At 42.6% G+C, this 223,279-nt stretch overlaps 1 protein-coding gene across 7 annotated transcripts; it reads left to right on the forward strand.

Moving 5' to 3' along the window:
* Positions 1-27,306: 27,306 nt before the first annotated feature.
* Positions 27,307-218,984, forward strand: LOC145357497 (voltage-dependent L-type calcium channel subunit beta-2-like). Of its 7 annotated transcripts, none has more exons than XM_080210919.1 (13): positions 27,307-27,378; positions 134,720-134,839; positions 176,340-176,462; positions 176,561-176,697; positions 180,441-180,517; positions 186,308-186,441; positions 195,159-195,239; positions 196,511-196,569; positions 198,225-198,334; positions 207,259-207,410; positions 210,089-210,184; positions 214,447-214,632; positions 215,397-218,984. In XM_080210919.1, the coding sequence occupies exons 1-13, from the start codon at positions 27,352-27,354 to the stop codon at positions 215,892-215,894; spliced, it is 1,800 nt and encodes a 599-aa protein (XP_080067045.1). In that variant the 5' UTR covers positions 27,307-27,351; the 3' UTR covers positions 215,895-218,984. The 7 variants fall into 7 exon arrangements, with proteins under 7 accessions (XP_080067045.1, XP_080067019.1, XP_080067056.1 ...); XM_080210893.1 differs by lacking the exon at positions 27,307-27,378 and adding an exon at positions 27,937-28,809; XM_080210930.1 differs by lacking the exons at positions 27,307-27,378; positions 186,308-186,441 and adding exons at positions 27,937-28,809; positions 186,593-186,612.
* Positions 218,985-223,279: the final 4,295 nt, after the last annotated feature.

A 223,279-nucleotide genomic window follows, 5' to 3' on the forward strand; every position in this document is an offset into this window, starting at 1 on the left:
CAAGTTGGAAGTTCTGCCTTTTTGATGGTGAAACCAAGTCTATGGACACAATATCCTTCCTCTGGTTTTCCCTTTCCAGAGGAAGACGTATCCTCCACCTTGTCTCCACAAGTTTTACAGAGAGCAGCAACACTGATGTTCTATTTCACAAGCCTACAGGAAATTGTGGTGGCACCTCTTTCAGTGCATTCATTGTCCATACATTCCAGGTATAGAAATTTGTGCATTTTATTCTTTGCGTGTGTTTTTGACAGCAAGTCAGTGACCCCAGTGTGATTACACGGCCAGGGCAGTTTGGGACAGCCTATGTTTGAGGCATCTTTTCCAGTTCCCTCCTCAAGTCAGCTGTATAGAGGGGACCTTAAAAGGACTTCTCAGTCATGATGCTGCTGCCCGCGGAGCTACTCCTGTCTACATCCAGAAACTCAGCAACCATGAAACAGCTGAGGGGTATAAATTTGGAGAAAGAAGTAGGATGTTGAGAGGTAATTTAGGGAGAAATGATTTTACCTTCAGATGGCGAGAATCTAGAGTGCATTGTCTGAAAGGGTTTTGAGCAAAAACCCTGATAACAAGTAAATATCTCTTGGAATGCAATAGAAGTTCTGTGACTGATAAGACTATGGTCCAAGAGCTGGAAAGCAGGATTTGGCTGGTTCCTTAATGTCCAGTGTGGCTAAAAGTAGTGTCCTTGTGCTTTTTTAAATTCATTTGTGGGATATGGGCATCACTGACTGGCCAGCATTTATTACACATCCCCAGTTACCCTTGAGAATGTGGTGGTGAGCTGCTTTCTTGACTTGCTGCTGTCCATGTGCTATGGTTGACCCATATTGCTGTTTGGGGAGGGATTTCCAAGATTTTGACCCCGCAACTGCTAAGGAGTGGCGATATATTTCCAAGTCAGGATGGTGAGAGGCTTGGAGGGGAATTTGCAAAAGTAGTGTTTCCATGTATCTGCTGCCCTTATCCTTCTTGTTGGAAGTGGTAGTGGGTTTGGAAGGTGCTGTCTAAGGGTCTTTGGTGAATTGCTGTAGGGCTGTAACTTTCTATAATTCTTTGATAAGAATTCTAACTTTTGATCTTTTGGTGATAATATTATGTACTCATTAATGACTTACTGCGCACTTGAAGTTTAAAGTTTATTTATTAGTGTCATAAGTAGGCTTACATTAACACTGCAATGAAGTTACTGTGAAAATGCCCTAGTCGCCACATTCTGGTGCCTGTTCGAGTTCACTGAGGGTGAATTCAGCATGGCCAATGCACCTAACCAGCATGTCTTTCGAACTGTGGAAGGAAACCGGAGCGCCCGGAGGAAACCCACCCAGACCCAGAAAGAACATGCAGACTTCATATAGACAGTAGCCCAAGCTGGGGATCCTTGGCATTGTGAGGCAGCAGTGCTGATCACTATGCCACCATAGCGCCCCATATCTTGAATATTTAATAGAGGTTTCCCAATGTATCTTGTCAAAACCTCTCATAGTTTGGATTGCCTCTTCTCAATTTTTTTTCTCATAAAAGCCTAGGTTTCTCTTATCTCTTCTCATAACTAAAACATTGTATACTTGAGGTCACCTCAATGAACTCCTTCTTGGCCCCCTTGCCTGGCCTTGATGGCCTTATAAAAGTAAGAGAGCCCAATTTGGGCACAATGGTCCAACCATGACCTCACCAATGATTCTCAGTATTCAACATTACTCTTTGGTCTTTGCACTGCAGAATTCTTGGTTATGTAGACATGGGTCAGACTCATGGCATCAGGTACCGAGAAATATGATCAGAAATGCGTACTGTTTTGAAGGCGCAGGAGACTGCCTTGGTGATGAACAAGTATGGAGAAGGAAACGAACTCTGTATCAAGTTTTTAATCACCTTTTATGTTGTACAGTTGTAATAATTGCTTCATATATTATTTAACTATTAATGAATTTTCTTTTAGAACCTAGAACGCATTTGGCAAAAGACTGAGAGGTGACCTAATATTGTTTTTTAAAATTGTGAACGGTTTTAATAGAGTGGAAGTTTTCTCTTGTGAGGAAGAGCAAAACTAGATAGCATCAATATAAACTTTTTCACTCAAAGTGTGATGAGACTGTGGAACTCACTACCGCAGGAAGCGATTGAAGTGAATAGTATTATACATTTAAGGGGAAGGTAGATAGGGATAAGGAAATAATTCTACATCTAAAAAAAAGAGAATCAGTTGGCTTAATTATCCCTTTTGCTACTTTGTCACAAATGCCATAGTGTTCTGTCCCAGTGTGATATTTTTGCATTTTAGCTGCCAAGCAAAGCTTAAAACTTACAAATCGCATTGGGTGAGGTTTGAATCCCCTTTGCTCAGCAGGAAAGGTGTTCCTGCAGTCTTGTTCAGGCTCTGCCTCGCTCTTTGCCCATGGGAATCCTCTGAGTAGCTGAGGCTCCCATCTGAATCAAGTGGGAACCCGGGGTAAATCAAACCAGGCCTACAGAGGGTCCAGATGCTACTTTAACAGCCTTCCCGAGCAGAGTGGACACGCGACTCAAGAAAACCTGCTTCAGCAAAGAAGGCCCAAAAACTTGAGCCGTCCTTGCTAGGAACTTCCCCTAAGCTCCAAAAGAAACATTTGAGTCACTGCTGTAGGGGTCATTCTCTCTCTCTGCAATTACAAACTACCCGCAGATTTAGCTTTTTCCCTGGCCAAGGCTGTCTCCAGCTCATTGCTGCCTGGAGCCTGCACGGCACATTGGGCTGTCATTTGGACAGCGCAGCTTATGACATTCAAGTAATGAGGCTTAAAATGGACCAGGCCTCCCAGCACACCGGTCAACCACCCTTTAGTTAAAACAGCCGATTATGTGCGGACAATGTCTTCAGATGAAAAAAAAACGTTTGCAACAGTGTTAAAATGGATAATCAAGTCGTCAAAATGAATGCCATAAATAAACAAAAAGAAAGACTTTTGCTCCATGTTCCCTCATTTTGATATTCAGTGGCAGGTATTGCTGTGTGTTACTTGTTTGTCTGGCTGCACTTCTCACTGTCCTTGGGAATTCTCATTCACATCATGAAATGCACAGCTGCAGATCTCAGGGAGCAGGTAGTAAGGACACTCAGAGCATTTCTGGCCAGACAGAACGTGAAACACGTACAGCAACTAGGCACAGCAGCTGACACTTCTGAGGGTGTTCAGGTAGTTCAGAGTGAATCAGATCCAAGCTCGATCATTGAGCTCGAGGGAGACAGGAGACTGATAGATCAGATCAATGTGGTGCAAAGATAACACTGAAAAAATAAGCCTGCTGATAATTTGTGGAGTATGAGGTGTACCAGCATAGAAGCAGCAGCAGCGATCTTGAACATTTACTGTAGTTCCATCTGACTGGTAGAAGATTTGATGGATTTGCTTTTGAGAGTTATAAGGTTTTAACAATGACTCAGTTGAGTAATATATGAATCAAAATAACACTACGTCCACAAATGCTTATTTAGAAATGAAGGGCACCAACATCATCTGCCGAAAATGTGTGTTCATCTAAGAAGAGATTGATTTACTTCAAGTAAAAAAAGGGTCCGTTCTTCTTGAAGACAAGTCATGATATCCTTGGGGTCAGCACTCCACTTCCTTCAGGTTTCTTGCACTGAAGAAAGGCAAAATCTGGACAATGGCTCGTTTGAGTCTGTGACACAGATTAAAGCTCTGTGAAGCTGCTTGCTGTTTGCATTCTGCTCCCCTCTTAATGCAGTGCTGTGGCCTGGGACACCGCCGACGAGTACAGGTTTCCTATGTAAGTCTCCTGATCTCTGTGTAAATCTGTTTGTTACTGGAGTGTTGTTGCTGTTCTGGCCAGCTTCCTTACTAATCTAAAACATCGTCACGATGTAGCATTAATTGTGAGGCACAATTCTGCTTCGATCCTTTAGCTGGAATCTTGTTGCACACTTTTACTCCCATTTGCTCCAGCATGTTGATATGCAAGTGTAAAAAAATTGTTGGGAGGTTACAGTGAGGATTTAATTTAAAATACAGCACTTAATCCTATTTAAGAAGTGAGGACAAGCAAGGTCAAATGTAAATGTTGTCTATAGTAAATCATAGCCATCGCTGCTGCTGGGCATGCTAAATGTGTAATTGCAGAATGAAAGATAAACCTATTTATTGCTGTTTTTTAGTGCGCTACTTTGATATAATAGCTTATAGATATCACTCACTGATTAATACATTAAAGTGAAATAGCTGTTGAGGACTGTCCTTGCTTTGGAGATTTGCAATAAAATCTAGCAATGGTAGACATTATTGATTCAGACTGAAATCTCTGGTGAATACTGTGCAGAGGAGACTCAACCATGTCACTGATACTTGGCAATACAGAGCAAAGTGATTGTACAAACTGGGGATTGTTGAAATTACTCAAATCTTTCCCCCCTCTTAATTAGCATACTATCAATTCAAGATAGTTATTCAATACTATTGTCACTGCAGAAACTGGTTTGGTGATATATATTTTATCTCATATACATCCCTCCATAGAATGTTCATATAGTACAAATGTATCTGCGAACTCTATTTTACTCACTGCCTCTTTCCAAAAAAAACAGTTAATTTTATACTTAAATTCAAATAAAGCTGAAGCAATTTGCAATTTTCTTATTATTGGCGTGTGTGTGTGTGCATGTGTGTGTGTGTGTGTGTGTGTGTGTCACTATATATTTCTAAGTAACAACCCCCCCACCGTGTCAATCATCGTGACCACCAGGAATTCTAAACTGTGATCTGATTGTATTATATCAGAATGATTGACAGTGATTCTGTGTCCTCAAGACAAGTCATCTTGAGTATTTCCTAGTGACCAATTATGCACCATGGGAGCAATTATTGCTCATCCTTTCAGTCGGCGATGGCATGTCTTGTGGGAGAATAGAAAGACACTCCCTGTTTTTCTCTACTATTCCTTCCCCCTATCTTCTAAATTCGAACCTTTCCATTTAAAATTAATAATGGCCATTTTTAGTTGACCTTTCTAAGTCAGTTGTCTTGATCTAAAAATCTGTGGCAGAAGAATATTCTGTGCTGTTACTGTTTTGACATACTTCCAAGATACATCTTTAAGTCAGTTGCTCAAAATTAACTTGCAGAAGAACAGCTGGAATACACTGATGGCTGATTTATTCCGGTCAAGATGAAAATGGTCAAGCTGCACTCTCAGGGAAGGATGTCAAATTGTGCTTCCTACTTGGGCTAGTAACAAATTAAAGCACTGTTAGTAGTTAAAAGATCGCATATTTATGTTTAATGTTGTATTGCTGTTATATTCTTAGGATCTGCCACTTTTGCATTATGCAGCCCTAGACTGCCTGGAAACCATTCCCAATTAAGAAGATTTTAATAGCAATTTGAAAAGAAAATACAGGCAGTATCATTTAAATGCATGTCAATGTACACTTCCAAGAGGGTTGATACAGATTGGAGACTTGTACAAGTCTCCTAATTCGCCCTGGGAACCATATTGTAGATAAGGGTATATTCAAATCACAGGTAAATATTTTTCTGCTGTTTCATACGGACTCCAGAGACACAAGCCTTGAGACATAATCCAATGTATCAAACATGTGCGATTAGAGCTGGGCAATTCCACAATGGGATTGTTCTTTGGTTTGTTTAAATCTGCACATGTCTACATGTATAAGTTCATGTGGATAAAAAGCATATTTTTTTTAAACATGCAGTGAAAAGGCAGCTGAGAAACATGGTATTAGAAGATAACACATGCTGTTCAACAGATGAAAGAGAAGAAGAAAGGGGGTTGAATTTAGTCTTGTGGGCCATAATATTTCTGGAAGGAAGTCAAGTCTATCTCTTGTCCATGTTTTCTGCTGTTCTTCTCATGTTAATCTTACAGAGTGGGTCAAAAAATGCCAAGAGATGAACCAGAATAGATGAAGGCTGCTCCAATGGTGATGGGTGGTGTTGCCCCTGTCCTGGAGTTGTTCTCTTTACTTTAAGAGCAGCCTTGCCTTTTGCTGGACCTGCTGTATTTCCAAACAAAGCTTATTTGCCAGGACAAGGAGACTCAGGACCGCTCCATTAATTGTGAGTCAATTGTGCTTCATTGTATGCAGCTTAAGGGTGTAAATGGAGTCTTACTTGAACACATGTAAAGAAATAAGGTGGGATTCCCCCCCAAAAAATTCTAAAGTTAAAGTTTATTTATTCATCACAAGTAGGCTTACATTCACACTGCAATGAAATTACTGTGAAAATCCCCACAGTCGCCACACCCAACACCTTTTTGGATACACTGAGGGAGAATTTATCATGGCCAATGCACTTAACTAGTATGTCTTTCAGACTGTGGGAGGAAACCAGAGCACTCAGAGGAAAACCACGCAGGCACGGGGAGAATGTGCAGACTCCACAGACACAGTGACCCCAAGCCAGGAATCGAACCTGGATCCATGGCCAAGTGAGGCAGCAGTTTTAACCACTATGCTACTGTGCTGCCCCTGCTAAGGGCTGAATTTGCATAAAAACTGGATTAAATCCAACTGTTTTTTTCCAAAATGAATCTCCCACACTCTGTGCACTGCATAAATCTTGCAAAAAATTAGTGGGCTGGAGAGGCCAGCAGCACTTAGCGGGCCACTGCCCCTATGCCAATTAGTAGCCCCATACTGCCAGCCTCCAGATTGCTCGCCAGCCCAATCACTGGCCTTCTCCGTGATCCCGCATCACTGACCATGTGATTCACCCATACTCTTATGACTGACTCCCTGGACATGTCCGGGCTAGCATCGATGCCTCGTGCCCCAGCCTGCCTCAATCCCGCACCCCTGCAGGCCGGTCTTGATTTCACCCCGCCCTCCGGCAGTCCTGATCCTCCCCTCCTCCCTACACACAGCCCCAACTCCCTGGCAGGCCGATCACCTCCCCCACACCCCGATGGCCAGCCTTGATCACTGGCCTCCCCTCTTTGTCAATACCGAATGCCGAGTTGCAGCGGGTCCCCTCAGCCCCACTGATCTCGCCCCAGAGGTCCCACCCCTCATTAAGCCCTACCACATTAGGCCCAGCCCCCTTTGTCACTGCCCAATGCGCTGTGGACAGTGCAAAGATGCCCCCTGGGCATTGCCACTTTGCCCTTGGGCAGTGCTGGGGGTGGGGGGGCTGGTTGACACTGCCAAGCTGGTAATGCCCAGGGGGTGCCCATTTACCCTGACCTCCTGGGAGGGTCACCCTTCACTCCAGAGGATCCGGACCACCAGCTCCTTGCAATTGCTATTATAAACCCAGCTGGCGGGGTGGGAGGGGAGATTCTAGTGGGTTCAGAGACTTCAGTAATGAAATGTAAATGAGTATTTGAACAAATTATTCAGCTCTGCGCCGATTTTTGGCACTGAGCTGTCGGTGCTGGAAATCCAGTGCCCAGAGACTCATGGAGGCTATGGCACCCAGCGGGAAACCTGCTAAACAGCCTCTGCCTGAATTTCCCTGCTAAAGAAGTGCAGCGGGCTGGGAGAATTGCACCTATACTCTCTGAATCAGTGTCATAATCAGGTGAGGAAGGGTGAACTGGCTTCTCTGTATTTAGTCCCCTCAGTTGTTCTAACAAAGGTTCTTGTAAAATTTATTTTCCCTGTTGAGAAGTTAGTGTACATTCAAGAGATTTTTTTTTAAATCAGGTTCTCTGCAGCTCTCAGCTCTCATTGCTGCTGAGTTGTCTGTAGAACTCCTTTTATTACCACTTACATGGTGTTTGTTTATTTTTACTCTGGGATCTTGTATGACTGTGTGTTGTTAGGAGGAAGATCATGTGTTTTGGACAGTTTTTTTTCCTTCCTAGTGACTTTAAAGTTTCATTTTCTATTTGGCCAGCAGCAGTTTTAGTTTAGAAGGGACATCCATCTGAAACAAAGCATTTCTTTTTCTTCCTGGTTTTGGAAATTCAACTGGTTAGATGAAAGCAGGTCTTTTTGTCTTCCTGGAGTAAAGAATTGCTGTTGGTGGCTCAATCAAGATCTCTCCCTGGTATTCTGGGAAGCTGTTCTGACTTCGAGCCTGTCTATGTGTGCCTCAAAAGAACTGCAGCATTGAACCAAATGACTCAGTTCCAGTATCATTTAGCCTTTGCTCTGTCAAACCTGCAGGAAGAGTTTTTGTCTCTGGGAAGTTTTTGTTTGATTGGAATGTTTTAGATATATTTGTTAAAGGTTGTACATTATCTTTTGTTTTTGTTTGTAATTGATACAAGTTATTGCTAATTTTCTTTTTGTACATGTTAACTATATTCTTAAATAAACTTTGTTTGATAAAAGCTCCCTGGTGGGTCATTTGAATCATACCTGAAGTGAAACATTTTATGCTTATCGTGGCCGGATTCAAAGTGAAAAACTTATGATCTAGGCAGGCCAAATAAAACATTTTGGAGTTATAACACTGTGGATACATTTTTTACCCTCTCTACAGCAAACAATAATGAATCAATCAATAACTGTGTTGATTAAAATTAATGATCAACCAATGACCAAGTTGACTAAACCTGCACACATAACAAAAGTTAGAGTCCAAATAAAAGTTAAATTAACATATGGTTAGATTGCCTTACATGTGTAGATTGTTAAACATGTGACCATTTCAAATTTGCTGGTTCCTTTAAACGTTCACAGTTGAAGTCTATGTAGTTACACTTACTGGAGAAAATGTCCTTTTTTAATGTGTAAGCTGTCTTTTGCTGAAAAGAAGGATTTTCTCCTGAGTTTCTTTCCACTGGAAATATACTGGGCCAGATTTTCCAATCTTGCCTGCAGCTAGAGTTCTCTTGTCCTGCTGCAGTGAATGAAGGCTTGACTGAGTGCCAAATTCTCTGTTCTCACTGGCAGCGGTGGCAGGGAGTGAATGGCCAGAGAATCTGGCCAACTATCTCTGAGATTAATTTTTAGACTGTTAAGAGATAGGGCCTTGCTTAACTTACGAGAGAGAGAGAGAGAGGGATTCGTCACTGCTCCATGTGCTATTTTTCCAGACTGCTCCAATGACATTGAATGACTAAGAATTTTAAATTGGAGGTATGAAAGGACTAATGTGGGTCAGTGAGGACTATGTCAATGGTGCAGTAGCTGACTTCCCATCATTCACCCTCTACATGTTCAAACTTCTGCTGCTTGTATCCTATCCTGCATCAGGTCACATTGTGATGAGGCATCTTCTATTGAGCAGGAGTAGCTTTGAAGAACTTCCTGATCTCTTTCATTCATTAAAAATGAGGCTTAAATTGAACAAATGGTGAAATATTTCCTCGCAGTAATCAATAGTAAAATTGTCACAAGTTCCATGATTTAAATGCAGTTTAGTGTCAATTGCAAACATCTTACCAGAGGTAAAGGTATGAGATGACCTGTGTCCCTAACCAGAAGACTTGAATATTCACAACCGACAATAAACTTGAGAATTGAATTGCTTGATTTTCTCCACTTCTCAGACACTAATTAAAGCACTACATGATAATATCACACTCCTGTGGTAGCTTTCTGGTTCATAGAATTGCCAGGATTTGGGCGAGCAGTGAGTTGGGGCAGGATCTCCACTCTAATTTGGGGGTGGGAGTGGAGGCAGTTGTAGTGCAGGCTCTAGATCCACATTTGACCCCAACATCAGATCCCTAAACTCCAATGGGAAATCCTACCCCTGAAGGCTGGTTGTTCAATAATCTCCCTGATCCACAGAATCTTCAGTCCACTGTGAATTTGTCAATTGAGCTTTAAGCCTGTAGAATCCTCCATTCAAACGGAGGCATTTTATTTCTCAAAATATTTCTGGATCTTCAGGCAGAAGTACCACTTATCTCTAACCATTCACAATAAATGTTGAAACTGAATAGACACTAGATTCCAACTCCTGTGATGTGCCTTGGAATACTTTGTTACAGTAAAGGCATGACATAACATTACAAGTTGTTTTTTTTTAACAGCCTTTTTATTGCCATTTACTTCATTTTGGATAGGAGTATAGAGGGGATATTTTTGATATTGAGTGTATAGGTAGACACTTGGTGATTGTGGATGCACTGCCCATCAGAAGACCATTCCTGATCTTCCTTTCCTTTGAAGCCAGAAACGTAGGCAATGTAAAAGAAAGCATAGAATTACAAAGAGATATTGATAGATTATGGAAATGGGCAAAGGAGTAGCAGGTGGATTTTAATATAGGCACATTTGGGCCTAAAAGTGTATTTTCTTAATAGTCTAATTGGAAGTCCAAAGGGACTTACATAGACCATTAACAGATCATGGACAGATACAGAAAATAATCAAACAAGCTAATGGGACAATTATCTAGAGGACTAGAACGCAAGAGGATAGAAGTCATGCTACAATTATACAAAGCCCTAATTAGATCATAGTTAACGCACTCTGTTAAGTTCTTGGAACCACATGGTAAGGGTAGCACAGTGGCATAGTGATTAGCACTACTGCCTCACAGCCCCAGGGACCAAGCTTTGGTCACTGCCTGTGAGAAGTTTGCACATTCTCCCTGTATCTGTAAGGGGTTTCCTCCGGGTGCTCTGGTTTCCTCCCAGATTCTGAAATACTTGCTGGTTAGGTGCATTGACCATGCCAAATCCTCCCTCTGTGTACCCAAACAGGCACCAATGTGTGACGAGTAGGGGATTTTCAGAGTAACTTCATTGCAGTGTTGATGTAAGCCTATTTGTGACTATAAATAAATAACTACTAACTTTAATGTCCTAACTATGTTAGGGAGTTGTGGATTTTAACAGGAAAAAGAAAAGACTGGATTTACACATGCAGATTCAGACAAATGCACAACAGGCTTTATTGAAGAACTGTTCTTTTGCTCTGTGCAAGATTCAAAACTGAAAGTAAAACACCAACCTGACCACGCACCTTCATGGCATCACCTGCAAATCATGTGATCAGCTCTTAAAGCAGCATTGCAACCCTTTTAAATGTATAATGCACTCCTTAGGATATTTAGGGCTCGGACAGAGTGCAGTGTAAGTTTACTGGAGTGATACCTGAACTCTAAGGATTAAGTTGCAAAGGAGAGGTTATTCAAACTAGGGGTTAAATGAAGCTTTAAGATGGGAAACTGAGAGGGAATTATAGAGAGAAATTATTTCAGCTAGTTGGGAAATCTAGGGTGAAGAAACATAACCTTAAAACTAGAAGCATGCCCTTTGGGACTGAAGTTAGGAAACAATTCGGCAAGGAAAAAGACTAGCAGAAGTCTGTTACACAAATGGAAGTTGATTAATTGCTAATTTTAAATCTGAGATTGATAGATTTCTGCTAACTGGCGTATTTAGAAATATAGGACAAATATAGATATGCGGAGTTGGATCATAGATCAGTTATAATCTAACTGAATGATGAAATTCCTATATTCCCATCAAAGGACAATTAGGCAGAGTTTATATTGGGCGGTCAGTAAGCAAATATCAGTTTTCCATCTGCATCTAAATTAAATCTTATTCTAATGGTTTCCAATATCAGGAAGAATCTGAATATAGAGAAATATTATTTTCAAGAGCTGAAGAGAATAGGAAGATAGTTAAAAAAAAGGAAACTCACTGGTTCCTATATTATCAACTTTTGGTCCCCCTTAGGGGATAGCTACTGATTCACCCTCCCAGACTCAAATTGTGTTCCGTCCAGATTTGGACACACTGGGAATCATTGATATCTTCCTTTCCCTGTCACGTCTTTACTCATATTTATACACTGAGCTTATCCACATGAGCAAGCTTTCTACCATGCTCTCAATTAAGTTACAAAGACTGAAAGAGACCACTTCAAAGAAACTTCTGGCGATGAACAGTATATGATTAGCTGGAAGCCAGTGAGTAAACATGAGAAGAATGATACAAGGCACTTGTTCAATGCATTCCTAAATTAAAATTACGGTATCAGCCTCCTGTACAGATCTACTCACTTCTCTTCATCTAACATCTCTTACTACAGAAAAGCCATGTTGAGAAGTTGAAGATTCAAATATATACGACAGCGAAATGTCAAAGCTATAGCCCATTATGCGCATGAATACGTATGAGTTGATTGTACAGTTATATTTTATTGGAAGGATCTTTTAAATAAAACTATTTTATGATATTATGATCAAAATTTTCAGGAAATTGGTTTGACCAAAGGACCATGAAGATAATTAAGGGCAAATTAGGAAGAAAGACAGAGAAATTCTTCTCTGAATCTTAAAGATGATCAAGTTCTAAGGGACCATGATCATAATAAAACACAGCCCCAAGACCCACCTACCATCTACCTGTAGTCATATAAGCTGCACTTAGGAACTCACACCTTTGGAATATATCTGGGCTGTTTACAAAAACAAATGGTGTGTTTTTTTTGGATATAATCATTCCAGCAATACATTTCTTTTGCAATAGTGATGGGAAATTAAATTCTACTGGGATGGAAATTCCATTGAGAAGAATGGAAAAATGGGAACCATTCATTGGCCATGCATTATGCTCTCTACCTGATGTTCTATCCTACTTAATTCAATGTCAGCTGGCGTGTATAACTGGTGGCCAAGACAATAACACTTGTTGTATAATAATAATACTACAACCCAAAAAAATTCTAACTTACCACCTTAATTTCACTTTTTGACTTGTGTCTCATCAAATTGGACGCCTTGACTTAGAGGCCCACAACAGGAGCCAGTGATCAATTTTTGGCCAATAGCTTGATTCACCATTTCTGGTAATGTCTCATTATTCTTTATGCATCTCACTAAATAATTTCTTCGTAGTGGTTTCCCAGCCCTGTTTAAATTCAGTTTGCTGAGCCATTGATTACCAAAACTAATATTTAGTTGATTCTTCACTGATATCCCTCGTTTATAACCTAGAATGTTGCAGCGAGTGACTTAACCAATCCACTCTGAAACTGATCTGTTCTTTGCTTCTTTGGGCTGAAATTAGTCAGCACATTGGGAACCTTGATGACAAGGCCAACTCTACCTTGGGCTTTCGAGGAACTTAGGACCATATTTTAGGCCTACACACAATTAAATGGTTGCCATTAGGGTCCCCATTTCTTTAAAGGACGAGGGCCCATCACCAATAGCTGCCAACCAATTGAAAGGCTGGTAGCCCTTCAGTCTCAGCACTGGTCACTGCACCTGGCTAGATGCCACCTCACACCGGTGTATTGCTAAGGTTAATCAAACAGGTACCAGTGAGGATGTTGGGGTGAAGTTGGTGAAGGCAGGGATTGGAGTTGGCAGGAACATTATGAGCGGTGGCAGGAAGAAGCCCTTCATTAGCCGTTTAAGCAATTCAATTGGCCCCTAGGAGATAGCGCCACCTTCCTTACCACTGTTAAAGTGACCTAATGGTGAGAAGAAGATGAGCACTCCTCCCCATATCTTCTCTCACGTTTTACAGCCCCCTCACCCCTTCAGCCTCTCAACTGGTCTCTTGCGGGCTGATAAAGCCCAACCCCTCTTGTGCAAAATTGAAATCTTAAGGTGGAAAATTGTGCTGCATGTGGCAAGTGTATCTCCAGATGTGAATACTGTAACTGTGTAGAGTGGATTCAAAATACATGGTATCTGATCAAAAAGAATTGTTGGCCAAAAGATTCATTGCTAAAAATATCCACACAATTTAGTTCATTAGCTTTCCTGACAAGATGATAAAAGGCAGGGACAGAAGAACGGTTCCAGGTACTGATTAATATCTAGTAACTACAGCAAGAAAGTGTACATGTATAGGTAACAGGAAAGCAGGCAATTAAATTGTTGGAGTTCCTGTCTTATCACTCCACCTTTCCTCTGGCAAACTATGTTCCAGTACTTCCTGTTTAGAATCTTATATGAAACTTGCCACATGAATAAGTATTGAAGGGTCAACTTGTTGAATTGTACCCACCTCTAGAGGAGAAAATCAGAATTATACTTTGTGATAAAGACTTCTTATTTCCTTAATTTTGTTATCAAATAGCAATTTTATTAAAGCTTTTGAAAACTGCGTGAAAGCAAACCACAAGAATTGTATACTTGATGTTACAGTTTCCAAACAAAATATTATGCTTTAAAGAGAATTTCAAGCATCTAATGATTAATTGAAAGAGAATTTCATGTTTTAAATTAAAATAAAATTTATTGTATATGAAGAGAATGTAAACAAAATGAGAACCACTAACTTACCATGATAAAGCCATATACAAACTCAGTTCTACTTTTTATTTCTCTCCCTGCCCCTAGCCTCCCAAATTTCATTGTACACTGCAAGAATCTTGAGGTTCATTCACCTCTTCTGAGGCCATCCTAAGGTACGCCGCAGCCCTCCAGAATTCATTTATTTTCTCTTCAGTATTCTAGCTTTCTCTATAGTATAAGGTAGAAGAGATATGGTGATCCTTCCAATAACTTTTGGTTAAGTGCCCTTCAACTTTTCTTGGACTCCTTGACTCCCTGACCTTGCTGTTGGCAAATACCAACTGCTTTCTCACAGATGTACAAACTAACTCCGTTGACTGCTTTATGACACAAGGCTCTGTAAGGATTACTGCAGATTGTCCAAGTTCTTTCCCCTTCACAATATCCAAACTGAGCCCAAGCTCTCACCTGCATTCCATGTGGTGAATGATAAAATTGGTATTTTTGCTGCTTAAGGTGCAGGCCTGGTTAACATTTATCTTCTTTGTTCTCCTGACTTAGTGAGCCAAATGCCAGACCAAATGCTCATATGCCAGACTAACACTGCAACAACTTTCTGTTAGGAAAACCAAATAAATGAAACAAAAGAATCTTCTAACCCCACAGCCCATCTCCATGACAATTAGGCATGCTTTTGATGGTTCAAATAGAAATTCAAAACTAATTATTTTTAATTTCAACATAATGCCTTGATCCTGTAACCCATATGAGTGATTTATATCTCTTAGGGGTTTGATTGCCCTCTCTCCAAATTTGCTAGGTCTTTTTAATTAACTTCTTTTGTTTACAAGATAGTTTTTCTTCCTTTTGATCATGAATAATTAAAATCTTGGGTTGAAGTAAGGGTAAATATTCTGGCTCCATTATGAAGCTGAAAGAAAACTCCTTATTTTTCTACTGTTTTCCATCTTCAGCTCTGACCAATTAAAGTAAGCACTTTGAATGGTAAATGCCTCAGGTCTGATTAGCAATTCCTCAACCAAGCATTTCCAGTGATCTTATACTCAATGGCTCAATCCCCAACATGAAACATTTATTCCTAAATCAAAAAGCTATACCCCAAATCACACGAATTATGGAATCAGATATTCACAATATTTGATTTGAGATTTGATAATATTTCTATGAGCAAAGATGCCAGTAAAGAAGCTTGTTAGAGGCTGAACCACAAATTTTCACTCATAATTTCCTATGCAATGTATAAGAGGTACTGGGTAAAGCATCGTTCTAGAAATGGTATGCATCACTTCAAAAGAGATGAAATTGCAGACTAAGTCACAGCCTGAAGGTTTGAAGTAGTAACAGAAAGCAAAGAGTGGGAGTAAGTGGGTGTTTTTCTAGTTGGCAATCAGTGACTAATGGCGTACCTCAGGGATCAGTGTTGGGACCGCAATTGTTTACAATTTCCATAGATGATTTGGAATTGGGGACTTAGTGTGTCCAAGTTCACAGATGCCACTAAGATGAGCAATAGAACAAAGTGTGCAGAAGACACTAAAAGTCTGCAAAGGGATGTAGATGGTCTGAGTGAGTGGACAAGGGGGTCTGACAGATGGAGCACAATGTTGGTAAATGTGAGGTCATCCATGTTGGTAGGAATAACAGCAAAATGGACTATTAATTAAATGGTTTAAAAAAATTACAACATGCTGCTGTGCAGAGAGACTTGGATATCCTTGTGCATGAACTGCAAAAAGTTGGTTTACAGGTACAGCGGGTAATCAAGAAGGCAAATGAAATTTTGTTCTTCATTGCTAGAGAGATTGAGTTTAAAAGCAGCGAGTGTATTGCAGCAGTATAAGGTGCTGGTGAGGCTACCCCTGGAGTACTCTGTACACTTTTGGTCTCCTTACTTGAAAAAAGATATAGTGGCACTCGAGGGGGTGCAGAGGAGATTCACGAGATTGATTCTGGAGTTGAGAGGGTTGGTTTATGATGAGAGACTGAGTAGACTGGGACTATACTCATTGGAATTCCAAAGAATGAGGGAAGGATCTTATAGAAACATATAAAATTATGAAGGAAATAGATAAGCTAGAAGCAGGGAGCTGTCTTCTTGAATTGCTGCAGTCCATGTGGTATGGTTACACCACAGTGCTGTTATGGAACAAGTTCCTGGATTTTGAGCCAATGACAGTGAAAGAATAGCTATGCATTTCCAAGCCAGGACAATGAGTGGCTTGGAAGGGAACTTCCAGGTGATGGTGTTCCTATGTATTTCCTATTCTTGTCTTTCTAGTTGGTGGTGGACTTGGGTTTGGAAGCTGCTTTCTATGTTACTTGTAAATGGTACAATTGGCTACCGTTGTTCATTGGTGGATGTGATAGACAGAGAAAAGTGATCTCACAATCATTGGATCAGATCTAAGCTCTGCCATTCTGCCACATCCAGTTGTGAATGGTGGTGGACAATTAAACAACTAAATGGAGGAGGAGGCTGCACAAGTATTTTTATTCTGAATGATGGGGGACCCCAGCTGGAGCAAAAGATACGGCTGAAATATTAGTCCATCTTCAGCCAGATGTAATGAGTGGATGACCCTCCTCAACATCATAGATGACAGCAAATTTAGTTTACGACATATAATACAAAGAAGTGGCTGAAGGCGCTAAATTTGGCATTATTGCAAAGTCAAAGCTGGCAACATTCTGACTGTAGTACTGAAGCCCTGTGCACCAGGACTAGCTGTGTTCCTATCAAAGCTGACTGCTGTTGATATCGAGACAGCATTTGACCATATGTGACATCAAACTGAGATCAGTGGAAATCAGGAGTAAACCCTCCAATGGTTGGAGTCATAGCTTGCACAAAGGAAGCTATGGCTCTTCATTATGCACATCGAAGGGGCCAATATCCATCCATATAGATATATCGTGGGGTAATATCATGTGTGTAAATCAGTAGGGGCAATATTCAGTATGTACAGCAGAAAGGGTAATATTCATTGTGTACATTAGAGGAAGTAACTGTCAATAAGTACTTCTAAGGAGGTGTTACACACTGGGTACATCAGTGGGGACAATATTCAGTATTTACATCAGAAGAGGGAGTATACATAATATACATCAAAGTGGAATAGTGCCCAGTACTACATCAGAGAAAGCGTTATTCAATGCGTTCATCAGATGTCAGTGAGTACAGAAGAGAGAGCAATAATATGCACGTTAGAAAGCGTATTATTCATTGTGTTCATCAGGGTGAGTAATATTCAGTATGCTCTACGTAGGACAATACAATATTTAATCCGTGCATCAGAGAGAACAATAATTAGAATATCCACTGGAGGGGGCAATTCTCTGTATTTTAATTTACTAATTTTCAACTTGCATCAATTGCCTGTTGAACCGGGGTCTATAATTTGATGCCGAGTCTGTCAGCATTCTTGTGAATTGGTTTGCCTTCTATCAAGCCAGTAGCAACTGATGTGTATCATCTTCTTTAAATCTAATTCCCTTTCAAGTGAGTTGACACATCACCTCTGCTTAACATCTCCCTCAAACAGTCCAGCAGAACTCGAAATGCAAATTGCAAAGAATCACAGACATAAGCTGTCCTTTCCATGAGGTTCAATAAAAACATTCAAGTTTTTTTAATGACCCAATAATGGAATGTGGGCAATGCTGGCTAGACCAACATATGTTACCCTTCATTAAACGCCCTTGGGAAAATACTTGCTAACTAACTTCTTGAGCTACTAAAAAAATAGCAGTTTGGTGAATCTGAATTTCTTGCTATGCCATTTCTGAAGTAAAGAGTTCAGATTTAAGGCAATTAAGTGTCAACTACACTGCTGTATGTGTAGCCTCACATATCATCTGGACCAGAAAATGATAGTAGGTTTCCTAAGGGACATTAGTGAACTAGATGGGGTTACAGGACAATCCAGAGGCTTAATGTTCACCATTACTGATACTAAATTCTTATTCCAGATTTATTTAATTATTGAACGTAAATTTCCCAGCTTCTGTGATGGGATTCAAGCTCATGGGCTGGAATGTTATCAGGGTGGGCGCCCAGCCCAGGAGCTGCCGGCTAATCAGAGAGCCAGCATCTCAGCAGCACCACTCGGACTGGTGGTCACTGCCCAGAAGACAGAACACTATAGGAGCAGGTCACTCCCTCAAACAGGTAAGTACTGTTTAGGGGCTCCAGGACCAGTCAGTCAGGGCGTGGCTGGATATGGGGTAGGGTGTGGGGTCAGTGGTTGATCAGATTTGGGAGTGGGCTTTGCACTTTGTAGCCATTGCCATTGAGAGTGGGGGCGGGCACCTTTCTGTAGGCCACAGTGTGCCCCAAATAGAAGGGTTTCCCTCACCTGGCAAGCCCAGGAGGAAGCTGACAAGGTTCACTCGGTTCTCACCCCATGTGGCGGAGGACCCAACCACCACTGGCAGACTGCTGAGGTAGCGTGAGGTGCCTTTAATGTGCCACTTAAGAGGCCCAATTGGCCTCTGAGTAGTTCCCTATATTCCACACATGTTGGGCGGCATGGTAGTACAGTGGTTAGCACTGCTGCTTTACAGTGCCAGGGACCCAGGTTCAATTCTGGGCTCGGGTCACTGTCTGTGTGGAGTTTGCCTGTTCTCCCTGTGTCTGTGTGGATTTCTCCGGGTCTCCAGTTTCCTCCCACATTCTGAAAAATGAGCTGGTTAGGTGCATTGACCTGAACAGGCGCTGGACTGTGGCAACTAGGGGAATTTCCCAGTAACTTCATTGCAATTAATGTAAGCCTTACTTGTGACTAATAAATAAACTTTACACCATTGGTAAAATGCCATGGTGGTGGGGAGACAACAGGTCCTCCAGCCCTCCCTCCTTCCAGTCTGTCAATAGAGGGCTTGTAAAATCCAGCGCATGCACTCCGATCCTTCGTCTAGTCCTGTGGATTGTGGTCTGGGAACATAACCACTTTGCCATCTAGTTACACAATTTGCATGTGCAATACATATCACCTACATGTCACCAATACACATCACTATCAAGGTACTGGGGATTACCAGTGACCAGAAACTGAGCTGAATTAGCCATATAAATACTTTGGCTATAAGAGCAGGAATTCTGCAGTGAGTGCCTCACTTACTGAGTCCATCATCCACAAGGCATACGTCAGAGGTGTGATGGAATACTCCCCATTTGTCCACATGAGCGCAGCACCAATAATACTCAAGAAGCTTGACATCATCCAGGACAAAGTAGTCCATTTGATTGGCACCCCATACACCACATTAAACACTCACTCCTTTCACCGTTAAAGCACAATAGCAGCAGTGTGTACCAGCTGAAAGATGCACTCCAGCAACTCACCAAGGCTCCTTCAGCAGTACCTTCCAATATGCAATCTCTACCAGCCTGAAGAACAAGGGCAGCAAATTTATGTTTGCTTCCAAGCCACACGCCATCCTAACTATACTGCGGTTCCTTCACTATCACTGGGTGAACATTCTAGGACTCCTTCCCTGACAGCACTCTCGGTGTAGAAACACCATATAAACTTCACAGCTCAAGAATGTAGTTCACCACCACCTTCTTGGGAGCAATTAGGGCTTAGAAAGAAATACTAGCCTAACCAGTGATGCCCACATCCTGTGAAAGAATAAATAACCTATAATGCACTATGTTGGGAGAGTCAATGTACTGTACCTATTAGCCAAATATTGATAATTATGGATATAAAATACCATTTTAAGTATTTCATATTTCAGATTTATTCCAGGCTTTGCTTAGATTGTGGAATTCACTATCACAGGAAGTAATTGAGGCCAAAATGTTGCGTGATTTCAAGAAGAAATTAGATATAGCTCTTGGGGCTAAAGGGATCAAAGGATATGGGGGATAGGGGAATCAGGATATTGAATTTGTGACCAGCCATGATCAAAATGAATGGCGGAGCAGGCTCAAAGGGCCAAATGGCCTACTCCTGCTTCTGGTTTCTATGTTTCCATTACATCTGGAAGAGCTATGAGCCATGGATGGATTTAATTTATTCAGCCTACGACAGACAATTTTTCTGATGAAGCAAGATCTGTCAATGCTTTGATACCTGTACTTTAAGAGTTAATCTTTTCATGTGGGAATGTAGCTGGCAGGTTTCCAGAAGCACTGTCTCGCAAAAAGCTTGGTTTAATGCATGGCGTCCTTCTGAGCTCTCCAGCTGCTGCTTTGCACAGAATCTAAGTTTTGTACACTCCTGGCAAGATCTTGAAAAGTATCTTACAAATTCATTTTGCAAATAAGTGACTAAATAATGGCATGCTAAGTGCAAATGATCAACTCTCTGTTCTCACTTTAAATAAAACCTGGCAGTGCGCAATGACAGGATTGGGATGCAAATGCACTGTCACATCTTGTCTCTGTAATTTATTTTTGGAGCAAAAATAAACACAATAAAAGACTTGGAGTACTTTCATTGGCACCAATTAAATGCAATTTCATGCAAATATGTGAGCACAGCCCTACTTATGCATGAAATTCCAAATATTGTTACTATGCAAGATTAGGTTGTTGCTATTGGTTTTACAATATGAAGTTTTGTTGATTGTGTGAAATTCTGTTTCTCACATGCTTTAGTGCATCATCAACTGTGCCTGCATTAAATTTCAACATAACATGAAGTGAGTGGCTGTACACACTGAGCATGTTTCTGGCTGGTGGGTATGTCCTCCCTACCAGCGTCCCACCCATCCTTGAGTGCACCCCCATAATGTAGGGTTTGGGTGAGTGCCAAAAGTACCATATTTAAATAGCTAATCAAGAGCCAATAAGGCTTGTTACCAATTAAGCCAGTTGATCCTGATAATACACCGCCCATGCCATAAAATGTTTTGTATGGGGAGCCAGGTGAGAACATTCAAAGTGCAGGATAGATGCTCGTTAGGGGCATCAGGAGCTGCTCTTTGAGTGAGGGGGGAGAGGAGTGTTGCCCCTTAAGATTGAACCACGTCCCCTCTCCCGACCCACCCCCCCCCAGCCTTAAACCCGACCCCCTCCACTAGCCCTACGTCCCTTCCTGACCAGCTGAAACAGTCCCTGGCCAGGACCTTGGACCTACCGGCTTCAGGAGCCCGGGGCCTTCTCCACCTTTTTTTTGAAGTCCTGACATTGGTCACTAAGGTGTCCTTTGCACTGCCAGGACTGATGGTGCTGCCAGCCAACCCAATTGGTTGGTAGCCACAGAGAGTGGGACTTACTCCCCAGTGAGGGGCAGTAGTCCCACTTAGCCTTTGTTAGGCCCAGCTGCAGCACATTATGGCCATATGGCAGGCCAGTGTGGAATGGGTCGGCTCCATTCTGCCACTGTTTCAAAGTGAATGTGAGCTCTGAGCTTCCTGCTTACATTTTAACAAGGAGCATTCAAAAGATCTATTATTCTTCCTTATTGGACTGCACTGATGATGCAACATGCATCTCATCCCTTCCCCAGGGTTATTGTGACAATTGCAAAGTCCCTATTCTGAATTGCAGAGCTAACTCATTCTACGGATTACACTAAATTTCTCTGGGTTGTTTGGCCCAGTACCACACAGTGCATAAGCCATTAGCGAGTGGCCCTCTGATTGATAGCCTGTTGTTCGTGATCAAAATGAATGTCTTGCTTTTTCGACAGATACCACCAGATACAGAAAAGCCAAATAACCTGTGCAGATCAGGAAAGGACCAGGGCTTGCATGGGAAGCACTATAGCAACTCTATCTGCATTCCTTGAGCCAGATGAAGGTTCAAGTATCTCTGTTAATGCAGATTTCAGTGGTAATTTTGTATTTGGTTGCAATGTTACTGGAGCTGGGCATTTTGGAACATTCATCTGGTACCTTTGAACTTTTGGACTCCTTTGCTCAAAGATCCTATGGAAAGGATCACTAGATCACTCTGACAGCTTGGAGAAATGGTTTTCTCTTTTTTTTCTCAACACTCCACAAGTTGCCCTCCTGTAAACGATACAGTTATTAGCCAATTCTTTTTCATGCTCCTGTTTAAATTGCTGAGCTACTCTTCAATATTTTAGAAGTGTATTTATTGTGTCATTTGGAAATGGTCTCCCATCTTCTACACCCGTAAGCCTCAGGTCTGCTCTAGCTTCAGGTCTGGCACCCATATCCAGACTTTCACCAAGTCCATTTCACCCATTCGCTGATCTGCATTACCTCCCACTCCAACAAAACCAATTCCAACCCTTGTGTAGACCGGGTGGTCATGTGGACACTGGGATGACGTAGGCACGAAAGTGGTTACATGTCAGAAATGGGGCAGATTTCCCAGAGAACGGGCGGAGACACAACATGGAAGGGCTTCTGAGTTACTGTTACTAAATATCTACAGTTATCAGTCCCTGGTTATTGGAACCCAATATTTCTACAACTTAGATTCAAATCTGACCACACCCTTTCCCTAATCATTCTCTCTGAAATCTCCTTCTGACTCACCACTCTTTAGATGCTACACACTGCTCTAGTTCTAGCTGCTGGTGCATCACTGATTTCCACTTTCTCAAGCTAACGTGGCCCTATAATCACTCAAATTCTGTCCTTCAACTTCTCCTTCTCCTTCTCGTTCCCTTCTTAAGACACTCCTCAAATCTTAACTCTTTGACCACACTTTTGGTCAACAATCTTTATTTTCCTTAGTGTTAAATGTGTCTGAAAATGCTGCAGTGAAATGTTACTGCATTAAAAGCACTAAATAAATGCCAATTGTTTTGGTTGTCTAGTGTCCAGAAGTAGAAGAGGCAGCATACATGTCAAATAGAACAGGAAAGGAAGGTACGAGGTCTCCTGGAGTTCGGGTTGAATATTTTCATTACTCTTGATGGATGGGAGCAAGTAGTGGACACACTGGGAGTTGTAGGGAGAATAGTGTAACTCTGCATTTGTACATCAACTTTAACAGGTTTAAGAACTCCTTCATCCTTGCTTGATGGCACTTTGAACCGCTCTGATGTTTAATCCAATATGATTTTGCTCTGCTGTCCTGATACTGGTAGTTTGGAGTGTGGGCACGATCCAAATGTGCACTATATGGAATTGGAATATACCTTCAGGGTAGTGGTAGCATTTGATTTCTGAGCTCTGTGATGACACTGTGCCTTTAAGAAATATATTTGTGTCATGTTTCTTGAGCAGGTTTTGTTTTATGGTCAGTTCCATTTATTGGTGCCATTTTGTCTGTAACCAGCAGCCCCTGTTTGTTCCTGCAGCAGCATAATTGCTGGAATATTCGTCTAGTCTGGACTAATGCAATTATGATACTTTAGTGTTTTTCCCTGGAGTTTTTCAGAGTAAGGCTTCATCTGGTTGATTGACAGGGAAAATCATATGATTGGGTGGGACTAGGCTTACACCTAGAAATTAAATCAATTGTTGCTTGGGATCTTTCGAGAGAGGTAGCTCCTTCTCTGTGTTTCTGTCTCTCCCCTGATTTGGGGATTGTGGTCTGTCTGAAAATCGATTCTTTCTCTGAAGTTCTGCTGTTTAGGAAATAAGTCACTTTCATAAGAACATAAGAAATAGGAGCAGGAGTAGGCCATCTAGCCCTTCGAGCCTGCCCCGCCATTCAATAAGATCATGGCTGATCTGTCGTGGCTCAGTTCCACTTTCCCGCCCTCTCCCCATAACCCTTAATCCCCTCTCTTCTCTGGAAGCTTCTGTATGGGAGTCAGAGCACAGGTGACTTTCTTTATCTGTCTAGATGGGTTAAAAGGCTGGAAACATAGTACCCATGTGAGCATATCTGTTTTCGTGCTGATTGTGAAGCTGAATGTATGTCTTTGGGGAACTATAGAGATAGCTAGCAGTTAAGAATTATACCTTCTTATGTTTAAGCATTTCAAATAGTAAAAGTTGTGCTAATTCTTTATGTTATATTTTAACTGTGTTGTTAAATAAAGTTTGTTTTAATAAAAGATTGCTTGTGGGTTAATCAAATCATACCTGGAGTGGAAAACCTTACATTTGCACTAATGATAGATTCAATACAAGTTGGTGTCGAAGTTAACGTCATAATAAATTTTGGAGTTTCTCATCTGGTCCCTAACAGTTCACAGATCAAAGTTCAAATTCCATTCCAGACAGTTCAGGTCAGTGGAGACACAAGTTCTGCTTCTGAATTCTGTATTAAGACCCAACGGAATACTCATATCCTGTGAGTCTGCTTGTTACATATGGAGCATGGAATCTCATGAAATCCTCCTGCCATATGGACAAAGCATCCATTTGGCTGTTATATAATCATCTATGGTTATGGAAAGAATGTGCATGTCACGGCCTGATCAACTTTTAACAAGTCTGACCAAAGTTTTCTGGATGACGAATCCCACCTAGGGGTGCCTATAACAGCTGTGATGACAGAGATTGCATTCCCAGTCTATTGCCTTCATTCAGCTTCCAGCGTTGATTATTTAAGTCCTGCACCACTGGGTAATGATCCATAACTTTCAGTTAGTTGTTTGGATCTCCATTATACCAAAGAACAAAGAACAAAGAACAACACAGCACAGGAAACAGGCCCTTCAGCCTAACAAGCCTGCGCCGCCATTTTAACATTCAGTGAACCAAAAGGAAGGAAAACTGGTCAAGATGTGAAATAGCTCAATTCCCTAGTACATAATTGACATTCTTGCTGAAGTTGAGTTTTACACCATGATGTTTTTCCCACTCTGTAATATAACTGTTGGCATGTTTGTTACAAAGACATAACATAAGAACATAAGAAATAGGAGCAGGAGTAGGCCATCTAGCCCTTCAAGCCTGCCCCGCCATTCAATAAGATCATGGCTGATCTGTCGTGGCTCAGTTCCACATTCCCGCCCTCTCCCCATAACCCTTAATCCCCTCGCTTATCAAAAACCCATCAACCCGCGTCTTAAAAATATTTAGCGAGGCAGCCTCCACCACTTCAACGGGCAGAGAATTCCAGAGATTCACCGCCCATTGAGTGAAGAAGTTCCTCCTCAACTCTGTTCTAAACCGCCCCCCCTTTATCTTGAGGCTGTGCCCCCTAGTCCTACTGTCTTTTTTGAGCGGGAAGAGTCTCTCCACCTCTATCCTATCCATCCCATTCATCATCTTATACGTCTCAGTGAGATCTCCCCTCATTCTTCTAAACTCTAGTTGCAAGGGATCTATGTTCCTACCTTATAACAGTGACTGCCTCTTCAAAAAATCTTCATTGGCTGCAAAGCACTTTGGAATATCCTGAGGTTGTGAAAGATGATGCATAAGTATAAGGGGTAGATTCTTCAGGCCATTTAAGCCTGCGGGACTTTCTGGTTGTGCTGCAGTGAACAGAGATTTGTCTGAGTGTCAAATTCTCCATCCTTGCTTGCAATGGCAGCAGGGTGTGAGCAGCCAGTAAGATTGTGCCCAAGGTAGTTTTCCAGCTGCTCTCCTATTGTACCAGTGTACTTTTGTATGTAATATGCAATGCCATTAGGGTTCAATATTCACAGCGAAACAAACTGAATTACAGGACGTGAACCAAAATCACTGACAAAATTGGTGTGGAGGAGGAACTGGATTTATTCAGTTGTCTTGAAACAGCTAATGACCCTGGTCATAAGCTACCTTTCAGTCATATTAAAACAAAATACTGCAGATGCTGGAATCTGAAACAAAAACAGAAAATGCCAGAAACTCAGCAGGTCTGATAGCATCTGTGGGAAGAGAAAATCGAGTTCAAGGGCAGAATTTTTCCATCCTGCCCACAATGGGGATCATAGTGGGTGGGACACAGACCATACAATGGTCTGTTGACCTTGGGTGGGATTTTCTGGCTTTGGGGATGAGCCCAGCCAGAAAACTCCCACCCCATGTTTTGATTCCGTAGTCTCTTTTCATTATAAGTTGTTGCCAGGGGCTTTCGCTCTTTTGGCTTCTGGAGACTTCTTCGGAGATCACTCACTAATGAACTATTTGTGGAGCATAATCCTAGTGAAGCAGCCGGAATTCAGGATCAGGTGTTGTTGAGCTGGGTCTTCAAGACTTTCTCCTGGGGGTCTTGATGCTGCATTTATCCAATTCCTTTAATGTAGTAAAAACATCCCAAGGTGCTTCAGAGGAAACTAATCAGAGAAGAATTCACACTGACTCAAAAATGGAGATATTAGCACCGGTGACTATAATCTTGATCAAGGTAGTTGGTTTGATGGAGAGTATAAATGGGGAAGACAGACACGGAGACACAGTGAAGTTTAGGGAATGAATTTCAGAGTTTAGGGTCTGGATGGCTGAGGGCATTGCCTCTGATGTTGGCACAAAGGAAGTGGACAATGCATAAGAGGGCAAGACTCTGAAGGTTGTAGAGCTGAAGATAGAGACAGAGGGAACGGCTTTCTGGCCTCCCTAAGGTGTGTTTCTTGGCAGCTTACCGATAACCAACAGCTGGATCTTCTAGTCCCGCTGTAGCTGACAGCAAGATCTTCTGGTCTCATTGATAACCGACAGCGGGAACTTCTGCTCCTGCTGTAAACGAGGGATTTTCCCATTTAATCCACCCCTACCTCACTGGGAAGCATTTGGTGGGGGTGCACCGTCAGCAGGACCGGAAGATCCCACCGGCGTGAAGAGCTGGAAGATTTCCCCCAGTGATAGAGTAAAATGATTTGAACAAGAGAATGAGAGTGTTAAAACTGATCTACTGATGGACAGGAAGCCAATATCGTCAGCGAGCACAAAGGTAAAGGATGAAGTGGAATTTGGTATTTTAATCAGAGGGAATTAAAATAGATGTCATTGCTATAGTGACGTTACTTCTCCAGATGCAATAAAATAATAGAGGTCTTTTTTTTTAAGAAGCTGTCCATGTTCAGCTGCATCCTTCCGTGACAGGTACTCCTGCATTCCCAGCAACAACATGAACATGAAGCAGCAAAGATGATGCATGTTGCCACCCCCTTATGTAAATGACTCCATCCCTCGGGTTTGGGTTGGGGTAGACCCTGAGCCAAAGCTGCAGCTGGAATTCTGCCGTTTCCAGCGGTGGCAGGGCTCCAGTAAATCCGAGAGAACGGTGCTTATGACTCAATGAGTGGAGAATGCAAATTCATTACCCTTTCGAATTATTCTCCAACGCTGGAATCTGGTGAGAGTTGTCATGGAAACAGCCACTCTCGAGTTGTGAATGCATGTTCCAGGCATTTCTCTGCAGACTGAGAGCATCTTCCGAGGCTAGGAAATGGTGCATCGATCGGTCTGGAGCAAGGTGATATTTCATGATTTGATATATTATATACGCGTGCATTTATAATCTAGCAATTTCAAACAATCAATGTAACATGTTCTGCAGCTTTTCATCCCAAAGTGGAAGCTCCTTACTTAAAAGTAAGACATTCTGAGGTGAAATGCATGTACTGTCCACATTCTGCGCAGAATATTGTGGGCTCTGTGCATGAAGAACAGATCAACATTGATAATACAACAACTGAATATGTGGGTCAATATTTAATGTCTTAAACAGTCATATTGAAAATAAATAATCGGCTTTGATTTATAAGTTATATTTTTTTCCTAAAACAGTGCTTTCTGTAGGAACAAATGCGTAACTCAGCAATTATTGCTTATTTAAAAATGAATTAATCCAGAGGTCTGAGCTGAGGGGGAGCTAAGAACTTTGTAAATGATACTGACCTGCTTGTTAAGTGAGAAGGTAGAGGCCCTGCATCTATAATCTGCCTTCAATCAACCCACACTAATCAGTACTGATAGTTGTAAAATTTAGCCTGGATCTACTTAAGTAATCTAGATTGACGTGAGGCAGAAAGGGAGGGATACGAAGGAGCAGTGAGAAAGCAGGAGAGAGAGAGAGGACAGGAAAGGCTGGAATCAATTTTCCAGGTGAATTGCCTCTCCTTTCTTTCCCCTTCAACAGTTATTGCCGGTTGTCAGGTTACTTGAGTCTAGCTGTGGGACCACATTCACACCAGGTGTACTATGTGACGTCTGCAGTGAGTAATGTGAGGGAAAAGCCAACTGGATTCAACTGCCTTTGCCCATCTATTATTAAGTGAACTGAGAACAGACAGTTTGGATCATCGGGCTCAAGGTGCTGAATAGCGCTGAAGTTTACCTTTACTATGGGATGCGGGAAAGAAAACTGAAGACACCGGCAGCACCAGCCCTTCCCAGTGGCTGTCCTTTTCAGCATTTATTTATATCTTAATGCTTGCGTAAGTCACAGCCTCAAAGTCTTCATTAGAGCTCATGCGTAATTGGGCACCTCAGTGTCCATCTTAATGCCAGCTTCATTTCTGACAAATCAACGGTATGTGATGCATCTCATCTCTACTCCATTATTTGTGACAATTACTGTGAGATAGAAGAATCAGCCTTTGTGGTGAAGATAATACGATTTATCACATTGAGCGGCCTGTTGGATATATATTTTAAATGGTATTTTGGGAACCACCACTGTATTTTAAAGTTGCTTCCGAAAGTGGACATGGCTCAACGTGTTGCTATCTATTTTAATTACCATTGTGCCTCCATTAACCAAACCAGGGAACTATATAGATTTGGGTGACTGGGAGAGTTGGACATCTCCATCAAGCTTTCCATGCTGGTGGGGCTGTTGCTAGTCATCCCGACTCTGCATGTTGCCATGCTTAAAACGCCTAAGGTCAAAAATGTCTCCTGGGTAAGTGTTTTATGTTCAAAACAGTAGCTAAAGAGTGTGAATTTTCCAATTTAAGAATGATAGTAATTTCTGTTGTCGTTGCATTGCTTATTTTCAAATGTTTTGTTAATACAATCAAATAGCAGCTAATAATTTGCAACTGTTTTTTTAAATAGTTAGAAGAAACTTCTGCAGTAGTAAAATTTTGGATCTACCATGCAGCAAACCTTTGAATGCATAACTTTCTCCTGTGTATAAAGCTGTTTATTAATACACAGCAATAAATTGAGACTTCTCTTGTTAAATTCATGAAGTACAGGCAAACATTAGTAAAATTTGAACTACCTCAGTAGTTGCATTTAATAATCATATAGTATTAGATGTTTTCTCAAAAATGAAAAAAATCTCTAAGAGCTGTAGTCAATGTTGACCTAAAATCCGATTAGGCCCTCTGTGATTTTTTTTCAACTGTTTAATTAAGTGCGGTTGTATCTGTTACACTTTTTTTTAAACTTACCAAGCTAAAAGGGAGCTGTGTCCCTTTCTGGATTAATCTTAAATGTTCAAGAAAGTTTTATCATGGGGGTTGGTGGTGGTGATCAATATTGTCCACCAGGACTGATTCCCAAAACGTGGAAGAAAGTTGAATACTTCAGTGGCAGTCCCAGCCTAGCAAAAATACGCACAAAGAAACAGATGGATAGGTCGTAAATCAGAAAGGAATTTAGATTAAACAAACTACATATACCCTCTCGATCCTTTCATTATTATTTGACATATCATGATGCATTGTCATTTAGGAAATGAAACAACATCAGGTTTATTTTGAACCTTTTGATTTTACATCTGCGTACATGCAGCTCCAATCAACTATAAATGAAGCCTGTCTCTGTAATAGGGTCTAAAGCAGGAAGAACAGATGCCAGTCCTAGTTAGAGATTAGTTCTTCTAATGTAAAGTGCTCCACAGCCTAAATCCAAGTTGATTTGGTCATACTTTGCGAGCCTCCTATTATGTACTGTATGTAATAATTCTGTGATCCCATTGTAACAACTTCCAAGATGTTAGAGTGACCTATTTTGCCTTTCAAATGATGTCAGCGTGTTAACTGTACAAAACATAGTTTGGACGTTACACATTGTCTAATACGTGAAACCTCGCTGGCCACTGTGATGACTACAGATGATGAAGAACAGAACCGCTCTCTTTAAAAGCAATCTGAAAGTAGGATGAGCAAGATTATACGTTGCTTACAAACTCAGGTTATTGTTTGTAACTTTTATCCACAAAGGCAATTGAAGAACTAGCAAACAAAACCGCTGTAACACTCCTCTATTCATCAAATATTTACACTTATGTTGCTAGCCTTATAAATTAATTAGCGCCAAACGTTACAATACTTGCTTGTAAATGCCTCCTTCTCTTTTTGAGAATAGTAGATTATCAGGTTTTGCGATGGATTTGGGGTTACTTTTTCCTGTTACAAATCCCACTGAATTTAGCAACAAATGATGTACTTTTTTTTGGAGCTCCAGCGGCAACAGAAAATGCTTTGAGTGCCAGAGATAACATAATTGCAGGGTGCTGTTTCATAGAGTAATGGGGATACTGGTTTCCATTTTCATTTTCCATCTCTGATGAATGCCCTATGTCAGCAACCTGTCATATGGAGAGGCCCAGGGAAAGATGGCAGGAGCTTCCCAAAAAGGCTTGAGAGTGAGTATCTCCATGAGCTACCTTCATATCAGAGTTTGGTTTCAAAGTAGAGATGGCGAAGGACGGACAGTCAGATGTCAGTCCCCTTGGCAAGGAATGTTGCATAGCGAAGGAAATGTAGAGAAGTGTATACAGAAGAGAGCAACATGAAGAAAGGTTGTCCGGAAATTCAAGTTGAATAGCACAATTATGTTTAGCCATTAAGGGGACGTAGTGCACTTAAGTGAAACCTCACTTGGATTTGAAGCTGAACATGTCAATGGAATTTGACCAGTGGGTCTCAGTTATTAATTTGCACTGTGGGACAAAATTATCTTTCAGGTTAACTCTTTTTGTTTCATCAATGGCCTTATTTTAATAATGTGAATGATCTGACCAGTATTTAGTAAGGTGCAGACACGTTGAAAGAAGGTGTTAATCGTAATGCTTGCACATTACTTAGCCTCCCTTTACCACGTGAAGGAGCTGGTGCAGAATACTGCCAGATGTGTGAATAAAAGTGTCCACTGCTTCATATTTGTGGGTTTTTAATCTGCTTCAACTGTGATCCATTCTTGCAGAGTTTACATTGGAATGACTCCGAGAGGCCCTTTTAGAAGCTGTCAGCAATATTTTTTTGTTTAGCAGCATTATCGCAAATCAAGTCTTCCTCACCTATTCTTCCTGTGCTTCAAGCTAACAATACAAGCAGGAAGTTGCAGCCAGGGAGTGGAAAATAGTAATTTTATGTTGATTTTCTGTAATGTCTAATCTTTGTTAGTTCCGAGTATAGAAGCTGCAAAGGACCTGATACCTCAGTTTCACTGTGACAGCTCACTTCAGATCAGCTTTCACCTTGTTTATGTTTTTCCCTTCAGTATTACTGTAGAAAATGAGGAAATGCTTCATGTGCATTTACATTTGCCATTTTAATCATGTAATCCAAAGAATCAACACATGGGATAAATTATACTTTCACCAAGTATTTTTGCATCGAATGAAAGAAAAATAATGGCTTTTACCATGATACCTAATTTGGGTGGGGGGAGGGAGGGCAGGAACCAGATGGCCAGGCAGTTAAACTTGCCCTGGTTTCTTTCTTGCCTGGGAGCTGCCAGGAGCTGGCCATTTAGGAGTTTAACCCCCGCTTAACTGAACAGGTGGGAAAGACAGTTGGGCCAAGGTGACCTGTTCCACCTCAGCGAACAGCTTGACACAACAGAGTCCGCAATGTAGCTTTTTGCCCCATTGCAATCTGCACATTTCCTCCGTGGCATCTAGAGACAGTGACCTATAATAATTGCTGCCAATAACCAACTTCCATGGACCCTTTTTTTAAATAATAAGCTGTGATAAATAATTCTGATTACCTGCAGAACGCGTTTCTTGTTTTCTCCTGACCACATCAGGCTGTTTCCAGAATACTTTTGTTTGAAAGCATATGCTTAAACCATATGCTGATCCTGTTGGAAGTATTGGCTTAGAAAACTCACTGAGACCAACAGCGCAAGAGAGCTGATTTACTATATCCAGTTGATCCTGACATACCCTTGATGTTACTGGCTTATGTTTACCAATTACTTCAGCTCCCTCACAATGTCAATGTCAAGAATTTGCTTTCAGCATCCACTGGAGTGAGAATCCTGGGCAGTGAGTTTTTGGGCTGATTAATGGGTGTTAAAGTCCTTCACTGTCATACTGAACCTTGTACTGAGCTATTTATTTTGTTTTAATCCTGCTTGTAATATGCCTTGCACAAGAGCAGCTGGGAGGCGATTGCTTGTGAAACTGTGATCTGGGACTTTAGTAGTCAAAGTGTAAACTTTAGTAGAGCATAAGAATTGAAAGATACCAGCTGAACAGAATTTCAGCATCCAGACAGACGACAAAAACGAGAACACCTTGAATCCTAGGCAAGATGCCAAGGTCACCATGGTTTCCTCGATTTAGTTAAGTCTAGCATCCTTTGGACTGAGACGAGGTTGGAGTGGAAAGACAAAGGCCTTAATCCACTGACCTGGCTTGGTGGGCACAAGGCTATGTTACATGTTTACTGTTCAGACGGACCCCACAAAGCCTTATGGCATCAGGACAAACATGAGCCAGGAAGCCTCCTGCCGATTACCATATAAGAGTACTCCTCCACATTGAACACCACTTGGAGGAAACACTGAGGGTGGCAAGGGCCACAGAATGTACTCTGTGTGGGGGATTTCAGTGTCCATCACCGACCGTGCCTCGGTAGTACCACCACAGAGTGAGCTGGCCATGTCCTTGAAGACATAGCTGCTAGTCTGGGCCTGCAGGAGGGAACCAACAAGGGGGCAAGACATACTTGATCTCATCCCCACCAACCTGTCTGCTCTGGATGTCTGTCCATGATTGTATTGTTAAGAGTGATCACTGCACAGTCCTTATGGAGACAAAAGTTCCATCTTCACATTGAGGATTCCCACCATTGTATTGTGTGGCCCGATCACCATTCTGAATGGAACAGACTTTGCATAGATCTGGCAACTCAAATGTGGACATTTATGAGGCGCAGTATACCAGCAGCAGCAGCACAACTGTACTCAGCAACAATCTGTAACCTCATGGCCTGACATATCCTTCACTCTGTCATTGCCATCAAGCCAGATAATCAATTCTGGTTCAATGAAGAGTACAGGTGGGCATGCCAGGAGCAGTACCAGGCATACCTAAAAATGAGTTGTTAACCTGGTGAAGCTACCAAGCAGGACTACTTGCATGCCAAACAGCAAGTAATAGACAGAGCTAAGTGATCCCACAAGCAACTGATCAGATCTAAGCTCTTCAGTCCTGCCAAATCCAGCCACGAATATTGAAGGAAAATTAAACAACTCACTGGAGGAAGGAGCTCCACAAATACCCCCATCCTCAATGATGGAGGAGCCCAGCACATCAGTGCAAAAGATAAGGCTGCTGCATTTGTAACAATCTTCAACCAGAATGCCAATGGATAATATTTCCTGGCCTCCTACCGAGGTCCTCAGCATCGTAAATGCCAGTCTTCAGCTAATTTGATTCACTCCATTTGACATCATGAAACCGCCAAAGCCACTGGATACTGCAAAGGCAATGGGCGCTGACAACATTCCAGCAATAGTAACGAAGACTGTGCTCAGAGCTTGCCATGTCCCATAACCAAACTGTTCCAGTACGGCAACAACACTGGCATCTACTTGGCAATGTGGAAAATTGCCCAGGTATGTTCTGTGCCCAAGAAACAGGACAAATCCAATCTGGTCAATTGCCATTCCATCAGTCCACTCTTTATTATCAGTAAAGTGATGGATGGGGTCATCAACAGTGCTATCAAGCAGCACCTGCTCAGCAATAACCTGCTCACTGAAACTTGGGTTGGGTCACTCAAGCTCCTGACCACATTATAGCTTTAGTTCAAATATGAACCAATGGGTAACCAATAAGATAGATGAAGGCAGTGCAGTTGATGTTGTCTGCATGGAAATGCAAGGCATTTCACATGGTACCGCATGGTAGATTGTCACATAAGGTTAAATCTCACTGGATCCAGGGTGAGGTATCTAAATGGATACAAAATTGGCTTCTTAACAGAAGCCAGAGGGTGGTTGTAGAGGGTTGTTTTTAAAACTGGAGGCCATGACCAGCGGTGTGCCTTAGGGATCAGTCTTGGGTCCACTGTTTTGTCAAATATATTAATGATTTGGATGGGAATATAGGAGGAATGGTTAATAAGTTTGCAGATGACACCAAGATTGGTGACATAGTGGACAGTGAAGAAAGTTATCTTTGATTGCAACGGGATCTTGATCAATTGTGCCAGTGGGCTGACGAATGGCAGATGGAATTTAATTTAGATGAATGCGAGGTGATGCATTTTGGTAGTTTGAACCAGGGTTGGACTTGGTCAGTTAATGGTAGGGCATTGGGGAGATTTACAGAACAAAGAGATCTAGGGGTACATGTTCATAGCTCCTCGAAAGTGGAGTCACAGATGGGCAGAGTGGTGAAGAAGACATTCAGCATGCTTGGTTTCATCAGTCAGAATATTGAAAATAGGAATTGGGTCGTCTTGTTGAAGTTGTACAAGACATTGGTAAGGCCACACTTGGAATACTGTGTGCAATTCTGGTCGCCCTATTATAGAAGGATATTATTAAACTAGGAAGAGTGCAGAAGAGATTTATTAGAATGCTACTGGGACTTGATGGTTTGGATTATAAAGGGAGGCTGGATAGACTGGGACTCTTTTCTCTGGAGCATTGGAGGCTGAGGAGTGATTGTATAGAGGTCTATAAAATAATGAGGTGCATAGATCAGCTAAATAATTTATATCTTTTCCCAAAAGTAGGAGAGTCTAAAACTAGAGGGCATAGGTTTAAGATGAGAGGGGAGAGATACAAAAGTGTTTGAGGGGCAATTTTTATACACAGAGGGTGGTGAGTGTCTGGAACAAGCTGCCAGAGGTAGTAGTAGAGGTGAGTACAGTGTTGTATTTTAGAAAGCATTTAGATAGTTACATGGGTAATTTGGGTATAGAGGGATATGGGCCAAACGCAGGCAGTTGGGATTAGCTTAAGGGTTTAAAAAAAAGGGTGGCATGGACAATTTGGGCCGAAGGCCTGTTTCCATGCTGTAAACTGCTATGACTCTATGGACAAAAGAGCTGAACTCATGAGGTGAGAGTGACTGCCCTTGATATCAAGGCAGCATTTGACCGAGTATGGAATCATTAGATCATAGAATCCCTACAGTGCAGAAGGAGGTCATTTGGCCCATTGAGCCTGCACTGATGACAAACCTATCCAGGTGGATCCCTGTAACCCCATATATTTGCCCTGCTAATCCTGACACTAACCTGCGCATCTTTGGACAGATGGTTCCTCTACACATTGCAGAATAGTTATTCAGGCAAAGTTAGATGGATTAAAACTACTTCTAACTCCCGGGTAATTATGCTACTAGCACTTCCTGACTCCCCACTGACAACACTCCAATGAGTACCCTTGCTGAACCCTCCTACTACCATGGATGGCACTGTGGCACAGTGGTCAGCACCACTGACTCACAGCATCAGGGGTCGATTCCTGGCTTGGGTCACTGCCTGTCCAGAGTCTTCACATTGTCCCCCTGTCTGCATAGGTTTCCTCAGGGTGTTCCGTTTTCCTCCCATAGTCTGAAAGATATGCTGATTAGGTGCATTGGCCGTGCTAAATTCCACCTCAGTGTTCCCTTCCACAGTACCTTCACTGCAGTGTTAATGTGAGTCTACTTGGGACATTAATAAATAAACTTTACTACCTTTCCCCTCCTGAATTACCAGTCCTGGGTCAGAAATCGGGATGAGAAATGCGCAGCTTTATTCCAGTGTAAAGAGATATTGAGTGGCAACCTGATGGCGATTGCTATCCTAACATCCTCAATGCTAAATCATTCCTGCCAGCCCCTTTATAACTCAAAATTTGGCACTCGCCATCTTTTCTCAGTTCAAGCATGGTATCATGATTACTACTTGATTTACTTCATTTTCTGTTTTCTTTCTCCGTAGATGTGCTGTGGGTCATGACCTCTTATCTAGGTTTCTCTTAAAATTGATGCTGGATAACGGGTCTTCACTGTGGGATGAGAGTTCACTATTTCTTTGCATTTAAGTTGGGTGATTTTAATATATGTAATTTTATTTTCACTGTTCCTTCGATTGATAAGATCAGGTTTTCATATTGCTGAGGGCAGTGCTCTATGTTACGATGATATTTGCTCTTGTTTTCCAGTAAGAAACTGGAAGAAGAGCATTTAAATTGGATATAACAGCAGTGAACAGTGCTGGAGTAGGCCATTGACCCTCTGAGCTTGCCATGCCATTCAATAAGATTAGAACTGATCTTTTACCTCCACTTTCCTGCATTATCCCTTAATTCCTTTCCTACCCAAACATCTACCAGCCTTTGTCTTACCCAGTGCTTGAACATCCACAGCTGCCTTTGGTACAGAATTTCTCCACATCTCAGTCCTAAATGGCTGATCTTTATCCAAAGACTGTGTTCTAGATTCCCCAAGCAGGAGAAACACTATTCTTGGCATTTACTCTGTCAATCGGTCCTGATCTTCTAGGGAGTGGTAATCAAAAGGCAGATTGCCACTCACTTCTAATTTCTAACCTGGAAATCTGGTCCCCAGTCAGGGTGAGAACTGTGTAAGGCAGTACGCTCCTGAGGCCTTCACTCAGGGACTGTAGAGTTGGAGCTAGTAGACTACTCATCCCCTTTTTTTATAATACTAGCTACTGTGAAAAGGGGAGTTTGAAGATTGAGCTACTTCCAGAGGTTAAGGTAATGGTGGGTTTGTACAGGTAAGTGGGTCGGATTGTGGGGTATGGGGCAGCAAGTTGAATGGTTGGTAAATGGGGATCGGTTTGTTGGGGAACAGTGGTCAGTGGGAGGAGACTGGTTGGTGGGTGGTCAGTGAGGGAGGGGGGTCAGTCAGGGGTGAGTCAATTAGGTGGGAGTTGAGTGGTCAGTGGGGGTAGTTGGGGAGGTCAGTCAGAGTGGGAATTAGTTGTGGAGTCAGGTGGTAGGTGGGGATTGGAATCAGTTGGTGTGTCTGATGGTTAGTGGTATTGGGAGTCAGTAGTCAATGGGAGAGGGCAGTCAGTCTAGGTGGTGATTGAAGAGTCAGTTGGTCAGTTTGGGTGGTCAGGCATTTGATCAGTGGATGCTTGGTTGGGGAGACTCTGATAGTGAGTGAAGTGGGCAAAAGGTTGAGGTGTCAGGCATTTGGGGGATTGATGGTCAGTTGTTTGGAGGTTTGTCAGTAGGGTGGTCAGGGTCGGTCCCGTGAGTGGGTTGGTGTGGGCAGTTAGTCCCTTGGGGATGTCTGTGAGGGTTTTGCAGGGTCTATAATATTGTTAAGCAGGAGCTAACCAGGAGTTGGAAGTGCTTTTAAATATTTGCTAGGCAATTATTACTGTAAAACAGTCAGAATCATCTGACATTTGTGATTTAAATTGTACTATTGGATGGTTCCCAGTGCAGGGCAATTGCCAGGCAATTTTTTTTAAGGAAGGGGGTAGTCTCCCATCACATATTAGGAGTACCTCCTGCCCCTGAGCATGATATTCCAGGGCCCAGAAGTTACATCCTTTAATTTCAATTAGGTTACCTCTCATTCTTCTAAACCCCAGGAAATGTAGTCTTAGTCCGCTCAATCCCTCCTCACAGGACTATCGTCTCATCTCAGGAATGGCCCAGTGAATCTTCACTGCATTCCATGTGGGCCAAATATTTTCTTGCTTAGGGAAGTGATATTTCTTTAGTTTCAAACCCCAATCCTTTTTAACATCCAGTGGTCCCTCCTTATCCGTGCCATTAGTTACATCAAACAAATTTGTTAAACATTTGATTGGCCAGAAGCTCTTGGAGGTGAGATTTCCTCCTAAATGGGAATGGAATCTTACCTGAGTCAATGAACAACTTAATGGTCTAAAAATCAATTTGGATTTGCCTAGCCACAGGGAGGCAGCTTAGATCTGACTTTTCATCCAGGGGAGGGGCCACAGCCTCCATTAAAATTCTAACCAAATTATTCATAGAATCATAGAATCCCTACAGTGCAGAAGGAGGCCATTCGGCCCATCGAATCTGTACCAACAACAATCCTACCTAGGCCCTATCCTCACATATTTATCCTGCCAATCCCATTAACCTACTCATCCCGGGACACTAAGGAGCAATTTAGCACGGCCAATGCACCTAACCCGCACATTTTTCAACTGTGGGAGGAAACCGGAGCATCTGGAGGAAACCCACGTGGACACATTTGTTTAATGTTTCTCCGATTTCCTTATTCACCATCACCTCATTTTTAGGGGTAACATGGTGGCACGGTGGTTAGCACTGTGACCTTACAGCGCCAGGAACCCAGGTTCAATTCCAGCCTTGGGTCACTCTCTGTGTGGAGTTTGCACATTCTCCCTGTGTCTGCGTGGGTTTCCTTTGAGTGCGCTGGTTTCCTCCTAAAGTCCAAAGATGTGTGGGTTAGGTGGATTGGCCAGCTTAGTGTCAGAGGAGTAGCAGGGTAAAGACGTGGACTTATAGGGATAGGGTCTGGGTGGGATTGTTGTGGTCCAGGCTTGACGGGCCAAATGGCCTCCTTCTGCACAGTAAGGATTCTATGATTCCAATTCCATCTGTCTTTGCCTCTAATCAAGCCCATAGAAGCATTTACAATCTCTTTTTATGTCTCTTGTTCGTCCACTCTCATTTACTCCTGGGACAAGTGTTCAGGTAATTCTTCCCCCTCCCTGATACCCTGTAAGATCTGCAGCTGAACAGCTCTGAGCTCAAGTTCCTTGAGTTGTAGCCATTTAGTGCAGATACGATTGTTTGGATCACAGTGCTCTCCCCACAAAACACACATGCCGCAGTTATGGCATGCCACCTGCCCCAGCCATGTCCATCTAACCTTATTGATTAATTTATTTGATTAATTGGTGAATGAATGCAATTTGTTATTGAATCAGTTATTTTAGTTATATTAATTAGCTGGTTGATCAAGAATGAGTTACTAATTTAATAGCATAAATAATTACAAGTTGTATGAACCTTGTTAAATGAACTTTAAGATTAAATATGCAAAATGTTTATTTGGAGCATGAGAGATTAAACATTCTGTTGAATTTATTCTCTAAGTTCCTGTGAAAAGTTAAAAAGTTAAAAATGCTGTCTTGTATGCTTAATGGACGTATCTAAGTCGATAATTATAGTTCAAAATTTATTTATTAGTCACAAGTAGACTTACATTAACACTGCAATGAAATTACTGTGAGAATCCCCCAGTCGCCACACTCCGGCACCTGTTTGGGGACACTGAGGGAGAATTTAGCATGGTCAATTCACCTAACAGCACATTCTTTGGACCATGGGAGGAAACTGGAACACCTGAAGGAAACCCATGCAGACACAAAAAGATTGTGCAGACTCCACACAGGCAGTGACCCGAGCCCGGAATCAAGCCTGGTCCCTGATGCTGTGAGACAGCAGTGCTAACCGCTGTGCCACCGAATAGTAATAATAATAAAATGGCAGAAAATATAAAACAAAGGACTGAAGGAATTTGACCATGGATGTGCAAGTTTGGTTGATTGGCCATGCTAAATTTCCCTTAGTCTCAGAGGGACTAACAGGGTAAATATGTGGAGTAATGGGGATAGGACATGGGTGGGATTGCTGTGGTGCAGGCCCAATGGGCCAAATGGCCTTCTTCGGCACTGTAGGGATTCTATAATTAGTCAAGATTTCTGCTTGAGCACTTGCCAACCTGGGCTTGTCCAGTCATTCGTGTTAATGAGCAGGTAAATCTCATTTTCTGGCTTGGTTTGGGAGTCATAATGTGGAGATGCCGGCGTTGGACTGAGGTAAACACAGTAAGAAGTCTCACAACACCAGGTTAAAGTCCAACAGGTTTATTTGGTGGTGTTTGCTACCAAATAAACCTGTTAGACTTTAACCTGGTGTTGTGAGACTTCTTACTTGGTTTGGTAATCCCATTATGCGGGTGGGTGGATGCAAGGGAAAGGATAGAGGCTCCACAGGCAAAATTCTCTGTGCTGTAAATTCCTGATCTTGATTTGGATAATGGGAAATGTGCCAATCTGAATTTACTTGCTTCTTCCCTGCATTTCTTGAACGCTCATCATAAAAGAAAAACTATTATAAGCAATTCATCTTATTTTGACCCAGCGTAAACATCTTTGTCTCTTCCAAAGATGCATATTAATGTATTATCTAAGAGAACAAGATACATTTATGCCTCGGGACTTACTTAACCAATCCTACTGATTATTCTGATTAGAAAAACAAGTGGTTGTCACAAAGATTAACCACTATAATTCTTTCTTTTCGAGTTTACATCCAACAAAACAGTATAATTAAAGGGTCAGGAATTAAAGGATATTTGAATTACAGGATAAAACAAACAACAGAATAGGAATGAGAACTCATTGCTGTTTATTTTGAAAGCTGAAATAGCGATTACATTGCATTATTTGTACAGACCTGAAATTCAAGTTCAGTTTGTAGGATTAAAAGATGTACTTGTAAATGAAGAATAAAAGGTTGTGAGGTAAGAGCAAATGAAACAAGGGGGGAGTGTCCCTCTATCTAATTGATAAGGTTATCAGTTGTTGACGCATATTAATAGCTTGGGGGCTGGATTTTGCGTTTCTTGGCAGGGTGAGGGAGGTGGAATGGAAACAGTGATCTACTTGCTCTATCCCCACCATCCCTAATTATTCATAACAACATCGTTCAACCAACATAGCAGCCATCCCAGTGGGACGGAGACCAGTTGGAGTGGCAATGGATTGGAATATGCCCCATTGGCACATGTTCTTTGTGCTTGTTCACTGTGGGCTGGGGTGTCGTGCAGCAGGTGAATGCTACCACAGGCAGGAAGTCGGTCACGGCTAGAATTAGTCTTTTTTTTTAAGAGCTCACAGGAGATCTTAAAAATATCTTTGAAAACCGTACAAGATGTCGCCACTTTGCCTGGCAGAAACTGCTGGTACATTGAACCATGATCCTGGTAGCAGGCCTTTACCACCACACTTGTGCCACCTCATTACAACTGACGGAAAAGATTCCCAAATTTTTTTTTAACTGATAACAGAAAATTCAGCAGGAAATGAAAATTTGTTGTTGATTAGCTGCTAATAGTTTATGAATTAGTGATTGTAAAATGCAAAATGGGCTGTTGATTGCTGCACCCGCTCACCTCCCAGAGTTTGGGAGTCTAGCATAATGACACCATGTCATTGTCATGATAAATCAGTGCAGCAGATGGAAGCTGAGAGGGGGAGGGAATGGAGGGGATAGGGTTGGGGCAGAAGGTGAGAGTGCACCCAATTTGGGTATGCATAATCCAGTCCTCGACCTTGAGCTTGATGGTGGCATTTGAGTTGCTGTGGCATCATGCATATTTGCAGGCATGTTGCAATCTACCAAGCTATGGATAGTGATGGTAGAGGCGCCAACGTTCTTTTCATCTGACTGGGCTGACCAGGAATCTCTCCTGCACTTACCACCTGCCATTGGCATGTTTGAGAAGGATTTGCAGGAAGGGAACACACCCCCACTTCTTGCCTTCAAACAACCGCACAACCTCAAACAGACCATTGTTCTCAGCAAACTATCCAGCCTTCAGGAGAACAGTGACTATAACACCACACAACCCTGCCACAACAACCTCTGCCAGACATGCTGGATCATCGACATGGATGACATGACATTATCTCACGTGACAACACCATCCACTAGGTAAACATACTCTTGCAACTCGGCCAACGTTGTCTACCTGATGCGCTGCAGGAAAGGATATCCCGAAGCACGGTACTTTGCGGAGACCGTGTGGACGCTACGACAACAGATGAATGAACATCACTCGACAGTCACCAGGCAAGACTGTTCCCTTCCTGTTGGCGAACACTTCAGTGGTCACGGGCATTCAGCCTCTGATCTTCGGGTAAGCGTTCTCCAAGGCGGCCTTCACGACACACGACAGCGCAGAGTCGCTGAACAGAGACTGATAGCCAAGTTCCGCACACATGAGGACGGTCTCAACAGGGATCTTGGGTTCATGTCGCACTATCTGTAATCCCCGTGACTTGCCTGAAATTGCAACATCTCACTTACTGTCCTTCCTGGAGACAATGTACATCTCTTTAACCTATGCCTAATGTTATCTCCACTCACATTGTCTGCATCTTTAAGATTTGAATATAGCTGTAAAGACTTGCATTCTAATCAGTATTCTGTAAACTGTGTGCCTTTATATGCCCTTTATATGAACCTTCCGCACACCTAACGAAGGAACAGCGTTTCTGAAAGCTTGTGGGTTTACCATCAAATAAACTGATTGGACTTTAAGCTGGTGTTATGAGACTTCTTACTGGAACCAGTGAGAGTCAATGGGCCAAATGGCCCTTCAATAAATCTAGGAATCTATTGTCGGGAGACTCTGATTCATACCCTATACGATCATTTTAAACATTAATTGGAGCATTAGAGTTGGGGGCCTTTAAAGATATCTTAACAGCGATAGCTTTTGAAATCAGAGCTTTACGGTATCTTACTGAGGGCCTCCTCCATCATTTAATACTGTAGTTTCAGTGAAGCTGTATTCCTTTGCTGCAGGCAGAAAAAGCCAGCATCAGAAATTCCTAAAAACAGGATCAATTATACATCTTTTTGAAATTCCGGATATTGTCTAAAAGTGTTAGTCAGCATGAAGTATTGAATCGTATATAAGAACATAATAAGAACATAAGAAATAGGAGCAGGAGTAGGCCATCTAGCCCTTCGAGCCTGCCCCGCCATTCAATAAGATCATGGCTGATCTGTCATGGCTCAGTTCCACATTCCCGCCCTCTCCCCATAACCCTTAATCCCCTCTCTTATCAAAAACCCATCAACCCGCATCTTAAAAATATTTAGCGAGGTAGCCTCCACCACTTCAACGAGCAGAGAATTCCAGAGATTCACCACCCTTTGAGTGAAGAAGTTCCTCCTCAACTCCGTTCTAAACCGCACCCCCCCCCTTATCTTGAGGCTGTGCCCCCTAGTCCTACTATCCTTTCTGAGCGGGAAGAGTCTCTCCACCTCTATCCTATCCATCCCATTCATCATCTTATACGTCTTCAATGAGATCTCCCCTCATTCTTCTAAACTCTAACGAGTACAAGCCTAATTTATTCAGCCTCTCCTCATAGCTCAACCCCCTCAACTCCGGCATCAGCCTAGTAAACCTCCTCTGCACTCCCTCCAAGGCCAAAATATCCTTGCGTGAGTACGGAGCCCAAAACTGCACACAGTATTCCAGCTGCGGCCTCACCAATGCCCTATACAGGCGCAGCAAGACCTCCCTACTTTTATATTCAATCCCCCTCGCTATAAAGGCCAGCATCCCATTCGCCTTCCTGACCACCTGCTGCACCTGCAAGCTGGGTTTTTGCGACTCATGCACAAGGACCCCGAGGTCCCTCTGCACCGTCGCCTGCTGCAGTTTTTCTCCACGTAAGTAATAATCCTTCCTACCATCATTCCTACCAAAGTGGACCACCTCGCACTTGCCAACATTAAATTCCATTTGCCAGTTCCTGGCCCATTCGCCCAGCCTATCTAGATCCTTCTGTAGACTCTCCACACCCTGGCGAGGCATCTTGAGGGGAGTTGCTTGATAGAGTAGACGCAGCACGGTTTCGTTAAAGGGAAGTCGTGTCTGACAAATTTACTGGAGTTCTATGAGGATGTGTCTAGGGCGGTGGATAGAGGAGAGCCGGTGGATGTGGTCTTTCTTGATTTTCAGAAGGTGTTTGACAAGGTACCTCACAAGATGTTATTGCAGAAGGTCAGGGGACATGGAGTTGGGGGTAGGGTGTTAGCGTGGATAGAGGATTGGTTGTCAAATAGGAGGCAGAGAGTGGGGGTCAATGGGTGCATATAGGCTCCTCGGCTTAGTATTAAAGATCTTCAATAGCAGATATACTTCAAGATAATCTTTGCAGAGACTATTTCCTTGGATGAACGTAGCTGTTACTAGGGGGCAAAACTTTAAGGTTTATGGTGAGAGATATAGGAGGGATGTCCGAGGTAGGTTCTTTACTCAGTGAGTGGTTGGGGTGTGGAATGCACTGCCTGCTGTGATAGTGGAGTCGGACATTTAGGGAACTTTCAAGCAGTTATTGGATAGGCACATGGAGCACTCCAGAATGATCGGGAGTGGGATAGCTTGATCTTGGGTTCGGACATAGCTTGGCACAACATCGAGGGCCGAAGGGACTGTACTGTACTGTGCTGTTCTATGTTCTAATCTGGTAATTTTTCAAGGCTATTATTGAGAAATACTTGCATTGGAATTACTCCTATTGTAGGAATGTGCTTAACATGAATGTTCCTCTCTCTGTTCACTTTCTTTTCAATATAAAGTGGAATTAATGAACCCAAGGCTTTACATTAAAAGTTGCAATTATTTTACACTAAACTCATCTTCAAATGTATTTATGTCTCTAATCAAACTGCTTTAACTTGCGAGACCTTTGTCAACATGAGCAACAGATGCATGGCCTTGGATCAAGAAAACTTTGGACTACTGCTTTATAGCTCCTCACAGGACTTCCCACAGGACCAGATGATGAGAGGTCATGTTTTAGCTTTCTAGTGCCTCCTTAAAAACATTGCAACACTATGCATAGTCCAAGCTCAATAAACCTCTATTAATACCAGATCCCCTATTGAGACCCCACCCCAATACCTTGACCCGCCATGTCAAAATACGTAATCTATGCTATTTAAAAAGACTGTTTTCGGAAACATCCACCTTACGTCGTCTTTATTTTAGGAAATGACAGTAGGCATTTGAAAACCATCCTTGACCTTCTTGAATAAATGCCATGCATTTTACTGATTAGTGATATTTACCATGTACAGAACACTGTCCAGATAAAAACATTCTTCTGTGCTACTACACTGTGCTGCATTCCATTTTGACATATTCTCCAGCAAATAAATAATTTAGGTACAGTAGTACTATGGGAAGAGTTGGCATTTAAATTTTAAGATTGGCAATAATGCGAGACCTCTTTTTGTCTGACATTTGTCAACAACCAGAATTAAAATATATTCCCACAGTTATCAGATCCTGGGTCCCAAGTTTCCTCTCTGTTATGACTATATTTACTGATTGCTGCCTTTCTATAAAAGTCCTGGTTCAGTTTGATCTGATATATACTTTGGGCCTCCGAGGAATACATTCCATGATGGAAAGCAATATTGAGAAAAGTGAAATATCATACGCTAAATAACAAGAGTACAAACATGGTTCAAACTACTGAATGCATCAGGCTAATTATTAATGTTCTTCTAAACCAAAACAATCTACTATCTCTTTGAAGTATTGTATTTATTGATGTTACAACACCTTAAGCCAAAAACCTGCAACTTTCATCAAGTTATGATTCTAAGAAAACAACCATTCAAATTATGAATGGCTGAAGAATATAGTGCAAGTTGTTTTAGGTTCCTTAAAAGGGTTAAAAATCGCACAAGTTGTTACTAAATTCTCAGGCCGGAATTGTACCATCCCGCCCACCGTGGGCATTAGAGCGGGCAAGCGGCAGGCCATGGAAAGGTCTGTTGACCTCGGGTGGGATTTTATGGTTTTGGGATGAACAAGGCCATAAAATTCCACCCTCAGACTGCAAAGAGATCTTATGAGAAACCAATTGCCTCAGTACCAGGCTGACTACAGATAACAACCAAGGTCCGTTACTATGTTTAATTATAAGGGAAATCTGATTCACACTGCCCGCATACACAAACATTCAATTGATTACTACGCAGCTGCAACTTGTATGTGTCTACGAAAACAAGGAACATTGGGTAAGGGAGTTTGATAGACCACTGGTTAACCTAGTCATATCATTCTCATATCCAGATAAGTAGAGAAAAATATGTGCTTGGTGATATTATAATTAAGTAGACAAGCATAAATTGTATTTGGGCAACTATACCGCAAGCTGTACATTATGTAATCCTAATTAATGGTTGAGAATGGATATAGATAATTTTTAAACAAATGTACACCTTTGATTGGTATATGTCAATTGCTTGTAGTTGAGTTTGGCTGTATAATTGCCACTGTATTCCTTTGTTTTGGGAACAGGCAAGCCACATGATAGGTGGATGGATCCCATAGCTTGAAATAAAGACAAAAGAGACCATTTATCATTGTGTGAACCTGGGTGGTGAATGGGGGCTGCGGGACAGATAGAGACATTGTCATGAATTTGAATACAAAGGCGCAACATTTAAATTGGCGTGTAGCTTAAAGTAGCACCAAAGTTGGTCAGCGATCAGAGGGGAGGGGTGTGAGTCAGACTTGATGTGAATTAGGATACGGGACAGCAGAGTTTTGGATGATATCGAGTTTGCAGAAGGTGGAACGAAGGAGACCAGCCAGGAGTGTATTGGTACAGTCAACTCTCGAGGTGATTTCTGTTGGGAGAGTTTTGGTTGCAGATTGGTATGTCTTAAAGAAGTTTCCATAGTTGTCAGTAAGTTAGAAACTGTCTCCATGCTTAGGTCTACACAGATCTCTGCTCAGCACCATGCTTGTGCAAGCCAGTAGAGAGAGGCTGCAGCCTGAGTGAGGTTCAGCCACAGTGAGGTTATCGGGAATTCGGAGCTGAGTGGGAATTTGGTGTTGAGGGGAAAGAGGTACTCATCTTCGAGAGGAACAGAGAAGCAGACCTGAGAGGGAGACTCAAGGGCAAGTTAGAGGTAGAAAGACATTGAATCGCATTGTCACAGCCAGCAGGTAATTGACCGATACGTAGTTTTTCCTTTCTTTTTTCTCTTCTTTGTCTTGGCATTGTAGTTGTTGTTGTAAGTAACTTAAGGGTTAAGTCATGGGAGGAGATTCCAGACCCGTGTCATGCTCCTCTTGTGTGATGTGGGAATTCAGGGACCTTTCCAGTATCCCCGGCTCCTTCCCACGCAAGAAATGTGTCCAACTGCAGCTCCTGTTAGACCGCTTGACAGCTCTGGAGCTATGGATGAATTCACTCTGGAGCATCCACGATGCTGAGGAAATCATGGATAGCATGTTCAGTGAGTTGGTCACACTGCAGATAGGGAAGGAATGAACACCAGACAGAGGAAGAGTAGGAAGGCAGTGCAGGGGTCCTCTGTAGTCATCTGCCTCCAAAACAGATATACGATTTTTGATACTGTTGGGAGAGATGGCTCATCAAGAGAAAGTGGCAACAGCCAAATTCATGGCACCATGGCTAGCTCTGCTGCAGAAGAGGGCAGAAAAGAGTGGCAGAACCAAATTGACTCAAATTGACAATTGACTCAATTGTAAGGGGAATACACAGACATTTCTGAGAATGCAAATGAGATTCCAGGATGGTATGTAGCCTCTCTGATGCAAGGATCAAGATGTCTCAGAGTGACTGCAGGGCATTCAGGAGGGGGAGAGTGAACAGCCAGCTGCCATGGTGCACGTAGGCACCAACAATATAGATAAAAAAACAGGATGAGGCCTTACAAGCTGAATTTAGAGAGTTAGGAGTTGAACTAGAAAGCAGGATTGCAAAGGTATTAATCTCAGGATTGCTACCATTGCTATGTACTAGTCAGAGTAGGAATGCCAGGATAGCTAAAGGGAATACATAGCTTGAGAGATAGAACATAGAACATTACAGCGCAGTACAGGCCCTTTGGCCCTCGATGTTGCACCAACCAGTGGAACCAATCTAATGACCCTCTAACCTAAACTAATCCAATGTTATCCATTTGCCTATCCACTGACCATTTGAACGCCCTTAAAGTTGGCGAGTCCACAACTGCTGCAGGCAGGGCATTCCACGACCTTACTACCCTCTGAGTAAAGAACCTACCTCTGACATCCGTCCTATAATTACCACCCCTTAGTTTAAAGCTATGTCCCCTCATGTTAGCCATCACCATCCGAGGTAAAAGGCTCTCACTGTCCACCCTATCCAATCCTTTGATCATCTTGTATGCCTCAATTACGTCACCTCGTAACCTTCTTCTCTCTAGTGAAAATAACCTCAAGTTCCTCAGCCTTTCCTCATAAGACCTTCCCAACACACCAGGCAACATCCTGGTAAACCTCCTCTGCACCCTTTCCAATGCCTCCACATCTTTCTTATAATGTGGCGACCAGAACTGTACGCAATACTCCAAGTGCGGCCGCACCAGAGTTTTGTACAGTTGTAACATGACCTCACGGCTCCGAAATTCAATCCCTCTACCAATAAAAGCTAACACACTGTACGCCTTCTTAACAACCTTATCAACCTGGGTGCCAACTTTCAGGGAGCTATGCACATGTACCCCGAGATCTCTCTGCTCGTCAACACTACTGAGTCCTTCCATTAGTCCTATATTCTGTACTCCTGTTACTCTTATCAAAGTGAATCACCTCACACTTTTCCATATTAAACTCCGTCTGCCACCTCTCGGCCCAGCTCTGCAGCTTATCTATGTCCCTCTGCAAACTGTAACATCCATCCTCACTGTCTACAACTCCTCCAACCTTGGTGTCATCAGCAAATTTACTAATCCATCCTTCTACACCCTCATCTAGATCATTTATAAAAATGACAAACAGCAGTGGCCCCAAAACAGATCCTTGAGGTACACCACTTTTAACTGAACTCCAGGCTGAATATTTCCAATCAACCACCACCCTCTGTCTTCTATCAGCTAGCCAATTCCTGATCCAAACTGTTAAATCACCCTTAATCCCATGCATCTGTATTTGCATTTTCTGCAATAAATGGTGCAAGAGGGAAAGATTCAAATTCCTGAGACGTTGGAACCAGTTCTGAGGCAGGTGGGACAAGTACAAATTGGATGGTCTACATCTGGTCAGCACTGGAACCAATGCCCTGGGGAAGTGTTTGCTAGTGCTGTGGGAGAGATTTTAAACTATTGTAGAAGGCGGATGGGGACCGATGCAGGAAGTCAGAGTGAAGTAAAGTGGGGACAGAAACAAAAGCCAATAAGGGGAAAAATGGAAGGCAGAGAAACCAAAGACAAAAATTAAAAAGGGCCACAGTACAGAGTACAGAGACTGTGGAGAATTCAGTGAAGACTAACAGGGATAAAGCACAGGGGGAGTGTACAAAACATGACAGGACAGTGGTCTGAGAAAGCAGAGCAAGAGGAAGGGAAGGCTAGATTAAACTGCATTTACTTCAGTGTAAGAGGTCCGATGGGCATGGATGGGTACATGGCACTGGGATATTACAGCTGTTACTGAAATATGGCTAAGGGAGGGACAGGACTGGCAGCTCATTGTTCCAGGATTAGATGCTATAGGAAAGATAGGAGGTAAGAGAGGAGGGGGAATTGCGGTTTTGATTAGGGAGAAAATCACAGTCGTATTGAGAGAGGATATATCCTAGGGTTCTCCCACTGAGGCTATATGGGTAGAAGGGAGAGGTCACTTTGATAGGATTGTACTACAGGCCCCCAAGTAGTCAGCAGAAAATTAAGGAGCAAATATGTAAGGAGATTACAGATAGCTTCAAAAAAAAAATAGGGTGGCAAATAGTCGGGGATTTTAAGTTTCCCAACATTGACTGGGACAGCCATAGTTTTAGAGGCTTGGGAGAAATTTGTTGTGTGTATTCAGGAGGAATTTCTTATTCAGTATGTGGATGGCCTGATGTGAGAGGAGGGAAAACCTGATCTCCTCTTGGGAAATAAGGAAGGACTGGTGACAAAAGTTTAGTGAGGGATCACTTTGGGATCAGTGACCATAAATTCCATTAATTTTAAGATAGCTATGGAGAATGATAGGTCTGGTCCAAAAGTTAAAACTCTAAGTTTGGGTAAGGCCAATTTTGATGGTATTAGATATGAACTTTCAAAAGCTGGTTGGGAGAGTTTGTTGGTGGGCAAAGGGACATCTGGTAAGTGCAAGGCTTTCATAACTGTGTTAACCGGCGTTGAGGGTAGGCACATTCCTCTTAGAGTGAAGAGTAAGGCTGGTGGAACTAGAGAACTTTGGATGATTTGGAATATTGAGGCTCTGGTAAAGAAGAAGCAGGTATTTGTCATGCATGGGCAGCTGGGATCAAGTGGATCCCTTGAAGAACATAAAGGGTGTAGGAGTAGAGTTAATAGAGAATTAGAAGGACAAAAAGGGGACATGAGATTACTTTGTCAGAAAAGGCAGAGAATCCAAAGAACTTCTACAAATACACAAAGGACAAAAGAGTAACTAGGGAGAGAGTAGGACCTCTAAAGGATCAACAAAGTCATCTATGTGCGAATCCACAAGAAATGGATGAGATCCAAAATGTATATTTCTCATTGGTATTTATAATAAATAATGATGTCTTGAGAAGTGTACATGTTACAGAGAAGGAGGTGCTGAAGTCTTAAAAGTGCATTAAGCTAGATAAATCCCAGCACCTGATGAAATGTATCCCAGGATGTTGTGGGAGGCTAGGAAGGAAATTACTCGTCCCCTAGCAGAGATATTTGAATCATTGATAGCCACAGGTGAGATGCCTGAAGATTGGAGGGTAGCAAACGTGGTGCCTTTGTTTAAGGAGGGTTGCAGGGACGGCCTGGGAACTAGACTGGTGAGCCTAACATCAGTGTGGGTGATTTGTTAGAAGTATTCTGAGAGACAGGATCTCTAGGTATTTAGAGAGACAAGGGCTGATTCGGGACAGTGCGCATGGCTGTAAGTGCAAGTTCATGTCTCCTGAATTTGATTGAGTTTTTGAAGGGGTAACCAAGAAGATAGATGAGGGCAGTGGAGCTGATGTAGTCTACATGGACTTTAGCAAGGCCTTTGACAAGGTACCGCATGGTAGGTTGTTGCATAAGGTTAAATCTCATGGGATCCAGAGTGAAGTAACTAATTGGATACAAAATTGATTTGACAACAGAAGACAGGATGGTTGTGTTGGTTTATTTTTCAAACTGGAGGCCTGTGACCAGCGGTGTGCCTCAGGGATAAGTGCTAATTGTTATTTATATTAATGATTTGGATGAGAATTTAGGAGGCATGGTTAGTATGTTTGCTAATGACAACAAGATTGGAGGCAGGAATTGAAATGTCTTGTTGAAGTTGTATAAGACATCAGTAAGACCATACTTGAAATACTGTGTACAGTTCTGGTCACCCTATTATAGAAAGGATATTATTAAACTAGAAAGAGTGCAGATAAGATTTACTAGGATGCTACTGGGTTTTGATGGTTTGAGTTATAAAAAGAGGCTGGATAGACTGTGATTTTTTTGTCCCCTGGAGTGTAGGAAGCCCGGGGATGATATTATAGAGGTCTATAAAATAATGAGGGGCATAGACAAGGTAGGTAGTCAATGTATTTTCCCAATGATAGGGAAGTGTAAAACTAAAGGGCATAGGTTTAAGGTGAGAGGGGAGAAATACAAAAGGTCCAGAGGGGCAATTAGAATCATAGAAATCCTTCAGTGCAGAAGGAGGCCATTCAGCCCATCAAGTCTGCACCAACCACAATCCCACCCAGGCCCTATCCCCATATTCACCTGCTAATCCCTCTAATTTAATCACCTCTTGACTCTAAGGGGCAATTTTTAGCATGGCCAATCAACCTAACCCACACATCTTTGGACTGTGAGAAGAAAGCAGAGCATCCAGAGAAAACCCACAGAGACACGAGGACAATTTGCAAACTCCACACAGACAGTGACCCAAGCCGGGAATCGAACCCAGGTCCCTGGAGCTGTGAAGCAGCAGTGCTGGCTACTGTGCTACCGTGCCACCCATTTGCTCACTCAAAGTGAGTGTCCAGAACAAGCTGCCAGAGGCATAGTAGAGGTGGGTACAATTTTGTCTTTTAAAATAATTTAGACAGTTACATGGGTAAGATGGATAGAGAGGGTTATGGGCCAAACATGGGCAATTGGGATTAGCTTAGTAGTAAAAATTGATGGCATGGACAAGTTAGACTGAAGGGTCTGTTTCCATGCTGTAAACCTCTATGACCCTGACACTGGGATCCCTCTGACATTGCTCTGTAGGCAGTACAACACTTGGTTCCACCTTAACCCTATGTGCGCCAGACCCTCATAGCACAATTTCAGCAGCAGTAAAGCTGAGACCTGGAGTCAGGCACAGTAGCGGAGGTGGAAAAAACATCCTGAGTGGTATCTTCACAATAAGGGGAGGCAATGGCTTAGTGGTATTATTATCACAAGACTATTAATCCGAAAACTCAGCTAATGTTTGATGGTGGAGTTTAAATTCAGTAAAAAATATCTGGAATTAAGAATCAACTGATGACCATGAAACCATAAATAAGAGCGATGAGCTGCTGATACAAAATACCACACTGGAGTATATTTTCACGGCAATAACAGAGATCTGCTCAAAAATAGGGATCGTTTGGTGTTAAATTTTCCTGACTACAAGAAAAATAGAGAAGAAAGGAAGGGGGTTGGCAGTATTGATTGAAAGAGAATATTACACGCTGGAGAGAAAGGATGCCATGGACAGAAATCAGAAAGGACAGAATCAATTTGATTAGAATTAAGAAACAATATATGTAGCATGACATTCTATTCTCTAGAGCACCAACCAAGGGGAAAGATACAGAGGAGAAAATGTAAAATAAGTAAAGTTTATTTATTAGTTGCAAGTAAGGTTTACATTAACACTGCAATGAAGTTGCTGTGCAATTCACCAAGTTGCCACACTCTAGCGCCTGTTTGGGTCAATGCACCTAACCAGCACATCTTTCAGACTGTGGAGGGAAATCGGAGCGCCCGAGGAATCCCATGCAGACAAGGGGAGAACGTGCAAACTCCACACAGACAGTGACCCAAGCCGGGAATCAAACCCAGGTCCCTGACGCTGTGAGGCAGCAGTGCTAACTGCTGTGCCACTGTGCCATCCATCATTGTCCCTGTGAAAGTGAAATTACAGAGCAGTGAAAGACTTGTAGACTATAGAAGACGTCCTATACCTCGCTAGTAAGCTCTCTCAACAAAGCCCCATTGACGAGGAGACCCAACCCCAGATTAGTTATGTCAGTTCAATCTTTAACAAACTGGGGCAAGGAGTGTTTGACAACAAAGCTGACCAAGTGTACAGAGACGTTGTCATCAACACACCCCTGTACTGCAGCAAGATTGTCTCTGTATCAGCGACAGTGTCAGCAAAATCTGTGCCATATATTGTGAATTCAATAAGTTGACCATTGAACAAATGTTAGCATCCTTCCTGAATCCAGGTCCACCAATGTTCAGGCAAATCCCCTGGAAAATCAACTTCAGTGTGAGTGGAAAATCATCTCAGCTACAAAGTTCTGTTTTCTCCACTCTCAAATGGTCAACATTCCAGGGCAGGACAAAACAAAATGTAACAAAGACATGGCAGTATTGATAATGACTGGGAATTTTTAAATTAATTTGTGGGACATAGGCGTTGCTGGCCAGCCAGTCAGCATTTACTATCTATCTCTAATTGCCCTTGAATAGGTGGTGTTGCGACTGATTGTTTAGAATTGTGCATCAAGCTACATCACGCTTCAAGTCCCAACATCTGAATGATAAGCCGGAGTGGTGGAAGAGAAGGAAAGAAAAGGAAGCAAACCTTGCCCTCCGGAACCCGCTACTTCATGGGACATCCATGTGCTGCAAGATGCGAATGTGCGGGTCAACAATCAGCCTGTGTAATCACATGAAGGCCCTAGCAGAAACTCATGACTTTGAGTTATTTCATCCTTGAATCGAGGACATGGACATTGGGGTAATGAAATTGGGGGCAGGGAGGTGGTTTTCAGGTACCATAAATTAGACTTGAATACTAACAGTGCAAGGGAAAGTTGCCCATAAAGAGCAAGGTGGAAGAACTATGAATGTCTTCTGGTTCCAGTAGCAAGCAGATGTCATGCTTGTCATTATTAATGCAAATTAACACTAAAATTGAAGTTGGAGATTGCTATGTACTTCAATGAAGTCAATTTGGCTAAAAGCAAAGAGTGATTTCTTTGCCAACGATAAATATTCCAAACTGCAATGTGAGCTTGTACGTTTCTGAGTTAATTATTTACTACAATTATTTCAGATGTATATCATTTACTTGTTAATATTCCTTACAAATCTTAATGATGTTGGAATTGCCAGGAATTTCTTGATTTGAAAGCCAAGAGAAAATGATTTAGTAATAAGTGAATGGTAGACATCTGTACTGCAAGCAGGCTTTTGGTTGAGGCTATTAACCTTGGCAAAAACAAAGGGGATGGAAGCCAAGAACGTTTCTTTCATCTCTTGGAAATGTATTAAAGAAATAAGAACAAGAAAATGAATAAAGCATTTATTTCACCACCCACATATGACAGTATATGGTTGTTTCTACAGCCAAGTCCGAAAGTTCCAGGAAATGTTTTGATTAAAGGATTTCTCAGTGACGCGTGTTGACAATTATAAAGTATTTCCCAGCACCAAAGTAAAATACGGCAGATGCTGAGACTTTGAAATAAAATGGGAAAATGCTGGCAATACTCAGCAGGTCAGACAGCAGCTGTGGAGAAACAGAGCTAACATTTCAGAATGATGTCCACTGATCAATACTGGACAAAGTTAGGGATTCAACAACTTGTAAACAATAGCAGAGACAAGGAATGAAGATTGGGAGAGAGGAATAAAGAAGAAAAAGGAAGCACTATGGCAGGTTGGATGGTGGGACCATTAACAGAATCTATTGTTCTGAACAAAATACCGTTCCTTTATTTCTGGTATATGGTTCTGCTGTGGCCATTCACAGCCCTTTTGTTCATTTTTCTTTGCATTATCATTCCTTTTGTCATTTAATCACTCCTGCCCTCCGCACAGCGGTTAGCATTACTGTCTTACGGCACCAGGACCTGAGTTCAGTTCCCAGCTTGTATGTGAGGAGTTTGCGTGTTCACCCCGAGTGCTCTGGTTTCCTCCCACAGTCTGAAAGATGTGTGGGTTGGGTGCATTGCCCATGCTAAATTCTCCCTCAGCGTACTCAACAGGTGCCGGAGTGTGACAACTCAGAGATATTCACAGTAAATTCATTGCAGTGTTAATATAAGCCTACTTATGAAACTAATAAAGTAAGCGTCAAAATCTTAAACTTTAAACCTATTACAGAGCTTCTTTTTTGTTGTTTACTCCACCTTCTTTTCACTTGCCCTCCCAATTGTGCCTGCAATTGTACTTCCTTATATAACCTGCTGTATCTCTTAATTCTTCTAGTTTTGATGAAAGTTCATTGAGCTGAAAAGTTAATCCTGTTTCTCCCTGCTCAGATGCTGCCTGACCTGCTGACTATTCCCGTAGTTTTCCAATAAATTGACTGCTCAAAGCTTTGCAAAAGTTTAATTCCTCTTTGCTCTTGAAAGTTATACCACAATGGAAATACAGACCTTCAGATGATGACTTTTTTTTTTACAGTGAATATTTTAACGTTAATCTCATCTGACAGCAAACTTCATAACACTTTCCTTGATTCCTTGATGTTGCTTGAATAACATTACATGGGGGGTGTTGCTTTCATATGTCGATATTCATGCAGCCCTATAGTGAGGCCTGAGAGGAACAGATATGATCAACTGCTTTGTGACAATGAGGTTTGAGCTGAGAACTTCTACTTTGCCTTGTGCGTTGATTGCAATCAAAAGGCCAGTGAATGATGTGACAGCACTATGGAATACTCCCTGCTAATGGGGAATGAGCAATGAGAAGTGAGCATTCGGTCAATTTTGCTGACTCCCTTTTAAAACACTGGTGAGTTCTGTTGACAAGTCACATCCCCGAAGATGTCTATTTCTTTACACATGCTGATCAGCCTGCTGTGTATTCTCAGCATTTTGATTTTCTATGCGAAAAGTGTATGCAAGTTATTTTTGTTTAATTGTAATGAGAATGGTTGACAGTCCCTTTGTTTGGTATCTGCAGCAAAAGCACAAACTCTTGTAAAGAATGGATTAAGAAATATTCTTATGTGCCCTTCCATCTGGAGTACAGGTTTAAAGGTACTTCCTGGCCATAAATAATTTTATATGATTTTGAGGATTGGTTCCATCGTGCTTTGTTTCTTGTCCATTAGGGGCTGATGGTTTAAAAAAAGATGGTAAGATTCCTACACATGAGGAATGAGATTCCTATACACATTTATGCCAATTATTGAGCTGAATGCTTATTACTTAGTGATTAGAGAGACAAAATCATTTTAAGGAGCACCATTGCACAGACGCTCGATCTCCCTGTGCACGGTGTTCTCTTACATAAGTGCACAAAGGAAGACAGCAATGAGGAGACAGTCAGGCATATAGATTAGCAGAAGATTGATCTCAATCTGCTGAGATAGAGAGTTCATCGGAGAGAATGCAGAATACAATGAAGATAAATTAAACAGTGGCTATTGTATGCAGTTCTAGGTTTGGGAATGTTTAGGGATGTTTTGCAAATTGTAATTGTAAATAAATGTATTGCATACCTGCATCTGTCTCAAAGGTGTCCAACAGTTTCTGAGATTAGCATGAGAGTTTCTAAATCCAATCAAGCGGCTCATAATATTCATGTACTGCTGAGAATTGTCAATTTTTACTGTACATGCATGCACACATTCCTTAATTTTTTCTTTACTCAGGAGGACACGAGGCACAGTTCCTAGAACTGAACAGATGACAGATAGTGTTGCTGTGTAACTGAATACCTGTGTAGTTTGATATGATAGTTTTGCTGTATTATATGCCAGAACAGTTTGATACCTTGTACAAATATTGGAGCTATCTTTCTACAGAATAAAATTAAACAATAAAACAAATTATTTCAGATCTGATTTCAATGATACTTTTATGATTAAAAACTATAAATTAATGCATAAGACAAAAAGAAAGAAAATGCTGGAAAATCTCAGCAGGCCTGGCTACATCTGTGGACAGAGAACAGAGCTAATGTTTTGAGTCTGGGTGACTCTATCAGAGCTTTCAACGGAATGCACGAGATTTGGTTATGTTTCATGACCATGTCTGCCAGCTGAGAGAGGGAAAGAATATTAGATGAGAATTCAGGTCTATTTTCTGTTTTATTCAAAATTTTCAAGAGACTGGAAGGAAACTTTGTCTGGAAGCTTTAATGGCTTTTAAGTACAAGATTAAGTGTTAAGAGGTAGCATCCATTCAAGAATGGATTGCAGATTTCTTGTATTTTAGTAAGTGCCTGGATCCAAGTTGGCCCATCAGGTGATGTATTTGGTGTTGGAGAATTTCCTTGGGTTCCTTGTAAAGCAAGACACTGATTGAGATGTTTGACAAAAAAATCAATGAACGCGACTGCCCCAGTCAACACTGACTGGGTGGAGAAATTCTTCAGAGAGCCACAGTTGCTGATCTGCTACTTGCCTTATGAAGATAGGTTGAGGGAGATAGCTCTCTTCTCCCTGGAGAGACGAAGGTTGAGAGGCGACCTGATAGAGGTTTACAAAATGTTGACAGGAGTAGATAGGGTGGATTCTCTGAGGCTATTTTCCAGGGCTGAAATGGCCGCTACGAGAGGACACAGGTTTAAGGTGCTGGGAAGCAAGTACAGAGGAGATGTTAGGGGTAAGCTTTTCACTCAGAGGATGGTGAGTGAGTGGAATCGGCTGCCATTGGTGGTGGTAGAGGTGAACTCGCTGGGGTCTTTTAAGAGACTTCTGGGTGTGTATATGAGATCTAATGGGATTGGGAGTTACAGATAGTTCTATGGCTTGGTAGGTATAGATATGATCAGAGCAACTTGTGGGCCGAAGGGCCTGTTTGTGCTGTAGTGTTCTATGTTCTAAACAATCATTCAGATGTTTCGTTTTCACATCACTCATAAATCTGTTCAGGTTTGACCTGATATGTTTTGGTGAGCTAACACAGCAGCTGAATTCAGTGAGCTTAGTGAAGTGTTAGCATCAAGCAAAACCTTTTGATAGTGCACTAAATGATAATTAGTTTCTTCAAATATATCTCATGATCACAATTCCAATGTCACAATAGTTTAAATGGGGAAATGGTTCATTAGCGAAGCACTGCTATTAGCAGTCCGACACAGACCACATTGGTTTCTGAGGGGTAGTGATATGTGCTGCTAGCTTTGTGGCATGCATTGTATTCCTCAATGATCGCAATGGAGAATGGCCCCTACTTCCGCCTGCCCTTGAAGAATCGGCACAAGTCCACAAAGCTTTGTTCAAAATCATGTTACGTGAACAACTTTTACCTGTGTGATTTGAAAGAAAGACCAATACAAAATGTTGACAGCATTTGCATTCAGGTCAGTGTTGCAGAGTCACTGAAATATTACAATTAAACATTTAGGGCTGGATTTTACAGGGTGCCAGTTTCCCTGCCCTTCTGACTGAAAAGTCAATTGTTCGTCTGTCCAGCCGAAAGCTGGGCTGATCCACAGCAGCCTTCATTGTTTCAAGGTGAGGCTTCCACCCGACTCTGAGAGCGAGGCCTGCCTGAGGGAAGTATCAGTCAATCTGACTGACCAGCAGCTATGTAGTCCCAGTAGCTGCAGGTTCCAACAGTGGCCACTGGAGGGACTACAGGTAGTCTCTCCAAGAGGAAGTAATGGAACTGGGTTTGTGGGGGTGAGGGGGGTAATTCTGAGATTTTGGATGGGATTTAGTGGTGGTGGGATCCCATCGAGGAGAATGGAGGGGGTGAACTGGGGAGCAGTGAGATGCTGGGGGAGGTGGTGATAAAGGACCAAGTTTGAGAGACAGGAACAGTGAGGGTTAAAGGGGCTACTCTGATTTGGGTGGGGGTGGGGGTGACTTCAATAGGGACAAGGTTCTCCCCAAAGAGGATCTTCCTTCTTCCGCACAGTGAAAGTTTCCTTCCCCCTGTCTAGATTGGACTAGAGCTAAAAAATTCTGAAGGCAAAGTGAAGCCATTAATTTGCAACCATTAAGCCATTAAGCAACCATTAATTTGGCTGACTGAAGTCTTCCCCACCCAGGTTGTGGGTGGGCAGGAAGGCCATGCACTTTATTTTACAAGTCCATCCACCTTCAAAACTCTTGTCCTTGGGGGAAGAGTTGCCTTTGTAGACAATCGCTTTAAAAATGATATCTTGCTTTTTTTCAAACAACGTTGGTCCAGCTGAATCTTGTTATTCTTGTATCTATGCACTTTTTGACTCAGGGTCGGAAGATTGTGGGTTTATGCTCCATTCCAGGCTGGTACTGCAATGCATTCTCCGAGGTTCAATCCCAAGATGGCCCCTCTAAGTGGTTGATTGTTCCGTAATTTCTCCTCTTTAACCTGTGCTTAACCCTCTCTCTGCTCACATTGTCTGTACCTTTAAGATTTGATTACTTATAAAGATTTGCATATTTTGTAAATTGAGTTTGTGTCTGTATGGGTCCTGTTTGTGACCAGAACTCCCACTCACCTGATGAAGAGATCTGAGACTCCGAAAGCTTGTGCTACCAAATAAGCTTGTTGGATTTTAACCTGGTGTTGTGAGACTTTTTACTGTGCTTACCCCAGTTCAATGCCAGCATTTCCATATCATATATCAGGTAGACAACATTGGCCGAGTTGCAAGAGTATTTACTGTGTACCTGGTGAATGGTGTTCTCACATGAGATGATGCAATCCATATCGATGATCTGGCACGATATGGAGGTTGCTGTGGCAGGGTTGTGTGGTGTTGTGGTCACTGTTCTCCTGAAGGCTGGGTAGTTTGCTGCGGACAATGGCCTGTTTGATGTTGTGCGGTTGTTTGAAGGCAAGAAGTGGAGGTGTGGGGATGGCCTTGGCGAGATGTTCGTCTTCATCAAAGACATGTTGAAGGCTCCAGAGAAAATGCCGTGGCTTCTTCGCTCGAGGGAAGGACTGGATGATGAAGGATAATCTGTCCGCTGTGTCCCGTATTTGTCTTCTGAGAAGGTCAGCGTGGTTTTTTGCTGTGGCTCATCGGAACTGTCGATCAATGAGTCGAGCGTCATATTCTGTTCTTATAAGGGCATCTTTCAACATCTGGAGGTGTCTGTTGCGATCCTCATCCAAGCAGATCCTGTGTATACAGAGGACTTGTCCGTAGAGGATCGCTCCTTTTAATGTGTTTAGGGTGGAAGCTGGAGAAGTGGAGCATCGTGAGGTTATCTGGGGGCTTGTGGTATGGTGAAGTGCTGAAGTGACCGTCTTTAATGAAGACGCATGTGTCCAAGAATGCAACTGATTCCAGAGAGTAGTCCACGGTGAGTCTGATGGTGGGATGGAACTTGTTGATGTTATCATAAATTTGTTCCGGTGATTGTTCACTGTGAGTCCAAAGGAAGAAAATATCATCGATGTATCTAGTGTATAGCATCGGTTGAAGGTCCTGTGCGGTGAAGAGGCCTTGTTCGAACCTTTGCATGAGGATATTGGCATATTGAGATGCATTTTGCAACCTCTGCAAGATGTGCCGGATCATCGACAAGGATGCCATCATCTCACATGAGAACACCATCCATCAGGCACATGGTACATACTCTTGCAACGCGGCCATCGTTGTCTACCTGATATGCTGCAGGAAAGGATCTCCCGAGGCACGGTACACAGGGGAGACCACGCAGACGCTATGACAATGGATGAATGAAGACTGCTCAATAATCACCAGGCAGGAGTGTTCCCCTCCTGTCAGGGAACACTTCAACAGTCAAGGACATTCAGCCTCTGATCTTCAGGTATGCCTTCTCCGAGGAGGCCTTCATGACACACGACAACGCAGAATCACCAAGCAAAAACTGATAGCCAAGTTCTGCACACATGACGACAGCCTCAGCTGGGATCTTGGGTTCATGTCACACTATCCGTAACCCCCATGACTTGCCTGGACTTGCAGGGTCTCACTAACTGGCCTGGCTGGAGACAATACACACCTCAGTGCAGTTGATGTTGTCTGCATGGACTTTAGCAAGGCTTTAGCATGATAGGTTGTTGCTTAAGGTTAAATCTCATGGGATCCAGGGGGAGGTAACTAAATGGATACAAAATTGGCTTCTTGACAGAAGCCAGAGGGTGGTTATAGAGAGTTGTTTTTCAAACTGGAGGCCTGAGCCTCAGGGATCAGTGCTGGGTCCACTGTTACTTGTCATATATATTAATGATTTGGATGAGAATATGGGAGGCATGGTTAGTAAGTTTGCAGATGACACGAAGATTGGTGGCATAGTGGACAGTGAAGAAAATTATCTCCAATTGTAATGGGATCTTGATCAATTGGGCCAGTGGGCTGACGAATGGCAGATGGAGTTTAACTTAGACAAATGCGAAGTGATACATTTTGGTAGATTGAACAAGGACAGGTCTTACTCAGTTAATAGTAGGGCATTGGAGAGAGTTACAGAACAAAGAGACTCAGGGGTACATGTCCATAGCTCCTTGAAAGTGGTGTCACAGGTGGACAAGAATGGTGAAGAAGGCATTCAGCATGCTTGCTTTCATCAGTCAGAACATCGAATGTAGGAGTTGGGACGTCTCGATGAAGTTGTACAGGGCATTGGTAAGGCCACACTTGGAATATTGTGTGCAATTCTGGTCACCCTATTATAGAAAGGATATTATTAAACTAGAAAGAGTTCAGAAAAGATTTACTAGGATGCTACCGGGACTTGATGGACTGAGTTATAAGGAGAGGCTGAATAGACTGGGACTTTTTTCTCTGGAGTGGAGGAGGCTGAGGGGTGACCTTACAGAGGTCTATAAAATAATGAGGGGCACAGATCAGCTAGATAGTCAATATCTTTTCCCAAAGGTAGGGGAGTCTAAAACTAGAGGGCATACATTTAAGGTGAGAGTGGAGAGATGCAAAAGTGTCCAGAGGGGCAATTTTTTCACACAGAGGGTGGTGAGTGTCTGGAACAAGCTGCCAGAGGTAGTAGTAGAGGTGGGTACAATTTTGTCTTTTAAAAAGTATTTAAATAGTTACATGTGTACGATGGATATAGAGGGATGTGTGCCAAATTTGGGCAATTGGGATTAGCTTAGGGGTTTAAAAAAACAGGTGGCATGGTCAAATTGGGCCGAAGGGCCTACTTCCATGCTGTAAAACTCTATGACTCTTTAACCTGTGCTGAACCCTCTCCACTTGCATTGCCTCTACCTGTAAAGACTTGATTACCTGTACAGACTCGCATTCCAACCATTATCTTTGAGTTTGTGTCTATGTATTCCCTGTTTGTGAACACAACTCTTCACTCACTTGAAGAAGGAGCAACGCTCTGAAAGTTTGTGATACCAAATAAATCTGTTGGACTTTGACCTGATAAGTTAAGGTTCTGATAAATTTTACCCAGGTATTTCAGCAAGTTACCAGCAAATAACTATGAACACGGGTCAGTTCAACCAATGCAAGTTTATTTCAGACAATTTTAATATAGGAGAGCACACTTTTATTCTAAGAATTCTTATTCTAACAACCTACCTTAACTGTCTATTTCACTAGATTGAAAATATTTCCCAGATCTTGATTCCTTGTTGCTTCACTGGTTCCGATTACTTAATTCCTGCAGCCTATTACTGTCGATCTCTCTCTGTCCCTGGTCTTTGGTCTCAGTCTCTCTCTCCTGGCGTAGAAGGCAAACTGCTCGTGTCTTCACCATGTCTGGCCTGTATGTCTCATTTCTGGTCAGAGTATGCATTTGCTCTTTTGTTCTTTTTGGAAGACAAATGCAATGTTAGCATTCATGTTGAGAGGACTAGAATACAAGAGCAGGGATGTACTTCTGAGGCTGTTCAAGACTCAAGTCAGACCTCATTGGAGTATTGTGAGCAGTTTTGGGCCCCATATGGATAACATTGGAATAGTTTAGGTTAGAGGGTCATTAGATTGGTTCCACTGGTCGGCGCAATATCGAGGGCCGAAGGGCCTGTACTGCGCTGTAATGTTCTATGTTCTATGTTCTATATCTAAGGTAGGATGTGCTGGCCTTGGGAAATGTCCAGAGGAGGTTCACAAGAATGATCCCTGGACTGAAGAGCTTGTCGTATGAGGAACGGTTGAGGACTCTGGGTCTTAACCGTTGGAGTTTAGAAGGATGAGGGGGGTTCTTATTGAAACTTACAGGATACTGTGAGGCCTGGGTAGAGTGGACGTGGAGACGATGCTTCCACTAGTAGGAAAAACTAGAACCAGAGGGCACAAACTCAGGCTACAGAGATGACCCTTTAAAACAGAGATGAAGAGGAACTTCTTCAGCCAGAGAGTGGTGAATCTGTGGAACTCTTTGCCACAGAAGGCTGTAGAGGCCAGGTTGTTGAGTGTCTTTAAGACAGAACTAGATAGGTTCTTGATTAATAAGGGAATTGGGATTATGGGAAAAGGGCAGGAGAATGGGGATGAGAAAAATATTAGCCATGGTTGAATGGCAGAGCAGACTCGATGGGCCAAGTGGCCTAATTCTGCTGCTATGTCTTATGGTCTTGTGACCTAGGTAGAGTGGACAGGAGAGGATGTTTTCACTAGTCAGAAAAGCTGGAACCAGAGGGCACAACCTCAGGCTAAAGGGATGACCCTTTAAAACAGAGGTGAGGAGGAATTTCTTCAGCCAGGCAGTGGTGGATTTGTGGAACTTTTTGCCGCAGAAGGCTGTGGAGGCCAGGTCATTGAGTGCCTTTAAGACAGAAATAGATAGGTTCTTGATTAATAAGGGAATCAGGGGTTATGGGGAAAAGGCAGGAGAATGGGGATGAGAAAAATATCAGCCATGATTGAATGGCAGGGCAGGCTCGATGGGCCATGTGGCCTAATCCTGCTCCTATGTCTTATGTTCTTATTAATTTTGTCTGACGCAGTATCTAAAGGTTCTTGTTTTATCAATGAAGGTCTGATTATTTCCGAAATGTATTTGGATGAGTTCCTGACTCGATTGTTTTATTAAGTCAGGACAGGGGCTATTGGGCCTCAGACTGATTCTGAGTCTTATGTTTCCAGTATTAGGGAGTTCCCAGCATTCTGTGATGTATTGACCAACTTTCTGCTGGTCTGCTTCATATAATTCTTATAGGGCTGCTTTAACTTCTTGATCAATATCCAAACAAGGGTCAATGGCCCAAGGAGAGCCGAGGAGAAAAACAACGGACTCTTTTTTTTGAAATACAGCTTAGACATTACATTTTACCATAATTATTAAGGCACCTCACTGTAAGCCAATTATGAAAACATTTTATGTTTTCCTGTTCGTGCCCAAGAATACACTCAACAGGTGTGGCCTGAGTCTGTCATCACTGTGTAATGGGAACTCCACTAGGTATTCCCTGCTAGAAAGCAAACACTACAATAATGCTGGAAAAAGTGAATCACTGTTCTCTTGTGCAATAATATCTGCTGGAGGTAAACTGCAGAAACATCCTGAACAAGTCAATACCTTGTTAACAGCATGGATCAGTCTCTTTTTTTAGTTATGCAATGAAGAAAATACCCTTATCTACTGGATTTGTTTGATAAGTTTCAACGCTAATAAGCAGAATACTTCTGTTCGTATGCAATATGCTCTGTTTGTTTGTTTGTGTCTGTTGCAGGTATAAACAAGAGACTTGTAACTATGGTCTCAATAGTCTTTATTTGCAGTCCCTTAAGCACAAAAGAAACAACTAGGAACATTGTCAAAGTCCCCTCTTCTTGAATGAATACTATCTCAGCAATAAAAGAATAAACTATTATAATTAAGCTTTAATTGCACTTTTATTGAGTAAAACTGTAATTGTAAAAGTGCTTGTACAATTTGAGATGTGCATCATGTAAGTGACTTGTTCAGGGCTGATATTTTCTGTTGCTTCTTAGTTCGGAACATGCATTTTGTCAAGGAAGCTTAATTTGTTGTGGCTTAAAAGCTAAATGCACATATGGATGAAATCTGAAATAAAAAAGAAAATGTTGAATTTCCCACAGTGCCTGAAATCAAGGTTAATGTGCCAGGTATAAGGCTGTATTAGAATTGTAATGTGCTGCGGGATAATCTAAAGTTGAGCAACTAAAGCTTAGAAATTACTGTTGAAGATATTAGGGTCAAACACTTTATCATTTTGTATGTCATTCCTCTATCTAGTCTGTTAGCTGACCTGTCAATGTAATTGCTAATGGGCTTATTTTAAATGGGTTAAGAATCTGCACTAATATAGCACCTATTACAATTTCAGAGCAGTCCAGAGAACTTTACCGTTGATCATGTGTAGTCACGATTGTAATGTAAGAAACAAGGCAGCCAATTTGCACACAGCACAATCCTGACAAATAGCATTGTGATTACAAGCGGGTAATCTGTTTTTCTGACGTTGGTTGAGGGATTTATATTGGCCAAGACATACATTTCTTTGGGAATAACGCCACAAAATTCTTCACATCCACCTGAAAGGTCAGAGAGTGCTTTGGCTTAACATCTCATCTGATAGATAATGGGAGGAATTCTCCCCAAAAACTTCTAAATGCCAAGTTTGTATAAAAACCGGAATAAATCCTGTTGCTTTTTTCAGCAGGATTTTCTCATAGAATCCCTACAGTGCAGAAGGAGGCCTTTCAGCCCGTCGAGTCTGTACCAACAACATTTCCACCTCAAGCCCTGTCCCCACAACCCCACACACTTACCCCATTAATCTTTCTAACCTACACACCCTGGGACACTATGGTCAATTTAGCATGGCCAATCAACCTAACCCACACATCTTTGGACAGTGGGAGCAAGCCAGAGCACTCGGAAGAAATCCTCGCAGACACAGGGAAAATGTGCAAACTCCACATAGATAGTGACCCAAGCCGGGAATCGAACCCAGGTCCCTGGCGCTGTGAGGCAGCAGTACTAACCACTATGCTGCCCAAATGATTTTCAAAATGAATCTCCCACACTGTGCATCAAAGCACAGTGAATCTCTTTAAAAAGCTGTGGATGGGGCCTATTCCTGCCGGAGAGCCTGGCTGCATACCGCTGAGCCGGTCACTGCACATGCGCTGATCTGTCATAGTGGAGATCAGCGCGTGTGCAGCAGTTCTGTACTGCCAGCCCCCCAATCTCTGGGCAGCCCCGCGACCCAGCATCACTGGCCATGCGACACCCCAACCACCCCCCCCCCCCTCCCGATCGCTGGCCAACCCTGTCACACAGCGGGGCCCCTGCCCCCTTTGGCCCCTCCCCATTGCCACTGCCTTATGCCCTGTGGGTAGTGCCAAGGTGTCCCCTGGGCATTACCATTTTCCCCTTGGGCTGTGCCAGGTGGCCAGGCTGGCACTGCCATGCTGGGAATACGCAGGGGGCAACTCCCCCCTTCCCCCGTCCCACTTACCCCCAACCTCCTGAAGGGCCTCCATGGCCCCATTTCACCCCAACAGGGTCAGACTGTCAAATCCTCATTAGTGGGGAACTACTGCAAACCCCGCTGGAGAGCCTGGCTGGGCGGGTTGCAGCGGGGAGTGGTGGAGAAAGAGTCTCGCGAACCAAGAGACTTCAGTTCCAGACCTGCTAATAGGATTCAAATTAGAATTTAAATATTTTCAGCAGCTCCAAGCTGTTTTGTGCCACGGAGTTGATAATGCCTGAAATCCGGCAGCCAGAGATACATGGAGGCCGTGGCTGCGAGAGCAGTGCAGTGGGCTGGGAGAATCAGCCCTGACACTTCTGACAGTGCAGCACTCCCTCAGACCTGCACTGGAGTGTCAGCCTAGATGTTTGTGCCTGAAATCCTGGAATGGAACCTAAAGCCACAACCTTAAAAACGTTATCAGTATGCATTAAACATTTGTCCACTGGGTTTCGCCACCTGCTGAATGGCTGATACCTGAGGGTTCAGATTTGAGGTGATAGTGAAAGAACCAGAGGTGGTGTGTGGAAAAAAATGTTTTGATGCAACAAGTGGTCTGGATTTGCACTGCCAAATCTGATGGGGCATTGGATACACATTCAATAGTAATCTTCAAAAGGGAGTGGGGTAAATATTTGAATAAATTAGTTACAAGACCATGAGAAAAGAGTTGGGGGGACTTAGAATAATTGGGTTGCTTGTTGAAACACTGGTACAAATTACACAACACTGCTGTAATCTAAGTTCTACAATAAAGACAAACTCTCAGTGATCTTTTATCAATGCTATAGCTTCTTTCCAAGTGGCTGTGACACTGGAAATGTGAAGCTGATCTTCATTTATTTATGTCACTTGAGATGGCCATCTTGGGTGATCTCCAAGGAGCTTGGGCCCTACTGCTGCATGTAGCATCCTCACTGTGGATGAACCTCCCTGATCTGGCTGTTTTCCTGTCACCAATGCAGGGACTTGTTGTGGACCTGACATTGCAGTAGGCATTCTTCCACCCTGAGAGAGAACAGCATTTGCTTCTCCGCGAATGACAACACAAGAGTGAAAGGATAATGTGATTTGGAAGGCCTCATCCATTCTTTGCTTCACGCTTAGCAAGATGGAAGAGTTGTGGGATACAGAGTTTGAATGACAGCAAGATTAAACTTTGAAGCTATCAGCGCTGCTGCCACAGGTTTTATAGCTGAGAACAATAAGCTCCAAGCCCCTATGCCCCACACAAATTGGAGTTGGATTCTGTTTAAGTTAAAAAAAAAGCTCCTAATTCAGTGTAAGCTTACTAGAACCTTTCGGGATCTCAGTAAAATCTCAAATAAAATGAGCTGCGGTAATCTCAGTGGAATGCCTAACTAATAAGAAACCTCAGCAAACTTAAGCAAAAAGTCAAAGGCTCATCATGCAAGATCACACCAAGGTTGCAACTGTTTAAAACAAAAGACAAGATAAGTCAGGAAGTAGTAATTAGGTGGCAGCAAATCTGGGCTTTAAAATCCTAAAGACGATAGGCGGATCAGTTGTTGATGATGCATTTAAAAGCAGTTCGCTAATTCAATAAAGCCTGATCATGTGAGAAGTGTGAATGACATGTTGGTATGAAATGGAGTTTCATCTTAGGCTATGATGGGATAATATTATAACTCCACATGTCCAGCTAATGTGATTGTAAAAACCCAGTATAAACTCAACAGTTATTTACTCCAGTTTTATATTTGGACAGAAAAGCAGATATTAATTGCTAATTTGCACTCATATGGTGCCTTTCATGACTTCAAGCATCACAAAACCTTGCAGCCAGTAGAGCACAGTTAAAATGAGGGTTTGAAAATAGATAAGTCCCCTGGTCCGGATGGGATTTACCCTAGGATTCTCTGGGAGGCAAGAGAAGTGATTGCAGAGCCTCTGGCTCTGATCTTCAGGTCGTTGTTGGCCTCTGGTATAGTACCCGAAGATTGGAGGTTAGCGAATGTTGTCCCATTGTTTAAGAAGGGGAACAGAGACTTCCCCGGGAATTATAGACCGGTGAGTCTCACTTCTAATGTGGGCAAGGTTTTAGAAAAAATTATTAGGGATAGGATTTATAGTTATTTGGAGAGTAATGAATTGATTGGAGATAGTCAGCATGGTTTTGTAGCGGGTAGGTCGTGCCTTACTAACCTTATTGAGTTTTTTGAAAAAGTGACCAAAGAGGTGGATGGGGGTAAGGCAGTTGACGTGGTATATATGGATTTTAGTAAGGCGTTTGATAAGGTTCACCATGGTAGGCTTCTGCAGAAAATGCAGATTGAGGGTAATCGAGGAAATTAGATCAGGAATTGGCTAGCGGATAGGAGACAGAGGGTGGTGGTTGATGGTAAATATTCGTCATGGAGTTCGGTTACGAGTGGTGTGCCTCAGGGATCTGTTTTGGGGCCACTGCTGTTTGTAATTTTTATTAATGATCTGGATGAGGGTATAGTTGGGTGGATTAGTAAATTTGCTGATGACACCAAAGTCGGAGGTGTGGTAGATTGTGAGGAAGGGTGTCATAGTTTGCAAGAAGACTTGGACAGGTTGCAGAGCTGGGCCGAGAGGTGGCGGGATGGAGTTTAATGCGGAGAAGTGTGAGGTAATTCACTTTGGTAGGAATAACAGATGTGTTGAGTATAGGGCTAATGGGAGGACATTGAATAGTGTGGATGAACAGAGGGATCTAGGTGTATGTGTACATAGATCCCTGAAAGTTGGGAATCAAGTAGATAGGGTTGTTAAGAAGACATAGGGTGTCTTGGCATTTATTGGTAGGGGGATTGAATTTAGGAGTTGCAGCGTCATGTTGCAACTGTACACAACTCTGGTGCGGCCGCACTTGGAGTACTGTGTGCAGTTCTGGTCCCCACATTACAGGAAGGATGTGGAGGCTTTGGAGAGGGTGCAGAGGAGGTTTACCAGGATGTTGCCTGGTATGGAGGGGAGGTCCTATGAGGAGAGACTGAGGGATTTGGGGTTGTTTTCGCTGGAAAGAAGGCAGCTAAGAGGGGATCTTATTGAAACATATAAGATGATTAGAGGTTTAGATAGGGTGGACAGTGATAGCCTTTTTCCTCGGATGGAGAAAGCTAGCACGAGGGGGCATGGCTTTAAATTAAGGGGGGGTAGTTATAGGACGGATGTCAGGGGTAGGTTCTTTACCCAGAGGGTGGTGAGGGATTGGAATGCCCTGCCTGCTGCGGTTGTAAATGCACCTAGTTTGGGGGCGTTTAAGAGATCCGTGGATAGGTTTATGGACGAAAAGGGATTGGTTTAGGTTAGTGGGTCATTGTTTTTTAACTGGTTGGCGCAACATCGTGGGCCGAAGGGCCTGTTCTGCGCTGTAATGTTCTATGTTCTATGTTCTAAAACGTTGGTGCCTGAAACATGAACCAGGCTGGGAATCCTTGATGTAAAATCATTAAGATGCAGATCCAGTTTAGATTATCCTTACCCAACCAGAACTGAGCATGATCACTAGGGATTTGAAGATACAATTGTTTTATTTCTTGTAATTTCGTCTTCATTTCTTGATCTGAGTATCGCTGGCGAGGCCAGCATTTGTTGTCCATCCCTAACTGCTCTTGAGCAATTGATGGTGAACCGCTCCTTGAACTGCGGCAGTCCCTGAGGTGTAGGTAACCTTACAGTATCGTTATATTGGCCTGGAATTATATTGGTGGGGATTGGAAAGGATCTCAGCTCGGCCTACCTGTCTCAGAAGTGACCTCAAAAGTAAGATCTTCATTGTCAAAGAGTTGGGGGTGGGACCACAGGCTGTGGGGCCACAGGAAACCCTGGAAAGCAGTTGGAGGCAGCCACTGGGTCTGCTGGGTGCCAAGGCATATGGGCAGGGTGAATAGGAAGGACATTTTCTGCACTGTATGATTCTATGTGGTTTAAAAGACCCATCTTAGTGATGTGGGATTTGGTCCCAGTTAAAATAAAAACAGATAGGCCTTCACCAACTCTCAGCTCCCTCCCCCTCCGCACCCCACTCCTCCACACACTCTACATGCACCATCCATGTTACCTTATGCCCGCCACCCATCCCATGGCTCCTTATACCCCTTGTGCGAAACTACGTCCCCACCCTCCACATGGGCCCCTCATGAACCCTATACCATGCCAAGCTGCAATGATCTCTTATGCCCCCATGCCAAGCTATACCTCACCTACCCTCTCCCCTCCCCCCCATGGCCTTTCATATACTCTATTCTAAGCTATGGGCACTTCCTTGCCCATACAATATACCATGTAGAATCAACCTATCGTGACAATAGGATGTGTTAAGAAAACTTAAAAGAAGACCAGTCATTCAGTCTTTACTTTTCACTGTTAAAAATAATTATATCACTGTTGCTGCACCTCAAACAATTGTCATCATACAGACGTATCAATGACAGAAACTACAGGTACTTGAAACCCCTTAGCCTTGTGTAAATAAACATTGTGAAATTGATAGCAGGTATCAGCGATCCAGAGCTGTTAATCTAACAATGTTTGGGGCTCAGGTGTTTCATCAAAGTAATGGATTTCTGAGTTCTCAGCCAAGACTACATAGCATGTATTATACAGTTTGTTGGGGAACTACATACAAAGCAGACATCTGCAGTTTTTCATTCATACCTACTTTGTAGAAAATAAACTCCTTTGAGCATCTTATTTTCTGTAACTAATGTGAGTCTAAGTCAGTGTGACTATACAGTCACACTAAACAGTCTTGTTTCATATTTATTGTGCTTATCTCACTATTATTAATAACTGGAAGACAATATACCTTTTGACTGCAAATGTTAGTGCATCAATTATGGTAAAGGTTCCAGTTTAGTACGTTCACACAGACACTAGAGCTTCTAACTATCTAATCTTTGAAGAAAGAACAGTAAGTTTGACATCCATGATTGCCTTATGTGGAACTGCTACATTCTCCAAACATCCTTAGAAAGGAGTTGAATTGCCTGCAGTTCTGTATGTTAAAAGGGACTGGTATTTATCTCGTACTGTAAATCCTGGATTGACACAAGCTGCCCAAATCTCCTTATAACAAAACAATTGTTTGGTTCCTCTTCACCATCATGCTCCCTACCCAAGCAGGAAACAACCATAAATACGAAGCACTTATTAATCAAATATTTAATTAATCCTATTTTCAATATGTAGTCAAATTATCTTGCCAGTGTCAATCGTTTTTTTTTAAGCTCAACCTATAAGTGGTTAGTGATAGTATTAAAATAACCGTGGGAGCACATAAGCTCACTAATGTAGGTAGATTTTATCTGTGGCTGTCCTTTGTTGCATTGAATCTTCTATCATGAGCCGGAAAGGTCAGGGTTATTGTCGTTCAAACAGCAAGCAGATGCAGCAAGGCCCTGGGTGGTATATATATATATATATATATATATATATAATATATATATATATATAATATATATATATAATATATATATATTTCTTCTCGCTTGCATTGAGACATTGAATTGGAAATAATTGTTGAAATTAGTGTGTCCCCATATTTTTCATGGATATTGATGTTTGGTAGTTCTCTCATTTTAGATCCCAAATCTCAGCAATACTTCGAGAAACTAGCAATCAAATGCTTCAAAGTTTCTCCCTTTGCACATTTTTATGCTGTTTTTTATGTTGGATTGCATTTTCTTCCTTGCTGCTAATGAAAGATAAAAGTCATTAAGAATTTTCTCTCAAAAATTTCTGGTAGCTCATTTCGGCTGATCAATTAATTGATGTTTGCTTCCTTGTTTATAACTTTCAAGTTCCTTAAACAGAACATGAACAAAAGGGTCTGTGTCTTTCATACTTCCCAGTTTTAGTAAAATTATGAATATGAGAATAAAATGCAATACAAGCACACATAGGATGAGTCGAATGGATTACTGTAATGGTACTTCTGCAGAATTAAATGCATTTAAATTGACCTTGTTGCTGTCCTGAGATCAGCTGACAGGAGCTACCAACAGCTGTATTTTCACAAGAGCAGAGAATTTTAGCTCACCTTGGCATAGAAGCTTAGAATCCCTACAGCGCAGCTGAGGCCATTTGGGCCATCGAGTCCTAGCCCAGCAAAACTTCAGGGAGAACGGTGCAAGCAACATGGCCTCCTCAGAGATAACTAAAACAAACAACTAAAATGAAATAGAAATCTTAGAAATATGGTTCAAAATGAGTAAGTTAGAAAGGATAGTTGGTATTTATTCGATGCGCTGGATGAGACTCAGGAGGAGATTTGTGAAGCATGGACAGTTATTATGCGGGAATCACTGGCTCTCACAATGTTCCCAGTAATCTGAAAACAGATATATATAGTTCCCATATTCAACAGGAGAGTAAGAACATGTGCAACTACAAACACATTAATCTCATTTCCATTCTTTACATATTAGTTAAAGCCCTAATCAAGCTGAGAGCTGGAGGAGTATTTGTATGAAAATAATTAAACAGTTACCAATATCAATTCAGAAAGATGTGATAATGCCTCAGCAACCTTTATCTCATTCTAGAAGTAACAGCTCAAGTGGATTGTGAGAAACCATCGTGTACATAACTAGCTCCTAAAGACACTTGACATTGACCTCCATGGAAGGCTGTTTACCAAATTAAAAGCTGAATGAATGAATGAATTGGGGTAAACCTCGGAAAAGATAGTTATTTTAATGTTGAAAAGTAGACATTAACATGTGTTTCATGGTGGGTATTTGATAAATCCAGGGGTTGGGATCATTTATCCTCATTTCTATAACCCCCAGCTTCAGGAATTGGGACATTGCAGATTCTTTGCCCATACTTTTAATAGCTATAGTAAAGGATAGTTACATCAGACTCAAAGGGCATTTTCAAATAAACCTTTGGGGTGAGTTTTCTGGTTTTAGAGTTGAAATGTTGTTTGGTGGCAAACTGTACATTATGTCAGGCCCACAAAGGGACCATATTATAACGAAATTGGTACGAAGCATTAAATGGTGGATTATTCCAGTTAGGTTTTATTTCCACTGAACTTCAATTCTATTTCTCCAACAGCAATGGCCATTCATAAGTTTGATGGTGTGATTTCCACAAAGCACATAAATATGAAATTTTAAGAAGGACGTTCATATGATGTTCAAAATATGTTTTATAAAATTCAGAAATCCAGAAATCTTCACTAGCTTGTGGTTGGATTGTTTTGTTGGAGTCTGACGACTCACAGGAGAAAAATGAAATGTATTTTTTAATAATACTGCAAGCACAACTACATATATCATTACCATTAATCATGGCTCACTATCGTACTTCAGGTTGACTAAGTTAATTGTTTTCTCGGTAGTTGTTTATTAGGAGGAGGCCAAAGGTTGGGACAGCCATTAGCCCTGTTCAACATTCGCATACTCCGAGGCATGTATAGGCACGAAGGAAATGTTATTCTCCATCTGATAACAATTATTGGCAGCCCGATCCACATCACTTTGGGCTGGAGTAAGTTCCTCCCACCCTGTCTCTCTTAATTTACAGTGACAGGATTTTTGGGTCTGAGTTTGAACCTAAAGTAGGAGCTGGATCAAATGAACAGCTGAAGCAGATCAGCAGTACATTCCATGAAAAGGCTCCAGCAGCTGTGAGCCAGGCCGATATTCTGTACAGGAAGTAAGGCCCCTGAATAGGAGGTGTAAAAAGCTGGCAGCACATCATTGCGTTCGGTTGCAGTAGTGGATGTGTTTGTGACCAGTTCCTGCAAGAGCAAGTGACACACTTGGATCTAGTCTGGTATGCTTGATCGACATCTAATGACACCTGGTCTTGAACACCTTTTTACTGAGGTAAGCAGCCACTTAATTGCAGAGAGTCAGCGATGAGTCAGTGCTGCAGAACACTGTATTTGAGTGACATTTAGTGAATGTTGACAGTTAGCAGATCCAGTTAATAAACGATTGACAAAACTCCCTTTGAATTGTTACAATTTTGTTTGACTGTCAAATCTGGGAACAATAAATCAGCAATATAATGATAGCTGTTTGCAGCCAGAAACTGCAATACATTACAATTGCACACTATATAGAGCAGAAACTTCAATCTGAAATACAAACAGTAACTATCGCCTCTACATGTAGAGCGGCAGCGAGATAGCAGAGGGGGGGGAGGGTCGTAATGTATTGCATGTAACATGGGGTAGCACGGTGGCACAGTGATTAGCATTGCAGTGTCACTGTGCTAGGGACCTGGATTCGATTCCTGGCTTGGGTCACTGTCTGTGTTTGAATGTTCTCCCTGTGTCCGAATGGATTTCCTCTGTGTGCTCCGGTTTCCTCCCATAGTATGAAAGATGTGCTGCTTAGGAGCATCGATAATGCTAAATTCTTCCTCAATGTATCCAAACAGACGTGGAGTGTGGCAACCAGGGGAATTTCACAATAACTTCATTGCAGTGTTAATGTAAGCCTACTTGTAACTAATAAATAAACTTTAACTTCTAACTTGGGGGCCAAGCTGAATTTAATGGTGAAACCTGATTTCACAGAATTTAAATCCTTTTACCATTCAGTGGCCAGCCCTATTGTGATATGAAATGGAGAAATTGTTTTGGCAAGAATGATGGGGAGGGAAATGCGGGGAAAGAAATTTGTAAGCTTTCCTCAATTGCTATCTTTCCTGGGCCCTGAGAAATGCAGCCTGCTACACTTAACTTTAAAACTGTGGTAAAATTTGAGGCATGCCGCCTCTTAAGAATATTTAAATTACAGATACGCCCCTGGAGAGCAGTTGGTCACCTGCCCTGAAACCGTTTCCGTTAAACCTGGAAGCGGGTTCATTTTTGAAATTTTAACCGCACTGTGGGAGGGTTAACATTTCCTCCTGCAGGTCAGTCAGTCAACATTTGAAAGAAAGTTGGGCTAATGTGTCAGGTCGGATTCTTCACCAGAACTAGTCAAACGTCCTGGTCTCCTATATTCGGACAACTTGCCCCGGTTGTTTGAAATTTCGTTCTTTAAAAGAAATCATGCTTTTCTTCGTCTGGTTTGGAACTGCTGACTTCTGTTTTTGACAAATAGTTTTAGTCCTGATACTCATCAATTCAAATTAAAGAAGAGGAGGTTGTCAGAAAGGAATTCTAAAGTGTTAAATTAATCACGCTGGTTATTTGAAGTGTTTGACAGCAGTTGTCTAACTAACACCTGTTCCTTGAGAAGCTCCATGTCCTTATTTGGTAAACTGTTAATGGTTGAAGGAGGCCATACAGTATAGACTGGAAGCTTCGAATTGTTAAGTGACTGCTGTATTTTTAACTCCATTTTGCTGCTAGGGCCCACAGATGTCCCCTTTTTCCTTTGGTTTTAATACAAAATATCTTTTATTTAAGTTTGCAATACTGTAGAGATTGTGGGATTAATAACACAATAATATGAGGTGGTATATTAAGTCCAAGGCATTTTTGAAAGTTTGATTTCAACATACATTTAGGCACATGTGTTTGCTTTCTTCCAAGCTAATTTTAGATCTTATTTAGACTTCATTTCCTAGTTTGAAGGACCTAAATAAAGTTTAAATCAATGAGTGACAGTGGAATGTCTTCCACTGGCTGATATCTGAGACTGAGTATTATAGGTATGTTCCCTGAAATATAAATGCAGGCAGTGTTGTTTTTATTCTGCGTGTGTCCATTAGTATCCAGATTCTCTGCTCATGAGTACTCTTGACATTCATTATTTCATTATTTTAAACAGAATTTGAAAGAAATGGGGTGAAACGTTATTGCTCCATCATGGTTGGGGGCAGAGCCGTAAAATGCAACTTACAGTTCAAGACCCTATTTATTGCCTTCAATGGGACCATAAAATGCCACTGGAGTATAATTCCACCAAGGATGATGTTTCGAAACTGCAGAAGCTGTCTTCCTTGTTCCTAACCACCACCCCCTATCCCTGAGTCTCCACCACACCTCCCCAGAGAGCAGAAGATGTCTTTGGAACTCACTGCAGGTGGTGTTTGGGGGGTGGTTGGTGGGATGGGGTGCGCGATTGAATATTCCTTAGGTGGTGATAGATAGATTTTTCATTCGATAAGGAAATCAAAGGTGTTCAGGGTAGATGGAGATTTGAAACACAAACAGATCACCTGTGATCTTGAATGGCAGAGCAGGCTTGAGGGGCCTAATGGCCTGCTCCTGCTCCAATTTTGTATGTTTGTAAGCCTTACAAAAATAATGTAATTTTAATGTCTCAGGAGTGAAAAATGATGCACACGAATGTACCTTTCCAGGATTCCTGTATAGGTTTTCATGAGCAATAACAACATGACCCAGATTTTGCTGAGTAAGTGTCGGCATGCGAGCGATACATACTGTTATTAATGTGCAAATTGCCCAGCAACTTGTAGCAAGGAAGAGATGCCCTGTGATTTGTATATCACAAATTGTTTCTTGATTTGCAGTGCTTTGGCAAGAACTTTCTGGCCGCTCACGCTGGCAGGAACTTCTGGTCCTGTCCACAGGCACACTCTCACCTCTGCTTTCCAGGTGGTGAGGGGTACTTTCAACAGGAAACCCCCCTGACAGTGGCAGGATGAGAAGATCTATCTGCTGGCCAATGATGGGTTGCCTCCCGCTGCTGTTCAATATGCAGTGCGTTGTGTGATAAATCCCGCCCTTTTGTTTTTAATTTCACCACATCACATATTGAGCTTCATCTCTTTGCAATTTTTCACAACATTGCTGTATTTGCAAGTGAATTAAACTTCAAACTTTCCTCAGGAAATTAAGTCAAGCATTATTAGACATGATAATTGTTAATCTTTTGATTTGATTTATTATTGTCACTTGTAATATTATACAGTGAAAAGTATTGTTTCTTGCATGCTTCGAGGCAAAGCATACATAAGAACATAAGAACATAAGAAATAGGAGCAGGAGTAGGCCATCTAGCCCTTCGAGCCTGCCCCGCCATTCAATAAGATCATGGCTGATCTGTCGCGGCTCAGTTCCACTTTCCCGCCCTCTCCCCATAACCCTTAATCCCCTCTCTTATCAAAAACCCATCAACCCGCTTCTTAAAAATATTTAGCGAGGCAGCCTCCACCACTTCAACGGGCAGAGAATTCCAGAGATTCACCACCCTTTGAGTGAAGAAGTTCCTCCTCAACTCCGTTCTAAACCGCCCCCCCTTTATCTTGAGGCTGTGCCCCCTAGTCCTACTGTCTTTTTTGAGCGGGAAGAGTCTCTCCACCTCTATCCTATCCATCCCATTCATCATCTTATACGTCTCAGTAAGATCTCCCCTCATTCTTCTAAACTCTAACGAGTACAAGCCTAGTTTATTCAGCCTCTCCTCATAGCTCAACCCCCTCAACTCCAGCATCAGCCTAGTAAACCTCCTCTGCACTCCCTCCAAGGCCAAAATATCTTTGCGCAGGTGTGGCGCCCAAAACTGCACACAGTACTCCAGCTGCGGCCTCACCAATGCCCTATACAACTGCAGCAAGACCTCCCTACTTTTATATTCAATCCCCCTCGCGATGAAGGCCAGCATCCCATTCGCCTTCCTGACCACCTGCTGCACCTGCAAGCTGGGTTTTTGCGACTCATGCACAAGGACCCCGAGGTCCCTCTGCACCGTCGCCTGCTGCAGTTTTTCGCCCCGTAAGTAATAGTCCTTCCTACCATTCTTCCTACCAAAGTGGACCACCTCACACTTGCCAACATTAAATTCCATTTGCCATTTCCTGGCCCATTCGCCCAGCCTATCTAGATCCTTCTGCAGACTCTCCACACCCTCCGCACAATTTGCCGTTCCCCCAATCTTGGTGTCATCAGCAAATTTCGACACCCTACACTCGGTTCCCTCCTCCAGATCATCTATATAAATGGTAAAAAGCTGAGGCCCCAGCACCGACCCCTGGGGCACTCCACTAGTCACCATCCGCCAATCCGAATAGCACCCGTTGACCCCCACTCTCTGCCTCCTATTTGACAACCAATCCTCTATCCTCTATACCATTCATAGAGAAGGGAATGAGAGAGTGCAGCATGTCGTGTTACAGTCATTGCTAGGGTGTAGAGAAAGTTTAATTTAGTGTGAGGGTAGGTCCATTCAAAAGTCTGTTGGCAGTAGGGAAGAAGCTGTTCTTGAGTCAGTTGGTGCATGACCTCAGGCTTTTGCATCATTACCTGTCACCCTCTCCTGTCTAAAAAGTCAAGAAAAACTTGCATTTGTCTCATTCTTTTCATGACCACTGGACATCTCAAAGCACTTTCCAGCTACTGAGGTCCTTTTGAACTGTTGTAACACAGGAAATGTGAGAGTCGATTTAGACACAGCAATCTCCTTTCAAACAGCAATGCGATAATGACCAGAAACCAAATAATTATAGAGCAAAATCTCATTCCTACACATTGTAAGTTTTAGTTCGAAAATTTGAAAATTTCTGTTTTAATTTAAGAATAGTTTTCAAACTCTTTGTTTCTCACTCTTTGCTTCTGTCTCTTTTTTTTCGCTGTTTCTTAATCCAATCATTCTTTCTCCCACTTTCTGACTTCTCTGTACTTGATTTTACATTGCGTTTACGCACTCTATTCAGCTTTGATATCTAACTGAGCAATGGTAAGTCTAACTAATGGGGTTGCCATGTTCCAGCAAAACCTGAACCAAGCACTGAATTACAAAGCAGAAACATTGCGAAGGACTTTACATTGAATGAGTTTTACTGAGCAGTTTTTGTGTGGGTAATCAGCAATCACTTACCACAAAGATCCTGTGCCTGCATAGGTATTTTGGAAGTGTATGTCAGAACTTGATGTTTTTGCTGTAGTTGATTTGTGGTTTAATCATTTCTACAACATTTATTTACCTGCCATTTTAATGCCATGTTAATCTATTAATTTTGAACTAGCTAACACTGGACAAAAGTAGAGGGGTGGGTAAATTGCAACACAGGATTATTGACAGGAGCCCAAAGTAGATGATTTCTGAATTTAAGAGGGTTGAGTTAATGAGGAAAGATCGTTTATTGGGGGATGTTACTCTCTGCATCAGGATAAACATGAACTAGCTCTTTTTTTTAAATAAACTTTTCATGAGGCTGGAGAGTTTGAATGCAGTTAAATGCTGTCATGAGCAGAATCACGGAAGAGGGCAATCAATTTGGGTGGCATTATGGTTAGCACTGCTGCCTCACAGTGCCAGGGACCCGGGTTCAATTCCAGCCTCTGGTCACTGTCTGTGTGGAGTCTGCATGTTCTCCCCATGTCTGCATGGGTTTCCTCAGGGTACTCCGGTTTCCTCCCACAGTGCAAAGATGTGCAGATTAGGTTGATTTGCCATGCTAAATTGACCTTTGTGTCAGGGGATAAGCAGGGTAAATATGTGAGATTGTGGGAATAGGACCTGGTTGGGATTGTGGACGGTGCAGACTCAATGGCCTTCTTCTGTACTATAGGATTCTATGTTCATTATTAAGGGTGTCAAAGGAAATTAGAATATTTAGACATTAAGGGCCCGAAACTAATTCTGTGTAACTGAATGGGCGTTAAGTGAAATAAGCGGCCAGACTTTCTGATCTTTAGGTGGTCATACTTCGGAGGATATCTTTGGAGTCTCCTTGGAAATCCACAAGAAGTATCAACTTCTGATGCGCAATTCCCCTGCACCTGGAAACTCTGAGTTAAAGTCAAAGATGTTGGATTGTTCCAACTCAGTTGGCAGAATAGTTAGCCCCCTGACCCTGCCAGCCACCCAACTGACCCCCTTTTTATTTTATTCATTTAGGGGATGTGTGCAATGCTGGCTAGACCAGCATTTATTGCCCATCCCTAGTTGCCTTTAAGGTGGGTGGTTGGGCTGCCTTTTTGAACGACTGCAGCCACTGGGGTGTAGGTACATGACAATGCTGTTAACAAATGAGTTCCGGGATTTTGACCCAGCGACAGTGATGGAATAGCGATATATTCCAAATCAGGATTGTGAGTGGCTTGGAGCGGAACGTCTGTCTGCTGCTCTAGTCCTTCTAGAAGGAAGCAGTCATGGTTGTGGAAGGTGCTGCCTAAGAAGCCTTAGTGAGTTCCTGTAGTGCATCCTGATGATGGTACACAATGCTGCTACTGTTTGCCAGTGGTGAAGGGATTGAATGTTTGTGGAAGCGGTGCCAATCAAGTGGGTTGCTTTTTCCTGGATGGTGTCAAGCTTCTTGAATGTTGTTGGAGCTGCACCCATCAGGCAGATGGAGAGTATTCCATTACATTCCTAACTTGTGCTTTGTACATGGTGGACAGGTTTTCGGGAGTATGGGGCTAAGTTGCTCGCTGTAGGATTCCTAGCTTCTGACCTGGTCTGGTAGCCACAGTATTTATATGGCTAGTCCAATTCAGTTTTTGGTCAATGGTAACTCCCAAGATGTTGATAGCGAGGGTAATGCCATTGAATATCAAAGGGCAATGGTTAGATTCTCTCTTGTTGAAGAAGGTCATTGTCTGCCATTTGTGTGGCACAAATGTTATTTGCCACTTTTCAGCCCAAGCTTGAATATTGTCCAAGTCTTGCTGCACTTGGACGTGGACTGCTTCAGTATCTGAGGAGTATCGATTAGCGCTGAACATTGTGCAGTCATTCGTGAACTTCCACACTTCTGACCTTGTGATGGAAGAAAGGTCATTGATGAAGCACTTGAAGATAGCTGGGCCTAGGACACCACCCTGAGGAACTCTTGCACTGATGTCCTGGAACTGAGACGGTTGACCACCCTACCCCTTCACCCACCTACTTGCCATCCAATCCCTTCACCTATACATCACATGCTTGCCTTCTCTCCATAGTTTCCCAAAGTGGCTTTGATTACTTAACCTTGAAGCTCCAGTGCAAGGAATGTATCACTCTGTTTCAATTCAATGTGATGATAATTGTCCCTCCATGATTTTGTGTGTGTGTGTGTGTGTGTGTTTGTGACACTACAACCATGCTAATTGGAATAGATTTTGAATGAGATCTAGCATGGTAGGAGCAGCACCAAATATACCAAATGAGCGAGACTACAACACAGGACAATTTGCATACACACACACACACACACACACACACACACACACACACACACACACACACACACACACACACACACACACATATATATACACACACACAATCATAGAGTGACAATCACCATCACATTGAATTGGAACAGAGTGGCACATACCAATCAAGGAGGCTGTTTTGTCTTGGATGGTGTCCAGTTTCTTGACTGTTGTTAGAACTGCATTCATCCAGACATGTGGGAATATTCATCACACGCAGACCTGTGTCTTGTATATGGTAGACAGGCATTGGGGATGAGGGGAATATCTTGTGAGGGGAATTTGGAGCTTGTATCCATTGGAGTTTAGAAGAATGAAAGGTGATCTTGTTGAAACATAGATCCTGAGGGGACTTAAAAGCATAGATGCTGAAAGGATGTTTCCTCTTGTGGGAGAGACTGGAACTACGGGAAACAGTTTTCTTCAACTTTAGATGGAGATAAAGAGATTTTTTTTTCTCTTGAGGGTCATGGACCTATGGAATTTTCTTCCCCAGAGAGTAGGGGAGGCAAGGTCATTAAATATTTTTAACATGGTGTAAGATAGATTCTAGATTAACAAGGGCTCAAAAGATAGAGGCAAAAAAGTGGAGTCGAAGCCTCTTTTTGGTCAAATGGTGAAGCAGGCTGAAAGAGCTGAATGGCCTTTTTCTACAAGAACGGTGATGGTGGTGTCAGGGACATTGCCTGAAAAAGATGAGATTTGGTGAGCCCTCCAGCAGCAAATGCAGGGAGGAATCAGCCTGTGATTTTTCGAACAGCAGAGCAGTCAAGTCAGTCATTCATCAGGAGCCTTTGTTCCATTCTGAACAGCTGATATTTCCAAATGAGACTGCAGGTCTCCAGTCATGAGTTGGTTGTATTTTTAAAGTCTGATGGGAGTTATCCTGTGCCTCTGTGAGCCTGGGCCAGCAGTGTAAGGAATTTGTGAGATGTTTTTGATGTTGTTTTACAATTGTAATGGCACTCTGAATGTTTATACAACCTTAATGTGCCTATCATTCCATGACTTGCCATTTTGAGTTCTTGCCTGGTGAGCTGTACTCTGCAGATGAGGTGAAGCTGTTTCTAAGTGTCTTACCACTTGTGTTATATTAGTGAAAGGAGTGTGAGGTTTGTTGTTTTCTTGGATGAATGTTTGATCATAGCCACTCCAGGTCCACATTCTGATAACAACCCCATGCAGAGTCTCTGGTCAGTCAGAAGTGAGACTGAGTGGTTTTCGCTACACAGGTAACTCTGTAAATCTGAAACTCATTCCACTCCCACTGATGAATGGGGCTCAGCCTTCCCAGATTACAGGACAGTTCATTCCTGATAACCTTCACAGTAGGTCATCATCCCAGATGGACAGCAATGCTGCATTCCCTCTGCTCTGTAGCCAAGGAGCATTAAAACATTGATTTGAGTTATTATTGTCACATGTATTTGCATACAGTAGAAAGTATTATTTATTCCATGCTATACAAACAAAGCATGCCATTTATAGAGGAGTAAAGGAGAGACTGCAGAATGTAGTGTTACAATCATAGCTAGGGTGTAGAGAAAGACCAACTTAATATGAGGTAGGTCCATTCAAAAGACTGATGGCAGCAGGGAAGAAGCTGTTCTTGAGTCGGTTGGTATCTGTCCTCAGATTTCTGTATCTTTTTCCCAATGGAAGAAGGTGGAAGAGAAGTATGACTGAATAAGGTGATGCCCTTTATTATGCTGGCTATTTTTCCAAGGCAGTGGGAAATGTAGATTGAGTCATTGGACGGGAGGCTGGTTTGTGTATGGCCTGGGCTTCATTCATGACCACTTGTAGTTGTTTATGGTCTTAGACAGAGCAGAAGCCATAGCAAGCTGTGATACAACCAGAAAGAATGCTTTCTATACTTATTAAATGTGTTCCCACAGTTGGGTAACACCAACTTTTTCTGGTGACAGTCGTAGCTGATGTGTCAAATTTCCTTAGCCTCCTGAGAAAGTAGAGGCATAAGTGGGCTTTCTTCACTATAGTGTCCGCATAGAGGGACCAGGACAGCTGGTTACTGACCTGGACACCTAGAAACTTGAAGCTCCCGACCATTTCCACTTTGTCCCTGTTGATGCAGAGAGGGGCATGTTCTCCTTTACACTGCCTGAAGTCGATGATTATCTTCTTCATTTTGTTGACATTGAAGGAGAGATTATTTTCATCGCACCAGTTCACCAGATCCTCTCTTTCCTGTATTCTCTCTTTCCTGAACTCCATCTCATCATTGTTTGAGATCTGATTCACTGAAAGTCGAGTTAGAGGGGAATCTGGCCACACAGTCAGAGGTATATAAGGAGTAAAGTAACAGGCTGAGGGCACACCTTTATGGATCACCAATTTTGAGGATGATCATAGAGGAGGCATTGTTGCCCATCCCTGTGGGATAGGAAGTTCAGGATCCAGTCACAGAGGGAGCAGCTGAGCCCTAGGCCACAGAGTTTGAAGATGAGTTTTGTAGGAATAATGGTGTTGAAGGCTGAGCTGTCATCAATAAATAGGAGTTTGTCATACGTGTCTTTGTTGTGGAGGTATTCCAGGGTTGAGTACAGGGTCAGGGAGATGGCGTCTGCTGTGGACCTATTGCGGCGGTAGGCAAAGTGTACTGCATCCAGCCATCCGGGCGGCCAGGATTGATTCATGCCATGACTAACCTTTCAAAGTTGTGCAGAGGGACCTGGGTGTCCTTGTGCAAGAATCTCAAGGAGTTACTTGGCAGATGCATCAAATAATTAAGAAGCCAAATGGAATTTTGTCCTTCATTGCTGGATGGATGGAGTTTAAATACAGCAAAGTTACATTGCAGCTGTAAAAGGTGCTGGTGAAGCCACACTTGGAATACTGTGTACAGTTTTGGTCTCCTTACTTGAGAAAGAATGTACTGGCACCGGAGAGGGTGCAGAGGAGATTCACGAGGTTGATTTTGGAGTTGAGAGGGTTGGCTTATGAGGAGCGACTGAGTACACTGGGGCTATACCCATTGGAATTCAGAAAAATAAGGAAAGATCTTAAGGAAACATACAAGATTATGAAGGAAATAGATAAGGTAGAAGCAGGGAAGTTGTTTCCACTGCTGGATGGAACTAGAACTAGAGGGTATAGCCTTAAAATAAGATGAAGCAGATTTAGGACTGAATTGAGGGGAAACTTCTTCATACAAAGGGTTGTTAATCTGTGGAATTCCCTGCCCAGTGAAGCAGTTGAGGCTACCTCATTGAATGTTTTTAAGACAAGGATAGATAAATTTTTGAATTGTAAAAGAATTAAGGATATGGTGAGTGGGTGGGTAAGTGGAGCTGAGTCCACAAAAAGAGCAACCATGATCTTACTGAATAGTGGAGCAGGCTCAAGGGGCCAGATGACCTATTCCTGCTCCTGGTTCTTATGTTCTTAATGATGGATGTCAGAGCCACCGACGATAGTCATTAAGGCATGCTGCTTGGCTTTTCTTTGGTACTAGAATGATGATTGTCTTCTTGAAGCAGATAGGGACCTCAGATTATTGAAAAGAGTGGTTGAAGATGTCTGCAAATACCCCCCAGCTGAACCGCATAGGATTGCTCATCTGGGTACCTGATCCCGGCCAGTCACTTTCTGTGGGTTGACTTTTGAGAAAGCTCTCTGATGTCTGTGATGGTGATCTCGGATACAGGTTCAGCCGAAGTTTCCAGGGTGGAGAGCATGCTCTCACTGGCCTCTTGGTCAAGACAGGCATAGAATGTTTTGAGCTCATCTTGGAAGGGTGCATTGGCGCTGGCGATTTTAAATGCCTTCTTCTTGTAGCCTATTATGTCTCGCAGAACTTGCCATAGTTAGTCTGTGTGGCTAGCCTGGCACTCTAGCCTTGTCCAGTACTGTCTCTTGATGGAACTCCATAGATCATATCTGGATTTTCTGTGTTGGTCAGGGTTGTCTTGACTTGAACACCTCAGACCTGGACTTCAGCAGCAGTAGTTATCCCTGTTCATTAATGGCTTCTGGTTGGAAAACATGCAAATTTGCTTCTTTGGCACACAGTATTCTACACACTTACTAATGAAGTCAGTTATTGTAGTGGTGAATTCATTCGGGTTGGTTGGTGAGTTTTTAAATATTGACCAATATTTAACACAAGAGTGATGGATTCTGCCAATGCAGCAACAAAAACCTGCAGTATTAAATTGTGGATATCCCCCTGTGGTCTAATGCTAACTATTGTTACAGACTCCAGTCAGTGAATTACAAATGTTTAGACACAGAACTTTGAAAAGACAAATCATTTTCCAAGTGCTTTGTTTATTTTCCTCCAGTGTATATCTATACCATTAGATGTGCTATGTAATCACTCTAGATCAGTGAGAACTATTAACCGACGACCTTAAAGAAGCGAGTCCATGTTCACCACACAACAGTTCAGATCTTGGACTCGAACTTGTGCCACACACACACAGTCGCTGTCTCACATCTTTAAGAAGGCATCATCTTATTATGAAATTGGATCAGTAATAAATGTTAGTTCCCAAGTGATTGCAGGAGAGAGAAGCCAGATAAAGTTTCAGTGGGTCAGGCATCAGCAGTTGGTTAATTCACAACAGTTTCTCCAATTTATAATCCTGAGTGACTGGCCTGACATTCCAATCCTGGGATCCATTAAGTTTCCGGATGGTAATGGGAAGGAATTTTTGTTGTCTGATCAGCCTCAAAATCAAGAAGCGGAACTTCACCGGCGCAGTGGTACAGTGATTAGCACCAGGGATCCGGGTTCAATTCCCGCCTTGGGTCACTGTCTGTGCGGTGTCTGCACATTCTCCAAGTGTTTGCATGGGTTTCCTCCCACAATCCAAAAGACGTGCTGGTTAGGTGCATTGGCCATGCGAATTCTCGCTTAGTGTACCTGAACAGGTGCCAGAGTGTGGTGACTGGGGGATTTTCACAGTAACTTCATTGTGGTGTTAATGTCAGCTGACCTGTGGCACTAATAAGTAAACTTCAAAACTTTTTAAAAATACAATATCTTCTAAAACTGGTTCTCATTCAAACATCTAAACTGGGTGCATGAACTGATGCTGTGTTTGCAGAGTTAAAAAGGGAAGCACCGAGTAAATGAGTTATTTTTGGGACTGACTCCCGTTTGTGTGAGGAATGGTAGGCACCCGGATGGTCTCAGCAACATCACTGCCTCTGACTGGGGAGCCCTCGCAAACTGCAAATCCATCACCGCGTTTTAATATCAACAAATATGGAATAGTTTCAGTCATCCTGCTTCGGCTGAATGAAAGGCAACAAAATAGCGGTGAATCATTGTCGTTCTTTTCAGACTGGAGCAAGATGTAAATCGGGGTTTCCCCAAAGTCCAATTCTGGGACCACTGCTTTTCTAATGATCTAGACTTAGTTGTACAGGGTACAAGTCCAAACTTTATAGGTGACACAAAATTTGGACATTTTGTGATGGTGTAAACAGGTTGGTGGAATGAGCGTATGTGGCAAATTAAATTTAATGCAGACAAGTGTGAAGTAATTTTGGTAGGCAAACAAGCAAGCGTAACATAAAGGATAAAATTCTAAATAGAGCGAAGAGGGAGAGGGAAATCTCATTATTCAACAAACCATTGAAAGTTGACGGGACAGTTTGAGAAACTGGTTAATGAATCTTGGGTGATCATGGGATTTAGGAACAGAGACATAGGCCTGAAATTACACTTGTGGATGAGGAATGCAAAGTTGGAAGAATTCTTTATACCAGAAATCAAACTCCTGCAAAACTGCCCCAAATAATTTTTGTTCTGTGGAGGGGGTGTAATAGAAATTGGGCCCATTGCCTTAGGAAGCAATTTGGAGACAACACAGAGGCTGCCAGATGCAGAGTTGGGCTGGACAAAAGGGCAGCTTTCATGATCCAGCACCTTGACCCAGCTTCAAAATAAAATAAAAATCACCCCTCCATCCCTCCCAGCCACCCATCCCCATGGCCTTTCATATGCTCTGTACCTACTTATGCCCCTCCACCACCACCATAGCTCTCTAAAGTTCCTGTTGCAACTTGGTTCCAACTGATGCCAACCCATTTCCATTACATCCAGTATAGGGCATTGGTGAGGCCGCAGCTGGAGTACTGTGTGCAGTTTTGGGCGCCGCACCTGCGCAAGGATATTTTGGCCCTGGAGGGAGTGCAGAGGAGGTTTACTAGGCTGATACCGGAGTTGAGGGGATTGAGCTATGAGGAGAGGCTGAATAAACTAGGCTTGTACTCGTTAGAGTTTAGAAGAATGAGGGGAGATCTCACTGAGACGTATAAGATGATGAATGGGATGGATAGGATAGAGGTGGAGAGACTCTTCCCGCTCAAAAAAGACAGTAGGACTAGGGGGCACAGCCTCAAGATAAAGGGGAGGCGGTTTAGAACGGAGTTGAGGAGGAACTTCTTCACTCAAAGGGTGGTGAATCTCTGGAATTCTCTGCCCGTTGAAGTGGTGGAGGCTGCCTCGCTAAATATTTTTAAGAAGCGGGTTGATGGGTTTTTGATAAGAGAGGGGATTAAGGGTTATGGGGAGTGGGCGGGAAAGTGGAACTGAGCCACGACAGATCAGCCATGATCTTATTGAATGGCGGGGCAGGCTCGAAGGGCAAGATGGCCTACTCCTGCTCCTATTTCTTATGTTCTTATGTTCTTATGTTCTTATTACAGTCAGGGGGATAAAGAAAATAAACTGGGATGTTCAAAATCACAGGGGGCCTGGACAGAATAGAAAGGGACAAATTGTCCCCATTGGTGAAAGGATCATGAACCAGAGAATTCCAATTTAAGTTGAATGGCAAAAGAACTAAAGATGAACTAAAGGGACTATAGGGAACTGGGTAGGCAGCTGAGGAAGAGAAAAGCGAAGGTAGTAATCTCAGGATTGCTGCCTGTGCCACGGGAGAATGAGGGAAGAAATGAAATGAGGTGGAGGGTGAATGCGTGGCTGAGGGACTGGTGTAGAGGGCAGGGATTTCGGTTCCTAGATCACTGGGACCTCTTTAGGGGTAGGTGGGACCTGTATAGTTAGGACGGGTGGCACTTAAATACCAGGGGGACTAATGTCTTGGCGGGAAGACTGGCTAAGGCTACTGGGGGGACTTTAAACTAGAAAGGATGGGGGGAGGGAACTGTGATGGGGAAACTGGGACGGAGGAGGTTCGCTCCCAGGTAGGGGAGGACCGCAGGCAGTATGGGAGGGAGGTTAGACAGGCGGTGGAGATGGGAAATGCCCAGACTGAGGGGCTGAAGTGTATATATTTTAATGCAAGGAGTGTAGTGAATAAGGTAGATGAGCTTAGGGCGTGGATTGCTGTTTGGGATTGTGATGTGGTGGCCATTACGGAGACTTGGATGTCTCAGGGACAGGACTGGGTACTTCAGGTGCCAGGCTTCAGGTGCTTCAGGAAGGACAGGGAGGGTGGCAGAAGGGGTGGTGGAGTGGCGCTGTTGATCAGGGATAGTGTCATGGCTGCAGAGAAAGAGGATGTTGTGGAGGGACTGTCTACAGAATCTCTGTGGGTGGAAGTTACAAACAGCAAAGGGTCGAAAACTTTGCTGGGTGTATTCTATAGGCCGCCCAATAGTGACAGGGAAGTTGAAGTGCAAATAGGGAAACAGATTCTGGAGAGATGTTTTAATAACAGAGTTGTCGTGATGGGAGACTTCAATTTTCCAAACATCGACTGGAGTATCCCTAGGGTAAGGGGTTTGGATGGGGAGGAGTTTGTTAGGTGTGTTCAGGAAGGTTTCCTGACACAGTATGTGGATAAGCCTACGAGGGGAGAGGCTGTACTTGACCTGGTACTGGCGAATGAACCAGGGCAGGTGATGGATCTTTCGGTAGGAGAGCATCTTGGAAATGGTGACCATAATTCTATCTCCTTCACAATTGCATTGGAACGAGATAGGATCAGGCAGGCTAGGAAGGTGTTTGTCTGGGGTAAGGGGAGATACGAAGAAGTCAGGAAGTTACTTGGACAAATAAACTGGAAGGAGGCGTTCTTAGGGAAAAGTACCGAAGGAAGGTGGCAGATATTCAAGGAATGTGTGTCTGGAGCTCTGAATGACAACGTTCCGATGAGACAAGGGGGTTTTGGTAGGTCGCGGGAACCGTGGTGCACGAAGGCTGTGTTGAACCTAGTCAGGAGGAAAAGGAAGGTGTACAAGAGGTTCAGGGAATTAGGAGAGGTTAAAGATCTTGAGGAGTATAAGGACTGTAGGAAGGAACTTAAAAGGGAAATTAGGAGAGCCAGAAGGGGTCATGAGAAGACCTTGGCGGGTAAGATTAAGGAGAATCCCAAGGCCTTCTATAAATATGTGAAAGGTAAAAGGATAAGAAGAGAAGGGATAGGACCTATAAAAGGTGAGGGGGGAAAGGTTTGTGTGGAACCAGAAGAAATGGCAGAGGTGCTTAACGAGTACTTCGCCTCAGTATTCACAGTGGAAGCTGATCTGGGAGATTTTGTTATGGATTTGCAGCAGATGGAAAAGATTGAGTACGTGAATATTAAGGAGGAGGATGTGTTGGAACTTTTGAATTCTATCAAGGTAGATAAGTCGCCTGGACCAGATGGGATGTACCCCAGGATACTGTGGGAGGCGAGGGAAGAGATTGCAGAGCCCCTGGCGATGATCTTTGCATCGTCAATGGAGACGGGAGAGGTTCCGGAGGATTGGAGGATTGCGGATGTAGTTCCTATTTTCAAGAAAGGGAACAGAGATAGCCCAGGAAATTACCGACCGGTGAGTCTGACCTCAGTGGTTGGTAAGCTGATGGAGAGGCTTCTGAGGGACAAGATTTACGAACATTTGGAGAGGTTTGACATGATCAGGAATAGTCAGCACGGATTTGTCAAGGGCAGGTCGTGCCTTACAAGCCTAGTTGAGTTCTTCGATAATGTGACTGAACACATTGACGAAGGAAGTGCCGTGGACGTAGTGTACATGGACTTCAGCAAGGCGTTTGATAAGGTCCCCCATGCAAGACTTCTTGAGAAGGTGAGAGGGCATGGGATCCAAGGGCCTTTGGCCTTGTGGATTCAGAACTGGCTTGCCTGCAGAAGGCAGAGAGTGGTTGTGGATGGGGCTTTTTCTGAATGGAGGTCAGTCACCAGCGGAGTGCCTCAAGGATCTGTTCTGGGACCCTTGTTGTTTGTCATTTTCATAAATGACCTGGATGGGGAAGTGGAGGGATGGGTAAGTAAGTTCGCTGATGACACTAAGGTCGGTGGTGTTGTGGATGGTCTGGAAGGATGGCAAAAGTTGCAGCAGGACATAGATAGGATGCAGGACTGGGCGGAGAAGTGGCAGATGGACTTCAACGCGGATAAATGTGTAGTCGTCCATTTTGGCAGAACCAACAGGATGAACGAGTACACTATCAAGGGCAGAAGTCTGAGTAGTGTTGAAGAGCAGAAGGATCTTGGGGTCCGGGTCCACAGGACTCTTAAATCGGCCTCGCAGGTGGAGGAGGTGGTCAAGAAGGCGTATGGTGTACTGGCCTTCATTAATCGAGGGATTGAGTTTAGGAGTCGGGAGGTAATGCTGCAACTTTATAAGGCCCTTGTCAGGCCTCATTTACAGTATTGTGCGCAGTTCTGGTCGCCTCACTATAGGAAAGATGTAGAAGCTATTGAGAGGGTACAGAGGAGATTTACAAGGATGTTGCCTGGACTGGGAGGCATGCCTTATGAAGTTAGGTTGAGGGAGCTGGGACTCTTTTCCCTGGAGAGACGAAGGTTGAGAGGCGACTTGATAGAAGTTTACAAAATGTTGAGAGGAATAGATAGGGTGGACTCTCAGAGGCTATTTCCCCGGGTTGAAATGGTTGCTACGAGAAGACACAGATTTAAGGTGCAGGGAGGGAAGTTCAGAAGTGATGTTAGGGGTAAGTTTTTCACTCAGAGGTTGGTGAGTGAATGGAATCGGCTGCCGTCAGTGGTGGTGGAGGCGAACTCGCTGGGGTCTTTTAAAAGACTTCTGGATGAGTATATGGGGTTTAATGAGATTGAGGGTTATAGATAGGTCTGTAGGTTGGTAGGTGTTGATGTGATCGGCGCAACTCGTGGGCCGAAGGGCCTGTTTGTGCTGTAGTGTTCTATGTTCTATGACATGAGGAAGTGCTTTCTTATGCAGCTATCCATTGGGATCTGAAATGCACTGCCTGACTGAACGGTGGAGGAAGGTTGTGGCATTCAAAGAGATATTAGATAATTATCTGAAGAGAGAGAAGTAAGAAGGCAGTTGGGAAAAGGGAGGGGATTGGAACAATGAATTACTCTGGCAGAGGGTTGGCATTGAAACATTAGAATGAATGGCCTCCTTCTGTGCTTTAATCATTTTATGATTCCAAGTTGAGTCAGAAAGCAAGGGTAGCTGTAAGTAGGAACATTTCATGTCAGAAACATGCAAGTGTGGCACCCAAGAACTGTGGCTACTTAAAAAAAATCTATTAATGACTTGGAATAGTGGGACAGCATGCTGATCAGGAAAGAGATCAAGGGATTATAATGGATTAATCTATGAATTGTCAGCATTAATAAACGGTAAGAGTACAAATCAAGACTGTATTATTGATGCACAAGGGGGCCTGTGCAGAATGCTGTATGAAGGTCTATTCTAACAATAATGTTAATTAATGTACTAGGGGTGAACAATGAAGATCATTTTGGCTATCAGAACTTTAGGTTATGGGAGAAAGCAAATGGGCTGTTTTTATTTTTAAAAAATCCAATTAATATTTTTGAACCTATGTTTCCTATTCTATGATTCCTATCAAATATGTGAGAAAGCTGTTTCTGTTTTTGAGATGATAAAAACAGCTTGTGTATGACCTAATTACTATTGATTCATTATTACTATTGATTGATTATGCACTTTAGAATAGGGTGTATTTTGTGTATTCATTCATGGGATGTGGGCATTGCTGGCAAGGCTAGAATTTTTTGCCCATGCCTAATTGCCCTTGAAAGCTATTCAGAGTCAACTGCATTGTGGGTAGTCCGGAGTTACATGTAGGTCAAATCAGGTAAGAATAGCAAAGCTTGCCTTCCCTATTTGATTTTAGTCACAGGACAATAGAAGAGGAATTTTTGGAGTGCATACGGGATGCTTTTCTGGACCAAAAAATTGAGGAACCAACAAGGGAACAGCCATCTTGGAATGAGAAAGAATTAGTTGGCTACCTAGTTGTGAGAGAATCATTGGGAATGAGCAACCATAACATAATGGAATTCTTTATCAAGGTGGATAGGAAGGTACTTGATTCTGAGACTAGAGTGCTGAATTTTAATAAAGTTACCTATGATGGTTGAATTGGGAAACATTGCTGAAAGGAAGAACAGTGGACAGGCAATAGCAGGAGGTCAAGGAAAGAATAGGAGAGCTCCAAAAGCTATTTATTCCTGTTTGGCACAAGAGTGGAAAGGGAACTGTGACCCAACTTTGGTTTACAAGAGATAATTAGAGATAAAATTAGATTCAAAAAAAGAAACAGACAAATTGGCAAGAAAAGACAATAGATCTGAAGATTGGGAGCAGTTTCAAATTCAGCAGATTAAAAGGAGGACCAAGGATTAATTAAGAAGGGGAAAATAGTGTATGAAAATAAGATGGCAGGGAACATAAAAACTAACTGTAAAAGTCTCAATAAATATATAAGGAGAAAAATATTGACAAAAATGAATGTAGCCCTTACACTCAGAAATGGGGAAATTCATAACGGGGAACAAAGAAATGGCTAGGGAACTAAATTTGTACTTTGCTTCTGTCTTCACAAAGGAAGACATGAATAGTGTACCAGGAGTTCTGAGAAATATAAGTTTTAGTGAGGAGCTGAGGAAATCAGATTAGTAGTGAAATGGTTTTGGGGAAATTAATGGGATTGAAAGTGGATAAATCTCCAGGGCTTGAAAATCCTCATCCCAGAGTACTTAAGGGAGTGGCCCTGGAAATAATAGATCCATTGGTGGTCATCTTCCAAAATTCTTTTGACTCTGGAATGGGTTTTACAGATTGGAGGGTAGCTAATGTAAGCCCATGGTTCAAAAGAGAGGTAGAAAGTATACATGGAACTATGGACCAGTGAGCCTAACATTGGTAGCAGGGAAGTTGCTAGAGTCCATTTTCAAGGATTTCATAGCATTTAGAAAGCACTAGTATAATCAGACAAATTTGGCATGGATTTACAAAGGGGAAATCATGCTTGACAAATGTTGTGGAATCCTTTGAGGGTATAACTAGTAGAGTTGATTAGGGAGAACTGGTGGATGTGGTAAATTTAGACTTTCAATAAGATCTCAAATATTGGATTATTATGTAAAATTAAAACACATGGGATTGTGGGTAAGAGATGGACAGAAAGCTGATTAGCAGACAAGATGCAAACAGTTTACTAAATGTGTCTTTTCCTGCGCAGATTTGTGCTTGAACTCCAACTGTTCACATTATATATTAATGATTTGGACAAGGAAATTAATTGTATTATCTTCAAATTTGCTGGCGGTACAAAGTTGGGTGGGAGGGTGAGCTGTGAGGGGCATGCAGAGATATGATTTGGACAGACTGAGTGTGTGGCATATGCATGGCAGATGCAGTATAATGTAGATAAATGTGAGGTTATCCACTTTAGTAGTAAGAATAGAAAGACAGATTATTATTTGAATGGGTGTAAATTGAAAGAGCTGGATACTCAGCAAGATCTTGGTATTCTCATGCATCAGCTGCTGAAAGTAAGTGCACAGGTACAGCAGGCAGTAAAGAAGGCAGATGGTATGTTGGGCTTTATTTTTAAAGGATTTGAGTATATAGGGATAGGGACATTTTACTGCAATTAGAGGTCATAGTTTGAGGATAAGGGAGAGGTGATGAAAAATTCCTTCACCCAGACAGTGGTGAATTTTGGAATTCATTATGTTACATTCGTGTACCTTTAAGAAATTTTTTTTTTAAATCATGTTCTTTGCAGTTTAAGCAGACCTTTTCAATTTTTAAATTGTTTTTTAAATCGTGTTCTTTGCAGTTTAAGCAAACCTTTTCAATTTTTTTTTCTCTCATTGTTGCCAGGCCGGCTGCTAGAAATCTTTTTATTGTTGCTTCAATGGTTTACATGGAGTTTTGTATATTTTTACTATGGACCTCAGGTACTTTCTGGGATTGTTTTCTGATCCTGCGTTATTAGGAGGAAGACTGGTTGGCAGGTCATGTGGTCTTTCCTTCCTAGTTTTTCCTTCCTAGTGAATCTAAGGTTTCATTTTCTGTTGGGCTGATAAACAGTTTTAGTTTAGAAGAGGGTGAACGTCACACCGGAAAGCAATGTTTCTCTCCTCCCCTGATTTTGTAAATTCTGCTGTTAGCTGAAAGCAGGTCTCCTGGCCTTCCTGGAGTAGGAAATTTGCTGATGTTGGTTAGCTTATCTAGAATCTCTCTCCCTAGTGTTCTAGGAAGCTGACTTCAGACTGTTTTGACTTCAAACTGTTCTGGGTGTATAAAAAGGGCTGTTAGAAGTTACAAGGCTGAGAAGTCAGGGTTTCAATTCTCCAGCAAAAGGACGTAGTTTCAGTATAACGTGAGCATTATTCTTTGCTGTATTAAACCTGTGACAAAACTTTTGTTTATGGGATTTGTTTTGTTGGAATGGTATTTAGCTGTTAAGAACTATACAGTATCTTTTTTGTTGTAATTGGTAAAAGTTATTGCTAATTTTCTTTCTATACATATTAACGGTATACTTAAATAAACTTTGTTTGTCAAGAGCTCCCTAGTGGGTCATTTGAATCATACCTGAAGTGAAATATCTCATGCTTACCCTAGCCAAACTTATGATCCAGGCAGACTTCATAAGACACTTTGGAGTTTCTGGCCTGAATTATAACTACCACCTCAGAAAATAATTAAGGCCAAAAAGTTGAGAAATTTCAAGAAGGAATTAGTTATAGCTCATGTGCTAAAGGGATATGGAGGGAAGGTGGAATTAGGGTATTGAATTTGATCAGCCATGATCATCATGAATGGTGGAGCAGACTCAAAGGGCTGAATGATTTACTTCTGGTTCTATTTTCCACGCATGTTTCTAGAAATCTATAAAAGGTGGCAGGGTGGGTCAAGTGCAGCTTAAACACTAGTATGTAATGGTTGGGCTGAATGGGCTGATTCTATGACATATATCCAATGTAATTCTATGACTAAGTGCAGAGGGATAGATTTTAGCAATTGAGGCAAGTAGCTTGAGTTGAAAAATTCCCTGGTCGCACTTAAAACAATTTTAACTCCAGGGTTACAGATTCAAGATAGAGCCAGACCAACCAGCCCCTGATGCCAAGGGGCTGGGGGAGTGCCAAAGTGGGCTGGTTAGAAGGCCCATCTCAGCTCTCTGGAGCTTTGTCCCAGATGTTAGGAGATATTATGCCCTCTGGCCATCACATCCATGCCAACTCATTGTCCCTTTCAAAAATGAGAGGTGACATTATTGAGACATATAGGATTCTCAGAGGGCTTGACAGGGTAGGTGCTGAGAGATCATTTCCCCTTGTTGGAGAGTCTTGAACCAGAGGGCATAATTTTGGAGAGTAAGGGGTCACCCATATAGGACGGAGATGAGGATGAATTTCTTCTCTGAAGGTAGTGGAGGTTGAGTCATTAGGTATGTTCAAGGCTGGGACAGACATTTTTATTCAGGAAGATAATCAAGGGTTATGGGATAAGGTCAGAAAGTGGATTTGCCGATTATAATTTCAGATCAATCATAATCTCATTGAACGGTGAAGCAGACTCGATGGAATGAATGGTCTACTTCTGCTCCTGCGTCGTATGGCCTAATGCCATAAGTTCACCCAGTGTGCAGTATGTGCTTAATCAATGAGCCATTAAACACCCATTCACAAATCTTCTTTTGAAAGAAATCCTGTTGTTCCTTCAATCTGATAAGTGTCAATCAGACAGACAATTAAATTATAAGTGACTGAGGCTTCAAACACTTTGCAGTTTTTAATCGAGCACAAATCAACATTGAGACAAACTTGGCTGTGAGCCCAGACAATAAAAGCATTAACTCATTAGAGGGTTATGTGCTAAAAATGGAAGGGAATTGTTGACTTTGCTTGATTGACATAAACATGTGGTTATAATAAGTTGTTCTTTCTCTGATTTCTTTTGTTAATGTCTAAATTATATTCCCACCTTGTGGGTCCTTGTGCATGAGTCGCAAAAACCCAGCTTGCAGGTGCAGCAGGTGGTCAGGAAGGCGAATGGGATGCTGGCCTTCATAGCGAGGGGGATTGAATATAAAAGTAGGGAGGTCTTGCTGCGGCTGTATAGGGCATTGGTGAGGCCGCAGCTGGAGTACTGTGTGCAGTTTTGGGCGCCGTACTTACGCAAGGATATTTTGGCCTTGGAGGGAGTGCAGAGAAGGTTTACTAGGCTGATGCCGGAGTTGAGGGGGTTGAGCTATGAGGAGAGGCTGAATAAACTAGGCTTGTACTCGTTAGAGTTTAGAAGAATGAGGGGAGATCTCATTGAGACGTATAAGATGATGAATGGGATGGATAGGATAGAGGTGGAGGGACTCTTCCCGCTCAGAAAGGACAGTAGGACTAGGGGGCACGGCCTCAAGATAAAGGGGGGGGCAGTTTAGAACGGAGTTGAGGAAGAACTTCTTCACTCAAAGGGTGGTGAATCTCTGGAATTCTCTGCCCGTTGAAGTGGTGGAGGCTACCTCGCTAAATATTTTTAAGAAGCGGGTTGATGGGTTTTTGATAAGAGAGAGGGTTAAGGGTTATGGGAAGAGGGCGGGAATGTGGAACTGAGCCACGACAGATCAGCCATGATCTTATTGAATGGCAGGGCAGGCTCGAAGGGCCAGATGGCCTACTCCTGCTCCTATTTCTTATGTTCTTATGTTATGTTCTTATACCCATCTTATCCATGTAACTGTCTAAATGCTTTTTAAAAGACAACAATGTCTCCACCTCTACTACTACCTCTGGCAGCTTGTTCCAGACACTTACCACCCTCTGTGTGAAAAAATTGCCCCTCTGGACACTTTTGTATCTCTCTCCCTCTCACCTTAAACCTATGCCCTCTAGTTTTAGATTCCCCTACCTTTGGGAAAAGATATTGATTATCTAGCTGATCTACACCCCTCATTCTATCTGGTCTATCTAGCCTCTCCTTATAACTCAAACCATCAAGTCCCAGTGTCATCCTAGTAAATCTTTTCTGCACTCTTTCTAGTTTAATAATATCCCGTATATAATAAGGTGACCAGAACTGTACACAGTATTCCAAGCGCACCAATATATTGTACATCTTCAAGAGCTCCCAACTCCTGTATTCAGCATTTTGACCAATAAAACCAAGCAGGCTGAATGCCTTCTTCACCACTCTGTCCACCTGTGATTCCATTTTCAAGGAGCTATGAAATGTACCCCTAGATCTCTTAGTTCTGTAAATCTCCCCAACACTGTACCATTAACTGAATAAGTCCTGCCCTGGTTCAATCTACCAAAATGCAACACTGTGCACTTATCTAAATTAAACTCCATCTGCCATTCGTCAGCCCACTGACCCAATTGATCAAAATTCCTTTGCAATCGGAGGTAACGTTTTTCACTGTCCACTATGCCACCAATTTTGGTGTCATCTGCAAACTTACTAACTGCGCATCCTATATCCTTATCCAAATCATTAATATCAATGACAAATAACAGTGGATCCAGAATTGATCCCTGAGGCATACCACTGGTCACAAGCCTCCAGTTTGAAAAACAACCCTTTACAACCACTCTCTGGCACCTGTCACAAAGCCAATTTTGTATCCATTAAGCTACCTCACCCTGGGACTCATGAGATTTAACCTTATGCAACAACCTCTCATGTGGTACCTTGTCAAAGGCCTTGCTAAGGTCCATGTAGACAACATCAACTGCGCTGCCCTCATCTACCTCCTTAGTTACCCTTCAAAAAACTCAATCAAATTTTAAGGTATGATTTTTCACTCACAAAACCATGCTGACTGTCCCTTTCATATCTAAATGCCTGTAGATCCTGTCTCTCAAAATACCTTCCAGCAACTTACCCACTACAGATGTGAGGCTCACCAGCCTATAGTTCCCAGGCTTTTCCCTGCAACCCTTTTTAAACAAAGGCACAACATTTGCCACCATCCAATCTTCAGGCATCTCACCTGTGACTATCGGTAATTCAAATACCTCTGCTAGGGGACCCGCAATTTTCTCCTTCACCTCCCACAGTTTCCTAGAATTCACTAGTCTTTCGTGACTGTTTGCACATTCTCTCTGTGACTGTGTGGATTTCCTCTGGGTGTTCCAGTTCTCTCCCCTGCTCCAAAGATGTGCAGGTTAGTTGGATTATCCGTGCTAAATTGCTCCTGAGTATCCCAAGTTGTGTAGATTAGTGAGGTAAATATGGGGGGTTACAGGGATAGGGCAAGGGTGCGCCTGGGTACGATGCTCAGTTGGAGAGTTGGTGTAGACTTGATGGGCCAAATAGCCTTTTCTCCTGTAGTGATTCTATGCAACATGATGGCACAATGGTAAGGGTATTGTCTCACAGTGCCAGGGATGCAGGTCCAAATCTGACCTTGGATGACTGCCTGTGTGTTATTTGCATGTTCTCCCCATGTCTGTGTGGGTTTCCTCTGGTGCTCCGGTTTCCTCCCACAGTCCAAAATTGTGCAGGTTAGGTTGATTGGCCATGCTAAATTGCCCTTAGTGTCCTAAGACATACAGGTTAGTGCGGTAAATATGTGGTGTTTCGGGGTAAGCCTAGGGGTAAGAGTTGGTGGAGACTAGATGGGCCAAATGGCCTCCTTCTACACTGTAGGGGTTCTATAGATCAGTAGCAGAAGGGAAGCTGACTGAAACTGGTAATGGGGCTTTTACTGCAAACCCTGGTTAAGATAGACAACGCACCTTGGAATAGCTTCATATAAACTCAATGGATGTTGGCTACCTGGAGCCTAGGCCTAGTGAGGACAGTAGTAAGTTTAATTTGGACCTCAGCTGGCTAATTCCCAGGTACACAGAGCTGGGAGAAAGCAAGAGGTCTATTAAGAAAGTCGGATTTAGAACATGAATATTACCTGTTTAAGTTTAATTTCAGAGATATTCTTAATCAAAATGTTTTTGGCCAAGTAACGTACATTATGAACATTTCTTATGTTACAGCAGTGTTGTAAAACTGATTAAAATTAACAGTGCACAGATTTCTTTTTTCCTGAAATCTCTATTATTACAGTTGGGTGAGGTGACCCAATGGACCATTTTAGCTCTTACCATTGTGCAAAGTTTAGCAGAGCAAGCACTGAGTCAGTTCCTAGTTACTCCATAACTCAGAATACATCTATGGAAGTACAGGTGCTGCAAGTTTCCACACGACACTCTTGGGATGTTTGTTGGTCGGGTGGTGTGTTGGGGGCTGAGTGGTATAGAGGGAGACAGTCAGCTGGGTTCGCTCTTCTATCTAGTCTAGTGACACTTTGTGCAAAGTGAAAACAAGGATTAAGCTGGGCTGGTGAAATCAGCATGGCCACCTTTGTCCTCTGTCTCATTCTCATCAGCACAATGACCACTCAGGTGACTAATGTCTTTAGAACCAAACCCTTCAATGTCAATGTCTTCAGGAATGATGGGGAGAAAATTTTGAAGGAGCAAACAAAATAAAACAAGGAATGTTTGGATCATAGAATCCTTACAGTGCAGAAGAAGGCCATTTGGCCCATTGAGTCTGCACTGACTCTTTGACAGAGCATCTTACCCAGGCCCTGTTCCATAACTTCACACATTTATCTTGCTAATCCCCTTAATTTACACATTTTGGAGAGTGATAAAGACCAATCCATCTAATCTTTGGAGTCTTAACTGCTGATATAAAGATGTGTGGATGGTGTTGAAGGAGCAGTTAACTCATGCGCAATTCAAAAATGTGATTTAGGTTTGTTATAGAATCTTTACAGAGCAGAAGGAGACCATTCAGCCCATCGAGTCTGCACTGACTCTGACAGAGTAATTTACCAGGTTCTCTCCCCTGCCTTATCCCTGCAAACCCATACATTTAGCACGGCAAATTCATCTAACCTACACATCTTAGGGACACTATATCAAGGAGTAAATATAAATTGGACATTCTATGACTATTGCCATTTGACTGATTTGAGGGGCTTAGGCCACAGCAGTTGCCGCTTATTATTTTTAGTTGAGGATAAATTTGTTCACGAACTAAAAATATAATTGGGCAACTGTGAGTGATGATTAAAGGGTGAGTCCGAGGCTGCCTTCAACATGAATGTTGCTTTCCCATGCCTTGGCGAGTTATTGAAACACAACTGCAAAGTTGCATAACAATTGCTTCTGTCAACCTTAAAAATCCTACGGTGCAGAAAAAGGCCATTTGGCTCATCGAGTCTGTACTGACCACAATCCAATCCAGGCCCTACCCCCATGTCCCTACCTATTTACCTGCTAATCACTCTAACCTGTGCATCTCGAGACACTAAGGGGTAATTTTAGCATGGCCAATAAACCGAACCCGCTCATCTTTGGACTGTGGGAGGAAACTGGAGCACCCAGAGAGAACTCACACAGAGGAGAATGTGCAAACTCCACACAGACAATGACCCAAGCCAGAATCGAACCCAGGCCCCTGGAGTTGAGAAGCAGCAATGATAACCACTGTGCTACCCGTCCTATTCACAATAGCAGTCATCAACCGTTGTTTCCTGTTACAAAGCCAACTTTGGATCCAATCCGCCACATTACCCTGTATCCCATGGGCTTTTACTGTTATGACCAGTCTGCCATGTGAGACCTTGTCAAACACTTTACTAAAATCCATATAGACAACATCCATTGTTCTACCCTCATCGATCCTCCTTATCATTTCCTGAAATAATTCAATCAATTTTGTACAGCATGATCTTCCCTTAACAAAGCCATGCTAACTATCCCTAATAAGTCCATGTTTTCCTAGGTGACATTTTCTCCAATCTCTCAGGATTGATTCTAATAATTTGCCCATGACTGAATTAAGACTTTCTGGCAAATAATAGATGGCAATTATTTCCATGTGCTGCTGAGAGCCAATGACTGAGTGCAGAGTAAGGAGGAAGAGATAGAAGGGAGTGGAAGTGAGTTTTAGTGAGGAAAGCGGGCTGACAGTGGTGTAAGAGAGCTGCTTAACTCCTGCATGTTGTTCCAATCTGTTCAAGAGGAGAGTTCGGGCTGCACAGAGAGAGAGAGAGGTTATAGACTGAAGTTTGTTTTTTTTTGGCAGTGAGCTGAAGACTGGCCAGTTTGACGGCAGTTTAACAGTCGGGGGATGGCCAGGGTCTCGGCAGGCAGTAATCGGGGGAGAGTTATCGCTTACGTCCACTTGTATATCGACACAGATTAAACCCAGAGCACTGCTGGCTGCCTATTCCTGGGGGGGCATCTTCGTCCCAGCGCTGACTAGACTAACAGCAGCAGCAGCAGGAGGAGGAGAACTCCGCGAGAATTGGAGCCGACTTTCCCTTACCGGTCTGAAAGCAAGTCCGGAGAAAAGTCCAGGGGAAAAGTGGGCTTTTTTTTGTCTTGGATCGCCTTGCTCTGCGACTCCATGAAAGCGGCTGGCAGCTAGCGGAGCGGCTGTGGGAGCGGCGACAATGTACCTGTACGGCCAGGAGGAACCAGAGGAGGTAAAGGGGGAGGGGGAAGGGGGAAGAATGAAAAGATATTGAGTACTGTCAAGATCCATCCCAGACAGTGGGACAACCCAAATACTGCTCACTTAGAGCAGCCCACTGCCAGAGCCTCGTTACATACAATTTTATTCAGGGAGTTTCCAGATGTATTGTTGACCCCCCTCCTCCTTTTTGGGAACTTAATTCTTGTAGCCACAGTTTTTTTTTGTTGTTTTAATCGCAACATTCCCGGAAAGAAAATCTATTCTGGGCGCAGTGTGTGATTTAGTTTTTGGATGTTATTGTAATATTCTCCTCAGTGCAGCAGAATGATTCTATTATCAAGTGTTGGCGCCTGGGAGTAAAGAGAAATCTAGCCTCCCCCCACCCACCCTTTGTGTGCCCTCGTTAAGTGCCATGCTGGAAAATGGAATATGTTCCCCTTTTACATTCCTTTTGTGGGAAGTGAGTGTAATTCCAGCAAGGCCAACATTTATTGTGGTTTGAGCTGAATTGATGAATCGCTGTGATGCATGTGGCATAGGTACACCCACGGTGCTGTTGGGATTTCCAGGATTTTAACCCAGTGACAGTGAAGGAACAGTGACATCCTTCCAAGTCAGGTCCGGCAAGCTTAGCTGCTCAACAAAGTTCCTCCAGCTCAGTCATAAACATGTCTGCTGCGGTCTTAGACCATCAGTTAAAAAATGTCATTGCTAAATTTTCAGTAAGAAATCTCTCAACACCAGGTTAAATTTTCAAGCAGTGTTGTGTACAAGAGGTAGCAAACTGGATCAAGACTTTTCCAACATATTTTCACAAGTGAACTTTCGCACCTTGTAGTCATCCCATCTGTTTGGACTTGATTCAAATCCAGGGCAACATTTTTGTTTTGGGTCAGGGTCATCTCTGGGCCTCCAGAGAGCTTGAATGTCAGCTGGAAAACTCCAGTTGGTGTGCAAAGGCTTAATAGTTCCCATAGTTACCTCAATTCCCTACTTGATTTGGTTAAACAGACCGAATGCTGCCAATGTGGACGGAAGGCAATATCCACCTTCATTCCCTAATCCTAGGAGCTTTCAAAATTCTGTCCCTAGTTTCCAGAATTGAAAGGGCGGTATGCAAATTCATAGAACCATTCGGGTCGCCACAGCCATAAACAAACAGTTCATTTCTAATTAAGCCTATTCTAATTATCCATAGTTTGCGATTATGAATGAAAATGTTATAAACACAGGAAGCATGATTTATTTGCCTAGTTATCTTCCCTTGTTGGCTCCTCTGTTCATCATACTGCGTGGGACTTTATGGCCTCGCTCAAGCGAGACCAGAAATTCCTACCCGAGGTCCACACAGATTCGTGTTGTCCGACCCTCGCCCGCTCTGATTCCGTGGCAAGTGAGATGGGAGAGTTCCTGCCACCGGTTGGTATAAAAGATTGGGTTACATGTGTAATCATGGGGGTGATTTTCAGCCCTCGCTCTCAGTCTGCGGGAATGGCCGTGCACACTCAAAAGCCAGAAAGCTTGATTCACACCAGTGAGTTCCCACGTTCTGATCTATCCAGCACCTCACAAGTGAAGTGGTGTGAAATATGCCACGGGACCACTGAAAGCAAATTTTAATATAGAATCATGCCGTTAGCAAGCATTCTCTCCGGAACTAACTCAGTCACCGGATGTTCATTGGGCATTTTACAACGGGTTCATCGAGATGTGAACCTGTCGTGGGGGTTTGCCCGAGACTTAAAGGTGAGTATAGCCTCTGGGGGAGAGGGACATGGCCAGGCAGTGGATTGGGAATGCCCCTGGCACAACTTGGCACAAGTCAGATCAATGCCTTATCTTGTCAGCTTGGATCTTGTTTGTGTCTTTGGGGTGGGGGGGGATCAAAATTGGATTCAGTTGGATTTTGAATTTTTTTTTGGCGAAAGCAAGGAATGAATTTGGGTTTGCCTGGTCCATTCAGAGCATTGGCTCTGCAACTTTAAGGATGGAGTAAAAAATTAAAAACAAAATTTGGTAAGATTTCTGTAATGACTTCAATCAGGCCATTGAGGTTGGTCTGTTGGAGTATGAACTCCCTGATTAAGGATCTAATTGGTGGGTCAATCGGGGAGTCTTTGCCTTGTAATTAACCAGGAGTGTCAGTTCCTCTGACACCCACCCGAGGCGGACTAACTACTAGCAATCTGTGTACCGCTGTTAGAGCTATAAATAAAGGGATTTAAGTGAAGGGACTTCTGCCTCCACAGACTTATTACAATTTCCCCCCATACCTCCATGGTTTGTATGAGCCCACGTTAAATGTGCCGCTGGACATTCCTACTGTGGGAGTCATTGCAGCTAGGCTTGATTACGTTCACATTCCAATGTCTTAAGCAGAGATATTTTTGAGCAGAGCATTATTTTATAGTCTGCAGTGAGAAACTTAGCTGCTGTTTCCTCTCACCCCTGGGCACCAAAGGCAATTATAGCTTGCCATCTCAAATTGGCTACGTTAGCATGAACCAGGCATAAAACTGGCAGCATTTTATGTTTGTAAGATCAAAGTACATTAGCCAACTTGAATCATGGGAAATGATATTCCTAGCTTTCTTGTGCCTTTTATCCCCACTTAAATGTTTCCTGACCTCCACTGAACAGCAGTGAATTCCTACTGTGGTCACAATCTGTGAAACGAAGTGGTTAAGAAAGCCCCATGTAATTACTGTGATATCTAATGTAGGTGTCACATCATTGTGTCTGTTATCCAGGATATGAAAGTAGCATTTGTCTGAGGTCACCATATCTCATCATCTAATCAAAACAAATGACATTTTAACTAGGGAAAAATGAATCTTGATGAAGAGGGAGTTCAGTTATGCACAGAGAAGAGACGCTGGGATTGCTCTTAGAACACAGAAGGTTTTAAGGACAGATTTAGTGTTTAAAAATTGGGGAGAGGTTAATGAGAGTAAATCAGGAGAGACTATTTCTACTGACGAGGGTTGAAAACCAGAGGGCACAAGTTAACATATGTAAACCACTGCATATAGTTCACAAGTTTGTGGGAATGTGATTTACTCATTATATGTGAGAAATACTGTATCTATTAGACTCCTTAATCTTTAAGATTTGGAAGAGATGAGGAACGAGGATCCAGATCTAGTTTAAAGACTGATGGGAACAGCATTGCATGATGCCACATTTTTCCAAAATCTAATATAGAAAAAGACTGACGGATCATCTGTATTTAGTGACCAGTTAATTGAAGTAGCCTGAAGCCTCATCCACAGTTTGCTTTGTTAACAACTGAAACAGACTGGCAGTGGAGACTTTGGACAACTTCAGCCTATACTTCCTTGTGCTTTTAAGAACAGATAATAAAGGATGGACTGCACTCGAGAGGCTCTTGGCTGCTCTGGTAAATAGGTAACAGCAATTAGCAATTAATTGCCCATAATATCCTGTTGTTTATTGTGTTGTGAACAGCCTGTTTGCAATTAAGTTGAAAATGGTAAATGGCCGGTTTCATGAAGTGTCTGCCCTGAAGAACTAGAGATGGGGGCTGTCAATGACAAGAATTACAGAAGGTGAAGAGAAATTTCTTTACACAATGAGTTGTCATGATCTGGGATGTATTGCTTGAAAGGGCGGTGGAAGCGGATACAAAAATATCTAAAGGGCAAAAAATGACAGGGCTCTATGCAAAAAGCAAAGGAGTGGATCTAAATGGATGGCTCTTCATTGGCATCACTGGCACAATGAGAAGCCTTTCAGTCCAATGTGCTGAATGATTTTGTGGAATAAAATGGATTCTTGGAATAGACATGGATTGAGCCAATCAATCAAGGATGATGTGTAACAGTTCAGACTAGGTCATATTTAATATTTGAGCAAAAAAAGAACAAGATTCAATTAAAGCTGAAATGAATAGTTTGGTTATAAATTAATATTGCACCAGAATGAAAAGTATGTTCATTAACATTTCACACTTGTACAAATACTTTCAGTTTATTGTTAGCAAAACCCGACCAATAAATTAAAACCTGATTGGGTGATTAAAGTTGAAAGAAAATGTAGACTCAGCCAAACATATTTTCAAAGCTGCTTTGCAACTGGAACAGAAGACAAATCTGAGGTTTCTGAGAGCGAGCGAGGGAGGAGATGTACAGAGTTACAAATTGATGAAGGTGTTCTAATAGCAATCATAGCCTACGTTTGTATAGCACCTTTTAATAAAGAAAAACATTTTCAAGCCACTTCAGAGAGGCAACCAGACAAAAATAGTTACCAAGCAATAATTTAGTTTTTGGTAATCTTGAGCTTTGCTTCACAAGTGCTCAATTATTTTAGGTATGTTATGAATGTTATTTTTACATTATAAACAGGTTCAAGTCCTGCTGCAGGACTGAAGAAACATTATTGTGGCTTAAAGGATGGGAACAATTTTTTTGTCAGATCTGTTCTTGAGATAGAAACTTGTTTTGCCACATTTTCCAAGAAGCCATTTAAAAAAAAATCAGTGCATTTGGCATGGAGACATGTCCCTTTCTGATGCCCAATCAACACTGAGACTTCAAACTCAAGTGGATAGAGCCATGAAGAAGGCTTATAGTGTGTTAGCATTTATTAACAGGGGGTTTGAATTTAAGAGCTGTGGGGTTATGCTGCAACTATACTGGATGTTGGTGAGACCACATTTGGAATATTGTGTGCAGTTCACTATAAGAAGGATGTGGAAGCGTTGGAGAGAGTGCAGAGGAGATTTACCAGGACGCCGCTTGATTTGGAGGGTAGGTCTTATGAGGAAAGGTTGAGGGAGCTGGGGCTTTTCTCTTTAGAGTGCAGGAGGATGAGAGGTGACTTAATAGAGGTTTATAAGATGATGAGGGGAATAGATAGAGTGGATGTGCAGAGACTATTTCCTCAGGTGGATGTAGCTGTTACTAGGGGGCATAAAATAAGGTTCATGGTAGGAAGGATGCCCTAGGTAGATTCTTTACTCAGTGGTTGGCGTGTGGAATGCACTGCCTGCTGTGATAGTGGAGTCGGACACTTTAGGAACTTTCAAGCAGTTATTTGATAGGCACATGGAGACACTAGAATGACAGAGAAGGGATAGCTTGATCATGGGTTTGGACATAGCTCAGCACAACATCGAGGGCCGAAGGGCCTGAACTGTGCTGTACTGTTCTATGTTCTATGTTTGAACCTTAAGTTGATTATAAGTCTCACTGAGTGCTTATTGACAGCTATAAGATACTGGATGAATACAGTGGTGTGCAGGAGTATTGTAACTCATTAGCCAGATTCTCCCACCTCGTCAGTAGCTTGGATTCTCCAGTTCGGTTGCAGCGAATAGAGATTTGGCCAAGCGCCAATTCTCTATTCTCATTGGCAGCAGTGGCAGAGAATTATGGCCTTTATACTTTATATCTTCAAGACTGGGCTTCCTGCCTTCAAGCTTATTTTTTCCCAGATGCTGCTTAAAAATAGTTTTCAATATTGTAACTCAAATTTCGCTTGACATTGCAGTGCTTTTTAATTCATTTGTGACACTGCATTATGGGGTTTACAATGGGTGTTGATTTAAAGTCTTTTAATAAAATGGAAGATGGTGAATGGACATCGAATGGAGGCCTAGTTTTTGCTTCTGGGTTGGGTGCATAGAGATGGAAAAATTCCCAACTTTGTGAACCCTACCTTTATAAAGGGCCGCCGCAGTTCAGAATTTTGTTCCGGTGGTGAGAGGTTGGGCTGGATTTGATGTCCAGTCTGCTGTCCCCAGAAGGAGTGTGGAGGCCGGTGGGTGCAGAGGTGGGTTGGGTGGAAGGTCTGCCTCTCTGCCCTCGCACTGTGTTGAAATAAGTTTACAAAATGAATTTAAAAACAAAATATTCCCATGCTGTGTATGCCCTACCTCACGTCTTGCTTTCCCACCTCCCATAGCCCTTCATAACCTTAATGCTTCACAATTCCTAATGACCTTTTAAGGTCCCTATGCCAACTTAGTGCCAACTCCTGCCAACCTATGGCACCTAATCACTGTCCTTTGTTCATGCCAACTCATCTTTTATTCTTTGACATCTCCATGGTGGTTTGTTGACAGCTGGACAGTTCCAAATGAGTTTGTGCATAAAAAATGTATAACTATGCTTACTTTTAACAACTTGAGAGGATGACTTGCCTCTCCCAAAGGTATCTTAAGATCATGTCCAAAGAGATACCCTGGATATCCAAAAGAACGAACCAAATTCAGTCCATGGTACTCTGAGAGGAGTCAAAGAAGAACATTTTATCTATTGGGGACACCAGACCAAGTAATAAAAACTTTGGCATTTATGAATATTCTGCAGATCTCTCAATTCTTTGGAAATTGGGAAGTTTTTGAGTGGAACTTCCACAGAGACACAGGGAGACATGCAACTCCATACAGACATTGACCCAAGCTGGGAACCAAACCTGGGTAGCTGGCACTGTGAGGTAGCAGTGCCAACCACTGTCATCCCAAGAGCAAGATGAAAAGCTTTGTCAACATGTCTCTCTTTTTAGCAATATTCAAGTTCTGTCCACCTATCTGACTGCTTGTGAGTTTATTTATAATCTGTTCCATAGGAGAGTTGTAACTTTACAGGTTAAAACTGGACAGCTCTGAAAGTAGGATGTATGATTAACTTGCACTCTTCACTTCTGATGTGGGCAGCATGCACAGGTTGCACTGTCTGATCTTTCGAAATGATTGCCATGAGCTGCCCAGTGGCTGCATGTCCCAGCAAGACATCAAATGTGTTTGAGGCTACCACTGTTCTAAAGCTAGCCTCCAAAGCTTAAAGTCAGCCTGTATCTCTTAAAAGGGAGACGCATGTTGTCTGAAGCAGAAAACTGGAAATCGCTGGGAAAGGCTGAAATACTTCCCTTTCTCTTGCAGGACAAGATGGTAGATAAGCAGAGGGAGCAATGGTAAACTGATGGGAGACAAATATAGCTGCATATCCTTACTGATATGGTGAAAATGATGCTCACCCTTATTAGAGAGGTCATGACTGAGGCATGGCCAGCAACAGGGCCAAAGCTATCATAAATGATGAGATCCTCCTATTTAATCATCCTTATTACATCATGCAATCTGTTCTGATTTAGAAAGCTTAGACCTTATCAGCATATATTTTCTGCTTTCCATTCCACTACTCACTATGACCGTACCTGAGTATCTTTCTCCTGTCAGAGATCCAAGAACCTGGCCAGGCTGTGGGGGAAGATAGTGACATAGTTGTCACACTCAGCCAGCTGCTCAGTTGCTGACCCTGCGCAAGCTTTAGAATACCGATAAGAGGCAGAATTGGCACATAGTTCATGCTGGACATGGGAGAACAGGGTCATTGAGAGAGAATGCTTACTGGATGGTGAGATCACTCACGGGTCCTGTTGCAGAGAAGTTGGATGAGGAGTTTGGGCAATGAACAGAAAAAGGCCGAGGAATATGAAATGCTTGACCGAAGCCTGTGAAAAAGCCTGCTATCGTAGCTGAGGAACGTAGAGAAGTCCATCACCAACTTGGTACAGGGGCTTTGCATTGATCTTGGAGCCTATCCTTTCCAGTATGAAAGAGGCAGTCAAATTCACAAGGATACTTGTGGACTCAGTCCTGGGTCTCAGCAGTCTAGAAATGTCACCTTGCAGATTACTAGGACCGCTGAGTGGTATGAGCTCTAGAGCACAAACCTACTACTCTCCCTCAGGATGGCAGTGTTTGTCCTCCCTCTTGCTACTACCATTCCACCGAATTCCCTTGCTGCTGCCTGTCAGGTAGCCAGCCCAGGCTGCTCCTGCCCTTGCCAAGATGGTGCAGTGCAAAGCCAGGCCTTTTAGAGCTAGAACTGGTTTGAGGTTGTCCTGCAAATTGTCACTGAAAGTGGCAACGCAGGTGGAGAAGGTAATCAAGAAGACATACGGCATGCTTGCCTTCACCGGTCAGGGCATTGAGTTTAAAAATTGGCAAGTCATGTTGCAGCTTTAGTTAGGCTGCACTTAGAATATAGTGTTCCATTCTGATTGCCACACTACCAGAAGGATGTGGAGGCTTTGGAGAGGGTTCAGGAAAGTGTTACCAGGATGTTGCCTGGTATGGAGGGCATTAGCTATGAGGAGAGGTTGGAGAAACTTGGTTTGTTCTCATTAGAATGACAGAGGTTGAGGGGGCAACCTGATAGAAGCCCTCAAGATTGAGGGGCATGGGCTGAGTGGATAGTCAGAAGCTTTTTTCTAGGATGGAAGAGTCAATTACTAGATGGCACAGGTTTAAGGGGCAAGGTTTAAAGGAGATGTATGAGGCAGACTTTTTAGAGGGTGGTGGGTGCCTGAAACTCATTGCTGGGAGAGGTAGTGGAAGTAAATACGGTAGTGATTTTAAGGGGCGTTTTGACAAATACATAGGATGGGAATAGAGGGATATGGTCCCTGGAAGGGTAGGGGTTTTAGTTAAGTTGGGCAGCATAGTCTAAGCAGGCATAGAGGGCCGAAGGGCCTGTTCCTGCGCTGTAATTTTCTTTGTTCTTTGTTCTTCAGTGAAAATCAGCAACCTTCCACCATCCATGCTGCAGCCTCTGAGGAAGGATTGCATACAAACACATGGAAGACAGGCACTAATAGAATGATACCTTTCCAGTGCCTCATTTTGAAAATATGGTGATCAGAATAGCATGCAGTATGGTCTGCCCAATGTTGGATACAGGTTTACAATAGATTTGTTGACTTTTTTGTGTGGAATATTTTGATGGTTTAATTTCTAACTGATTTTGAATGATAGTTTTGCCATGGCTTTTATTTTTGCATTGTGGTCAAGAACATTTTGTGATGGGCAATAACAGAAAAAAGGTTGTGTGATACTGATATTAAATGGGGAATTGGTTTGTGTTCGCTGTGCCACAGTTAGATGAGTCACTCACAGACAGCCTAACTGAAAAGGAATGTGCCGATTAACTCCTGTCTTCCTGCTTCCATTCTTCCTCTTCCTCTTGCTTGTCTGGTAGTGTATGCTTTCTGGCAGGCAGGGTCTGTTCCCTCATGATGGCAGAGTTGTGCAGCAGCCCACGGCAAATCTCAACACGTGCTCCGCAACACCACTGCCTGTGGATTTCAGCCTCTTCATCTACGCAAACCACTAAAACCCCCCACATTCACAGAACCTGAAAGTAGTTGATGATCCCTTTAAGGGCTGCTGGTGTAGGGTGGAGAATGGAGAGTTTAAGGTTATTTATTCATGTCACAAGTAAGCTTGCACTAACACTGCAATGAAGTTACTGTGAAAATCCCCTAGTTGCCACATTCTGGCCCCTGAGGGAGAATTTAGCAAGGCCAGTGCACCTAACCAGCACATCTTTCAGACTGTGGGAGGAAACCAGAGTACTCGGTGGAAACCCACAGAAACTCGGGCAGAATTCTACACAACAGTGAGAATCAAACAGTGGGAATCAAACCTGGGTCCCTGGCATGGATGCGGCAGTACTAACCACTGCTGGTGTGAAGAGAAGGTGTTGGACCCCTGCTAACTCCCAAGATGGCAACATTGCTGCCTGCACCAGAAACGTTAGCTTACTCAAAACTGCACAAATGAATGTGCCATCTTGGGAGTGTGTTATGCTTAAATTGTAAATTGTGCCATAGGAAAAATTTATGTAATCTTCAAACCATTGGAACTATATACCAAAAGATGTAAGTGCAGATTAAGTAATGACCAGCTGTTGCTGGAGAGATGCAGGGGGATTTGATTCAGACTTTTAAAATTACTGTGACCATTAGACTGATGATGTACAGAGATCTTCTTTGAGTGGTGGGATCAGGTAGAAGAATGGTTCCTGCGTTTAAATTAAGAATGACGGGTGGGAAGCTAGATCATGGAACTCTTATTTGCTTGGAAGATGTGCCTATGGAGACATTGGTGATTGATTCCATGCCCCCTCAAGGAGGAGCTGAATTTATTATCAGAAAACTACAACAGCGCAACAGGAAAAGTAAGATTGAGAAAACATTATTTAATGGGATGTGGGTGTGACTAGCAAGATCAGTATTTGTTGCCCCAGTTGGAAGAGTCAATCGCATTGATGTGGATCTGGAGCTGTGTGTAGGTCAAACCAGGTAAGGACAACTGATTTCCTTTCTAAAAGGACATTTTGGGCAATGTTTAATAATTTGGGCTTCTGAGAGCTTACCCGATTACCTTCGAAGGGGTTTGAGAGGATGTTTTGGCAGAGGTTTCCTGAATCAGCTATGATTCACTGGTTATGTTGTCTCTGCCAGGAGATTGTGAAGATGCGTGGCGAGTGAGGAATGAGCCCAGAAAGAAAGCCAAGATAAAAACATATAGATCAATTCATCATGTGCTGTTTGATGAATTAAAGTGGTTATGATGAATGAATGTGGTGTGTGGTCAATGTTGTATTAACAGTGCATGTGGAGTTAGTATTACTAAAGCGTTCTTGCGGTGATTTAAATTATCTCTTGTGGTTGTGTATTTCTATGCCTTGTTTGCTTAAGCATTGTGCAGGAATGTTGCCCTTGCTGAGCACATAGCAATGGTTGGTGTGATTAATTGAGATGTATATGACTCAGTGTATGAGACGAGAAAGGTACTTTTCTAACTGCAGGCCTGTGACAAGCAGTTTTACACAAGGATCAGTGCTGGGGCCTCTTGTTTGTAATATATATATATAAATGGTTTGGAGGAAGATGTAGGTGGTCTCATTAGTAAATTTGCAGATCATACAAAAATTGGGGGAGTAGTGGATAATGAGGATTGTCAGAGGATACAGCAGGATATAAATCGGCTGGAGACCCAGGCCGAAAAATGACAGGCAACTTAATGTGAAGTGATGTGATTTGGGAGGTCTACTGCAGAACAAAAGTGTACAGTAAATGTTAGAGCCTTTAGAAATATTAGCATACAGAAGGATCTAGGCATGCAGATCCACAGTTCTCTGGAAGTGGCAACTCAGGTGAATGAAGTGGTCAAGAAGGCGCATGGCATGCTGGCCTTCATCGGTCAGGGTGTTGAGTATAGCAATCGGAAAGTCATGTTGCACTGTTTGGTTCAGCTTCATTTGGAGTATTGTGTACAATTCTGGTTGCCACACTACTGGAAGGATGTGGATGCATTGGAAAGGGTGCAGAAGAGATTTACCAGGACATTGCCTGGTTTGGAGGATATGGACAATGAAGAAAGGTTGAACAAACTTGGATTGTTTTCATTGTTTTGAGGATGAGAGGGGACCTGATAGAGGTTTACAAGATTGACAGACTTGGATAGAGTGGATAGTCAGGGTCTTTTCCCCAGGGTCGCAGGGTCAATTACTCAGAGGCATAGGTTGAAAGTGAGTGGGGTAATAATTAAAAGAAATGCTTTCTCACGGGGGAAAAAAGGTTTTTCACACAGAGGGTGATGAATGCCCAGAACGCATTACAGAGGAGGAGTGGGAAGCAAATTCTATAACAACGTTCAAGAGGCATCTGGATAGATACATGAATAAGCAGGGAATAGAGGGAACATTTATGAAAATATTAGATTCGAGAGGCATTTGTGTCGGCACAGACTTGCTGGGTTGAAGGTCCTGTTTCTGTGCTGTGCTGTTCTTTGTTCTTGTACATGTTCAATACTTAGAAAATGTGGCTACTTTTGCATTGCAAAGAGGGAGTATCAAGTTGCTATTGGCAACACTGGCATGGCTGTTTCTATGCTAACAGTAATGCAATGATCACACACTAGTCACAGGACTGCATTCAGTTTTGCATCTCGGGAGGGATATCTTGTCCTTGGAGGAATAGTGCATATTTAGCTGGGAATGTTTTAAATTATAAGAACCCACTTGCTTAAATTAGGCTTGAATTCCCGAGTGTAGAAGATCTATTTAGTTGGAGTTAAGTAGTAGAGGTGCCATTACTGATGGGTCTATTCTGTAAGCTACCAACTTGAGGGAAAGATCTGGAAGAGCAAATTTTCATGAATGTTACAGAGAGGTGCAAGAGGGTTGTGGTAATGGGGGAAGTTCATTTATTTTTAGTTGTCGGGATAGCCGGCAAGGCCAAATGGGCAGATTGAGAACTTGAATTCTATTCAATAAGAATAATTGATATTAGTAAATGTGACAATGAAGATACTGGATTGTTGTAAAAGCTCAAATGGTTTATTGAATATTGGAAGTAAAAATTAAATCTGAGAGGTACCACTGGGAAAGGTCAGGAGATTGGCTGTTGGAAGGAGAGAGTCATGTGATGTCAGAGGCTGTGTCACATACCTGAATGGGCCATTTATTAAAACAATGTATACAGATATTTTGGAGCTTTCCGCCTCGATCTGATTCACTGCCATAAAAGCAAACCATTTGTACCTCCCTTTTACAACCCTAATAAGTCCTTTGTGCTATCATTAAAAAGAGGGAAAGTATTTTTGTTTATAGGGGGCCTATCATAACACGACATTGTAGTTTACATTTAAAGAGTCAAGCACATTGCTGTGCAGTCTGGTATCACTTATAGGCCAGATCAGAAAAGGACGGCAGATTTCTTCCCCAAAGAGCCAGATGGGCTTTTATAACAATTTGATAGTTCTACACTCACCAGTAATCTCTGGATCATTAGGCAGGCCTCTGAATTGTTAATCTGGTAACATTATCACTCAGCTGCTATTCCTTATGTAATTGCTTCAGCTCCAAAATGCTTGCATTATAGCATGTCCCTTTAAATAAACAATGGAAGCAGCCAAATGAGGTCCATGATGCCAGAATCACCAATTTCTGATCCCACCATTGGACAAATGGGTTCCTGCTCCTTCACTGCCACGGTTATGTGCTGCTGCTTACTACCACTCAGTTTACAAAATGACCAAATGCAACAGAGTGGATCTCGGGTACTGATGGATGGAAAGTACTAGTGTTCATAATGGGTAAAGTGAGGAATACTTGCCTTGTGAGTTACAACTGAAATGAGGTGGCAACATGGGATGGGGGAGGAAGAAAGAGAAGAGGGGATTATGTGCAGAAAGAGAGGAAGAACCTGTTTTAAATCCTGACTCTCTGGAAACAATGGTGACAGGGCTGAAAATGATATGCCAGTGTGCATGTGTGTACAATAGAAGTCTTGCAATGGCGTTACCTACATCATGGAGGAATGCTCTGATTTGGAGAATGGCCATTTCAAAGGGGCTTAATAATGGTGGGGGACAGTCTCCCATGGAGATTCTCATTATCATTATTCCTTGCTTTGCTCTACAAACAGTGAAAGAGAAACTTGCAGTGAATTGGTAATGATCCTTTGGAAAATTTGATGTGGTTGACTGTTCATAATTTGTGCAACTGAGGGCTAGACAAATGTGCTCTGTAATAGTTAATGGAGAGTCCAGATCTCTCAATATCAAAGTGATTTCTTCTTGTCTTTGATCATGCACTTTTCCTGAAGGCATTGACTTATCATGGAATATAGTTCAATTGGCGCTGGCTATCTTCCAGTGCTTTGCCTATGTTTTTGTTCCTCCATGTTCTGAGTATGAACAGTGAGTGTTGGATGGCTATTTGGCAATAGAACTACTGGATTGTTTCTCTTGGTAGATTTTAAGTCGTGGATACTGGCAGTAAAAGTTGAATTTATGGTGACCACCAACCTCTTCATAGGACTCCTGAACTGAAACTAGCTGTGGAACTACAAAGCCTTTGGATTGTTACCCTTAGATTAACATGAACATTTGGATCTGTTCTGTCAAACAGTATGAACAATAGCAGCCATGTTTGGGATCTCAGTAATCTTTGAGTCTTGACAGTCAAATGATTAAAGTGTGCATAATTTCAATTTTCAGATTTTAGTTGTTGAGACACTCCTTAAAGCACTTAAGTTCAGACGATTGCTATCACACTGTAAAATTTTAACAGTCATGAAAAGCTCATTAATCCTGTTCAACTACCAGAAACATTAGGCTAATGAGAGAACTTACTCAGACATCCCACGTGTTGGCTCCAGACACTTTCATAACATCCATACCAAATATAAGTGTTGTGAATCAGCCACCACCTTGGTTTTTTTTTGTTTGCTTCAAATGTCTGTGCAAGGCCAAGGTTTGTGGGGAAAACCTAAAATGCTCTACATATATGGTGGGTGATAGCTTTGAGCTGTAATAATAATAAAAAATGTTTTAAATGAACCAAATAGTATGATGTACTTTAAATTTATACATAGTAACATGGTTGTGCACAGATTTGGACTAGGTGATAAGCAAAGATGAATGCAAGTGCAGTGAAAGAGCACAGTCCTAAATTATGGGGCTGTTACTGGCAGTCAGTCCTCACTGAGGCTTTGGCATGCACAGAAATATTTCCTGAGGCAGACAAGATTTCATTTGCTGGATTAACAGGAGAAAGAATTGAGAGGGTGGAAGAATTAACTGCTCAGTGGGGTGCTGTCAATGTTTCTCCCTCACGCCTTTTACGATCATTTCTCTAATGGACTTTGCTCATCTTACTTAATTTACCGGGGGAAATTATGAACTCGTTTTCCTAAATCAGAAGAGTCTACCTGATACATTTTGACTCGTTGACTTCCTTCAGTCTATTGTTCTTCTGAGCTAATCACTCAGGAACAACTATGTTTTGGATAGCCCATCTATTGATACTGTGAGGCAACATAATCATGCTAATTGACAGAACATTTATTGACATTGGCTAGAATCAACACGGGAAACCAAAGGGGTGGCCACAGCCGATAAGGGTTATCACTTGACTACATGGCTCATGATTCCAGTACCTTGAAGAATGCATGCAATGAAAATTATGATGCCTGATGCAATGTGATAGAACTAATAATTAGCATGCTGAAACAATACTGCTGCTGCCTGAACTGCTCTGGAGGAACCTTGCAAAAACTTGGCACAAGAAATAGGAGCAGGAGTAGACCAGATGGTCCGTCGAGCCTGCTCTGCCATTCGATATCACCATGGCTGATTTTGGACTTCAATTCTGTTTTCCCATCTGCTACCCATATTCCTTGAGACACCAAAAATCTGTCTAACCCAGCTTCAAATCTATTCAACAAAGGAGCATTCACAACCATCGGGTAGAGAATTCCAAAGTTTCCAACCCTTTTAATTGAAGTAATTTCTCTTCATCTCAGTGAGTACCCTGAGACTGTGCTCCCTGTGTTTTTAGATTTCTGACCAGCAGAAACAATACTCTCCATCAAGTCCCTTCAGTATTTTGTGAGTTTCAGTATGCTCACCTCTCATTCACAGAGGCCCAGCAATCTGCACTGGCTACAATCCCACCCAGCCCCTATCCCCATAGTCCCACACATCCACCCTGCAATTCACCATGGCTTATCAATCTAACCCACACATCTTCTGAACTCTAAAGAATATAAGCCCAATTTACTCAACGTTCATCATAAAACAACCCCCTAATCCCAGGGTTCAATTTATTTGGCTTTTGCTGTGTTGTCCCTAATGCAAGTATATCTTTATTAAATATGGAAACCAAAACAGCACACTATACTCCTGATGTGGTCTCACCAAAACCTTTTGAACCCATATATGGATATTAGAGAGCAACATTGTATTCAAATATCCTTGCAACAAAGGCCAATATGCCATTTGCCTTCTAATTGTGTCCTGTACGTGTATGCTAAATTTATGTTCCTTGTATGAGTACGCCCAAGTATCTTTTGAATATCAGCATTTACAATTTTACCACCTTTTTTAAAAAAACAATTCTTTTCTATTCCTACGACCAAAGTAAACAACTTCACACTTCTCTACATTATACTGCATTTGCCATTTTGTTGCCCACATACTTAACCTATCTATATTTTTTGCAGTCTTTCTTTGTCCTCCCTCCAGCTTACCTTTCTGCCTCGTATCATGAGTAAACTTAGATGAAGAGACAGAGTGAGAGTAATGTAGCTAAGTCATGAATATCGATTGTAAATAGCTGAGACATCCATACTGATCATTGCAACACTCCACTATCAGTGCCTTGAAAAAGCCCCATTTATGCTAATATTTTGCTTCCTACCCATTAACCAATCCTTTATCTATGTTAAAATGTCACCTCAAGCTCCATTAGCCCTTACTAACCTTTTGTGTGGCACCTTATTGAATGCCTTTTGGAAATCCAGGTATGCTACAACTACTGATTCCTTTTTGGTAGAGTATGCATCATGCTTTATCGTGGTCTGCCTCCTGCTGCACAACCTCATCATGAGACGATAGACCATGCCATAAGCTAAACAGCTAGCAGTTTAGAAGCATGAGGAAGGGGAGGATGTCCGTGAAGAACTTCTCAGAATACCAGCAACCACAACCCAAGTGCCCTGTTCACCACATCTTGTACTTTCCTTTTTCTCTGTCACTGACAATCACAGCCTCTGTTTTGCATTGCAACCACACAAAAGTAAAAGCCTCCACAAAATAAACATTCCAAACCAGACTTATAATTGAGCAAGCGACACATTGAATAGAAAACTCAAATAGTCACTCCAATGTTGTGCCTTCCTCTGTGGCCTGGGAACACATTGTCCTCCTTCATGCCTGGTAGAAGGCTGCTAACCATTAGCAGGTGAATAGCAGATAGACTTGGTGGATGAACTAAAGCAGCTATGAGCTGCACCATCTTAGCACACATGGCTATAGTCTGGCTGCTGGAGTGGCAGCAGTGAGATCACAAGTGCTGTCAGCCTGAAATTGGACCGCACAGTCATGTCACAGACAGACTGGAGGGACTGATTGTGGACAAGTCCCCAGGACCGGATGGAATGCATCCGAGGGTTCTGAAAGAAATGGCGGAGGTGATAGTGGATGCCTTGGTGGTTATTTTCCAGACGTCGTTGGATTCCGGGGAAGTGCCGGAAGATTGGAAAACGGCTAATGTTACGCCGTTGTTTAAGAAGGGTGGCAGGCAAAAGGCGGGGAATTATAGGCCGGTTAGTTTAACGTCTGTTAGCGAGGCATCTTGAGGGGAATTGCTTGATAGAGCAGACGCAGCACGGTTTCGTTAAGGGGAAGTCATGTGTGACAAATTTATTGGAGTTCTATGAGGATGTGTCTAGGGCGGTGGATAGAGGAGAGCCGGTGGATGTGGTCTGTCTTGATTTTCAGAAGGCGTTTGACAAGGTACCTCAAGAGGTTATTGCAGAAGGTAAGGGGGCATGGAGTTGGGGGTAGGGTGTTAGCGTGGATAGAGGATTGGTTGTCAAATAGGAGGCAGAGAGTGGGGGTTAATGGGTGCTATTCGGATTGGCGGTTGGTGACTAGTGGAGTGCCCCAGGGGTCGGTGCTGGGGCCTCAGCTTTTTACCATTTATATAGATGATCTGGAGGAGGGAACCAAGTGTATGGTGTCGAAATTTGCTGATGACACCAAGATTGGTGGAACGGCAAATTGCGCGGAGGGTGTGGAGAGTCTGCAGAAGGATCTAGATAGGCTGGGCAAATGGGCCAGGAGCTGGCAAATGGAATTTAATGTTGGCAAGTGTGAGGTGGTCCACTTTGGTAGGAATAATGGTAGGAAGGACTATTACTTACGGGGCGAAAAACTGCAGCAGGCGACGGTGCAGAGGGACCTCAGGGTCCTTGTGCATGAGTCGCAAAAACCCAGCCTGCAGGTGCAGGTGGTCAGGAAGGTGAATGGGATGCTGGCCTTCATAGCGAGGGGGATTGAATATAAAAGTAGGGAGGTCTTGCTGCAGCTGTATAGGGCATTGGTGAGGCCGCAGCTGGAGTACTGTGTGCAGTTTTGGTCGCCGCACTTACGCAAGGATATTTTGGCCTTGGAGGGAGTGCAGAGGAGGTTTACTAGGCTGATGCCGGAGTTGAGGGGGTTGAGCTATGAGGAGAGGCTGAATAAACTAGGCTCGTACTGGTTAGAGTTTAGAAGAATGAGGGGAGATCTTATTGAGACGTATAAGATGATGAATGGGATGGATAGGATAGAGGTGGAGAGACTCTTCCCGCTCAGAAAGGACAGTAGGACTAGGGGGCACAGCCTCAAGATAAAGGGGGGGCGGTTTAGAACAGAGTTGAGGAGGAACTTCTTCACTCAAAGGGTGGTGAATCTCTGGAATTCTCTGCCCGTTGAGGTGGTGGATGCTGCCTTGCTAAATATTTTTAAGAAGCGGGTTGATGGGTTTTTGATAAGCGAAGGGATTAAGGGTTATGGGGAGAGGGCGGGAATGTGGAACTGAGCCACGACAGATCAGCCATGATCTTATTGAATGGCGGGGCAGGCTCGAAGGGCCAGATGGCCTACTCCTGCTCCTATTTCTTATGTTCTTATGAGGGACTAAAGGTTGGATGAGCAAATTGAATAGGAATATAGAGATAGGAGGCATTGTCAAGGGACTAGATACTGTTCTCCACAGTTGAAAGCAATGAAAGTTGACTGCCCGATGCCAGGTTTTGGGACATCTGCTCCAGGCTGAAGTGAAACTTGCAGTGGGAGGATCCAGTAGTTGTCATCCACAATAATAAAAATAATATAGGTAGGACTAGGGAGGAGCTTTTACTGAGGGCATATGATCAGTTAGGGGTTAAATTAAGAAAGCAGAACCTCAGAAGTAATCATCTCAGGATTATTAATTGAGCATACAAACAAATTGACGTAAGTATGATTAGGGAGTTTAACGTATGACTCAGGATTGATGAGAGAAATGGGTTTTGATTTATGGGATGCTGGCACCAGTATCTGGGAAAGTGAGAGCTGTGCCATTGGGATGACCTTTGCCCAAACCCTGCTGGGACCAGTGTTCCAGTGAATTGTATAACTAGTGAGAGCAGAGAACAAGTGTGGGAAGATGTGACAAGACAAAACAGCCAAATAGCAATAAGAGAGGATAATCTGAGCATGGCAGGGAGGGACAGTGTACAAACCGAATTCTCCGTTCTCACTGACAGCAGTATCGGGATGTGAGGCCAGAGAATTCCAGCCTATATTAGTGACTTGGATGACAGATGATTGCTAAATTTGCTGTGACATCAAGATAGGTTGGAGAGTAAGTTGTGAAGAGGACATGAGGAATCTGCATTGATAGGTGAATTGAGTAGATGAAAATATGGCAGATTTTATTCATTCGTGAGGTGTTGGCATTGCTGGCTTGGTCAACATTTATTACTCATTTGTAATGGAGGTAGAATTGGGTGGAATTGTTGTCGGTGCAGGCTTGATGGGCCAAATGGCCGCTTCTTGCACTGTAGGATACTATGAATTGCCCTTTAGAAGGTGGTGCTCCTTGAACTGCTACAGTCCACGTAGTGTAGGTACACTCATAGCTGTTGAAGGATTTCCAGGATGTTGACCCAGTAAGAGGTGAAGTACAACGTGGGAAAATGTGAACTTGTCTACTTCGGCAGGAATAATTTTAAAAAAGGGTATCATTTAAATCGAGGAAGATTGCAGACCACTCACCCTAATCCCTCAGTGATCCTGGACCTCAGGTGGGTGTAGTATCAACAGTAGCCAGCATCTCCCTGATGGTGTTGCTGAGCATTGAATTGCTCCTGGCCACTGTCTGGCAGGTGGGACTTCCACTCCTGGGTTCCTTGGCTGTGGGGAAGATAGGCCACTGCCCAGTTACATGCCTTATTGACACTTAATGCAGCAGGCTTTTCTAGCAAGAGGTGATCCAGGACTTTTGCTGGCTGTCCAGCCAGTGGGACAGGCCCTCATTACCTACATTGAATATGGCTTATTGTCAACAACTTGCCTTGCTGTATTTAATCCCATAGTTCCTTCAGAGGAAGACTAGACATCAGAGATACAGCATCTATACTTTGGATAAAGTGATATTTGGTGTCAACGTTAACATTTCCAGCTGAAACACGGTTTGAGTCTTGCCAGTTTGACACCATGCCTTCACTGAGAGACACATCAGCTGCAGTTAAAGCAACTCGCATTTGTGATGAGGCACAAGTTTTACTGTTTTTGGGACTAGCATCAGTGATTTACTTTGAAAATTTGAAGTTCTTGGAAAGTAATTAAATTTAAACTTTTTGATTCTCTGAAGGAAATGAAAAATGTCTTTCCTTGAATTGTCTCTTTCTTTTGCTTAATATAAGAAGTGATCTTGTTTCAGAATGTTTGAAAGGATGCCAGAAGTGGTAATCTTAGATGATCGCTGCAAAAAGCCCCAGGGAGCTGATTAAACCATGACAAAAACTGCAATGAAGCTGCCCTGCCCTGAGACAGAATAGGGTGTTCAGTTCTGCACACCTCTTTAGAAAGGATATATCGGCCTTGGAGTGAATGCAGCATTGATATGTAGAATGAAACCTGGTCTTTTTTGTGATACCTGGATTCCAAATATTAAATGATGAGGTGCAGTTGACCTTCTGACTGAAGGCCGTTGATCTGGAATATTAGCTGTTTCTCTCCCATCAGCTGGAATCTTACCGCCCCAGCCACCACAGGAATTGGAGCGGGTGAGGGCCGAACAATGGAAAAGTCTGTTGATCTTGGGTGGGATATTATGGTTTCGGGCTGAGTGCAACCAGAAAATCTCACCCATAGACACTGTCGGAATTGCTGAGCATTTTAACAGTTTTCTGTTTTCAATACACAAACCATGGTTGTATCCTTGGAATCCAGAGGATCTGGGGCTGATTTGATTCAAGTTTTCAAGATATTAAGGAGAACTGGTAGTTTGTCTTAAACTATCCTATTGCCTAATGGGCACTCGAGATACAGCCTAATAGAGATTGTGTGGAATGAAGCTAGGGAACTCAGGATGGTAAAAGTTTGGAATTTTCTTCTGCAAATGACACTTGTTGCCAGATCAATTCTAAATTTTAAACCTGAGATTAACGAAGTTTTGTTAATTAAAGAAGGTAAAGGGTAGGTGACAAAGATGGGGTACACAAAGGTAAGCCACAGATTGGCATGGCCTAACCTCATGGGGGAGCAGACTCTTGTTCTTGTGTTAATGTTCCCGTGAACAGTTTATACTCTAATATCCTGTTTTTGTTAGACCGTGACCTGAATTACTGAAATAGTTCCATGACTGTTTGGAACTTGGGTCGCTTGGCATCCACTTCCCACAGTGGTTTCCCTTGTGGCCTTTTTCTAAGAGTGCAATTGCAGTATTTGAAGGGAATTTTTTTAAAGTTGAAGGAACTGAGTTGAAAGGGACGAGACAGGAGAGTAGGAATTTCAGTTAGGTGAACTATTACATTAAAAGCAAATTACTGTGGATGCTGGAGGCTCCTCTGAGTCAACCTGTTTTTGTTGAACTTGTCACTGGGGTCAGAGGTCCGTGAGTGTCTGGATGCATGGATTCTCAAAGCTGTATCTCAAGCCAGAAATGTTTAGATAAAGGGTGAGAGGAAACGAAAAGCATTTATCAGCTGAATGTCCCCAGGGAGCCTGGTTGTGCTTTGGACGGGGTGCAGATTGAGCAAATTATTTCTGGATTTGCATTGCCAGTTTAAGATTGGTGGGAAGCTCTTTGCACTAAAGTTGAAGCTTGCAATATAGAGGGACCCTTAATGGCTAATCAGGTGGATTAGGATTTCAACCTGTCTATCTCTAATGGAATTATTATCCTGAGTTTCCATTGGCTGAAGAATTCAAACAAGTTTTCTTTCCAGTGCGGTCACTAGGCTGATCCCGGAGTTGAGGGGGTTGAGCTATGAGGAGAGGCTGAATAGACTAGGCTTGTACTCGTTAGAGTTTAGAAGGATGAGGAGAGATCCTATTGAGATGTATAAGATGATGAAAGGGTTGGATAGGGTAGAGGTGGAGGGGTTCTTCCTGCTCAGAAAGGACAGCAGGACTAGAGGGCACAGCCTCAAGGCAAAGGGGGGGCGGTTTAGAACAGAGTTGAGGAGGAACTTCTTCACTCAAAGGGTGGTGAATCTCTGGAATTCTCTGCCAGTTGAAGTGGTGGAGGCTGCCTCGCTAAATATATTTAAGACACCGGGTAGATAGGTTTTTGGTAGGCAAGGGGATTAAGGGTTATGGGGAGAAAGCGGGAAAGTGGAACTGAGCCACTTCAGATCAGCCATGATCTTGTTGAATGGCGGGGCAGGCTCGAAGGGCTAGATGGCCTACTCCTGCTCCTATTTCTTATGTTCTTATGTTCAAAGAGAAAATAAATAAATCAGACCTGGCAAAAAGGCTGAAGAGTTTACTCTGGATTCTCCACTCCATTATTATTTCCATCTTGACTTTCTCCATGCATGTGTCCTTTCTTTGTGACATATTGTAGTATCTCCAATTGCAGTGCTTACTGACATTACCCCACTGTGTCCACGCTCTCCTCCTTGAACTGAGGATTTATTGAGTACCTTTCACACCCTCAGGCTGCCTCCAAGCACTTGGCAGCCAAGGTACTTATGAAGTGTGATCACAGTTACGTACGAAATGAAATAGTTGTTCTGCAAACAGCAAAGTCCAGAAACAGCCCCAATAAACCTATTTTTAGTATTGTTGCTGGCGACATCAATCTTGTGCAGGTTTTTGAAAGCATATCTTTGATCTTCGGCAATCCGCACTTTGGAATCTTTTCCATGAACCCCAGCTGGCAGCGCACAAAGCCTTTCCCATTCGAAAGACAATGGGCCAGATTCTCCTACCTCATCCATGGCCATCAGACTTTTGAATAGACCTACATTATATTAAGTTGACCTTTCTATGACTGTAACACCATGTTCTGCACTCTCTCCTTTCCTTCTCCCCTCTGTACTCTATGAATGGTATGCTTTGTATAGTGCGCAAGAAACAATACTTTTCTTTGTATACCAATACATGGTGACGATAAAACACTAAGTCAAAACAGAAACTTTTAGGAAAATTAATTTGGGACAAAATTAACAGTCACTTGGGAAAATGCAGGTTAAATAAGGAAAACTTATACTTTATATACTTTAATGCGAGGAGTATTCGCAATAAAGTGGATGAACTTGCAGCGTGGATCAGTACCTGGGACTTTGATGTTGTGGCCATTTCAGAGACATGGATAGAGCAGGGTCAGGAATGGATGTTGCAGGTCCCGGGGTACAAATGCTTTAGTCGGAGTAGAGAAGGAGGTAGAAGGGGGGGTGGGGTAGCATTATTGGTCAAGGACTGTATCACAGTGTCAGAGAGGAAGTTTGATGAGGACTTGTCTGTTGAGGTAGTATGGGCGGAGATTAGAAATAGGAGAGGAGAGGTCATAAGAACATAAGAACATAAGAAATAGGAGCAGGAGTAGGCCATCTGGCCCTTCGAGCCTGCCCCGCCATTCAATAAGATCATGGCTGATCTGTCGTGGCTCAGTTCCACTTTCCCGCCCTCTCCCCATAACCCTTAATCCCCTCTCTTATCAAAAACCCATCAACCCGCTTCTTAAAAATATTTAGCGAGGCAGCCTCCACCACTTCAACGGGCAGAGAATTCCAGAGATTCACCACCCTTTGAGTGAAGAAGTTCCTCCTCAACTCCGTTCTGAACCGCCCCCCCTTTATCTTGAGGCTGTGCCCCCTAGTCCTACTGTCTTTTTTGAGCGGGAAGAGTCTTTCCACCTCTATCCTATCCATCCCATTCATCATCTTATACGTCTCAATGAGATCTCCCCTCATTCTTCTAAACTCTAACGAGTACAAGCCTAGTTTATTCAGCCTCTCCTCATAGCTCAACCCCCTCAACTCCGGTATCAGCCTAGTAAACCTCCTCTGCACTCCCTCCAAGGCCAAAATATCCTTGCGCAGGTGCGGCGCCCAAAACTGCACACAGTACTCCAGCTGCGGCCTCACCAGTGCCCTATACAGCTGCAGCAAGACCTCCCTACTTTTATATTCAATCCCCCTCGCTATGAAGGCCAGCATCCCATTCGCCTTCCTGACCACCTGCTGCACCTGCAGGCTGGGTTTTTGCGACTCATGCACAAGGACCCCGAGGTCCCTCTGCACCGTCGCCTGCTGCAGTTTTTCGCCACGTAAGTAATAGTCCTTCCTACCATTCTTCCTACCAAAGTGGACCACCTCACACTTGCCATTTTATAGACCTCCAAAAAGTTCTAGAGAGGTTGAGGAAAGGATTGCGGAGACGATCCTGGTTAGGAGTGAAAGTAATAGGGTAATTGTCATGGGGGACTTTAACTTTACTAATATTGATTGGAATTGCTATAGGTCTAGCTCGTTAGAGGGGTCAGTTTTTGTTCAAAGTGTGCAGGAAGGTTTTTTGACTCAGTATGTAGATAGGCCAACTAGAGGTGAGGCTATATTGGATTTGGTGCTGGGTAATGAGCCAGACCAGGTGCTAGATTTGGAAGTTGGTGTGCATTTCGGTGATAGTGACCACAATTCGGTTACGTTCACCTTAGTGATGGAAAGGGATAGGCATGAACCTCGGGTCAGTAGTTTTAGCTGGGGGAAGGGTAATTATGAGGCTATTAGGAGAGAATTAGGAAGCATAGGTTGGACTAGGAGATTACAGGGACTGGGAACGTCCGAAATGTGGAATTTTTTCAAGGAGCAGCTACTGCGGGTCTGTGATAGGTATGTCCCTGTCAGGCTAGGAGGATTTGGTAGGGCTAGGGAACCGTGGTGTACTAAAAAAGTTGATTCGTTGGTTAGGAAGAAAAAGGAGGCTTATGTTCGGATGAGGCTTGAGGGCTCAGGTAGTGCATTAGAAAGCTTTAGATTGGCTAGGAGGGAGTTGAAGAGGGAGTTAAGAAGGGCTAAAAGAGGACATGAGATGACTTTGGCTGATAGGATTAAGGAGAATCCTAAGGTGTTCTATAGGTATGTCAAGAACAGAAGGTTGGTTAGGGCAAGATTAGGGCCAGTTACAGACAGTAGAGGGAAGTTGTGTGTGGAACCGGAAGAGATTGGAGAGGCATTGAACCAATATTTCTCTTCGGTGTTCATGCAGGGGGACATGAATGTAGCTGAGGAGGACACTGGGGTGCAGGGGTGTAAAATAGAAAGTATTGCAGTTGATACCGGGGATGTGCTGGATATTCTACAGGGCTTGAAAATAGATAAGTCCCCTGGTCCGGACGGGATTTACCCTAGGATTCTCTGGGAGGCTAGAGAGGTGATTGCAGAGCCTCTGGCTCTGATCTTCAGGTCATCGTTGGTCTCTGGTATAGTACCGGAAGATTGGAGGACAGCGAATGTTGTCCCATTGTTTAAGAAGGGGAACAGAGACTTCCCTGGGAATTATAGACTGGTGAGTCTTACTTCTGTTGTGGGCAAGGTTTTAGAAAGAATTATTAGGGATAGGATTTATAGTTATTTGGAGAGTAATGAATTGATTAGAGACAGTCAGCATGGTTTTGTAGCAGGTAGGTCGTGCCTTACTAACCTTATTGAGTTCTTTGAGAAAGTGACCAAAGAGGTGGATAGGGCTAAGGCAGTTGACGTGGTATATATGGATTTTAGTAAGGCGTTTGATAAGGTTCACCATGGTAGGCTTCTGCAGAAAATGCAGATGTATGGGATTGGGGGTAATCTAGGTACTTGGATCAGGAATTGGCTAGCAGATAGGAGACAGAGGGTGGTGGTTGATGGTGAATATTCGTCATGGAGTTCGGTTACGAGTGGTGTGCCTCAGGGATCTGTTTTGGGGCCACTGCTGTTTGTAATTTTTATTAATGATCTGGATGAGGGTATAGTTGGGTAGATTAGTAAGTTTGCTGATGACACCAAAGTCGGAGGTGTGGTAGATTGTGAGGAAGGGTGTCATAGTTTGCAGGGTGACTTAGACAGGTTGCAGAGCTGGGCCGCGAGGTGGCGGATGGAGTTTAATGCAGAGAAGTGTGAGGTAATTCATTTCGGTAGGAGTAACAGATGTGTTGAGTATAGGGCTAACGGGAGGACTTTGAATAGTGTGGAGGAGCAGAGGGATCTAGGTGTATGTGTACATAGATCCCTGAAAGTTGGGAATCAAGTAGATAAGGTTGTTAAGAAGGCATACGGTGTCTTGGCGTTTATTGGTAGGGGGATTGAATTTAGGAGTCGCAGCGTCATGTTACAACTGTACACAACTCTGGTGCGGCCGCACTTGGAGTACTGTGTGCAGTTCTGGTCCCCACATTACAGGAAGGACGTGGAGGCTTTGGAGAGGGTGCAGAGGAGGTTTACCAGGATGTTGCCTGGTATGGAGGGGAGGTCCTATGAGGAGAGACTGAGGGATTTGGGGTTGTTTTCGCTGGAAAGAAGGAGGCTAAGAGGGGATCTTATTGAAACATATAAGATGATTAGAGGTTTAGATAGGGTGGATAGTGATAGCCTTTTTCCTCGGATGGAGAAAGCTAGCACGAGGGGGCATGGCTTTAAATTAAGGGGGGGTAGTTATAGGACGGATGTCAGGGGTAGGTTCTTTACCCAGAGGGTGGTGAGGGATTGGAATGCCCTGCCTGCTGCGGTTGTAAATGCGCCTAGTTTGGGGGCGTTTAAGAGATCTGTGGATAGGTTTATGGACGAAAAGGGATTGGTTTAGATTAGTGGGTCAGTGTTTTTTTTTAAAAAACTGGTTGGCGCAACATCGTGGGCCGAAGGGCCTGTTCTGCGCTGTAATGTTCTATGTTCTATGTTCTAAAACCAGCAGGGATATGTAAAGGGTAATTCGTGTTTAATGAATATTAAGTTTCATGAGGGAACAGAAAGGGTTAAGGGGCATACTACAGTTGATGTGCTGTGCACAGACCTACAAAGTGCCAAACAACAGACTTCTAATCATAATTAGAGTTCATGGAATAGAAGAGACAGCAGTAATCTGGATACAAAACTGGCTGAGTAACAGGAAAGTCATTTTTCAGGCTGGAGGATAATTTCTAGTAGAATTCCATAGGGTCGACCCTTGTTCTTCTTCATATCATAGAATCCAGCTCGGGTTCATGGAAAAGATTCCAAAGCGCGAATTGCTGAAGATCAAAGATATGCTTTCAAAAACCTGCACAAGATCGATTTCGCCAGCAACAATACTAAAAATAGGTTTTTAGTATTTTTTATTTTCTTTGACCGCACTGGAAAGAGAACTTATTTGAATTCTTCAGCTGATGGAAACTACAGTGCAGAAGGAGGCCATTTGGTCCATCGAGTCTGCACCAACCACAGTTCCATTCAGGCCCTATCCCTGTAACCCCACCTATTTACTCTGCTAGTGCCCCTGACACTAAGAGACAATTTAGCCTGGCCAAGCAACCTAACTCTGCATCTTTGGCGTGTGGGACAAAACCAAAGCATCCAGAGGAGACCCACACAGACACAAAGAATGTGCAAACATCACAGACAGTGACCCAAGGCTGGAATTGAACCCGGGTCCCTGGCGCTGTGAGGCAGCAGTGCTATATAGATAATTGGCCTAGGCTTTGGCATACAGAGCATAATTACAGAATTTGCACATGACACAAACTTGGAAGTGTGAAGAAGATAGTGCCAAACTTCAAAGAACATAGACAAGGAATGGATGGACAAGTGGCAGATGAGATTTAATGGTAGGAAGTACATGGAGAGACAATGTAAATAAACGGGTACCATTATCCAGGGGCTGAAGGAGCATCAGAACCTGGATGTATATGTGCATCACTCATTGTAGACAGGTTGAGAGCATGGTTAATAAAGTCTAAGATGCTGTGTGATTTATCACTAGGGGCATAGAATACAAAAGGAAGTATAAAACATTGGTTCATTCTCAGCTGGAGCACTGCTCCAATTCTGGATGCCACATTTTTGGAAGGATGTGAAGGTATTAAGTGCAGAAATGATTCATGAGAATGAATTTCCGTTATGTCGATAAATTGGTGACGGGGCTGTTTTCTGTGAAGAGGAGGTCAAGGGGAGATTTGATAGAGGTATTCAAAATCGTGCGGGGTCTGGACAGAGTAGATCGAGAAAATCTGTTCTTGCTGGTAGAAGGAACAGTGACCAGAGGACACCAATTACAGGTAATTGGTAAAAAGACGCAATGCTGACATGAGGAAAAATGTTTTCCCACAGTGGTTAGGTTCTGGAATGCATTGTCTGAGGGTGCTGTGTGCACAAACCTGCAATTTCCACTTCCCCTCCCTCAGAATGGAATTTTCCCCTCCTGCCCGCCACATCCTGGACAGGACCGTCCACAGGTCCGTTGACCTTGGGTGGAATTTTCCGGTCTTGGGGCGAGCACAGCCGGAAAACCCCGCTCACAGTGTCCTTGGATGCATCTTATCTGGCCCTGATATCTGATCAATTTTTAAGTCTAGGCATCCTCTCCCGGATCAATTTTTTAAATCCTTCAAGTGTCTGAATGGCCTCTTCTTTCAGCACCACCTGGGCAACACCTGCTTCCTTGGTAAAGACAGATGTAAAGTATTCACTTAATAACCTTAGTCATGCCCCGAGTCTAAGAATAAATCTCCCCTTTGTTCATTAGTCAGCTGTACTAATCCATTTAACACCCTTTTCGTATTTATATACCCGAAGTTCACACACATTTTGAAAGGCACCTGGCTGAGTCTACCACAGGGGAAGGGGGTGGAGTCGATCAGATGTCTAGCATCGCTTCCACACTTCTCTCTCCCCACCCCGTCCTCAGAAGTAAAGTTGACGAGGAGCTGATTGTCCAGGGTTTGAGCAAGCAGAGGGGTGATGGGTTTAAGACTGCAGGATGTTGAAAGAAGGCATAGCCCCAGCCCTCTTCTGAACATACAACCCACTCTTCCTTCCTGTCCTTTCAATACATTTATTTTTAAAATCGGGCTGCACATGCTTACCTGAGTGCCCGTGCTAACTGTTTTAAGGTATGGTTGACGTATTATCAGGGTCAATTGTTTTGGTAATTAATCCAATTGAGCCTTGATCATCTATTTAAACATGATGGGTAGGTTGCCGATTTCAACACCTGCCCAGCCTGTTCAGTGTTTTGGGGGTGGATGGGAAGATGAAGGGGCACTCACCTTATTATATATGTTCACAGCACCCCCTCCTCCCCACCACCACCATTTGTGATGACAGCATACCTGGTGGGGACATGTAATATGCAACAACTTTTGAGTTTACTCCAATAGGATGAAAACAAAAACTTTTAATTGTCATTTGATTTATTTTTGAAGTTATAAGTTTCAAGGAGGCCAGCTTTGGTAGAGGTATGGCACCACTAATCTAAATAGAAAGGAATTTAGGTCTTGGTTAACAAGAGATTCATTCATGATATAGCTCAGATCCTTCATAGTTCAGAGTGCGAATTTACGATCTTGTCCCACCTGACTTTTGGCGGGGCGAGTTGTAAAGATCAGGCAGAAGGCAAAAAAATCAGAAACTTAATGTTAGTGAGCCTGGATGACAGCGTCACGTCTGGTCTCTGCTGTTGAACACATACGTGATTCACGCCAGGAAGAATCTTGACGGTGAAATGGTTAAGGTAAGAGAACCTGAACGATGGCATCAAGGACTCATTAATGGTATATAAACCCTTTCAGGGCGCAGAGTTGATTTCACCGGCAAAGCAGAGTCAGTACAATCTGGGGAGGTGAAAAAACCGGGTGCCTTTCTGATTTTTTTTCACCTCCCCCGGCTTTTTGCTTCTCTCGAGTCCTGGGTACTATAATAGCGCCCAGGACTCTGGGCTCTCTTACCTTAACCACCTCACCGGTCACAGTTCTTCCTAGTGTGAATCACATATGGTGTTCAACAACAGAGACCAGACATGATGCCCTCACTGAAGTGGTTGGGGAGGTGGGGGGAACTAGAAGCTATTGAAGGCCTCCCAGGTTTTTGGGGCAAGGCTGGGCTGTGCTCATGGGGTAATGCCAGTCTGACAATGCCCACAGGCACCCTGGCAATGCCCACTGGGCACCATTACTGCACCAGAGGGTGGGACCTGAGTGGGGACAGGGCCTATGGAGTGGAACAATGAAAAGAGTGGGAAGGGAACGGGGACTCTACCAGAGTGGGAGAGAAGAGGAAACTATTTGCTTGGGGTACTGTTGATGGAGTGAAGGGAGAAAACTGCGGGGGCGGGGGGGACAGATCTGTGGGGAGGGAAGTGATGGTGATATCTGAGGGACAGATGGGGGGGGGGTGGGAGACCAGCACAGGAGGATGTGGAGGGTTCCGATGTACTTAGGGTGTTGGGGGGTAGGTGGAGACTGGGATGGAGATCAGGCCGCCTGCGCAATGGTGCCATGAGAGCTCAGCAGCCAGCCTTCCCGGCAAACTCAAATTATTTTTAATCCTTTTCTTTCCTGGGTAACTATTCTGCTCAGTGAATCGGGAAATCAATTTTGGAAAGTTCCAGATGCAGGAAAATTGGCCAACTGAAGTTTAAATTTTCTGGGAAATTCCCATATAGTCTGTGTACAACCACCTGGAGAATGGAAGATCTGCTCCATGGTTTTTATAACATTCTAAGTGACCAATGTGCCGGGGGTTTCCTCATGGTGAAGGTAGTTCCTGTCAAAGTCCATGGCATTAAACTGCCCTTCCCATCACTGCTGGGCACCCTGCCGCAGGTGTCGACTTTGACGGAACTGGAAGATCCCTCAGGCTGGGAAATCCCACCCTTTGTTTTATTTAGCGAGGCACCATTCCTGACTGGTACAAATGGCAAAGTTAGATTCACATTCAGTCACAGCTTGCTGAAATTTTCAATGCTGGAGGTTTAACTTGCCGACTTGTGGAAACGCCTCTTGGGAATATGCACTCTCCTGGGGCATTGATGATGTTTTCCAGATGTGGGTGGGATGCTCTGTTTAAAATGGAAAACAGGTGTGCATTACGAATGGTTTGTGCACATGATGTCAGGACTATGTTGTGCATGCTTTAAGTAAGCAAAAGGCTGTTAATTTAAGACATATATTAATAACCTGTATAAGTTTGACTACAGCAGAAATCATATGAATTCATCATTTCTGGTGTCTTTTGGATAGCTCGTATTAACTAGTCTCGTCCCGCTTTAAACCTGAGACTGTTTTCATGTCTAAACTACGCTGCTGCTTTTATTTTTGTGTTACTGACATCTTCATTTTCCGTCATAGCTTCAAGTGTTTATTTTAACATTGTTAGTGCCCGTTAATTAGCTCAAGAGGCAGGAAGGTATGACACCTTGGTTAAAAAGATTCTGTGAAATGGGTGAGAGGTGGCAGTACTTTTTGTACAATGGCTGATATGACAAAAACTGACACATCTTACATATGTTCCTGTTGTACAAGGACCTTGCTATTTTCATTCCCTACCCTTGAGATTTCAAGTGGCATTTTGTCAGAGAGCTAACATCACAGTATGATGTGAGCATCTGCGTATAGATACAGATACTGAGCATGCTCATTTGATGTGACGAGCTTTCTTATCTCCCTGGAGAGATGGATTAGCTTTTGCACTTACAAATCCCAGTAAATAAATTCCATATTGGACATTAAAAGGTACCCCCTCCCCATGCATATTTCTTTCTCTCAATGTAGACTGCCTGTGTGATGCACAAAGATAACCTTGCTGTACTGTACCAGGGGAATTTTGGTGTCAGAAGAGTTCAAGTGTGGAAAACACCTACCCTTCCTCTGTCAAATAAGCCAGCAGTCTCTTCTCTCGTGCCACTGCAGAATGAGAGGGAAGGAAGTCGGGGGGGGGGGGGGGGGGAGAGAGAGAGCGAAAGGAGCATGTTTGCGAGCACAGAGACAAGATGGGTTAAAGTAAAGCAGCACTGACGATGCAGCACACATTGGCATTACACTTTTAGGATCGGTGCTAGGCACGGCTGCTGTGAACAATAACAGCTCTCTGGCTAATGAAGGCTACCTGGATAAGACTTCTAAAACGAGCCAAAGGAGGACGTTTGAAGAATTCCGATATTTATGTAAGAGCTAACATTTCTAAAATTGTTTTGGGCAGTCAATGGTGAGGTGCTAACAGTTTCCGATAATCGTAAACAGAGGCGATCACCATTTAAAACATTTCTGTTGTGATGAATTAAGTTGCTGAGCTCCTCCCAGTCTGAGCGACTTTCTTTTAACCACGCACGTTAAAAATTTGTAGCAACTCAAACCATTTGAGTGAAAAAGTGACGGTGGAAAGGGCTTGAGTCTGACGGATTCTAGCAGTTCTCAACAGAAATTAAAAATGCAGAGAGTATATTGGGATCAAAGCAAAATACTGCAGATGCTAGAAATCTGAAATGAATACAGATAAAGGCTTCCAAACCTCAGCAGATCTGGCAGCATCTGTGGAGAGAGAGAACCAGAGTTAACATTTCCAGTTTGAGAGTTGTACGGAAGGTACTGGGTATTTCTACATCCAGAATTTGGATCAGAGTGCTGTTATTTTTTCATTTTATCATTTAACATTGTTTCTCTCATTGCATTAGAGATGCTTGTTTTCTCCTGTGCTTTGTCCTTTCACTATTTTGCTGCTTTGAATAAGATTGAGTTCATTTGCCACTGTGATACAACTACATGCAACAGTATGTTTTACCTAGTATAAATAACCCAAAAGAGAGAGAGTGATGTAATACATGAACTCTGTTTTAATATCGGATTTTCCTCTTTTTATCTTTAGGCATATTCATTGTTGATTTCTTTGCTAATAAACATTTAGGGAATCATGTTGAAAGGAGCGGAGGAGTTCTCCGAATATAATTTACAAATTGCACTGCAAGAATCAAATAATAAATGATAATGTTTCTCTTCTTTATCCATTTGCAGGGTTCGGCGGACTCCTACACTAGCCGTCCATCTGAGTCAGATGTATCTCTGGAGGAAGATCGGGAGGCTGTACGGAGGGAAGCAGAGCGACAAGCCCATGCGCAGCTGGAAAAAGCAAAGGTAATGCCATGTTTCGCAGTTAGATTGGCAAGTTTAAGAGATTGTATCCATCAGGTGGAGCCCGATTCCAACAGGTAGGAATGCAATAAATTAGCATTTACTTTGCTTTTGTTGACAGATGGGGAAATATTGTTCAGGTCACTAGGGGTAGATTTTTGAGGAGCAGTTGCCTCCTCACCATCCAGAAAGATAACCATTAGCAATCTTTGTGGCTAAGATAAAGAGGGTCAACAAGTTAGCACATATTCTGGGCAAGCATAAATGCAGAGATTAGCATAAAACAATTCTCTTCACAGTGATTAGCACTGCTGCCTCACAGCTCCATGGATCCGGGTTCAATTCCGGTTTCGGGTAACTGTCTGAGTGGAGTTTGCATGCTCTTCCTGTGTCTCTGTGGGTACTTTGGTTTCCTCCCACAGCCCAAAAATATGGTTAGGTCGATTGGCCATGCTAAATTGTCCCTTAGTATCAGCAGGGTAAATACTTGGGGTTACGGGGATAGGGCCTGGGTGGCATTGTTGTCGGTGCAGACTCGATGGGCCAAATGGCCTCCTTCTGCACTGTAGGGATTCTATGATTCCCTAACACTTTTTGTTCAAAGCCAGCTGAATTTTCTTACATATCTACACATCGGCAAGGTAGATTACACAACTCCATATCAACTCATACATTAGCAATCATATCAATATTAAGGAACAATACATACAAGATTCAAATTGAATGCAAAGTCTTTTTAAAAAATCCAACATAAAGGAATATAAATTATTTCTTCAAATTTGTAAAGTGCTGTTTATCAGTTTATTTGAAATGCAGTCACTCATGAAGACACTCTTGGCAGCTATTTTACACAAAGCAAAATCCAACAAGTAGGAATGCAATAAATTACCATTTATTTTGCTTTTGTTGACAGATGGGGAAATATTGATCAGGTCTCTAGGGGTAGAATTTTAAGGATGGTGAGCAGTTGCCTTCCCACCATCCAGAAAGTTGGCATGCAGAACGTTACTGCTGATTCTTGAAGTCCCACTGCCATTTAATGCTGACTTGAGCATTGAGTGGGAAATCCATCCACCCTTGGAAAGGAGGCCTGCCCATGAGAGTGGTGGGCCTGTCAGATTGGCCAACAGCTCTCCAACACTGATGGTCAGAAACAGTAGTGTGATACTCTGCCTGGAACTGCAGGAAAGATAAGTAAATCCTGGAGATGAAAGATAGGTGGTGCCTTAGGAGTGTGAGGGTGGGGAGAGTGAAGGATATAACCACAGCATTGTGAGGTAGTCCAGGTGAGACAGCGAGACCCACAGCTCTAAAGTCCTGAAGGGAAAGGGCCCTGAGATAGAGGTGTATCCTCCAACCCTTCACACCTGAAATAGAGAAAATAATTTTTTTCTCTTTCCCACCCTACCTGTTTCTGCTGGCTTAAAAATTGAGGTTGATGGAAAAGGCCCTTAAGTGGCTACTTAAGGCTCTTCATAGGTGAAGATATGGGTTTCCCATCCAAGGCCCTGCCCGCCCAAATGCGAAATTGTGTCTTGGTTTGGGTAGGCAGGTTCCTGGGGGAATCCCATCCATTCACTTTTATGTTCCTCTGCCTCGGAACCCACCTTAGGGGAGCACAAAATTCTGCCCTCGGAGAACTTTTGTTCTTCAAAAAATACAATGTCGATTTGAAATAATGACAGGCTGGTTTTTAAGATTTTGTCCAAAGGCATAAAATTGAGATTTGGAAATTGGGTGTTGAACTTAAGACAAAAATTCCTCCTTGGCACTAATCTCCCCTGATGTCTGAAATTCATCTAATAGTTATGAATTATAGCAAAGCAACTGTAATGCCTCATGCAGGCGCAACTGTTAGTTCTTGGCTTTTGGATGTCTTTTGCTTAACCACAGGGGGTTTTCTGTCACCTCAAGGGATGCAGTGACTATTCTACATTTTGAAACATTTTTTCTCAAGAGCCAACTTGTGAAGAGCTGGGTGGACACTGTATGTCATGTTGTGAAGTCTCTGTTGCACTGCACATATTTACATGAAAAGCTTGAGATATGTTGGTGGTACAATGGCAGAACCACAATCAACAGATAAGCTTCTACAAGTATTTGCTGATCTGAATACCACACCAATTAAATCACATTAACAAAAGAATTGATGTAGTGCCTTTTAATGAAGTAGAACATCCCAAGGCACTTCACAGTAACATTATCAGGCAGACAAAAAAAATCACATCAAGCCAAATAGGATATTGGAGTCAATGAATAAAAGTTGGGTTAAATTGGTGAGTTTTCAGAGGATCTTAAAGCAGAATAAGAGGCAGAGTTTTAGGAAGAGATTTGTAAAGCATGGGCGGAAGCTGAGGCAGCCCAAGAATGCCTGCAAGGTCAAAGTTGGAGGAGCGCAGAATATGCAGAGGGTTTTAGTTCCAGAAGAGATTAGAGAGGGGGACGGGGGCCATGGAAGGATTTGAACACCAGTATATGAATTTTAAGTTCATGACACTAATTGTATAATCTTAAAAAAATTTATATGATCCAACAGCGCAGAAGGAGGCCATTCGGCCCATTGAGTCTGCACCGACCACAATCCCACCCAGGCCCTTTCCCCATAACAAGAAGCATTTTACCCCAACTAATCCCCTCCACCCTAAGGGGCAGTTTACCATGGCCAATGCACCTAACCCATACATTTTTGGACCGCAAGAGGAAACTGGAGCACACGAAGGAAACCCATGCAGACATGGGGAGAACATGCAAACTCCACACAGATAGTGACCCAAGCCAGAAATCAGACCCAGTTCCTGGCACTGAGGCAGCAGCGCTAACCAACGTGCCACCGTGCTGTCCTCATGGACCAGGAGCACAGGGCTGATAGGTCTGTGGCGTAAAGAATGAGTTGGGGTGTGATTAAATATAGTGAGGCAATTCCTCTGTCCCGCTGCGCTGTTTTTTAGTGCAGCAAGCCAGGAGACTCTCGTGGCAGCAGAACCGCGTTGGGTGTCCAGGCTTTCACGCACCTCCCAGCACTGAATTTCTGGCATGGAGCGCCTAATCTATGCAGCGTTTAATTTCAATGTATTTTGTGTATTATGAGTCTGTGACTGAAGGTCAATAGTCAATATCTTTTCCTAAAACTAGAGGGCATAGGTTTAAGGTGAGAGGGGAGAGATACAAAAAAGTCCAGAGGGGCAACTTTTCTCACAATGGTGAGTGTCTGGAACAAGCTGCCAGAGGTGGTGGTAGAGGGAGATACAATTTTATCTTTTACATAGTATTTAGATAGTTAAATGGGTATAGAGGGATATGGGCCAAATATGGCCAATTGGGATTAGTTTAGGGTTATTTTAAAAAAAAATGCTGGCATGGACAAGTTGGGCCGAAGGGCCTGTTTTCATGCTGTAAACCTGAATGACTCTATGACTGAAGTCTCCAGGCTTGCTAACTTCTTTTCCCCTGCACCTCCAAGACTGGTTCACTCAAGCTGAAAACCACTATTCTTAAAATTGAGACATCGTTCAGTCCAAGGATGAATTAAGTTGGATAAATGGGATATGAAGCTCCCCATTTGTGGGAAGCTAGTGGCTTGATGCTGGTGGCAATTGAGGACCCCCCCCCCCGAATAAATGCCAATGAACAAGCGTCTTTTGTAAGGTTCTCTAATCTGAGGGTAGATGATGGAATAGTTCCTTGTTTTGCTCTCAAGGTTCCCTGTTGGTCAATACCCTGTTCACAAGAATTGGTCTTATTAAAGCAGTCCTCATAACCATTTGATTTTCTCTGTCAATTTGGAAATATCTTGTCTAATTCATATACCACTTCTAGGAACTAATGCACCTTGTTTACATTCTTTATAGTTTTTTTTTGTTGGGGTCAGTTTTACTTTCTGTGGGCCTGATTTTACCATCACATTGCGGCTGTGTTCAAGTGCGAAAACTTGCTCAAGAGGTGAGTAAAGTGATCTGTGCCTGCCTCTACACCAGTTCCCCTTTCATCATGGCCCAAAAATGGCCATGATTAAGTCAATTTAAATGCATGCTCAATGGGCTGCACGCCCAACCTTACCAGCACTGCCCCCTTTACCACTGTGTTCGCCCACCTAGATTCAGCACAAAACAGACATGCTCCACAAAAATCCAATTTGGCCACTCCAGTTAGAGGAAGTCTGACAGCACTCTGCTTGAGATCAGTGAGGGGGGGAATCTGCTGCCAATCTGCCTGTGATCAGTAAGGAGGGGGGAGGGTCCACTGCCACTCTGCTTGAGATCGGTGGGGGGGGGAGGGGGCCTGCGATCGGTCTGGGTGGCGGAGGGGTGGGGGGGAATAAGGAGGTCAGTAATGTTGTGGGGGGGCCGGGGAAGGCATTATCCAGCCTGACAGCGAAGTGGCAGGAGAGCCATATTTTATCATTTCTTTTACTGCGCGTGCACAGTTGGAAGTGCCGATCGGATCTGCAGGATTTCAGGAATGTTAAGCCCCGCCCACAGGCTTTTGCAGTGCGATTCAGAATTGTTGATATTTTTTCAGGCAGAGTGACTGCGGGGGTGCCTGAGGGTGGGTCTAAAAATTCGAACTGAAACACTCCCAGTTTCAATTCCGCCCAGCACTTAGAATCAAAATGGTAAAATAGCCCCTGTGTGTCCTGAATGGACCTCTTCGTATGCTAGATTAGCTTTCGATTCGCACACAGCTGTTTGGAAAAGTTCCAGAAGTATTGATAGATCCCTCGGAATGTGTGTTGGAGTTAAAAGCTATCACGTGGCTATCTGGTCAGATAGAAATGACAAAGGGTGCAATGAAGATTGTATGCAGTGCAAATTCTTCTGCATTAGATTCCACATAATGTTTAACTTTACCCAGCTCCCTCAGATCCACCCGATGGCATTCTTTTTTAGAGGCTCATTTAAGTTGGCCATGCCTACACAATCAGATCTTGCTGACTCTTTAGGCCTACAGTTACTTGGTGCACCATCTGTACATTCATCCAGTCTTTGCATGTCGCTCCTCTCTCTCACTCCTAGACAACCTCTTCTTAGATGGAATTTATCGAGAAACATAGAATGCAAACTCCTTGGTTTACCTTGATGTTTACTCAAGCCTTCAAAAAGTTTTCAAAACCATCTTAAGGTTTGGCCCTTTTTTTTTAAAAAAGACAGTACCGATTAGAACATTCCTCCAAGACCCACTGCCTCTAAATTTTCAAACACTGGCTGAGCAGATATCTACTTCAAATCAGTATTGGGAAGGGTGAAACTGTTGTTTTCAGCCCCCAACCCAAACTCTTTATTCTCACCACCAGCTCCATCTCTTTCTCTGGCAATTGCCTGAGGCTGCACCAAACCTTGGTGCCATTATTGACTGAGTTGAGCTTTCAACCACATATCTGGGCCTTTGCTAGGAGCACCAATATCTACCTCTATGATGTCACTCTACTCTATTTCTGTCTCAGTACTTGTCCTGCTGCAAGTTCATCATGCCTTCGTTATCTCCAGATTTGACGATGGCACAGCGGTTAGCACTACTGCCTCAGTGTCAGGGACCCAGGTTTGATTCCTGGCTTGGGTCACTATCTGTGTGGAGTTTGCACATTCACTGTGTCTGCATGGGTTTCCTCCCTCCATGTTGGACGCGGGAGGCTCGAGGAAGAGTTCTTGGAATGCTGCCGGGATAGTTTCCTCGAACAGTGTGTGTTGGAGCCGACGAGGGAGCGAGCTATCTTGGATCTGCTGCTATGTAATGAGGCGGGTAGAATTAGGGACCTTGTGGTGAAGGATCCTCTTGGGGAGAGTGATCATTGTATGGTGGAGTTTCTGGTGCAGATGGAGGAGGAGAAAGTGGGTTCCCGGACACGCGTCCTCTGTTTGAATAGAGGGGAGTACGGTAGGATGAGAGAAGAATTGGCGAATGTGGACTGGGAGAGCGCGTTGGAGGGAGGGTCTGTTGAGGAGCAGTGGAGGATCTTTAAGGAGATCTTTCTTGGTGCTCAGCGGAAATTTATTCCGATGGTCAAAAAGGATGGTAGGAAGAGAGGTAATAAGCCGTGGATAACGAAGGAGGTGAAGGAAAGTGTTAAATTAAAAGCGGAGGAATTTAGAGTAGCTAAGAGTAGTGGGCGAGAAGAGGATTGGGAGAGGTTTAAATGTCAACAAAGATTGACAAAGAAGTTGATAAGGAAGGGTAGGAGAAACTATGAAGCTGGGCTAGCGCTTAATATAAAAAAGGATAGCAAGAGTTTTTATAAATATATGTAAAAAGAAGAGGCTGGCTAGGGTGAATGTTGGTCCTTTAGAGGATGAGAAAGGGGACCTAGTGGTAGGGGATGAGGATATGGCTAAGGTATTGAATAACTTTTTTGTTTCTGCCTTCACGGAGGAGGACGTGAATAATTTGCCAGGTGTTAGCGATGGAAAGGTGATAGGACTGGAGGGTCTTAATGACGTTACTGTTACTAGAGAGGCGGTGCTCGACAGACTGGAGGGGCTGATTGTGGACAAGTCCCCAGGACCGGATGGAATGCATCCGAGGGTTCTGAAAGAAATGGCGGAGGTGATAGTGGATGCCTTGGTGGTTATTTTCCAGACGTCGCTGGATTCCGGGGAAGTGCCGGATGATTGGAAAACGGCTAATGTTACGCCGTTGTTTAAGAAGGGTGCCAGGCAAAAGGCGGGGAATTATAGGCCGGTTAGTTTAACGTCTGTGGTAGGTAAAATGTTAGAATCCGTCATTAAGGAGGAAATTGCGAGGCATCTTGAAGGGAATTGCTTGATAGAGCAGACGCAGCATGGTTTCATTAAAGGGAAGTCGTGTCTGACAAATTTACTGGAGTTCTATGAGGATGTGTCTAGGGCGGTGGATAGAGGAGAGCCGGTGGATGTGGTCTTTCTTGATTTTCAGAAGGCGTTTGACAAAGTACCTCACAAGAGGTTATTGCAGAAGGTCGGGGGACATGGAGTTGGGGGTAGGGTGTTAGCGTGGATAGAGGATTGGTTGTCAAATAGGAGGCAGAGAGTGGGGGTCAACGGGTGCTATTCGGATTGGCGGATGGTGACTAGTGGAGTGTCCCGGGGTCGGTGCTGGGGCCTCAGCTTTTTACCATTTATATAGATGATCTGGAGGAGGGAACCGAGTGTAGGGTGTCGAAATTTGCTGATGACACCAAGATTGGGGGAACGGCAAATTGTGCGGAGGGTGTGGAGAGTCTGCAGAAGGATTTAGATAGGCTGGGCGAATGGGCCAGGAAACGGCAAATGGAATTTAATGTTGGCAAGTGTGAGGTGGTCCACTTTGGTAGGAATAATGGTAGGAAGGACTATTACTTACGGGGCGAAAAACTGCAGCAGGCGACGGTGCAGAGGGACCTCGGGGTCCTTGTGCATGAGTCGCAAAAACCCAGCTTGCAGGTGCAGCAGGTGGTCAGGAAGGCGAATGGGATGCTGGCCTTCATAGCGAGGGGGATTGAATATAAAAGTAGGGAGGTCTTGCTGCAGTTGTATAGGGCATTGGTGAGGCCGCAGCTGGAGTACTGTGTGCAGTTTTGGGTGCCGCACCTGCGCAAAGGTATTTTGGCCTTGGAGGGAGTGCAGAGGAGGTTTACTAGGCTGATACCGGAGTTGAGGGGGTTGAGCTATGAGGAGAGGCTGAATAAACTAGGCTTGTACTCGTTAGAGTTTAGAAGAATGAGGGGAGATCTCATCGAGACGTATAAGATGATGAATGGGATGGATAGGACAGAGGTGGAGAGACTCTTCCCGCTCAAAAAAGACAGTAGGACTAGGGGGCACAGCCTCAAGATAAAAGGGGGGCGGTTTAGAACGGAGTTGAGGAGGAATTTCTTCACTCAAAAAGGGTGGTGAATCTCTGGAATTCTCTGCCCGTTGAAGTGGTGGAGGCTGCCTCGCTAAATATTTTTAAGACGCGGGTTGATGGGTTTTTGATGAGAGGGGATTAAGGGTTATGGGGAGAGGGCGGGAAAGTGGAACTGAGCAGCGACAGATCAGCCATGATCTTATTGAATGGCGGGGCAGGCTCGAAGGGCTAGATGGCCTACTCCTGCTCCTATTTCTTATGTTCTAGGTGCTCTGGTTTCCTCCCACAGTCCAAAGATCTGCAGGTTAGGTGGTTTGGACATGCTAAATTGCCCCTAATGTCAGGGGATTAGCAGGGTAAATATGTGGGGTTACAGGAATAGGGCCTGGGTGGAATTATGGTCAGTGCAGACTTGATGGGCCGAATGGCCTCCTGCACTATGGGGTTTCTATGATTCTATTGTGTCCCCAAGCAGCCTCTACTGGCTGTAAGCTTAAGGTCATCCAAAGCTTTGTTGCCTAAGCATGTCCTAACTTGGACAAAATCCAATTCCTCTATCATTCCTGAGTTCAGTGACCATCTCTAGATCCTGATTAAGCATTGCCTTGATTTTAAAATTCTCATTCTTGTTTTCAAATCTCTCCATGGCTGAATTCCTTCCTATCTGCCCAACTCACGACCCTCCAAGATATCTAAGCTCCTCTGGCATCTTGAGCACATTCCAGTTTTAATCATCCCACCATTGCTAGTTGAACTTTGAGAAACCTCCAACTTAAGCTCTGGAGTTCCATCCCTAAAGCGCCTCTCTTTCTTTCTTTAAGACACTTCCTTTTTGACCAAGTTTTTGGTCATTTGCCAGAATATCTCCTCATGTGCCTGGGTGTCATATTATGTTTTGTGATGCTTCTGTTAAGTGTCTTGGGACATTCTGTTACATTAAATGTGCTAAATCAATACAAGTTGTTGTTTATTACAAGATATAAACAGTGTGATAGTGCATATCTAAGCTCACACAATAGAGATTGCTTGGAACACCTTTCATTTACCATCACAGTTAAAAGCTACCTCCACCAAAGCATAATGGCCTGAACCATATAAAATGTTATTGTGCCTCCATCAAAATACTGTCCCCTTTCCCTGTGCTGTTAATTGGTTATAGATTCCCTGCAATGCAGAAGGAGGCCATTCGGCCTATTGAGTCTGCATTATTGACAACAATCCCACTCAGGCTCAATTCCTGTAACCCAGGACATTTAAGGGGCAATTTAACATGGCCATTTAGCCTAACCCCGCACAGCATAGGACTGTGGGAGAAAACCATGGAGAGAATATGCAAACTCTGCACAGACAGTGATCCAAGCTGGGAATTGTCCAGGTCCCTGGAGCTGTGAGGCAGCAGTGCTAACCACTGTGCCATCGTGCCACCCTTGTAACTGATGCATCTCCACCATGTTGCTCTTAAATTCTGACTTGAATTTTGCACCGCCCCCCCGCCAAACACCCCAGGACAGGTTGGCACCTGGGGGTGGAGTGGTGTGTAAAATTGGGCAGCAATATTGTGCCTGTCACCTACCCACCCATGTTGGTACTTTGCCCATGGAAAGGAGGCACCAGACAGCCTGCTCATCTTTGGCCCATTTATGGACAATTGTGGGCCTCCACCTACCACCACTGGAATGTTTTATTCTGGGGAAGCTGGCATCACTTGGCAGCATTGTGGGACATGGCAGGGTGGGGGTGGGGTGGGGATTGCCTCCTATTTGGCGATCCTGTGCCTATTGCAGGCACCTTGATGTCCAAGGAACTCGTTCCCCACCCCTGCTCCCCCATTGCCATGTCATTCCATTCCCTGGTATCTGGGGTCTGCCAGCCTGGCCTCAGACTGACTATAGGCTTTTGACTCCTCTCCTTCGGGGACTTATTACATTCCTGGCAATGGCCAGTGCTTTCAGTGGCCATCGAGATGTGCTCAATGGCTACTGGGAGAGATCTGCCAGCTATTTGGCCGAGAACACTCAAGCGGGTCTTTCTCTCCAATGGATTTGAAGGGTTGCCTCAAGCCAATTAATGACCCAATGGCCATAATATGGCTGCCAGGGTGAGACGTAGAGAAAAGTTTTACGTCGGAAGCAAAGCTGCCACATGCCCAATGTAATATGCTGCCTCCTTTTTGTGTGGTCCAACATCAGCTGCCTGATATTTCCCTCCACTTTTTCATCTTTTGCATTGAACATTGTAGGTGGAATTTTCCCATCCCTCCCATCATGGGAATTGAATGGGCGTGAGCGGAACATGGACTATGTAAAGGTCCCTTGATCAGGTGGGATTTTCTGGCATTGGGGTGAGTGCAGCTGGAAAATCTCACCCAAGAGGGCAAACTAGTATGCAGGGATAAGGGGAAAATGCAAGGAGATGGCATTGAAGCATGATACTTTTTTGTAGAGATCTGGTGTAGACACGGTGAGCCAACTGGCCCCCTTCCGCACCCTAACAATTCTGTGATCTTGGACTGAGCAGTTTAACAAATCAATGTCTTTGCCACTAGAATAATTTTCGACTCCTTGGCCACTATACATCATGACAGCAGTGTGTAATTAATACAGGGTGTGCTGCACCAACCTAGCTTCCTGTGACAGCATGTCCTAGTCCTGTGACCTCAGCCAGGGAGAACCAGCAATGTTTGAAGAACACTATCAACTCCAGTTGGTTTGTTAATGAGAGAACAACTACTGTCAGCATGTTGTTCACAGATACTTCTTCTAGAATTGGATGCTTGACAAGGAGATCTTTGACGCACCAAATTTTCTATCTTTTATTGGGTCCTGGAAACTCTTCCAAGTGCGCACTGCTTCAATCCAAATGAAACCCACTTGCCAAGCTTTCTGCGTCTTGGCTTGATAACCTGTCATTTTCCTTCCAGTCACTTAAATGTCCTTGCAAAGATTTGCAACTCTTTACTGGCCCTTATTTATATGATGTCTGCATAATGTGTATTATGTTGCTAAAGGCAGGTTTCAGTGTTGATTTGTTGGAATATTAATGAAGTGTATCAAATGTGTTTTATAAAAATATTCCAATCTTTTGGGTCTGAAGAATTTTAATTCCCTTATTTGGTCATATATATCTTAAAACAGAGAAAAAGGAGATGTTTTATCCACAAAATTGGCAGACTTATTTCCAACAACAATTCTGTTGACTTTGTTTTGTACATAATAACCGTCATTTTTAAGTGAGCTACTAACTTGATCAGAAGTTACTTGACCATCACTACTCAGTTTGATGAAGAACCTCAAACTTCAGAGTTAGACTTCAGCCTAACAACCAGTAGCAGGCAATTTTCTGTCCAAATCTGCCCCAGAGATGTTGCACCTTACCTGAGAAGGAACATGTGTGTATTTCTTCTCTGGTTAAGCTAGATACTTTTTCTGGAAATTAAACTTATAAATGTTATTCCCCTATGCTCGATAAATTCGGGTAATGTATTGTGTCAGCTTATTCACGAAGGCCCACATTAATCAGTACCTGAGTTTGCTAGACTCTCAGGCACTACATGAAACTTTAGTAACTCCATGCTAATGAATAATTGGCACAGTGGGTTCTTACTGTTTATCATTCTTCACTTTAAACCACAAAGTGCTCTGCTTATACTTTTTAAAATTATTTGTGAAAAGCAATAGGACTAATCTCAAACTCTTTTACTTACAAGAAAAAGGAGATGTGTTTTTTTTTGAAAAAGGTTTAAGTTGTGTACAAAAGTTTATACTGCTAATTACACACCAGTTGTAGCTTTTGTTGTAGTTTCTGTTAACGCTGGACTGGCTGGTTTCTGAAACATTAGCAGCCGCCTTTGTCAGCCAGCACTCCAATGAGATGCAAGTATTGTGGCTGTTGACTGCTTTGTTCTTCAGAAAGTATGTTAAGCTAAGAGACTTGATGCTTTTGCTTTTTGGAATGGAGTTCATTTTTTTTAAGTAAAACATTGAATTTTAATATCACTAATGACCAAAGTGCTAAGTCATCTATTGGTGCAGCTCCAGGGATCTCGATTCATTTCTGGCCTTGGGTGACCATGAGTTTGTACATTCTCCCTGTGCCTGTATGGGTTTTCTCTGGTGCTCCAGTTTCTTCCCACAATCCAAAGGTGCTAGGTTAAGTGAATTGGCCATGCTAAATTGCCTCTTAGTGTTCAAAGATGTATAGGTTAAGTGGCTTAGTCATGGTAACTATGTGAGGTTACAAGGATATGGTGGGAGAAAGGGCCTGGGTAAGATTTTCCATCAGACTGGAACAGATCCAATGGACCAAATGGCCCCTCCTGCACTGTAGAGATTCTATGATTAGTAATAATTGTCATACTCTGGAACAAGGATTTGGGGATGAGGGCGAGAAAGAAACAAAGATTTAAGGATAAAGTACCATTTTTCTTTTAAAAATTGCAGTGTGGAAGATTGTCACTTTTTTGTTATATTATAGTTGCTGCTTTTTATGTGGAGAGAGCAAGAGTGAGATTGGGCAAAAGATTATTGGGAGTAGGCAGGAATGTGGGATTGATCTTAAAATCAGATCAGTCATGATCTTATTGAATGGCAAAACAGGCTCAAGGAGCCAAGCAGCCTACTCCTGCTTCTGGTTCGGATATCTGTTTTGTATTGATTTTATGCACTAAAGCAGTTTACAAGAACTTCTGGTTGGATAATTATGAATGGTAAAATTTAGTTGAAATATTTTCCTGAACAAAGATGGCAAATGATTGGAACAAAACTAAAACATGAGGACACTTTGTAAAATAAAGCTTTCTTCGATTTTTGAAGTGTTAGAATGAATAATTAGTGAGTCAGTGACGTCAAAATAGCATGCATCTGCACAAATCCATGTAGATGCCTTTTGTAATAGTAGAATAGGATGGGTTTTTGATTTGTTGTATGCCCACAGATTGGATGGAATTTAATATAATGAACTTAATGCAGTTCAGTCCATCAGTTGGAGAACTGATGGGAAATCCCAGTGTTCCAGTCAGGCACTTGGCTGGCCAGTGCAAACCTTGCCTAGGATTCAGAATCCTGGGGTCGAACAACCTATTGATCAATCTAGGGCCAGGAGTGCCACTGGGGCTTGTGGCTGCTGCTGGTATTGCACCCAGGGAGAGGCCTAGGACGCCAAGGGACCCAGGCTACAGGTGAGTGAGGAGTGGGGTGAAGGGTGGGATGGTTTTTTTAGGGTGGGGGGGGTAGAAGAGAGAGAACATGGGGTTGGGGGAGTGGCCACATGGTATTGCAGTGAGTTCAGGGTGGGGGGGGATGGTGTTTGGAGGCAAGAGCACAGAGGAGTGGTTTTCTGCAGTCATGTTTGAACTTGCAAATAAATTTACGCCATGTCCCTGTGTAGCGTGAAACATTTTTCAACACTTTTTTTGCTATTTGTTCATTCTTATTTAAAACAAATCAATCACAATATCTAGGAATGTTGTATTCCCCTTTCTCTCAATAACCATTCCATCTAGCTTCATTCCAGATTGTGAATCTGGAATTTTTCTCGATCAGTTGGCCATGATTTTTTTTAGATTTGAAGCAAATAAAATTTGTCCTTTGTGAAGTAAGGGATAATCTGTTGCAATGGATAATTTTGACAGTTTACAATTGAAAATGAAGAAATGTTCTCTATGCAAAGCAAATAGAATATATCAGTGTCATCATCAAAAAGAAATTAATGTAGGACAAAAGAAGCATCTAGTGTCATTAATATTTAATATGAAATAATAGCAAACCGAGACTGGAACCCTGTGCTATGCCAAACTTAATATTGAATGAATCAGAACCAGTTGAATCAAAGGATAAACTACTTTTTCTGTTTTTAATATAACTTTGGAACCATGAAGGAACAGTTCCTCTAACGTTCTAATAGTGTAACTTCAGAAGTAGAATAGGATGATCCAGCACATCAGAATCTTTACTGACATCTGTGAAAAGCCCTGCTATGCGTTCTTTCTGTCAAACATGGTAACAAGTTCAAGGTCAGGATTCCAGGCTTCTGTCCAGCCCAGCCACACAGCAGTTTTATGCAGGAATGGGCAAGGCCTCAGATGGGAAGTCTGCCTGTGCTGCAGTTGAGGCCATTACGTCAACAATTTAATAGCCATCCTCCCTCTGCCTGTCCCCCTCTTCTTATTCTTTCACCAAAGAATCCAAACACCCGCTTTGCAGACTTCTCTTGTCCTGAGGCTCAGACAGGTTGGTGTATCTGCCCATTCAAGGACTGGGGAGTTGCTCATTAATCTGACCTGCCAGTCACTCGTGAAGCAGGGACATGGGGTGGAGGTCATGGCTGCAGCCAATCCAAGCACGCTGGCACATCTGTTGGCGGTGGGACAATCAATGTCAGTGGGGGGTTGTTTCCTGTGCCTCTTCAGATGGCAGGAGACAAACCCCTGCTCCAAAGAATTCAGGCCGAGGCCTGAGAGATTTTAACTTCTGTGTCTCGTCAATATTGTCTGGCACCTACCTGAACCCAGTATGGGCAGCTGGTCAGCAGGTAAAGCAGGATGTTGGGTTGCTAAAGGCCACCACCAAGGACCTTCAGGAATTGTCTCTGGAACTCAAGTACTTGCTTAGGAAGTAAGGTCAGTGGGGCTCCTGGTCAGATGAGGAGGAAAGAAACTCTGAGAAGGGGAAAGTTCAAGATTTCCATATGGAGCCTGAAGGACTATTTCTGGCCCATGAGTATGCTGAAAATAATCCCTCTTCAGCCTGATTGTTCTTGCCAGGGTGATCTGATGGGAAAGCTGGTTTACCTGTGCTGGCCTCCAGTTAAAATTGAAAGTTTGCCCTAATGATGTTGTCAAAGACCATTCTGCATTACTATAGAAGCATCTGTAAAGATCAAGTTTATATTACCGCCCACAGGGTGCAATCCCCCACTACCATCATCACCAACGCTCCTCGCTCGAACAGTTATTTTAATCACAATTACCAGATGGTCATCTCTGAAATTTTAATGTCCAATTAAAAACCAAGCATGAATTCCACAATGGCAGATGCCTTCCCGAGATTAGACTTATTGCTGGGGCGAAGTCGCAGAAATTCTTCAGCTGCCCCTTCTGTAACTTGTCTGGGATTTCTCAATGCTGACGCTATCCAAAAGCTAAAGATTTTTTTGTTAATTTTGTAGGATGAGGGCATCACTGACTGACTAGGCCAGCATTTTTGCCCATCCCTAATTGCCCTTGGTGGTAAGCTACCTTCTTGAACCCTTACAGTCCTGAGGTATAAGTGCATCCACAGTGCTGTTAGGGAGTTAATTCCAGATATTGACCCAGTGACAATGAAGGAAAGGTGATATATTTTCAAGTCAGGATGGTGAGTGACTTGGAGGGGAGCATGAGGAGGTCCATGCAGTCTCGTCTGGCCACTGGCTCAGTGCCCAAGGCCTCAAATACACCTCCCAGGTGAAGCAGTACATCTTTCAACTTGATATCCTGTATTTGCTGCTTACACTGGATCTTCTGCACACGGAGGGGGGGGGACTAATCTCATAATGGATGACTGTTTTGCAGATACAACATTGTCGCTTTTGGAGGTGCCATGAAACGCAGCTCACTGAAAAGCTTGCGCCGCCCCCACCACCTCTCCCCCACAACCCCATGAAAACTGCGGAGGGTAATGGAGCTGGCCAAGTCAGGATTGCAGAATGCAGGCTTGTGACCCAAACCAGCTCGCACCCTTAAAAGGCACTCCTGAAAATTGGAAGCCCAGGAATGGAATCAGGAATCCTGGAAACAGATCCCAGCTGCCATTTTTTAAAGGGCTCATGAGTCATCCTGACTGGGTGAAAATTCCCAGTCTATGACCCTGATAAGGTTTCTAGCATCTGCTGTATGTTGCTTTTGCATTTGTTGAGTCGATGGGAAAATTTGGTTTGATGCATAATGGAAAAGAAGCTAAACAGTAATTAAGACATTCTTGCTTTATCCAAATTATTAATACAGGAACCATTTCACTAATCCCTGTGCATTCCACTTTATATTTTCTCCACTACTGAACCCCTCTTCCTTTTAATATCACTAATCTAATAAATACCCACTCCTTCCTTTCATTCAGCTAACTCCTTACCCAATTTTTCCTTGCAATTCCCACAGCCTTCAGTTTCAGTATTAATCTTTCATGACAAGAAACGAGAGAGGTAAGACAGTGTTTGTAAGAGTGGTGTGCAGGCTCCCTAACGGCACCTGTATGGTAGGGACATAGGAACGTGGGAATTAGGAGCAGAAGTAGGCAAATCCAGCCCTTCGAGCCTGCTCTGCCATTCGATCAGATCATGGCTGATCTCTCCCTGCTCTTAAATCCACCTCCCCACCTGTTCCCCATGTCCCCTTTATCCCTTTTAAAAATTAGAAATGTATCAATCTCCTTGAAACCATTCAACGATTCAGACTCCACCATGCTATGGGGCAGCGAGTTCCACAAATTCACCATCCTGTACGAGAAGTAGTTCCTTCTCATCTCAGTTTTAAATACCTCAAAATAAGGTGGGGGGGGGGGTGCAGTTTAGATCAGAGTTGAGGAGGATCTTCTTCACTCAAAGGGTGGTGAATCTCTGGAATTCTCTGCCCGTTGAAGTGGTGGAGGCTACCTCGCTGAATATATTTAAGTCACGGGTAGATAGGTTTCTGATAAGGGAATTAAGGGTTATGGGGAGAAAGCGGGAAAGTGGAACTGATCCACTTCAGATCAGTCATGATCTTGTTGAATGGCAGGGCAGGCTCGAAGGGCTAGATGGCCTACTCCTGCTCCTATTTCTCTTTAAATCCACCGCCTCTCAACCTATACCTGTCGAGATTGCCCCATAAGAAGAAACATTTGGTCTAATTTACTTTATCAATCCCTTTTAAAATGTTATATACTGCAATCAGATCCCCTCTTATCCCTCTAAATATCAGCGCGTATAAGCCAAGATGGTTCAACCTCTTCCCCCTTATGTCAACCCATTCATCCATGGAATCACTCTGGTGAACCCCCTCTGAACAGCCTCCAATGGCACTACATCCTCCCTTAATTAATGGAAGTAAAACTGGACAGAGCATAAAGGAAGAGCTTGTCAGAAGGCAATAATGATGGGGGATTTTACTCTGCATGTAAACTGGAAAAATCAGACAAGGGTAGCCTGGATGAGGAATTCCTAGAATGTTTTTGGGACTCTTCCTTACAGCAGCACATTCTGATACCAGCCAGAGAACAGTCTACACTAAAGCACAGATAGCTAATACGTGAGAAGGTTGAACAGAATATTTAAAAAAGCAAAGAATGACTAAAAGATTAATAAGGAGGGAAGAATTAGAGTTTGAAAGCTAGGAATGTGAAGGCAGATAATACATTTCTATAGAAATTTAATAAAGAGCTAACAAAATCAGTATGAGTCTGGGGAATTAACAATGGAAAATAAGGAGGTGGCGGATGAATTGAATAGGCATTTTACATCGGTCTTCACTTTAGAGGATACAAGTAATGCCTAGAAATAGCTGTAAATCAGCAATTGGAAAGGAAGGAGAAACTCAGGAAATTTACAGTCGCCAACGAAGTGAGGAAATTGTTGGAGCTGTGGGCTGACAAGTCCCCGGGTCCTGATGGACTTTATCCAAGCATCCCAAAAGAAGTTGCTAATGAAATAATTGATGCATTAGTCTCATCTTCCAAGATTGCAAGATAGCAAATATTCAAAAAGGGACGGAGAAGGCAAGTTGGAAACAAATTGTCCTTATTTAATATGTACCATTGGAAAAATATTATAAATATAAAAAATAAGCACATTATCTAAATGGTGAGAGATTGTAGAGTTCTTGAGATGCAAGAGGATTTGGCTGTCTTTGTGCATGAATCACAAAAGGCTAGGATGCAGGTATAACAAGTAATTAAGTTAGAATATTATCTTTCACTTTGCGGGAAATTGCATGCAAAAATTGGGACATCGTCCTTTAGTTATACAGGGCAATGGTAACCACGTCTGCAGTTCAGTGCATGGTATTGATCACCTCTATATACAGAAGAATGTAAATATATTGGGAGCAGTTCAGAGTTTATTGGACTAATACTTGGAATGGGAGGGTTGCTTTATGAGGAAAGGTTGGACAAGTTAGGACTGAATCCACTGGGGTTTAGAGGAGTAAAGCTGGCTAGATTGAAACATATAAAATCGTGATGTGGAGGTGGAAAGGATGCTTCCTTCACTGGGAAAAATCTACAAGAGTTACTAACATGTCTAAAACTATGGATCAATGTTTAAAAATTGAAGACTGAGAAAAGGAGATTTTTTTTTCCCTGAGAACATCATGACACTTTGTTTCCACCAGCGTTTGAGGAATAGAAATACAATCTTGGAATATTTTTATGGCAGAGGCAACTAAATTCTTGGTAAGCAAGGAGCTGAAAGGTTATCAGGAATGTGGAGTTGAGGTTGCAACAGATCAGCCACTTTCTTATTGAATGATGGAGCTGGCCCAAATTGTTCCAATTTTGTATGTTCATATGAGGAAATTTATAAAAGCCATTTGGAAATCTATGTACACCAATTCATGCAATTCTTCAGTATCTGCTTGGAATGTTACTTCATTATATAAAAGCAAAAGCAGAAAGACTGCTGCTCTTTTCTCTTCTAATGCTGTGTTGGATGTTATTTATGAAGCATTGCGTACATTCTGATGATCATTTCCATTATCTTATCAGTTACTGATATTGAGCTGATAGCTCTGTGGCTGCCTGCACCGGAATCGTTTCCCTCTGATTCTGGAGTCAGTTAGGTTTTGGCATTAAATTGAGGCTTCCCCAGCATTCAATAACTCATTGGTGATTGTCAGCCTTTCACAGATTGCAGCCCTGGATGCTGAGCTACCATGCTGTAGAATGTTGACACATTCCTCGTTGGCATCGTGGAAGACTGATTTTCTACCACAGATTCAATGATTTTTCCTTTTCGGAAGGACATATTTTCATTTGAAATGGTTGTGATGAGGGAAGATGTTAATCTGCTCCTTTAGCATAAGATCCAGTTTGGCCTCTGGCCAGCTTAGGCACTGTCTGGTCTGTATTCCCTTGCTCTCGCCAAGCTCAATTCTACGCTATGGTAATGGAATACAGAGACACATCTTACAAAGCTAAATTCCACATCTGTTACTGCAACTAATCCGAGTTGACCCCTAATTCGGTGGAGCAGAAAGTAAATTGAGTCTATGAAACATAAAAATCATACAAGTTGGAAACCTACTGCGTCCCATTTACCATTGCAACAATTTAATTTGAAATCTGCGGCGGTTTCAAACAGGGTGAATATGTGTTGATTTAATGAGTTCATCCAAAGTCTGGCATAAATAAAAACTGAATGTGCTTGAAGCATCCGGCAAGAAGGCAGCATATGAGGGGAGACCAACTGGGTTAATATATTTAATTTGAAGACATTTCATTAGAACTTGAAGAAGTTAGAGCTGTGACAGAATCACAGAATTGTTATGATGCAGAGGGAGGCCATTTGGCTCATCGTGCCTGCACTGACTTAGTGCCATCCTCCTCCCTTTTGCATACCCCTGTACATTGTGTCCATTCAAATAGTCATGTAATACCACCTTGAATGCCTCGATTGAAACTTCCAGATTGTGATTTCCAGACCCAAACCACCCACTGTGTGAAAGCGTTCTTTTTCACATCACATTTGCGCCATGGCAGATGGTGGAATTTAAATCAAATTAAACAGATAATAAGCAAGTAAAGAGCCAGGGTAAAGGGAGGAAGAGGACAAGGAAGAACAAAAAGGAAGGCCGGAGACAATGACTAAGTGATAGATGGGTTTTTGGTGTAAGTCAGTATAGAAGTGTGAATAAGCCACTGAAAAAACAGAAGGTATCTCTTGGGACCTCCTCAAGAGGTCTCCAGTGTTACAGATGCCCATCCTTAGCCAATTTGATTCACTCACTATTTGCAACTCCTCAGATGCTGAAGCAGTCAATATTCAAATGCAACAAGACCTGGACAATATCCAGGCTTGGGCTGACAAATGAAAAATAACTTTGGTGTCACACAAGTGCCAGGCAATGACCATCGATCCTTAACATTCAATGACGTTACCATTACGGTATCTCCTTATCAACATCCTGGGGATTACCATTGACGAGAAACTGAACTGAACTAGTCGTATAAATACTGTGACTACAAGAACAGGTCAGAGGCTCTCGATCCTGCAGTAAGTAACTTACCTCCTGACTTCCCAAAGCCTGTCCACAATCTACAAGGCACAAGCCAGGAGTGTGATGGAATACTCTCTGCTTGCCTGGATGGGTGCAGCTCCAACAACACTCAAGAAACTCAATACTATCCAGGACAAAGCAGACTTTTTGATTGGCACCCCATCCACAAACATTCACTCCCTTCACCACCAACGAATAGTGGCAGAATATGTACCACATGCAGGATGCAGTGCAGGAACTCACCAAGACTGCTTAGACAACATCTTCAAACCCACAACCAATAATGGCAAAGGCAGCAGATGCATGGGAACACCACCAGTTGCAAGTTCCCTTGTAAGCCATTTACCATCCTGACTTCAAAATATATCACAGTAAGAAGTCTCACAACATCAGGTTAAAGTCCAACAGGCTTATTTATAGCAAACACCACTAGCTTTCGGAACTGGCTGTTCCTTTGTCTGGTGGGTGGGAGTTCTGATCACAACAGGGCATATAAAGACACAAACTCAAATTACATAAATAATGATTGGAATGTGAGTCTTTACAGCTAATCAAGTCTTAAAGGTACAGACAATGTGAGTGGAGAGAGCACTAAGCACAGGTTAAAAACATCTGTATTGTTTCCAGACAGGAAAGTTAGTGAAATATTGCAAGTCCTGACAAGTTGTGGGAATTACAGATAGTGTGACGTGAACCCAAGGACGGCCTCAACCTTTAACCTGATGTTGTGAGACTTCTTACTGTATTTACCGTAGTCTAATGCCAGCATTTTCACATTGTTTTGAAATATATCGCCATTCCTTCACTGTCACTGGGTCAAAATCCTGGAATTGCCTCCCTAACAGCTTACCTACACCACATAGACTGCAATGCTTCAAGAGTCTCGTATCACTTTCTTCTCAAAAACAATAAGGCATGGGCAATAAGTGCTGACCTAACCAGTGATGCCCTCATCCCATGAATGAATAGAAACAAAATTGTAAATCACAACAGCAGAATCATTACCAGCTGTCCGAGAAAATGGAAAAGGTGTTTCTCGACTGAAACTGTTGAACTTTAATGTTGGGTCTAGAAAGTTTTAAAGTGTCTATTTGAAAGTTGAGGTCTTGTTCCACACCTTATTTTTGAGCTTCACTAACAACGTAGGAAGCCGAGCACTTTATGTCTAGCTTTCTCATTGTATTATAATCTAATCCTCTAGCGAGGCATAGCAGCTGTCCAGGATGGAGGTCACTATTGTGCTCCGGACACTTGAAAGCACAGTTAAACTACTATTGTTATTGAATCATATAACGTTATGAATCTGTAAAGCCAAGTCATTGTTCTTCACAAGGTGACATTGGCATATTCAACTTTTCTTTTTGTTGACTGACTTATGCAATTTGTATAAGTGTATTGATTCCTATCAAGGAATATACATTTTACACAATGAATGCTTCTGTGTTGATTTAGATGCAAGGAATCCAGGTCAAGGTATTGACTCAGTATGGCATGGCCGATGTTGTTCCGATAAATAGAAAGTGGCTTTGTGAAGCTTTTACTTTAGAAATTGGATATGTAAGTAGTAACTTTGCAGCAGGAATTACACAAAATGATAAATGAGTCCAATGTTCCACAAACAAGAAGGCTTCCAGCAATTGACTTAGTACTCAGGAGCCGTCTTTGCCAAGCACTGTCTGGGATTTTCAAAATATTATTATATTTGTTGGTCGAATGCATTACAGTCAGTAAATTCTTGGGTGTTTCGTCAATAATGTTTAGTCCTTGTCATAGTAGAATAAATATTTTCATTTCTACAAATTTGGAAGTTATGTATTATGGGAAATCGGGATGGAGGAGTAACATGAGAGGCAGGATAAATTCTAGAATCCCAACAGTACAGATGGAGGTCATTCAGCCTATCGGGTCTGTACCGACTCTCGGCATCTTTCCCAGGCCTACACTCTGCCTATCCCTGTAACCCCATGCATTTATCCAGCTAACTCCCCCCTCCCCCTAGGCTATACATCTTTGGACACTAAGGGGAAATTTAGCAAGGCCAGTCTACCTAACCTACCTTTCGGACTGTGGGAGGAAACAGGGGCACCTGGAGGAAACCCACATAAACACGGGAAGCACACGTAAACACAGTCACCCAAGGCTGGAAGTAAACCCTGTTCCCCGGCACTGTGAGCCATCAGTGCTGGCCACTGTGCCACCTATTAACCTCCTGCTAATCAATGGTGTGTAGATAAGTGTGTCAAATCTTCCCTAACTGTGAATGTGGTGGAGGCAGGTTCAATCGAGGCATTCAAAAGAGAAATTAGACCATGTCCTGAAAAGAAGAATGTCCAGGGGGTACGAGACGAAGGTGAGAGAATCCGGTAACGGTACTGAAGACGGTGCAGATACAATGGGCTGAATGGCCTCCTTTGATACTGTAGCAGTTCTGTGATTCCTTGATGTTACATTGTAAACATCTGGTTCCCAGCAGATTCAGTGTAGTTATCTCTAGTTTTCACCCTGAAAGAAGATAAAAGCCATAGAGTCAGTGTTCAAGTATTTATCACTCCCAGGAACAGAGAAACTCACTTTATAGTTGGTTAGGGCACCAAAGTGATTCACAAACAATGAAATACTTTTGCAGTGCAGTGATGGTTGTAATATAAGGAAATGTGTCAGCTAAGTTGGGCATGGCAAAGCCACATAAACAGCAGTGAGATAAATGACCAGCATTTTAGTCATGTTGGTTATTGGATAAATATTGGCCAGGACACTGGGAGAACAGCACTGCTCTTTTTCAAATTGTTCCATGCACTTCTTCACCTGAGAGCAGGTGAGACCCTGGTTTAGCATCAGCTCTAATTACACCTTGTGCCATATCTAGATTCATATACTTGGGTCTGTGGAGTGGGGCCTGAACGCATGAACTCTTGCTTCAGAAATATGGTTGTTATCACTGAGGCAAGGTTGACACCTAGAATGGGAAATGAGATGTTGTGCCACTGACCAACATTCAACAAGCCTGCCCCGCAGCAATAATGTGTTGCCAAAGATCTGAAACAAGTTTTTAATTCATTTGTGGGACATGGGCGTCACTGGCTGGCCAGCATTTATTGTCCGTTCTAGTTGCCCGAGAGCAGTTGAGAATCAACCACGTTTCTATGGTCTGGACTCATACGTAAGGACGAGGTAAGAACGGCAGATTTCCTTCCCTAAAGGACATTTGTGAACCAGACAGGTTTTTCTGACAATCCATAACAGTTTCATGGTCATCAGTAGATTCTTAATTCCAATTTTTTTTATTGAATTCAAATTCCCCCATCTGTCATCATGGCATTTGAACCCGAGCCCCCAGAACATTAGCTGCGTTTCTGGATTAATAATCTAGCGATAATACCATGAAGCCATTGAGGGTCAGACTTCTGTTCCTCAGTCAATGGAAGTGCTGCCCTCAAGAGCTGCCTGCCATTCTGATTGGCCAATAGTTCCAGCAGACCCTGCAGTGCCAGAACTCAGTAGTGGAAGCTGGTTCGATTGCCGGGCAGGTCATGATGTCTGGACTGAGGTAAAAAAAGTAAGGCTTACATTAACACTGCAATGAAATTGCTGTGTAATTCACCTAGTCGCCTCAGTCCAACGCCTTTTTGGGCCAATGCACCTAACTAGCACATCTTTCAGAATGTGGGAGGAAACCAGAGCACCCTGAGGAAACCCACGCAGACACGGCGAGAACATGCAAATTCCGCACAGACAGTGACCCAATCAAACCCGGATCCCTGGCACTGAGACAGCAGTGCTAACCATTGTGCTACCGTGCCGCTGTCCTGGACTTTTAGGCTGCCCACTCCCTTTCCACCCTATCAAGTGCAGCAAGGGGGTGGTGGGAGGGTATGTAGAGGCATAGGCTTTGGCGAGTAGGCGAGAAGAAACACAATGAGATAACACCTTGATGGGCAGGGCTCGGTGGGAGGGTGGGTGTGCACCCAACACGCAGAGCCCTCACCTTTCTGTCTTGTAACCAGTTGGATTAAGAAGGCCTTCTACCCACTCTTACCCATGCCAACTGTATTACAGTGTGGACAGTGTAAAAAAAAAGCCAATTAACTCATTCACGAGCACAATCGCCAGTTAATTACGATTAAAGAAAAATGATGGGTGGGCTGTTGATTTCAGTGCACACACACACCTACCATTTTATGGGAAGCAGTTTAGGAGGAGGTGGAGGGAAGGCAGTGGGCTACCCATCTCCCATATTTTACATGTCCCTTCCTACTCCCACATTGCACGCACTTCAGCAACACTACACTCACTCACTCACTGGTGAAAGAGCTCCTTAAACACCAATTCTATTGACATAAGTATCAAAGTAATTTTAATGATTTTTCTAACAAAAAAAGATTAAGAAAGTGAAACAGAATTGATGAATATTTCCCAGCTCTGTAAAGGCATTCTGTTTCCAACTGGCTAATATATAAACCATCTTGTTTGCTGTCGTGATTGCGTTACAGCCCAATACTCACGATGACACTATAAAGCATCAGATGCTGCTTGGTGGGGACTGTCGTATAGGCTAAAAATGATGACTGTTTGCAGTACTAGTGACAAACCTTTCAGCACATTTGTGTGATATTTCTTTATGGGCTATTTTAATGCTTGCTCGCACTTGTTTATTTTTAAATTGTTTAACGCCACTTGTAAAGTAATGGATAAAAGAATGTTCTATGAATTTGCTGAATATTCACCCATTAATACTGCCAGCGGTAACTTTTATAGCCTTTTTTTATAAAGCGCTACTTGTTAGAAAGAGCCCGGTGTAATGTACAATGCAATTTAGTTTGAAGCTATGTGTGACACTGACATTTGCAGCGCAGTTGGTTGTCTTTACCAAGTTTCACTTTAATGGTATAATGCAATATGTAGCAGGAACAGTAAGTGCTGTTTCACACATGCATTAACATTTTTATTTTTGATTTGTGAACCAAAAGTGAGACAGGAACTGTGTAACTAACATTGCCGCATATATAACGTCTAAAATGCTGTGATATGGATTCAGATTTTGTTGTGGATTCTTGGGCTTTCAATATTTATATAATTTAGTGAAGATGTATTTCATCTTCTCTTACCCCATACCTAGTTTGTTTCCTGAATAGCCATTTATTTATTTATTCATGGGACACTCGCATGCTGGCTGGCCAGCATTTATTGCCCAACCCTAGTTGCCCTGGAGAAGGTGGCGGTGAGCTGCCTTCTTGAATTGCTGCAGTCCATGTGCTGTGGGTTGATCCACAATGCCGGCAGGGAGGGAATTCCAGGATTTCGTCCCAGTGACTGAAGGAGTGGTGATATATTTCTAACTCAGGATGGCGAGTGGCTTAGAGGGGAACTTGCAGGCGGTGGTGTTCCCATGTATCTGTTGCTCTTATCCTTCTAGATGGAAGTGGTCTTGGATTTGGAAGGTGCTGTTTAAGGACCTTTGGTGAAATGCTGCAGTGCATCTTGTAGATAGTACACACTGCTGCTACTGGGTGCGGATGCTTGTGGATATGGTGCCAATCAAGTGGGCTGCTTTGTCCTGATGGTGTCAAGCTTCCTGAGTGTTGTTGGAGCTGCACCATCCAGGCAAGTGGGCAGTACCCCATTACACCCCTGACTTGTGCTTTGTGAACGGTGGGCAGGCAAGATCATGTATCTCCTGCATCAATGTTAGGATTAGAGCCTTTTCAAAGAGGACTGTTTACTGGTAGAGCCAGGTACTGCATGGATCTACCCTTTTAAACACCCCCTAAGAGATAGTCAAATTATGAGCAGTTAAATCTAGCCTCACTGCTTTGCACATTATTGCTTCACGATGATGCCTGTCTGTGTCCTTGCTAAAAGTTATAATGCAGGATGTGTACAAATTTGATTGCAAGGCAGAAGGCCAAGAAACTTTGGAGCTGAGTCAGTTGATGCAAATTTTAAAAAGGTGAGATTAGAACTGCTGCACTTTGTGAAACTCTTAATCATGGTGAGAAGGACTCATTACCATGTTGTTACTTTACAAGGTAAGTGTGTCTTGATGTCAGTTAATCAGATGGTAATTGGTGTGAGTGGATAACTTTATGGGTATTGAGGTGTTTCTAGAATGTCCCAGTTCCACCATTGAAGTGGATTGTAATTTACAAGTTAATATTGTTCAAAGGACCAATAATGTGTTGAAAGAACATGTAAGGAAAATGTGAAATGGATCATGGTCCGAGAATTCTGGGTAGACTATTTATCATGGAGACAAGGAGACATTTCTTCACCCAAAGGGTGGTGAGCATGTGGAATTCATTACCACAGGAAGTAGTTGATGCCAAAACATTGAATGTATTCAAGAGGCTGCTGAATGCCGCACAATGAGGCGAATGGGTCCAGAGGAACGGTTGAGGACTCTGGGTCTGTACTCATTGGAGCTTAGAAGGATGAAGGGGGGATCTTATTGAAACTTCCAGGATACTGTAAGGCCTGGATAGAGTGGACATGGAGAGGATGTTTCCACTAGTAGGAAAAACTAGAACCAGAGGGCACAACCTCAGGCTAAAGGGACGATCCTTTAAAACAGAGATGAGGAGGAATTTCTTCAGCCGGAGAGTGGTGAATCTGTGGAACTCTTTGCTGCAAAAGGCTATGGAGGCCAGGTCAGTGAGTGTCTTTTCAGCAGAGATAGATGGGATCTTGATTAACAAGGGGGTCAGGGGTTATGGGGAAAATACGGGAGAATGGAGATGAGAAAAATATCAGCCATGATTGAATGGTGGAGCAGACTCAATGGGCCGAGTGGCTTAATTCTGCTCCTACATCTTATGGTCTTATGGTTATGGGGAGAAAGCAGAATTAGGCTATTGAGTTGGATGATCAGCTGTAATCGTAATGAATGGCAGAGCAGGCTCAAAGGGCCAAATGGCCTCCTCCTACTCCTATCTTCTATGCTTGTATTATTTATTTTCCAGGGGAGTTACCACCCCTGTTACCCATCATCCCAATTATCTCCCAGTACCTTGATGGACTTGCATCACCTAATTTTTACAGCTAGGGAAACTTGCAGCTGTTTTAATTAGAACAATAAAGATGACGAGGAAACCTGACAATGATATCCAAACTCATGCTGGGCTTAGACAAAGTAAAGTGGGCAAAATCTGCTTCCATTAATCCATTAGTTCATGAGTCACTAGCTCAAGGGCCTTAGGTTTTCTAGATATGGAATGAATTATCAGAACAAAATGGGTGGAAGGTGAATTCATAATGGCTAATTGAAAGGAAGTGGATTAGTTTTGTTTAGAAAGGATTATGTTTAAAAAGGACAAATGCGTCAAGCGAACCAAGGGTATATATCTTCCAGTCACTCAACACAGGTCTGATGGGTTAAATGGCCTCTTTTCGTACTTTGACAAGAGTGTCAAAGAATTTAATATTAATGCTAAATTTATTTTTTCAGAGGCTTTAGAAGAAGTAGGTCCCAACCAGGAAGTGTTCATATTTGGCTGCCATGCTTTGCATCAGTTTGAGTATATGAAGCTCAGCATTTGAAGCCAAAAATAATTATGTGGAAACTACCCAGATGGCTCCTCTGCAGTTTTTGTTAAGGGTCTAAATCAGGCACATCAGGAACCAGTACCAAGTTTGATACCTTGTTTCTCCTGAGTTAGTACGTGCTGAGTTTGGGCAAAAATGGAAGGAAATCGTCAGATATCCCAGACTCGAGAGGAAAATTGAAACCTGGTTCCTACAACTGAACTCTGTCCAGCAATCCCGGCTGTGGAAGCTGAGCAAGGACCGGGGCTGGGCTCAGTTTTTAACTTGCTAGAATCTCAATTACTGTCTTAAGTTCCAGCATAGAAATGCTTGCTTGGATGATGTGTTAGATACTACGGTGTGAATACTGTTATAAGCAGAGGGAAAGACTATTATTCTAAGGCTAGATGAAATGTTTTAATGTTTCCAATGGCCAGAGTTTTCAATTTGTTTAAGTTCACAAGATATAAGAGCAGAATTAGGCCATTATGCCCATCGAGCTTCTCTGCCATTAGATCATGGCTGATATGGTCTTCGTCTCCATTTTCCTGTCTCCTCCTCACAACACCTTAACCCATTACCAATTAAAAATCTGAGTAACCCCTCCTTAAATTTACCTGCTGTTCCAGCATCCACTGCACTTTGGAGTAGTGAATTCCACAGATTCTGCAGAGCGTACATGTAATAACGATGGTCTTCATATATATTCAGCAACTTTGATCTTTCTCATAGTTACTGTTAGCTACTTACTATATAACTCTCTCTAGAAAATGAATACTTTTAGCCGTATGTAATGGCATGTAACAGATGGTGTAAGATATTGGTAAAACCAGTGCTAAATAAAATGAGTAGTTGTGTGTGTGTGTGTGTGTGTGTGTGTGTGTGTGTGTGTGTGTGTGTGTGTGTGTGTCAGTGAAGTTATTTCTGTAGCCAACTGAACTGAATGCAAGTTGTGACAGTCTGTTAGCAAATGGTTTGGGTTTTAAAAACAGATTGAGCTCTGCACCAGAGATGGGCGGGTGAGCAATTTGATGCCACCGACCTCCCGGCTGGCAATCTGTCCTTGTCCCAGCTGCGGCATTTAAAGAAAGGAAAATAAACTTGCCGGTACCTGTCCTTTGCTGCCTGCGTCCTCACCGGAGCCAGAGGGACTGCTCATCTCCCATTGACCCTCCAGCAGCAGCTGCCCAGTTGGACAGTGGGCTCGCTCTCTGTTCTTTGGCTGAAGCATTGCAGTGAACATGTCTAATGCACGCTGTGCAGAGTCAGGACGCAGAATAGATTAGTCTCTATATCCAATTCCTGACCCAAAATCATTTGTAGGACTTAGATGTCATTGGTGGCCAGCATTTAATGCCTATTCCTTGTTGCCCTTGATTTTATATTGATTAATACAACTGAGAGGCTTGCTCAGCCATTTCAGAGGACAGTTGAAAGTCAACCACGTCACTGTGACTCTGAAGTCACATGTTGGCCAGACTAGCTAAGGGCAGCAGATTTCCTTCCCTAAAGGACAATAGTCAACCAGATGGATATTTTCCAACAATCAACAATGGTTTCATAATCATTAGTAGATTCTTAATTCCAGATACTTATTGAATTCAAATCCACCATCTGCCATGGCAGGATTCGAACCCAGTCTCAGAACCAGGTTTCTGGATTAATAGTCTGGTGATAGTACCACTAGGCCATCACCTCCCCCTGAAAAATCCAGCTCATGGTTTCTAAAAGAACAGGGAGCATAACTGTCTGACTTTGTGACCAGGAAACCTGTAGGGCACTCAGTGATTGGTGATCAATTCAAGTCAGTGGTTAATATTCTTTAAGAGGATGTTTTTGACTTAAAGTTTGAGTCAAGATCAATTGCACACATTTTGAATTAGGAATGCCTGAGGACCTGTTTTATACTATGATACCATCCAATTTGATTATTCCACATACTCCACATTTCATTATTCAAACCAACTGAGACTTGCCACTTGTGAGTAAAGAACTATCTCCTGTGAAAGACAATGCTTAGTCTGTGCAAACACCAACCATAAGGCAAGAATTTTCCTACAAAATTACACCAAAGTAATGGTACAACTGCACACCTCATTATCGTACAGAATTAAGCCCTTAATCGCACAGTAGAAAATGTAAGCTAATTTTTCCAAAGATACAGCCAAGTCTAACTGCACTGTACGTTGCAATTTATCTTTTAACATTATACATGTCACCTGATGTTTCTCTTTTGATTTCCTGCTGTTGCATTCTCTGAAGAAAATTAAATACGGGTCAGGGTTCTGGTCACGCGATGGGAAAAAGTGCAGAGTTAGGCAGGGGAAAATGTTCACATTGTCGGGTGGCATGCCGATTTTTGCTGGCACCCACAGGCGGGATGCGTGCAAGGTCAACCTGCCTGCAAACAATGGGTAGCCAATTAAAGGGGTTAAATGCCCAGTTAAGACCTTTGAATTGAGGCCAGCTGGCAGGATTTGAGGCCATTGTGTCTGGCCATAGTTGGCCACAGGTCAGACTGTGGGGGGCATTCATTTCCATAATGGTCCTGCTGATGAGTTCATTTTAAATTTAAAAAGTCCAATCTCTGAACTGTGGGATCCTGATCCAAATCCCCACTGTGTCTCATCATTTTATATAATTACAATATCACAGAGGGCGTAATATTGTATTTACTATAATTTAATCATCAGAAGTTTAGTCAGTTATAATAAACTGTTTACTACAGTTCAGTTACTTGTGCCCAGTGTATGGATTATTCATTTGGTGATTCCCAAATCTAATTAATCTGCTAATTCACTTCAGTTTTCACTGAGGTTGAATACTGGAAGTAGTTCAAAAGGTGTGGAGGGTGTGGTGAACAGACTGGTATAAATACTGCAAGAACTACAAAGGGTCATGAGCGAAGTCCAGTCCATCATTCAAACCAGCCAACGGCACGTGGACAGGTCACCAACCTGAGCAAGCTCTGCAGTGGCCACTTAATTGGTTGCCACTGGCAAAAAAGGTGGCCCTGAGTCCTGCTGTCTGCCTAAGTGGGGTCAGCACCAAATCCCCCCACCGGCCCACCCCTCTGTTTTCAGCCCTGGTGGCAGGATATCTGCTGCCTCCACAAAATTCTGGCACAGAACAGAGGCTTTAGCATTTCAGCCAAAACTCCATTCACTGCAGCAGCAGCCCCGGAGAATCCCAGCTGCAAGTGAGGTTGGGGCTAGATGGCAATTTAAAAGCCGCCTTCAATGTGGAAGTATGGGTAGATAAAATGGCGCCACTTCAAACTTTGTCAAACTTGATGTCTAGAGCAGGCTATGAAAAAGAGTCATTAAAATGCAAAGGACTCCTCTGGGGATGTCTGTTGTATCCTTTGAAAGATGTAACTCTGAGGGAACAGGCAGCAGAAAGGGACTTCAATGGACTCATTAAATTAATCGCGTGGTGGAACAGTGTTTCATCACTTGGTAGCCATTTTGTTCTTGGTTCGTTAAGGAAGTCTGCAAAAGCCAAGTGTGCATGGGGGGACATCATCAGAGGGAGTCAAATAGGAAGGTATGAAGAAATCAATTACTGTCCTATCAAAAGAATCCAGGAAATCTGCAAGTGCCACAACTGGAGAACTAGTAAGGAACAAGAAACCTTCTCTCTCCCAAAACCTACTTGACCTTGTAAGTGGTTGATGAAGGCTTTTAAAGGCTCTGTAAGGTCAGATGGACTGGAATTTTCCAAGGCATTGGGCACTATAGGTCAGCAGCCTGGAGGTGGCCTCCCAATGGCAGATTGGGGTCTACCATTTCAGGCAGGTTTTGAAGCTCTCACTGTCTACTGGTTACAGCCACACTGTACAGGGAATCACCCAGCCACTGTTATGGTGGCCTGGCTACTGTGGCCATTTCTTATTTAACAGGTCAAGAAGTTGGCGAGAGGATTCTTCAAGAGGTGACAAATCAATCTCCCTTGCCCTCCCCCCTACCCCCATCCAGCAACAGCAGCTTCTGCTGCTTCCTCCATGCTGCAGGGCTTCCTACTGACCCATGATCTTTGTCAGTGAGGTTGCCATTTAGCCATTAATTGGGGAAGATCACAGTTGGGTGATGGATTGTCTGCCTTGTTTCAGCTTTTGGGTTTGCAGAGACAGCTGACTGTTCTATTTTAGTTCCGTATGACATTCTCATATGTTACTTTTCTCTTATTTTTAAGTGGAAATCAGTGAAAACGAATTTGTTTTCCCATATTTTGTATAATAATGAGTTAATGTATTATTTATGAATGACTACATACTTATTCACTTAAGAAAATAATAGATATTTTGCATGCAGTTTTCAATTTGTTGTTGTTAGTCTTTAATTGCATTCACATTGATGCCTGTTCACTTACAATTTTGGTGAAAAATAGTTAATTTGGTGGTTTTTGGGATACGTAGTCGCAGATTAACAGGTAATGCGGATTCTCTGGTCTTTCTTATTTTAGAGTGGTCTAAAATAAGAAAGTTCTGAGAATCCATTACGCTCAAGGCATAGGTCAAACGAGTGATCAAGAGTACGACATGTCATCAGCAATATTTTATCAGCTTTACTTCAGTTTTCAGGTTTACAGAAATAGCTACAGCAAGAATAAATCACTTTTTTTTAACCAATTTACATACTACTCACATCCTGTGGTTGAAAAGTCTGGCTGTCTCTGAAAGATAGAGCTAGATCTTAAGGGAAGTCATCATCAATCCAAGGATTATTGCCCATCCTCAGCAGTATAAGAGATCAGGATTGTCAAGGCAGGATTAAACCTGTTCCCCTCACAATTGTGGTATCAGATTTGTGCTCTGTATCACCGAAAAGATACACTTGGGGCAGGATTTTGCAGGCGCGCTTGTCCCAAAACCAGAACATTCTGTCTGTGGTCGATAGACCTTTGAATGGTTTCCCCCCGCCACCCAATCCCCCAACTGCTAGGATTTCTGTGGCGGCCAGGATGAGAAAATTCCTTCCTATCTTCCATTTGTCAGTATATCTGGCCCTTTGTAGTGCACTGCTTAGGCTTTAGTAATTAAGTTAATCCTTAGGATAGGGTGTAGAAGAAATGTATTAGTAAGGTACAATGGATGAGTTGTATAGAGAGATTCAGGAAACGGGTTTATCTCCTTAGAGCAGAGAAGGTTCAGATGAGACCTGATGAAAAAAATAAAACAGGGTTATGGGGCTAGGGCAGAAAAGCAGGACAACTTGACTAGTACGTTCAAACATCGGCATGATCAGTGAAATGGACAATTCCCATGCTGTATCACTCTATGATTGTAATGTTGAGATGAGTTGCTTCATCAAATAGGATGATTACATGTATTGGATGAGAAATGTATTGGACCTTTTGCAAAAGGAAATGCAAGCAAAGTTTATTCTGAAAAGTGCTCTGTTGGTTATTTTAGGATTTGGAGTTGAATCTGTGCTGGCCTTAATCTGTACATTTTATTATTGCAGTATTGGGGCTATAGCTTTTTTATATCCTGATTTTGGTTTTCCTGCATTTAACTATATTTGTATCAAACTGTATGAATACAGTGCCTTTAACAAATGTTTCACAAAGGCATAATCAGGCAAAAATGGACACCAAGCCAAAGAATGAACTACAAGTATTATAAAGGGCGGTCAGAGGTGGGGATAAACTTAAAGGGAGAAGGGAGAAATGGCAAAAAGAAAAAACGCTGGAAAATCTCAGCAGATCTGGCAGCATCTGTAAGGAGAGAATACAGTAGTTGGGATGTTTTGTTGAAGTTGTACAAGGCATTGGTAAGGCCACGCTTGGAATACTGTGTACGGTTATGGTCACCCTATTATAGAAAAGATGTTATTAAATTAGACTGCAGAAAAGATTTACTAGGATGCTTCCGGGACTTAATGGATTGAGTTATAAGGAGAGGCTCGATAGACTGGGACATTTTTCTCTGGAGCATCAGAGGCTGAGGGGTGACCTTATAGAGGTCTATAAAATAAAGAGGCATAGACAAGGTAGATAGTCAATATCTTTTCTCAAAGGTAGGGGAATCTAAAACTAGAGGGCATAGGTTTATGTTGAGAGGGGAGAGATACAAAAACGTCCAGAGGAGGAATTTTTTCACAGAGGGTGGTGAGTGTTTGGAGCAAGCTGCCAGAAGTAGTAGTAAAGGTGGGTACAATTTTATGTTTTTAAAAAACATTTAGATAGTTACATGGATAAAGTGGGTATAGAGGGATATGGGCCAAATGCAGGCAATTGGTATTACATAGAACATAGAACATTACAGCGCAGAACAGGCCCTTCGGCCCACGATGTTGCGCCGACCAGTTACAAAAACAATGACCCACTAGCCTATACCAATCCCTTTTCGTCCATAAACCTATCCAGAGATCTCTTAAACGCCCCCAAACTAGACGCATCTACAACTGCAGCAGGCAGGGCATTCCAATCCCTCACCACCCGCTGGGTAAAGAACCTACCCCTGACATCCGTCCTGTAGCTACCCCCCCTTAATTTAAAGTCATGCCCCCTCGTGCTAGCTTTCTCCATCCGAGGAAAAAGGCTATCACTATCCACCCTATCTAAACCTCTAATCATCTTATATGTTTCAATAAGATCCCCTCTTAGCCGCCTTCTTCCCAACGAAAACAACCCTAGATCCCTCAGTCTCTCCTCATAGGACCTCCCCACCATACCAGGCAACATCCTAGTAAACCTCCTCTGCACCCTCTCCAACGCCTCCACATCCTTCTTGTAATGCGGGGACCAGAACTGCACACAGTACTCCAAGTGCGGCCGCACTAGAGTAGTGTACAGTTGCAACATTACACTGCGACTCCTAAATTCAATCCCCCTACCAATAAACGCCAAGACACCGTACGCCTTCTTGACAACCTTATCTACTTGATTCCCAACTTTCAGGGATCTATGTACACACACACCTAGATCCCTCTGTTCATCCACACTATTCAAAGTCCTCCCGTTAGCCCTATACTCGACACATCTGTTGCTCCTACCAAAGTGAATTACCTCACACTTCTCCGCATTAAATTCCATCCGCCACCTCTCGGCCCAGCTCTGCAACCTATCTAAGTCTCCCTGCAGACTATGACACCCTTCCTCACAATCTACCACACCTCCAACTTTGGTGTCATCAGCAAATTTACTAATCCACCCAACTATACCCTCATCCAGATCATTAATAAAAATTACAAACAACAGTGGCCCCAAAACAGATCCCTGAGGCACACCACTCGTAACTGCACTCCATGATGAATATTTACCATCCACCACCACCCTCTGTCTCCTATCTGATAGCCAATTCCTGATCCAACTTCCTAGATTACCCACAATCCCATACATCTGCATTTTCTGCAGAAGCCTACCATGGTGAACCTTATCGAACGCCTTACTAAAATCCATGTATACCACGTCAACTGCCTTACCCCCATCCACCTCTTTGGTCACCTTCTCAAAAAACTCAATAAGGTTAGTAAGGCACGACCTACCTGCTACAAAACCATGCTGACTATTTCTAATCAATTCATTACACTCCAAATAACTATAAATCCTATCCCTAATAATTTTTTCTAAAACCTTGCCCACAACAGAAGTAAGACTCACCGGTCTATAATTCCCGGCAAAGTCTCTGTTCCCCTTCTTAAACAATGGGACAACATTCGCTATCCTCCAATCCTCCGGGACTACACCAGAGACCAATGACGACCTGAAGATCTGAGCCAGAGGCTCTGCAATCACCTCTCTAGCCTCCCAGAGAATCCTAGGGTAGATCCCATCCGGACCAGGGGACTTATCTATTTTCAGCCCCTCAAGAATTTCCAGCACATCCTCTTTATCAACCGTAATACTGTCTATTTTACACCCCTGCAACCCAATGTCCTCCTCAGCTATATTCATGTCCCCCTGCGTGAACACCGAAGAGAAATATTGGTTCAATACTTCTCCAATCTCCTCCGGTTCCACACACAACTTCCCCCTGCTGTCTGTAACTGGCCCTAATCTTGCCCTGACCAACCTTCTGTTCTTGACATACTTATAGAACGCCTTAGGATTCTCCTTAATCCTATCAGCCAAAGTCTTCTCATGTCCTCTTTTAGCCCTTCTCAACTCACTCTTCAACTCCCTCCTAGCCAATCTAAAGCTTTCTAGTGCACTATCTGAGCCCTCCAATCTCATCCGAACATAAGCCTCCTTTTTCTTTTTAACCATCGACTCAACTCTTTTAGTGCACCACGGTTCCCTAGATCTACCAAATCCACCATGCCTGACAGGGACATACCTATCAAGGACTCGCAGTAGCTGCTCCTTGAAAAAATTCCACATTTCAGATGTTCCCAGTCCCTGTAATCCCCTAATCCAATCCATGCTTCCTAATTCACTCCTGATAGCCTCATAATCGCCCTTACCCCAGCTAAAATTGCTGACCCGAGGTTCACGCCTATCTCTTCCCATCACTAAGGTGAACGTAACCGAATTGTGGTCACTATCACCAAAATGCACACCAACTTCCAAGTCTAGCACCTGGTCTGGCTCATTTCCCAGCACCAAATCCAATATAGCCTCACCTCTAGTTGGCCTGTCTACATACTGAGACAAAAAACCTTCCTGCACGCTTTGTACAAACACTGACCCCTCTAGCGAGCTAGAACTATAGCAACTCCAATCAATATTCGTAAAGTTAAAGTCCCCCATAACAATTACCCTATTACTTTCACTCCTAACCAGGATTGTCTCCGCAATCCTTTCCTCAACCTCTCTAGAACTTTTAGGAGGTCTATAAAAGACTCCCAACAGGGTGACCTCTCCTCTCCTATTTCTAATCTCCGCCCATACTACCTCAACTGACAAGTCCTCATCAAACTTTCTCTCCGACACTGTGATACAGTCCTTGACTAGCAATGCTACCCCACCCCCCCTTCTACCTTCTTCTCTACTCCGACTAAAGCATTTGTACCCCGGAACCTGCAACATCCATTCCTGACCCTGCTCTATCCATGTCTCAGAAATGGCCACAACATCAAAGTCCCAGGTACTGATCCACGCTGCAAGTTCATCCACTTTATTGCGAATACTCCTCGCATTAAAGTACACGCATTTCAAACCCTGCTCCGCCCCACCCCCACTATGCCGTGCCTTGCATTCCCCAACTATGCCCCCCTCACTTTCACCCCCTTTCCTCACTATCCCTCCCCCCCTCCGAATCAGTTTAAACCTTCCTGCATCGCTTTTGCAAATTTACCCCCCAGGATATTGATTCCCCTCTGGTTCAGGTGTAGACCATCCCTCTTATAGAGGTCCCACCTTCCCCAGAATGAGCCCCAATTGCTCAAGTACCTGAACCCCTCCCTCCTGCACCATCCCCTCAGCCACGAGTTCAAACTTTCCCTCTCCCTATTCCTCTCTAAACTATCCCGTGGCACAGGCAAGAGTCCAGATATAACTACTCTTTCTGACTTCGCCTTTAGTTTCCACCCCAACTCCATAAATCTTTGCTTAATATCCCCTTCCCTTAATCTCCCTATGTCATGTGTCCCCACATGAACTATAACTTGGGGTTGATCTCCCTCTCCCCTAAGAGTCCTGAATACTCTGTCCGATACATCCTGGACCCCAGCCCCTGGTAGGCAACACACCAGCCCAGAGTCCCTACCCTTACCTCCAACTCTCCTATCCGTCCCCATAACTGTGGAGTCCCCAATCACGAGGCCCACTCTCTTACCCCTAACCACCTGAGGCTTGCCAATAGGCTCACCCCCAGAGACCTGCTCCCTTTGGCTATCCCCAGTTGATTTCTCCTCAACTGTAGCCTCCAGGACCGAGAACCTATTTTGGAGGGGAACAGCCCCAGGGGATTGTCCCCCCAACTGCTTTTTGCCCCTCTTCCTGGCAGTGACCCAAGACTTATTCCTAGGAGTGACTATCTCCTTATAACTCCTTTCTATGTCTGCCTCCACTTCCCGAATTATACGGAGCTCCTCTAATTCCCCTTCCAGCTCCTTTACACGCTCCTCCAGAAACTGCAATCTAACACACTTCCCACAAGTAAAATCACCTGAAACACTGTGGGAGTCCCTCACTACATACATCCCACAGGAGATGCAGCTTACAGCCTGAACTGCCATCCCTGAATCAATTACCAGCAGAAAAGTAAAAATATAAAAAAAAAACTTCCCTCACACTTATAATTAGGTTAGAGGAGGTGGAAGGGTGGGATTCTCTACCAGTGTAGAGAATCGGGAATCCTCTCTGCACTAATTTATAGTGTTAGGGGCACGAGAAAAAAAAACTACAACTACCGGTAAGCGTCCTAGTGACGACTTCCGGTTTCTAACTAATTTAAAAAAAAACCGCCGAAACTCGCGACTTAACACTAAAAATAAAAAGTTAAACGGAATAAACAGAAAAATATACCTTATTTTTGCCTCCTCGCACGCCCAAAAATCGCTGCCTCTCGACTCAGCTCCACAGGAACAATGAGGCCGAGACACGGAGGTAGGTGTTTTTAAACCCGAAAAAAAAACTACAACTACCGGTAAGCGTCCTAGTGACGACTTCCGGTTTCTAACTAATTTAAAAAAAAACCGCCGAAACTCGCGACTTAACACTAAAAATAAAAAGTTAAACGGAATAAACAGAAAAATATACCTTATTTTAGGCATTTAAAAAAAAAGACGGCGTGGACAAGATGGGCCGAAGGGCCTGTTTCCATGCAGTAAACCTCTATGACTCTCAAATGTCCTCAGAAATGCAGGGCATTGGAGGGCAGTGAGACATAGGCAATAAATGCTGACCCAGCCAGCGACACTCACATCCCTAATAAAACATAGACAAGTGCTAGTTCTGCATTTATTTAAGAACTGAACTCAATTTATTAACACAGGGATAATGGATCGAGAAGGTAATGCCATGTATATCAGCTGCTTAATTTTGGAATCCAGGAATAGGCCACCAGGTCACCAGAATTTACTCATGCACAACAGTTTAAACTGATAGCCACCGTACAAAACTCCATTATTGGGGTGAATTTTACTGTCCTACCCACCACGGGAATTGGAGCTGGCGAGGGGCAGACCAGGCAGGATTTTCCAGTCTTGGGGCAAGCGAGGCTGGAAAAATCCCACCTCCCATCTCCACACCTACTCGATTCCTAAATAAAATTCCACTAAAATCTATTCTCCATCCTGTCAAGTGTAATTACTGATCCTAGTATAACAACTCCACTAATGGTTTTCAGACAGCATTATGTCAAAAACCACATCGTGGAAGCACAATTCACTCTTGAGTAAACTATATTTATATTTATTGCTTGTTGTTGTTTCTTGCTTCAGTTAAATGGTTTGAATGAATTATTAAATAGGCTATTGCATCAAGATTTACTGTCTTTATGCTCTGTTCTCAGAAATTGCACTGCATGGATGGCATTTTTTTGGCAAACTGGTTGTGTTTGTTCAGATTCAGCTGTGCTGCCACAACTGAGACCAAGCATTTTGTGTGCAATACTATATCCATGTTGTGCTGATCCCTATTCCAGATAGACTTCACTTGAGTCACAAAGTTTCAGCTTGAACTCCAAACTAGTAGAGTCGTAGTGGTTTACAGCATGGAAACAGGCCCTTCGGCCCAACTTGTCCATGCTGCCCAGTTTTTACATTTTAAACTAATTCCAATTGCTCACATTTGGCCATTTCCTCTGTATCCATCTTACCATGTAACTGCCTAAATGCTTTTTAAAAGACAAAATTGTTACTGTATCTACCATTACCTCTGGCAGCTCGTTGCAGACAATCACCACCACCTAGGTGAAAAACATTGTCACTCTGGACCCTTTTGTATCTCTCCCCTCTCACCTTAAACCTATGCTCTCCAGTTTTAGACTCCCCTATCTTTGGGAAAAGATGTTGACTATCTACCGTATCTATGCCTCTCATTATTTTTATAGGCCTCTGTAAGAACACCCCTACGCTCCCACGGAACTCCAATTCTGTCAAAGCACAGTAACCCCAAAACATTAAAAGAACATCAATTCACTGCGCAGAAGGAAGCCATTCAGCCTCTTGTCTTTGTGATATCTCTTTGCATGAACTAATCCCATTCCCTGCTATCCTCCATCATTCAGCTTTTAATATTTATCCCACTTTTAAAATGCAATGGTTTTTTTTCCCTCAGCTGTTGTCAGTGACAAATATTCCAACAACTCTGTGTAAATAAATTTCTGCTGACCTCTTTTTCTCCCTCCCTGAGTGACCATTTTAAGTTGATTCGGAGCCAAAGAAAAGCTTGCCTTATCTATTCTATCAAAACTTTTTTTTTTAATACATACAAACTTCTGAGTCTTTGACCTTTTTTTTTCCTAATCCAGCAGAAATGATCGAGTAGCTCATTTCTACTCTCACCCGTGACTTGCTCTCCCCACTTTATTGCACTTATCACAATGGGGTGCAATGCAGTAAGGACTCTAACTGTGGCTGAAATGATGTTTTATGTGGCTCCGTTTGCTGTTGTACTCTGCCACTCTCACAAAAGTTATTGAATGTGTGGGAATACTTCCTGCTGTCAGTGTGGGCAAAGCATCAGGGAATTAGATTGGTCATGAAGCATGACAGCTTGCAAGTCACTTAAACAGTTTATTTAAAATTAGAATTAAAATGGTGAGTGAGCGTCTGGAACAAGCTGCCAGAGGCAGTAGCAGGGACGGGTACAACTTTGTCTTTTAAAAAGCATTTAGACAGTTACATGAGTAAGATAGATATAGAAGGATATGGGCCAAACATTGGCAATTGGGACTAAGTTGGTGGTCTAAAAAAAAGGGCAGCATAGACAAGTTGGGCAGAAGGGCCTGTTTCCATGCTGTAGACCTCTATGAATCTGTTTCTTTTAGATTACCCACCAAACCAGGTTTAAACCAACTGAATGACAGTAACTGCCAAATAACAATGCTAAACCGGCCTGATATCTGATTAGTTTTATATTCAAAGTATTTGGTTGGAAGGTTCACTGTTCATACTGGTGGGATTTTCCCATCCTGCTGCAGTGAGTGGAGATTTGGCTGGGCGGCAAATTCTCCGACCATGCTGCAGCGGGAGCATGTCGTGAACAGCAGGTAAGATCACGCCCTTTAACGTTGAAATTGTATAGACGGGTTTTCACTTTGTGGGAGGCAGAACCCTCAGAAGATGAAGAAAATGATGTCAAACAATCCATGTGTTTGGGGAATTTACCATGGAATTTGAGGGTTTATTTAGGGCCCTTGCTGTTGCAGAAGGTCACTTAATATGCCTGGTTGCAGATTCACCCAACAATGGATTGTCTCCAGCTCCAACTGTACTTCGGTCCCACAAGGCTCTTTGCTGGAAACACAAGATTGGCAAGAGTCTTACCAGTGCTTCTTGAAATGGAATGCACTTCAGCAGCATGAACCCTGCCAGAAAAAGGAATCTTGTTGAAAGATTCCCTGTTGTGCCACAATCCATCTTTGATCATTAGGTGGGAGGGAATGCATACAGCTCTCTCTTGCCCTTTGAGCAAGTTTCTGATATAGAAAGGCACAAAACTGTTGAGAACGATGTGATGCTGGAGAGTAGGTAAGAAAAGGGAACCTATCAAAAAAAAAACAAAGCACTGCCTTTATTTTTAACATTGCTGGAAAATTGCTGAATTTTAATTCCAAAAGTCAAAAGTAAATTCTGAATATTTTTACATTTTTGAAAGATTTGGCTTCCATTGTGCAAATCAAATCTAGTCTGCAAGAAATGGAACACGATTGAAACTTTTCAATCAGTTCAGAAGTGCTTCTGCATCATGCTAACGCGTGTCTGAATGCAAAGTTACAGTCTAGTGAATGTAATGCCCAATGTACCAACAGTAAGGCATCGGCAGAGCACTGAACAGTCACAAGGCTGTCCATAGCTTCAGCAAATCTGAAACATATAACTTAAAAATATGTTCTATTTTTTGTCCTGGCAGACTAAACCTGTCGCATTTGCGGTACGGACAAATGTCGGCTACAGTGCGGCACTGGATAATGATGTTCCTGTCCCAGGCATGGCTATCTCATTTGAAGCAAAGGATTTTCTACATGTTAAAGAAGTAGGTTTGATACAGCTTTTAGCACAGCGGTTTTGATTTGAACATGCGCGGATATTTATGCTTTTGTTTTCTTTCCTTGCTTTTGCTCCCATGTTTAGAAATTTAGCAATGATTGGTGGATAGGACGGCTGGTTAAGGAAGGCTGTGAAATAGGATTCATCCCAAGTCCAGTCAAACTAGAAAACATGAGGTTCCAGAACGATCAAAAAGTGAAGCAAGGAAAATATCACTCCAGGTAAGCTTGAGGAATGAGAACTTCCTGATGTGGAAGATGCTTGGGATCAGCATGTGACAATTCCAATATGTTTCAATTTCCCTGAAATTCCTTCGGTTCAAATTCTCCCAATGACACAGCCACCTAGTCTGCTAAATCACATAATAGAAGTGTTATGGTGGGATTTTCCAGCCATGCTTGCCCCAAAACCGGAAAATCCAGCCCAAGATCAACAGACCTTTGCACTGTCCGCCCCCACCGCCCACCATGATTCCGGGTGGGATGGAAAAATTCCCCCATGTGATAAAACAGATAGTACTGCCTCATGACCTGTACAGAGACCAGAAAACTAAGGCCAGGCTGAAATTGGGATCCATTTCTGATTTGATTAACTGTACTCAACACTGAACATTGTTTGGGCCCAAACATCTAGGGAATTTGGGATACTTCAACTGGTGTAATTGTTGACGCTAGATTTATTCTGAATGTAAAATGTTAAAAATTTAAGGATGAAGGCTTTACACCTTGGGACGATTGCAATAAAAGGAAAATACAAATGTGTTTGCCCTAGTATTACCAAGACTACTGGCAACAGTTATAGGAGAATGCACGGATTGAAATGTAAATAAAATATTTTAAAGAACAATCTGCTTGTATTCATTTTAGATCAAGGGCTAGAATAATTCACTACAGCATAATCTGTATCGTTTAAGGGAGCATTAGTTGGACTACAAAATATTTGCAGTGGCAGCAGTTTGGCTTTTCAACTTTTATCAACAAGATAAAGCTTTCTTTTTATATCTAAACCTTCTGTTAGGAGATCTAAAGTCAATCTTTATATAGTAACTGCACCTTGTAATTAGCATGTATTTTGTCCAACTTGATTTTCATCGCTCTACTATTGGTATGGCTCCTGCTCTGACCAAGACCGCAAGAAACTACACAGGGTTGTGAACGTAGCCCAATCCATGATGCAAACCACCCTCCCATCCATTGACTCAATCTATACTTCCCACTGCCGTGGGAAAGCAGCCAGCATAATCAAGGACCCCACACACACCAGACATATTCTCTTCCACCTTCTTCCGTCGGAAAAAAGCAAGTACCAACAGACTCAAAAACAGTTTCTTCCCTGCTGAACTTCCTAGACTTTTGAATGGTCCTATCATATATTAAGCTGATCTTTCTCTTCACCTGACCTGTTACTGCAACACTATATTCTGTACCTTCTTTCCTTCTGCCCTATGTACTCTATGAATGATATCTTTTGTCTGTATGACACACAAGAAACAATACTCTTCACTGTATCCCAATACATGTGACAATAATAAATCAAATCAAATCAAAATTGACAGATTTGCCTTTATCTGGCTAGGTCCTAAACTCTGCAATTCCCTCTCTCTCGCCTCTCTACCTCTCTCTCCACCTTTTCAGGTTCTTTGAGAAAACCTGCCCCTTCAACCAAGATTTTAACCACCTGTCATAGTGGTGGAATGACTTAAGGTGCAAGAGGCCAGATTCAGAGGGTTGTCAAGATCTGAAAGGGTTGTGGTGCTTAGAGAAAGGTTACAGAAATGAGGGCCTGAAAAATAAACAGCGGGAGGGCTGAAAAGAATGGTGAATAATAGTGGGTGAATTCAATGCCAGACATAGAAAGAGATTAAAGGGAGATTAGATTATGAGAGAGAGGAGTAAAAGTGGGGAAAAATAGACCTGTGAAAAAAAAACGGCTAAATTTGAAAATTTCTTGAATTGAAATCAAGAGTCAGGTTAGAACCAGCAAATATGAAATTTGGACTGATATCAGGAAGATCTTAATGGGAATAATCTATATAGATTTCATTTCTCAACCGAATAGTGGAAACAATTGTCCTGGTAAAGTGCAAAAACTAACTAGATGCTCCAGTGTCAATTTGATGGGTAAACTAAGATAGGCTGAACGGAGTTCCTCATCCATAATTATCTTGTGATAAGAAAACATCAATTAAATCATTTACAATAATACCACACACAGTTGATTATAATTCTTTTAATGTTTCCATGGTCATTTTGTTTGCCCCGTGTTAAAAACTTGGAAATAACATGCAACCTGAAGAAATACAGTTCCACTCTTGTTCACTTCTGGGTAAGAATTTGATTGGCAATCATTGGCACTTATGTTAATAGGATTCAAAGACTGCAAGTAATTAGGCTAATTTTCTGTTGCTAGCTTAATGGGGAATTGATGTGCCATTGCAGCTACTTATTGCAAATCATTGTGAGGTTAAGTGAAATGCTATTTTTTTGAAGTTAACAGCAGAATGGCACAAATCAACCAATTACTTGTGGTGATTTGCATTTGGCAGGGTATCTCTTCCTTACTGCAAGCTTAAGGTCACAATTTACACATTGGCAAAGGCACGTGTCACTCAATTCAGTAAATTCTGGACCACTGGTGCATTTTGGAATTCTTGCTACTTGGTTTGATCCTCTTCGTTCAACAACCTGGAGAAATGGCAAAACACAGTTCCAAGTTTTTAACATGGGGTCAAAAAAACATGAGCCATTTTAATGAGCATTCTTCAGATGCAATTGAATATAAATGGTGTTGAAGCCACCAGCCAGCAGGAAGACCAACCTGCCATTGGGAGAATTGCAACAGGATTTTATACCAGCAGCTTTCTGACTTTTTGGACAGTATTCTCCAGCCTCACCTGTGGCTGGGATTTTCAGGCCCCGCTGCAGTGAATGGACATTTGGCTGTGCACCCAATTCTCCTTTCTTGTTGATATGGTGGTGGGGCGAAGGAGATTGGAGAATTCCAGCCTTTGATTCCCATTAGATCCTCTGTTCCCATCTGCCACCAAACCTGTCGCAGGTGGCATGGGAGAATTCCACCCTTGGGGGGGCTGGATTGTCCATGTCTGCTTTTGTTGGGCAGAATGGCAGCAAGACTGGAAAATCTCGTGAATGTTCAGATTGTGTTTCACGCTGATGCAAAAACATGATACAGTTGTCCCCATCCCCCTGTCCCTGAACAGGACCTGATGGCCTCTATGCCTATATCACCCTCCCACCCTGTTTAAAAAAAAAAGTCCATTCATGCTGGTGTGGGAGAAGACCGATGGGAATCACAACTGACCCCCCAAGCTGTGCACCTGGCAAGCAAACTGCCCAGAGGTAAGTGTGTTACTCAGTGGGGAGAGGGGCATGTCCAGGGACTGCCCCATGGAGAGTATCAAAGGGCAGTGCCTGGTCAGTGTCACGGGGTTGGGGAGGGGGCAGGGGGAGCAGTTTACATATGAACTTCTGTGCACTGGGATGGCCTTTAAAAATGGCTGCTCGATCCTGAAGAAAACCACCGTGGGTGCTGACAGCTTCAGTGTCTCTCTAAACCGCTATCGGCCTTTGTTGATAATTGGAAAATTAGTCTTTTTCGAGACAAATGAAGTCCCACTCTGTTCACTATCTTTCCTACTAGATATCAGCCTCTCAGTTCTAGTATCACTCTTGTGAATCTCTTGTGAACCTTCCCTTAACTCCCCTACTGCTCACATTCAGAATTGATTTGGAGGGAAGATGAATTTGTAGTCATTTAAAGTGTAGCGAACACAGTAAAGATAATGGTGATGAACATTGTACAAAATATCTGGACTGGCCAGCAGATGGGCTGAGAAATGGGCAAGGAGCTTATTTGATGAATGGAAGCATGGATGTTGGTTATGTTTGCCGTTTGAACAAATTCCTTGCAATATAATATTATTATCTCTCTTTCCGTCTTCTAGTAAATCGGGTGGAAATTCATCTTCCAGTTTTGGTGATGTGGCACCTAGTTCCAGGCGATCCACTCCACCCTCTTCTGGTAAGTGGGTCAACAAATTCTCTGCCTTCCAAAACACCTATATGTGATCATCATTAGTTTATTGATTGGATTTTGTCTGAATTGCATTGTTGAACCTGAATTTCATTCTGTCAGCTATGTATATTTAAAAGCAATGAGAATATTTTATCTTCCTGCCAGAGACTAGTAGTTTAATTAAAAATAACATTATGAAAAGAAACCCAGACATTGGGACTTCTAATCCTTAGCCCTACAATTTGGCACATCGAATGCTGGGGCTCTAGCTGCTGTCCAGTCTATTCTTCCTGAATCTGTATCTCTGAGTGAACGCAGGTATCATGATGAGTGTTAGCAGATTTCCATCCTGTTATCTGCTATGTAGCCTTCCTTGAGGCAGTATCAATCAGGTCACGTGACTAACCCTTTTATGCTGTAGCTTTTTATTTCACAAAGCTGCACAAGATTTCTTTTTAGCCAGGAAAACTGAATCAGGACATTGATTTACTAATGTTGATGCGGGGAGGTGAAATCAAATTATATTTAAAGATCTGAAATATGATCACTTCATCATGGTTGATTAATTTTGCCTCTGGCTGCCAGGGAAGTGAAACGAAAACTCTCAATTTCTCTAGCGTCTTGAAGAGAACCTATCACACATTTTACCAAGGCAGGCAGTAGATTCTTAATGCTCAACCTTTTGCCATCAAAATTAATCTTCAGGAGTTTATTATTATCAGGTAAAAATTGAAGATTGTGAAACTGAGCAGGTTAAAGTTTATGACCATGGATAAGAATTTTCTGATGCATTTTCTGATGTGAATGATGAATAACTGTGAGGTGCAGGAAAAAAAAATGACATTGCTGAGAGCTATCTAGATGATCACGCGTCACTATAAAATTTATCAGGATTTTGCACTTTTTTCCTGGCCCATCTGTTAATCATTTACTGAATCAATCTGCAAAGTGTTTAGTTATTATGTCGTTTCCTTCTTGTTTTGACCAATATTGTTTTCCCTCCACATCTGTTTTGCTCTTCATTTATTGCAGCCGTTTTACATCTCTACTCCTTTTGAATATCAGTGATCCCTGAGCTGTAACGCCAGAGCATAGCGAGTGGTGCATACATCTGGAGGTGATGACAAGCTTTGGCTGTTCAGAGATTTATTGAAAATGACAGTGGGAGCCAAAATTCAGTGACCTTACCCAGTTTGAGATAACATCCAACTCCTCTGAGAGTAGCCAACCAACTATACACCCTCCCTGCGTTGAGAATTGAAGCAATTTTAAAATATATAAATTTTAAAATGGTGGAATCATGCCTTAAATACAAATGAGAAGCAAGCCATTCTAAAACCCATGTATGCTGATTTCTATAATCTGCTGAAAGACATTTATGTCTAAATCAGCTGTCTTGTAAACAGTAACACAGCGGTGTTCATCATGCTGCTTTATCCTCCTCTCTCTTTCTCCACAGCACCTCTCTTCCTTCCTCTCCCCACATATTTTAATATTGACTAAAGGTAGTATCCACGCATTAAGGAAAGCTATGTATCGTGTATCGTGTAGGCATTAAACTGATCAATCAACCTTAGTACGGCAGTGGACTTCACTCTGATGCATTACGATGTTGGCTTATCTGCTTGAATGTGGATGATACTTAATTTTACAAATGTTCTTCCTTTTTTTAGCACTGTTTGAAGACCAATGTTCAGTCTAAGAACTGAGTAGTTAAGTTTGTGTGAATGTGTAAACTGTTCTGCTAGGCTATTCAACCATGAAAGGCATCATCGCTGGGACTTATCCAGTCACTATTTAAACAGCCAAGTGCACATGGTTCAGCAAGCTGGTGTTTCAATGCCCTGTATTGGTCCATCACTTGTATGAAGCTGATCCGACAATAAAATAGCATAATGTTGTTGAGTAACATCTGAGCAATATTTGACAGTTCAAAGACTTGCATCTGGAAAGAAATGGTAGTGTCTATGAGAATGTACAAAAGCATGGAAGGAGAAAAGTGCCTCTGTTTTCCTACAATAGAACATTTGCCATTTGCCCCACTGCACTTTCCCATTAATTGATTCCTCTGGAGGAAATACAGGAACAGACTCCAGAGAAACAGAGTTGGAAAATATTAACATAATCTATTTTATTCAACCCCCTGCCCAATGTGTTTCAAAGGTTGTCATGGACATAATATAGGAAGAAGTCTCACAGCACCAGGTTAAAGTCCAACAGATTTATTTGGTAGCAAAAGCCACTAGCTTTCAGAGCATCGCTGCTCCTTTGTCAGGTAAGTGGGAGTTCAATTCACAAACAGGGCATATAAAGACACAAACTCAATTTACAAAATAATGGTTGGAATGCGAGTCTTTACAGGTAATCAAATCTCAAAAATACAGACAATGTGAGTGGAGAGAGCATTAAGTGTAGGTTAAAGAGATGTGTATTGTCTCCAGACAGGACAGTTAGTGAGATTTTGCAACCCAGCCAATTTGTGGGGGTTAGATAGTGTGACATGAACACAAGATCCTGGTTGAGGCCATCTTCATGTGTGTGGAACTTGGCAATCAGTTTCTGCTCAGTGACTCTGTGTTGTCATGTGTCGTGAAGGCCGCCTTGGAGAACACTTGCCCGATGGTCAGAGGCCGAATGCTCATGACCGCTGAAGTGTTCCCCAACTTCAGCTTGAACTCTGCTTCAACTTCACCTTGAACATTTCAGCGGGCATGGGCATTTGGCCTCTGATTTTTGGGTAAGCGTTCTCCAAGGCAGCCTTTACGACACACAGTAATGCAGAGTCGCTGAGCAGAGACTGATAGCCAAGTTCCACACACATGAGGACGGCCTCAACCAGCGATCTTGGGTTCATGCCACCCTATTTGTAACCCCCACGACTCTCCTGGGCTTGCAAAGTCTCACTAACTGTCCTGTCTGGAGACAATACACATCTCTTTAACCTGTGCTTAACACTCCCTCCACTCATATTGTCTGTATCTTTGAGACTTGATTAAAGACTCACATTCCAGCCATTATTTTGTAAATTGAGCTTGTATCTTTATATGCCCTGTTTGTGAACAAAACTCCCATTCACCTGACGAAGGAGCAGGGAGTGCTCCGAAAGCTAGTGGTTTTTGCTACCATTTAAACCTGTTGGACTTTAACCTGGTGTTGTGAGACTTCTTACTGTGTTTACCCCAGTCCAATGCCGGCATCTCGACATCATACAGGAGCCAGACATGTATTTAATCGTCTTCAGTACGTCCTTAACCAGATATCCAATCCAGCTCTTTCCACTTCATTTTAGCTCCACATACAGATTAGAGGTTTAGATAGGGTGGATAGTGATAGCCTTTTTCCTCGGATGGAGAAAGCTAGCACGAGGGGGCATGGCTTTAAATTAAGGGGGAGTAGCTACAGGACGGATGTCAGGGGTAGGTTCTTTACCCAGCGGGTGGTGAGGGATTGGAATGCCCTGCCTGCTGCAGTTGTAAATGCGTCTAGTTTGGGGGCGTTTAAGAGATCTCTGGATAGGTTTATGGACGAAATGGGATTGGTATAGGCTAGTGGGTCATTGTTTTTGTAACTGGTCGGCGCAACATCGTGGGCCGAAGGGCCTGTTCTGCGCTGTAATGTTCTATGTTCTATGTTCTATGTACACATCTGAAGATGAAAAAATGATTTTGTTAATTCCAAAATAAAGAAAGTTTATTGAAATGCTGAGAGTAAACAGGGGGAGTAAAAACCTGAGTAGTTCAGAGCTTTCTTACTGATTGCACTTTTTTTATTAGTTCTAATTCATCCATAAGACAAGGAAATTGAAGCATACCAAGAGGTTTCTCAAACTGGAGCAGAGATGTTAAGGGAAATAAGTAATCCACCTAGTGACAAATAGCAAATGATGAAGGCGATTACAGAATCCCAAAGGCCTTGTGGCTTAGGATGATAAGAAGAATTCACTTTCTAACATTCCGTTCCATTGGAAATGATTTTGAATGGTGTGATTTTTAGGGTCTGTGTAAGTGAAAGGGTTTTGAGCATATTAAAATTGCCCCCTTAGTGTCCTGTAGCAACACAATAATTTACAGGATTGCCATTTGGTCTATAGGCTTAAATGTAAATTATGTCTGTAGTATGACTGGTGTGGAGAGCTTTGTATTAGGGCGTTGCTAGGATTTCTGTACATGATGAAACTGAATTATTTGTGTGGGTTGGATGCCTGCAACCTGAAGTGGAAATGTGAGCTGTGGGTTGTAAGGATGGGTTTGGTAATTGGATACACTGATATACAAGTGCTTGGCTTGACGTTATTTCTCAAAGATTAAATTGCAATTACATGTGGTAATAAGAACTAGATCTTCAGCGGGGTGTGAGCAGATGGCATTGGAACAGAACAAGAACAAATTTTCTGTAGCCTCTCCTTGAAGTCCTTCTATTACTTTATATTTTTCCCGACATTTGATTACAAAGAATAATTTGAAATTGGCTGGCTTTTTTCAGTCATGGTCTATTGACCTGAATATTCTTTCTCCTTGTTTTGATTTTCTTTTCTCCATACTGATCCCAGTAGTAGTGCAGGCTGCCGGGCTCTGTCTCTGCCAGACATAGTTTAAGACCCAGTCTATTCAAGAGCCATGATTACTTAGCCTGACAATATCTACTGGAAGGGTACTTAGCACAGAAACTGAGGCCTTGAGAGAAGAGAAACAGAAGTGGATATAACAAGCCAAGTAATTTCAATGCACCTTGATCCCATGTAAACATAAGTGATTTCAAGAAAAGAATTGAATGATTATATTTGCAGGTTAATGTAATAATTTTTCTTATCAGCACGTGTGCATAATTCAGTTACCTCCCCCAGGGTATGTTTGGTGTTGGGGCAGAGGGGTGGTCATTTAATGAGGTAGGAGAATGGCATGTGGGGACCCCACCACCTTCTTGCCGCACCCTGATTATGACCTTCCTGCCCTGCTGCCAATTGATGTCCTTTTAAGTGCACAATTAATGCCCACAAACTGAACCATCGTACTGTCTGTTTTTACACAAATAGATTAAAGGTGACAATGAAAGTCTCACTTTTGTTATTCATTCATGGGATGTGGACATTGCTGGCTGAGTCAGCATTTATTGCCCATCCCAGAGGGCAATTGAGAGTCACCCATATTGCTGTGGATCTGGAGTCACACGTAGGCCACATCAGGTAAGGATGACAGATTTCCTTCGTAAAAGACATTCGTGAATGAGGTGGGTTTTTGCCACAGTGGTTTCGTGGTCATCCAGAATTTTTTTTTATTGAATTCAAAGTTCACCATCTACCATGGTGGGATTCAAACCCAGGTCCCCAGAGCGTTACCTTGGGTCTCTGGATTACTAATCTAGCGACAATACGTCTTTGCCACTGCTTCCCCACAGGATGGATAAGGATGCTTCCTTATTTGAAGTTTGCCACTGTTAACAGACCTGTCAGTAGAGTTTCAATCTGATTTTTGCAAGTGAATATTAAAGTGTGTTTACTGTTGTAATGATTAAGTGAGCCAAATTCTTTCTGCAGAGAATTTATTTACCTTTTTTTTCCAGAAGCTCCAGTTTATACTACTTGGTATTTATGGCACAATTCATTGTTTGTCTCTTGTTTTATATTTGACATAAATAGGTATGTTGTCTTTGGTTCCTTTTCTTTTACTGTTTGTACATTGTCATATTTTACTTTATATGTGCCGTTGTATATTTTATTTGAATTATTCCCATTCATTCAACTCCTGTTTTCCTTCCTTCCCCTCTTGCCTGGTACCCTGGATCTATCTGCCTGTGTAGCTTTTGATTTAGATGCCAGTGGCTTAGATGCAGAAGACAATGATTCCCCGGCAAATCACCGCTCCCCTATAGCCAGTGTAAACAGTCTAACGTCTCCCCAGTCTAAAGAGAAAAGAATGCCCTTCTTTAAGAAGGTAACCATACTTCCTAAACTGCAGTCTGTCGCACGTGCTAACCAGCAGTATGTCACATAACCAGCAGTATGTCTTGTATTTGTATGTGTCCTGTGAAAAGTCAATAACATGCATGCCCTGTTATTCTTGTTTTTTTTCAATGTTTCTATAGCTAAACAGAAGCAGAAATCGGTAAGTCAATATTGTTACATGTCAGTCCTGCCCATTGCATAATTAGCATTGAAATCTTAAGCTCGATCAGCAGGAACAAGTGTCTGTCTTGAAAAATGAGTGAACACTAGGACCACATAATTGCCACACATGATTTGTAGAGATTCAGATTATGATTGGTTCTGAAGTGTGCACAAGAGACTCATCAGAGAGCTAGCTGTGTGCATAAACTTTTGAGAATCATGCTAATTATGCCACTGGGACATTCCCTGCTACCTAGCAACTGGATAACAGGACTGCCAGTATTGTATTAGATTGTCGTGTGCATTAGTTTAGTTGAAATAGAGAGAAAAAAAATCTTTATGGCTGTTGTTACTGTGCTTTGATGTTTGTGTGTTAAGTTCAGTCGTACTGATGCTTTGTGTTTCTGCTTTGACATTTGGCATGTTTTGTTACTTTAAGATACAATCTGAAAAATGAGTCATTTGTTGGTTACTGGTTTCTTGGTCACTTACATTTGGGTATTTTGTACCTATTCAGAAATAAATTTAACACAGGAAGCGAGAGTGTGGCTGAAAACAAAAACATACAGTAAATCTGAAACAAATGGGAGAGAATGTGCAGCCCAGGGGAAAAAGGTTTTATTGGGAAAGGAAAAGAGATGTGTAAATGCTTTGGACAAAGACCATTAGGTGCTATTGTCTGTTTCCCTTGAAAGCAACTTGCTTAATTACGCAGCCTATCCCTAGTGCCCACATCTGCTTTTGATGTGATGCTACATATGGTAATAAATGTATGCTGGTATAATTAAACTGGATATATTTGTGACCGTTAGTTTGTAATATATTCTGTTGCATTTTATCCATATTTAATTAATAGCTAGTTATATTTCTAATCAAATCAACAGCATAGAAGGAGGCTGTTTGGCCTGTCATGTCTGCACTGGGATTGACAAACGTTCATGAAAATTAAACCACTAGCCATTTTATTTTGAGATGCTTTCTGTTTTGCATTGATCTTTTCAAGATGAAAAGTCATGACCGATGCATTGAATTTGTATACTTATAATAATTAGAGGTACTAATCTAAGTCCATGAGCAAAGTTAACTAAACTTAAGGTCTTGGCAGACATCATTAACAATAAAAAAAACCTTCTTCTTACCTAAATTGAAGAATAATTATCACCACATACCAAATTTATGCAGGTGTCTTTGCCTATATAATTTTACCTTGGGAGTCTTTATTTATTCAATAGCACCCTGGGCATGAATTCCAGTTCAGTTGCATACAGGTTTGGTCCCCTTACCTGAAAAAGGATAAAGTAACATTGGGGGCAATCCAAAGGAGATTCACCAGGCTAATTCCTGGGATGAGAGGGTTGTCCTATCAAGAAGGACAAAATAGTTTGGCTCTGTATTCCTTTGCATTTAGAAGAGTGAGGGGTGACCTTATTCAAACATGCAAGATCCTGAGGGGGCTTGACAGGATGAATGGTGAGATGTTTCGCTAGTGAGGGAGTCTCAGGGGGCATAGCTACAAGATAAAGGGCCAGTCATTTAAAACTTAGAAATTTCTTCTCTGAGGGTGGTGAATCTCTAGAATTCTCCACCCCAAAGGGTGGTTGAGGTGGGGTCATTAGAAATATTTCCTATATTCCATCATTAAGAGTTGAAAAAGCTTCTTGTGCTGCACTGAGACAATGGCATTGCACTGATAAATGCTGATCACGCCTTTAATGTATGGCTGGGAAGTTTTCTTCACTCCAGTGGGACTTGGCCATGCAGTAGCCCCTCAGTAAGCGTGCTTGTGTTTCCTTCAGTGACAGTTTTGCATATTTGTCCTGCATTGCAACACCAAAGCCACCCAAATACTCCAAACAATTTAGGAGACCTACTGTCGAGTTTGCAACCGAGATGGTGGAAGTTATTCATCCTTCCTGTGCCAGTGTTTCTTCAGCCTGTGTGACCCCTGTGAACTCGTCCGACGACTCCTTCCTCCAGCTCCTGCATTACGCTCAAAGCGGTGGGAAATAAAGAGTAAAGAGTCAACACTGCGCAGATGTTCAAATGTCACTAAATGGTGACAAGAAGTCAACATCAGTGATGGTTGTGTGCCGAGTGGCAGTGTGATTTCTAATTCTGTCGCCCAGTGTCTGGGAGATTCCCATCACCATCATCAACAGCTTTGCACTCCACCACCCTGCTAATCTCCATTGCTGCTGCCTCTGCAGTGGACAGGCTGGCTTCATTGGAGGGCCACCTCCGGTTCTCTGTCTCTCCCAGGTGTTCTTTGCAGAGAAAAAAAGCAGGTGTGAGCAGTGAATTGTATGGAAAGGATGGAATGAGAACATTTGAGGAGAATGGATATGGAGGTTATGCCTGGGATGGCACTGCGATCAGGTTGAGTGTCAGTGGGTGTGAGGACAGTGCTTTCATAGATAGAGGAGTGCAGCTGCACTCTACTAGCCTGAGGAGTGCTGTGCAGTAGATTTGTGAGAATTCAGAGTGTGGGTATCCAACACCTGCAACTGGGACAAAACTCAACCTTCCCACCTTCGTGAAGTCGTGGGATCTCTTGCATCACAAAATCCAAGTGTGAGAAATCAACTGTTGCCGCTTGTTGTAAGTTTGTTAGACGTGTTGTCTTTGTAGACTTCAGTAGGTTCATAAATGACCCCAGTCAGTATGGGAATTAAGTGCTTGCTCTTGATGTTGCCCATATCACAAACTATCCACCCAGCCAACTGATCCCTAAAGAATTGAACTTGTGACTCCTGGTTTACAAGACCAGTGCACTAAACACTGAGCTATGGAGCCAAGAACCACATTTAACCCTTATGCTACACTGCTCACTACATTCTGTCATTTTCAGTCATGCCTGTTTGGTCTAAGAGGTTGGGCCTCTGCTTTCTGTTTGAGGGAAGCAATAACGGCTCCTCCCAGCTTGCAACAGGAATTCCATAGAAGAGTCAGAACACCAGGAGCTGCCTTGCCACATTGCACTTCTATCCTTTTGGTTGCTGAAGCTTCAGGAGTCACTCTGGAAGACTGACCCGTGTCCCGATCCCTTTACATCCCGAGCCTTGATTCAGAGTGTGAGTCGTCATCATGCCAGCATTCTACGATCAAAAGAACAGTCACAACAAAGCTGGTTCCAGCTACAATCCAGTTTCTGACCCAGTGTCTGTGCCCCTGCTTTGAGCATGTTGCTTGTGTATAACTTCTGCCTGTATTCCTTTATGGACTGCTGCTGGCTGAATTTGAAATAAGTGACGTACACAGAGATGCCATAGTCCCAAACTTCCATATGCTTTCCAAACATGGCCACTGTAAGTTAGTGAAGGGCTCCAGACTCAGGCTTGTATCCTGATAGATTAAATATCAGCCTTCTCTGCTCATTTCCTTTAGGGGATCTTGTTTGAGGTGGAACTTCCATGTAACCCAGAAGTGGGGGCTCGCGTCATTCCTGACCTTGGAGCTGCAACCATGCAATTGACCAATTCAGGCAGTCCTTGGACTTGGGACAAAATTCATTCCTGGAATCAGTACCTAAGCCAAACTGTCGCAAGTCGATTTTCCCAGAGGAACAATGTTAAAAATGGGGCAATTCAGCGAGGAAAAGGATGCTCTTTACCAGTGACTGCTTTTCCCCTGGGTTTCAGACATTCAAACCTCTGAATACCTTCCCCAGGCTGCAGCTGACTTGGATTTGGCTCAAGCCTGGTTAGCACTTCCTGGATACGGTGTGCCAAAACGATCCGCTGAAAACCATTCTCTGCTTTCTGGACCGTAGTTTGCCCAGGCAGCGGGCCACAGCGACCATTCTCCATAGACTGCCAAGCCCCATAAACAGTTGGTGACCACGCGTCAATCCGACCTTCCAATGTGGTGTGATGGCCTGGTGAGTGAGGGGTGCAGGGGGCCAAATGTATCACAACTTCCCCCAGCATATTCAGAGTCAGTGACCTAATACTGGCCGTTGGGTTATTTGACTCTGTTTCTGTGTATAAGTAGTAGTGTTTGTGTGTGATAAAAACATTAAAGGTGGGCTGGCGTGGCAGTCTGAACAGTGTTATAAATTTGAAAAGGATGTCAACGTACAAGCATCATAAGTGCTGTTTCTCTGAACTCAAAGACTGCCTGTAACTAAAGGAGCTCTCTGATACTCAGAGAGAGAAGGGGGCCCAGGTTAGGGACTTGGCCTGAATCACAGTCATTTCTCATTCGGACTTTTGCTTTGGCCCCTTATTATATAGAGCCAAATGCAGCTCTGCCTGTTCTGAGTTCTTTGCTGCTGGCCACTGCCATAGTTCCGGGCCCAGCTGACTGATATCTCCCATAGAGGAAACCTCTCCCACTAACCTTTTGCTGCGTTCAGGTAGTAGGCTGTTCCTGGCACTTATGCTGAAATCAAAGATACAGTGGATATTTGGCCCCTTAAATCAGCTAACATTGAATCACCTCTTGTGGCCTTAAACCTTAAAACCTTTAATCTCTTGCTGCACTGCCTGCAAAAGAGATGCAATATGGTAACAAAATAAATCCTGAGTATATTTATACATTCTGTGTTAACCTGTGCCTGAACAAACAATTGGCCAGCAAAGTAAAAGGGCAAAAATTTTACAGGCGTTCCAACCGGGAGGATCTTCCGGACCCACTGACAGCGACTGCCCTTGTCACAGGTTCCCTGGCAACAGATGGTGCGAACAATGGGAAAACCTGTTGACAGTGACAGGTCCAAGAGTTTCCAACACCGGCTAATGGCAGGTCACATCTGCTGCTTCAAAGCTCAATCCCTTCCAAGAATTTAGGCAAAAATTGCCTATTGTTCTGTAAACATGAATGCATTTAGTTGTTGACAAAATAAACCATCCATCTAGAGTTGAACTTGATTTTTGTTTTTGGTTATTGTTGTAGTAATAATAGAAAGCATTTGAATGCTTGATTGTTTTCAAGTGTAGTTTTTTTTAGAGCAGATTTTCCCCCTGGGGTTCAGGACCCTGCTATCAGCCCAGCTGGGGTCAGAAGCCTGCATTATACAAAGAACAAAATCAGCCCGGGAAACAGGCCCTTCGGCCCAACGAGCCCGCGCCGCCATCTCAACACCACCAGTCCCCCTACTCCACCCACGACCCTTGTCTAATGTTTTATGGCTATCCAGATTGAGGGAATCTGATTTACGGACAATTTATTCCTGCCAATCAGCCTAACAGCACATCTTTGAGGTGTGGGAGGAAACCGGAGCACCCGGAGAAAACCCACGCAAGCACGGGGAGAATGCGCAAACTCCCACAGACACCGGCCCAAATCCATGTGTCTGCACAGCAATCAGGGATAGTCACTGAGCTGTCGTCTTGCCCAGTATCTGGTCCAGTTTAGGCACACATTAACGACATGAAGCACTAGGCCAATCTCGAACAACCAAGAGCAGCCCCATTACGACCCATCGCGTGTATGCCCCTCGTTGGACACGAGGTGGACCGACTTAAAACCTGTGAATGAAAAGAGAAAAAAACATTATTATCATACTATACCCATTTACATTACCAGGGACGCCCCAATGCTAATGACCCTTATTTAAAACAATCTCCTATATCCACCCATCTCCAACCCAGTCATGTGCCTGTCTAAGTTACTCTTAAATGACTCTAGCGTGTTTGCCTCCACCACCTTACTTGGCAGAGCATTCCATACCCCCACTACCCTCTGTGTGGAAAAACCTCCCTCTAATATCTGTGTTGTTTTCCCTCCTCACCTTAAGTCCATGGCCCCTTGTCCTATGTGTCTCTATCATAGGAAATAGCTTACCTCTGTTTACTCTATCTATACCCTTCATAATCTTATATACCTCTATTAGATCCCCCCTCAGTCGGCGTCTTTCAAGGGAAAAGAGCCCCAATTTCTTCAATCTTTCCTCATACCCCAGTCCTTCCGTACCAGGCAACATCCTGGTAAACCTCCTCTGCACTCTCTCCAGAGTCTCCACGTCCTTCCGGTAGTAAGGCGACCAGAACTGGACGCAGTACTCCAAATGCGGCCTAACCAACATTCTGTACAACTGCAACATTAGACTCCAGCTCTTATATTCTATACCCCTTCCTATAAAGGCTATGTAGGGGACTGCCACTCATCTGCCACTTTTCCAGAATTGGCCAATTAGTAAACTCTCTGTGTGGTGTTTGCATGCTCTTCCCGTGTCTGCCTGGGTTTTCTCCAGGTGCTTCCACCTCCCATAGTCCAAACATGTGCAGGTTAGGTGGATTGGCCATGCTGAATTGCCTCTTAGTCTCCTAAGATGCATAGGGTAGATGGATTGGCCATGGGAAATGCGTGGTATTACAGGGAGAGGGCATGGGAAGACAATTTGGCCGAATTTTACCATCCCACCTACCACGGAAATTGAGTGGGCGAGACGTCGACAATGAAAGTGTCCGTTGATCTTGAGTGGAATTTTATGGTTTTGGGACGAGTGAGACTGTAAAATCCTGCCCTCTGTCAGAGTTGGTGCAGGTTTGATGGGCTGAATGGCTTTCTCTGCAGTGTAGGGGTTCTATGAGGGCAGGCCCCCTGACCAATTAAGGAAGGTAGCTAAACATCTCATGCTGCCATTTGCAGGAGCTTAGCCCTGCTGTTTCCCCATCTCACCTCCAATATGCCCAGGCAGCAGAAGTAGAGCCACGGCAATTAAGCACACAATTCTGTGCCCACATGGTTGCCTCTGTGCCCATCTCCAACAGGACCAAAATATTGTCCTCAACTGGAGGAAGCACAAGCTAGTGTGATCTCTTTAGGCTTCTTAGCCCAGGGGTCACTGTCAGTTGAGTTAACTGTTGTATTACCAGCACAGTTACTTTGGTCCATGTAAATTATAGAGCATTCAGGAAAATTAAATACATTTTCACGGATACAGTATTATCGGGTGGGATTTTCCAGTTCCCCCATAGGGTGATTTCTGGCAGAGGAGACGGTTTGTTGTTGGCCGCCAGCAGATCTTCCAGTCCCGCCAGCAGATCTTCCAGTCTCACCAGCATTTTGCATGGCTTGCTCACTTTGCCGCTGGGGAATCCATCGTAGCGGCTCACCTACGATGGGGCTGGCAGATCCCACCAGCAGGAAAGGCCAGAAAATCCGGCCCGTCATGTTTTTGGAAAAACTTAGAAGTCTGCAATTTTGTCCGAATTTTGCAAGGGCTTAATTAACAAGTGTGGAGCAGAGATTCTGTGCTCCTGTCTATATTTGCACTTATGACTTGAGCTTGTGTGATTGGCATTCTTGTCAGCCAAATTAACGGTGGTATCTTTCAGAACAGAGCAGTTAAATGTAACTCAGGATCTGTCATGTCCTTTGTTTATAAGCTGTTTAAATATTTACTAAGTTAGGACGTGTCTCTATCATCCCTGGGGACCAAACACACCCAGTTCTTGTTTACTCCACGACTCATTGTCTTTTAATGAGTGATGAACACTTGAAATCCCGCAGTGGATTTTGCTTTAACAAGGTTCTTGTCTGCCAGGCCTTAACATGGCGACTGTTACTGTGCACAGGTGCTGGTGCTATGCATCAGTCACCAAAGTAATCAGTCTCGCAGCACCAGAGTACATCAGGAAGACTCGTCCTTTTTCCTACTGTTAAATATAATAGTGGAAAGCAGAGTTGCTGCTAAATACATAAATATTCATTTTAAAACAGCTTGTGTTTTCAGTTAAGCCGTTTAATCGGAAAGTTAGTTCAGATATTTTCATTGTGCAGCTAGGCTGTTAATTAGGTCTGGGAAATTGAAACAATCCAGCAGAAACGATTGACTTATTCAGTGTTTGTCAGCACAATTTCCAGGATATATGAATCTTAATCCAATACCAACTTCAGGTACTGAAAAATATTTGGTGGGGAGGTCAGTTGTGAAATTGGTGTTAAAAGGGGTAACAGTTGATGGCATGGGGGCACAGTGGCTAGCATTGCTGCCTCACAGTGTCAGGGACCTGGGTTCGATTCCCAACTTGGGTCATTTTCTGTGTAAGTCTGCATGTTCTCCCCGTGTCTGCGTGGGTTTCCTCCTGGTGCTCCGGTTTCCTCCCGCAGTCTGAAAAACATGCTGGTTAGGCGCATTGGCCATGCTAAATTCTCCTTCAGTGTATCTGAACAGGCGCCAGAGTGTAGTGGCTCACAGATTTTCACAGTAACTTCATTGCAGTGTTTCATAGAATTCCTGCAGTGCAGAAAGAGGCCACTTGGCCCATCGAGCCTGCACCAACAACAATCCCAAACTGTGCAAACACACATATTTATCCTGACACAAAGTATCAATTTAGCATGGCCAATCCATGTAACCTGCACATTTTTGGACTGTAGCAGGAAACAGGAGCACACGGAGGAAATGTACACAGACACAGGAGAATATGCAAACTCCACACAACCACTCGAGGCCGGAATTGAACCCAGGTCCTTGGCCCTGAAACGGCAGTTGTAACCATTTTACTGCCATGCTGACCACTTGTGACACTAATAAACAAACTTAACTTAGAAACTATTCTGTTCATGACATTCTAAGAGTATATTTTATTTACACAGACTGAGCACATCCCTCCTTATGATGTAGTGCCTTCTATGCGACCAGTAGTTTTAGTGGGGCCTTCTCTGAAAGGATATGAGGTAAGTAGGTCAAGTAGATGAAGAATGGACCATAAGAAGTTTTATTCAATTTCTGTGGCATGCTCTACAGTCAACAGTTTTTAAAATATTGTTGCATACAATAAGCCATAACATTGACACTTGGGAGGGAAGGAGACAAGGGACTTTCACAGTAATTTAATTGCACTGTTAATGTAAGCCTACTGGTGCACTAATAAATAGACTTCAAACTAATAAATATACTTTACGTTTATAATCAAGATGCACAAAAAGGCACAGATTTCTTAAGATTGAGTTTGCAGGTGGTGACTTTTATTCTTTCACATTGGAAAATGAACCCAAAGGTAAAGAGTACATTTTTTTTCTATGTGCATTGTGTTTTTATTTGGTTCAGTTTTAGTACGAGGCACTTCTGCTCGCTTTTTAAAAAGTAACCATTGCCTTTGCACCTTCCAGTTTTGTTCATTTGCACAGTTTGGAAACTTAACTCCAATCTAGTTTGCTAAAATTTCAGGGTTCTTACATCTTGAATTGCCTCGCTCCAAAGTGCCATGTTTACAAATGAACCTCTGGTGGCAGGCTCTTTATTCACCACATTCAGTTGAAATTGTTTGTGTTTTGTGACCAGTTTGAAATATGGAAAAATGTACAAATCAACACCTCTGCAAACCAGCAAAAAAAGAATGCTTCTTCACAATACATTTAGTTTGAGCAGCAAATTTGCGAATAAGTGCATAAGTGGGGTGGGAACCCTGCCACTGGTATGGCACAGCTAAAAAATTGCATTGAATTTTGAAATGCAACTAAATGCTGGATGGTTGATGAGTCTAATCATTTCCTATTGATTTTAGCATTTTGAATTGTGAAAATGCAACCTTAGTCCATGGGGCAGTGACATGTGAGTGCTAATTTGGTAACATGCCAACATGATAGCAGATAGGTTCATCAAACTCTGTCTGGTACTAAGTAATGAATTTACTTGAGGTTATGATGCAGATAACATAGGAAATATATTACAGGAGAATTGAATCAATATTTTGTAGAGTGAGGAATTGCCGAGATATTAGGATCAATCAAACAGACTTTTCTGCTCCAAACACACAGGCTTATCACCAAACTGGAACTGTCAAATCCAGGTATCAATCTCATCACACAGCTCCCTCGATGACTATAAAATCCTAGAAACACTACAGAATGAAACATTTACGCAAGTCCAGTTTTAAACTGTAAGTCAAGTGTTTTATTATCAAAACATGAATTAAACTTTCATTTTATAATATTCCTTTCTTTAGGTGACAGACATGATGCAAAAAGCATTGTTTGACTTTCTGAAACACAGATTTGAAGGACGGTAAGTACAGTTCTATAGGAAATATGTAGTGTGAATCCTCATTGCTTCTTTTCTGCTGTCATCAGTTTTGAATGGACCTACTGTATAGTAAGCTGATCTTTCTTTTGACCCCATTTCTAACTGTAACACTATATTCTGCACCCTCTCCTTTCCTTCTCTCCTATGTACTTTATGATTGATATGTTTGTCTGTACAGCGCGCAAGTAACAATACTTTTCACTGTATCCCAATACATGTGACAATAATAAATCAAATCAAATAGGGTCAATGTGTAGGTTGAATCATCAATATTTCATCATCATCCATTAATGCTTTATAAAAAGAATGATTCCAAAGTCTGACAAAATCTACCTACAGAGAGTGAAATGGCAAAAAGTGTGTTAAATTTGTTGATCAGATGGGTAGACACCCCATAATTTTTAAAACGGTCTCCCACTTGTGCTGTGCTGCACTCACCCTTTTTAAAACTTTTTTGACAATTGTAGTCAAGAGGATTTTGTATTTAGTAGTTTTAAGTAGGGTGGAAGAATGTCTGGGCAAGTTGGTTGGAGACACAATCCTGGTTTCTGGGTGATGTTATGCTCATCCATGAAATAACTTGAGCGTGACTTTTCAGCTGCTTCCTTCTCTGACTAAGTCACTGTGATTAAATCACAGATTGTTGAAGCCTTGGAAAAAGATTTAATTCTCTTCATCGTCCTCTGAGTCATTCAATCGCATTTTTTTGTTTGGTCTGTATAACTGTATATTGGAAGTTGAAAACATTCAATATCACGGGATTTAATTACCACTCTCCTTGCGAATTGCCAATCCAATTCCATTTATGCCCTGTAACTCGTTCAGTAGACCTTTTGTGATTCACCCCTTGTGCACGTCTTCATAATTTAGGAGGAATATCATGGGAAATATTCGTTAATGAATGCAAGACATTCAGAACTTATTTTTATGCAGTTTTTTTAACTTTTCTCCGCTATTTCCCATTTTCTAGCAGATAGAGTTCTGACGTTCTCCATTACCCCATTCAAGTCTATTGTTCATGGTTGAGCCTCGATGGTGATTGCAGATTGTTCCCCACAAGCCCATTGCTGTGCTTGCCCAATACATACGTCCAAAGGCTCATTCACTTTTGAGTTTATGGTAATACTAATCCTGCTTGACTTTACCATCTGAGGTTGAATAGATTTGCCAAAATCACCATCTGAGCCCTCACCAAAATGGCTTCTTGTTTGAGATACCAGAGGATAAATGAGATCCTCTGAGATACCAGAGGATAGAACAGTGCCCAGAATGATTCAGCTTTTGGAAAGGCGTTTAGAGAATAGCAGGAAACCAGAAAAGGAAAAATGAAGAAGTGCTATTTGTCCTACAATGAAGCTTGTTCAGTTCAGCTTCATGTCTGAAAGCCTCTATACATTGCATTCTGATAAGTATCAGCACATTTTTTATGTAAGCCAATCTTAATTTAACTTTAGCTTAATTATTTAAGTAAAATTTAATTTGCAGTTAGTAAACAAACTGAATAATTCTTAGGATATCGTAAACTGCATTTCTAGTACGTGACATGCAAGTTGCACTTCTGATTAATGGAATGTTTCAGTTTGAACTGATAAAAATACATATGTCCTTTAGTTAACCCTTTTTCTATTTATTTGTAGGATATCAATCACACGGGTTACAGCTGATATCTCCCTTGCCAAACGCTCAGTGTTAAATAATCCCAGTAAGCACGCAATAATTGAACGCTCTAACACCAGATCCAGCTTGGGTAAGTGTGTTGCAAAATGTGTCATGCGGTTTTGTTTTATTTTCATTCCAATGCAGAATGGGGAGACTGGGTCATCTTACGCTTATGAAGTTAAGACATACCCGAGTTTATGTTTGTCCTGGCATGTCCAAAACCTGTGCAGTGTGTGCTTCATAAAGGAGAGCCTGTGCAATTCTGTTACAGTGCAGTCAATTCCTGTTCACCAAAATAAACGAATTATTCTAAAATCTGATTTTCTGATCTGACTATGTAGAATGCTTTAAATAATTTTGTTTCTAATGGAAGATTTTAGGGAAATGTTCTCTTCGTGCTTTCCCAAAAGCTTTTTCTTACAATCCACAAATACTGTTGTCATTTAAGGGCCTGGTATTTAGGCTTCTCTGCCAGTCTGCTTCTGGTAGCTCAGAGTACAAATTGGAGGCACATGGTGATCACGCTAGCCTTTGTAAGAAATCTAACTTCTGAGATTTACTCTTGATCTGGTTAAAAATTTCACATTTTCCACACATAGTATGATAATTAGAACTGTCCAGGTAAATTATCTTTTTTAAATTTACTCTGAAATCCTGACATGTGCTGTGTGAAAAGCTTTGCACAGGAAATGCTGAAGATGAAAATGCCCTGTCAGGAAACCATCAGGCATCCCACATTAAAATAGTTCCTCATTTGGCCTGCCTGCATTTTTTTTCAATTGGGACTAGCTTAGGGAGGCTTGGACAAGTTAGGCTGAAGGGCCTGTTTCCATGCTGTAAACCTCTTTGACTCTAAATTATTGTACATTTAGTGGATGTAGTTGTCACTGAAAAGGGCAGCATTTATTAATCATCCCTTGCTAAGGTGAAGGTCATCCCCTTTTAAGGTAGAGATGAACAGAATTCATGGTATTCTATTGGACAGTCGGTGCAAACTTGATGGGCCAAATGGTTTCCTCCAGTACTGTAGGGGTTCTGTGGCTTGCAAAGCCATTCACAAGGCAATTATGAATTAACCACACCTATAGGCCAGATCAAGTAGGGATGGCAGATTTCCTTCCCTAAAGGACAGTACAAGAAGTTGTATTTTTACCAAAGCCCTGAAATCCTCCTGGTCAACTACTACAGTTCTGTTTCAAACTTAGCTAATTAACTGAAATCCGTTCACAAATTGCCGTGGTGGGATTTCAAATTATTCAGCAAGGCCTCTGGAGTACTAACCCAATAACACAACCACTAAACCATTGTATTTATATGATCATGCTCCTGACAAAAGGAAAACCAGAACTCCCAATTGAAAAGCTTAACTTTAGAATAGTACAGTGGAGATGGAATGTTTTCAAAGTTCAACTTCTGTTCATCCAAGAGAATCTCACATCTTTTCATTTGCTTATTTTTATGAGGTCTGTGCTGTGCACTTGACTTCTTTGCTTTTTCTTGGCTCCAATGTCTCTGTCTTTGAGTACTGCCAGGTCAGTTATCATATGGCCAGCTGCAGATTGAAGCTGTTTCTACTCAGCCCCAGTAATAAAACTTAACCTAGTAAAGCACTGCTTACCGAAGCAGTGTGACATTTTCCATTTCCTACACTGGCCTCGCTGTGAAATTTACTGCATTGCGTGTGTCTGTGGTATTACTTTATATAAATAACAAATGGTTCCACATTTGTACATTTCCATTGCATATAACTTTGTAACACATTTTCTGTGCTCTGTACAAACTTGATTGTCTTGGCTTTTTTTTTATTCTTTTGCTTTATTAATGCCCTCCCTTTGCAGATGCTTTGGGTATGTATACTAGAAAGTTGGCAACAAATTCTTTCAGGTGTTTTTATGTCTGTGTACTTGTTTTTTGGTTGTGCCTTGTTTTTTTGGCTTGTCATCAGTAAGGCTGCTACTCTTGAAGAATAGTCATAGTTGAACAAGTCACTCTCACATGCAGGCTCTCTGTGTGGCCTCACTACACTTCAATGTTTGGATTGTGATATTTTAGAGTTGTCCACCTTTGTGTCTCATTGTGTCAATGTTTCAGTAGCTATTGGAAGAAAGGATTAGAATGGGCAATAGATATGACCTCATCGGTTTCGCTTACATCTTACAAAGAAAGAATTCTCATTTCTCAGGTCAACACAATAGTTAGCACTGCTGCCTCACAGTGCCAGGGACCTGGGTTCAATTCCGGCCTTAGGTAACTGTCTGTGTAGAACTTGTATATTCTCCCTGTATCCGCGTAGGTTTCCTCAGGGTACTCCGGTTTCCTCCCACAGTCCAAAGAGGTGGGCCAGAATTCTCTGGCCGTACACGCACCTTCACCCATGGGTTTCTCATTGATGTGGGGTGACATCAGTGGGAATTTCCATTTGCAGCAGCAGGACCAAAGTATTCTGCCACCAGTAAACAACGCGCCACCTCCTGCTGGTAGGAAACTTGGCTAGAGAATTTGACCTGTGCAGGCTACATGGAATTGCCATTCTTAAATTACCCAAGGTGTCATAAGGTAAATAGGTTGAGTGGATTAGCTGTGATAAATATGTGGGATTATGGAGATAGGACCTGGATAAGACACCCTGTCAAAGAGCTGGTGCAGACCCAATGGGCCGAGTGACCTCCTTCTGCACTGTAGGAATTCTATGCTTTGAATTCACCAATCATGGAATAAATTTTCTGAATCCTCACCTGACACACTGTGAAGATGTGCTTTCACAGACTTCATTAATGAACACAAAAGGTATATACTAAAAAGGATTTACAGCAGTCTCCTGGCTGTAGTTAGCTGCCAAAATGTCCATACATTCCCCTAAGCACAATGGGTGGAAAATTGTGGGCAGAACATTCATCATTTTCATTCGCAGTTGCTGCTAGGTACATAGTTTGCTAGGGGCAGGGACGCACTATATTTATCCAAAAGTGTTAACACACGTTTATTGAATTATTCATAATTTCCAGTTCAACTGCACTATTTTGAATTGTAATGTCTCTGCTGTTACATACGAGAAGACAATGGATGCTCTCAAAGGCTCTTCCCACAACACAAATTCCATTCCTTTTTTTCTAGCAAATCAATGTTTAAAATATTTGTCTGATACTTTTTTGGCATTAAGCCATTTATTTTAAATGAGTTAACTTGTCTGCTGTAGCAGAGAGAAAAATCTCAGGCCAATAACTTAATAAAGAACAACCCAGCACGGGAAACAGGCCCTTCGGCCCAATGAGCCCGCGCCGCCATTCATTCCCACATTCATATCCCACAGTATTGGGCCCAATCTTACCTGCTGTTCACTCCATGTTCCTGCTGCAGCGAATTCGGAGAATTTGGCGGCCCGACAAATCTCCGTTCACTGCGGTGGGCTGGGAAAATCCCATTGGTGTGAACAGTGGTAAGATTCCAGCCTTAGCATTTTAGACATTGAATGTGTCCAAAGTCTGGTGCTAATTATATTCAGTGGTCACAGTGATATTAATTCAGTAAAATTACAACTAGCATTGATTTTGATTAGTGCTGTTATTGACTGTTTTTCAGCAGTCTCTACAGATATACACTTAAATTCCAGGAATTATAGAGTGGGGACAGCAAAGTCATCAGTTGTTCTCAAAATACAGGCAGTTGTGTGCCATAATGAAGATTCATGGGGATACACTATCGCTGTAGTGCAAAACTTTAGGAAATTCCAGTCTCAGGGGTTCAATGAACAAAAATCTATGCATAACAGATTGTCATTTCAAATCCCATGTCACTTAAATTCTAGTGAATTGGCAAATGATTATGATTGAAGATGTATGAAATTGCACCAAATTTTAAAGGTCCTTTTTCACTTTTCAGCAGTCCAAGTTTTGAATTTTCATTGCTAATTTTCCCCTTGCATCCCCCATTATCTGAAAAACTTGACTGATTTTGTTGTTTTTGACGCCAAGTCATTCAATTTCCAAGGTGACAGCAGTCCCAGCATGCACCAGAGTGCCACTGAAACCAAGAAAAATTACTAGCAACCTTTCACTTCCTCTCTCCTGCTTCCATTCTCCACCAAAATCTATCTGCCAACTAGAACTGATTTTTTTTTGTGACTTACAAGGGCAAAAAGAGAGCATGCTTGTCCTTTACAGTGTAGGCAGCAGAGTGGTTATCATTGCTCACAGTGCCAGGGACCTGGGTTTGATTCCCGACTTAGATCACTGTCTGCACGGAGTCTGCACATTCTCTCTGTGTCTGCGTGGGTTTCCTCCCACAGTCCGAAAGACATGCCATTTAGTTGCATTGGCATGCTTAATTCTCCCTCCGTGTACCTGGAGCATAATGAACTTCATTGCAGTGTTAATGAAAGTCTACTTGTAACGCTGATAAATAAACTTCAAACTCTGGCTGACAGCCAGCAGTGCTTTTGGCCCAAAGTTTAGGCTTGTTTCTTGACAACAAAGAGTACAAAAAGCAGCAGCCAAGCATCTCTAACACTCAGCACTTCTCTCCTGTAGGTTTAGCCTGAAATTGTGTCCAGTTAGTGGCAGGTCTTGAGCATCAATATGAAGCTTTGATTCGGCGATCAACTTGCCAGTATGGAAATATCACTATTTAAAGGAGTCAAAGGGCTTGGTGGAATATAGTCGGCAGAATTTCAAAAATGTAACATCTGGATGTCTTGACCGTACTCCATTGCTTTCATCAAAATACTTAAAATATCAAAATTGCCAATTTAACATACAAGTTTGCAGACAAATATGTATTTTCCCTTTCCCAGGTGCAAGAACATTTCCACTGGTGTTCCTTGTGTTAAGCTAAATGACTTGCCATTTTAATGTGATGTACAGTTTCACCAGTATAATTGGAGTTGAAAGATGGAAATTACTGTCAAATGAACTGCATTTAATAAATTATTCCTCTGGTTATTGAAGGAACAGAAAGTTATTGACATCCTGATGTGGAGCAGATCTTTAATGTTTCCCTGCTGCCTTTTAGACTCTCTCAATATTGTTGTCCATGACAGCAGTATCTGTATACTATCTGTTCGCTGGATCTCAGAATTGTTAAGCAGAGAAGGAGACCATTCGGCCCATTGTGCCTGCTTTGGCTAGTTCGTGGCTTTATAAGAAATTCATAGGCACCTGGAAGTATTTTTGATCCTGAAAGGATGAAGAAATCGGAGAAATTAGCTACTGCTGCATAGTGAATATTCCCAGCTTAAATATCTGGGTTTTGTCTGTTGGAAATCTAATAGATAAAATATAGATAAATTGAATTCTCGCAGTGGCTTTGTCAACTGATTTGAATTTTCCAACCTGTCAATCTATCTTGGCCGGAATTCTCTAACCTCGCCCGCGGCTGGGATTCTGTGGTCCTGTTGCAATGAATGGAAGTTTGGCTGAACGCTAAGTTCTCACAGGCAGTGGTGGCAGGGCAAAAGAGATCGGAGAATCCTTAACATTTTAAAAAATACTTTAATTGAAAAACATTTTAAGAAAACTTGATAACATGTATATAAAATTCAGATTAGGAAAAAGTGCAATGCATCATATGCTGCCCAGCGATATATTGATTAATTTAGTTACGTTTGATATAGTGCAAAACAAAATTGTCTGGATTGAATTTCAGCAAGAGGATTAAGTTGGTTTTTGAGAAAGGGAATAATGTGATGTAAGGAATTATTTCTAAAACAATGAACTTATAGTAAAGTGCACAGACTGGATTTGCATGTTCTCCAGTGCTCCAGGAGACTTCTTGAGGAAGCAGGAGACTTCTTGAGGAAGCGAGGCTGAGATGTAGATCCTCCAGCAGTAGTGAGCATGAGAGCTCTTCAAGAAAATTAGCTCAGGAAGAATGGGAAGAGGCTATCGGCTGTGTTAATCCTTGTTGGTGGGATTTCCAAGGCAGCCAGTGCTCTCTCAACTTCAGAAAATACAAGACTCATGAAGTTAGTGTCTCAGTTTCAAGATGTAACTTTTATTTAAACAAGTGGCCACTAGGAGGCCATCAAAGGGTCAGGGCAGCTCTGAAATAGAGCAGCTAGATCTTTCTGATGAAAATCTGACAATTCAAAACACATCAATTGTAGGTTTTTCTTATCAATTGCTCCCACTTTTCATTAACTTTAAATCAATCATCTTCAAAATACATAAATCAATAAAATATCTGTCATATATCTTAGCCAATCACCTCTGGCATAATGACATTTTATTAATACGTAAAACCCGGAAGCTAATTCCTGTCTTGGCTGACCCCACTTCCCGTGTTGCTTCATAACCTCAGACACTAGCCCAACATTCAAATGAATGTTCCCTTATAGGTCGCTGCCAAACCAGATTAACACATGTAGGTGGCACAGTGGACAGCACTGCTGCCTCTCAGCACTAGGGACCTGGGTGCGATTCCCAGCCTCAGGTCACTGTCTGCACATTCTCCCCATGCCTGTGTGGGTTTCCTCCGGGTGCTCCAGTTTCCTCCTACATCCGAAAGACTGGTGCTGCTTCGGTGAATTGCCCATGCTAAAATTCTCCTTTAGTGTACCCAAACAGGTGCCGGAGTGTGACAACTGGAGGATTTTCACAGTAATTTCATTGCCGTGTTAATGTAAGCTTATTTATGACACACATAAAAAGCTAAAATTAAGTACAAATACATGACTCCACGTCTGAACATGCATCCATCTTGTCTGGATAGTGAATAAACCCTATTCATAAAATATGATTAAGTGGTCTAAATGTTCTGTCCATCTGAAACTTTACTAGTAAAGCTTGCATATTCTCAAGGTCTAAACATTATTTTGGAATATGGCTTTGCCCAAATGCCTTTGACTATGATGCTTCACAGCAAATTGCTCTTGGCTGAAGTGAATAATATTTCTTAAAAAATACATGAATAATTTCAAAATCTCAACATATGTGTTTTAAAATCATAATCATTTGTTTAAATGTGTTACTGCATTTCATATGTGTTTTAACTGCTTTCTTGTTAGCTTGTTTTAGAAGTAATTTAACTTTATGCTGGTAGTTCCATCAGTGATTTAATATCTAATGGTTTAAAAACTTTACTAAGTGGGAGAAGGTTCTCCCACTTACAATTCCTGTTTCATAACATTGTATACACATTGGATGCAGGGAAGAATCATACAGTGCAAAAGAGGCCCTTTGGCCAATCGAGTCTGCACACGAGAAACACCTGAACTTCCACCTAATCCCATCTACCAGCATTTAGCCCATAGCCTTGGATGTTATGACGTACCAAATGCTCATTCAGGTACTTTTTAAAGGATGTGAGGCAACCCACCTCTGCCACCCTTCCAGGCAGCGTATTCCAGACTGTCACAACCCTCTGGGTAAAAAAGCTTTTCCTCACATCCCCCCCCCCCCCCCCCCCACCTCTCAGTATCAAGAGATCAGTATTTTTCCAGGATAAGGAGGGTTGGCAAATCTTTCATAAATATTAGCATTTGTTACTGTGTCACTTGATATTGTCTGAACTGTCACTTTCAACCATTCCTATAAAGTCCCTGAAACAGAAGATTGGGATAGCCACTTTGCTGCATTGGTCATCAGCTACTGTTGTACTTCATTCTTATTCTAACTAGCCAACATAACATTTACTGAACACATTTACCATACCATTTCTTCTGAACACTTTATATAAAGGTTGTTCGTCAGGATATCATAATAATCTATTTTCCCATTCTATCTTCCAAGATAACAAGCCAGGGCCAGTGTCACTCCAGCACATCCCAGCATCATTCACTTAATCTTTACCTCGCATTTTTAGTCTGGTGTGCCATATTGTAATGAGCTAGCTATATCAGGCTCATTGGAGAAAAATAGGATTGCTGGTTAACAGTGGTGAGTGGCATAACTGTGATGGGCATAACTGACAGTCATGTGTTTCAGGATATCAGTATATGTTAGGATCGTTTGCTAATGTTCACTGATGTTGATAGAGATGGCAGAAATCCAGCAAAGTGTTGCAGCATGTTGTGACTATTCTCCTGCAGCGAAGGGGGGTGGGGGGGGGAGGTGTCCTGCCATGGAGGGTCAGGAAAGTCGCAACAGCCTTGGTGTTGCCTAAATTTCCTGGATTCAGATGAGGAATGCTCTCGGTTAGCAACCAACTGACAACGAAGGAGACACTGAGCCCACTCAGGACTCTGTGGTTTAAATGGTTCATTTAAATGGTTCTGGTCGCCTCACTATAGGAAAGACGTAGAAGCTATTGAAAGGGTACAGAGGAGATTTACAAGGATGTTGCTTGGACTGGGAGGCATGCCTTATGAGGTTAGGTTGAGGGAACTGGGTCTCTTTTCCCTGGAGAGACGTAGGTTGAGAGGCGACCTGATAGAGGTTTATAAAATGTTGAGAGGAATAGATAGGGTGGATTCTCAGAGGCTATTTCCCCAGGTTGAAATGGTCGCTACGAGAGGACACAGGTTTAAGGTGCGGGAAGGAAAGTACAGAAGTGATGTTAGGGGTAAGTTTTTCACTCAGAGGGTGGTGAGTGAATGGAATCGGCTGCCATCAGTGGTGGTGGAGGCGAACTCGCTGGGGTCTTTTAAAAGACTTCTGGATGAGTATATGGGGTTTTATGGGATTGGGGGTTATAGATAGGTGTTGATGTGATCGGCGCAACTCGTGGGCCGAAGGGCCTGTTTGTGCTGTAGTGTTCTATGTTCTATAACCAAAGACATGCTGGGAATACCTTTTAGATACTTTGAGTAAAATGCTATTTTCGTTGTGAAATCAGAGTTTGGGACAGACACAGGTATCCAATTGAGACAAATCACTGTCCAGGTTTACACTGAGGTCCAGCTATAATTGTATGCAGAACATCGAAAGGTTCTGAAGATGCAGTAGTGTGTGTTGCAGTAATTTTAACAGTGAAATTATTGGGAGTGATTCTAACTGAATCTAAAACCTAATATATAAGTTTCAAAAATGGAATAACCAATTTTGCGCTCCTGACCTGTTTTTGCTTCTTGACTTGCAGCTGAAGTCCAATGTGAAATTGAACGGATTTTTGAACTAGCAAGAACATTGCAGTTAGTGGTCCTTGATGCAGACACAATCAACCATCCAGCTCAGTTGGGTAAAACCTCTTTGGCTCCTGTGATAGTCTACGTGAAGATTTCCTCTCCAAAGGTAAAGTGACTACTACTGTATGGTTTCAACTCTGATTTTTGTTTTGCATTTTCCCTTGGTGCTTCCATCAGCACTGACATAATCTCCCCAAGGTCTGTCAGCTTGGGAGGGTGTTAGGGTTTTTAAACACCATTTCAAAGACAGTGATTAACTTTTCAAGTGCAAAGATTGAGTTACGATTCCTCCATTTAGTAAAGTCACGAAACACAACCCTTCATGACGAGGTCATAACAGGCTACTCCAGGATGTGGAGGCTTTGGAGAGGGTACAGAAAAGATTGACCAGGATGTTGCCTGGTATGGAGGGCATTAGCTATGAGGAGATGTTGCTGAAACTTGGTTTGTTCTCACCAGAACAATGGAGGTTGAGGGGCGACCTGATGGAAGTCTGCAAAGTTATGAGAGGCATGGACAGAGTGGATAGTGTCAGTTACTAGAATTTAAGGTGCGAGAGGCAAGTGGGTGGTGGATGCTTGGAACTTGCTGCCTGAGGTAGTGGACCCAGATATGATAGTGACTTTTAAGGGGCGTCTTGACAAATACATGAACAGGATGGGAATAGAGGGATATAGTCCTGGAAAGGTAGAGGGTTTTATTTCATGGTCGGTGCAGGCTTGGAGGGCTGAAGGGCCTGTTTCTGTGCTGTAATTTTCTTTGTTCTTTGTAATCCTGCATCATTAAACTTCAAGCAAATAAACGTTAACATTGACAAGAAGTTTGAAAAGTAAAATGTATGTCGATTGCAAGGGAATGTTACCATAAATCTGGCATCATTTCTCAGGATTCCACCAAATGCCAGTGGAAACTGAGCTTTGAGGATGCAAGGCTGACCTTTCAGATCAGAGGAGGATCTGGAAGGGGATAGCCACCAACATCCCGAGACCTTGGATAAATTCCTTCTGTCCTTCTAAAATGCAACAGGGCTGCAGTGTGGGGAGTTTGTGTTGCCAGATGCTTGAGGACTCCAGGTAGCGAACAACTTCTCTCTCTCACCTTGGGGGCAGACATCAATTTTCAGCTCAGCCTAAAAACAAGGAATTAGCTGAATTAGGAAAACTGGCTAGATTCATCCCAGGTAAAGTTGGATAGGTATAAAAAAAACACTGCATCTCATTTACATGGAGCAAGAATCATTTGGGCCTGATTTTACCATTGCGTTGTGCCCATTTTGGGAAACTTGGTAAAGTCGAGCATGATGTAACGCAATCCGCGCCTGTCTCCATGCCAGTTCCCCCTTCACCAAGGCCCAAAAATGGATTCAATCAGGACTGCACCCGAAACAACAGGTGCGACAGCCATTTAAATGTATTTGCATGAATTTAAATTGACTTAATATGCTGCACACCCAACTTTACTGACACTTCACCCTTTACCACTACGGTCGCTCATCCGGAATCGGCGCAAAACAGACATGCTCCATATAAATCCAATTTGGGCGCTCCATTAGTGAGGAGGTCAGTACTGAGCATCCAAAGGCTCTCTGCTCAAGATCAGTGGGGGAGGGGGGGGGAGATGGGTCTGCTGCCACTCTGCTTGAGATCATTGGGGGTGAAAGGGGGTCCACTGTCACTCTGCCTGTGATCAATGGGGGTTCACTGCCATTCTGCCTATGATCAGTGGGGTGAAAGGGGCTCTGCTGCACTCTGTCTGAGATTGGTGGAGGGGAAGGTGGGGGAGGCCTCCTCCACCCCCCCCCCCCCCCCCAGCCGATTAGTCTTGTTGGCGTAGTTGTGGGGGGGATAAAGGGGTTAGTAATGTTGTGGGTGCAGGGTAATGTCTGTGAAGGCCAGGGGGAGGCATTATCCGGCCCGGAAAAGATGCGGCAGGGAGCAGCATTCTATCATTTTTTTTGGGCATGTGCAGTTGGAGGTACAGATCAGTGCTGCAGGATTTTGGGTGCGATTAGCCCTGCCCACAGGCTTATGCGGCGCAATTCGGAATTGCTGATATTTTTTCAGGCAGAGTGCATATGGGAGCACTTCAGAACAGGTCAAAAGTCAGATCTGAAACACTCCCATTTTAAAGTCCGCCTAGCACTCGGAATCAAAATGGTAAAATAGGGCCCATTGTCCCTAATTCACTCCACTGGTGTGAATTTATGATGTTGGGATGTCAGTGTTGGACTGGGGTGGGCACAGTAAGAACACCAAGCCAAAGTCCAACAGATTAATTTGAAATCACGAGCTTTTGGAGCGCTGCTCCTTCATCAGGTGAGCCACTCTGCAAGCTCGTGATTCCAAATAAACCTGTTGGACTTTAACCTGGTGTTGTGAGACTTCTTACGATATGAATTTAAACTGTTTATAGTGGTCCTTTTAATCTTCTTAAATTCAAAAAAGGCAAGGGACTTTAGCTAAGGTTTGGGGGATAACTATTCCCTGGTGCATTCTTCATGGGGAATGTTTTGACCAGAATCCACTTGCCAACCAATCAGTACCCTTTTTCTCATGCAGTTTATATTGTTGTTCTTTTGAAATTTGGTATTCTTGTGTCAGTCTTGATGAGTGAAAGATGAAAAGATTTGACAGCATGTCTCTATTTTAATTTCTGCACTGCCAAGAGACTATTTTATATATGCCAATCTACTGTAATGTATCAATCTTTATATCAGTTTGGACAGGCACTTGGCTATTTTCTGCCTACTAACTTCCTAATCTTCCCATTTTCCCATGCATGTAGGTTTTGCAGAGATTAATAAAATCCAGAGGAAAATCCCAGGCTAAACACCTGAATGTCCAGATGGTTGCAGCAGACAAACTGGCTCAGTGCCCTCCCGTGAGTAATTTTAATCTCCTTTTCCTTCATGGATTGTACAAAATTATTTACTGAAAGTTATCATATTTAATTCTTGAAAGCCAATTAAATCAATGTCTTAACATCACTTCTTGAGCATGAGCATGCTGTGCAGGAAACAGAAACTGCAGCACTGGCAATATCTAGGGAGAGAGAAGCAGGCAGATGAATTGTCTCATGAGAGTAGATGTTCTGCCGAGACATGACCCTCCTGCAGTGGATGGCATGACTTGGGGGCTGCATTTTGCCAGCCATGGCTGATTATGTGGCTACCATCTGGGCTGCCATCCAATTAAGGAAGGTGGCCCAATGGGAGTGCCAGCATTTCAACCTAAGCATTGGCATTGCCAATGGTGGCTATTGCTGAAACAAGGGAGAGAGTGTCTCAGAAGTGTCGTGTATTAAAGCAGGATAGGTGGGGTTGGGGGTTGCTGGGGAGGCAATGATCAGACAGGGGGAATGGGGAGGGGATAGTCGCCGTGCACCAATGACACTGTTATCACAGAGTTGCATTTGATAATGGGGTGGGGGTGCATGGAGTGGTCAAAAAGGAAGGCTCCTTTACTCTGAAGATCATCAAGTTTCACTGGTGGTCTCTGGCAAGATGCCCATGGAGCTGAAAAATGGCCATTAATTGTGGCATTTAAATGACTCAGTCTCCAGGTGGGCAGCTGATCTGCCAACTTTGCTGCCACTGGCAAAAGCCATGTCAAGCATCCATTCCAACCATTTCCCACACCATTTTGCCAACTGTATCAGCTCCCAGTCAATCCCCAAAGGGACCATAAAATTCCAGCCAGCATTTCAGGTTGATAATGCTGTGCAGGATTTCTGCAGATACAGAGGAAGAGGAGGGATAGGAGAGAACAAAAGAGAAGGTCTGTAGTACGGTGTAAGACAGGAAAGCTTAAATGACAAAAGGGATGATGGTGCAAGGCAAGGGTATATTTGTTCATTGAAGTTGCTGGAAGTCTGAGATACAAATTACTGCTGTGAATGGACAAAAAGTCAATCAGCATTGGACATAACATAATGACATTTAATGGGTTGGATGTTGTTGGAAAAATAACAGCATGCCATTATTAATGGCCTTAAATTCAAGAGATTAACAGATGGAAAGCTCCAGAATTTTGATTCCTGTCACTTTGTTGCTTGCTTCACACAAAGAGCATCTCCCCGTTAGCCTCCCCATTATTCTTAAAAAAACAAATTTGCTGGATTTGCATTTAATTGCACATTAAACTCCCTGCAGAGATTTATATCTAGCAATTAAAAGTATAAGCACCATTTTAATTACATAATTATGAATAGAATGCCAATCAATCTCTGACTCAGAAAGGAACAATTTGAAGTGATCAATCTCAACTTTGCATGTAATAAATTTGTTGTTCAAAATTGAAAAAAAATGTTTTTTAACTACTTTTCCTTTCTCTTCGTTCTCTCGATCAATTTTTTTTCTCTATCTTTCCAGCTGATTTGACTGTAGTTCATTCTCTCCATCCTTCCTGTTTCCTGGTTCTTTCTTAAATTGGAAATCTCATTAAGGAAACTTAGTCTCACCATTCTTCACAGATGCCCAATTGCCTTTGCCACATTTTTATCCAGTTTGCAATTCCAGCAGGTCATGGCACAGGGTGCAGGGAAAGAAAAACTAAATACTGTGCACAATCAGATGCCACGCTCCAGAAAGATTGAGCTCAGTGTTATGGGTGATATTGTTCACCATGTTTGCTAAAACAGAATTTCCTTTCTACTCTGCTACTATATTTTCACCACAAGTAGGTCTGAAACTTATATAAAAGGTTATGGCATCACAGTGGGAGCAGCTGAAAGGAAGTTCCCAGCCTTTTCTTCTCTCCTCGTGTGACGTCAGAATCACCCTGTCCGTTTTTAATTTTTTGTGTTTTAATTGTACGCGAGCTAACAACTGCTGAAGTAAAAGATACTGTGGAAATTGGCATCACCCTGCTTACATGACCCATCAGAGTACTTCATGGAGAATCCAATGATACAGATGACATGTTTAGAAATTAAACTAGAGCATCAAGGCATCAAACTTATTCCAGTTGTTCGGCTAATTGAAATTTTCATGATTGAGAGTGCTAGATTGGAGTATCGTAGAAAATGATACCCAAAATGTAGAAAATAATAGAAGAATAAAGTAAACCAGGAGGTAGCAATGCGATGACACCAACTTATGCCTGGATCTGTTTTAATGAACAGCACGCAACCCAGATCTGATGTCAGCACCAATTTAAGCCTTATCTACACATACAAAACCATATGCAGCTCACCTCACAAGAAAAGTTAAATTCCAGTTACCGGCAGTGGTCCACAGATTGGTCTCAGAGCAGGATATGGGTAATCAATAAGACTTAAGTTGAGAGAGGGCCCCTGCTCCCCTTATTCTCATACAAAATGTAATATCTCTTTGCTTTGAAAAGAAACTTAACCTTTGCCTTTTGCTGCTGACATAATGCCTGCCCTGCTCACGGATAAATAACCTCATGAAGACTGTCCTTAAACAATGAGTTGGACCCCCATTAACATATTTATGCCATCTAATGCCTGAAGAGGATACTAATTTAGCAGTGGAGCCAATCATATAGAGCACTAAACTGACGTGTGACTTTCTCTCCCAAATGTCTGATGTTCACTCACAAAGCTGTGCACAGGGAATACTACATTGAGAAATATGCCCTCTCATTTTGGACTGGTTATCACCATTTGCCTCTAGAAGTGAATGAATGATGGCCTGGTTAATTGAAACTCAATAGGAACAGGCGTAGATCCTTCAGCGACTATCCTTCTCAAGTCTGTTCTGTCATTCACTTAGGTCTTGGCAGATCTGCAGCATAACTCAACTTACCTTTCTTTGTTCTATGTCCCTTGGATTCCTTATATCTAGCGATCTAAATCGTGAAAATTTCAAGTCTGTTGGAAGAGCAAGTTTGAAAATTTCCAGTGCCCTCTGTGCGCTTCCTGATTTCACTTTTAGATCGCCAGATTTAATTTGAATGTTAAGGCCCTTGATTCTCCCACCAGAGAAAAAGTTTCTCTTGATATACACTATTGAATTCCTTAATTAACTTAAACACCCTTTCAGGAATACAAAGCCAGGTTATGCAGTCTGCAGGGAGGTAGTGGCATAGTGGTATTATCGTTGGAATAGTAATCCACTAATCCAGAACGATGCTCTGGGGATCCGGGTTGAAATCCCTCAGCAGATGATGAAATTTGAATTCTGTAAAAATCTGTAACTAAAAGTCTGTAACGATGACTATGAAGCCATTGTCGCTTGTCATAAAAACCCATCTGGTTCAGTAAAGTCCTTCAGGGAAGGATGTCTGTTATTCTCACCTGGTCTGACCTATATGTGACTCCAGACCTACAGCAATGTGGTTGACTCTTAAATGCCCTCAGGGAAGTTTAATAAACACTGGCCCAGCCAGTGCTGCCCACATCCAATGAGGGAACTTTTAAAAAATTAACCCTTTCAGCTCTACTATACCATGCACTCTCTCTCTCTTGCTCTCGTTTGTAGCTTTCTTATTCAAGCGCATGTCCATCACAGTCTCCAATTACAATGAAAATGCCTTTTTGCTAAGAGGTGTGTGCGGTATTTGCATGTGTGGAAGAACAAAGTGAAGACGGGAAAGGTTCACAATTAGAAGGGTGAGGAAGCACAGAGGAATTTACAATTTGTTTTACATTCTCCTCACAGAAAATGGAATGCAATAAATTATTGCAAATACTTAAAGTCTATTACAACAGCTTTATTCCAGTACTCCTCATTGGAGCTCAATATATTATTTCTTATTAATGTACAATTTGATACCAGGGATGGGTTACGTCAGTTACTAAGGTAGAAATGAATTGTATCAACAAAGGTACAAATCGATTTAAAATAGATTTATCTCGTAGTAATGCAACAAAGCGAGGCATTTCAAATGAACACACAGACTTGTCACAAAATAATATTAGTAGCAGTACTTTATACTATACCAAGTACATCAAACAATTGAAGATAAGGGGAGAATTTTCCCTCCCACCCACCACGGGAATCATAGCAGGCAAGACACGGATCGTGCGAAGGTCCATTGACCTCGGGTGAGATTTTCCGGGCTTAGAGTGAGTGCAGACAGAAAATAGCACCCAAAATATTTTTGTCTCAACAAAACACGTGAATTCAAATGTTTTCTTGTTGGGGAAAAAAAACTTAAAAGATGCTACCATTTCTGTAGGAATTGTTCGATGTAATTCTTGATGAAAATCAGCTGGAAGATGCCTGTGAGCACTTGTCTGATTACCTGGAAGCTTACTGGAGAGCTACCCACCCTCCGAGCAGCAACCCTCCCAACCCTCTCCTCAGCCGTACAATGGCCAGTGCAGCTCTTCCTACAAGCCCGGCACCAGTCTCCAATCTCCAGGTACAAGTTCTTGCTTCTCTCCAACCTAACCTTCATTTTTGGGCTACAGACGAAGATGAAAAAAGCAAAAAGATCAGTGACAATCACATTGCATTGGAGATGGAGACATTTAATTACCTTCCAGCTTCAGGGTAGAATTTAAACGCGGCGTCCTTGAAAAATGGTGTTACTTTTGCCTGCATCTCCTGATGGGCAACAGCTTTGCATGAGAAAATCATTTAACCCTGGTTGTGGTAGTTGTGATGAATCAAAGTAAAACTAACAAAGGAATATTGAGTGGTTTAAGCATTATTCCATTAGTCTGTACCCTTGACCTCTATGTGATCAATCATAAACTCGTATTTTGGAGGCTGCACGCTTATTTATAAAACATTCATAACCATTGGGCTAATGTGGGTTCAGTACGTCCTATGTTTGAAAAAAGGGTGTAGAATTAAGCTCGTGCTGAATAGTACCCCTCAAGATCATTACTTCTGATTTACTTTAACAATTTTCACTTAGTTTCAGAATATTGTTAACATTTGAATTGTTTTACTTGAAGATGCTTTGACAGTAATTGCTTTGTTTCAGCAACCAAGTGAAAATGCTTATTATCTTGTAAATGTTAGTAAAAGCAGACATTAATTTTTTATTACATTTAAGTGAAAGCTTGGTTATGTGTAGTGCATGCCTCTTCAGCTTGGTAAATTAATCAGACTAAGAAAGTATTTCATGAATTGTGAAATTCTACTAACTGGATTGTTGCATGGTGTGGTACTAACCAGGGTGAACAAAAACAGGGAGAGCAGAAACCGCCCCATTCAGGACCTGAGAGAACTGCTTCCCAGGAGGAAGAGAAGCCACCAGAGCCCGCGAAAAAGTCCCACCATCGAACTTCTTCCTCTGCAAAGCATCACAATCACCGGAGCACTGCTGGCCGAGGGCTGGAGAGACAGGAAACATTTGACTCTGATGTCAAAGGCAGCAGGGAGTCTGTGTACATTGAACCAAAGGATGATTATACGGATAGTCCTGGCGATCATTATAGCTCACATCAAGTCCACAATCATACGGAGGAATCCCAAGGTGATGGCACCCACAGGCGCAGAGAGTCACAGCACCGTTCCAAGGAACGAGACCGAGAACAGGATCACAATGAACGCAATAAGCAGCGCAGTCGGCATAAATCAAAGGATCGATATTGTGAAAAAGATGGGGAAGTCGCATCTAAAAAAAGGAATGATGTCGGCGAGTGGAACCAGGATGTGTACATCCGCCAATAACTTTGACTACACGGCTCCCCCTCCCCCTCCACCCCCGTGTCCCGATTAGTTTATGTGTGTAAAAGAAAAAGTATATATTTACCTGATCCGTCTGTGAAGGTTATTGTAAACTTGAGATTTCACACAGATGCTGCTGAGGCAGCACGGAAATAGATTCAAATATGATTCATTTTAAAACCTGGTACAATTACAGATCTGCTAGTGTGGTACTGTGCTCTTAAGTGTTTTTGGTTTGGTTTTCACTGCTACTGGCTGAACAATAACTGTTTACTATCAAACTACTGTTAATGTTCTTGAGCAACATATGTTTTGGAGGGAGAAGAAAACAAAAATTCCTGGGTATTCAGGAAAAGTCGGATCAGCTTATATTGTGGTTTACCTTTCTTTCCTCAAAAAAAACTTTCATTTCTGCATGCGTAACTTGTTTTTTTTAAAGAAATCTTTATATGTTTAACGACCACTCTGGCTTATTTCAGTAGATGGGGTGGGATTGGGGAATTTAGTCTTGCCTTACACGTCAGAGTTAATTAAGAAAAGTATTTTCTATGTACAGGTACTATGTACTGTATATATAGTATCATTCTATTTGTACGCAACATTTGGAGAAAAAAAAAGGAATATAGTTTTAGCCACTATATCTGCTTCAGAGTCCAAATGGTAATGTATTTCCTCCTTGATCCTACCAACTACAATTGGCCTATTTTGGTAAATTTGTAGTTAGTACAATTTTCATTTTTTCCCTAGCTTTTAAAATTCAGAACACAGATGCATATATCATCGGTCATTGGGGTGGGAAATTAAATATATAATATATAATATATATAGACATATTTAGGTTTTTTGTAAAATGAATAGTTTTAACAGACAAGGCAGTGAGCAATTTACTTTAAGTCTAAGTTATATACCAAATATTGAATATTATGTAAGTTACATGATATTTTTTGTTTAGGAATTGCCTGAGGATTCTGTTACTTTTTTTCCTTTTTGTTTAAAACTATCCAACTTTCCCAAATGACTTTGTCTTATTGCTTAATGGGCATAAAGGTAAAGTTCTGGTGACTGTATATGCACATTTGTGGAATTTATTTTCAAAATCCAGTTTGTAAGCACTTGTATGTATATATATAAATATATAATTCATAATTGCCTTTGTAGATATTGACAGTAGGTGATCTTGTTGCACTGTTTAATGGAGTTATTTATTTAACTGTACAAATGATGGCTGTATATGTTAACTTAACACATAGGAAGGCCATTTTATGAACAGGAACAATGTTCCATTGCTTCTGTTAAGTAACAAAGACACACACACACACACACACACACACACACACACACATATGCATGTCCACATGCCTACATACTTCTAGTCACTTTGCCTGAAATAGGTTACTCCTTTTCCTTCCTGTTTTGACACCATAAAAAATGATAAATGTTCTGGAAGATCAGCTATTCATTCTCTGCTTCAACTACCAAATGATTAATTTTTTTCTTCCAAGTAACAAGACGGATTTCAGCTCTGTTGCTGCATTGACTGCACTTTCCCCCACTCTTCTCATTTCCTACCTTTGTCGTAGGAGGCCTGATTTGGATGCAGCTATTGACCGAATGTGCATTGGGCTTTTGTGTAAAAAAAAAATAAACATTTGCAGAACAAAGAGCTAAAACTTGAACTCTGGTGTTTGGAGGTTTTGGATTTCGCGCTTTTAAAACTTTCAAAGGCAAACATGTGGTAAAAAGATTAGTTTGTGTTAATGGGTACTTTGTAGTCCAAATCTTTAGTCTGAGTGCGTGTAAATAATGTAAATTTGCCATAATTACCAGTGCACCTTAGGAACACTCCAGCTCTTCTGCTGTTTAGTGGATAATTCAGTGGGATATCAGAGGTGTATCATAGAACCATATTCCAGCATGAGTCAGTGCCTTCAGGAGAGGAAAGGTTAAACTGAGAACAATCTGGATTTGAATCACTCCAGTCTTATTAATTACAGGTGCACCGTTTTTGAGGTGTTGTGTGGGCACACAAACCAATCAGACCTAAGCACTTGAGTCAATACAACAGTGAGTCATGCATTCGGTTTTAGTCCAAGGTGAGCTCATTTTGGAACCTGTTTTGCTGAGTTCATTTTTTGTATAAAGAAAAGTTAATGCCTCTGTGTTCCCAGGACAGTTATTCATTCAACAGGAGAGCAACTCAAATAACTGGAGATACCTGGAGCAGAAAGTGCTGGAAATACTCAGCAAGTCTGTGTGCATCTCTGGAGAGAGAAACAGAGTTAACGCTCTTGGGTTCTGATAAAAGGTCATCAGTCTGCAACATAAAGACTGCTTTTCTCTCTCTCCACAGCTGCTTCAAGACCTGCTGAGCATTTCGACCATTTATGTTATTTAAAATAACTGGATGTGGAGACTATGGCTGGAGTTCTCCCAATCTCGTACGGCCAGCCATCGCTGCCAGCAAGAATGGAGTATTTGATGCTCAACCAAATCTCCGCTTGCAGCAGCGGGACCGGAGCATTTCAGCCGCGGGCGAGGTTGGAGAATTCCTGTCAATAGTGCACCTGATTTGTGCTGTTCGATTTTTCTGTCAATTGTCATGAAGCAGACGTGCTGACCTCTACACCCTATTGTCCAATCTGTCCTCTTGCCAATGAGGCACAGCCACCGAATAACATATACCCCATAACAGTCTTCATAACCTGACAAATAATATCAGCTCTTCAATGATGAACCTGTTCTGAGGAGATATAATGTAATTACATTACCTACAGAAGAGGGAACAAAAGTGGATCACAATTTGAAAATGGGGAAAAGGAAATGTGCCTAGTTTAAAACTATATCACATGTTTAGAGGTACAGTAATTTGACACTTCTATCCTGGCTATAGATGACATTTTAAAGAGCATCAAATGGAATTACAGGGTAACATTATCAGCCAGTCATCATTTCTAATAATGAAAACCTCAAATGGTGCTTAAAGTTCTTCACAACAATGTTATTTATGTGGTCGTCAAATAACTGAAGTTTGAAAAGCAAATTTGTTAAATGTACAAACTATAAGAAAATGCAAATTAAAGATTACCAATTCGTGGTCCTGCAATTTATTATATGGAACAATATCATGCCCATTTTAATGTGATATTTTCTTTCTCTTGGTGGTGGTGGTGGTGGTTCCCATTTTCAGGACGCAGCGCTTCAGGCTTTCTTCTGCCCATCCTACATAGAGAACGGTTAGCAGGCAGGTGAGTGAAGTTAGGAGGCTACCCACCCTGGGGAGCGACTGGCTTTGTTCAACATCCCTACACTTTGATCACTTTGAAATTGATATGAGGGCATCGCTCCCAAATTTCTAACTGCAGTGTTCCAACCTAACACTTGTTGTGACACATTTACCATTCACTTACCACAGTCAGTCAAGTATCTCCAGATGGCATGGTGGCACAGTGGTTAGCACTGCTGCCTCACAGCACCAGGGATCCGGGTTCGATTCCAGCTTGTGGAGTCTACACGTTTTCCCTGCATCTGCGTGGGTTTTCGCCGGGTGCTCTAGTTTCCTCCTACAGTCCAAAAGATGAGCTGGTCAGGTGCATTGGCCATGCTAAATTCTCCCTTAGTGTACCCGAACAGGTGTCGAAGTGTGGCAACTAGGGAATTTTCACAGTAACTTCATTGCAGTGTTAATGTAAGCCTACTTGTGACACTGATAAACTAAAATGAGACGTATAACGGTTTGGTTATAACAGAAGAACAAAGCCCTTCCAGGATAGTGCAGTCACAATAAATTTGTAACCAGAATACATCGCTGACTGTATTCTGAAATACCATTGTAATTGTTGTCTTGTGGCATAGCTCCAAACATTACTTTCATTTTCACAAACTCAGTTTTTTGGTTAATTGAAGCAAATAGTTCTGATTGTAGTATAAAGTGTCATTCACCATAAACCACTCCTTCACTTTGATTGCCACAGGGTTGATTATGTTACCACACAAGGCATTTGACAGATGCTTGTTGTATTGAAACCACTTTTCAGGCTTGTTTTACAAAAAAACATAAGAGAGATCTGGAACATCAGTCCACCTTGAAAATATGCAAATATGAATGCTGCTGAACATTAATTTCTATTTCATATTAATCTGTTCAATCTAATTTCTTCAAATACAAAAATTGTATCACAGCATATCAGCGTTGCAAAATCTCAGAGAACCAGTTCATGGAACCTCACTAATTTCTTTAACAGGAGAAGGAAGAACCTGTTTGATCACCAATCTGTCATCAGCAATGGTAGAACTCCTTAGCTGGGTGAGTGAGGATAAAATCAGAGACTACAGAGATAGAGCAGGGGAATAGGAGCGATTGGGTTGTTTTACAGTACGCTGGTAGTGCGTTGAAAGGGTGAACAGCCGCCTTCTTTGCTATAATGACTGAGTCTTGAATGATCATTATCCAGTGAGCCCTATAGGAAGGACAGATGTGGGTATCAGTTAAAGGCTGTCATTTCATCTTCCTCCACCTGATAAACACTCACCATCTGGGCTCAATATTCAGAATGTACCTCCATCATCCACTCCCTCTGTTACTGATGAACAGTAGCAGATGTGTGTACCATTTACAAGATGCACTGCAGGAACTCTCAAGAGGCTCCATCAACAACAGCTAGTGGTATTATCGTTAGATTATTAATCCAGAAACTCAACTAATGTTCTGGAGACAGCAGATGTGGAATTTGAATTCAATAAAAAAAATCTGGAATTAAGAATCTTTTGATGACCATGAAACCATTGTCGATTGTCAGAAAAACCCATCAGGTTCACTAATGACTTTTAGGGAAGGAAATCTGCTGTTTTTACCTGGTCTGGCCTACATGTGACTCCAGAGCCACAGCAATGTGGTTGACTCTCAACTGCCCTCCAAAGGCAACTAGGGAGTGCAATAAATGCTGGCCAGCCAGCGATGCCTAAGTTCCACAATGAACATGACCTCTTCCACCTAGAAGGGCAAAGGCAGCACATGCAGGTGAACACCAGCACCTGTTACCTCCCCTCTGATCTACACACCATCCTGATTTGGAACTATACGACTTCGAACTGCTCACTGTCGCTGGGACAAAATACTGGAACTCTCTCCCTAACAGCACTGTGTATGTACCGACACCACATGAGGTTCAAAGAGCCGGCTCACCACCAACCTCTCAAGGAGATTTGGGGATGCACCAAGCCAATGACGCCTACACCCTGTGAAAGATTTTAAAAATGAAACTATTGCTCTCTTCCAGTTTCCATCATTACTGGATAGATGAGCTGCATGTTCTGTTTCTGCGCTGTAATTTTCTGCCAATATCTTGGGTGACAATGAGCTAATGTCACTGCTGGGTGGGATGGAGAAGGCTGTGGACTTTTCAGCTCCTTGTTCCTATCCTTCTCATAGCAGTTTAGTTGTAGCATGAGTTACATCATGTGGAAACAGTTTTCAACTTAAAATGTGAGCTAGAACATTAGAAAGGTGCAAATTTCAATCATATTGGTCACTCAGCAAACAAGTTTGAATCAGACAAATTGTTTATTTTCCAATCTTATATATTCAACGAATTAATTTTCTTGTTATTGGTTAGTCGTGTCCTGATTGTGCAGAAAGCATCACCCAATTCAATCTCCAAGCCAAATTAAAGAGAAATCTATGTAGAGTTTGGATTTGCCTCATATGGAATGACAGTCTTCTGGGATATGCAATGACACCATGATATAGGCCCAGCAGTTCAAAGGAAAAAGGTTTAAACACATAGGCTGTGATTCTCCAGAAAAGCAAAGTGCTGCCACCTGTGGGAAAATCACTATACCAGGAATAATCTTCAGGCTGCCCACGCTAGGCAGGTCAGCTAGCCACTAGACCCACCACCAACCCCCCTCTCCCCGGATGTTGTAGTGGAGAATTTCTTGTTTCCCGAGTTGTGATAATTAAACTTAACAAAGTTTGCTTTAAAAAACAACTAGCTTTTATTATCATAAGGCTGCATGCAGTATATGGCCGAATCTTGGAAACAGAGAGCAGTCCGCACTAACTGCTGATTCTATTTCAAGACTGCGCCCACTACAAGGATCAATTCAATAATTATACATTTTCTTATTAGTTTACGTCATGTTAGTAATACAAGCAGTGGTATATTGAACAAAACAAATTCTGTGACTCCCTCATCCCCGACCTTGGTTCAGCGACCCCCTTTATGCCTTGTTTTCTGTAATGAACAAATTCTGTGACTCCCTCCTTTCTGACCTTATCTAATGTCTCGTATGTTATCTCACAGTATATGGAGCCATCTGTGTAAAGACAGACTGAGGCAAAGCAATTGGCCTTCACTGGTTGTAGTAATTTCTTTGTTCAAAGTCAGTAGGTTTTACAGGGGTCTGGCATTTTGAAATGGCTTGGTCTGCTGTCCTTATTTTTATACTAAACACTTGACCATTTTTCCCATCAGACCACTGCTTCATTTGTACACTATCACATGGGGAGAGTGCCAAGTTCAACACATTCCCCCCCCCCGCAGAACTCATCCATCCTCAGGACCCTTGGGGGACTCTGCTGTTGCAGCCTGGCAGCAGCAGAGGAACACATGAGCACTGCACTTGTTTGACCTCACTTGAGGTCCAACGTGCCACGATGCTCAAGAGCAGCACCAAAGCTGTTCAGATCTCACTGGAGAGATGGGTGAATGGTGGGAGGACTTCGAACCAGTCTTCAAGCTCGCTAATTATGTTAAAATTAGCTGTTGTTTGGAATAATCAACAGATACCTGTCAATCACCACAGGGCCAGTGAATTCTCCCCACCCCTCCACACCAACCCCGCCGCACCCCCCCCCCCCCCCCCAACCCCCCCCGCCAAGAGAAGTTAACATTAGAGGTTTACCGACACCAACATAATGACGGGGTGAAAATGAATAGGATGTACCTGGAAGGCTGCCTATACTTGCCAGGTCCACATGGCTTATATTCCCAGGTTGTGAAAGAATGGAAATAGTGGAAGATTGTGCATAGTCTTCCAAGATGTGAAAGTTAGGTGGATTGGCAATGATCAATGTGTGGGGATAGAACAGGGGAGTGGACTTAGGTAGAATCCTCTTTCGAGGGTTGGGGCAGTCTCGATGGGCCAAATGACCTCCTTCTGCACTGTAGGGATTCTATTGAATATTGTCTGATGCACAGGAGGCACAAGAGGATTGTACAGTCACACTTCTTCAAGAAAGGTGTAGCTACATTCCTTGTAATTACAGATCGATCAGTTTATCATCCGGGAGACAATCGACAGGCACATAGAGAGATTTGACTTAATTAAGGAGAGTTAGCACGGATTTGTAAAAGGCCTTTCTAATGAAGTAACAAATGATGATGAAG

This window comes from Carcharhinus amblyrhynchos, chromosome 2 (assembly GCF_965287045.1).
Source record: "Carcharhinus amblyrhynchos chromosome 2, sCarAmb.v2.hapA, whole genome shotgun sequence".
Lineage (NCBI taxonomy): Eukaryota > Metazoa > Chordata > Chondrichthyes > Carcharhiniformes > Carcharhinidae > Carcharhinus > Carcharhinus amblyrhynchos.

Bases quoted from the DNA above. Each gene is read 5' to 3' on its own strand.
- LOC145357497 (XM_080210893.1), top strand. From the start codon at position 28,729: ATGCTGGTGGGGCTGTTGCTAGTCATCCCGACTCTGCATGTTGCCATG. The intron at 134,840-176,339 runs GTAATGCCATGT...TTGTCCTGGCAG, and splicing joins CGCAGCTGGAAAAAGCAAAG to ACTAAACCTGTCGCATTTGC. The intron at 176,698-180,440 runs GTAAGCTTGAGG...TCCGTCTTCTAG, and splicing joins CAAGGAAAATATCACTCCAG to TAAATCGGGTGGAAATTCAT.